The sequence below is a fragment of the Rhopalosiphum padi genome, chromosome 3 (genome assembly GCF_020882245.1).
Source record: "Rhopalosiphum padi isolate XX-2018 chromosome 3, ASM2088224v1, whole genome shotgun sequence".
Taxonomy (NCBI): domain Eukaryota; kingdom Metazoa; phylum Arthropoda; class Insecta; order Hemiptera; family Aphididae; genus Rhopalosiphum; species Rhopalosiphum padi.
Genome location: NC_083599.1, coordinates 57,520,602 through 57,782,427, shown reverse-complemented (window position 1 = coordinate 57,782,427; position 261,826 = coordinate 57,520,602). Strand labels below are relative to the sequence as shown.

The 261,826-nt window shown below is 27.6% G+C and overlaps 4 protein-coding genes across 10 annotated transcripts in view; 3 read left to right on the top strand and 1 right to left on the bottom strand.

Annotated features, from left to right (window-relative positions):
• Positions 1–19,734: 19,734 nt before the first annotated feature.
• LOC132925224 (zinc finger MYM-type protein 1-like) lies at positions 19,735–22,269 on the top strand. Its single transcript, XM_060989636.1, has 4 exons — positions 19,735–19,893; positions 20,050–20,677; positions 20,780–21,673; positions 21,767–22,269. Exons 1-4 carry the CDS (start codon positions 19,735–19,737, stop codon positions 22,267–22,269), a joined length of 2,184 nt encoding a protein of 727 aa, XP_060845619.1.
• Positions 22,270–32,778: 10,509 nt separating this feature from the next.
• On the top strand, positions 32,779–39,316 carry LOC132926568 (protein DENND6B). Of its 2 annotated transcripts, none has more exons than XM_060990938.1 (9): positions 32,779–33,295; positions 33,397–33,551; positions 33,650–33,919; positions 36,545–36,730; positions 36,801–37,033; positions 37,121–37,311; positions 37,971–38,242; positions 38,306–38,518; positions 38,600–39,316. In XM_060990938.1, the coding sequence occupies exons 2-9, from the start codon at positions 33,426–33,428 to the stop codon at positions 38,810–38,812; spliced, it is 1,704 nt and encodes a 567-aa protein (XP_060846921.1). In that variant the 5' UTR covers positions 32,779–33,295; positions 33,397–33,425; the 3' UTR covers positions 38,813–39,316. The 2 variants fall into 2 exon arrangements, with proteins under 2 accessions (XP_060846921.1, XP_060846920.1); XM_060990937.1 differs by having other exon boundaries at positions 32,781–33,216.
• A 47,012-nt stretch (positions 39,317–86,328) lies between these two features.
• On the bottom strand, positions 86,329–238,284 carry LOC132924615 (doublesex- and mab-3-related transcription factor A2-like). Its single transcript, XM_060989025.1, has 4 exons — positions 236,615–238,284; positions 141,754–141,918; positions 104,925–105,487; positions 86,329–86,841 (listed from the first exon to the last, which is right to left on the bottom strand). The coding sequence occupies exons 1-4, from the start codon at positions 237,366–237,368 to the stop codon at positions 86,620–86,622; spliced, it is 1,704 nt and encodes a 567-aa protein (XP_060845008.1). The 5' UTR covers positions 237,369–238,284; the 3' UTR covers positions 86,329–86,619.
• Positions 238,285–253,796: 15,512 nt separating this feature from the next.
• LOC132924122 (rho GTPase-activating protein 190) overlaps positions 253,797–261,826 on the top strand; it is a 20,840-nt gene continuing 12,810 nt past the window's right edge. For 5 of the 6 annotated variants that reach the window (XM_060988229.1, XM_060988228.1, XM_060988226.1 and 2 more), the window contains exons 1-7: positions 253,797–254,201; positions 258,478–258,739; positions 258,817–258,964; positions 260,237–260,326; positions 260,578–261,020; positions 261,241–261,470; positions 261,626–261,826. The exon at positions 261,626–261,826 is cut by the window's right edge and continues 27 nt beyond it. In XM_060988229.1, coding sequence (XP_060844212.1) covers positions 258,569–258,739; positions 258,817–258,964; positions 260,237–260,326; positions 260,578–261,020; positions 261,241–261,470; positions 261,626–261,826 — 1,283 coding nt within the window. In that variant the 5' untranslated portion in view covers positions 253,797–254,201; positions 258,478–258,568. The remainder of the gene's footprint in view (positions 254,202–258,477; positions 258,740–258,816; positions 258,965–260,236; positions 260,327–260,577; positions 261,021–261,240; positions 261,471–261,625) is intronic. The other variant, XM_060988230.1, reaches the window with a different exon arrangement.

Genomic DNA, 261,826 nt, shown 5'->3' with positions numbered 1-261,826 from the left:
ACTGTGATAATCATGCAATTTAAATGTTATATTATAAAATATTATTACTTTTAATTAAAATATTTGCTATGAGAAAAATAACTGAGATAAGTATGATCTTTTGAAAAATTGTTTGGTACATTTTTAACCACATCATGTTCCTAAACAAATATATTCTACAATCTCATATCCTAAATAACATACTAACTAAATGTAGTGGAATGACAGTTATTATTACAATTAATACTTTGAGAACCTATTTAGTGTCTCAATATGTTAGGAACAATCATTAATTTTTTTTACGAGTTACTCATCAGCGCCACGAGACTCTATTAAGGATCTCAGCTAGAATTTATCCAAAATAACTGTAGATAAGTTATATAAGCAATACTAAACCCATATATCAATTTTAAGCAGAATCCAATCATTTTTTTTGTTCAAATAAAATTTGAGTAAACCCATTAAAATATTGAGGCGTCAGGGGGTAAGACCAGTGAGAACCCTAAAAGAGACTCATGGCGGTCAACCTGTTAATATTGGTGGAGGTGGCTTGATAACAGGTGTGGTTATTTCAGGTTCTAAATCCATCTCGGTTGATTGGTTGTCGTTTTGTTTTTCCGAGGGCTCGGTGTAATTTGAAAACAGTGAGAAACGATTTGATGAAACAAATGTTTTACTTTGTTGTGTAGGAGAGCTAGGTGAGTGGGGCAGCGAATGTTTACCATTTCTACTATTTTTATTTGTTTTCACAGTGAACCCGTCGGTTTGGTCGGAAATTTGTTGAGAAGTTACATTATTATTTGACACACTCTGTAGACGAGATTTCTGTATTATTAATGGTGGGACGGATTTAGGTTGTTGATTATCTGGCATTGTGTATGGCGACGGTTATTTTGCCGTTAGATAACGGAGAAGCCTGATAAGGCTGATCGTGCGGGACTGCGGCCGCCCGACGGCCGGCCGTACTATTTTGATATAACCGCGACGATAATTAGGTTGTAATAATTAAGTTTGTTACCGAATATGGATCGGAGGCGCTCCTTTTCGATGGCTTGAAGTTTGGTTTGGCAAGTCAGAAGAATGACACTTTGTTGAATTCGTGGATGTTTTTTCTTTTTAAAAAAACGGACTATAACTTTGTAATTTATTACGAAAAGAAGGATAAACACCGAGACACGATGTTTCATTATCAACGGTCGTGACCGAACTGACTAAAACTACTTAAAACTAAAAATGTCCATAAACAGCTTAAGACAAGTCAAAATATTTTAAAAATTGTATGGTGTATAGAAAATGCTAATATAAAATTATAAACATTCAGTAAAAATGTCATGTATCTACGTCCTACGAACATTTGTTTTAGAGTTATACCAAAAACTAAAATCGATTTTGCGTAAAAATTCCTGTTTTCCTTAATTTTTTGTTTTGTTTTTACCGGTGAATATTATGGAAACTACTGGAAGTTTTAATTTTTGACCCCCCAAAGTACCAACTAGTACTAGATTCACTTTCCTATCAGAAAAGATACTGTTGAAAACACATACACACACACACACACACACATCGCTCTGCTCAGAATCTAAAGAAACTTTTTATTCCAGTTTCCTAAAACAGCAAATGAGTGGATGAAAATCGCTTCAGATTTTGAAGAGAAGTGGCAATTTCCTCATTGTTTGGGTGCGATCGATGGCAAACATGCCAGATCGTTCCACCAAAGGATAGTGGTTCCCAATACTATAACTACAAAAAGACACATAGTATAGTCTTAATGGCTATTGCAAACGCTCACTGCGAATTTATATATTGTGACGTAGGAACGAACGGTAGAATATCTGACGGAGGTGTGATAAATAACACTATTTTCTACGAACGACTTGTAAATAACCAATTGGATATTCCTGCACCTGAACCAGTAAGCTTCGATCTTGACCTGGAATATGTTTTTGTGGGGGATAATGCTTTTGCGATGCGACCTGATCTTAGCCTTTCAGTCGAGATTCACTTAATAACGAGAGAAGAATATGTAACTATCGGATATCGAGAGCACGGCGAGTGGTTGAGAACAGTTTTGGAATTTTAACATCAAGATTTCGTATTTTTAACACTGCAATTAATTTACAAGTGGAAACTATTGAATCAGTAGTTCTCGCATGCTGTGCCTTGCACAATTTATTACGCAAAAAATCAGTTTCCTACACATCTCTTGAATGTTTTGATCACGAAAATACTATGGATGGTACTATTCAACTAGGTGCAAGGTGTAATCCCGATATATTACACAACCTCGAACGACGTTCAGGAGGTCAAGTTTTACAAAGAGCAAAAATTATTCGAGAAAAGTTTTGTACATATTTCAACGGTGAGGGGTCTGTTCCTTGGCAAGAAAAAAGTGCATTGAACGTTTGAAATTTGAAAATATTAAATAAAATATAAAAAAAAAAAAAAAATTTGAAATACAGTTCTTGAAAAAAGATCATCATATTAACTGCTTGTAAGAATTTAGTTTTATTTAGTTTTATAGCGATTTTTTCACTTTACCTACTAGATCAGCGGTTCTTAACCTGTGGTCCGCGGCCCCCTGGGGGTCCGCAACACTCATATCGGGGGTCCGCGGCAACTTTACCACCTAACATAAGTCAATTTGTGACATGAGTGTATTATTACAATATTTTTCGATTATTATTTTTGTTTCATATAAAATTATAAAATATATCTTATATTGTAAGAGATAGGTAAACCTATCTTATCTTTATTACACCGATTACAATGTGGAATTCGATACAATTAAGTATCTAAACCTAATAATTTTACTATTAATATTTATTTATCAGTTTCTTGTTCATACGAATTTATAATAAAAATAATATAAAATAATATAAAATAATTTTATATTACAATTTTTTTTTTTAAATTTAAGTGTTTAATGATGTTCAAGTGTAATGATTATAAATGTGTACATTTTGTTATGTCTACTTCTATAATTTGTAGTATAAAATAGTTATTATAATTTTGGTTATGATAACTTGATATGTTTTGTAAAAAAAAGGTATTTGAAAAAAAATTGGTAGGGGGTCCGCGATCTCTAAAAATCTTTCATCGGGGTCCGTGTTCTACAAAAGGTTAAGAACCGCTGTACTAGATTACAGACAATTCATTTGAACACTATTTATCATTAATTCATTAATACATAGTAAAGTATAATAGTATACTATATAACATTTATATAAAATTATTTATAATTATTGTTCATTATTATTATTAATTATTATTTAATTATTATTATTATTATTATAATTTATTATTAATTATTAAGCTAATTTTACTATAAATAAAAATAATTTGACTTACAATATATTGTTGTGTTTCTTCATCCTCGTCATCCATTGTGTTCCTAGTAGGTCTAGAGTCCTGGTCGTTCAAAAAAATGCAGAAGGTCGAAATACCACAAACTAGGTTTATAGATTTCATCCGCTCCAGCCCCAGATTTTGACGAATTATGAACTTTTGATAGTTCTTTCTTATAAACCGTACGCAATGCATTAATTTTTTTAACAACAATGTTTCTGTCTGCCGAGGGATCAAACTCTTTGTATTTTTTAACCATCTCTTCGTAAGCAAGGCTTTTTTTATTTATGTCTGAGTATTCTTTGCTTTTAACAAGCCACAAGCAGGGAAAACTTTTATATAGCTCAATAAATTCTCTCAAGAAGTCTCGAGGTGTTTGCTTGTCACGAGGTGTTTGTTCTGCCATGATAATTTCAGTAAAAATAAAAAAAATTATCAACGAAAAAACGAACTATCCTCCGTGAACGGCCAATGCAAACTAAATCAAATTGTAGCGATAAATTGTTGCTACATGTTTACATGTTCCAACTTGTCGTTACGATTTGCAGAAATTGATGCCGCTCGGCTTCAATCATCCGATCCAATTCCAATTCCAATAAATCGCTACAATGTCATATTTATACATAACGATAAATCGAAACAATTCGATCGTTACGATAAATTGCTGGAATTTATTGTCACGTGTAAACCCGGCTTAATATGAAAAATTGTGTTATTAATAAAGTATTAATAATGTATATTTTACAATATACGTTGTTCGGGGAAAGCCGTCAAAAACAACGATTATCAGTATCTAAAAATAACGAAAACTCAAACCAATTATAGATTTAAATTTAGAGTTCATTGTCTACAGCCTGTGTACATTTCAGAGTTTATTAAAATAAATATCTTTTCGGTGCATTCTCTTGTACTATTTTTATCAATGACCCTGTTTTTCTCCAAGAATGTCCTGCCCACTTCAGTTTTTATCTGGTGAAATCTTCTTTAATGCTTGGTCTTTGATATAAATCCTGGAGTCCCTTGTTTTTACGTATTCTCCATTCACCTGTAGGTTCGTCTATACATGGTCCATAAATTTTCCTCAGTACCTTTCTTTCAAACACTAAAAGAGCATTTTCGTCTTTTTTTCTCATGGTCCAAATTTCCGACCCATATGTCACCACTGGCTTGATAAGTATCTGGTATATTTGGGACTTCAGATTTTTCGAGATTACTCTAGATCTTAATAACTTTGTCAGGCTATAATAACATTTATTGGCAGCTTGTATTCTTACTTTTATTTCCGTACCTATTTCATTCTGCTGTGTAATTAGTGTGCCAAGGTATTTGAACTGCTGAACTTTTTTGAATTTGTAGTTTTTGACTTCTAGGACCTCGTTACGTCAGCCTATTTGTTCATGTCTATGCACAACCATATACTCAGTTTTCTCATCGTTAATCTCTAAGCCTACACGTTTAGCAGCATTTATGAGTTTTTTTGATTGTTCTTTAAGTTGATCTTAGCTTTCTGCCATCAAGACTATATCGTCTGCATATGCCAATATTCCAATGTTATTTTCTCCTAGTTTTACTCCTTTCTTATCTAAGGCTGCTTCTCTACTACTTTTTCTAATACTATGTTGAATAAAACCAGTGATATGGCATCACCCTGCCTTAGTTCAGTTGTCACTTGAACCGTTTTCGATATGGTTTGTCCTACTTTTACCTTTATGTCAATGTGACTAATACTGCACTCGACGAGGCTTATTAACTTACTAGGCATTCTGAACTCTTCTAAAGTCTTGATTAGGGACGCTCTATATATTGAATCATACGCTTTTTTGTAATCTATGAAAACCATATGTACGCTTTTGTCATACTCCCAAGTGTATTGTAACACCTGACGTAGAATGAAGATTTGATCTATCGTGGAGCGGTTTCGCCTGAAACCGGTCTGGTAGTCTCCTATAATCTCTTCTGCCCAAGGTTTGATTCTGTCAAGTATACAGTAAGATAAAATCTTATACGTTACATTAAGCAGGGCAATCCCTCTATAATTGTTGCATATTTGTTTGTCTCCTTTCTTGTGGATGGGATAGACTTAGGCTGTTTTCTATTCCTTTGGTATCTCTTCTTATTGCCATATTAAACTTATTAAACGATGAATATATTTAACAAGATTATCCGCACCTGTTTTAAGTAGCTCTCCGGTAATCCCATCTTCACCGGGCGACTTGTGGTTTTTTAGGGTTTTTAGTTGTTTCTCAATTTCCTCTATCGTAGGTTCGGGATAATCTTCCCTATTCGTTTCTTTATTCTCAAAGAGGAATGGATTAGAGGGTTCTCTACAGTTTAGCAGCTGGTCGAAGTATTGAGCCCATTCCTCGACTATGTCGTCTCTATCCGTTAACAAAGTATCATTCTTAAAAACATTTCTTTTGGTTTAAAATCCTTGCTTAAAGAGCTGATCTTCTTGTATAGGTCTCGTGTCCTATGATTTTTATAGTCCTGGTCCGCACTTTTCACTATGTCTTTGATACATTTTCGTTTCTCGTATCTTATAATTTTGGTTGCTTCTTTTAGTCTTGTTTTATATCTAGAGAATTTTTCTTCATTTTCAATATCCTTTAACCAAACTTCCCTCGCTTGCTTCCTACGTTGTAGGGCATTTTCACATATCTGGTTAAACCACGGATTCCTCATAAATCGTCGTTTCCCAACTGTTTTGGATTAGTTTTGTTTTCTTTAAATGGAAGATTCTAACCCTTTTATTTCTCACATGACGTATAACAGCCTTCTAAAGTTAAAAATAATTTAATTAGTAATTTATTTAGTAATTCAAATTTTAATAAACTAAATATTCTGTTCCTATATTTGTGCTTGACAGAAGTGATGTTGACTTTCCGGAAATTCAACTTTGATAGCATTAATGACACCAAACTCAAAATCAGTGATTAATGTGACATTATTGTATAATAAGAGCAGCACATTTCTTATGTACAACAACAATGCCACATCAATATCTTGAGTTTTGCCAGTCAAAATTGTATGTACTTATGGAAAAGTCTATTACAAAATATTACAGAATATTTTACTAATTTATTAATTAATTAAATAGGTAAATTATTATCATTAATTGAAACGTATAACATCTTTATAAATCACAAGATGAATGAATAGCTGGTATAACATCCTGTAACACGGACCTATAAGGCTATAAATACAAAACAATGAATTAATGTGATTGTCTGTGAAGGATTCTTATTAAATAAATATACATTTTGTAATTCTGGCATTATTTCCTCAATATTTGATGTATTGCTTACAATACAGCAAAACTTCTATGTTACCATTCACCATAAGCGGACCTTGGTAAAATTTGGTAATTTATTTAATTTTTCTATAAACATTGAAATTAAATTTATCCTTTTAGGTGAATTTGTAATGTATTTACTAACTCTCTGTTACCTTCTTGAATCATCGATGGCTCACATTTTGAAGAGTTGGTAGTAAACAACTACGCTTCATACGACACATTATTTTAGAAGCTTGTACGAAGGTGTAGTTAAGAGCACCATTAGGGTAACTAATAAATAGATTGATCCCATTTACAATTATTTCAATAAACTAATTTAATAATATTATTAGTATGGATACCTTATATAATGTTATACATTATATAACTAAAATGTAAACAAAACACAAAAGAAACAACTTGAATTCTTACTTCACAATTGATTCTAGATACCTTGTGGAGTGTATGGCTGTAAACTGCTCTCCATACCAGATAGTAGTCAACTCATGCCGAAATAAAGGGATTTCTTCATTAAAATCCCTCACAAGATAGTTATAACGTTTTGTCAACATCAAACGCCTATCATCATGATTAGTGCTGACAAAAGCCGTAGCACGACATTGCTTTACAATTTGTTTTTCATAACTTACCAAATATCCAAATAGTAAATTATAAATATATTAGATTTAGATTATGTGTAATTTTTGTAAAACATTTAATAGTATTGTTCTTTTTTTTTTGCAATTAAGAACCCGAAGATATTAGGTATTGACTAATTACTAATATGACTAATAAATAAACGTACCATATTACGTGGTAATAAATGTACCATGGATCAACAAAAAACTAAATTTTTTTTATAGAACCATAATTTATTGGTAAACACTAAACACAAATTATTCATCTTCATAATTAAATACCATTTATTTTTGGTTAGAATTAATGTATTTATTTTTACGTATGTTGCAAATGAAGATTTTTCATATCTCTATTTGTTTGAGCGCCATCGCCATTACAACGGGCGTCGAACATTTGCGACGTTTAACCCCGTCCCCTCTTCCCCCTCACTGATCATGCCAGTGACGCGCGTTTCCACCTTGATCCATCGTAGCCATCCGTGTTTTCAACCAGTTCACTGCGCACGCCCAAGCTTTGCTAGCCGAAAACTCTCGTCTGGAGTTCCGCTTTCAGTGTACGAACCCGCCTTCGATCACGTTTCTTTTGTTCCGTACGACGTTGCTTGTTGTTCGATCGTTGTACCTGCAATATTCGGACGGTTCGACTTCACGCGTGTCCGCGCGCCGTTTTACTATTGTCGTTGTCAACGTTAACCAGTGTTTGCTTGTGCACTGTCGACCTCGAGGTCTCAGTCGCCGCCGTGCGTCCTCGCGCCCTTTATAGTCGATCATCGGTACACGGGTATTTCATATGCGTGGTGTAATCTACCTACGGCCACCCGCGCCATATATTATAGTGTTTATTACCATTTCCAAAACGTATAGGTCCTTTGTCAAGGTATGATCGTACATTTGTTTTTACCTTGTATAATAATTATCAGTTTCGTCGCCAAGCGCACACCCATAATACGGTGTTTACCCTTTTCTTGTAGTTGTAAGTACCCGTTCCCCCATACCACATACATTATTGAGTTTCATCACGTCCACGAGTATCGTGCGGCCAGCTAGCTACATCTGTAGGCCAAATTCTCACCGTCGACCCAGAGGTAAGTCAACCGATTCGGCCACACTTATTAAAATAGTATACAAATATAATAAAAAATATCTAAATCACGGTAACCTACCCACACTTAAATGCATGCGCAAGGCACCGCAAACACAAACCAAAGTGGGCATGTACTCCCTAGGCTGGGTTCACATGGACGCGCGTTGATTAATCGCGCGTATTTAAATATACGGGTTTCTAATACATCGTTCACATGGCGCGTCGATCGCGATAACGACGCAAGTTTCTATTTCTGCGCGTGATACCGCGAATTGGAATATTGTTATGACGATACCGATCGTTCAGTTGACACGCGCGTTTACGACGAAACAGCGATTCGTTGTGTATTACATATTATGTATTTATGTGTTATTAATTTATTATTATAATTTATATTGTTATAATCATATTTTTTTATAGTAGTTGTACTATATTATTAATTTTAAGAATTTATGTTTTTACTAATTTAGAAATTACAAAACTCGTTAAATCGTGTTGTCTTGCCAATCTAATTTCCTTCATTTATAAAGTAAATTTTTTTTTTCAATTCCTTCTTCCGGAGTTAGATCTAGAATTTCAGGGGAGGCGTAAAAATGTTGAAAAAAAACGAAAAATGAAAACTTTGCCGTTTTCTACGCCATACCTTGCCGGTGTGTTGGTCGCAGATTGTACAAATCATATTAGATGTATGCTCATTAGTCTTTTGGGTATTAATAAAATCACTGTTTTGACGATAACCTGGGGCGTGAACTCATAAAATAGTTTGAAAGGGGGCGTGGACCTCAAAAGGTTGAGAACCTATGGACCAGACCATACGGTTGAAACCTTTTTGCTATCACAATAGCTAATTGGTTATCTATTTGCTTAGATTTACTAAGAGAAATTGGTTTTGATACGAACGAATCAATTCGTGTTTGAGTATTTTGGAGAATAGAATCACGGATTTTATTTATTTCAATGTGTGTACTTGTTGAAGACTGAGATGTGGTAGATTCGACTGAAATGGTACAATCCGGTCCATCGATGTCCTGCTGTATACTAACCAAATCAACAAAGCGTTTTTTCCTTGCCTCGTACTGTATTATGTGTTTTCTTTTTAAATGACGACTTAAATTAGCTGTTTATCTCCCTTTTCATTGTTGAGTATAGTAAAATGGTTCCAAACGTCATTTTTTTTCTTATCCATTGTAATATAATATTATGCGCACAAATATTGACTGGCGAACCCAGTTTTACACGCCATTTACTAACCCCATATATTTTCCAGTATAGTACAGTTCATCTGTATAGATTTTTTCCAATTCTTTATCCGAAAAATTCTATTCCGAAACATTATCAAAATTATCATAATCAATATTTCCATCACTAAGATCACTGTAATTTTCTAATTCTCTACAATTGTCTACTTCTTCGTCTAGAAATTCATTTAACATTCCTACGTGCAATATCACTAATACCAGTCATATTAATTTAATCAGGTAACAATTAAAACAATATAAAAAGAAACACAAAAAAGAAAATACTATGTGTATAACAAAAAAAAAATATCACGACGATTTTTATACCGATTATAAAAAAGTGGAAAAAAATGCAAAAAAATTTTCTCACTCCGTGGACTTCGAGCCTTGCGCACCTCCTATTCGGAAGCGCACGCTGCCGATCCCGGCTCCACGGTATGAACTGATGGCTACAGTAAACACGGTCTATTTAAGAGGCCGCTACACCAGCATATGTTTTCTCTGTCTATCTCCCACTGTACCGGGATAAAACGAAGTGCCCACGTAGGTGGCGCCCTCCTGTTGCCCGTCACCCTATTACAATACTACGCAACCGCCACGCGCTCATGCGTACCACAGAACCAGCAACCAACTTCTGCCGCAATGCAACATAGATAGCGCGGAAGCGCCGAGCACTCTCCGACGGTCTGCCGCCCACCAAAAGGAAATAAGTTTTCCTAACAACCTTACACTTTAGAACTAAATTCTTTGTAGATTCAGAATCTATGGATTTCCAATGAATCTTAAGAAGTATGCAAGAATTAGTAATTATGAAAGGCGCAACTATGATTCTTCATACGAAGCTACGCTATGCAATAGCAGATATACCAGCTAGTGGCCACTGTCAAAACCACCTTCGTCCCGCTGAGTGCGGTGTATTGTTTTCTAGACGGTATTAACACGCCGTTAGATACAGAAACAATCACCAAACAACGAACAGCAATTACCCCAGCCTGCACACCCCGGACGGTTCTAAAACACCGTTAGTTACGGAGGTAGTGCTACAGGCTCACCCAGCGACCAAAGTTTTGTACAAAACTACTCTGTCGTAACCCTTTGTCCTTTTTGTGGCGTGAGATATTGAATCCCGAATCCGCCGCCGTTAAGTGTCAACGCCGTATTATTACGTTGAGCCGCCGCCACCGAGTAGAGCTGCCGCGTACCAGTCGTTATAACCACCGTCCTTCTCGTCCCACAGTGAGTAATCGAAACCCGAGTCCGCCGCTGTGAAGTTATCAACGTTGGATTTATACGGAGAGCTGCCACCACTGAGTCGAGCCGCCACGTATACTTGTCAACCTTTCCGCACGCCGACAGTCAGCACGAGCCACTACGGAAATCAACAACACTTTCTACCGGAAAACAACCGTGAGTTATATGTCATCGATTCCCACCCTTTTATGTAAATCCCAATATAGATTATTTTTATTTGTAAACTCTTTCTGAGTATAATATAGCTTCCAAAAGGAACATCAAGTGTAATGATATGCTCACACATCATATAATTTATTGTATATTTTATTATCTTTTTAAATAAATAACGGTAAAGTTGTCGCAAGTAGATAGCCGTCAATAAAAACCAATAATCCCTATTGATCACTGATGAAAGAAACGATTTACATTGTTTGGTCACGTGGGAACTCACACTTTATTGCGACAGTATGGCGCAAAGCGTGTGATCTTTTACGTGTGCCGCCAAAGACAAGGGATGGTCCAATGGGGCTCTCCGCCGTCATTTCTCGAAGGACGCGGAGGCCTTTGTTGGAGCCGCCTGCGATGCTGGCAGGCCTGACCACGTCGTCTTCTCTCAACAGTGCGTACGCACCATTAGAATTAGTAACCTCTCTAGAGTGCATGAGCACCAAATACTTTAATAATACACCCACCACACCGGAGACAGACTGCGAGCGACAACTGGACCATTTTCACTACTACGAAATACTTCAGTGTTGTTTTTTATTTGGATCCGTGTGATCAACCCATTCTAATTTTGTTAAGACAATTACTGGTTAACGAGTTCAACAGCGAATAAGGTAAGGTGCATGAGCATTATTTTATTTGCGTTGATTTGTGTAAATCTGCTTTTTTACACTTAATCACTATACAGTGTATTTGATTATATTCTCGAATCACGATCTCGAGAGCCCTTCGACCATCAGGAGGAAGGTAATAACGTAATTTTAAATAATTCTAATATTTACATCTAATTGGTCACCATAATTCCCCAGCACTTATAAGTGTAGGAGAAAGGTTCCATAGATCTGACATTTATTAAAGGCTTGTGTCCTTTATACTTGTCACTTTAAAATTTAACATAATCTCACTATAGGCTTTCGTATCTTATTTTTAATTTCTCTTATTTTTGCGTTATTACAAAGTGGCGCCCAACAAAATTTCAGTTTAAATTTTTTCAAATAAACTGAGAATTGAGAATTGATCAAGTACACTACAGGTAATATACAATTAACCAGTACATCATATTATATATTTACATTTATAAGAAAAATATACTAAAAAAACTTTATACATATTTTTAAATAACAAAAACTAAAATTATTAAATCAAAAGATTTATATAAAAAAACAAATATACTAAAAAATTTATATATATTTTAAAGTTATATTAAAACAAAAAAACGGGATTATAAAAATATCCGGAAGACTTTGTTATTTTCCACGTAAAAACTAAAATTATTAAATCAAAAGATTTATATAAAAAACAAATATACTAAAAATGTATATATATTTTAAAGTTACATTAAAAGTAATAACGGAATTATAATAAAATTCGGGAGAATTTAAATAGTCAATTCTTATTTCTATTTTCTATATAATTTATAATATACAATTTTTTTTTCTCTCTTTCTTTCTCTCTCATATAAGTTAATAATAATACATTAATAAAATATTAACAACTTACACATGCCAAGTTTAGAAAATAATCAACAAAATAACTATAAGTTCCCCAACATAGATTTTACCACCATATCAACCAGTTGGATAAATAAACTAAACAAAGATAAACTAATAACTGAATTGTCAAGAAGACAATTAATAACGACTGGTTTAGTTTCAGAGCTAAAGAATAGGCTAAATAAATACTTAAAAGGAGAATCTACCCCAGACGATTTTGATACGTCAATAGAAAACATTACGTTTATTCCAGATCCAATTAATAACCCCGACGACAATAATATAACAAAAGACAAAATGACTGACAACAAAAAAACCATACTTTAAACCAAACAATTTCTCGGGTTCTATTTCCGAAAATGTTTACTCGTTCTTAAAAAAATATGAAAGAGCCGCCATCATAAATGGTTGGTCGGAATCCAAAAAAACTCAATACATTCCGGTATTTTTAGAAGGATCCGCTTTGACATTTTATGATAACGTTGTAGATAGTGGGGAGAAAATAAAATGGCCAGAGTTAGAAAAGAAGTTGAGATTAGAATTTGAACCAATTGCGCAAACCGATATGCTTAGGTTAATGCTCGAAAAACGCAAACAGCTACCTGACGAACCCACGGTAGCTTACATCAACGAGGCCGAATCCCTGTGTAGGCGTATAGATAGTAAAATGTCGCAAGAGGAGATGGTACGAAATATAATGAAAGGACTAAACCCCTCCATAGCTAGATATATCGGAATAATGGGCAATGAAAGGAAATAATAGGTAACATATTTAAATGCCAAGATAACTTTGCAATAGCTCACTGTGTATCTGCAGATCTAAATATGAATAATGGGATAACAAACTTAATACGCATAGTGTATGGTGACACCAAAACACTACTTTCATCACAAAAAATAAATGTAGGAAACACCATACCCATAAACAAAAATAATAAAATTATATTTCATTTAATAACAAAAGAATTATATTATTATAAACCTAAATACGAAGATCTAAAAATTTCAATCCATAACCTAAAATTTCAAGCTATAAAATTAAATATTTCAAAAATTGCAATGCCTTCTCTTGATTCAAAACCACATAAATTTAACTGGTCTATAGTAAAACAACCAATATATTCCGAATTCCAAAACACTAACATTGAAATAAATATATATTATGATGATAAAGATAGTGCAACACTAAAATCAAAAGAACACACCGACATAATTAATAGCATCCATACTTACTGCGATAATAATGATAATGAAGATAATAGAACCGAAATGAAAATAATCGATACACAATATAAAACCAATAATGAAGCTTATGATATATTTTCTAAATACAAACCGGGAGAAAACGTTCTCAGTGATGGGAATTGTGGGCTATATGCTGTTTGTAATGCATTAAATGACAATAAAGAAAATAAAATAACGTCAATTTTAGAACTGTTAGAATTGTTAGGACTGAAGGAATTACCAAACTATGGGTGGTCTGACGAAGAATTAGCCGCAATTGCGCACTATTACAAAACACGATACTTACATATATAACGATAACAACATTACGGGTATAATATATGGGGATGGCAATAGATCGCCTATAGTATTACACAATGTTGACAAAAATACCCACTGGATCCCAGGCACGGTGACATCTAAAACATCTAATAAAATCCCAAACAATATAGTTCACATACAAGAAATAATGACAATAAATTTACTAACACACAATTTAAACATCAATAATATGAAAAACGATAATAAAAATACAATTAATAATATACAAATGATCCCAAACGACAACTATACAAAAAAAAACTAAAGATAACCCTTAAAAATTTGGACCCTTCGAAACGTCTAGCCGAAACATCTGGACGCGAAAGAAAGCGCATCCCAACACGTTCTTATACACCAAAACACCACCACATGCAGAATCTTTAGAAATTACCGACAAACAAATCAATTACCATACAGAAAACATAACGGTCCCAGACCCAATAAACACAATCACAAAACAGTTTATAACCGATTCTAAAGGCACTTCTTTCTCAATTTCACCCAAATTAAACATAATACAACACAACCGAGTCGTTAAATTATTGACCGAATACAATCATATCTTTACAACAGATACTTCTAACATAAAATCGGCTAATATAAAACCTTGCGAGATAAAAATGAAACATAATTACAAAGAACCAAAATTTAATGCACCACATAGAGTTTCACCACAACAAAGAATTGAATTAGAGGATCAAATAAATAAACTACTAAAAGCAAACATAGTAAAACCAGTAATTTCAAAATTTGCCGCTCCGGCCTTTTTAGTTAAGAAAAAAGAAACCGGATTATACCGTTTAGTAGTATCGTATAAAGAACTTAATGACAGGGTCGAATGCGATCAATACCCAATACCTCGTATTGCCGATTTATTCAGAGCACTAGAAGGATCAAAATATTTTACATCGTTAGATTTAAACAGCGGATTTTTTCAAATTCCTGTCAAAGAGCAAGACTAATATAAACTCGCATTTACATCGATTTTAGGTCTATTAACTTTCACAAGACTCCCACAAGGTTTTAAAAACAGTTCACGAAGCTCAATTAATACAAAAAAATATCATGACAAAACTCATACAACAATAAACTACAACATAAATGATTTAGTCATGGTCAAATTTCCATTTTAAAAGTAGGCAAGTCTCCCAAATTAGGACCTATATATAGAGGACCATTTAAAATTATAGATAAAGTCAAAGAACTTAATTACAAAATAACACTAATTTTGAATAACAAAGAAATTATTGATACTGTGCATGTTAGAAGGCTAAAACCATACTATAAGAGGGAATAATAATAGTAATAATAAATAAACAGAAAAATAAATATATATATATATATATATATATAGATAGTATATATCTTAAGCTAAAACATTAAGTTAAGTATAATTTATGTTATCTACCGTTTGTTTGTGACATACTGTATTTTACTACAATATGATCTTCACAAAAACACACTTATAATACAATTCTTTTTTCAGAAATCAAAGTAAGACAACTTATTATCGTACACATATTGATACAATAGCGTAATTATATGTGTGTAGTGCACAATAACCAAAGATGCTTTCATTCAACATAAAATTATTAATAACCTACATTTGTTTATTAAAACTCAGTCCTGTACAAACTTTCATAGCTTACGACTGTGGGGGCCCACAAATAAATATAAGCGCATTTAACAGCATCAATGTGGATTTCTGCGAAAATCAAAAACCTACGGAAATTGAGACAGTACCAAAAATAAAATTATTGCAAAAGGTAGAAATACATCCACAATATTTCAAAACGTGCTTCATTTCCGTAGATTACCTCATAACGAGATGTTCCACATTTGAGGATGTCCAAATGGTAGATGGGGGTTACTACTCTGAAATAATCGAACTAGGGCATGCTCGATGCGACGACCTACATCATAAATTAATTTATCAAACCCCGTTAGGAGGCATAATATTAGGAATTCGAGTGAATGAAACATTCCTGACCTCACACACAAGTGGAGGAGTTGTGGATAAATATGGAAATTGCGAAGGTACTACTTTCACAAACGCTAGGGGTACATGGAACAATGTGATAATACAAGCCAAATATAAAATCCATTTATCCGAGGGTATAGCATTAGCAAATACCAAAGAAAATATACTGATCTTACCTACAGGGTCTAGACTAAAATTATCAGAGTCATATGGGCTTGACCAGTACAAGGGGGAGGTAATTTGGACCAATGAAAGGTCAGACTGCAGCATCACAGAGTATGATGTACTATACGATGGACCAGCCTCCATAATTACCTCCATAGGTCATAACCAGCAAAAAATTCAGACTTTTACTGTAGAGACTACTCACATTGCTTTCGCATTAAAAACCGATAATAATCAATTATTGATACTAACTAATTCTATGTATGTAATCAACTTTACACCCAAAAAATTCAACCATTTAATACCGATTTACTATCCTACATAAATACAAAGTTTGTTTATTTAGAACACACTATAAAAAGAACAGTCACAAATCTCTATGAAGACCTAACCAAAAAACAGTGCAATCTAGAGAGACAAATTCTTTTACAAAAATTAACACTTGCCTCTTATAGTTTATCTGAATTGGCATACACCATTGGCGATGGACCAGGATTCGTAGCCATTAAAAATGGTGAGATTATTTACTTACAAAAATGTAAACCCGTAAATGTAGAAATTTCAGTACAAACTTCATGCTTCAATGAACTTCCAGTTTCATATAATAACAAGACACTTTTCATGACACCAAAAACTCATATATTACAAACTTATGGCACTCAAATAGATTGTAATGAATACCTCCCGCATTTCAAAAAAATGGAAAATGGTTCTCCCTCACACCAAAACCGCAAATGGTAAATAACCCGCAAACATTAAAACCAGACACAACCCTAACCTGGTCTTACGAAAGTTCCGAAAATTTCATGACGGCTGGCATATATACACCCGATATTATGACGGCACTGCAAAATCATTTAATGTTTCCTCAGGAATCTGAGACAGTGCAAAGAAATTTAATTAGACAAACATTAGGTCATAGTGTAATAGATCAGGGCATTAATGTAAAAAATCTAATCGATGAACAAACCTTAAGTAAATTAGTCTATCAGGAAATATATAACATATGGGGCTGGTTCACAAGTTTCGGAAATATAATGTCAGGTGCACTAGGTTTAGTTATTATAGGTAAAATGATCATAACATTCATAAACACGGGACTAAATGTAACACTATTATACAACACATTTGGGTGGAGCATCAAATTGATCGGTGGGTTATTCTCAAATGTAACTCATCACTTAATGCACAGTAAACATAAAAAACAGTACAACTCTAAAACTTCCGAATATGAATCAATAGAAACAGAAACAGAAACACGAAACAAAAAAACTGAAGCACCACTAATTCCATACCAAAGAAGACTCCCAGTATAAAATAAAAAAAAAATGTTGCACTAAATTTAAGCTATTAATAATTAAAATAATATAAACTGTATAAAGGTATATATATATATACATATCGCAAAAAAAAAAAGGGTTAATGTTAAGTAAGCATAAGTCAAAAAAAAAAAAAAAATGATTGTGCATTATTGCATTATAAAAAAAATATAAAAATAAGCTAATTCTTAAGTTAATATAAGTTCAAATAACAGATGTTTATGCATTAATGCATTATAAAAAAAAGAATAATGTAAAAAAAATTACATAATTTAAGTTAATTTAAGACAGAAAATGATTATGCATCACATAAAAAAAAAAATAAAAATGTAAAAAAAACATAATTATTAAGTTAATATAAGTAGTATATAAAAAAAAAAAATAAATATAATTTAAGTTAATATAAGACAGAAAATTATTATGTATCATACCATCTAAAAAGAAAACAATGTAAAATTTACACAATTTAAGTTAGAATAAGTTGAAACCACAAATGCTTATGCATTATTGTATATAACCTAAATTAAGTATATATAAGTATACAAAAAAAAATTAATTTTAAGACAAATATAGCTTTAGCCAATAAGTTAATATCATGTAAAATCAGAAATTAAGCAAACATGTAAACATATACAAAAAAAAAAAAACTTAATAAAAATGTAAAGCAATATCATTACAATCCAATAGTTAAGAAATTTAAAAAAAATAAAAAATAAAAACATTAACATTAATACGAATAGAGCAATAATGGAATAGGAATGGAAGAAAACTCAAGTCTTAATCCTGCACCCATACTATTCCAATATTATATGTAAATGCTCAAATCATAGTATCTTAAACCCTTAAATTTTGTATCAAAAAAAAAAAAAACATTACTCATTCGCATTATATTCAAACTTTTGAACTTTTGAACTTTAAATTTTTTTTTTTCTCTTCTTCTCTAACATCTCAATGATTGTATCACGCTGACACTCACTCATGAGTGGTGTTGTGAGGGCACAACACAAAAAAGCGTAGGGTGGATGTAATGATATGCTCACACATCATATAATTTATTGTATATTTTATTATCTTTTTAAATAAATAATGGTAAAGTTGTCGCAAGTAGATAGCCGTCAATAAAAACCAATAATCCCTATTGATCACTGATGAAAGAAACGATTTACATTGTTTGGTCACGTGGGAACTCACACTTTATTGCGACAGTATGGCGCAAAGCGTGTGATCTTTTACGTGTGCCGCCAAAGACAAGGGATGGTCCAATGGGGCTCTCCGCCGTCATTTCTCGAAGGACGCGGAGGCCTTTGTTGGAGCCGCCTGCGACGCTGGCAGGCCTGACCACGTCGTCTTCTCTCAACAGTGCGTACGCACCATTAGAATTAGTAACATCTCTCTAGAGTGCATGAGCACCAAATACTTTAATAATACACCCACCACACCGGAGACAGACTGCGAGCGACAACTGGACCATTTTCACTACTACGAAATACTTCAGTGTTGTTTTTTATTTGGATCCGTGTGATCAACCCATTCTAATTTTGTTAAGACAATTACTGGTTAACGAGTTCAACAGCGAATAAGGTAAGGTGCATGAGCATTATTTTATTTGCGTTGATTTGTGTAAATCTGCTTTTTTACACTTAATCACTAAACAGTGTATTTGATTATATTCTCGAATCACGATCTCGAGAGCCCTTCGACCATCAGGAGGAAGGTAATAACGTAATTTTAAATAATTCTAATATTTACATCTAATTGGTCACCATAATTCCCCAGCACTTATAAGTGTAGGAGAAAGGTTCCATTGATCTGACATTTATTAAAGGCTTGTGTCCTTTATACTTGTCACTTTAAAATTTAACATAATCTCACTATCCGTTCAGATTCTAATATATAACAAGAAAAACTTAAAATTATGTCAACGTGTAAAATTAAAATTAAATTCTTAATAATTTTTAAATAATATACAATTAATTGTTTATAATTTCTAATCAATTTAATTTAAAAAATATAAAGATATTTCCACAACCACGCGAAAATTAGCGTTATTACTACTCCAAAACGTGATAACAGACACAAAAAAAAAAAAAATTAAAAAAAAATTAAAAAAAAAAAAGCATCATTGTAAAATCAATACATTCATTACTCCGTTCAGAATCTAAAACGTCAAATGTACAACCTACTATATTTTTTTTGTAGAGTCCAAAGTTTGAAAATGTCAGGAGAAGGGAATAAGCGGCAACGTTTATCGGGTGCACAATATAAAAAAAAACGATTTGAACGAGAAGTAGATTCTGCTAGGCAACGTAGTAGTCTTCTTCAATTTTTAAAACCAAATCAAAATGAATTTCAACAAATCGAACATAATTCTTCTGTAAATAACTTAACACTTCATCCTGAAATTATTAATAATACCAATACGATTTGTGAGGAAATAATTGATAATGATATTTCAAAAAGTCAATCAAATAATGTTCAAGATGACATTAATATCATCTCTGATGACAGTATTGATCTTGAATTTTTTTAGGATCCATCAAAATGGCCTGATCCATTGAATGGTGGACATAGGTTAATATTAGTAAGAAATAACCCAGTTCAGATTATTTTAACTTCGTATCCTATAAATGATGACGGTAGATCATTTTCTAGAAAATACTTTTATCGGAGACTATCTAATGGTGAAAACTTACAGCGTACTTGGCTTATATATTCAAAAACTATTGATTCAGTATTTTGTTTCTGCTGTAAATTGTTTAAACCTGGTACATTTTCTCTCGCTTCATGTGGTAACCGAGATTGGAAAGATATAGGAGATATTCTCAAAAATCATGAAAATTCGCCTAATCATAAAAATGCATTACTAAGGTGGAAAGAATTAGAAACAAGGGTGAAAATGGGAAAAACTATAGATGATGTTAACCAGGTGATTATTAGAGCGGAAACTGAACACTGGAAATCTGTTATTAATCGTATAATATCACTTATTAAAATTATGGCTGGAGAAAATTTACCTTTAAGAGGCGATTCTGATAAACTCAATACACCTCATAATGATAATTTTTTAAAAATAATTGAGTTTTTGGGACTATATGATCCTATTATGAAAGAGCACATAAGAAGGATAACTTCTGAAGAAATCCACTCCCATTATCTCGGTAAAAATATCCAGAATGAAATTATTCAATTACTATCCAAAAAAATAAATTTAAAAATCATATCTGCTCTTAAAAATGCCAAATATTTTTCAATAATATTAGACTGTACTCCTGACATAAGCCACAAAGAACAAATTACTATGATATTTAGATTTGTTACAACTACAGAAGGTATTAATAAGAATGAAAAACATACAAATGTTTCCGTGAATGAACATTTCATAGATTTTATCGAATTACATTCCACAACTGGGTTAGCCATGACAAATGTCCTAATTCAAAAACTGAAAGACTTAGAAATACCTATCGATGACATGAGAGGCCAAGGGTACGACAATGGTTCAAATATGCGTGGTCAAAATAGTGGCGTTCAAGCAAGAGTAAGAGAAATTAATTCAAGAGCATTTTACGTTCCATGTAATGCCCATTGCTTAAATTTAGTTTTGAACGACGCTGCCAATTGTTGTTTAGATGCTGTTAAATTTTTTAGTTTAATTCAAGAAATTTATGTATTTTTTTCGGGATCAACTTATCGTTGGGACGTCTTTAAAAAACATGTTAGTAGTCTTACCCTAAAACCATTGAGTGCAACACGCTGGGAGAGCAGAGTTGATGCTGTTAAAGCAATTAGATTTCAAGTAGGTGAAGTGAATGATTCGTTAATAGAAATTGTAGAAGATGTAACACTTGTGAATGCAACTGGAGTAAAATGTCGTGCAGAAGCACAAAGTATTGCTGATAAATTAGTTGATTATAAATTGTTGTGTTGTCTTGTTATTTGGTATGATGTATTGTTCGAAATTAACCATACAAGTAAACTACTTCAATCAGTGTCATTGAATATTTCAGAAACTATTGCACAATTAAATAATACAATAATATTTTTGAAAGAATATCGTACAGATGAAGGATTTCAAAAGACGTTAGAAAAAGCTAAAACACTAGCAAATGAACTTCAAATTGAGGATAACTTTCCTGTCCCAACTCGAACTCGACGTAGAAATACTCAATTTGCATATGAATCACGAGACGAACCTATTCATGACCCAAAACAAAGTTTTAAAATTAATTTTTTCAACTAAATTTTAGACACTGCTATCCAATCAATCAGTGAGAGATTTTCACAACTTACTGAACACAGCAATTTATTTTCATTTCTATATAATATAACTGATATTTCTGATTTTGATGAACTTATGAAAAATTGTAAAGATTTACAAATAGCACTAACTTCAAGTGATGGGTTAATTTCGGATAAAATTGCTGTTGAAATGTATAGTGAAATTATATCTTTGCAAAAACGTTTTACTTCCGAAACATGTAATCCGAAATCAGTTCTTGAGTACATTTGTAGAAACAAGTTGATAGAACTATACCCTAATACTTATGTGAGACTAAGGATTCTATTGACTATACCTGTAACTGCTGCAACAGCCGAGAGGAGTTTCTTAAAACTTAAAATATTAAAAAATTATTTGCGATCAAATATATCTCAAGACCGATTAGTAGGATTAGCTACTCTTTCTATTGAAAAGGAAATTGCTAAAGAATTAGATATGGATGAACTTATACAAATCTTTACGCTTTACTAAAAGCAAGAAAAGTCAATTTTAAATAAATTAAGTATGTTTTATTTTATTGTATCAATATTATTATTATAATAATTTGTTTAATTTTTTAAGATTATGACAATAAAGGTTTAATGATTTATAAAGTTAAAAGTGAAAAATATTTTAAGTATAAGTATTTAATTATTATGAATTTCTTATAACATTAAGCATGTTTTAGTTTAAAATGATTTCTTCAAAATTGTAAATATTAAAAGTCTATCCGGTAAATGCACAGAAAATACTCTTCTTTATAAAATATTTAATAAGGGGCTTTTGCCCTAAACTGAACCAGAGAGTCGTAATCGTGGAAATACGGAGTATCTGTGTTCCTATATTATGTGGGAGTTAGGCAGAAAAAACAAATGCTGGTGTAGCGGCCCCTAACCAAAACTATCAAAATGTAATAGTCTATAATTTCTTAACTAATGGTCTGCGCCAATTTTAAAAAATTCAAAAAAACAGGTGCCCGGTAAAATAGAAAAATATACCGTTGAGTGGCCTAACTCAAATTAAAACTTTACCAACGTTAAGTAGGATAATGACTTATAGATTGTTTAAAAGACAAGATTCTATACAAAAAAAATTGAATTTATTACCTACTTTATTTTGAGTGGATTTTATAAGATAAATAAAAATATTGAAAATAGTCAAAACTTTAATTGCCCGTCCAGTATAAAACATTTTAGTGGGTTAAAGTGTTTTGGTTATATGCACCTCAATTATAATTTCCATGTTATACTTTTATAAATCACAACATGCATTTTTAATTTCATATTCTAAATAGAATATTGTTAATTATTAAGGTCTTAAATAAAACAAAGTCGGAATAAAAATTTAGATTTATGTTTAATGTTTTACAGATTTTGGTACATTTATTGTCCTAATGCAATAGGTATTATATTTATAATAGATAAGGTTGCTTAAAATAGTAAGATATTCAGGTTCAGTTTTATATAAGAAATGTTTCAGATATTTAATTATGGAAACAATAACCATACTCATTGCATTTACTAGCTTCCCTGTATCAACAAATTAAGAAGGAATAGATCTATGACACCATGATGTAGTTCTAAAATTACATCAACTCAAGATATTGTCAATAATTTAATGATGAAATTAGAAGTTTTATATTTAATGCTTATTGGTTTGCTACCAGGAAGAAGAAAAATACGTAAAAATACTATTCTTATAATAGTAACATACATTACCTTAAAGAGATACAACTAGGCTTGACAATGAAAGCAAGAGGTCTAATACATTCAGTTACTTTTTAAAGCACAATTCTTCTGAAGCTCTTCAAGTTTGTAAAATAATGTTCTTAAAGACCATTTGATTAAATGAATGGATTGTTCAAAATTGGATAATACAAGCAACTCATAGATTATCAGGAAAAATTAAAAAAGGAAAGACTGAAGAATGCAGCATTAATAAAATTCCACCACGCCAAAAATCTTCTTTAGCAGTAAGAATTATGTCAATTATGTACTAATGCCATCGCATTATTGCAGAAGTAAGACTGACAGATTGTATCGTGAAGGACCGTTCTACCGCAAGTAAAAAATTATGGATGCTTAAAAATTAAAATTTTTGTTGAAAATAGTTTAGTGCCTTTAAGCAAACATTATTTTTGGTTGAAAATAAACTCTATTTATCTCCCATGAAAAGATAAATGTGATATTTTTGCCTCTTTTAATATTGGCGAAGTCGACGAAAATAATTATAAATAATGATAGGGCAAGAGAAGAAAAAGAGAAGGATACAAATTAGGCCAAAGAAAAAAAATGTTGTACTGTACTTTTGATTGATTCTCAAGCATTAAAAATTTATCCTGTACTGCAGACAAATGCATTGTACTATTCAATGAAATTGAAAGTGCATAATATGACTTTTTATAATAATGCAACTGCTGATTATCAAAATTACTGGTGGCACAAAGATAAAGGTGAACTAGAGGTTTCAGTTTTTGTATCCATTTATAACATTTGCATGTTCATACTGAGTGTATGCACTAATACGAGGGTTTGAAATGTGGTCGATTCAGACCCAACTGATTCCATAGACCAAATTTAATTTATTATATATTATATTGCTATAATCGACTCAGAACATTTTAGGTATGTAGAAATTAAAAAAAATTGGTCTATAATTATTTATACATGCAATATCTTTGCCTTTAGAAATAGGGGTAACCAAACTCAATTTCCATGCTTATTGAAAACAACCGGTTGATAATGATAAGTTATAAAGATATAATTAAGGGACAGTTAAATAAATTCACAATTTAAAAAGAAAAATACTGGGAATCATATCAGTACCTGGACTAATTTTAGAAGTCAACGTATCCAATTCTTGAAGAACATCAGTAGCATTTAAAACACAAAAATAAATTTAAATCGGAGTTATTCTTATTAGGATCAAATAACGTGAAATCGTTTAACGGTGATGCATTAATAACACCAAAACACTAGAAAAATGTTTAGAAAAACAGTTAACTATTTCGTCACCTCCATTAATAGATTGATTCATATAATACATTGATGCAGGAAAAAATTGATTGGAGCGTTTAGATTTATGTACTGCTGGGTCCCAAAAATTTCTTCAGTATCATTTTGTTAACATAAACTAAAAATGTTACAAAATGCTGTGATTGTTGAAGTAATTATCTATGCGAGTTATTATGTGTATGGAGGTAAGAAAATAAATAAAATAAAGAAATTGGTAGTCCAGGAGGTCTTTTTGTCGAAATATATGAAAGTTTATTTGTGCGTAGAAAGATAATGCTGGACGTATTCTGTAACAGCAACGAATTTTCGGTGGAAAATGTCGGGAAACCAATGAGTACCTTTGATCGATTGGAGAAAAAAACATTGTTACCTATACTAAAAAATAAATAAGACGAGGCTCAATAATTATTGGGTGCTTGCAACATATCGATACTACGCAAGGCCCATGGCGTGCGAGGAAAACGATCGATGCACTGATGGTCCAGCCACATAACGGAACTCAGGGCCAATGCTTTTTCCAACACCGGACCTATCAGTCAAGTCTCAGAAGGCTTGGACCTGAAGGTTTGAGGGCAGCCAGGGCTGACTTTGCCACAGCCAAAAGGTGCTGCGACTCAAGATTTAGAAGTCCAAGGAATGGATATGGAGTATGGCCAAGTAGGCATAGGAAAAAATGTAATTGTTTTGATCATTTTTAGACGGGTTAATTGATGACAACGTAATTATCGAAATTAAATGTCCGTATACGGCGAAAGACACAAATACCGCGAAAAAAGCAATTGAAAATAAACTAGTAAGTAATTATTTGGCAATATAAAATTGTTTCATCTTATAAAAATTAGTCAAGACACATTATTATAAGAAGATTAAAAGAATTAAGATTGGTTCTAAAGGTACTTAGAAACCTTGTCAAACCGGAGTTTTATTATCTACTCAATTTATTCTTTATTTACAAGATTTGTTTCTTAATAAAAAACTATATGTTCCATCGAAAAGCAAGATTTTCTCAATACTGTTTAGAAAATCTATTTTCCTGTGTAAAAAGTATCCAACCCATTCCGAATACTCTTCAATTCAAAACAAATTTAAAACTTGTTAACATTGATCAATATTTAAACAACTCATCCAATACTAATTATAACCAAGACTATCGTGAATTTTTAGGTGATTTGTTAGATTTTTCCAAAGTTTAATCTACTTCCAATTCACCATATGATGAAGAAAATTGTTTGTTTAATATTCTTTATTGCTTTGGTTACAATGAACTGCATTTTTAAAACAAATAATATCACTTTCAAGTTTAATACAATTATTTGAATTATATTTTTATATTAACTAATTACCCATTACGAAAATAATATTTTTGAGGGTAAACACACTGATTTGTTTTAACATTGTCTCAAAACAATTTAATAGTAATAAAATATAAGCCGATATGTCATACCCTCAAAAATATTAGGTTCTACAATTTTTGTAATAGGTAATTTTTCTCATTTGTAACATTAGTAAATTACTCAAAACTCGTATAAAACTATTTTACGTGAATACATATTGTATACATGTAACGCGTTTGTTTGAGAGAAATGGCATCCTCTTAAAGTGATTTTTAGATAATTGTTGGCATTTTCTTAGTTACTACTTATTAGAGTAGTTTTTCAGTTTGTTCAGAGTGCCTAAACATATATTGTTGCGATTATAAGGAGACTTTTGTCCAACTGTTTACGATACGAATAACGATTGTAAATACATTTCACATTGAGCCATACTAGGCCTTTCCGTCCAAATTATTATACGACTTCCACTCACCCGCTTTTTTCTAGTTTGTTTTAATAAGCGTTTTTTAATTTAATAAATTCGGTCATTACAAATTCTAAACAAATAGTTATTCGTTAAACAGCCCGATAGAATGATACATCCAAGAAAATATAGTTCATCGTTCCATTGAGCGCTGAATTATACATAATATCGTAGGTAACCGTTCAATTGAACTATAGGTTACGTCTGAAGAATTGTTGGTATTAGTTATTGTTCAACTGAACTATACATTAATAATAGTTCATAATTGTTTAACTCATCGTTCAATTGAACAGCTGAACTATACGTAACATGATACTACAATCCAGTGCCGACGTAGTCATTCTATCGTTCAATGAACTAGTTCAACTAAGTGATCGATAAGGCCCATCTCTAGTTCGAATACGTCGGCTCGTGTTTCATTACAGGATGGCATACGAAGTGCGCGTTCCAGTATAGTTTATACATCTCGGTGGTTCTATGGTTGAACTTGTAATGATTATTTCATGGTGGATAGTGGATACATAGAGGTGTAAACATTCCGATTATAAATTGATTGAAAAATGTATACTATTTAAGATTTCCACCGGGAGCGCTGCCTACCCGATAGTCTATAATATTCCTATTCCTATACGAAAATACGATGTAGAATGCTGTAAAAGCCATAAAAATATAATATAACAATTAAAATTAAATAATGAATAATGAATAACTCAGATGGATTTTGATAAACATAAATCTATCTTCAATAGTACAATAGTCGATAATTACCCACATTTTTTTGGGGGAAAAGTGATTTAGGGAGCAGATATAGACATGCTACCTATTTGTGTAATAATTAAACATTACAATTTATTGTAACCATTGTCATATTAAATATTAATTAAAGTAATGGTAAATTTATTATTCCTTGATTTATTACCTCTGGTTGACTGCTTGTTATTATGTGTTTATTTTTTTATTATGTGTACTTTTTTGCAGTGTCGTTATTCATTTGTACCTACACAATATACTCTTTGTACAAACGCGGTTTGAAATTTATTTTTTTACTTATCTAGTATGCCCCATAGTGTATTGTGCATGGGTGTAACTTTGGGTTACCTAAATAGAATAAAATATGAGCTTTAAGTAAGAATAAATGCTAAAATGCATTATGTGCTATACAAACTAGTATGTTTGACTTGTTAGAGCTTTCTTCGGGTGACGGGTAGTCACTAGTCAGCGCTCCCGGTGGCAGTTACAAGTGGTGTACTTTTTTTTGCCGCAACCATAATGATACAAGATAGGAAGTGTTCACACTTCTATACATCTATATATCTACCTTGGATTATGCATCTATGAAATACGAAGAACATCTCATTTCAACTACTATAATATCATATACTTATCCCAGTATAGATATTATTTTATTGTTTTCTGTGAACTGCTTCATGCATACATTTAATATATTTAAATGCAATACGAAAATTAATTAATCTTTGGATCAAGGCACCTCTATGATTACCTAGATGGAAAATAAAACTAATTAGCAAATCACTTTGTAACTTAAAAATAAATATGACCAATGATTTCTTTTGAAAACCAAGATCTTTAGATGAAATTAACAGATGTAAAGCTACAAAACTGAAGCAGTTTCTTTTGTATACAGTTATTGGGTATCAAAGTAGTTAATGTAGTCTTGGCTATCACAATATGCATATGATATAGCTTGAATAATAGTCATGTGGACATGTATTTGTTAAAATTATGGACTTACCAGTTACTATTTAATTTTGTTGTTTTTGTATTATTTCAAAATTCGATGAAGCACGGCCAACTTCTTTTTTTTTATGATTATAGTCCATAATCATGTTTAATGAAAATTGAGTTATTCAGAGACTCGATCACTCAATGTTTGTGTGCTATAGCTAATAGCTATATAGTCTAGTGCGCTGTTCGACTACTATTAAATTGTTATATTTTTCTATTATTTTGATCAAATATATTTTATACCTTAAAAGTTAGGTGCTGCTCGGATTGCGGTCTACCGACGGGACGCGGTCTACAAACATGTATATGTACCGCATATCTGAGCAGCGATAAAAAAAAAACATTAAATGATAAAATTGACCCAAATATAATTTGCTGTAATATAATGTATACCTACGATATAGTTTTGTATTTTCCGTCTATATTTATTGTTGGGTTCTAAAAGACAAAATCACTGATATACCAGTGTGGTAGTGTATTTAATAAGTTTGTTAGTAACCGAACAGCCGTCGATCAGTAACCTAACCGTGTACTAGTGCATATCATCATGCAATTAAAAGAGTTCTATTCGACCGGCGCCTGTAGTGAAGAAATTGCCACTGCATTTTTAAGGGAGCATGGCTTATTAGACACTGCCAACGAAACGTTACCATGCCATAAGTGCGGCAGTGAAATGGTAAATAGTAGAAAACGCGATCGCGGGGGTGAATTTCATCCGGTTCTTCGGTGCAAAAAAAAAGGGTGCCAGACTTCGCGCAGTGTACGACAAGGCAATAAATTTTTTCACTATGAGGACTTGAACAACAAGTCTAACAGTAAACTAAAACTGACGGAAATATTAGAATTGGTTTTTTTTTGTATTGAACATACCTTTAAGAACAACAGCCAACCTAACAGGTAAATGCCAGGAGACAGTTACTGACTGGTTTAATATGTGTCGTGGAGTATGTTCAAGTATTGTTCAAAAACGACCAAAGATGCTGGGAATTGTCATAAATCCAATACAGATTGATGAGGCAAGATTTGCCGGAAAAAGGAAATATAATCGTGGAAGGTTACTTAATGGTGATCAACCCGCTTCATCGGAAGACAGTGATGCTGAACTACACAAAGGTAGAAACCATGGACGAAGAGTCGATGGACCTTGGGTTTTTGGGCTTCTGACTGCCGATATTTTTATGTTCTTCGAAGAGACAAAAACACATTACTACTAATTATTCTACGAGAGTGTGAAGCTGACTCTGTTATTCATTCAGACGAATGGGCAGTCTATAGATGTTTGAAAGATAACGGATATATTCATAACACTGTTAACCACCAGCAAAACTACGGCAATCCTTTGACGAAAGCTCACACTCAGCGCATACGTTTTTTTTAACTTTAACAGATTATTTTTAAAAATTACTCAACCTTACCATACATTCAATGCACATTACGTGTAAAGAAAGTTCCCTGCTATTCAAAAATATAAGTTTGGTTTGCATCTGTGTATGAATGTAGTGCACAGAAATTATTTATTTAAAAAAAAAATTGGTAACTATAATAGTCATTAATTAACTTTTTTTCAAGATACAATTTTATTTTATTTCAAGAATTATTTTTAATCACTTAAATCCATATCTGAAAATGATTTATTTAAATTTTCATTTATAGAGATCTGGGGGAATATTAATAAAGATTTTACATCATCCGAAAAAGTCCCTATATCTTTTTCAGGTATATGTCTACTAATCAAAGATATATAAGGGTCGGATGAGACTAGAAGCATATGAAACAAATCTGCATTAGTGTTTATTCTAGAATTTTTTCTGGTGTGATGTTCTCTTATAGTCTTATATGTTTGTTTATGCCTCTTCGGAAAGTTTTCCGAATAATAATAAAATTATAAAAACTTTAAAAAACTAAGTTATAATATAATTTACCAATATGAACAATTGCAAATCGTAAAACATCGGCTCCGTGTATTAGAATCTTGTGAACACTGGAAGGAATATAATACCATGGATACAGGTTCACAAATAATTTTGCTGTATCCAAAGCATAGGCATCAAACGCTTCCGGATTAATTTCGATTCCGCTAGCAATGGCACACAAAATATTTGAAAAACGTTTTATTAAATTTAGCTTAATTCCAGTAATGTTTGCACTTTTTTCTGGGTTATTAAAAAGTCTGCGTGCTGTATTTCCGTCATTAGTATTTCCTTTGCCTAAAAAAATATTAGTCATAACAACAGAATACTTTGTAGTTAAAAAAAACTGAAAATTCAACTATATAGATTTTACCTTGTAAAACTACATCAACCAACAAACCCATTTCTGAGTGAAATTTATTTTGAATAATTTTTTTTCTTTCAGCAAATTTTAATTTGTGTTCAGTTGATCTAACCTAAATGGCAGGGTCAATGGATCAATTTGTAAATAAAAAAAAAGGTAAATACGTAAATTATAAACAAATGTATATCGGAGACATGAAGTTTACAATAATTATACAACACGTTGTACTAGGGCTATGCGATTATTTTATATCCATATAATCGATAGATATGTAGAAAATTTTATCGGTTATAATCGGTTATTTTTTTATACATAAATTATGATAAATTATTATTAGTTAATAAATTATAATCGATACTTCTTATTATAATTAGTTATTACAGTGACAAAATTGAGAATATTAAATTGTATTAAGTAATATGCATTAGATCAAACCATAATATATAAATATTAAAATTATTATTGTTAGGTATATTCGTAATAAATATTAAAATAGTATTATTTTTGACAGCAGGAAATACAGGACTCGAAGGGAATGAAGGCTGTAAAAATAAAAATGGACATATTACTGAAGGAAATTTTATAAAAACTGTGAAATTAATGACAGATTTTGATCCAGTGTTCAGCAAATTATTAAATGATGAAACTTTGAAAATTAAGTACTTAAGCAGGAAAATCTAAAATGAAGTTATAGACCTATTAGCTTCAGAACTAAGAAGTATACTTAGTACTGAAGTAAGGAGCTCAATTTTTTTTTCCATTTTAGCAGATTCTACACAGCAGTTCTAATGAAGCTGCCAATTTTTTTGAAAATATACAAGCAATTTATAATTTTTTAAGTTCTAGTGCCCCTAAATGGGCAACTTTGGCTTTCAAAGAACATTATGCAAACAAAATTCGAACAAGTTTTAAAAAAAGTTTGTCCAACCCGTTGGAAGGCAAGGCATGAATCCTTATCAGCATTAAAAAAACGATTTATTTATGTTTTAAAAATTCTCACAACTATTAGTTTAACAAGTAAAAAATCAAAGAAATAACCATAAGTATGTCTTTAATGAAAAAAATTGAATCATTTGATTTTGTTTTAATTTTGTGTGTATGGGAGAAAATACTGCGTCCATTACATGGTGTATCAAAAAATTTGCAGTACAAAGATTCAGATTTACAAAAAGCGTGTGATCAACTGGAAAATGCATACCAATCGATTAAAATATTAAGAGAAAATTATGATAGTGTTGTAGACGATGGGAAAATATTATGTTTAAAATGGAGAATATCAACCAAAATATATAAAAAAACTCGACCACGATTTTCAAAAAATTTTTTTGATGATGTTGATGGAGACCGAAGACTGGAAAATAACTGAAGAAAATTTCAGAAAAGTGTTCCTTCCTGTTGTCGACACTGTGAATGTTTTCCACCATTGTAAGGGATTACAATTCAAACCAACACTTGGTAATGATAAATACTTCTCAAGTTCTGGATTAAAATATATAATGGTAGATACATACTCATTACTCAGTAACGTAGGTAATCACAAGAATAGGTAGAAAAGTGTAAAAATTGTTTGTGCCACATAAGTAGGTACATACTTTTTTTTTTTTTATATTTACCAAAAATTGTCTTAAAGCCATAATAGAGCATAATAGAAGAGACGGTCAAACCACAGCATAGATGTAATAAAAAACTAGTTGCTGGTTCTATATTGTTCTACTACGGTACTACCGAACGTACTAACTGCAACACCGCCTGATACTCTGGGGTACGGTCTTGACGAATTCATGATCAATTATCATCAAGTACTTAAAAATGTCCATTTTCAAACAGTATTAAATTACAAATTTCGTGATAATTTAATATTAATCAGTACTCTGTAGTAGGCTGCAATACACGCAACTACAAAACCGCCGTTAATGACGCAGTTCTTCCCAGATCGGAGAACGAATCGCACGGAGTAGCAATTATTGTAATGATCATATACACACTATGATGGCGCTATAATAGAGCGTATTATTACAGTACATAATAATAATAATGTTGTTAGACGCCTCCCGTCACGGGTGCTGGTAATGACTGATGAGCTGAACATGCCCGCAGGCTGCGGGGCACAGCGAGTGACCGTCACGACTCGCGTTCACTTGTTAGCGATTGCGCAAACCTACAGACGATAACGTTAGCTAGCTCGTCGTTGAAATCGACGGCGGCGTCACGAAAACGATAACAATATTATTCAAGGTGGATTAATTAATCCATTACAATAGTAATAAACGATCACAGGTAATTGTATTAATACAAATGTATGCCGAATTTTCGATGTCGCCGCAGTGTTTTCATTTAAACGAAAAGATTATAAAATCATAATATCAATAAACGGTGGCGATAATAATTAGTGATAACAGACGTCTAATCAACGCGTTCAGTCTATTTCCCGAGTTTCCGCGAAATTCGACTATCGTTGTACTAGTTTGTCGATCGCGATCCAAAAAAGTCTCGTTTTCTCGTTTCAAGTATTGAAGCACGGCCTTACGACGGACACACATGCGGTCTCATTAGCCGCCGAGAACTAGCGTGTCGCCTAGACTGGTGGACCACCGATGCCCCGAGTGAGGTACGTAATTATAACGAAATAGTATGATGTTAACATCGGACCCGTAATGCCCATCAGAGAAAAAACAAAACGGTGCTAGGTAATGGATCGCCGAAGATTTTTTTTTTGTCCCCACCAAATGGGTGAGGAAAATAATATGTGTTACTGTATGTTTGTAACGAACACTTTTGTTTGCCGCAGCCCCCGTCCCATATGATTGCTTCGCCGACATGGCCGAACATGGCGCCATCGACACGAACCCCAAACACGACAAGCCTGCCGAAGAAATGCTGTCGGATTGGATCCAGTGCATTTGCGTTGTCACTTTTGACCTGGAGTTTGGCCAGGCGATGGAGGTACTATTATGTTTGTCTATTCATTTCAAACACATTTGATGACTGGTTTTCTTGCAATACCTATCCGTGTTTGTCTTATATTTTTTTTACTTTCTCAGTTGGTCTACCCAAACAATGTCAAATTGTCCGAGGAAGACAAAACAAACCTCTGTTACCTGGCTTTTCCAGACTCCAATTCCGGCTGCATGGGAGACACTCGGTTTCACGTCAAAATTAAATGTTCTCAACCTTTGAATCTCAGTCAACGCCATATAAATTATAACACAAAATGTCCAGTTTTCTTACAAGCTGATCATCGTTGTTTGTATGGGTTTGTTTTCTTTCGACAAATCAAAGATCTGTCTCTTCCACGGGGTTATTTTCAAAAAGTATGTTTAACCGTTTGTTTTCTATAATACACTAACTTCTTTTGAGAATAAATTACAATTTTACGTTGTCAAAAAGTTTACTGATTTAGAGATGAATTTACATTATTTACAGGTAAAAAAAGTTTATTTGGGTTACCAATTAAATATCAGTACATCTCTGAATAACTTCAATAACTTAGTAAAATATCTTTTAATTTTGTTCTTGAATTAACACTGTACATTTTTGTATGAATTTTATCGTATTATATTATCTTCACAATGGTATGTTCTGTTTGTAGGTCACAAAAATGAACATGAAATAATGTATCAGTTATGTTATCTCTGTTTATCATATGCAAAACAGTAACACAACATACCATATTAACTTAATATTACAATGATTATATCATAAATTCTCAAAATAAAAGTTGATTTAGATATTATATTTTGTATTGGTTCTATCACTTCTATCTTTTATATAGTTTTCACTGATAAAATATAAAAATTACAAAAACATTTGGCTTTCTCGTTGTTAGAAATACAAATATACCAACCCAATAATTTTTTTTAAGTGCTCAAAATAATCAATTATTAATCATTGTTTTATTGAAAATGTATTATGTATGGAATTAATTATACATTTCATAATTTGATTGAGTATATATAGTCAGATACCAAGTTGCAAAAATAATGTAATAATTAAATGATTCACTAAAATTGAATAGGCTACTAAATTATGATAAAGAAGCATTATTTATAATAAGCACTATACATTAAATGGTTTAATTCAATGGTGACTATATTAATTCATTAAATGTTTACTGATTGTTCAAGCATTCTGGTATTAATGTTATTAATCATAGTATCAGTGTTGATTTAAATACAGTTTAAATGTTGCAAAAATACTTTTTCATTACAAACTTCTTTTAATTGTAACTTAATTAGATTTATATTAATTGTGCTTAGTTATACAATATACTAACTCTAATTGTAATAATAAAATAATATTAATCAAACACCTAGGTATTTTAATGTCTAGAGGTTATTAACAGGGCCATATAAAAATAGTAATAAGTAATAACCAACATCATGCTTCTTATTGTTTTGGCCATCATTGTAGTGTATTATTAAAAGGAATATCACGATAAGAAGCTTAAACAAGTTTTCTGGATATTGCTTCAGGACATATTTTTTAAAAAAATGTAAAAAGTAAACCATACATTTTAATTTTCATGAATAAATTGTTTTTATTTAAAAATATTATTATTGCTAAATTGTATCAATTATAATTTTAAGGATTTCATTCAGTTTTTTTAAAACATTTAAAAATAAACTACATTTTTGAAAAAAAAAAGAGAGAGAATGATCAAATTAAACAATTATACATTTTGCTGTCCAGAAATGCAATATCCAAAATTATTTATAAGTATTAACAATTTAAAATAGGTATATTCTAAAATGATATTCATATTTGAATATTTATCTGGTTTCTTATTCCAATATGTTAACAACAAATAATAAATAACATTTCAAAATGTTAAGTCTTCTTAAATGCTGGTATTCTGCTTTATACTTTTTATCTAATCTTATGTAATATGATTAAGAACAGTGTATGTAATTATACTATTGTGTTTTCTTTTTCATAATTTTATTTCCTTTAGATATATTTTATGTCACTGTACTTACTGTTTAATATCACTATTCAGTAGATATTCTTGGTAATGCACTTGAATAACAATTTGGGGATAGACATAAATATTATTTTGGTATCAGTTTTTGTAATTAATTTAAGTATGTCATTGTTATTATTATTATTATTTTTTTTAATTATTTATAACTTAACACGCGTCAATAAATTAATAATTTATTTAATTTTTTTATAAAGAAACAAATTTATTATTCTTATTTTCGTAAAATTAAAATTAATATTTCAAAATTTTTAAAAATGATTATCTATTATCACCTAAAATTATTTCTTATAAATTGTCATATATAATAAGAATAATTTTAAAATATCTATTAAAAAGAAATTAATTTACATAATATACTTAAAAATTACAAATATCCTCAACAATATCATATTACTATTCAATTAAATAATGAAAATTACAATAATTAATGTTTAACTTTTTGTGGAAATAACCAACTTTATGTAACCCCCCTACATTTGTATGCACGCTAATTGTTACCATTCACTTGTTTTTTCATAACAGAATTTAATTAAATTTAACAATATATTAATACAAAATAACATGAATACTTATTTAGTATACATTTTAGAAAATAAAACTGCATTTATGTAGTAGGTAATCTTCTACAAAGTTTAAATACACTTATTTTTAATTATTAAAATGTATTTTTTATTAGTTATTAAGGATTAAAATATAGTTATAATAAATTAAAATTATAAATTTAAGTAATATACACTTATAATACAAATCAATTTAATATCACATAAATATATTAACTAACCACCATCATACTCCAAAAGAAATGTGTCGGTAATTGTTAATAATAAATATTTATAAAATCTAATCACAAATTAAACTGAATGTAGATTACCTACTACATTTATATTAAATGGTAGATACCTGCTACACAAATAGGAGGAAAATTTAATTTATATTATTATATTTTATTGTTTAGAGTGTAATTATACTATCTCAGTTGCCATTCATTAGTTTATTTACTGAGGTTTGTGGGACGATAGCACCTGAGTATTTCAAACACGGGATTACTGGAATAGAAGTAGCATGGCATGATATCAAACAGTGGCCAGATTTGTATGCAGGAGAAACAGTTAGCTTGCCATTACTAGGAATTGTTCTTCAAGTTTGTGAATCAACATAATTAATTGTTAACATCATGTACTATTTAAATATTAAAACTATTTTGTTTATAGGCTCAACTGATGTGTGATAATAATAAAATCTGCAGCTCATCTAACTCAATGGTACCTGATTACCAGCTACCAGTAGTTGTATCATCATTGTACGAACTGAATACATTTGGATGTTTTTCATCGATTGTATCTCAAATGCATCTTTTATGGGAATTAGTGTTGACGACTGAACCCATTGTTGTGATGGCCTCATCACCTACCTACAGTTCACAGGTCGTTCAAGCTTTAGTTAGGTAAAATTGATTTATTTAACTAAAATTGTTTAAAGATTTAAAATGGTAATTTATTACAACTCATTTTATTTTATTTTTAATTATTAGCTTAATAGTGCCACTGGCTTATTATGGAGATTATCGTCCATATTTTACAATACACGATAATGAGTTCAAGGAATATATGAGCAAAACATTGAACCCGCCACCTATAATACTTGGCGTAACAAATCCTTATTTCACAAAAACATTACAACATTGGCCTCATATTGTTAGAGTTACTGATACATTAAAAAAAGGTAAATATATAATATTTATCAAAAATTTCATCTTTTGAAATGATATTTTGGTCATTTATCCTAACATTGCTCTAAAAGTCATCTTATCTTTAAAACTAGTTTAAATTAATAGTTGATAATATTAATATATTTTCACCATAACTATTTTTGTTGTAATTATTTATTAGAATTATATATTTCTGAGTTTTTATAACCAAGACCAGAAGACCAAATATTTAAAAAAATAACCAAACGGTTTTTAAAACTTTTTAATATGCAGCTTATTTTTTAAATAATGCATATTAAAAAAATCTAACAATATCTGTTAACAATATGTACCTATATTATACATATTATTTTTAAAAAATACTTCAAATTTTCTACTTTTTAATTAGATCCAAATTGTATTTTCAATATCATCAATCTGTACAACTCTAAGCTTAAATACATTAACAAAATTTGATTTTTAAAGTTTTAATAGTCAAAGATATAATAAAACAATTATTTTATCATAATGACTATATCACAATAGATTATGAAAAAAAAGCATTTAGTTTTAGTTACATGTATCTATTTGTTTAATTTGATCATTTTTTCTTCAAAGCTATTTATTTAAAGTTGTCTCTTTTTGAATTCAAATATCAAATGTATTAAATTGGTTGTTTTTTATTTTTATTTAGATACCACAAATAAAAGTAAATTAAGAAAAGGATCGAATCTGAAAATATTAGATGCTAAACCTGGAGTTTATACCGAGTATAAACCTTATTTGTATAAAGATAAATCAATAGTGAAAAAACTTCTCGGAGGAATGCAAAACAAACGCCCAGAAGAAGTGCAATCAGCTCTATTGCGTCGGCACTTTTTAGAACTCACCCAGAGTTTTATGATACCACTTGAACGATACATGTCATCATTAATGCCTTTACAAAGGAATATTTCTCCTTTTAAGGTATGAAAATTGTCTTATGTGGTAATGGTGTACAAAGAAAATGTATTTGTTTTATTTTTACAGGCGGCTCCTAAACCTTGGCCTTTTAATCCAGACAACTTTTTGGCTAGTTTAGAATATGCAGGGCCTCAACTCACAAGTGGTATTAAAGGAGACTGGAAAGGACTTTACAAGCAATTTTTTAGATCTCCAAATTTCAATGGTTGGTACAATGTTCGTTACAAAGGAATGATGATGAAGCTTCAAATCTTGCAAATTGAAGCCCTATCTAGTGTGGTAAAATAATGGCCTCTAATTAACTATTTTTTAATACAATTAAACACTCAACACAATATTGTAATTTATTTTTGGTTTTAGGATATTAATAATTGGCTTGAAGGAAAACAAGAAGTAGAAATTGTTGACATGATACTGAAAATACGCCAAAAACTGGATGAATGTGAAAGTAAAGGGTACCAGTTAAATAAAAGAATCAAAGATCAATTGAAAGTAAAAATGGATGATATAATTTGTTCATTGCCAGATGACTTAAAAAATGTCTTGTCAAATAAAAAGTTATCTAGCAGATGATACACTTCCATGTATAAAAATAGATGGAGATTAATTTTAATCATTTAGATAATATCAATGCCATCTCACTAATTGTATCTATATTCATCCTGACTTGGATATGTACATTAATCATCAGCTTCAAAATTGATATTATTATTCCATAGTTATATATTTTTTACAAACATGTTACAGTTTAATACATTTTTAAGTATCCAAAAATTGTCTAAATATTATCATTGACATTTATCAGTTATGAATTCCTAATTTTACATTTTTGTTAAAATCAAGTGCAGATATTTTAGAGTAAACAATATTCGTACTGCCTTAATTTTTTATAATACTATCTTGGTTCTTCCAGGAAATAAGCTGGTTAATTTATGTTTATATAATATAATATTATTATGGTATATGTTTTAAATGTTGCCCATTAATATAAAATATTATTATATGAAAGACTTAGTGTTATAAATAGTTAAGTTGTTAATTTCGGAGTAAAAGATATGTTTTTTCCCGTACATATAATTGTGTTGTAATTATTTATTTTAAAAATGTATCTACTCTATAAAAATGTAAACAATGTATATATTGTTTAATTGTTGACAACATGTTACTCTCTCTTTTGGCATAATATAATATTATAATACTGGAAAGGATATAAATATTAAGCCTCTTTGGCCTTAAAATTTTAATAATGGAAACAAAGTAATTTGCTATTCAATTAGATGTTTTACAAGTATCTTTTAAGTATATCATAAATTAATAGGATGGAAACTTAATACTAGATAAAATTAATAGCCAATAGATAAACATAATATACATAAATGCATGGGTAATCAGATAGGTACATATTAAGGTTCTTTTTCTGTTCCATTAATTTCATTATGGGGCAAAAAATGTATCATAATAAACTATTTTAAAATATAGTATAATATAAACATTCTACAGGCATTATCCATAACTTTTGGTTATTCAACATAATAAAAAAATTTGTTTGTTGATTATTTTTTGTCAGTTTTTACTCTTGGGTAGTTAGGTCTTAGATATTGTATACTCAATGATTGTGAAGATGTTAGTTAAGAAAAGCTAGTTTAAACACTAATAATGATAGCTGGTGAACTCATTGTAGGACCCATAGATTCTATGGCATGTAATTTGGACAATTTGAATGCATTAGCTCAAATAATCCTATTCTGATCTACATGTAAACACTTTTATTAACAACTCTAAAGTGTTATTATTAACACTCAGAAGTTCATGTACTAAAAACTACTGAAATATGCATGTATTTATACATTTAAAAACACTGAAATATACCTTTAAAAATTTTTAATTTTTAAATATTAGTCAAAATCTTTTAATACAACAATTTTTTTTTTATAATTACAGTTTCTAATCAAAGATTTGAATAATGCCTTGCTGTTAAATACAACTATAATTAAATAGGTTTTTTAGAAGTAATTTATTTTGACAATTGCACAATATTTGAATTTATAATGCAGTTAATAATAAACATTTATACATAGTTTTTAGATCTATGTGAATAAATAAGAAACCTCAAAATAAAATTTTGTATTTAAATGTATATGAGTATAATAAAAATTTGTAGCTGAAATGGAAATTTTTTGGTCTATTCAATCAAAACATGCAAATATCATAAACTTCCAGACCCTATTGATGACAAAAAAACACACACATAATTATAATACCAATATATTTATTGCTCTGCTCAAAATCTTAAATCAAGATGATACAATTTTCAAAAACAATTACTACTGTTGTAAATAATTTTTAAAACCATAAGATAATATACCATAGGCGCCAGGTTTTCAAAAATCTATTGGGTGCTCATACCAATGTCAAGTAATCGTGAGGGGCTTTTCCCCTCTCACTACCTATACCTATAAATATTTTCAATGGGTGCTCAAGCACCCGAGCACCCATGTACTTGGCGCCTATGAAAATACCTATTTATAAATTATAATAATATGATCCAGTGTTTCTGAACCTTTTGTATTATGATTTATGATGACACACAATTAAAATATTTCATAATTTGCGACACACAAAAAAAAAACGGATTGGTTAATTATAATTTATAATATATATTATAATATTAAATATAACATTAAAAATAATGATTAATGTCTATAGCAGAGAATTTATTTTTAATCATCATAGAAATCATATCAAATGAATATATTATAAATTATGTCATAAATATTTGTACATCTTGTATCATTGAATATAATTTCTGAAATAGCGATACATTTGGACTTATTCGACTAGATATATACTGATTGAGAAACACTGATATAACTGATTGGTTACAATTATAGAATATTACAGTATTATAATGATAGTTGTTTCCACTGTTTCCAGAACATATTATTATAAAAATATAAACTATTGGATGTAATAATGATTTAACAATATGGTGGTAATAAATAATAGGAATAATAGGTATTTTATGTATTATATTGATATACATTTTTTCTGTGAACTCACTGATACTTTTTAGGGTAAAACAATATAAGAAGTATTACAAATTGTCAACAGTTCCTTAATATATACCTATGTGTGTGTATTATGGGAAATTTTTTCTAAGTAGGTCTAATTTTCATTAGCCTATTAGGCCGATCTTTATAATTAGTCTAGTTGGTTGTCTCTCATCATAATTGTTCTTTAGTTTCTAGTATTGAAGACGACTGTATAGGTATTATATTTTCATCTTAAAAAACACATTTTTTTAAAAATTGTTATCTTATTTTTTAGTTGACAATTTTTTTACTGTATAAGTATAATATAATCAGTCAGGCGCGAACGCAGGAGGGGGGTTGGTTGTTAAACCCTCTCCGAAATATCAGGAACAAAAAATAAATTACCTGACCTACAAATGAATAGTATGATATTATTTACCGAAATTATTTCCTGCGTTCGCGCCTGTAATCAGTAGTTGATTTGATACTAATACTTATTATTAGAGCTTGGAAGTTTGAGGAGATATTTTTCTATATGCTACCGATGTATAGCAAACCAAGTTAGAATGTTTAAAAATTTAATGTGATATGTATATTTTGTATATTTCGTCAATTTTATGGGAAAAGTGCATGTTCCATTGTTTTAATACGCATATTGATCATGTTTAATATTTTCCAAAAAAATGTATTGCGTTTATTGTCATAGTCACTAACGAGTATTAGGTAGTTTAACGAGAACGGTGCAATGTGTATTTATTTACCTAATCTATATCGAGCTAATATGCCGAAATATAATTTTATTGTCGATAAGTTATTAATAGCTACCAATCTATTTATTGTTTATTCATTAGAACATTTTTTGAACACGATTGACATTTTAGTGATTTTACAATATTTTTTCAATTTAAAAATACATTCAAATGCCAATCAATTCTCTCATATTACCTATAATATAATATTAACTATAAATTTATTTTTCAATATTCTTCATTTGTTTTTTTTTTGGCATATTATTAACAATATTAAATCGGTTTTTTTTCGTAATTTTAATTTTATTTTTTACATGTTTAAAATATTTTCATACAATTTATTTTACAATTTTTTTTTGTGTACATTTTGCCTATTTTAGCTTCTATAACTTCCTAACCCAACTGATTACCTATCTAATATATTAGATACCTATCAGATAATTGTAGTGCTAATACGTGCAAAAAATACCAAATATCAAATTGTGAAAATGAAAATTGAAACTGGAAGTGTGGCGATTTATATCTATACTGCGGAATATAAAAACTTTGGTTAGGTTCTTTGGAACGAATAAATATAAACATTTATTATATTTGTAAAACGAAGGGTCAGAACATTACAGGGGCTTCGTTTGTTGTGTTCAAGTTATGCGAACGCGGACCTAAATAGCTTTTACTCACCAAAGTTGTAGCCTACGTTCAAAATCCAATGTGCCGACGTTTTCTATTAAACTATGAATGATTTATTTGTAAGTGAATATTTTACAAAAATATATATATATATTTATTGTTTATTTTAAAATTTAAACTATTATTTCTAAATACCTACGTAAATCGTAATTTAGATTTTTATTGATGTGGCTTAATGAATACATTGTATAAAAATATTATTAGTTGTTCATAGAGTCATTTAAAGACTGAAGGTGTTTGGTTAATTTGTACTTATGTAGGCCATATAGGTAATAAATTATTAAACGATAGATATGCTTTTAAAGTTTAAACCTTATTTTCATTTTAATAAATTAAAAACATATAAGAGAGAAACAATTTTATTTAAAGTGAACTGCTCGTCAGTCGGGTTGGCAATATGACACAGTGTAAATGTTCAGACGTGGTTGTTAGAAGGTTTTAAAATACAGATAACACATATAAATTAAAGGAGTGAAGTTAACAAAGTAAAAATTACTTAATTACACAATACGTATATTATGGAGAAATCTTAAAGTACGAAGACAAAACATTATGCTTAAAACAAGACGGTTAGGTTAATAATAAGTAATAAAAGAAAATAAATATGCTAGTTTGCATAATTGTGTGAAATATTAAGAGTATAAGTGTTTATGTATATTATGTTAAGCGCGTCTCGCATGATAGCTAAACACATTTATTTTCATTTTATAATGTTGTGTAGGTACTTGTTCAATTTTCAAAATATTATTATTTTAAGAAATTGTTGGTTTTATTATTTATTATTATTTTACATTAAAATATGTCTTCAGGTTTGTATTAACATTAATAGGTATAGCCAAATAGGTATTACAACTAAACTACTTAAATTACACTACAAGTGCAAATAGACTATGGACAATACTAGTATAATAGGCCGTTTTAGATTTTTTTCAATAATTATATAGCTTCTCAAATTATTTTGAAAATAATAACATCATGCATAAATGTATAATGCGTCACGAACTCAGAACAGTTTTTATTCCAACTCGATTATTATGATTATTTCTTTCATAAAATATTTAATTTACTTATATAGGTATCACAACACACATCTATCCGGCACGAGTTTCGGTATAAACCGAATCGGTCGGTATAAAGAGTGTCTGACACCTGGTTTTTATACCTTCTACGTAAATTGTTTTTATTTAATTTTTAGATTACTATTCTGAGAGATCTTCACTTGCCTAACCGGTTACGTTAATTATTCAATCAAAACTAATGTAACTTTTTTTTTTGTTTCTAAAATCAAAACATTTTAAAATGTTTTTTAGTCTTGTTTTTTTTATTTCCCGAAGTAGGTACGTATAATGTATTTATGTTCATACTATATTTGAAGATAGACACTGTAGTATACACTATACAACATCAGGCATGTCAGTTTGTGTGCCCCGTAGCTACAAGTTATCAATGGACATTGGACAATTAATAGTAAAAATTATAAAAGCATAATTATACAATTTTCATTTCACTGATTTCAGTATGCTTGTATGACACACAGAAAACTATTCAATGCACCCACCTACTTGTATTTGGCCCAGTTGATATTTATTTCGAGTTTAACATGACGGATACACATTAAAATACAAACAATATTTATTTTGATATTTAATATCTATTTACCTACTTACCTATATTAACAATATAGGTGTAGACATCGTGGTAGTTTCTTCGAATAGTTGGTCGGTTGTCACCAAGGCCGTAACTGAAAAATAATTTCGGGGAGGGGGGTTAAGCTAAAAAAATTGTGTTTTTGATTTGAAGTTATTTTACCTACTACCACATAATATAACACGAAAAAATTTTGGGGGGTTTGAACCCCCAAAACCCTCCCCCAGATACGGCCTTGGTTGTCACGACGGAGGTTCTTGAGTGCGTCCCGTAATAACCCCTTGAAGTTTAAAGTTCCTAGTGGGTCAGGAATAATGTATCGCCAAAGTGCGTCCCAAGAAAAAACGTCATATTTTGCCGTAGCCCAAGTGCATCCCAGTTCATTTAGAGTTCCCCAGGGTGCACCACGAGGAGGTAAACTGGCTTACACCCCAAAAATATTTGATTTATTATTTAATTTAACTTTAATTTGTTTTTTTTAATTATTTTGTTTTAAAAATGTTGGATGACAGTACTAATTTTTACTTAAAATTTATATTTTTATATAATTTACCTATTTATTTTTAATTGAAATTTGAATGCAGCAATTTTCTCATAATCGAATCTAGAAATTCGTTCAATTAATTATTTTTGTATATTATCTTCAATGAATTTAAATTTTTTTTCATTCAATGATCTAATTTTTTTAGATACATTATTAGGTTTGTATCAAAATTGTTATGTCTATTTGTATTTTTTTTTTTAATGTCTAAGAAGGAATATATGTACCAATATACTAAATTTAGTATATTTATAAGTAGTATAATTATCAGCGATAAGATTGCGGACGTACTTTGGACCAAAACGATTAGTGATATTATTGTGGACGCATATGGGCTATTAAAATGTTATTAAGTATATAATTAGTGGGAGTAGTGGGACGCACATTCAGGTGACCCCTGTCGTGACTCGAACCAGAGTTATGCAGAAGGGTAGTAATAGATTATTTAGTAGTAGTAGGGAATTTTTTGTAATACGTAGGCTAAGATGAAAAAAGTTGGTTAATAAAAAATAGAATTGTGTCAGGAATTAAAAAAAAATGTTGATCGAATATTACGCAGCATATACATTTGTATATATTAACTAATAAGGACTTTTAATATCATAAAATATCTACATGTTATTATTATTTGTTTTTTTTTTTTAATCATTATAGAAGTAAATTTAATCTGATAGTTTTTTGAAAATGTGTACTGAATCAACAATGATGGTTCTTATTAAAATTTAAATAGGTAACCCAGTTTGAAACTTTTAATTTTTAAAATTTAAAATAACAAAATTACCTGGAACTGGAAGGCTAGGAAATATTCATAGTAAAATCATATACTATTTATTATACTGAACACTGATACTTTCGGAGTCCGACAGAAAAATACATAATGATATCGTAAATTAGCAAATCGTAATATAAACTCAATGATAAATAATAATATTTATAAACAGTTATTAGTTATTACTTATTACTAGAGGTCGGAATAATATTCTCTTAAAATAGCCAAAATAAGATGCTAATATTCTCCTAAAAATTTGATAATATTCTTCTAATATTCTTTAATAATTGTAGTTAAATATACAAAAAATATGTTTTTAAAGTAATATATTCTCCTAAATTCAAAATATGCTTTTATATTTTTAAAAAAAGGTAATTCTTGGTATAATTATATATATTAAATGAAATATATATATATAAATGTATAATATATTTTTAATTAAATAAACAATACATTATAATTTAGCTTTAAAAAATACTTTAACTTAACATTTTATTAACATGATAAAGTTATATAAATGATATATTTTATTTAAGACAATTCTCCTTTTTGGAAACAGTTAACAACTATATTCTGTTCCATGTGTTCTGGCGTCATTTTCGTACGACGATCTGTTAAAATGTTTTTATATGTACTGAACGAACGTTCAACATCAACTGAAGTCACAGGAGCATACTGCAAATCAGTTACCATAGTAGGTGAAAAATTATCTACAAATTGTATTTCATTATTTCCTTTCAACATTTTTGCTACGTTCTTTAAAATTGTGAGTCCCTGATTTTTTTGTTGAAGTTGTTCAATTTTTATTTTTATTTTTTCTCCATTTTCTCCAGGTATTTGTTGAAGTTTAACAATTGTACTTTCAATAAGATTTATCGAATCAACAAGAGTCACATTTGACTTTTCTAAATTTTTTATGGCTGTTATAAGCATAAGAAAATGGGTCTTAATAAATATTAATTCATTTTCTACAGTTTTTAATTCAAGAACTGATTTACATTTAAGTATAGACTGACTAGGAGATTTTTGTTTACTTAATTCTTCAATAACTTTTTTTAAACCTTGGAAATGATCACAGTTAAAAACAGCAGCTTCCAACCATGTTCCCCATCTTGTTAATACCGGTTCGGGGGGTAACGGAATATCAGGTAACAGTTCTTTATACACTTGAACATGGTACGGAGCTTTTAAAAATACTTTTTTTATGTTATTAATTAATGAATTTACGTCTGGATACATTTCTCTAACCTTTTCTGCTACCCTATTAAGCATATGAGCTGCGCATGTCACGTGAATTAAATTGGGATAAAATACTTTTAATGACTGTCCAGTTTTCACCATATATGGTGCAGCATCTGAGAGCATCAACAACACTTTTTCATCATTTCCGCCCAAGGGCCATAGTAATTTTAACCCATCATTCACAAATCGAGCCACTGTAGAATGGTTAGTTTTTTCTAGAACTTTACATGTTAAAAGAAAAGAACGAGTCGGATGATTTGACTTTAATATACCAACCAATAAATTTGCCACATAACGACCATTTATATCTGTCGTCTCATCAACCGCAATCCAAATGTTATTTTCCCCAATTTCATTTTTTATATTGGATAAAGTCTTATCATAACAATGTGGAAGATAATTTTTACGTAACAAACTTTCATCGGGTATATGTTTGCCAATATATTTTTCTAAAAATGCACGGAATTGTGGATTTTGTAGTTTATACCACGGTATATTAGCAGAAATAAAACTCAAACATAAGTCTTCATAGAATTCATTTACATTTTTTTTAGAAGTAGATTCCGATAAAAATAATTGTTTTGAAGTATTTAACTTACGGTTTAGAGCTTCTTGGTGTAAAGATGTGTGTACGTGTTGTGTAATCTGAGACTTTTTAATGCATGGTATGTGTTTGTTACACAGTTGACAAAAAAGAGTAGCACCATCAGTTGTAAAAATGACATTGTTTTTATTTAATGGTAGTATCCACTGTGCAATTAAATTTTTTAATTTACTTGATGGGATTTTCGGCATATTGAAAATAATTTAACAGGACAAATAAATTACACCCAGTATGACAATATTACGTATAGACGACGCGCGGCATTAAACCATAGACTGATGGGATATCAACTAAATGAACTACACTCGCGTATAATATTATGTTATACAATATGAACTTTGTATATCTATTCTATGAACTCGTTACTTAATGTCATAAACGAACGTTTGGAGCTATTTTTGAAGTGTTTTTTCCAATTCATTTTTAGCCTACGTGACTTATTGAGCGTCGTAATCATTATTCCATTTATAGTCATCTCAATAACAACAGACTAAACACTTATTTAATATTATATATAATTTTCGTCCTTACAACAAAAAATATCCAAATCCCAAAAGATTAATCGAAATATTCTCTAATATTCTTTATTATACGAAATATTCTTTCATCTTAAAATATTCTCAAATATGCAAAAAAAACTTTTGCCATTGAATTATATGATTCATAATTTTTATAGATTTCAAACCGAAATTTAACTGCATAGACTCAAAAAAAATATGCAAAAGAATATTATTCCGACCTCTACTTATTACTATTTACTAATAACTTATTAGTGATATGGCCCTTAGATAATTGCCGATCGGCAATAGTATTTTTATAGAAAATATAAGATAATATAAGATTAGCTATTGTCCACTAGAAAGTATAATTATCTAACTTTTAGAGAATTACATATACCAAAGACTAAACTCATTTTTGTAAAACTGTATCACAGAAATATTCATGTTTTGTTTTTACTCAAAGGAGGTAAAAAAAAGGAGGTAAGTAGGTTGTATAGGTATTTACCAATATCTATTATGTGTTTTTTTTTTAATCAAAGATTATTTTTATTATTACCTATTCATTTACTAATTGGGAATTTGGTAATGGGGGGGAGAGTTATTTATTTATTTTTTATTAATTATTATTTTTTAATTGTATACATATATATTATATATTATACGTAATAATTGTATTATATTTTTATAATATTAAATATCAGTCATAAATAATATAATGGTCATATCTAGGCATTAGGCTGATAGCTATTCAATGCAAAAATCACGTACCTAGGTATCTAATATACTATAACAAACATAATAATTATAAACAATAGAATATTATATCAATATTAGTTATATTTTTCACTCGTTTAGCATAATATATTTGTAAAAACACGTTCACATTGATCTCCTATTATATTATTGAGAATGATTTAAACTTTATTTTAAAATACCTTAAGTAATGTAATAGTATTTACAAGTCTGATGTTTCTTATATCTCGTAAGTATCTACGTTTTAACAAAGTGGATAATAAATTATTGAAAACTCATTAAAATAATACATATTATATAACATTATGGTGTATATAGGTATTTCTATGATAATTCAGTTAATTAATATGTGTTTATTTATCTTCACTTAAAGTTTCTACTGTAATGTCGGGTTCAACTAGTAGGTATATATATAAGTATATAACAGGTTACTAACACTTTGTGAGTTGTTGCCTACGTATTAGATAGGTATAAAATTTCACGGCACCATAATACTACACGGTGTTGTGTGAACCCACCAAACCACTAACCAGGACACCCTCAACGCTGTTCAATTCAAATATTTCACATCGATAATACAACCATAATCACGACTACTAGTACCTAATACAAAATAATAGAATAAAATATCGTACAAGAATCTAAGTCAATTGTCAACATATCCAAAGGATAGGACAAAAAAATAATTAAAAAAATACATAACATTTTCATTTAATTATTATTTTGACTCCATACCAGTATTAGCATTGTTTACTATATAACCTTATATACAGTGACTAGTCTTATGGGCATTACATATGTATGTATTATTTACTTTGCCCAAACATCTTGGACATTTGTATTATAATGACTGATCTATCCACTTGGACCGTAACATGTATACTATAAACAAAATAATAAAATAACTATTTTTTTGGAAAAAAACTTAATATTGAGACATATTTTCTTTTAACACTCATATTATTTGTAAATGGCAACTGAATGCCAAACTATAATTATAACTTGATAGTTATAAGTTGTAATTCGTAAGTTATAAGTCAACATTCAAGTGGCTTGATAAAAATTAAGTTCATTCAGAGTTACTATAATTTATTATCAATAAATATGTTATATTTAATCAAATACCTATTTGAATAATAATTTGTCTCATGATATGAATATGGCGCGGTGTTGCTTTGATAGCAGTCTAAAAAAAACTGTTTATAGGTATATCGTCTATGCCCTATGGCAGGGGTCTCCAATTAATATTTTTGAAGGGCCACATTAGGGATCTGAAAATTTTTCACGGGCCATCAAAATTCTAAGTACATATTTACATTATTTAAAAACCAATAATATTTAACAAAAATGATAATTTACAATTATAATGTTTTCGTAATATGTGTTATTTATTATTTGTTTGCGGGCTTGATAAAATGTGTTCGAGGGCCGTATGCGGCACGCGGGCCGCCATTTGGTGACCATGCCCTATGGTATAAGCCCCGGTTGTAGGCATAGACTACCATTAGTTCAGTCATGCTCACTATCTTAATAAGTATAGTTCAGCTAGTTTTTTGTTCAAAAGACCCTAGTCCACGGACAATAAACATATTATTTAACATACAAAAAAAATTTCGGGGAGGGTTAAAACCCTAGAACCCGACCCGTGCGTACGCCACTGCTACAGTAAAATATCGTTGTACCGCGGATGCCAATAACGTATTATATAACGTCGATGTGCCCCGGTAGCGTCGACTAGCGTGTCGTTTCCGTCATCGTCACCGCCGCCCGCCAGCCATCGTCGTGTTTTGCGCGAACATCATTTCGAACGCGCGCGCAAAGCTCTATAATAGCAGCCGATGACCGTAGTTCGCGATGATTTTGTTCGACGAGCGCAGCTGCCGCCGCCGCGCAATCACGTCACCACCGCGTATATACAATATACATATTATTATAATAACACCGCGCAACACGCATATTATAATATATAATATTATTATGTATAATGTATATATATATGTATACGGCTGCCGTGCGGCACCACAAACAAATAATTATTACGTTTCAAATATTATACGAATCAATTATTATCGCGTCCCGCGAAAGGGTGATTTTCGCATAAAATAATCACGATGATGATAATAATAATAATATATGCACATATTGTTGCACGCCGCCGACCCGAGGGTTGGAGGTGTCGGTCTCGCTGCCGTCGTACAATTTACCATCGCCAACACGCCATTTATAATGATGATATTCGTGTGCACGACGCGAAATGCGAATATTGTAGTTATATGCATTATATAATATCGTTATATATACATACGCACGCGTATTATTATACTATATATATATAACGTAGTGAGCATTGCAGCTTGTACACGAGTCGACGAAATACCTATAGTTCTCGACTTGTACACAGAGCTGTAGGTTTTAGGTATGTATTGTTGGCTGTGGAGTATTTACAACTTTTTTTTGGGGGGGAGGAGGTGAAAAATGTATTACATATTATATGTGTAAATCTAGTAAAATTATGAAATGAAATCAAACACTTTTTGTTCTCATTAGCTGAATCATCAACCCCTGAACCCCTCGGAAACCCTCTCCCCCATAAATACGCCACTGATTGTAGGTATATAGTATTGCGTACGGGATATTTCCTCATAATGTTATCATTACGCGTGTTATACGTGCCTACTTTGTATACCGTCATCGTGCCTACACATATAGGTTATGCGCGTATAGCACGGGGCGAATCGTGAATATATTATTATTGTTATTGTTTTGTGGGTGAATAATATAATATTATTATGTCACATTGTTTAATGGCTCACTCATGCCGAATCGGCGTTTCCTAATTATTGCGGACAAAGTTATGAAAACCGTTACGCGAGTGGCGGACGAAATCTAATAAACGGATGACATACGAATTTAATGCGGACACGAATTTAATATTTAATACACGCTAATTTCCGACTAATTTTTAATACGACGATTGCAGATGCCGGGCAATTCGTGATTGATATATCGACAATCAGCGTTGTTGTTTACTTATCTACAACTACTACTCGACTATAATGTTAATTATCGGCATTAAAAGATTGTGGCGGCGCTTTTGACACGACGCGCGACGGTCAAACAATATTTCAAATCAGTTTAACCACGACCTTACAGCTAAACGTCAGTGAAAGTCTTTAAATTTAACGATATATGTTTTATCCTAATATTTATACCAATTGTTCGTGGTCTTTAACGAAGTATAGGCTGGTAGCTATTGAATAGAGCCATAACAGCCTAACCCACAAAAGTGAAATTTTGCAGGACGGGCACTAAAAGTTTTGTCTATTTTTCAACTTTTTTTTTATCTTAGTAAATCCACTCCAAGAAAAATAACTATAACTCATTAGTATGTATATATCCTTGCCTTTTAAACCATCTATAAAGTACCAGTCAATTAAGTTGGTTAAGTTTTAATGTGGGTTAGACCACATTCAAAATGAATTGTACTGCTGTACAAGATTTAAAGTAAAGTAAAAAAAAAAAGGTAGGCAAGTGAGTATCGCTCTGCTGTATAGTAGAGACAGAGAGTAGGCCACTATAATGGATGTGTTAAATTTGAATGCAATGACAGGTATCATTCTATATACGAAAAACGATTCTGAACGGAGATGATTTGTCAGTCTATGATAATTAGTAGGATATATTATATTATAACCTATATTTAAATTGTAATATATCGTTATTTTACGCGATTTCATAAAAACTTAAATTTTATAAACTTATAAAAATTTTTTTTACATTAACGCTGGAATTTTTTTTTATAGTTACCTGAAGGAAAACTTATGGATAACCTTGTATTGGGTTTTTTAACCTTAGGTATAAATCAGAAAAATTTTAAGAGTTTTTAACTTAAAAATTCCTTGCAAATTTTCGCGATTTTGATATAATATTTCGTAAACATTTAAACTTTAAATGCTTATAAACACAAATTGTGACCAACGATTTTTGATTTTTTTTTTACTACGATAAGTACAACTTATAATAAACTTAGAAAGTGAAGTGGAAAAGGGACCGAGTCGACTATACGCGTACCGATTAGCTTTTATAACGTCCTACGATCCCTGACCATTATGTGTGACAGTGTATAATTATAATATTAGTATTTTGATCTGATAAAATCAAACATATATTATACACTCAGTGTTGCATTTGGTGACCATGTTCTATTCTCACTTCATAAACAATGAAAACAACAAACAACGATCAAAGTCCGTGTCAATCTATAACCGTGGTTTAAACTGTGTTACGGTATACGATGGGCGAATAGTGCAAACTCCGTCCAACGGTGAATTTTAATAGTTTTCATCAGTCAAATTAAAAATAAATATGTTAAGTTATAGCATGTAATGATAAAATAAAGGCATTACAATTCTTTACATTTGTTTTTATATATATTTATGGTTCTCGTACGATTTAACAATATCAACTAATCAACTATTAACTAACAGACGTGTATGTATTATGTAGACTTACCATCACACTAAAAGGATTCCTTAATTAATATAATTAACATTAGTATGTGATTGTTATTTTTTAAAACTGTTCTGAAATATATGTTTGTAGAATGTTTTGCGGAATTTTAACTTTAAAAAAAATTAATTAAATAATTAACAAAAATCGAATGAAAAAACTACAGTTACCCATATAATATGTAATTTATGTATACTGCTGTATAGGTTAATAGGAATGTCTACAATAAAAAATTCGAAAAAAACAACACTCATTTTCTGCTACTCTTTAATGCTGCAGTGCTATTGATTTAATTTTAGCAATTTAATATGTATAAGTATTATGTTTGTTTAACATGTTAATATTCATAATTTCAAATGTGCATCTATCGGATGGGGTGACCGCGTTCACAGTATAATGACGAGAAAACATTTTTTTCATTCGACATCGTCGCCCCCACAGTTATTTTTTGTTTCAATTTTAGCCACTGCACCGTACAGACATATACTAATTACATATTATATTCATACAGTGTCAACCCGTTTGAAACACTGTGACTGATGTGTATATGTATATTATAATAATATGCACATAGTGTTTACAGTTTATAAATTATTATATAGGTATATGTAATAAAAATAATGTGTATAATGTATTCTAATACACAATATATAAACTGGGTAGACGAAAATAATATGTACACGACTCAAGCCCGCGATGTGATTGCAAATCATTAAAATATTATTTCTATTGAAATATTGTATGAAATGTGTATATTATGTAGGTATAGTAATATACTAGTAACTATAGTATAATATACACTATACAGGGCTATCTTGTTTTCGTGCTTCAATAAATTATGCCATTTTATTTATGATTTCTCACTTTTCTCAAAATACGTGCATATTTTTAAATACTTTAATATTTTATGGCGCCAGATTAAAATATTGAATTTTGTACGCATTTAATAACGATGATACATAGTTTTTATTTTCAAACTACAATGAATTAATCTCCCCATGTCCTATAATAGTTTAGGTTGAACTGCTGTTGACCGCATTATATTATTTTGACTGCAGTGCAACTCAAATTAAACTACACATCCGTTTTGTACATTTTAAAACTCTATAATAACTGCCAACTGATATAAAAATCGAGTGTACCTATTCCTTATAGCACATTTCACGTTCGTATACATTTAGTTATTCTACGATTTTTGCAGTGAATCCTTCGTTAGTTCTACGCAATTTTATTAATTTATTAGTAATAATAATAATTATAAAAAATATTAATACTTAACCCTTCAAGTTTATAGTATATACAATATACATGATACTATGATAGTAAAAATATAATATAAAAAATTCTTTATTAAAAAAATTGCAATAATGTATTTGGTCAAAAACATTAATTCTTGAGTTAGGTTACATTAATTAGAGCTTTAAAAAAAGAGAACACTTAGCTAAAGTAACTAGTTAGGTAGTTTTTTAATAATCAAGAAAAATGGGCGATTGTAAACCGCCAGAGTACCGGTTAGATAAAAAGGTAATGATAAGGTCTAACGTAAAGTTCACCAGTTTTATTTTCTTACTTGTATGGGTAGTTGGAAACTCCACCAGTGTTAAGACCTTCCTATACTTTAAATAGATCAAAATTGCTAAAGTTTATATTAGTTTAACATAACATACGTACATATTTTATTATTATTCAATAACAATGATATAGATAACTTTTGGCCTCCACTGCATGAAATATCTCAGTGATGCCCAGTAATCTATAAAAATAAAAAATGTTATTAATATATGTTATGTATTACTCGATGTTTGCACCTATAAACTTTCTAACTCCAACACAAGCATAATAACTTAAAAAAATTAAACATTTTTTGTAGGTAGATATTTTTTATAATCTATTATGCCACCACAGTATTAAAACATATTATATACAAATATGTTACTTATAATATTTATATGATCAGTAAACTTTAGTAACAATAAGTTTTGATTTTTATGACAATAATTGATGTTAATTTTAACAATAGGATCAATCCAAAATATAGGTATAGGTTGGTAGGTACTAGATAGTAATGGTACTATGATAGTATAATGTGATCATAGGCTCATAGAATATTATCATTTACTCATTTATTGGTAGTAGGTTAGTACGGTTGAAAATCGTCTTGTTCGCATATCGAATCGCATGTTACATCAAAAACTGCCAAGCTCGCATATTATACCTACATATATCGTCGGCACTATATTGCAGCTATCGGTGAGATGTCTCTTCGGATCCCTCCCCGCCCATAAAAATATGATAAAAATAATATTATTAGATATTATGCATCGTGCAAGACAACATACATACATACATACACACACGCACACGTGAATACGCTTATTATATGCGCCGTGAAGATTTTAAATGTACGATAATATTATGTATGATAATTTTAATATCCGCCACTTGTCGAGTTCTCGCCGACTTTGGCAACCGTTATCATGCAGACTGCGGCGACCGTGCGCGTGAAATGTCCGTGTCGCTGGACAGAACTTTCGGACGTTACATTTTCAAGCTGTCACGTATAAGGTACCTATCATATACAGATATTGTACACAATGCACATCATATTATATAATCATAAACGATAGACCTGCGTGAATATGCACAAGTACATACAGTGTGTTCAGAATGTTTGGCAATAGTAGTTTTTCTATCTCCTCATATGGAATGTTTCTGGATTGTGACGTTTGATGCATAATATTCAAGTATGGTAATAAGGACTATAAATGCATATTATTTGAGAATATGTTTCGAAATTCCCTCTTTTTTGTTTTACGTTTGAGGAATATTAACTTTTGATTTTTAAATGTCAACAACTATTTTGTTTCTACGTATTCTAATGGAAATAGAAAAAAAGAAGGAAAGTATTGCGTTGCAGAATAGTAGATGACGAGATACCTCGTCATTGATTAAATCACTGTAATGTATATTATATTATAATATATAATATATTATGTGTTTTACTATTAGTAATAGGGTAGGTTGAACTAATTTCTGTCGTCGATTAAATGTTAATTTTAATGTCGAACACATTACATTTGTAAAAATTATAAATAAAATATTTTAAATATCTAATTTCATCCAAATTAGAAATTTAAAAATTTCTACTTTTAAATAATTGTATTTATATATAATTTATATATTTTGGTTCCAATACGGACTCGTTGTAAAACAATTTAAAGCCTAAGCTATAAAAATTGAACAATTTATTCATACTTATCTCTAAATAAGTTTTTACGTTTTCATGAATTTTTCAAAATGTTAACTTAAATTCTTGTAAAAAAAAATTGTGCCTCTGTATCATTAAATATTCAAATATTTATAATAACAACGCATCAATAATTTCGTATTTAATTTTAAAACTTTTTGAACCATACAAATATTTTATCGGTATTGGGTGAACAGACCAGTGATTTAACAGTTAAGGATTTGTTTGTAATTAAAATGTATTCATAAATTGGTTTTCAGTATCACATTTACACATTTTAGATATTAAGATTGGTATAACTAGTGGCGTAAATTGGGTCCAATTTCTGGTGGTGCAGAGGCATATTTTCAACCTATAGGTAATTTCCAACACACAAATAATCCAACTTTTTAAGTAAAATCCTTTCCTATAAACTATATATTTTCCCATAATATATTTCTTTAAATAATAAATACATTTTGAATTATTTTAGCAGTAAACCCTTTATTATTATAATATTAATAAAAAAAATAGTCAAAAATGTTTTTTTATTTATTTTAAGTTGAGATTACGTCCTCTTTCCACAGTTCCTGAATCTTATTTATGAATATTTATGAATATAAATTAATATTATTCTTTTTTTCGATCTGCAAAGTAGCTAAACTACTAGCCTTTCTTGCCCCATAGTCGTTCTAAGGTAAGTTTTTAACCTCTTAAGACAAGAAAAAGATCTTTCACAACCTGCTGTATTAGTAGGTATTGTTAGGAATATTTTTAATGTCTCTGTAAATAATGGAAAACCTTTTTGAATGTAAGTTTGTTTTATGTATTCTATTTTTGATTCTAATTTGTCAGGTACTGAATTATTGCCGTATTTTTTATTTTACTATTTTAGAACATAGATACTAGATAGAATAATAATTTAATTGATAATGCCTATTACATGCACGGAATTTACAATTTTGTATCTGTTTATATATTATTATATATTTCAACGATTTTCTGGTGGTGCAAAAACATACATTGCACCACCACATTTTAGATGTGGTGGTGCAAGTGCTGCATTTGTAGCACCCAGTTTATGCCACTGGGCATAACTGTTTATTAAACTAACATTGATAAAACCATATAAAACTAATTTACTATTAAGTATATTAGTTTTTTTGAAAAAAATAAGTGAAATCCTAGTGATTGAATACACCAGACTAGTCTATGAACACTTCAAACCCAGTGTATGAACACCTACAAATATTTGATAAAACAATTTATATTTAATATAATTCATGAATGAAATGTAGTTCCTTTATTAAAAATAACACAAAACTTAAATATATACATATATACCTAATTACAAACTTAGTAACAGGATTAGAATAAAAATTTTAAACAAACATAACTATAAGTAAATATATTAGTGAAAACCAACTTGGTAACCATTAAAATAAATATCTTTGTAGGAAAGTAACAATGTTAGAACTATATTATATAACAGTAGTTGTATATAAAGTGTTTAAAAATTAACAATTGTAACTTGTAAGTAAAATAAAAAAACTTATCGGCAGAAATCACAAATGTAAGCAACCGTGTTTTTTTTTAATTTTAAAAAAATTACTAGGATTTGTTAAATTTTAGTAACTAGTAATTGAACACCTACATAAGTAGTTAAAATAAGCTTTTTTTTCAAATTTTTAAGCAAGAAAATGATACAAAATTAGGTATTTAACATAAAAAACAAATAATTGCCATATATAATAAAATAATCCATAAGTTATTCAGTTCCCACAAAAGATAAATCATAGTACTTTATACTTTATTAAGCAAATTTGGTCCAAACACACGAAAATTCGTTGACTGTGATTTTGAATATTTATCACTTTCTGTTATCACATGTTAACTATCAAAACCTTGGTTATACAGTATGACCACTATGTATAATATTGACAACAAAAATTATTTATTCGAAATTTTTAATTTTTAATTTATAATCATAATACATTTTATTTTTCCAGCTGACAGGCGCAACACAAATTTAACTGCTCATTCGTTTTGTACATTTTAAAACTGTAATAGTTATAGACGTATAGTTGTGTTCGTTAAATATAAATTAATATTGTCCAAAATTAAATTGGAAATGAGTAACAATAATTATTATCGTTATAAATTAGAATAATATAATAATTTGCTGTACAAGTGATCAGAATAAACGTCATTAACGCGTTCCGCTATATTGTATTACTAGTAATAGTACCTACTACTTAATTATTAAATTGTTTTTCTGTTTTAAACAATTTCTGCCGGGAAGGAAGTCAGGTAGAAGATGGCCAGAATTTCATAAAATTTATTTGTAATTAATAAGCCTGGAAAGTGCAAATAACCATTATTATCTTTTATTGCTTGGAAGAACAAAGAAGCTGAAAATGTTATTATTATTAAATTACTTCTTACTTGTTGTGATATTGATAAATAATATACTATTTTGTTAATTAGGTGTAACGTGTAACTACCTACTATTGTTTAAATACATCTACAGAAACTAGGTTACCATTTTAGTTTATTAAAATATGTTGTCTACAGTACATACATATTAGAGTTATTTATTGTTAATTTTAACATTTTTAATTATTTATTATTATTATAAAAGATTATTATTTTTAAAAAAAATCTGTAATGGTTTTCTGCTTCATTGAATTTAGTTTCATTTTTTCAATAGTATTTTCTATAGTAAATAAAGCATCAAAAACCTCAACAGTGACTTCTGACTGGAGCGAAAAATTTCGTCATTTTTCCAAGGATGAACTGGATTTTTTTAAAGTCACGAGAGGTACAGGACTTGTGTCATCTTCATTGTCTTTATCAATGCTTAATGTATTTTCCAAAATTTCGGCGTCAGAGAGGACTCCCCATACAGCAACATCTTCATCTACATTGACATAATCGGTGAAAGATACATTTTCTTGAGTTGGCAGGGAATTCCATTGTATCGATTCAATATTCAACTGGTCGTTTTCTGTTTCTTGAATTTCTATGGTAAATCCCGATTTTTTAAAACACTTGAGTATCGTAGTAGGAGCCACTTTTTTCCATGCCTTATCAACAAATATCATAGCAGTTAATACACTAATGTTTGGCGTTTGTTCACTTTCAATGCATTCCAAAACATTGTTTACAACTTCTTGACGGTAAAAAGTTTTACAATTCTTAATTATACCTTGGTCGAGTGGTTGCAACTTCGATGTGGTGTTAAGAGGAAAAAATTGAAGTTCTATATTAGTTAAAGGTGGGGGTTATTTTGAACTGTACAGTTGTCTAAAAACAGTAGAATTTTTCGTTCCTGTTTTTTCATGTCTTCATTGAGTGAAAATAACTATTCATTAAATAATTCTGTCGTCATCCATGCCTTTTTATTTGAACGATAAGTTATAGGAAATGAACGTATGCCCTTAAAACACCTAGGTTTGGCAGCTTTTCCTATGAGTGGAGTTAACTTTTCGGAGCCGTCCATGTTTACTGCTAATAAAATCGTTAACCTGTCTTTACTATGTTTCCCGCCGTGGCATTTTTCTTCTTTAAAAGTGAAAGTTTTATCTGGTAAACATTTAAAAAATAGAGCGGTTTCATCTGTGTTGAACACGTTTCGTGGCTCGTAATTTTTTAACAAAGTTGAAAGTTTACGATGCCACTCTGAACACAGGTTATCGTCAACACTAGAACTTTCTCCACAAATTTTTTTGAAAACAATACCGTTTCTTTTCTTAAAATTCGTTAATCATCCATCACTAGCTAAGAAAAACGGGATGCCCAACTCTTTGGCGAATGATTTTGCTTTTTCTTTGAGTAAGAGGCCACTTACAGGCACATTTTGCCCTCTGCATTGCCTAACCCATTGTACTAATCACTCTTCCAGTCTTGGATGCTCACCTTTACTGTTTCGTTTCCGACCACCGCTTGATGACGCAGTGATGATTTTATTTTTGTCCTTCAAAATCGTAGACAGTGTACTTAAAGGAATGTCAAATGTCTTAGCCACTTCGGTTTTTTTGTCACCTCTTTCAACCGCTTCAATCAATTGTTTTTTTTCCGAAATCGTCAAAGATTTGTATTTTTTAGAATTAGACGCACTCATCACATGAACTTGACTTTACAACCGACCAAACGAAACTAAAATAAAACTACATTCGGCTGACGGCTATTGACGACTCGACGAGTTAAATTACGATTAGAGACGATTAAGAAATAAAACGATAAGGTTCTTACAATAATATTCTATAGTTATCGACAATAATAATCTAAATTTCTACACGATTGTATAGTATTTATTAATAAAAAGATTATAAGAATACAGATAAAATACATTTGGTGAATATATACTTCGAATTTCCGAGCATTAAACGAATGATACTTCGAATTGTCAAGTGTTAGTGGCCAGTTTTCCCAAAATTTAATTTCGAATTACCAAGTGTACTTAAATGCATTGTTTTTGTTCGAATTACCACGTGGTTTTCAAGGAACCGAGTATTTACTTCGAATTACCGAAGGTTTCGAATTATCGAAGGTTTGAATTATCGAGAGTCGACTGTACTTAAAAGTTAAAATGTTAAATGATAAAATGTTTTTTAATAATTATTTTATAATAAAAAATAAATAAAATTATTATTAATACTTAAGATTATTAGCAATAGCTCTCATAAATTCATCTAAATTATAATTAGAATCATTAACTATTCGTTTACATATTTTCAATAAGTTATCATTCCGTGTTTCATTGTACTTTTTTTTTTGAATATTTTATTTGAAATCAACGATTTGATTTTTGCTTCAGTTTCATGTTGTTCTTTTTGAATTTTGAAGATAAATGCATGTATACCAGGATGTGTTGATAATAAACGATGTATTTTGTTGTGCCAACCTTCTGCTGAATTGGATGTTCTAGGCATTTCGTTAACAGTTAGACTATGTACTGACCACATTTCAATTGGAAAACATGGTTCGTAACGCGTTGCTTCTTTTTTTCTAAACCTCATCCTAATTTTTCCAACCACGTAGTTTTCTTCAAAATATTTGACTAGATCAATCTCATCGTCCTCAAATTCAGATTTCAAAATACCCCATGCTTCCTTCACTTTTTCCGGGGGGCAAAAATGCTAAACTTGCAATTTTACTGTATCGAAAATTATATTACAAAATAAAACAGTATTTTGTTCAAAAACTTTGTATTTTGATATGAGTTCCCGATCTTATATTCAAAAACATTAACATTTTTCTAAAACACAGAATTTCTAAAAGTTTCATATTCTAAAATATAGATTTTCTAAATTTGGTCACTCTAAAACTCGGCATTCTAAAATTTGATTTTCGAAAACATGCACCCAAATCTCACTGGAGATTGTAAGAAAAACAAAAGATAAACTCCAGCAAAAACGTTTCGCCATTATAATTATTTATGTAGTTGAAAACACTTTTGACTCTTTTGAGAATGTAAGATTAATGTTACAACTTAAGAGGTTTAATAATGCATTGTTAATAGTTATCACTATAAACAGAATCAAACGTGCGAAATAAAATTTAGGAGTTAATTATTATTTATTAGTGAATGACTAGACGAGGTAACTGTAACAAGTAACAACTACCGGAAATTAGTGGAAACAAATGATTATAAGTAATAACTTAGCCAACAGACATTAAATATTATATACGAGTATGTACAATTTATACATTGCTGATGAAAGTAGATAAGGAATACTCACTATCGCTATTGAGTTGCAGTCAACATAAATTGTAATTTGTTATATTCCGTGGGTCCATGGACCTATAACAAGGATATATAATATATCTATATTTAGATGTATGGTGGGGTCGGAGCTCTAGGGCACTGGGTAGTTGGCAGTTGGCACTTGCCACTTTGCACTCTTTGCAGTTGTTGCGTGTTGGCTTGTTGACTGTTTTGCACGAAAACAACAGTTTGTTAAACAGTGTATAACAGTGTGTGTACAATATAGAGATAGACAACACGAACTCATGCGGGTCTATAGATTTATCTACTAACTGTGGACCTGTGGGTGTAACGTGTAACGTAACGTCTTCTTTTTTTACGTTCTGACACGATTTGAGATAATATACCTTCTCAATCGTGATTCCGAATAAATAATCATTCCATTTTACTCTTATCATTTTTTACATTGGAGTGATGAGTGAATCACAGTTGTTGTACCTGTACCTGTAGATAGATTGGTTACGCGACTATCTATAAAATTCCACGTAATCTAAAGCGAAAAAGGTTTTTATCAAATATATGTTTTTACTCACTGCTTTACTATAGCGCATTAGCGTTTATGGTAATAACATGACCCGTCGTTTGACACCAAAGTGAGAGTACAAGACGGTACTTACTATATTTATTATTTAGTCGTAGACCTCGAATCAAGGTATCTTGATTCCCGTCAATGCGCTATGTCGCTGTAGATATAATATATATATTATTATAAACCAAGAATATAAATATTTAAGTATATTTAATAAATTTATGCTGTTTTTATATATAACAATAATATATTAATAAAAATTAAAAAAAATTAAAAAAAAAAAATTCGATTTTTTACCCCACCTATGTACCACCTATAAATTAATTTTTTTACAAGTTACCGCCTAAAAATAGAATTTCGATTTTTTTTTATCGATTAAATATTGTAATAATATATTTCGTGGTACCTGGTGGATAACATGGGGATGATTTTTATCTAGTGTTTTATATTTGTAAGAATGTGGTCAAAAATATCCTCAATAGATACGTCACAAGTGTTATAGCCAGTCAACTCAAATAATGTAAGTAAGTAATGTAGGATGTTGTACGTTGTACTTTTTTTATTAACGTGCTCAATTCTTAAGATTTACCTAGGAATCTTATGATTATGTGAATTATGTGAAAAACATTTGGAATCGTTTTCGATTCTGAGATGAGGAATGAATGTATTGATTTTATCAAGACTTGTTTTTTGTGACCGTGTGAGTAATGTATGTATTTTAGTATTTATGTAGTGAGTACTTGTATGGAATGAGTATTTTTTTTTACAAATATTACATATTGCAATTGGAGTATTTTCAACTACTGTAAAATGTGACCAAATATAAATTTTTACTCCAAAAACAAAATAAAATCATAAAACCAAACAACTGCAGTTCCTATGTAATAACAGCATGATTTATTGAGTACCAAAGTGAGATTGAAAAAAAGAATTTCTTTGGAAAATATAAAATATCTGTTTTGCAACAGTTATTTATGTTTTTAATTATTATATTATTTTTCATTTACTATACTACTATTATATAATTAAGTTACATATTATTTAGTAACTAAATATTTCATACTATACATTATCTTATTTTAATATGATCGATGTTGGTGCCACAATAGATACAATCTATCTCACTGTTTCTACATTGTATAAATTAAATATAAAATCAATTAGGTTTTTTTTAAGCTGAAAATCTATTGTTTTCATTAAGGAAGTGTAGCATCTAGTCCCCAAATTATTAAAGATAGGCCAGGGCCGGCCACTGACCTTAATTTTGGGGGCCGCAAATTTATGAAGCTGATTCTTAGCGAGCCACATTGTTAAGAGATGTTTATAAAATAATTAAAATAGCTAATAACTTTACTTTAAGCTTGATGTTAAGAGCTACACGAGACTGACTCGCGAACCCTCGTTGTGGCCACCACTGATGTAGGTTACGGTTAACAGCGTATGTTTTTTGTCTGAGGTTATTAAGATAGTTTAGTGGTTTCCTTCTCTTTATTTTGGGCGTATGTGCGTAACAATATTTTACTAAGATGGTACTGTTAATTAATTCGAGGTACTCAACGTGTAATTCTCAAGTAGAATATAGATACTTTAAAAGTTTAAAATATAAACTTACCTTGCTCGCAGTGGGTATATTGTCCGATATGTGATATTATTGCAGTTATAGAAACGTCTTAATGGTATCAGATTCGATGTTCGTTACTAATTCAATATTTATATCTTAATTCGATATATTATTTAAATGATAATCCACTGTGATCTATTAAGCATTTAAGCTCATCGTGTGAGTCAAACACCTTTTATATAAACTAACTTCTATGTACTTTATTATTAGTACGTGTACACCAGTGCTTCTCAACCTGGGGATCGTGGCTATATTACTGAGGGGCCTTGAAATATTTATTTAATTTAAAATATTTTCGATTATTTAGTTATTATATAAGTATAACATTATAACGTATACATTATAATCATTATATTATAACCGACCATATGATTGATCATTATTTATTACATAGGGAAAGTTTATCTTACATTAGAATATATCATTAAGAAAAAATAATTAATGATTCTGATTGAGGGGGGCCTTGACAGTTTTACATTAAATTTAGGGGGCCCTATAACAAAAAAGGTTGAGAAGCACTGGTTTACACTATGCACTATACACATATATTTATTAGAATAAAATTTAGATTCTAATTTTAAATTATCCTAAGTTGTAAGGAAATTTTCAACTAATATAAGTGTTTAAATTTTATAGCTACTCAAAATATTAGTTTTCTCGTGAGTCGTGACCATTGAAAATCATTGAAGGGCCGATTGAACACGAGAGTGTTTAATACTTGGTCATTAATACTAATTATTTACTTTAACATCAGCGTTAGAAATATTATCTAAGTATCAGTGCTTTCGAGACGATCGTCAACTACAAAACCCTCAAATATTTATTGAACACAAAAATTCAATGGTAATTACATTACAGTTATATAATTATTATAAATTATAGTTAAATGTTAAAATAATACAATTATTACTAACCTTAGTTGGTTATTAATTGTACCATTTGTACTTATAATCTGATTAATAGATATACTAGGTATATACTAACTAATACTATATTATGTATAATAACTATGAGGTAAGTATCAACTACTAAATCTAAACTATATTCTTTTATTGTATGCTTAAATTTCAAGATTTTATTATGTATATGTAAATAAATGGAATAGATTTTAAATTATAAAGTTTAGAGTGTAATAAAAAGAAAACGCGGTGTAGACTGTCGTGGATAATGTGACTTAATATTTAACTAAAATACACTGTCTCAGAGTTGATTTTGTTCAACCCATCAATTCTTAACTCTTATAATATAAGGTTGTGGTTATATCATCCCTGTTACTTTGAGTGAGTATCAGTTGTATGAAACGTTATAGGAGTGCAATACCCGCGTAAGTTTATATTTTGTCTAAATGTAATTTTTTTTATATTTGAGTATAATATGGTTTTTATAATTTTTTTCACAGATGTGTGTATGGATTGATAAATAATTTATATGTATACTGCGTTATTCTATTATTAACCTTCGTTATTAACCCCGTATTATATATACCTACATTCTGTACATTGTAATCACATTTTTCTGTTTAATATGTTTTTTTAAATAATTTAAAATATTTGATATTAGGTAAATTTACAATTATTGAAGAGAAAAAATTGCAGTACGTTTCACGATATTCGTCATACGCGTTAATAGTTATTATAAATAGTAAGTACCTATATATAAGTCACAAGAATAAAATAATAATTACCTAGCTATTAAATAAGTCTTGTAAAAAATAAAAATAAAATATAGTTATTATCATTTTTTTTTCTCACTACGCTTACACGTACCAATCATAATGCATCGAAGTAAGTTATTAGTTATTACACACATCATATGTACCAGTGTATAATAAATAATAACACTTTAATATAATTCAAAATATTAAATTATTATTTTCCTTAACACGCGGAAGCTTATTGCCGCGGAATTATAATGTTTATTACACGGCGGGTATATTTACGCTGTAAACAACTTAATGCGACGCGTTAGATAGAATATACATAGTAATAATACCTATATATTATTGTAGCAACTACATTTACCTACCTATATATAGTGATTAGATATTTGCAGCGAGTTTTTATTATACCGTTCTGCACAATGTAACGAAATTGATTACATATAACATAATCGATCGATTGGAAAATATACGTGTAAATAACAATATAATACAGCTTATAAGATAGGTTCCTGTTTATACGTCTTACATATTGCCGGTACCTGTATGCGGTTCTATGTCCACGTAATATAAAATATTATACTACTTTATTATACACATAATATTATTATATTATTGCATTCACGGGTACTTTGCGACTCTGCGCGAGTGTGCTGAACAGTAAAGATTTTCTTTATTATTTTTCGAAGAAATCGTTAACAATTTATATTTTTTCCCGTGTACCTACTACTATTCGTGTACACACACACACACACACACACACACACACACACACACACATATATATATTAAATACGAACAAAATAAATGTTCAACGAGTATAGGTAATAAAAAGAAGGAATAGTAATAATTTTGACATCAGTAAAACGTGTGACCTACCGCAAATATTTTATGACCTACACTGTACGCATATAATATTATTATGTATATACAAAAAGCGTATTTTATATTTATATATATACTTATATATTGTATCCGCGTCATACACCATATACCTATATTCCGATATATATATATATGATATTTACTCCGCGTACGTGATAACGCAGTGGCCATACGCAGCATTCCGTTAAATTGTTTGTAGATTATAGGTAGGTATTTGCGATAAAAAAATAAAAAAAAATCCAAACCAACGTTTACCGAACGACGAATGTATGTTATTTATAAACGTGTAGACGGCTGAACGAACTCCAATATTATTCAACAGATTCGCTGGAACTTTGAGTGTGTCACGGGCTACTTTTTAATCCGGAATTTAACACTCTTAAAGGGTTAATTATTACACACGGAGCCGGATTAAAGGCCAACGCATACCCTTGTTTTTGCCTTTTGTGTGATTGTCTGATCGCTGTTTGCCAACCAAAAATAGGCTAATTACAACTCGTGGGTCATTGTATACCGTTTCACTGAATTTATTTTTCGAGTACCTAAACTAAGTAAGTATACACTAGTAGCTAATATAACACACATGTCTAGCTACTTAGTAAAATTCTAATGGATTAGATATTTTATTTTCAGTGACTGAATATAACTTAAAAGTCAAAATAGTTACATATTAATTAATTATATTTATATACTTACGTATTATGTATTCATATAAAACAGTGTTCATTCAATAAGATTAAAACAATAATTAAATTTCAACTAGAGTACTTGATAATTGCTTAATAATAATAATATAAAAATAATAGTTCACCATCTGGTAACTCAACTGTAAGTTCTGTCAGTAAGAATAAGTTTGCTTAATAGTAAATATTAGAATTATTCATTTTCTTTAATAATTAAGTAACTAATATTGTCTAAAAAAATCAATCTCTATTCCGTCTTTGGAGGATCGCTTGTTACTTTCTGCTTAAGACAGAAAATTCTGTAATCGAGGTTAATGTATTTATTGTGAATTCTTTTTACTCTTTTTTACGCGTTGAAGAAGTTTTGTATCATCCTCAGACCTCAATATTGGCGTATTCTTTTCGTAATATGACTGCGTGGACGGTGATTATGATTATGAAACTTATCGGAAAGTATATAGTGAATACATTTGAAATTATTACCAAAGTTTTCAGTGCACTTAAAATACATTTTTTTTAATAATTGTTTTATAAATTATAAAATAATAGCTGTAATAAGGCATTAGCCCTTTTCGAAGAAATATACTGAATCTTAGCCATAATTATTTTAAAATATAACTACATAGATATTGATGATGATGATCGATACCTGTATTGATTCTGTTGTCGAATTTGCAGTTATCGCCATCACGAACACGCCATACTTCAATCTATTTTATTTATATAGTTATCGGAGATTTATCAATCGATAACTTCAGATAGTATAGTATTAAGATCGTTTAAGATAATAAATCTTTCACAACTATATTTTAAAACAAACATAATTTGAAAATGATGCGACTAACCACCTAACCGATAATATTAAACTGATTTGTCAATAATAAACATATTATTTTTTTTTCTGACTATATGGTATTTTAATTTTTAATGTATCTATATATCTTTACAAATTATATATATATATATCTTTAATGTATTCAATTAATTAAATTTATTATTTTTTCTGATTCTAATCTAAAAAAAATTCTGTATTTCAAAAATAGATGGTAATCTACAATCCACGACCATCTACCTAACTCTAAAATTGTACGTATTATAATTATTTAAATGTAATGAAAATGGTGATAAATGATTATCTCTGCCTATAATTATTTCAAGATAATAAATTATTTATGGGATTGTCCATCAATACAATCCACCCGTGTCTTTAGTACTAATAATGTATAAACTAAAGTTGCTTTTCACGAGATATATCTCCAAAGCCACTGAACACTATACTGGTGTATCTTACATTTAATAAAGGGAAGATTTAAAGAAATTATTAATATGCCCATTGATAATACATATTATTAATCAAAATACTATCGCTAAAATCTACGGTGATAGAGAAATCGACCCAGTAATAGTATTCCCAACTAATACTCCGTGTAGAGATACAAAAAGGAAAATTATTGGTATAGCTTAAGAAGAGGAAGACTATACTTGAAAATATTGATAAAATGTTTTTTTTTTTGCATTAATTTTGTTGAATCATTATAAGATACATTTTAGATGATATTAAATATTTAACACCATCTTACATATAAATATTTGTATTCCTATTTATTTATATTATATAGTTATTTGGTAGTTGGTAATGATACAATTTTAAATTACCTACAAGGTAATTAAAACAAATAAGATCAATACAATATAAAATAAATTAAAAATAAACGAATAATGCTTTTATATTATAACTAGGGCTGGGATTAGTATGTAAATACATATTTTTACTAAAACATGATAAATTCATTTCACGTGATTTACAATAAGATAAAACATATTTTATTTTACATGTTTTTACATATTTCGTAAATTTTGACAATTTTGGTGGTTTAGTAGTATTTAGTATTTTACATTTATACTTTGATAATAGTACTCGTAAAAATTGTAAGTGTATGCATATGGGAAATAAGTATTAGTTAAATATTAATAACTTGATTAAAGTTCATATTGATCTTAGATTATACTTTATATTCAACAATTATTAGACAAAATATATTTACGAATTTACAACAGTGTCAGTACTTAAGTTCGCATGGTTGTGAATATATCTTAATATTTTGTATTTTTTAAATTAAATTGATTAGAAATTAAAAACAATTAATTGGATATTATTCAAAAATTATTTAGAATTTTATTTTAATTTTACACGTTAACATAATTTTAAATTATAACAAACTAATTAACATAGTTATTTATTGTTCAAATAAGTAATTTCGTTCAAATTTGAACTTAAAAAAAAACCACTGAGGATGTTGCTCTTTTGTACGTAGGTATATTGGTCATTGAATAAGTCGCTGGTGTTAAATTTTAATTGAATGATAAATCATAGCGTACGTATAAAACATTCTGATCGCGGAGAAGTTCTAACGAAAATGTCAATGTGAATAATGTAGGATAATATAGTATAATTTATTATGCAGTACTTCAATATCTTTGTTAGATATTTATCGGACTCATTATTATTGATAGAAAGGTTAAACGATTGTTAAACCATAATTATATGATCCATGAGATTTTTTATGTAAATGAATGACCCTCTCCCTCCTTCTGTGATTTTTAAATTTTTTTACTCGATTATTTAGTAATTACTAAATTACTATACATTTTATTTTTTCCGCAGTAAACGGGTAAAATAGGAATAACAAAATTCTGGAAGAAAATTCACAAGAAATAAGAAGATACCAACTAAACATGGCGCAAAAAATGCAAATTGTTTAATTTTTGCAGCTCAAGTGTAGTTAGTTAATTATTGATAGTTACCGGCGTAACTATAGGGGGGACTATTTTTTATCTAATTCTTATAATTTCTATCTAAGTCTTTTTTTACGCCGTCTAATAGCCGAAATTACAATTATGGAAGAACTTTGAAAATTATTATAGTGTAACAAAAAATCTTTAAAAACGATTGGAGGGGATAAAAATGGTTCAAATCAAAGATAAAGTCAATTATAAAGATAACGAAAATAATATATATATATTAATAAAATAAATATATATCATTCACTGATGATTAATAATTAACGTAATAGGTAACTAAAATGATTGTTCAATAACTACAATGAAAGGTAATTGCATTGATTGAGAAACGAATAAGACAAGTGATAACTGATAGATCAATTCCTACTATCCTATACTGCGCTAATATAATTATTATTAGGGCCCGGATTGAAATGCACTTAAAACTATGAAACATACAATTATGCTCTAAAAAATAGCCATAAATGCCCTTAAATAATACATTTTACCACAAAAATAACATTAAAAATACCATATATATTTTTTATACAATTTGGTATTTTAATTTGGCATTGATAAATAATAAGGTATAATTATTATTTATTTTGTTAAAAAAAAAACCGAAAATTGAAAATATTTACTTGATGCTGCTATTGCTGATGTGGACACGCATATTTTTTGGGGCCATATTATCCATATCAAGTAATTAAAATTTATGTAAAATTAAAACCTATTTTACTTATTTTATTTTTGAGTATTGCATTGAATAATAATCTATTGTTTAATATGTTCAAACACCAAAGATCTTCTATTATACGAGAGAATTTGTATGCCTATAGTATATTGAATAAATATGCATTGAAAACCAACAAAATGACCCAATAATGCTAAAAATTAAAAAACGTTGAGATATGCAAAAAAAAAAATACAATATAACATTTTTAGCTTTGAAACACTCGTTATATAAAATTCATTATGTACAAACATAAAATGAATATGCACTTTGTATTGAAATTCGGGCCCTAATTATTGTATATTAATATAATTTATTATACAAGTATTTATCGTCTACGATAACTGATGACAATGCGATATTAAACATATTATATTGAATGCAATAATCATAACGCATAATCTTTAATCTGTTCTACTTCTATCATAATATCTGAAAAACATAATTTTGAAACATGGTAGTTGGATATTATTATAGATAATCTTTAAGGATGTTTACTTCCTGACTTTTCTCACTAACTGGGCAACCATCCGAATCTCGTTATAATGGTTCACCAGACCCCAATTGCCACACCACCCGACACGTAATATCGGTTTACTGGAAACTGTATACATTATTATATTAGTTTTAATTTCATTTCTGAATATTAGTGTACTAAATATTATATATTATTTAATACGAACTTATCGAAAACACTTTTATAAAGCTGAATCTCAACATTTTGAAAACTTAGTTTTACTGCAATGAATACAATTGCAAATAATTACGAATTCTATAATTTTAAAATTCTTCTAACAACGTTTTTTTGTAAAAGGTATCTTATTAAAAGGTCTTATTTTTATGAACTACATTCACAATGGTACATATCAGTTATAACTAGTTATAATCATATAGTTAAACCCGTTTCAGTTTACAATATTGCAGTAGTGTCAAGATTCATATATACATTATATATAGAACATAGATAGTGTATATTATAATGTAGGGGTTGCGAAAATTCGGTCTATGTACACCGATATTTTAGGGGACGATATAAAATGAAACACCATTATATTATATCCCCTCAAAAATTTCAGGAAGAGCTGGTCGCTAGTGCGTTGCACTTATGTCTCTGATAGTTGATACTATTTAGGTGTATGTATATAAGTTATAGCATTATATTATTTGTACGGTTATGTACCTGGTACATTGTAATAGTGTACTATAACATTATGTGTACTAGAATATTCACTTTTGCAGTTATGTCGAATGAAATTAAATTATTCAGAAAGCGCCTGGGGATCAACGATATTATGATGGGCTATATAATGATATGTATTTTAGTGATTGGGGAACTCTTGTCGAGTGTTGGGTACTGCCGATAGACAGTGTGCAGGGACGCTATAGAGACATTATCTGATTATGTGACGTAATAGCAAATCTCACCCTTTTAATGGCCGATTTAAAATAAAACCATAAACAAAAGGGGGGAAGTAGGTAACCGCTCTGCTGTATAGTAGGTGTCGAGTTTACCTGTCATTGTAATGGATGTGTCAAATTTAAATTCAATGATAGATCTACAATATTAGTAATACGATAAGATGAATTACCTAACTTATTATGCTGATAAAATTGAATTTTAAATATGATTTAATGTAGAAATTCCTGTTTTTCCTGTTTTTATCCTCGATTATTTTGAATAATATACTTGGAATTTTAAACCTCTTAAAATTACTAATTAAATTATTTTCACTACCAGAAATCACCCTTGAAGATGAAGATGAAATAATTTTTTCTTCTATTAAACTTGTACAAATATACAAATAAAAATGCATACATTTTAAAAACAATCCATTCTTCGTCAGAGCGCTAAGTTTAAAAATACATTAAGCAAAGGGATGGTTTTCAATCCGAAATAGCTTAATTGATTTAATTAATTAGGATGTTTAAATATTATTTTTACTATTGTTGTGTAACGTAGTAATAAGCATTTAAATTAAAACATAGGTATTATTATTATAATATTATACAAATACCTACACGTCTAATGTAATACCAAATATTAACAATAGAAATACAATTTTTTTTTTAAAATCGACCTTAAATAGCTATACGTTATACCTGTGCCTAGTTATTTAATGCTTGATTGTTAAAATAATTAATTTAAAATGCAAACTTAGTTCGAGCTAGTATAGTATAGTATAGTCGAAACTATTGGTACCTATAGCAGGTACTTATACTCCACGAGAAGATGATATTTTTTAAAATAGACACCTTTGTAAAATGTCACTGTCATATAGCGATTATTATACATAATATGTATTATAATATGTATATATTATATATTTTATAATTTATGTATAATACTTATGACAGAAATATGTGTGTATCGTTGTGATAGAAACGCCAGTTTTACTTTATTTTTTCGCTTGAAGTTAAATAACTCACAATTTACCATCATATACAAAACAACTACAAGATTGTCACTAAGAGTAAAAATTCGTAAAAATAAGCATAATAATATCCATTAAAAATAAACTGTTTGAGGTCGTTATATTATATACTTAATAGTCGATAGATTGTGTAGGCGCAGTCAAAATTTTAATTCAACACAAAAGTCTAGACTATATAATATTACATTATAGCTTATAGGTACTTAGGCATTTCACATATTTAATATTATATTTACATACCTACACCTATTATATTATACAGCCGTGAGGTTATTAATCGCTCAGTTTTCAATATGGTACCTATTTACATAAAACCGACAGCAAACCCTCGTAAGTCGTAACCAGCACGTGGATGAATACAGAACACACGATGCACATCCTACGAATCGAAACTATCGAACCATATAATATGACATATTTTTAACCCCTACCACATAATAATAATAATATGAATTATTGTCTTTTGAGCGACATAATCATTACCACCGCCCACGGGCCACCAACGCTATACGAACTGCAGATATATATATATATACGATGTTAGATATTGTATTTATATTTATTGCGTATATTCGCAAGATATAGGTACTGTTATTATTTCTGATTATGCGTTGCAAATACTTTACAGACGAATACGCAAATAATACGTACGATGGAGTAGAGGTTATATAGGCAGATGGGTATACATACACCTGTGTACCTGACTCATGATAATTATACAATATAATAACGTCGTTACGAGTTTACGATGTTATAGCCAGGTAGGTACCTACTAATTACTGGCAGTGCGGAACGCGTGGCGTTTCGTTTTCTCCGTCGGATTTAGAAACAAATTAAATTTCATCAAGCGGAATAACGAACAATGCTATATTATAGACGTCCAGACGTTTCCGATATCGTATCGTGTTAAATTCGTTATTTTTGTACATTTCGACAAATAAGCGGATGTGAAATAAACATACTTCAAGAAATGTAATATTGATTTTGAAAAAAATAATTGAATTCGTTTCCTTCTTATCCGTGAGAAATTAATTTTTAATTTTATTTTTTTTTTTACCAATACTGAGCATCAAAGTAAAGTTTAAATAATATACAGTAGAATCCGTTTAAGACGCTCTCCAAGGGACCAGTTAAAAATAGCGTCTTAAGAGAGAAATCGTATTACGCGGGTACAAACATTTTTTATTATATTTTACAATACATCCATGTTATATAAGTACATACAAATTATATTTTTTACTTTGCAGAGTGAATTATTACATATAAAAATATTTAAATTAAATTAAAATATTACAATTATATTACATATATTATTTTATATTACCTATTTCTAAAAATCAACTATCTTTCTTTGTTTCACATTTTTGATGTTTTTTTGGCTACAGGAAGTTTTCAATTTTATTAAGATGAATTTATACAATGTATTTTTATATTAACATCATTGACAAAACGAGCGTCTTATCCGGGAACATAGAGCGTATTATCCAGTGTTAATTACATGTTAAATGTTGTCAAAATCAAGGGACTCGTAAAAATGAGCTTATTAGCCGGGAAATCGTCTTAAGCGAGAGCGTCTTAAACGGGTTCTACACTGTATAATGTATATATAATATATTGAATGAACAATACAAGAAATCGAAAAATCCGTCTTTTATTATAAAATCTTGAAAATAAAATGAATGATTCAAGTATCTTTTCAACATTAATAAATCGGGCTTTCGGTATTGGCTGAGTGAATTTTCTTCAGCTTTTCTGGGGCTGGGGCTTGTATAGTCACTTTATAGATGAACCTTTTTCGAACACAAAATTTAAGAATCCTCGTGAGTTAATTTTAAGAATAGTATACATGAGCTTGTGATCATGCGGATGATGAGAAATTTAGAAATCTGTTACATATAATGATATAATAATTGACTTATCGATGGTCGGAACGCGCGTAGCGATTGATGCCCGGTGATTGTAACATTCACGGTTATAAAAATAAAAATAAAATTAAAACTATATTATTTTAAATCCAACCATCCTAATAAACGTCCACATGTAACACACATGTTTAATATTATTATGTGTTTGAATTACCAGATGATACATTTAATATTAGACATACTCGTGATTCTTTGTAAAAAGGTGGGTAATATTTTTTAGTTACATTATATAGTAGTTATAGTCTTATTTATCTATGTGGAATATAAACCTAAGAGAATATCTGGAACCGTAACGGCCTTCGCTCGGATGACGCCTAATCTCTGGGACGACTGTCCCAGGTGGAGAGCTGCCTTATCGGCAATGTGGTGAACAGCCAACTAATGAAGGCTGCTTTAGTCTGAACATTATGTACTAAGTCGTCATCGCTGCCGATAATCTATATTAGACGGTAATACAATAACTAAATATTACTAGCTAATATTCGGGCATACAGAATAATTATAATTACACGACAGAGAAGAGTTGAAGACTAAAACTGTGGCTAATGTTAACAATGCCCTTTTCACTCGAATATTCGATAGGTGGGGGTACAGGTATAACAACCTATTGAGTATTTAACCATCTATCTAAATTATAATATTAAATTGAATCAAATACTAATGGAAAATAAAGTTATCCTTGTAAAAATGTAAATTTTTCAATACAAAATACGGTAGTAAATAGAAGATCATTAAATATATTATGTATTGGTGATAATCTGTTAATAGTGCACTGCAATTAATATACCGACAAGTTACATTCCACCAGTTTTCTCAACAGAAAATGTGCCAATATATAAAGTGTATATAATGTATATCTCCAAACATATTTTCAGCAGTTTCTGAACGTTTGTAACGTATTAATATTTAAAATATTAAAACTGAAGTCATAAAAATATGATTAAGAGCTTATATTAGCCAAAATCAATTAGTGACGTTAATGATTTTGTCTTGCGGAACATAATAATATTGTATACGTAGTAAAAAATAAAAAAAAAACATTAATAGGTTTCAGAAAGCACTTTAAATTACAGAGTAATAAACAGTGGTCTAATTATTTTATTTTATTGTTTTAGATTCTAAACGAAGCCATAAATACATATTTTATTTTACAATGATGTGATTTTTTTTTGGTTCGATACATTTTGAAGCAGAAGAAATGCTTCAATCTTCAACATAGGCGTTGCGTAATGAATTATTTATAAATAACGTTATACTATATACCTACTTGACTAGTGCCTATAATATGTAGTTTAATAAACGTATTGAGCGAAAGCTTAAAACTATAACTCGCCTAAAATAAGTATTAATTCAACCATACCTAATTGAATGGTGGACGGTGATGGATGGGTAGGTCTACATTTGAATATGTTGCTTCAAAGGACAACATATTCTCACCACGCTACTAATTACGGTATATATTATTTTAAAATAAAGGCTTTGCATAAAAATGCTCTATCCTTCGTATCACACGTTGTAGTTATTAGGCTGTTGAATACCCTGCCTTTAAAAGTATTCAAATACTTGAAATTAAATCCTTTCTAAGTATTTTTATAGTATTCTGAATACTTTTTAAATGTAATTTTAACAAAATTTAAATATTTAAATATCATAAAGTCCGTTTTATTAATATATACCAAATGATGCTATACATAAATAAGTCGATGTAAAATCAGTGAAGAAAATTAATATTAGAATAATATACAATTTTACATTCGATAATAATATATATATTATTTTATGTTTTAATTAACATGTAATATGTACTCAAAAATATATAGGAAAGACATTTTTATCACGCGGGACGCAACTTTATAGACATATAGTAGCCACCCAAGGAGTCAGATAAATATAATATGCAGTGCAGAAGATCGTTTTTATTTTTAAATTTAAGACAAATAAATTAGTGTCAGGTGTAGACTACACCGTGTAGTGCTAATTGTAATACTTTTAAAAATAAATAAATAACAATTTCTTAAATATTCTTACTAAATACTGATAATATATAAGTATAGTATTATAATTCAAGTAGTATATTATTGAATATTTAAAGATGTTCAAATTGTTTTTTATATCGCATATATTAGCATATATCAAAATTAAATGCATATTTTATTACCTATTATATACTGCATATATTATTATATAAAACCTGTGCAATATTGTTTGATCAATAAAACCACATACAATTTGGTTATTTGGTTTTAAACTCACGATTGATTATTTTAAACACCGATATTTTAAACGGCCACAGAGGTATACAATTGCATGCAAGTTATTAAGTAAATAAGTATACGCAAATAAATAAGTACCTAAATTTTGTTACAAATAAGTACCTTAACTGTAAGAACATACAATTTACTCAAATATAGTACCTATTGTGTTTTAACGTAAATTGAGACATATAAATCGTTCTAAATCATTCACTACTCTCATATAATATTTAAGTTAGATAATCTTTTTAATGTACATACATATATAGTAAACCGTTATTGATGACATGTTCTCAAAAAAATTGTATATATCACTATACCAAGCAGCCATAGGGCCATATAGATACTAGTAGACAATGGAGAAATATCCTGCTTCTGAATTAAAAAAAAAAAAAAACTATTATATTAGATAGTTTAGTACCTTTTTATGACTTAAAATAATTCGAATAAGAATAACTGCAGAACACATAAGTGAAGTAATATAATACTATGTACAGATACATTTCCTTCAAATCTGGAGCAAAAAATGTCAAAAATAGTAAGGTGTATACGATAGTAGGTAGGTAGGTAGGTAGGTATAACCTATTTGGTTATATTGTATATACTGTAAAATTATTATTTTACATATGAAAATTCTGTTTAAAAATAGTTAAGATATAATGAATTATCTTTACCGACGTTCGAATGTAGGTACAATTAACACGAGTCTTCCGGATTTGATGACTCGCGCCTACCATCGCGTATTTCACATTAACTGAGAGCTATTTGATAGACGTGTACGTTTACCGAGACATGGCTTTCTAAACGACGGCGGTTAGGCACTTCGCTCGAGTACCACGGGCGTCGCAGAAGCCGCGTACTGACACCTCTGCTAGAATAAGCCGCGAAACCAGTGGCTATCATAGCAACAAAATCACCAGCGATTATCCAGGGAGAAATCGGCCCACAAGCGCAAGTCCGATTACGGAGATCCTGGGCTTGACATCTGATCCTCCTCGTACTGCACTTAGTAATATATTGTCATCGACAGGACGTAGGTCGCACACCACAACCCACAGCTACCGAGTTGAAGGGTCTTGAGAAACCGACAAGCCACCAGACGTGGAACGTGACGTTCACCGCTAGATCTAGGATACGCGCGTGGTGAATCCGACAATATTAGGACGCCCGGTGGACCACCCGCTAACCAAAATTTGCTGGTGGTCGCATTGGACCCACCACCGCACGCGTTGTATGGCGCGTGCGATGACGATAGATACGAGAATAAATATAAATTAACACGTACAATAATGAACAGATATATTTTTTAAATATAAATATATTAGGTACCTAAATAATATAAAATTTGGAAATTAGTAACTCTATTAGAATCGCTAGTCATCGGAAAAATCATTAGTTTAATTTTAATAGAACCCGAACTCATAATATAACCTTTATTCAGTTATTCGTAGAAAACGCTTTTATTTGAAAATCTAAAAATGAAAAGTTTCTAAATTGGATTTCGAATAGGTAAAAATTTTAATAGTGAAAAAAATGTATTAAAGACGAGAATACGGCGATTAGCGATCTAAGTTATTTTACTGATAAAAATAATACTTACCTATTGGTTACACGGCGTGCTACTTTCACGAAATAAAAAAAAAAACCGGGCTACATTTTTTCTTAGAGTAAAATATGTTATATTAACCCTGTTAATCTATATTTATGCCCCAGCACTAAAAGTCCTGGAGCCTCGTTTAATAAACATTGCATTGTAAATTTTTCAAACCAGTTATTTTATAGAGATCGTAAAATAATAAATTTAAAGCCAATAAAATATAAATAATTTAAAGAAAGAGTTTTAAAAACTGTCGTATTTGAATAATAAAATATACTGTCGATCCATACCCCTTTAGCTATAATTATTATATTATTATAATTTATTTCAAAAATCAAATACAAATAATATATATTTAAATGACACATTTTTCGAGTTAAATGCATCGCCTAATATAATACATAATATTACATGTATAATACATATTAAATATGTCAATGATGTATTCTATACAGCATTTTAGGACATTGCTGATATAATGTATTATAATTTACAATTTAGTATAGTAAGATGTTAATCTATTTACAAACAAAAACGTTAGTGGTTAATTCGGAATAATATGTGGTCAAAAACCTTACAAAACCAATTGGTTAGGTTAGGGGTCGGCAACCTTTTGAGACAGCAAGTTACTAGTTACACAAAAGTTACAATTTATATGATTTCTCAGATTTTAAAGAGCCACAAAAAATTTTGTTTCAATATTTTAGTATTTGCTTATATATTATATATGGATTATAGGTAATCGATTTTCGATTTAAAATAAACGAATTTATAGATGAAATAATATTTATTCGTGTAAAAACATACAAATATTTTTAGCACAAAACATATTCGAGTATTTTGGCTATAATAATAAATAATACAGTTATTGAATAATATAGATAATTATATTTCGTTACATCAATGGGAGCATTGACTTTGCGTGTATTTGGAAAGTTCGGTGCACACTTAATTTTAGTTGATTATGATGGCCTGTGCAGTTATATCATATTCTTAAAAGCAACATTAATATATAACAATAATACAGTTAGACTTAGTAACAGATAAAATTGATCAAAAAAAAAAAAAAAAAAATATTATGCTACTTAAAGGTATGAAAAAAATTGTTAATATAATATGATGAGTAAATAACTTAAGAAATATACTTATGTAAGCAAATTTTCAAAAATCATATTTTTAAAAAAGTTATTACATTCCAAATTAATTTAATCAAAAAATATTGATATTTTAAAAAAATTTTAAAAAATAAACTATTTGACTTTATTAAATATTTTTTAAATATTTTTACCATCAAAATTGTTCTTATAATCAAATTCACAAATTGGCTATTTTAATTTATCCAAACAAATTTAAATCAAATTTTCATTTTTTTATTTTCAGTAGGTACTAAAAAATGAACATAGAATATTTCAAAATATTAATTAGAACAAAAGTTATTCCAAAAGTCAGTTCTATCTGTTACACCCTGTATATACATATTTTTTTTTTTGATAATAAAATAATTATCTATGCGTATGAACCTAGAGAACCGCAACTTAAGATCGGAAGAGCCGTAGGTTGCCGACCCGCGACCCCTGGGTTATGTATGTAATCAAATTGTTGTGCAGTAAATTATTCACGTTCATTTTATTTACCTAGGCTTATTCTTTAATAGTATATAATTTCTGTATGTTTCTAATAGGTAAATGTATAATTTCTCACTCAATGAATCAAATTAATTATTTATTTAACTCTTGACTAATGTGTGGCGTTTTATTACTCACTGAAGACACATTTTTTAAATGGTTATATAATTTATTTATTTAGTAATTTTTAGATTTAAATAATAGACAAAATAAATAAACTTAAGATAAAACAAAAATCCATTTTTTTCAATTACAGTCCACAAAAAAAAAAAACTTTTTGTTGCTGAATTACGGCGCTATTTTATAAAACGGTGATGGCGATTCGTGCACAGTTACAGTGCTTCCAAAACTTTAAACGACTATATTATGTATGTATAAATACTGAATACGCATAGGTACACTTAAATAATAAATTTGACGTTTTCTCTCAAAAGTATTATGAGATATATCATTAAGCATTTTAAATTTGTTGACTTATTCGAATGCGTATAAATTGTAATTTCATATAATATGTATACAGGTATGTATAATGTATTATATTTGTGGTTACCAGTTGGGTCTTATGTACTCTGGTGACTACATAACTACAAATTCAAATCTAAATAAACGTGCACGGAACTTAAACTCCATGGCTTTTTGTGTCAATTAATTATACGATACTTTATACGCTTTCGTTAGTGAGTACTATAATTCTTGTTCCTTTTAAAATAACGTAATGGATACAATGGATGTAGCACACGTTTCTATAAGAACAGTCACATTATACTTGTACGATATAACTATATATAAGTATTATTTTAATTCTGTTTCGAACGTTGTCTGTCTTATTTATGTATTGTATATAAGTGACATAGTGTATTAGTGTATATTAAACTGTTTCGTATTTTCATTATAATGTACGCGTACCTCTACTATCTATATAGTATTTAATAATAATATTTAAATGCATGTTCAATGTTGAAAGATACGTTGCGAAAATTATTTATGCGTTATTAAAATGCAAAACACATTTAATTATTGTATAGTTTGTTTTATAAATTTTACGATCAATAATATTGTTATTTGTTGGCTAGTGAAATAAAAACATATCTGGCGATAAGCCTATATTATCTTTTGGCGTCCTTGGCAGTAAATCAAAACATTGAAAACTGCGCTGAATGTTCGGTACCTATTATTGCTGTGGCCTCTGATGTCCGGGAATGTTTAAAGCATAAGTGTGCTGCACAAGACGTGCGGGGTATTCTCAGGCACGACTTGTGATATTTTACGGGCCTAAATGCCCATTTATGTCTTAATCAATTGCAAAAAATATACTTTAGTTATGAGAATCAATTTTTGATTATAATTTTAAAGTGAATTTGAAAGAGTAGGATAATTCGCTATGTGCACTACACTCTATTATTGTTGAAAGTCTCAAGTCTGTATACAGTTTAACCTATAGACGTGTAGTATTATGTATTAAACATTGCTATGAGCTAAATATTGTAATTGCGCACTGAAAAAAATAAATAAATGATTAATATGTTTCACTTATTTATATCACATTATTGATAATACATATTATTCATTATATTTCCTTTTTTGATTGTATTTTAACTATAATGTTAATAATTCACCACGACTATGCATTCTCGGAAATTATATGTTGTAATGTGTAGCTTGTATTTTTCTACTATATACCTGTATGTGATTAAAAGCACATTTAATTTAAAAAAGTCTAATGGTTTTAATATAGACTATAGAGGGTCTATATAATATATGGGCACTACCTAATTTTTGAATCTGCGCTCGCTATTGATGTAAAGTTAAATACTTATGTGAGCAACAAAATTAAAGTAATATTTATTAATCTCAAGATTAGTTATTATTCGTTTGATATTATGTTTATTTTTGTTACTTGAAATATTATATGACGTGACTCGATATTTATAGAACAATAAGACGTGAAACACGATTGAGTATAGAATATTTTAAGCGATGTTATCACATTTAACCGAAACTTTGTAAATGAGTACTGTTGCGTATTTACTATAATAAAATATTAGGCTTTTCTCTTTTCTTTTTATATCTTTATCTTTTAATACATCAACAAATTTTCTCATACGTATCGTTAAGAAAGGCGTTTAATGCTTAATCGTGGGATGATATAGTTTTTTGATATATAGTATTTTATCCCTACATAATGCAAAGGTGTCTTAAACTGTTAAAATTACTAAAAAAATTTATTAGTTTTTTAAATAAATAAATAAACATATTCAATGTTTTACTTAGTCACAAGGACGTATTAAAAAAATACGTATATGATATATTTTTTTTCATCATCACAGACGATTGATTTTTAAATAAAACAAAATAACTATAACTAACGAATGAATTATGTTTGATTAAGCTTTATTACAGAATTAATTGACTATTACCTATAGATCACTTGTATTTATAGTCCAACCAATTTTAAATTAAATACAATATTATTATAGATAGGTGATTAGATAAATCATGGCTGCTATTGCCGCAGTCGTCTTTACTCGCTATTTTACTTATGGACTTATGGTCTATGGATCAACGCTGGTGAAAGTTGTTATTTATGTTTCTATAAAATATATAATAATATATTAATATGTACTTAATCGTATTTTTGTCATATAAATCGTTTACGATAACATTTGAAGGATTAACAAGAGCGATTGCAGTATACGATTGAATAAATGACAATCGAGTAGTGCATAATGCAGGATGATCCAGTATTAGCTAGTGTAAGGACGACTTAAATTGTAGGTTAAATTAAATCCTGTAAGTAAAATAATAATATTATGTACATACTTTAATGCAAGTGTGGTATTGTTGTGCATACTAGTACAAATCATATATTATAATGATAACAAAGTTAATACATATGATTTTTCTCAAAGTAGGTACGGTATTGCAGTAGTCCGGTTTATCATTAACACTAAAAACTTAAAGTTATATTGGCCAGGAGTCCAGGACTCTGGTTGGCGAAGAGTGTATAAACTTGACAGTATAATGTCGGTCCTTCTTGGAATACACACAGTATCGTTTCAATGTTATTTGGTTAACTGACTTGCCGGATTTGCGTTATAAAATAACTGCAGATGTTCAATGTTATAATTCAAGTGTTAGTATTCAAAAATACAAAATTCATCACACGAGTGAATTAAATATATTTTTTTACATATCTCGATAATAGACGTCGAGTGGATTAATAATTAACTGAAATAACTAACAATATTGCATTTTATATATTTTGTTATATTTAAAAACAAATATAACAACAGCTATTTTTAACACACACGATTTAGATTATATATAGTATAATATTATACTGTACTCGTATTATTGATTTGTTCTATCATAATAATACAATTTTAAATAATACACTTAAATCTATACATTATTTGTGTAACAATGTTTTGTATTAAAAATGTATGTGATTATTATTAATAGGTAGATAAACTTTTATTATTTATTTTAACCAAATGACTCGTTGGTACATAAAAAATATTGACAAAAAAAGCTTAGTTATATTATATTTTAATCAATAAGTATTTAAGTAATAATAATAATACCTAAAATATTATTATTTAGTATTTTAATAATGCTAAGACGAATAATATGTCATTCAAAATGTCTAAACTAATCTAATAATAATAATAGTTACAATAATAATTGTATTAATAATAATCGTAAGTCAAGAAGTTGAATGGAATGAAGAACCTTTGTTTTAAATAAATATGTATGAGTACACATCAAAGTATGTTTTCAAAAAAGTAGTATAAAAACCATAATTTAAAATGTAATGTGACTAGCCCAGACACACGTGGGGACTAAGATATTATATGAAAACATTTTTTGTTCATACCTATATTATTTTAACTTTTAATTTTTAATTTGAAATTTATATTATGATTATATGAAAATCTTCGAAATCGTTTTTCTGCTAAGTATGTGCCTGTGTCACCTACATTTATTAGGTTTAGATAAATTCTAAAATAGGAGAGAGCTTTTTCTTGTTTTATATTTTCCATTAATATATTGTTTTTCTATTCAACACTAGTTGTACAATAGCAGTTTTACCCAGGGTATCCTTAGAAATAGATTAACAGTAGTGGTAACAGTAATAATTATACCGATACAAAGATATACGATTATAATAGTTAAAAACTTGGTCAATTTTTAGTTGATGTTAAAAATGCTATGAATAAATATTACCTAATATATAATTAAAAACTAATAACAAAAAAAATAAAAGAAAAAGAAATAACGTAAAAAAGCGTAAGTAGTTATTTTCCATACAATTATTTGATAAAAAAAAAAAATAATAATAATAATAATAAAAATATAATAACATTGCATAATATTCGTTTTTAAACTTAAAATAATAACTAGGTATAACGAAATAATGATATATAATAATAAACATGACACATGACAAGCTAAATTCACATTGATTTCACACTCCCCCTCGAGTTTTACCGGTCGCGTTGACCGTTGCAATATTATTATTTAAGGACGATAATATATTTTAATATCAATTTTAAGGCGACGACAATATAATATTTTTACATTGCACGTACCTTGTAGTGTATAGTATGATATTATTTTAATAAGTCGCGCGCGTCATCGCACACGGATACCTACCGAAAAAAGGTACGTTTCGATGAATGTACATTATTAGAACTTGAAATTACTTAAAAGTCGGCGCTGACGCGCGGGTGGTACCTATTTAGTCACCCAACTTAGCATTATCGTATAAGATGCGCATTTTCGTTCGTCGTGAGTAATAATAAAGTCACGTCGAAAACACGTGACACAATAAAAAAAAATATACAATACTTAGTTGGTAATAATATTAGACGATACCTTCGTATATTTTGGGTACACGTCGGTAACGGCCAAAACGTTGATTCGTTCAAACCGCTGCACGCTGTTTGCATTATCGTAATTTGTTCGATTTTTTTATTTCTATAAACAGCATTTTATATATGTTTTTTTTTATTTTATACAATTCAACACGCGTTTGTTCGACTCGACGCATTTAATCCTACGGGGTTGGGATAAATTTTTTCGTACTCATATACTACTATTATTATTTATATTATTATTATTAAATCTAACTCTATGTAATGTACGTGCTGGCGGCAGAAATGTGTATAATACAACGATATCAAAATCCGATGGCGCGGGGGGGGGGGGTCGTCGATAATAGGTACAACAATAAATTTAAGTCTCTGACCGCATAAACTCGTCGATCAATGACGACGATAATATAATAATAATATAGTACGTTAATAATATTAAAGTCGTAACGATTTTTTCATTAATTTTCTTTTTTATACAAATTTTGAAAAAAATTGGACGATCGCGTTTCGCCTGTAGTTATGTGTCTCCTTCATCTGCACATATACAAAACCACGAAAGTATTAATACCTATCGCTTTTTATTACTATACAGCCGTCGCCGATCGTCATCCAATGATGGTTATTGTTATTATTATTTAGGTATTGTTGTAAACGATTCGTATAAACGGGTTCATGACGATATCGCAGAATGGAACTTATAATATAGTATCATATAGTATAATAATATTGTATACTATGACTGCGCTCGTCTCGGTTAGGCGTGGTGTCTAGTCTGTTCCCGGTCGTCTTGTGCCGGGGGGTTCGCGGGTGCCGGTCGGTTTTGCGCCGCACGCTCTTGCTGCAGCCTGCCCGCGATCTCCAGCGCCCGACTTGGTTCCGGTCGACGTTGATGGTGGTTGTTATTCTGCAAGTTCACCGGTTCCGGTTGCATTTCCTGATTGAACATCGGTAACCAACAGTGTCTGGACCTCTCGTTCTGAAAAAATAAAACACGATAATAATATTGCATTACGGTATGGTGGTCTGCTGCAGTGATTAGTTAATATAATTATAATCAATACATTAAATATTTAATTTAATATTAAGGTGGGTACATAATTTTTTTATTTTTTTTTTTATAAGTTTTTACGTTTTTCACAGATTTTGACGATAATATGCGTTTAGTCACATATTACTAAATAAGAACATCCACATGATTGACGTTTAAATTTCGTTGCATAATAAAACACTGTCTCCCATTTTTCCGTTTTTCACCCTTTGCCACTGAAGACGAAGGGCACATTATTCAAACACATCCTCATACGTATCGAATAATATGATGAGGTGTGCAACTGAATATATAGTGGTCATAACCTAACCTAACCAAAAGTAACGTGTGAAAAAGTCTGCTTTCTATTGTGATTTGCGATTATATACAATATACGCGGGTACCAGCGATATCATTAATATAGGGTATATAACATAATTATATAGTATTATATTATACCGATTAAAATCTAATTACATAATAGTTCATTTATCCTCGTAGTTCTCTGAATTTTTTTACATTGTGTTTGATATGTCAACTCAGTGCATTCACGAATTAAGAAGTTGATTTAATTTTAACTTTTTAACGTGACTACTGACTAGTTACTTTTGAATTTCCGTTAATGTCACTATTAACATAATTCATTTGTTTTTTAACTAAAGTGAAATCAAAAAATAAACTCTTCATTACACAAGAAATAAAGTTAATTAATTTTTTATTTTATTTTATTTTATTACATTTCAGTTGTTTCCGTTTTCATGTCAACAAATATTTCGGGTAAGTTTGATACGAATTAATTTTTTTTCTAACGAGTAAAAATTTCAATAAAATACCTAATAGAACCTAAATAAATTAAATTGTATAATAAAAACTATATAGTGTTCAGTTGGTAAAAAAATAAAGTAGGCTAGTATTATAAACATAAAAATAGCTTTTTTTTAAACTTAATAAAACAATTCTGTATTTACTTTTAAATTAATTTTTGACTTAACATTAGTTAAAGATTACTTTAACTTAAAGTAATAAGACTGATGGATATTTTATTCTGAGTGGAAATTGTGGAACCGTTTTTCGCATTCAATGTTTTTTCATTGAATTGTAAATTTAACACATACATCACATGACCTATTCAATTACGACGAGTACTCAACATCTATACTCTACAATAGTGTCATGCCTGGTTCAAAAATAAAAAATAATATACTCTTATGACGTATAATAAGCTTCTCCTCATAATATTACAAAGATCAACTTAGCACTCATAACGGGCGACGTTAATTGACCTTGACACATGGTGATGAAATGGTATATGTACCTTTATATTTTGCAATACATATACATACTCGATATACAGAGTATAATGTCATATATGTCTGTACATGAAAATTATTTAAAAATATATTTTTACAAATTAGGAGAACACATAATATATTTTTTGTTTAATTTATTGAATTTAATTCTTATAATTATATTGCTGTAGAATACAATAGGGTATGATGGAACACACCACGAACAAGATAAAAAAAAAGACTCGAAAAAGTAATCGATCAAAAAAGACTACAGCGATGATAGTATCTGCATTGATTGATTTGTGTAATGACTAATTGTAATATAAATTATATTCATGTTCTAATGATTGAACTTTATGGTAATTAATAATTATATTATGTATAATATGTGTAGTTACTTACTCGTATAAATGCATAATGCATTTTGATTACTGATGATATATTATATATTATTATAAAAAACAAATATGAGCGAGAAAGTCGGAAAGTACGAGTATATATGAAGTTGAATAAATAAATAATAATAATTGGTCTAGCACGTGACAATTATTTTGTTAAACGTTTTTGTTTTATTCTTTTAAATTTCTAAATTACATATTGAATAATAAATTCGATTGTAATTAATTTTATTGGTATTATTTGTGGTGAATGAAATAAAAATAAATTTTTTATGCGGACATGCAGCAAAATGAAAGCTGATTTAGAATTAAAAATTACTGTTTAAAATTTACTTAAAGTTGCATTAATCTGTAAAATAAAATACCATTAACGTCTACCATTGGTCATTAGGCATTAACATAATAATATTATTAGTTCTATACCTACCTACGTTTAAAGAAACGCGCATATCATATTATTGTTCTTGTTGTTGTTGTTGTTTGTTTTTATTAAATTATGTTTTCAAAGTTGTAATAATTGTTAATTTATTTATGTATGTCTGCCTACACACATTATGTATCCTACCTATCTATAGTGTTGCGTAAAAGAAGAAATTGAAATGTCAACGTCGTAATTTAGTTGAATTTACATTAAAAAACATTGTATTATTATTCATTGCAATATTATATAGCTATTACATAATATAGAACATTCCTGCGCGTTAAATTAAAACAATAATAATAGTCGAAACGCGGATTGCCAAAAATATAGAGAGTAAACATATTTTATTCATTTTTTTTTTGTAAAACTTCTTTTGAATTTGTCTTTTATAAAATATATTATGTTTAATTGTTATTATTTTATTAAGAATTTAAAATTATTATAATTTATAATCATACAATTATGCGGGAAGAGGCACGTACCTACATAACGGTACGGCGGTTTTTCATAAATTAATATAATAGTAATTAAACGAATGACTATTGTATATTAATTATTACTGGATAATAATGATAGTAATGTTTAGTTGTTCATTCGCGGGACAACAGGTGTCCCGCACTCCTCTTCTTTCGATCCGTGCGGTCAGTACATGACAACAATATTAACGTTGTTGCCTAGATTTATAGACTCCACGCTGAACAAGAGGCGGGAACACCGTTCCGGGTGGCAAAATTTCAAGGACATCCCCGGGCAAGTCCGGAAATAGGTATAATAATATTTTCTTGTCATTTTACAAAATTAGAGAGTTGTTTTATTGGCGCCGTAATAATTACACAAATATATTCGAAACAACTTTGATGTATTATAAACTTCAAAAAATGATATTCATCATTAGGTGGATGGGTATGACCATGTGCAGCAAAGGGTAGTGCAATACTTTTGAGGGGTTTATTCGTTGATTGTTAAATACCCTCCGTTATGTACACGTTTTCAGTTATTTCGCCAATAATTAAGTACAAATAGTACAATTACATATTATAATCATATAGGTTCACATATAGAGAATATTACTATGTACCTAAATATTATAAACACGAAGAAATTGTGACATTTTTTGTCCTATATATCGGGGTATGCGTCGATTTTATAGTTCAATATACATAGTATTATAATATTATTATAGTACATAATATGTTTACGACAGAAAAATGTTAAAACACAGTAGATAATTGACATGACGGAAAATTACGACCTGTCTCGGATTCGACACACTTTTAAAACAAATCAGAATTTTACCCCCATTGACCGTACGTTAGAATGGTAATATAGTATTTTTTTTTTTTGACATCAATACGACTATACCGTCGACCGGCACGGATTTTTTCACGGCCATTGCGGCATTGTGTATGTCTTGCAAACTGTTTTGATCGGCTAACGGTCTGAAAACACGTTTGTCATGCTTTAATGGTGTGCATATTATTATTTAGGCATATGGATCACTGCAGTGACGTAACCAGCACTAGTACCTCGAGGGAGGAATATATTCAGATAGACAATGATTGTGTAAGATTTGAAAAAAAAAACATGAACGCTATGCCCTCTTCTTCACTCACTGACACATACATTTTGCCTGTATCAAATGTGAGTAACATATAATTATACATTTTTAATAACTATACAACAATACTTTTTATTTATTTGTAATTTGGTCTTATTATTTAATCAATGTTTTGAGGACCTATACTTAATTCACAGAATCGATTTTTATTTATAGTGCGGGGAAATATATCATTCTCATGTAGTCGAAAAAAGAAATGTTCCGAAATTCGCGAAGTTACAAAGATAATTGGAAAAGTATTATGACAACTATATTGTATCATAGCATATTATATATTAAATACCTATATATTATGCATTATACTTATATTATTTCTATTTATTTAAATGTGTTTTTTTTTCTAAAACCAATTACGGTTTACAATAAACTTCAAATCTTTTTCATCTGACTGCTTATATACCCTAAATTAGGTAGGTACACGCATATCGTTTATCTTTTTTACTAGCCGCTGATGACTTACAGGCACCTATAACAAATAACTGCAATTCCATTAGTTTTCGAAAACTTAACATTGTTTTTGGTGGTCGCGAACTTATTGTTCAGAAAAACCCCTTCTCACCAGGGCGACGACTACGAAGAGGAGAAAAAAAAATAAAAACAAAACATGCCCAACATTATTATTATAAATAGTTATAATATTGCAACATATATATATATATACTAGTTTCAGCGGTGCAGTATACACATATCATCATACATATAATATATTATTACTCGCGCGTGTTTATTTTAATGGAATTGTTGGTTTCGATACACACACACACACATACACACACACATACATTCACGGAGTACTATAATAATAATATACACTCGTATTGCATCGTATATACACATATAATTACTGTACATAATTTATTCCGACGACGAAGATGATCTGACGACCGCGGGCGCGAGAGATGGCACCATGGGAAATCTGTGTGGACCACCTCGTCGTCGTCGTCGTCACCACTCCGACCCGGATCGGCGCCACGTCGTCATTTAAATGTAATGATATTATTATAATATAACACAACACATACGCCAATCGGTCGACGTATTATTCGTGTGTGTGTGTGCTTTCGACGGTTGATTGGATGTTTCTGCGTTCTCGTCGTCGTCGCCGTCTTACACACTTGGACGCGTGTAATCGAACGGTAGCGTATATTAAATGCACGTCGTGTGTGTTGTTGCGACGGTATATTATTCGTGTAATATAATAAATATAATATATACATATCGTACTGTAGGTAATATGTGATATGTATATATGTTATTCGTATTTTAATAATACAATAATAACAGTTTGTAATCACGCGCACCACCCGATCTCGGCGGCGGCGGCAAGCGAATGTTAATGTGATATTATTATGTTATATTACACGACGATGTGATATACATCGTGCGGGCGGCGGACGCGGTTGTACGTATATCATGTGCCATGTGTATTACCCATACGTATGACGTATACCTATCTTGTTGTATTTGTATACAATACGTTTAATATTATATATACACACACAGCGCTCGTCGATATCTCTAAATACACTGTAACGTATATACACGTGACCGGGCACGCGTGTGTGTAGGTACACGTTGTATAATAAGTCATCTTATAACGGCAATATTATAATATTGTGTTATACGTCTGTCGATTTATTACGCTACATCGCATTATTATTGTTATTATGTTTTTCGATTCCGTGTTATCACACACACGCGCGCGCTGTACTGTATGTGTGAATTGCTTCCCTTCCGTTTTTGAATTTATTAAGGGTGATAATTCACCAAGCTCATTCACGACGAATTTTCCTATATTATAGTGTAAACATTTTAATAACTAACCACTCGTTCGAATTTTGAACGAGGTATACCATCGACATTAAAAAATAAAAAAAAACATTTACAGTAAAATGTTAGATTGGTTTTTGAAAAACAGAAATTTGTACCCAAGACATTCATAAGAAGAACAAAAAATCTCAAAATATTTTAAAATAGGTCTTTAGGCACATTTAAACATTCCAAAAATCAGAATTCGAATAAATTATTATTAAATGGAATGAGCATGATGCTTGGTGAATTACTGTATTCAATATTTTACATAACCCACCAAAAGATTATTAACGACCCACAGTTTGGAAACCTCTATTTTAGATAAAAACGAAAGATAAATTTATCTGAATGAATATTTAAAAACAAAAATTATTTCGACAAAAATATAAGAAATAAGATTTTCGTGTGTTTGTTGATACCTATACTATATACACCAATTTTTGGAACCACAATTGTTCATTTATTCAATATTTTTGACGTACACTTGAACACGGGCAATGTTTAAACTTAGCTTCATTTTTCGACCTACAAAGGTTGTTCACGTAAGAATTTGGATATGGATCACATATATTTTTGAGTATAAGTTACCACTAATGATAAAAATAAAAAAGAATTTTATATAATCTATAAATATAAAGATTAATGTATGTTAGTACCCAAAAAGTAGTTGACCGATTTTGACAAAAATATCAGAAAAATGTAAATAGTATTATTAATTCTACGTTAAAAAATTTACCAAGTGCTACATACAATCCATAACAGACGGTTGACTATCTCGGTTTTTAGATCTGAAATGTGAATTTCTTCTTACAGAGAAAATTAGTGAGGATATTGGCACCACTTTATTTTGCCAATTGAGATATTTTATGTAACTGATAGTAATTCATATATTGTGGTAAATAATTTAGCAATGACGTATCAAAATCAATCATAATTTTCTATATACTATTATTTTTTTAAATTTAATTATAATTATTTATTTGTTTTAATTTACGTGTTTATACTTATTTTTATTTTTTCGTTTAAAAAGAATTTATGTTTAGTTATATGTCAAAAAAAGTTATAAAATGGATATTTATATTGTAATTGTATTAGTTGTATTCAAAAAATAAGATGGACAAAATATAAACTCAATATTGTATGAACTATAATGAATTTTATTTTAATTTTAACATTGTGTGGGAATTTTATTTACCGCCTATCGTCATGGTGGCTGACCATCATGTACAGATTATAATTCTTACTGCTCGTAAAATGTGATATGAGTAGCTATTATTACCTATACCTACCAATATGTCATGCGTATATAATATAGTATAATTTCTCTATAATTTTTTTTTTCTAGAGCCAAAATCAAACAAACGTGCTTATATTATAAGGTATAGACCGACCACACCAGGGACGTACGCAGAAAAAAGTTTTGGGGGTATATTTGAAAATCAGTTATTGAAAAGTAGAACTTTTTTAATAAATATATAAACATTTTTATGAAAATTAGGTATACTTAAAATACTTTTTTTAAATACAAACATTAATTTAACAAAATTAACATTAAAATTGAATAAGTAAATAACCAAACAAAAACCCAAGTATTTCGGGGGGTATTTGAACACTCAAAACACCCCCCTGTGTACGTGCTTAAGCCGCACAATATAGTAATGGTATCTAAGTGGTATACGTATGTATTACATGTATGAACATTATTATATACAGGTAGATTAAATTATAAATTATATAAATATATACGATGTATCATGCGTAGTATATAATATAGTATATAATATACCTGCACGCACCGGCGACGGTGGCGATGTCAATGACTCGGTCGACAATGTCCACGCGCAAAAGCGGAAAACCGGTTCTCCCGATACACCGTGACACACACTTACCACTTATTACGCTAAGTAGTCGGCATTTAGACGGAGTTTTTCCGAAGCGGGCGGCTGTCGGACGAGACGATAGCGATCAATGCAGAGCGCGCGAGCGAATGTCGGCGTCCGACCGACAGACTTTCGACCAACTCGCGTAGGTATACCTTCATGTACCTACATATATCATTATCATAATAATGCCAGTGGTAAAGTTTGGCTTTACGTCATCCTCGGCGTCGTATATTTATCTATCGGGTGACGTGAGACACCCTTATTATTTCAAAATCTATTAATGTTTAAAAAAATATTTATTTTGTACAGTTTTAAATTGCTAAAAACCAAATTTTTTAAAAATATTATTTTTTTATCCATAACATTTTTTTAACGACAAGAAGCCCTTTTAACTCCTTATTCAAAAGTAGAATATTTTTTTGAATACTTCGATACAAACAAATCAAATTTTGAAAGAGTGGTTTATAAGCTATAAGTATTTAAAATTTGGTTGAGCAGAGAAGAGTCGTATAATTAATAGGGGTACTCCGCTAAATGTTGATTCACTTCTCCGTTTGTCTAAACTTTAAATACTTATAACTAATAAGCTATTTGTTTAAAATTTTATTTTTATCTATTAAATAGTATAGTATAGCATAGTATAATATTATAGTGATTGATTACATTATAGCATCACGTGACATTAAACCGAAGAATCGAGTTATCGATGGTAAATTATTGTATTATAGATAGAAGCACTAAATTAGTTAGTACAATAATGGGACGAAGTGGGATAGGTTAAAAGGTATAGCTGAAAATTGGGGTAATCGAAAAAGTCAACGGTTAACGATTTAATAACTACTGCAGTCAACGTTCTAAAATCATTTAAAATATTAATTTGATGATACTAAATATTAGGTACATATATAAACGTACTTTGTGATAGTGCAACAATCTTGCATGCGAAAGAATATTGAAGAACAATAAAAGTATATAGTTATGACTTATGATTTATGAAATATATTAAATTTTCATCATTAGATTTCTAGAACCAATGTTTTTTTTACCAATTTTAGATAATTCACTAAAATAGTTTTAGTAACATTAGTTTTATTATAGTCGTTATTTTGTATATTAATATGTTATATACATATATATTATCATAAATGTCTCGTGGAAATTAATGTTATTCATCGGATTGAATAACACAAGAACATTAAAATAAAATATATGTGGGGGTAATGTTTCCTAAACTAGCAATTGTAAATTTTGATTTTAAGAACAAATAGGTAATATTAATTTTCTAAAATATGTATATTATTAAAAAAAACTGTACTAAATGATTCACATTACAAAGCATAGATTATAAAATGCATATATAAAATAATTTTATAACTGTACAGTGTACACACTGTGATTGGAATGACGCGTAAGAACATAACGATTATTAAATATCAATTTTACTTACTATGTACATTTTTTATAAGTTTTTTCACGGTTTGAAACAGTGTATTTATTCTAATCTTCAATATTGTGGGTAGTTTTTGGTTATTTGGTTGTACTAAATAACCGTTGTACATATTAAAACCTGATAAATAGCAGAAGTGAGTTCTATGGTTTATTATTATTATTATTATTATTTTATTTGTATAGTTAATTTACAATATTGCTTCACTGCACAGTGTAAAACTAAACCTGACCGCGGTCTTTTTGAAGGTTACCAACATATTAAGAAATATAAAAAGATATTGCGAATTTAACTTGCAATAATTTTTACTTTTTGAAGTTAGTTTATGTTTTTTTTTTCAATACAAACTTTATAATAGTTATAACATAAGTATTAGTCATCCATTTTTTATACGGTGTCGATCACCACCACCATTATCTTAGTTATCTAGTTTCTTTCGATCGGAAGCTGGTCATGTGGTTTACTTGTATTTATTTTGTTCTCATTAAACGGGCTTCAAAGATATCAAAGGGTTCACCACGAAAAATTAAAAAGAGTCATTATTTGAAATTAAAAATTATTTTAAACTTAATATTAAAATGTAAGTTAATATCATGTTTATAACCATGGACGCACATTTGGGGTGGCGGTAGATGGAAGACGCGGCAATTGTCTCGCTGGAAAATAATATGAACTTATAATTTAATAAATAATATCATACCTCCCATACTACCTAACCTAATAACCTAGATAGTTTCATTCAGTACATATGGCATATGCCATTATTATGTTTGGAATGAAACGCATACAGTTTTTATTTAACGAAACTGAATAATACATTTGATTATATTTTTTTTTTATGAATTATTAAAATTAATTTTAATTAATTTTATGACAAATGTATTATTTGTACATTTATATATTGACCTAACATGAAACCTTTGTTTAGTTGACTTTTGAGAATTTTTATTTTGCTTTACCCTAAAATTTAACCTATGGGCGTCTAAATTACATTTATATGTATAAATTTCAGTAAATAAATAATTAAATAACTATTGCTTTATGTATTACGATTAGTTGGTTAGGTATATTATGTATAATAACTTATTATTATAATTACAACTGTTCAATTTAAATTACTGGTTACTGCAGGTTAGTAAAATTGAAGACGTATTTATAGAAATAATTTGGGAGAAGACATCCAGATTTTCACTTCCTAATATATGGGTTCACAAATATTAAATCCGATATTTAAGTACGTGGTATACCTTTTTATAGGCAGCCAATGTTGAAATTTTTTAAATAATACAATCTTATAATATTTCTATAACAGTTCTATGATAATATCTAATATATTGCATCGTCCCGTAACTTTAAGCGTATACATTTGTATAATAGACACGCGTATTGGAATAATTATAATATGTTCATTGTTCATCGATCGATTAATTTGGGCATTAAACTATTTATATGCAAACAGTTTAGGACTTAAGGTATTCAAATACATTTGTAACTACATGAATGATATCATTTAAATATACTTAGGTATTTATTACGTGAATCGACGTAATTCAGAAATATTGTAATTGCTGGTATTTCCACATACCTAACTACCGCGAGATGCGAATACCGATGAGTAAATAATAACATACCTTGGATTTTAATTAGGTTCACGTCCATCTTTTACAATAATAATTTTGAATCTATAGATTACTCTTTTAATGTAGATTAAAACGATAATGAGGGTTGAAAGAAATTATGTTGAAAATATAATAGCTAGTTACCTTTTTAGTATATAGGTTATATTGAAATATGTAGCCGATTTGATCAACTTATTTAACTTATTATATTAGTCGATCTTAGCTATTTTGGAATAAATTGGTTTAAGTTTTAGATATATTTTAAGAACCATTAATCTCTAATACTTGTTCTGTGATTGCAAACAAATCTATTGCTAACTATTTATTTTATGTTTTTGAAATCATAACATTTGGCTGTGAAATAGTGTATGATATAGGTACTATATATTAAAATGTTTTCGTAATAAATACATGCTATTACACAAAATGTATAATGCTAACAGTAATTTTATCAATGTTTTATTCAATTTTAACTTTTTATTTTTATATAAAAATGTTAATTTAATTCGTACTTTTACAACATTTATATGGTTTTATTTATTTTACGTGTTTACGGGGTGTAAAGTCCAGAGCAATAATAATTATTATTTCCATTGAACATTCTATTTCGAGTGCAATATAATTTGTCTTTCTATGCATTTTGTACGATAAAATATGATGTGTAATTTGTATAATTACCTATACATTTATTTAAAAAATATATATATTTTAGTATAATATTGAATTACTGAAATACTACTGGAATATTCTAAAATTTGTATCATATTATTAAATAATAAACTATAATTTTAACGGCAAATGTTTTTCTTTATATTGAGTAGAGAAAAAGAGTTGATCTCTCATATCATATTCAATATTCATACGTCTTATTTACCTTTTTTAAATTACCTAGCTAGTTTAATAATGGTATTTAAAACAAAATAATTTTTTACTAAAAATATACATCTTTTGATTATAAGTCTAGTTAATATAAATAATAACTACCACAAAAACGACTATACAATTCTAATATGAATTGATATGAGACATAATATTAACACCGTTTTAATGATTGATAATACACGGTAGAGCTAAATTTGTAAAAAATAGTGTGACACAAGGCCATGACTGGACAGAGGCCTGGACCTCCCCCGAAAATTTTAAAAGTAGAAACATTTTAATGGTGAATATGAAAATGGTAGTTTATTGGCTACACATTTTCAGTATCTTTATTCTATATTAAAAAAATGTTTATGGCTTTGGTGTGAAGCAGAATTTTAGAGTCATCGTTTTTTGTAATATCTAAGATTCTACATATGATACGAGTTAATAATGCTTAATAATAATTGTTTCCTAAAATTAAAAATGTTATCAACACGAATATTAAAAATAGTCACGTTATATGAATATATTTCAAATGCAATTGACCAATTTAAAATTATATTATAAACCGTTCTATTGTAGGTGGTCAAAAGTTAAATTAATCTATTTGTTTAAGGAAAAAATTATTATTTTATTGTTATTACAGAATGAATATTTCTGATAGACATGGTCATAGAATTTTTTCTCTTGTAGAGAAACATTTAAACAACATCGAAAACATTAGGTGTTTGATTTTTAGTCCAAACCGAATGGAAAACAATATTTTGAATATTAATAAATCAATTGAACCAATGATGATATAGATTATAAGTATTTTTCACATATTAATAGAAACTGTGTATTGCATAGTCAATATCAAAATGCTTATAGTACTTATACACAAATTTAATGAATCACCGCTTCTAAATCTCTTAAACAGCTTAAGTGTATAGAGAATAAACGATTTACTAAAATTATGTCATTTATCAACTAATATTAGAATTATTTACAACCAACTTTGTGGTGATATAGTCAGTTCTGTTCATCAACTAAACTTGTTCAGCAATAATAAAAATACACCAATATTGAGAATAAAAATAAAAATAATAATAATAATATTAATAAAAAGTACCATTATTTTACTACTTAATAAAGGTACCATGTACAAAATATACACTATACGAGTATCCATCTTTTTTTACCACCCACCCTGGCAATAATTCTAGCGTGTTTAAATAAATTATGAAAAGTAATTAAAAAAATGTATAAGCCTCTACTACTAAAAATATAACAATCCAATTGAATATAATATATAGGTACATATTTATATATACCTATATATACATTATATTAAATAAATATTTTTTTTTTTTAAATCTCGGAGCTTGCAGGACGCTATAAAAACACGAGGTTTGGAAAATTTTACCCTGAATACACTTAGTATTACGAGCACAACGTTATGTCGTTAAAATAAGATGGAGAGGGAAATATCGCATCAACACCGTATTTTTTTTTTTTTTTTTAATAATCAGCCGATACGTACCCGTGTGTTTAATACCTTTCATTAAAATGACAAAAGTTCCAGGCAATGGGCCGGATCGTAAAGCTGCGTTTTATTGCCGTCTGCATAGCTAGGGAATTTAATAACTTTATCAGAGTCAGCCGGGCTGTAGCTCATTGCAGGGGCCACCATACTACCTCACCGTCACCCCCTTCTCACCAAGCTCTCCACCACTACCGCAACTGGTCGTCCGACCAGCCCGTCAGCTAACAAACGCACACTATATAGGTATGATACAAGTAATAATATTATATACATATAATACACAATATTATGGTATATATACCTTCGTCATGCATGTTAACTGTCAACTATTTTACGCAACAACATTTATGACGGAAAATATAACTACAAAAATTTTGTTTTCAATGTGTCTATATACATATACATAGGTATATTGTATATATATATATGTACAAACACACAGTATACATTATACCTAGGTAGTAGGTACATAAATAGTTGGGACGGGAAAAATGTAAAGAATATTATACTGCTGCTGCGGACTTATTATATAATATATTATCCGATTCCAGAAAAGCTATTTTCTAGATTGTACACGATTCGAGTTTAATTATATAGGTGTTCGTTTTTATTTTATTGTTTTTTTCCGGTCCACCTCTTTCGTAATGGATATTTTCTCGTTGTTATTGGGATAATAATTTCAGAACACAACACAGATAGGTTGGCGTTAATCCCAATAACATCACACCCCTCGTTTTTATTTTATAAAATATAATATATTTATACTGATATAGTCGTCAGTCGGGGACTAAAAAAAAAGAAACATACACCATAACGCTTTAATATTACAGCAGAGTAACGTATAATTGGTTGTTTAGACAAATTAACTCTATTTTACGTGTACCTAATTATATACCATTAGATATGTAAATATGACATTTACCATGAAGAAGCCGCGGAATAAGATACATATATTATACAATATTCATATAATATTATACTGTTTTTTTTTAAAATTAAAATCTCTAAGTTATAATTTTCTTAGTCCTGTAGGCGCAATTTGAGTTTTAGTGATTATCGATTACCGATTTTCTAATACTAATAGTGTTTAGAAAAATAGAAACACTTGTAGATGACCACTAAAATATTATGGTACTGTTATCAGTTTATCGATTATGAAAAAAACTTATCATCAAACATGACCGATGACCATTACAACTAGTCATCAATTGCAGTTCAAGTATCCAACTAAAATTACAGTTCTAAAATTCTTTATTATAACGATAGTGTTGCGGTTACCCAACAGATAATGACAAGAGAACGAAACAAGACAATTTTTAAAGTAGACGAACATAAATTTCAATTTCATAAGATACTTAAAAACGATATTCAACTATGGACTTGCTATTTAAATGTTCGTAAGTATTATTTGAAATGAACGATAATAATTCTATTATATTTAATTTTAATAACCACAATCACCAAAAATTGTATGAAGAAACTCAGGAAATGGTGAAATATGAAAATAAAAATATTTTGTGACTTGAATTTAATTTGTTAAAAACATATCAAATACATTTTTACCCTGTACAATTTTTATATTTTATATAATATACCGACTTAATTGTGATTTGTGTGTATAACATTTTGAATAAAAATAATTATTAAAAAACAATAATGCACTTTTTTAACCATGCTTATTAACGCGGACAGTTCTAAGCTTTTAAAAGGTACACCTTTTAAAATCTGGGAGTAAGTTTACCACAAATAAGGTGTTTTGGAATCAATTTACCTATCCCCATTTTTAAACTACCTATTTTATTGACAAAAATACAAGTATGCGAAATAATTATTATTCGTACCTACTTACAATTTGTTTAATTCATTTTTCGTTGCACATATAGCTTATATGTGGTTCGTATCCTTAATATAAATTATACAACTACAAACCAATAACCATACACTGGATACAAGAAATACTTTTCTTTTAATGATATTGAAATTGGGTTAACAGAATCATGATAAATATATATATAAAAAAACAATATCAAACGCTTGTTAGGATTCCGAGTAAACGATGTCAACGAGTTACAAGATAATAAATTGCAAACTCTATAAATTAGATATTTTTCTAGAATTACATTACAAACAAAAAATCAACAAATTGATTTCATAGTTAGTTTTAATTTGAACCATGTATTATTCGTTTGTATAACATTGATAGAACTGCTTGCGTCTTAGGCAAACTTAAACAAATTACAAATTGTCCATATTTTAGTTAAGATGTCTAATTATATATATATTTTTATTATAAGGTAAGACCTTATACAACTTTACCATTTAAATGCAATAATAATTTCATTATATAATTATATTTTATATTGATTAGTTTAAGTACAACTTGTACAGTCACGAGGAAGCTACAGTACAATTTATTTTTAATGTAAAACGTGATTTGTTGAATCTGTGGTTTATTTCTTGTGTAGTATAGTAGAATGTAAGATAATTGGCTGTATATTATACTGATATTTATCAACGCTTTTATAGGTATAAAAGACAATTTAAAAAATTGTTACTACTTTTAATTGCAAAATGACTAGCGTAAATTTTTGATTTACTATCACCTATTTGTTTTATGATATTTGTAATGCTTAAGATTAAAACTTTATATTTTAATGCAATTAGGGAGTATCATAATTCATAACAATATATCAAGTATTCCAAGTACCTCTATAGTCGTTATTTATTTTATTAAACCATATAGTACATTAGTACCGTACTTAAAGTTTGAAATACATGCCAAATAGATGACCAAGAACCGTCTTTTGAACACGATTTATATTATATAATTATGGCTTACAAATTTAATGTAATGAACTGTATTAAATTAGTATGATTTATATTGAATTTTACCAAAATGAAAAAAATGTAATATTGCGCACCACGATATTTATAGTTTAATTTACTGTATTATTTCCTTCAAATTCGCGTAAAGTATTATAATTTATCGTATACCGAAGGTTGACCAAAACTTACAAATCTTCGTACTCTATAATTATTTCAAGCGTGGCATGTATGAAAATACATTAATTTTCCAACAAAACATATTCAAATTGCTCAGATAGGTTTAGCGAAAAACATAGCGCGCACTATACGGTGTCACCGCAGTGTTGCAGTAAATATGCGCATCGAGTTTTAACACTGAATATATCTGCTCATTTTAGTTCTAGGAAAACAAATTCATTACCTACATAGCTATTGTTAAATTTAAACGGAATATCTACCCTTAAGTGTTGACTATTATTCGAATTGTCGGATACATCTGTTATCATAATAATATGTATTTAGGTAAGGCGGACTTCAACTTTGATTCTATCTACCGTGTATTATATATGTTTGGAAATATATTACCGCAAAGGATGCAATTATCACGTTTTTAATAGTTTAAACAAAACGAGTTCAATTAACCCAAGTCTGTGGTTGAGGTTACATTAATTAAAACACTATAAGAGTGAAGTGTAGGTACCTATACAGCGAAATACATTTCCCGATGTCGTATCCGAATTATAATACGGAATAGCGAAATGCTTGTATTATTATCTGTCGACTGCAGATTGTTATATATTAAGTATATCGTTATTATTATATCTAAATGTATAAGTAGCTATATAACCCACACTGTCTACTTATCGATCGAAATTTCAAAAATAATTTTATTAAATAAAAATATGTATAATTAATCAAAAACATTAGTTAACATTTTCATTTTTTACCAACTGCATAAACGAACATTTTGCACACAGAATTTATATAATGTAAAACAGTATAGGTAATAATTTTATCGTATACACACTGCTGCATAATATTTTACGTTGACCAAAAAATTAATCAAAACTTACAAGGAATCTATTGTTTATACTGGACGCCAGACGCATATATGTGTACGGCCATTCGTTATAATACTGTATTATTATCTTATAGACACATCGACTGCCATATAATAATGACTAGGGCTACTCACTGTACTCTATTCACTCTAATGAAAGTACCAGTGACATTTCCCGTAACGTCCTCCGCTCCATCGGCACAGTGCTCCGACTCTACTAACTTTGTCGTATATATACAGGGTAATTTACCAAACATTAAATAAATATACTTAATGACTCTTATTTTCAAATTGTTAAGCTATTTTTATACTACTTAAGGTGGTGATATAGACTTATGTTTTTCAAATAACAATTCCCTCCTCTTTTTTTACCGTGAATTATTTAGTATATAATATTTATTTTTGAAAATTTAATGTATCTTAAAAATTTTTTTATCAGTTATTAAAATGCTTTTACTAAGAATGAATAGCACGCAATGGATATTTGAATCTAGTGTTAATTATACTTAACTATTTCTACTAATTATAAATTTTGGTTGATTAATTTTCAACTCACCATAGCCCCTAGGTTTCTCAAAGCTATTATTACGGGTGTACTATCCTTAGAATACAAAGTTAGAACATTTTTCGCTAAATAATTTACAATGCAAAAGCAAAAGAAGATTCTCTTTTGAAAAATTAGAAGTTCATATTTCCATAGGACACTCCTTAAGTAGTAAAAAAAAACCTTAATAATTTGAAAAATTATAGTATTTAAGTATATTATTAAGTAAATTAATTTAATTAAATGAAAATTCTACAAAGACAATTTTGAATAACACTATCTAATAAAGAAAAAAGAAGGAGCGAATATATTGGTGAATCGCCGCATATCCGCTTATATTTGGATAAAAACTTGTTTGGTCTATTTATCAATAAGCGCAGAATATAATATTATTTTATTATCGACATGACGTGCATAATTTTATTGTTTTGTAAACTCAGTCTTATACAAAACATATGTTCCATTTTTTAGATTCTGGGCAGAGTACGAAGAATTTATATGCATTTTACCTTATGAATGTGACACGATATTCGTACATAAACATTGCTTTAATATTAAACATAACGGGTGGTTTCTGATAAAAATTGGATCTTGATGGAATTTTTAAGAAAATTCCCATTATTTTTTAAAATAATCGAAAAATAAAGAAAAAAGATAATTTTAATGCAAAACCCGTTTTTGGTTAAATCAATTTTTTTATTCTAAAGATTCACGGTAAGATACGTATTATTGTCGATGTGGCTGACTTACCTCGATGAATGGTGGAAAACCAGGCGTGGAGAAATGGGGCTGCGCATGGTGCCACAGGGTGCCGGGGCTAGGTAGTGGCAACGGAAATGGGTACATGGGTCGCGGGTAACAGACGGCTGCGTGCGGCTGATGAGCCAGTACACCGCCGCATATTACATTTCCGTTGACGGCCACCCGCCGTCCACCGCCGCTGCCGCCGGGCTCCAAAGGGTTTATCGATGGCGTGGTCGGCGGTTCGACGGCGCCGCGGTAGTCGGTGGCCACGGACAGGCTGCTACTGGACCGTGTGTGGTGCAGCGGTGACTGTTGGTTAAGCTGCTGCACAGGCTGGTGGTGTGACGGTGGCGGTGGCGGCGGTGGTGGCACCTGGTGATGGTGGTGGTGCTGGTGCCCGATGAGCGTCGAAGTCGGTGGCCGGTTGATGGACTGCCGGCCGTGGTGCGCCTGTTGCTGATGTGTGGTCAAGAGAACGACCGTCTTCGATTCGGCGGATGGCATCGCGGCAGCGACATTCGCTTCGCTCTTCTCCGTTATCATGTCCAAGAACTTCAACTCCTCGTGCGCTGAAACACATGGCACGAAAACGGTGAACACCCAACGACATAGTGCGACGGTGACCGTCATATTATAATATTATCGTATAGTATTCTTACGCAGACGCGCACGAGGTTGTGTTTTATTTAGTTTTATACAAACGCCGATCGATAGAAATTTTTTATATTATATTTTATCTACAAGCGACCACGGTTAATGACTATTAACGGGTGGTTAGTTTACTACTTATATAATATATTTTATATATATATATATGTGTGTGTGTATTAATGTATTATATATTGATACACAAGCACTTTCTTTTTGTTTTAACACTATAGTCTATAATACAGACAATACAGTACCTAAGGAAATATGTCGGCTGTCGAGTAGAATTGCACACGCGAAAAACAAACCGTACGCATATTACCGTTAAGGTAGGTAAAACAGAAAAAAAAACACGAAATAACTAATATTAATAAATGATACAATTTACTGAATTTTTCTATAAAACTGCAAAATATCGTCACTTCTAATATTGATTTATACATTTCTTTCAATCATAAATCATTGAATAATCAGAAAATGATCTTTCACATGTAACACAAATAGTTAAATTAAATGCAAAACTGACCGTTAAATTTTTTTATAATACTAGGGAAATGCGTACATTGATCTATTTATATGATTTATACATTGTATAATGTACAAGTTTATACTAATTGATAAATGTCTATTGAATGATCAATATAAGTTTTTCACACGATTTCTGTTGTAGAACAAAAAAATAAATAAAATCGCGAATTTATTATTATCATTTTTTTTTTTATTGATGTACAAACAATTATTTTAATGAAACATGAACACAACAATTTTAAACATACATACAACTATTGCTTATAAAATATATTACATGAGTAAATATACAATATTTGATTGGATACATTTTCGATCTAATTGTTATATGATTTAGTTTTAAAGAAATTATTATCAAATTCTAAAAATATCTTCTGATCAGGAATTAAATTATATTTTTCAATCGAATTTTGAATAAGCAATAAGGTACCTAATAATAAATAATAATATTATATACATATATTACTAAATAATATATTTTTTTAACAAGCATTTCAAAGTTTTATAATAATTAATGATATACTTATTTGAAGTTTAATTCAATAAATATTGTTTTTACTGAAATTTATTTTTTAAGTTTTCTTATACATCTATTGAAGTTTTCTTCACTTTATGTAACTCAAATTACCGTTTAAGTGACAAAAAGTTTAATTGTTTCTTAATAAACATAGAGTAAGAATATTTTCAAATCAATTTCATTATTTTAAAAAGAAATATCTACATTGAAAAACAATAATTTTTTCTATTCAATTTATACAGTATACATATGACAACTAAAAATATAATCAGCCCAAGCCCAATTCTTTTATACCTTACCTCACATTACTAAAATTGTCTATAATTATAATAATACACTGATATTAAACTTAATATTATAACAAAAACATATGGTTATTGCTATAATATTGCTACCAAAAATGATAATAAAAGTTTCAGAGTAGGTATGCATATTATTTTAATAGTTACTTTTTTAATAAGATTTGTATCTCGATAAATTTAAGTGGAAATATACTTAAATCGTACTTTATTAAAATATTATATTAAAACATTGCTGAGAATTATTTTTAACAAAATATAATAGTATCCAAGTAAAACTTTATACGAACTCAGTCAAACTATGGATATTGAATGCACACAAGTACTTACTATAAAATTGTCTAAGAAAATTATAGATTTTACATCTATTATACACACAATAATATATTATCATCGAAGTTCTCGAACTTTGTTTTAATTTATATTTGAAGTTTCAAGTGACAGTTAAGCTTGAGATTTCGTATTGGTAAACGAAAACTAAAAATAAGCTTACAATGCTATACAATCTAGATGTTGTTGTTGTCATTATTTATAAATGGTGTGAGTGTGTGATACAGCTGAGTAGAAGTCCAAGATAATAGATATGATGTTGTTAGTTGAAGACTTTGGCTATATCTGTAACAACCTGAAATAATAATAATTGTATAATATAACTTGGTATTTCTAAGACGCACGAGTTTATTTACGATTAATTAAACATTGTAATAGTGAAGCATATAATAATTTATTTTATTCTAGATAAATGCTATCTTAAACATTAACGATCAATAAGTACGAGTGAAGTAGTTTCGTAATTGAAAATTCGTATTTTTAATTTTCAAAAAATGTCATTACTAAATAACATGTTGAACCAATATGGCATGCAAAAATTAACCCAGACCAAATCCGTAAAATTTATAATAATACGTAGATTATTAGTTATTATTAAATCGTGTACAATACCGATAACTTACAATTGCCAGTTTTTTAACGTCATATAATTTATTTATTTATTTAAATAATTAAACGGGTTAAGTAACCCAATTACATATTATATAGAAAAAGAGTGCACAGTGATACAAATTATGATAATTATTGATTACATAATTCATAAATATATGGAAACAAATAGAATATTAAACAATAAGATAAGAATTAAACTATAAACGACTGTTAAATTGTAATAAAATGCAAGGATTAAACTTAATGTGAAAATGTAAGGTCTAATATTAATTTTAATTGCTTCCCAAATAAATATGGTAATTTAAATTTTGCTTAAAGCTATATAATATGGGAAAATAAAACAAGTATATATTATATTTATTAGTTGGTTGCATAATACGGTTAATCAGACTATTCATTGCATAATTAGTTCGTTGATTGGAGACAACCGAGACATATAATGTAACATGAGATCTAGTGAAACGTTGCTAGACCATAAAGGACAAACGCCAAAATAACTCAAGACAATTAATATTATTAATTATTATTAACAACATTAAAAAAAAAGTACAAATCAATTTTTATTCTACGTAATTCAAGAGAATCAAGAAAAAAAATATCCAAAATAGGAGCATAAGAAGAGTGAGATATTATAACGATAACAAAGAAAACTTAAAAATTTGTTTTGCTCAGCTTCCAATGACGATTTATGATTGAGAGAGAATGGAGAGCAATATGATAAAACAATAATCAAGTGTGGATCTGACAAAGGAAATGTAAACAAGACGAATAGTCTTTACGTTTGCAAAGGAAAATTTGATAAAACCAAATTGTTTAAAAGATTTGTTTTTTTTTTAGTTTTTTGTCTAGTTCATATGCATACAAAAGGTTAATTTACTGTCAATGAAAACGCTAAGATCTTTAAAATTGAGCATTCACTCTTAAGGTTCATTATTAATGTAATAGATGTAATGTATAGTAGAATGGGAACGATTAAATGACATAGATTTGCAGTTGTTAACTAATTAATAGTAAGGTTATTTAGGTCACACCAATTTACGAGCACATTTAAATCAGACTTTAAAAGATCAGTGTCATTGAAGGATATAATAATATGGAAAAAATTGAGATTATTTACAAATAAAAGCATATTCAAATGAGAGAAGCAGATATCTTGATGTAAATAAGGAAGAGGATAGGTACTAAATGGGAACCTTATGGTAAGCCCGTAATTTGCTGAAAAGAATAAGAAAAATAGATTTTGTATTTTACGAATTGTTAATATTCGGGAAAATATGAAAAGAGCCATGACGGTAATGGGTCACAAATTCCAAAAGATGTAAGTTTATTTTTTAAGGTGGCGTTGAAACAGTGTCGAAAGCTTTGGAAATGTCCATGTAAATGACATCTACTTGGTAACCTTTCTCAAAAGCATCATTTATTAACTGTGTAAAAGGAAATATTTAGTAAAATTATTCTTAACAATATTTTTATTTTATATAGGTTCTTATTATACTTATTGTACCTACATATTTATAGTTTCAAATCGTGTGAATTAAATCACGTTTCCCTCTTAAATTCCCCCAAATATGATTCTAAAATATATTTATTGGTTCCATTATGATATTTTATGTCCTCAGGACCACAGAATATCGATGCTCTATATAATATCCTTGTATCCAGTTTAATGCAATTATGAGTGTTATTTACTGAACTATAATATAATCTAGCCCATTTCAAATTATTGTAAGCTTTCTATAACGATCTGATATAATTATAGATTCTGGTCTTATGTATTTTTATAAGATGCTTAATAATATTTTTTCTGATCGATATTGAATGAAGTGGCGGAGGAATAACAAACAAGAATGGTGTAGCGATACATTTATTACCTTATTATTAAATTAATGGGGTAATATCAAACAAGTACATATACCTAAATTTGTAAATTTTTCTTGAATAACCGTTCACCATGATCAGGTTTTATATAATAATATACTTTTATCGTACTAACATTATTCAGGATATATGATTGTACTTTAATAATATGTATTTGTATCAGGAGCGTCATTTTGGTGGAAGGGGCAGGAGTATGTATTTGCCCAACCCTAGATTTTAAAGTAGTCAAATGGGCTGACTGGTGGCCGTGTATAAACGGGCCGGTTTTCTATACTCTTAATTCTACTGAATATTCTAGAATATACTATATAATATAGAAGTCTGTTGTATATCATAATATAATTAATACGTATGTACCTACTAAAGACCTGCAAGGACCGGACCTTAAAAAATAAATAAAAAGGGCTAATTCGGGCTTTTTTTTAGTAGAACTTTTTGGGCCAGGCCGGACTTAAACCAAAATTGGATTGGATTTTTAAATCTCGCCTAAGCATCTTTTAGTTTTATTTTTGTATGACAAATAATTATTATTTAAAATTAAAATTATAAGTTTACAGTTTTATAATTTTGAAATAATCACAAATAACGAATATTATGACGTTTTTGTATATGAGACACTATTACTCACAAACATTTGTATTATATAGTTGAATATTATAAAGTTCTAAGGCTAAAAATAAATCTCAGACCGAACCTAATTTTTTTAAGAGCTTGGAATTATTTTCGAGCTGGAGCTGGGCATTTTTTCCAAAAATATTTTGGACTGGACCGGACTGGACTTGAAAAATATCCTTGGATCGGACTATGTTTTTTAAGAGCTTAGGATGATTTTTAGGCTGGGCTTGAGCTTTTTTTTACAACATTTCTTGGACCGGGCTGGCCCGTAAATTTATGGCCTTTGAAGGTCAATAATTGATGTGAATTAAGATATTTTATGATATTTTATGTTTTAATTATTAATACTTTAACAAAAGTGGATACAGTTTGTGATATATAAATTATAAAGTATAAAAAAATATGTTAAATGAGAGTTAGGTTACCTAGCGATCGGATCGAGTGCCTTTTTTTATATGTACTTAAAAGTTTTAGTTATAGGGCCAGTTATTATTATGCCCTACCCTAGCAAATATTGAAATGACGCCCCTAATTTGTATATAATAATTAATAAGTATTATGCCGTTATACTATACAGCATACGCGGCTTTTAGCATTCAGATGAATACAAGCGACGATTTCAATATCTCAATAACGAAAACCCTTCTAAAAACACCTGTGCTAACTCTCTACGTCAGTGTTTCCTAAACTGTGGTCCGCGGACCCCTAGGGGTTCGCTCGTTTACCAGAGGAGGTCCACGAACGTAAATTAAGTTTAGTTCAGAAAATAAAGCAATTAATTTAGTGTTATTATTTATTACTGTTTTTAATTTTAATTTTTATTAAGGAGTCCGCGATCATTTTTATTATCTCTTAACGGGTCCGGCATAGAAAAGTTAAGGAAACGCTGCTTTACGCGATTTTAAAAATCTTATCGCAAATATAACAGTTTAGTTCGTGACCGATAACGCAATTACTTTTTATATATCTACTTTATATTACTTTTTGTAAAATTTCACTTAATACGATATTATCAATGATAAAATATTCTTCTGATATTGGGTTTTTTTTCGATTATTGTATATTAGTATTATGCAAAGTAAAAATACGTAAAATGTATTTTCGGGTAAAATAAAATAAATAATAAATAATCAAAACATATCGGACCCATAAGTATAAAGTGTACATCGTATATCTATTAATCTTTTGATGCGATTCTATATTCCACAATGGTTTGAGGATTCATCCTTCATAGAATTAATTTCTTTGTAAAATACTAAAATAAATCTACAACGAAACAAAAGTGCGGACAAACAATAAGAAATATATATAAATTTATCACTTAAGTAGTTAAATTATATTATGCATTTAGTTTAACTTTACTCAATTCGCTATAAGTTAGACAATATTATAGATCGTTGTTTTTTTAAATTAATTCAACCATAAAATATAATTTTATTCGAAAAATTAATCATTTTCTGTAGAAAAATAATCACCGCATCTAAACTTCATCAATAAACTATAAAAATTTAATATTAGAATTTAGAAAATTTGGTCAATGATTACAGAGAAAAAATGGTACAGATGATATTAGACAACAAAATCAAGTATAGTGACAAAATACAACCATCTACGTGCATTTGTTTGTAAAATAAAAGTAGTTACGTTGAACAATTTTCTGCTTCGCTCAAATTGCACTTATAATTTGCAATGATTTATCGTTACTTCAAAGTACAAGTAACTCGACTCTGTATTAGCATTCTTATTATTTGACATATGAATCACCGTCCTTTGATTTTTTACGTCATGATGTTTTTATCATCTCGTTAATCAGCCGTACTCAATAGCCGTTTATTTAGGCACACGCTCGCGGACTCTTTAGTCGCACACGACTACCGTAAAAATCATTTATTTATAATATACGGGTAGATTTAAAAACCATAATAATTAGAAGTCACGTATCGTGCAGTTATGCACAATAAAACCAACCAAACTCGAATTTGTACATAATAATACAGATTCTATTTTTTATATTTGCTCGTTTAGCGCACCTATAATAATAATAATGACCGATTATCAACCGATGAATCTCATTTTGTTTGTAAAGCGTTTGGTATTATTATTATTGTACCTGAGCATATTGTATGCCGTTAACAATAATATTATTATTAAAACTAAACCGTACACACACGCACGAGTACATAATATGAAAATATATCAACCGGTCTTACGCGAGACGAACAAAACGATAATAATAATAAATAGAACGCGCCGAACGATTTGTCTAAAATGTGCAATTATTACCCGGCGAGGACGGATTTACATAGTGAATATAATGATATAATATATAATAGTACGTTAATTTACTATACTCTTTGGTTACAAAATAGCCATCAGGTTTATATGATATATATATAATATATATGTATATATAATTGTATACAAATATTAACACATTGCAGCAGGTCGACAGCCGCAGGGTTATAGACGATTACAATATAATATATCTATATCATTAACTAGCGTCGTTTATTCGTTTAATTGCCACTATAGCAAACTTCGAAGAACCACCGCGTGCGGTATCAAAGAGATATATACCCAACACTTTTACACATAACCGTGTAGATATATTATAATGTTTATTATTCGAAATACGAATTGAGTGTGTTTCATATTATATATATATATAATATACATTATCATCAATCGTTATATATTATTATTTATTATTACATACACGACGACGGGCGTCTGGCAAGCGCAAGTATTATTATATTAACACGTGTTTTTGAAACCGAATTATTCGTCCACATCGCAACATATAATAATAATATACTAATATTATTATTTTTTTACCATTATATGTTTTGTGTTTAAGTGAATTATTATTATACGTTTTATTTTTTTGTTCATTTGTCCGTTCAAAAATATAATGATACAGTCATATTGTTGGTACACACGTAATTTACAATAGGTACTAATACATGGTCATATAATTATATATTATTTCGTATAATATGCACCAAAATCAATTTATTGAATTGTTCCGTATATAGTGCCAACAGATACGCTGAAATGTGCCACACCGTCGTGTTTGTTTGTTCTCATCAATACAATTTTATTTTTCAATTCATTTTTGATTTTTGGTTTTCTTTTTTTGCAAGTATCATAAGGTATATAAATGGCCACATATGTTGGTATTTATTTCTTATGCACTCATACCTACTGAAAATAATTAGGTATGCATCATACTTAATACCTGAAAGTCTCATTTTTCTTAATTTAAATAATTGTTTACCATTTAAAATGTAAATAAATAAATAATAAATAGTCTATTATTTATGTATATAGATATATTATACAATAAATTTGTTTTAAATTCAAAAATAAATCGCTGTAATTATTCATTCAATGGCTATTAATTAATAAGTTAATTAATATAAGTATAAGTAGGTACACACAAAATTATGAAATAATGCATATAATAGTAGTACCTATTGGCTATTTAAACAGACGGCTGTGAATTGAATGCATTACAAAACACTTAAAATGCAATAACACATGAAAACAATTAGCAATACGGGTAAAAAATGAAAATTTCAAAATCTAAAATAGATGTTTTAAAATCAAATTTGAAGAAATCTATGTCAACAAAACTATGAATAGTCCTAATAATAAGTAATTATAACTTTATATAATAATAAATAATATATAATTATTGGTAAAAATCGAGTAGCTAATTGTAAAAACAAAATACTAGTTATAAAAACATTCTATCGAAGCCAACTTGTATCAAATGCATAGCGTAATATTTATAATATATTATAATGTACAAGAGTAAACATTTTAAAAATAAAACAATAGAAAACATACATCGAAGGGCAATGCTTGTTACACAAAATACATTATTGCTTCTTAGATATAAAATGTTGCTATATGTTCTTCAAAATCGGTCAACCGGTTAGGACGAAGACTAGAGAAATTAATGTACGAGAGTTCTAAAAAAAAAGTAATAGTACTAAACAACAAAGACTATAAATACTAGATTATTGGAATACCTGTACCACAATATTAACTATGATATACTGCAGTCCACGTATAATGTTTTAATGACACATAATATTGCATTTGGATTATTTTAGCGATAAAACACTGAATATTATTAGAGTATATGCGTGACTAAAATAACGACACGCATGATGGCTATGTCTTATCATGTTTTTAGTTTATCTAAGATTTTGATTTGTCAATTCATGCAGAGATTCAGTTGTACAACTGTATAGAGTTTAAATATCGGGTTGCTACAATTATATGACGTTCACAGATCCCCATATCACTCAACATTACCCAACATTGAACTTTCTGCATCTATGTCAGCAAATTAATTTAATATTTTTTCTGTGACAATTATTTTATTCAACTATCAAATCTTAAAACGTTTATTTTTTACGATTTTATAAAATTGACGAAATGCTGATGTACCAATACTTGTGCACATTGATGAAAAACTACGTTAATACGTTTATGAACTTCAGGGGATTGGCAATTCTTGCTTAATACAATAATATTACGATTAGAATGCAAGTTAAAAATAACATTTGAACTGATTAATAAATATTAAAAAAATAATCGTTAGAACTAGGCATAGGTTCTTTAAATGTATACCCTTGTAGTTGCATCATTGCTTAGGTTTCACGTGATAATATCATATTATTATACGTGAGCGGTGTAAACATTTTTGTGAATAAAAAAATGTGTTCAATTTCCTTCCAAAATTGGGGAATGAGCTATATCAATATAATGAAAATTTTATAATAAATGTAAATAAGTAGGTATAATTCAACAATGTTGCATACCTACATACTATTACCAAGGCACCATGGGGGAAATAGAAAAATAAAAAAATAGGTTTTGCATTGGTTAAAACAGAAATAAATAAATTAAATTGTGTAATTTTGGTTTTTCATAATGATATTTCCGTATGACTTTGTAATGTATTTGTATTTAATGTAATTTAAGGTTTAAATTATACCTTTTACTAGGAAATTTATGTGGTTAATCAAACGTTGAATGTGTAGAAATAATAATGAATAAAAGATCTAATGATTTTGTTTAAATTTATTTTCATACACAGGGCTTGAGCATTATAACACTATACTTATAAAAATAATATGTACTGAATATATCCTAATACATATTGAAATATGTCCCAAAAACCAAGAAAATAGCAACATTTTTTTTTTTAAATTAGCAATTAATTATTATTTATTACTTTTTAATTATTAGAGGAACCTACCTAAACCTAGATTAGACTTAAGATTGAAATTGTTACAAAAAAATAAATTAATAAATAAATTATCTTTAATTGATTTTACCTTCAAAGCTCTACAGTTCAAATTTATCTGAAAAACAATACTGGTAAATTTGTTGTCTGTTCATGTTTAACTTTTCACAATTAACCATTTCAGCTTATTATATCATAGTTAGAACTTAAAAGTAGGTTTAAATTTAAACGTTGTAAATATTTTATATTTTAATAAAAAACAATTAACTACGATTATATTACTTTTATTTACTATATTTTTAAATTAATTAAAAAATTATCAATAACATTGAAAATTTGAACTATTTTGGTTTTAAAATGTTATGGCAATGTAGTTTTTAAACTAATTTTGGAATATACGTAGCTATTTGGATATTATTTAGACTTAGTCCATAAATAAAAAGTTATTTGTAACTAACATAATATTGTGTAACTTAGCCATTTTGAAAGTATTAAAACATTTAAAATGTCTTGCTAATTTCTATCAACACTTTAAAGTATTTATATACTGCGTTTTGTTTAGAATACATATTATGACGGAGTTATGATTTGTCGTTACGCTTTTAAAAATATATAGTATGTAAATTAATTGGAAAGTTAATAGCTGTAATTCGAAAAATAGTACAGATATTTTATTGCAGTTCTTTTCAATTCAATTTACGACTTATAGTATATCTTTTACAATGATCTAAAATAGAATAAAATAAAAATAAAAAACTTTTTTTTGTTAATTTTTTCCAAAATTTTTTTTTGAAAATTTGAAAATAGCCATTAGACTCACTTTTGTAGAGTTATTTATTTGTATAATGGAAATAAAACACAATTTTTAAATCGATTGAATTTTGAATGAACGACAGAAACTTTTATTTAAAATAATACAGCAAAATATTAAGGTAAATTTTGTATGTTTTTCACATTTTAGTAACTAATTTTCTAATTAAATAGATTGTAAAGAACACACAACTCGGTTGATATTTTATGTAAGATTTATTTTTATAATAAATAAATACCATTTCTACGTACTCAGGATTAGTAAATTATATTTTATTAAATTAATAAGGTAAAATAGAATAAAAATTAAGACTACCTACCTAATAGTAAATTAAGTTATTTACGCACCTGCATTGTACAATGATAGAATTTTAACATTAGAGGTAACATTAATAATGATACATTAGTTATAAATTTTATAACTATATCAATAACTTCACCAGAGTATAATTGATATTATTATCAGTATTATTATTTAGGTACTTATAAACATTTTTAGGCCAATTATAATTTAAATACAACATATTTAAATTTTTTTCAGATAAGTCTATATTGTATTTAGACCTCAATAGAGTTAAAATTAACTTGGATATAATAATTTTCTCTTTTATTACAATAAAACGTTTAACTATATATTATTAAATTCACTTATCCCTTTAGAGCTATTCCAGACTTGTTAAAAATAATCCTCATATTCTTAGACACAGTCCCACATTCCCATTACTTTATCTAACTGACCTTAATAATAATAGTTAAAGTGTATAAAAAGTATAAACCAGGAAGAGATTCAAGCCGAATTGACTTTTTTTTTAATTGATCAGCTTAAGATTTGTTTTTGAGAATGGGTTTTGAAATATTTTGGTAGAATAAATTATTTTGTGCCAAAAACAAATCGCAAATTATATAATTCTATTTTATTAAATGCATGTTATATTAATAAAAGCTTAACAAAAAAGCTTTATTTAAAATGTTTCGAAAACTTTAATATTGTATTTACTAAATAATAATATTTCTGTGTAATGTTGAAAAGTTTCAAATCCATATGAAAAATATTTTTGAATGAAAATAAAATAATTATTTAATTAAAAATCTTATTGTAAAAAACTAAAAATAAATTACGAGAAGCCTTATAGTCAATTTTTAACCTTTAGCTAATAAATCTGATACATTTATAATTTCTAATTAAGTTGATATTTTTCTCAATTTTAATACAATTTGAACTTCAATCACTCATAATATTTTTATAAATGCCAATTATGAAGATTTTTGTCTTAAATTTTTAGTTTCTGACCAAGCATAAAAATTCGTATTAATATTTACAGAAAAGAAACTGAAATAAGATTCTTAAATTTAATACACATTTAATAAATATTTTAAAATTTGACTAAATGTTTTAAAAATGTCATTGTGTACAGAAAATAATAGAATAATAATAAGATGACCAAATGTAGAATATCAAAAATTACATTTTAACTTACTCGTATTCCCTTTCATAGATCATAGTACCGATTAAATCAAATTTTCTATCAGAAATCATAGTTAAAATTTAAGTTAAAGTAGCTTTATTGTTCTTACATGTGACGAATTGATAACAAACACAAAAAAATACAATATTAATCAATACATTCATTGATCTGTTCAGAATCTATTAAAACGTATCGGTATTGGCAACATCATCAACACGAGTAATACTCCGGTTGAAATAATTATGAAATTAACGAACGTAAATAATAACATAAAATATCTCTAGTATCATTATACGCAAACAAAAATTAAACTGACTAAAATCCATATAACAATAAGTATATTTATTTTACCTAATCTATATGTACGCTTAAAATCAGTCTCATAAAGAAATGATAAATATATTGTAATACATAGGTAAATGGTATTTATGCAATGATAAAAATGGTTAAAATTGGTAAAATGATATATTTTGTAACTATTTAACACATTATTTGTTTTTTTTTATACGATTTTTATATTTTTTAGGTTTTTGAATGATACCTTATACCTATTAATATTTTTCTTAGAATTTTTAAAGTCTAGTTAATACTTGATTTATTATTTGATAATTAAGTATTTAATATTATAAGTTATGACTATAACTAAATAAACATTTAAAATTCGATTTTTATCCATAACAAATCTTAGAATATTAAAATATATATTTGCATTTTTCAAAAACATTAATACTTTTTGAAATAATCTATTATTTTCTCTTTTTTAATATGTAAATACAATTTTTAAAAAGATGGGTAAATAATAATGATAGTAATGAAACTGAGGACCTTATAATGAATACATGAAATGAAATAGCATCAAACCCACAGTCAGACGTCTTTGGAGCGTCGAACTATTTTGACGGAAACGAACAAGGGGTTCTTTGGTTTATGATGAGTTATTCTTCGTATTCCCCGAGTAATGCAAAGAAAATTATCAAACAATGCTTAAATTAAAATCCCAAACAAAGTCTTACCTAAACAGTGAAGGTTATTTATAACTGAACAATGAAGAATTACAAATAATAATAAAAATTATAAATCTTAAATGGAAGGTTTAACGAGAGCAAAATTTGATATACTAAGCGAAGTGTTAAAAGTTAGATATTTAGGTATTACAAGAGACCCATGTTTTGGATGACAAAGTTAAATGTCTGAAAATCCCTGGTTTCAACATGGTCGATTATAAAAGTTTGGCAGTGTTTAATAATTAAGAAATATAAGAAACATACACTTGTACCTGGTAGCAGTAAATTAACGTTCGAAAAGCCTCATATGCCACAAAAGGGCTTCTATTATTATTTATACTTATATTAATATTTACTTCATTTATAAACTTTTTGAATGTCATATAAATTAATGTCAAGTAAATAAATAACATTAATTATACATATACAGGGTAATCAGGAAGATAAATCTGTAGACGTATGCAAATATAGTTTTAATGCAAAATTATCATATATTCTCTGCAATACATCCATATGTAGTCAATATTTATGACGGGAACTAAGATATAGATTTTTACTCGATTTTTCTTTCGTAACGTTTCCTCGATTTCCTATCACCGAGACTATCCGAAACATTTTTATAACCATGCAAGGTCATGCTAAACATATATTTCTCAGGATCGGATCCAAAATAATGATCCAATATGATATCAACATACATATTACATATATATATATATTTATGTATATATGGCGGATAAATTCCTATAAAAGATTATAGTGTTCTCTGTGTTAAGCAAATTTGTATGTGATATAGGATACCAAAATAATTATTTTCAATGGCAAATGGTAATATGCAGTGCTGTAATAAGATAGTTTTATTAAGTATATATAAACAGACATAAATACAAATAATTTACTTTAATAAGTATTGGCTTTGTTAAATGTATATCATAAAATATTTTAAAATATAATAAAGTATACATTTGACATAACAGACTTTGTTTTCTACATAAAAATTTAATATATTAAAAATATATGAGTTAACAAATTAAAACAAAACAATTAATACATAGGTACTATCATTTTTATTAACCTATTGCTGATACAGATTCATTTTTTTAGAAAGTACATAGATAAATTTACCTATATAGATTACAGCAGACAGCAATGATAATATTATGTACCTTTAGTACTATTTATCATAGAAAATACTAATGTACAAATAAGTATTTGTAACTAATGCGTATATACATTTTTTTGTGGCATTTCATCTGTACTAACGTATCATATTAAAGTACTTAAAATCACATATATTCAAAAATGGTATGATTTATGAATCAGAATTTTCTCAGGACAAAACACTAAAATCAAAATAGTAATATTAAGATATATTGAGTGGCAAATATAACGAAACTGGATTGTTCATATCTTCATAATTAATAATAAGATATTAAATGTTTATGATTTTAACATTTTTAGTACAGAAAAAGTGGAAAAGAGGTAACCAATCTACTATACAGTAGCCAGTAGGTATCTAATGAACATTATCATTCAGTAAATTAAGTTTGAATTCAATGATAAATAATGTCGTTCAAAAAACCATTTTAAGCGAAGACCATTTACGAACCTATATTACTATTAGTTATTTATTTTACTATTAATAATAAGACAGGTTAAATTAATTCTCACCGTTAATACCATATGTTGATTTAAATTTTGAAAGTATTGCATTTGAAAATATCATTATGTATAATATATATAAAATATAATAATATATGTAAAAGTTTCAAATTTACACAAATAACTTTTTTTTAATTACAACAAAACTACTAAAATCGTTAAAATTTCTATAAGAAAAATTGAGTTTTTTTATTATTTAGATTTTTGGTTTAAGTATGAAATACTAATGAGAAAAATTATATTCAATTTTCAAATTTTGGCTCTTTATATGCTTATTACCACTTAATATTTTTAAAAAACTACCTATACAATATAATAACCACTTACGAAGATATATTCTTACTTTAGTGAATTACGAGGTGAATCATTTTTCATCAAAATGTATAGAACAAAAAATCGAATAGGTAATCAAATGCCAAATATTTTGAATATTTCAAGTGTATGCGTTTATTTGTTTTTAAATTATAATCAGTGTTGTAAAAATTCCGATTCTGGACGGAATGATAAATGTATTGATTTTACAATGATGTGTGTTTTTTTATTTTTGTGTCTGTCATCACGTTTTAGAGTAGTAATAGTGCTTTGATCTTTTATTTCAGCCCCTCTTTGAAAAATAAATTGAATCTATTTGGTACTTTGAAGGACAAAAGTAAAAAATTTCCAGTAGTTTTCAAAATCGTCAGGAAAACCTCTGAAAAAGTAATGGAAAAACGGGAATTTTTATGCATAACTAATTTTCGACAAAAATCGATTTTGTTATTTTGCTATAACTCAAAAATGAATCATTTTAAATACTTGAAATTTTCTCCACATCTTTGTATTAGCGTTATCTATTTACGATTAAAATTTTAAACAATGATACCTGTCATAGCATTTAAATTTAACACATCAATTATAGTGTCCTACTCATCTCCATCTCTACTATACAGCAGACCGATATCCACTTGACCACCTTTTTTATTTTTTATTTGTATAATACGTATATTATAAAATAGTATTTTCCAAAAATCTTAGGGCATTTACTTAATTGTTAAATATAGCTGCATATTTAAGTATAATAAGATCAAAAATATTGTAGTTTATTGAAGAAGAATGATACATTTTAAATATTAAATTATTTAAATAGCTATTAAGTTATTACTAAATTTTTGTTATTGTATAAATACATAAAAGTTTTGAACATTAGGTTTTAATATTTGCAGTAATTTGTTTAATTAATATACATAGGTAATTATTTTATTTGTGAGTGTATATTGTGGTTAGCCCCAAATATTGTTCTAATTAATACACATTTATAAGAAAAATCTTTATCTTCACTATCGGCATACCATTTATCACTGCAAATGTTTGCTATTTTTACCATTTGTATTTTATTTTTTTTTTACATGACGAATAAAACGCTGGTATTAAACAGTTTAAATTAAGGATTTCAACAAAATACTAAAATCGTTTGATGAAAAATTGTTATTTTATGAGAAAATATACAATGTTATCGTATATATAATTCTAATATAAATATTTGGTATTAATTTCAAGTCATTTTGTTGCTTTGTTTTTGAATAAATCAAAATATCAATGTAGATAATGCGTAAAAATCTCATTTTTCCTTCATATAATTTAAGATTCTGAGCGGAGCGATGAATACATTGATTTTATCTTGATATATTTTATTTTTGCAGATGAGTACATGATTATAAGTTGAAGATAGAATGCTTTGATTTTCAAAAAAAAGGTTGGTTTTGTATATAAAATTAGATATAATTTGTACCTTAAAGAGGTTAAATTTAAAATTCCCAGACCTTATTTTTCTAATTGGTAAAAACAAACTAAAAATTAAGAAATACCTAATGTTAATTTTTAAAATCGATTTTGTTTTTATTATAAAGTAACCCAAAAACGAATAACCATATATAATATATGAAATTTTCATCAAACGTTTATATAATTGTTTTATATTCAGAATAAAGTTGTCAAAGTATTTTGGTCAAAATTCATAAAAATGTTTGTTTTTATACCTAAGATTTAAAAATGTAATACAAGGTTCCTTAATTCTAACAGAAAGCAAAATTAATTTTTTATAAGCATTTCAAGTTCAAATATTTACAACATTCAATGTTCAAAGAATTATTTCTCGTCAGATAATTTTTAATATTTTATTGTATTTAAAAAAAATAACAATAGATACAAGATATTTTCACTAAATGTTTAGATTATCATTTTAATTATACGATAAAATGTTTTAAATTGTTTTTGAGTTATTTATAGGCATGAGAAATTTTCATTTTTTTTTTTTTATAAATGTTGATTAAAATTTATTTGCTGATGTATGAGTAGAAATTCTTGAAAAATGGTTACAAAATCCCACAAAAGATATTCTTATATCCGTATAAAAATATTAAAATTACAATGGCATACATTTTTTTCATTATATGTATTTGAGGTTAGAATTTTTTGGAAATTTGACAAAGTTGCAAAAATTACAATCTATTTTGTAATTAATTACTAAAACCTTGATTTTGTATCTAAATTTTGAAAATTGAACATAATATTTCTCATATAAAATAGTTTTTATTTTAATCATTAAATTTGAAACATATAAAAAGGAAAACATTTTCTTTATAGGATTTTGGTAGATTTGTCTTGATCATTTTTTGATGTTACTAGGGCTTTCAAACTTTGGGAATTAACAAACATACTGATGCTATAAATTCGGGCACTATGGAAATAATGTATAATAAATATATTGATGCACCTGATTTTGTTATTTTCAGATTGTGTTAGAAGCCCTAACGTGGCTATTACTTCTATAGGAAGGTTCTAAATTATTCACCATCATCGGCACATTTGTTGGTCGTTCTAGGAAATGTATAGATATTTAATGGGAAATGCAATTAGAGTCTGTACGGAGCAAAGAATGTATTGGTTTTAAATTTTTATTAAGAAAATAAATATATATTTATTTATTTGTGTTCAAATTTGTATTATCACGTTTTGGAGCAGAAAAAAATGCATCAATTTTTATATAATTAAGAATGTGATGTCTGATAAAAAATTAGATCTTAGTACTTCAGAAGCTTATTAATTGAAAATAAAAATCATTGAGAAGAAGAAACAAAATACATCAGAAATGGGGAATATTTAACAACATAAAACAGCAGTTTTTGAGTCCTTGAAAAATAGAACAAAATTGTTTTTATTGTTTAGTTGTTTGATAATAATTTGAAATTACTGGCAAGTATTTAGATTTTTAATAATAAAAAATTATTTTATTTTATTTTCCATACATCATCTAATTTTAAATCTTTTTTGACTTTTTTCCTACTGCTTATAGACAATTTTAATGCTTGAATATTTTCATATATTTTCGATTTTTACTAATACAATATATTAATTTCTAGCTTAAAAAATTCGCTTGAAGTTTAAAGTTTAAGAAACTGGCATTTAAACGAGAAATAACGAAAAATTTAGTTAATCCTATTGTATTAATAATATAAATATAAATTATTAATCTGTGTATATCGTACACAGAGTAAAGAATACATGGATAGATAAATATGATATCATATATGTTACCGCGCACAATGATGTTATATCGGAATACATAACATTATTCGACAGTCATTAACTTTATTTGCCTACAAATATTGAAAATTTAAATTATCGTAATTTTTAGTGCATTATGTGTATAACTATATGATATGGGTAATATCAATAGATAATAATCATTAATTATATATGGTATATTTATATGAATTATAATTATACTGTTTGTTTATAAAGAATGAGTTAGTTTTAGGTAAGCCCAATTAAAATAGATTAAGAATAAACGACCAAAAAGTTGTTATGTTAGAGTATAGTTAGTTTAGCGCAATAAATTAAAATTGGATTGGTAATGTTCCAATTTATTGGACATCGTTAGAGCTTTTTATTGTGAGATGACTTTTGTTAGAAAAACTTTTTTTAAGTGACTATCTGGTTTATAACAACAAAACTCCCAGCATTGGGATATTAAAACGAGAATAGAACGTTATTTTATATTTAACATAATGTAAATACTGTAAATTTGTAACATATATAAATGTAAAATTTTTTTAATTGTGACGGATTATTTTTTTACTGAACTAGTTTCCATAAAATTATTTAAATAATAGTATAATAAATACTAGTATCATTTTATGAGGATAGAGGAATGTTGAGTTGTTCTTTTTAGTCAGTGCTTTTGTTACGTTTAATTTGATGTTAAAAATTACTAAAAATAGTCTAGTATTATCTAAGGAACACAAGAGGAAATAAAATTACGTTATCACAGAGAAAATTATATCTATAATGGTTTCATTAAGTCTATCACATCCCATATTAAAGTAAACATAGGGAATTTCTCACAACTAAAATAATATTGCACCACAAGAAATTCAGTAGCATAAAGAAGTGTCAACATTTAAATTATGTGAACGATTATCATGTTTCTTTTGGAAATTCAACAAAGATGTATTAATATTGTCAGTAAAATAACACATGAGGACTAGAAGTCTAGTATCCAGCTTTTACTGTGCACGAGAAAACGTTTTGTTGGACAAAATTTCTGAAAAGTTTCTTTTATGTTTACTGATCATTATTACAAATATTTTTCAAATTTGGTCATATTATATGTTATATAAATGCTATAAATACATTTGAATTTCAAGGTCAGTTTCATTATTTTGGTTCACTAATACCATGCATTTGTGAGAAACTGACATTTTTACAAATGCATTTCATAGGAAACGGAGAACTATAAAGACGTAATGTATATTTATATACTATACTGATTGGCAGGAGGAATTGCGAGTGACAGATTGGTCAAATTTGAAACATTCCACGAGAACGATTGGGTTTCTAACAGACTCCGAAAATAGCCAAGCAAAATAAAGCTAACACGTATAAGAACATTTTTAAATATTTTTTTTTGCGGTTTTCTATAGTGTTAGAGCTCGTATTTACCATAGTGGTGGTACCGGCATGTTTGTTTGTAAAGTTTAGGGGACCTAATTAAATCTGATGATAGTCTATGCAAATCTCACAAATTCCTATAGAATATTCGACATTAGTTTTTTGCATAATAATAATTTGACGGGCGTGGATTTCTGCGCTATTATATCAGTTACTAGTCTATTTTGATTAAAAAAAAAGGTCACATTTTTATCTAAATTTCTACGAAAAAAAAAAATTCATTATGTATTTGTATAGAGTATCCTCATGATTTTCTACGGTATTTAGGGCACCACAATCAAAGCTCTATTAATACATTTTACCGTTCACTCGCATTTCAAATGGGATGGATATTTAATTTCTAAAATGTGAGCCCCATGGGTTTTCCTCTCTTTCCTCACCCTAAAATTATAGTTTCCGATTATCGCCACAATCATATATTATAGTTCTTATGAGTATGAAAAGAAAATTCTTGATAAACATAAACAAATGAAATGACAACGGTCGAATTTCTATTATCAAAGATTTTCATTCATCGGGAAGAAAATGTAGAATCTATAAATTGAACGAATTGGCTTGGAAAAACTATATAATGGAAATGGTTCCCAAGAAAGTAACACGATATCACTAGTAATGGTTCTAAATAAGTCTCTATTAAGAATTCTAAAAACTAACTTTAGAAACTATGTACAGTTTTACATTAATTATTCTGTTAAATATTCAAGTGTTACTAAGCTACGGATTACTAACATAATTATGCAACTTTTTATTTATAAAACAATTCAGTATGTGAAAAATGGAAATCATTTTTAATTGCTTTAATTTTATGTAAGTTTTCATCTAGTCTTCGCTAAAAATCTAGACTGACAATGATCTAAAAATGCAATGTACATATATGCAAAGCGCATAGGAATTTTATATTATAACAATATAATTCTGATAGTAACCTAATACTTAAAAGTACTTTTATGCGAACATAATTTGTATTTTATATATTCTAAATAATATTACATTAAATATACATAATTAATTGTTATTGCTTTAACATATGATATAGTAGGTACTTACTATATAGGTATTATTATTATTATTATTTTTTTAATCGTCATTAATCGATCGAAAAATTAATTGAATGTGTTGCTGTGTTGGAGTAAATTTGTAATTATAAATTAAAAGTTAGGTTTTTAATGAAAATTTAGACGGAACTCTATTTCTACAAATAAAAAGTGTGAATATTTAAGGTGAATCTTATATCTTTCTTAGGTAATTTAGTCATTATAACAATTCTTTTATTTCTACTCTTTTTTTTAAGTTTTACTTATTTTAATAATAGCATACATTTTAAATTTTATATTCCAAAGCAGTATATATTTTTTTATTTAGAATCTTAACTAAACGAATATTTAATTAGTTATACAATTTAAAGTTTAGATGAGCAGAATCTCTACAGTACCCCAAAAATGTTTGTGCACTACTCAGTTTATTCAAACTTTAAATACTATAATATATTGTAATATATATATAAATAGATAACTATTAACTAATTAACAACTTATTTTAAATTTTAATTGTATAATTATTAAATAAAAATTACCAGAAAAATATTATGTTTAAGAATAAAATGAAGACGTTCATAGTCTAAAATCATACTGTCATGCAAATCATTAAAAACTGACACAGATAATAATGAAATAAAAATAGTAATAAATGTAATTTTGTTTTAAGAATTATTTGATTTGTATCAATATTCCTAATAATTAAAAAAAAAAATTCTGAAAACATAAATTTTTTTAATAAAATGAGAGTTTAATTTTAACAAAATCATCCTATATATTATATTATGTACTTAAATATATCGAGTTATATTTATTGTATGCTGGAAACGTAATTGCCGGATTGGTAATTGTCTAGTTAAAATAAAATGTGAAATATCAATAAATTTATATAAAAATATTCTAGGAAGTAAATCTTTTTTTTTTACTTTCGTGACAGAAATGCATGTATTGGCTTAAATATATGCAATATTTATACTTTATATTCAAAATCGTATTGCCCAGTGATATTAACACTTTTTTACAAATATGAAAAATGCATAATGGTAAAAAACAATTTTGTAAATATAAAAATTAAATTTCACGGAAAAAATAATAGTATGTGGACCAAAGTTATAGTTTTTTGTGAGGTGAAAATATTGAAAATCGTACTATAATATTGCTATTTTCCTTATTTCTATTTGCACTAAAAAAATACACCAAATCATAAAAAAATGTTTATAATTAATTATTTAGTACATTTTTGTTAAAATTTAACTTTATTGTTTTAATACCTTAATTATTTTATTATTAATATAACTTAATTATATCGTCTACTATTGACTCACTCACACCATTTTGCTTATACATTATTTAAAAGAGCGATTGATCCACAAAAGACCACTCAAATCCATTGATTTACTAATAAATAAATATACATACCTACATAATTATAATTTTCAAACGCATCACACACGATTTTAGTTGTATAATATTATTTGCATAAAACTGATGGGGTTATTATTATATGTGAAAAAGTAAAAACATATATTTTTAAACCATTTTCATATAATGTTCATTAGCAATTCGTTCTGCCGACAATTTTAAACGAAAATCGACAAAACTATATAAAATATTAATTTATTCGTTATAAATTATTTCTATTTTATTTAACAAAAAACAATTTCAATACAAAAATATGAATTTATTAAATACTAAGGAAATTTATGTAACTGTTACAATTTATAGAAATAATTGTCGTTTATATTCAGTGAATCTGCACGTTTAGGTTAAAACAAAACACAGGAGCGTTATTGAGTACGAGCATACATATTATTGGCATAGTCATAAGATGAGTTTTGAATCATAATGTGAAGATTAGCAATTATCTCTACATATTTTAGATAAAATAATATACTTTATACTAAAATCATAATAATAAAATTGTTCAGCTTATACTTCACTACTCCTGTGATTTGTCTACCTTAAGCAAATTCATTGAACGTAACATAAATTATGTATCAGTAATCTTTAAGTCGTTATATAAGATAAATAATCCTATGCACACTGCTATATTATTAATTTTAAATAGAGTAGGAAAATAGTTTAACAATAATCTATATTTAGTTCATAATATTTTTTTAATTATATTTATAAATAGGTATTAAAATTATACATCATATATTATAAAATTGTTTTAATACAAAATTGCATATTGGTTCAAAATTCAATACTTAAAAATACCAATATACATAAAATTCATTATAAGAATATTCTGCTTAAAAACATAATATTAAAAGCAAATGTAATGTTTTCAGTACTTACATATTTGAAGGTACTTGAAACTAGTAGTTGTAGAAGAGTCCGTTTCACTCTTAGCTTTAGCTGCATGCAATTTGATTAAGGGGATCATTCAATATTGATCTATAAATTACATTTTCCATAACATTATTGTGTTTATCTTTCTTGACTTAATTACTTAAATACTTAATCAGAATTTATTTCTACAACTGAAGCTTCTCAAAGATCACTATTAGCTTGATAAGTATTAAATTTGAATTATAAATTACCCGTAAAATGATTGCGAAATTTAGTATTAATATTGAAATCAAAATAACATCTATTAAATACATTATTATTTTGGATTAAAACAATTCGAAGTATTCAAAATGTATTAGCTATTGAGAGTTTATAATTTAAATAAAGGTAGTTTACTTAATTATAGAAAAAAAAATATATTTAACAATTCTTTCGAACATTTTTTGAATTGTTAGAGATGTACCTTGACTTGTTAGGACCTAGCTATATTTTTTAACTTGTCATTTAAAACTGTAAATAATAATAATAAATAACATAAGCTTAAATTAATATTTACTTTGACATTGTTGCAATAAAAAATTTCAAATAGAATCATTTATTACGTAATAGAATATATTTGTAGATATTTTACTTTTAAATGATATTATATCTCTAATTTTGAAATAAGTGCTAAATAATAATATTAAGTTACTGATTTCAAAATCAGCCGATTCTATTTAAATAAATAAAATTTTTTTTTAGTAATAGGTATTTAAAGTAACTATTCACTATAGTTTATCATATTTTGGACTATTTTATTAATAATAGTTATAACTTATTGAATATTAAGTATTATTATTTATTTGAACTATCTTAATATCCGTGTATATATTTAGTAACTTATTATGTACCTAATAGTACCTATATGTAAATTTAATTTAGGTATACCAATTGTATGCATTATATATTTTATTTATATTTAACATATTAACATATTATATATTATAATTATTAATTATATGCCGTGGTTAAATAATTTATTGAATATGTTTAAATCTCATTAAGTAAACAGTATTATTGCTTATAGTTATTTTAGGGATTTCAATTTTTTTATCCAATAACTTTATTCTTTACACTATTTCACAATCCTATTTTATGTCACGTACAAAAGACCTAACAAACTTATGTTTTTATTATATCTCGCTTTTTACTACTTAATAAATATTTTTTATTTATTTTTTACCACATGGAAATTTTATTATAGGCATGTTTCAAAATTGAAAAGTCTGTGCGATATTTAATTCGAAAAATAACGTGCGATTTATGATGTTTAATAGTTTTTTTTTTTTTTTGGATAACAATACAATATATTATTCTGCTATGGGTTTCAGGCTAATTGTTATGCGTTTTGTCTTCGAATTTAAATTCAATTAATTTTATATCCTATCATAAAATGTATATTAATTTAAATTAATGGAAATATCTATTTTTTTAAATCCATATGTATATGGACCTTTAAGTACCTAATAATAAACCACTTCAAGTAGTTTTCTTTCAAGTATGAATTACCATAAAAGCAAAAACCTTAATGTAAACAATCATTTTTAAGTTTATTCAATATTTTTGTATAAGCGTTTAAAATTTAAAATTATAAAATTGATTACTTCCACAAATAATTATAAAAATGTTGGCTAATCTTTTTATTGTAAAATGTGCAATAAATATTCAATTCTAGCACCTATTAATAATCAATCAAATTACCCAATAAATTATCATTTTATGCAGAGCGTTGAAGGTATTAATTTTACAATGATGTGAGTTATTTTTTGTATTACACGAAAGGTTGTCGATAAAATGCATCGATTTTCAACTTTGAGAGTTATTTTGGATATAGTTTTAAATTTGTACGTTAGAGAGGATAAAATAAAAAAATTCTTGTATTGGTTTTATGATAGAAAAACAAACTAAATTTAAAAGGAAATGGAAATTTTCACACTAAACAAGATTTTGATTAAATTGATTTTTTATTTTTTTATTATTCAAAAATGAATAATCACAGAAATTTTAAATTTTTAAAAGTATTTTTATCATAATTTCCTATTTACGGTATAATTTTCAAAATATTTTGTTGAGCTATTTAAAGATAATTGAAATTTTCGATTTTTTGAAGACTGACTTGACATAATAGTGTATAACAGAGCGGTATCTACTTTTCTACCATTTTATAAGTTATAAGAAGGGCTCGGAAGTTCTAGCAACTGCATATTTTTCTTAGTTCATCCTAGAAAACCCAAAGTGATATATAAATTTGTTTCACGCTTCTCCAATGTCATACACGAAATTTAATTTTGCTATTTTTTGCATATTTATTAGTTGTATTGCTGTTTTTTCTAATTTAGGGCTTATAGTGCTTTTTTTGGGTATGTTTTCACATATTTTCGAAAATATAAGAAAATATTTAATAATTCAGTGTAATTTCCAATTTGTAAAATTACAATTAATTTTTTTCATTTAAATTTCTAATAAATGCATATATTTTTTGATTTTTTGTGCTATTTATAGCGCATATTTTAAAGTTTTTAAGTGCATATTTAAGAGCTAAAAAAGAAATATTTTTAGTGCTACAACTTTTGAGCCCTGGTTATAAGTAAAATGTAATGTTTCAGATTTAAATCATTTTGATATCCATAAATGCTCATTTAAATATAAATTTACTTATTATTATTTACCTATGTTCACTCTATTATTATTTTTTGTGAGCAACTTTATATATTTTAAAAAGTCCTACACAAACACAATATAGAAAGTATTAATATAGTACCTAATCAATATACGTTTAAATTCGTTTTTCAATAAGTTAATATATTTCATACTTCACACATATTACAACATTAATTATACCTACCGATTAATGTAGTATGTAACTCTTTATTTATTACAGTTAAAGGTATACGTGAAAAATGTATTATTAAAATTGGTTTTCCAGCATATCTGATTAATAACTTTTCATACTGAACAAAAAAATAGCCGGCTGATGTACGCACACATACCGTAGCTTCTGGTTTCAGCGTCGACCAAACAGCGCGTTATTACGTTTTCTTTAAGAACTGACTTACGCACACACGAAAGAAACTAAATGTCAGATCCAACGGTAAAATAAATTGAAGCGATTATACACACCACACACATATACTCGCATATATGCATGTACGAGTGTGTATAGTCTACTAGCCTATAGTGAGTTTAAATATCGTTAAAAAATGTAGGTAGGTACCTACACATTTTACGATGCACATAACATAACGACACAACGAACGAGTAACTGAATATATTATGCACAACTCGCTTCGGTCAGAAAAAAGAACGAAGGCTTTTGTTGAACAAGATGTACATTTTCCACATTATACCTGGTATTACTACAGGTGTCCCACGGAAACGGAAAAATGTTCAAACAGTGTTGGCAGCACCGTAGAGCAATTAAAATAGTTGCGAATGGAATTATTTTCGGTGCAATTAATCATTATATTTAATAATTACGAACCTATTTATTTTATTTCGTGACGCATTCGTAATAAACACTTTGGGGCCCAAATACTATAATATTCTTCACGCATCGCAACTACCCGAAATACAGGATATGGCTCTACCTAGACAATTTGATCTAAGGAAGACGGTTTACAAAGTGCATTTTCCTTAAAGACGATTTACAGAGTGATGTCACAAAGGTCAAATAGTACGATGTCAGCGTATACGATTTCAGGAATGAATAATATTATAGGTACGTATGAACGACACTACCTTAAGGAAATTAATTTCAAAACATAAGATTTCCAACCAACAGGGACATGCTTAATAACATATGACTTATTTTATGTATTTAATAAGAAAACTAGAAAAATAATTAATTTTTTTTTTACTTTATGAGAATAATTTCAAATTTTTCTGTTTCTATGGAACACATTTTTTTTTTCGATTTGCGCCTTATCAATAATATCGCGTTTTATGCGGATATCTAAAACGCAAGTTAATACATAATATTATAACAGCAGTGCTCGAATTGGGGGGTGCGTAGGGGGACGGAGCCCCTATACTATTTTTGTTTTTTTTGCGTATCCCAACTTTATTTTTTCACAGAAACAGGGGGACGGCACAAGCTTTGTTCGAAATAATTTTTATTAAAATTTGGATTATAACGAATAATATATAATGAATTTTACAACTGAAGTATTAAAATTATTATTAATTATAGTTTATTTATTTATAATTTATTATTATTATTATTATATTCTATGCTGGATTGCCGAAATTATGATGTTTCGCGATAATAATGTTGCGTATATGGTGAGTACGTCCATCAAATTCCTATGTATGAATGACTAACTGAATTTATTTTATATGATCAATACTCCGGTAAATTCAATTCGATTTTAAGTATATTTAAAAATAAACTTTTTCTTTAATTTTTTTATTTGTTTAAAATTATTGAAAAAACTCGTGTGTACCTGAATTGTGATAGCACAATGTTTTTACAACTAATGTTAAGGTGAAAATAAAAACTAAAAAGCCACACTAGGCATATAAGTACCTACCTAATATTATTATTGTGTCGTTTCAAGTTGCTCACAGTCGCACAAACCGTTGAGACGATACATGTTGTTGTTATTATTATTATTATTATTATTATATAGCATAGGTAATATATAATAGTATATATAAAAAAAAATATTATTATATTTTATATATAGGTACATATATACAATATTATACAAATAGCGAGTTACGTTTGAAAGAAATGATAGTACTACACATCGCAAAATGATTATGAGTGGTGTTCGGTTCACTATTGTGTCACTATTGTGTTCATGTGGAGGTTTTTAAGTTTTTAAGTGCTCGTAAAAATAATTTATGAGTGAAGATGATGTTCAACATATTTTATTGAATATCATATAATAAAATATACGAAATGAGTAGCCTTGTACCAAAACAACGACACAACCAAGTACGCAAACTTAAAACGATATAAAAATGAAAATAGGCATACGTCATGTACATCATTAGCTTATCATAAGTATATTGAACATTTATAAAAGTAAATCTCTATATCATTGAAATATTGGTTTTTTAAGTTACCATTAAGATTTAAACTTCCAAATAAATTAATTTGTAAGATATTCGAGATTCGAGATATTTTGTATGTGGTTTTATTAACCTGCCTACTTGTGTACAAATCTTATTATAGATAGAAAAATACATGAAATTTACACAAATCACTAAGATAAATCAAAATAAATTTTTACATCAAATTAAAATAAATAACTACAAGCTATTGTGCGTAAATGAATACATTATTAATGGTAAAACAAATTTAAAAACATGTTAAACAGTAGCTAAATACTCACATCTAATATTTCTTTTTAAACAGTACTGCTTTTAATATAAATTCAGAAAAAATATTGATAAATGATAATATTAGCACTTAAATAAAAATAAATAAATGTTTAAAGGTATTTAAAATTGAATGCTAATGTCTAAAATAGTGCGTTACAATAAAACAACGAATGTGAATATATCAACAAAAGCAATAAATTGTCTCAGAGTTACATTTAATTCCGAAATAGTGTACAGTATATTCACTATTCATATTAAAAATGTTAAAAAGAAATCTAAAATTATCTACGAGCCGTTTTTATGGATGTTTTAACCGATAGGAAAATGTGACAATAGAACACTATTAATACTTTAGAATGAAAAGGTTAGGTTAGGTCGTACAAAATATATCTATGACAACAGTATAATAGAATAATATAATGATGCAAAATCACTTGAAAGAAAATATTAATAAATAATAATGGAATAATGATCTTAACCCGCGGTGTACTGACGTTCATACGTTTTTATTATTTGTAAAACTACTGTTGTGGTCTCTATATTAGTATATTGCAGACACAGTTTTGCGTGGTTTTCATCTATGCGTTAGAAACAGTGGCTGAGTGTCAACAATGTTCGAACTAGCCGTCACTCACAAAGTCGCTCATTGGAGATAAATACTTCAAATGTTCAAATAAACATTGTTTATAAATTGTTTTTATATCTATGTTGCATCAGAATGAGAGGAAAATCTTACGAGTTGCCATAAAATATGATTTTTAACTCTTCGATTTTGAATACGAGAGATAGAAATAGTTTTTTTTTATGTTATTTTTTAAAAATACTTTTAATGCATACGTTAAGGTGTACTCTTTATTAATAACGCAATTCCAATAATAATTAGTGGTCGAGTATATAATATGTACTTATTTATTCTTTTATCAAACAAAATGTAATAACTTTAACAAGTGTTCAAAACGTTTTAAATGATTGTAAACAAAATAAGCTAAGTGTTAAAATCAGGGTTGACACGTAAAAAACCGGGCTGCTTTTCTAGGTTAAACCCACTTGATATTTTAAAAAACCTATAATAAAACCCGGGCTGCTTTTCTGGATAAAATAGAAATTCACTTTTATTTTTTTTAACTTATGTCAATTTTCAGAATTTTCACTTTATAGGTATAATTTATTTTTCCAATTAAAGTATTAAACTGATTTGAAAAAAAATTAATAGTTATTTTTTTAATTAGGTAATTAGGTAATTAAAAGTATAAAATGGAAAAAATTACACATCAACGGTCAATAGAAATTTTAACAATCTTTTATTTTTAATAAGATATTAGCATTAATTAAATTTATATTTACTTTTCCTGTAAATACTTCATGAATAATCCAAACAAAAGTTAACAATTAACTATCGTTAATTAAAAAAAATCTAATTTTATCGGATAGGTTTTTCTAGAAAAAGCCCGATAAAACTGCCCATTATTACTTTTACAAATAAAACCCACAGGTTTTTTGGTTTTTTGGGCCTTCATTCAGTGACGTCATTTAGACCACGCAGGATAATCATTTGCGTATTTAAAATCCAATATTGGAGTAATTTGGCCCACTTTATAAATTGATTGGCTTAAATAATTGATAGTGGCTTGCGCTTAAAGTGGCCTGCTCTAAACGCCATGCGTATAAAAAAAATTATGCCACTGGATTTATTTGCCAACCCTGGTTAAAATGCATATTTTTTTGAGAATTTTGCTATTTTCCATATTTTAATGCAAAAAATATAAGATTAAATTATTGAATCTTATGTGAAATACTAAAATGTAAATACATCGGTATAAACACTACGGAAATATATTTTCAATTAGTTTTAAATATTGTTCTTCAAAATACAAATTAGTAATAAGTGATTACAACCATATCATATATAAAGGTGTAGACAAATTTTAAATAGTTATATACTTATATATCTGTCCTATACAAAAATGTTAGTGTGATTATTTTATGATTATGAAAAATTTAACACTTGAGATGTGTATATTAAATATTTGTATTCGACAATTTTATAATTTGAAATAATTTGAATCCCTAATTTATAAAAACTTCATTAATAATTCCGTAAAGCATCATTTGTAGACTGCGAGTGATGATATACCTACTTTTAAGTTCAAAGTGATAACATATTTAGGCCTTATAGTAGCCTGCTATTTTCAGTACCAGCTTTTCATTTTAGAGAAAAATTAATCTATACCTATACCTGCCAAGAGCAGAAATAAAGTTGAAATTTTAATCAAGTTGTATCGAGTAATCTGGTAATGTATATTTTTGTACAAAGTTGTATATGGACAATTTAAAAGTAATGTTTTTCTTGAAATAAAAATTGGAAAAATTTTATATAACCAAAAGGTCAAGTATTTTATAATTTATCTGATGTTTAACAAATAGCATGTTTGAACGCATAACAATTGTGTTTATTTATGTTTGATTTGTTTGTATTAACCTATAATCTATATTATAATATTATTATACAAATGATCTATATTAAAATGTATTTATCAAATATTTTATCATAAAAATTATAAAGGTACCAATAATTAAACCATTCTACTATATAATTATATTACAGTTTTGATTATTGGATTTCTCTATGTACATGCTAATTATTTAATTAAAATGTCATATAATTCGCAAGTCATAAAACATACTTATATATAGTAGGTAATATATTTATAACGTATACTATTAACATATATATAAAATATTAAACCAAACACTTACCTTATCTGAGCACTTTCTTTTGGTCTGAATAGGTTGACGTCAGATGATTAAAAACGATTAAAGTACGGATACTTTAAATTAAAATAAATAAAAAATGTCATGAATGAATTATGTATATATTTGTAAAGTATATGTTCGCAAAGCTATATTATTGAAGAATGCATATTTTGTATATAATACTATTGGTTTGATATTTTTAAAATTAATTTAACCATAACAATTGTGAATACATATTATAAAATATAATATATAATATTGTATAGGTGTGTGTATAAGTTGTACTGTGTAATTATTTAATAAGAAAACCCTATAATAGACATTTTAAGTTAAAAAAAATGAAATAAAATAAAATAAAATAAATTATCTAAATATTCAAATGAACATAATATATTAAGTATTGTTTAATATACCTATTATTATTACAAGGGACCGAGAAAATTAAATATCATCATCTATATAGAGTATAACAGTAATATGTCTTAGCTTGATATGGGCTGCTGCCAGTGGCACATACTTAATCGGAACGCGCATATATTTTATTAACACACAAACGCACACACACTCGCACGCACACGCACACAATAAACGGTCACACGCGGCGGGCGCACTTTTGCAGCGCAGCTGGCACACGGTGTACATTTGTGTCAGCGTGTATTTGACAATCGGACTTTCTGCACAGCCTCTGGCTGGATATCTGGTGGGTTGACCGGTGAAAACACTCTTTATGCGTCAATGACAATGACAAAAAAAGGCGAGTAATAGCAAGTAATGTAATAGTAATAATATAATAATGATGATATATATATATATGTATATATGTTTATCGTGTATAAATATATATATACATATATACATATAACCATCCCATTTGCGTCATTGTCCGGTGTGTTTACCGTGGGTCAAATCCAAGGAAACACACTATCAAGTTCTGCAATTAACACCCAAACCTTTCACAACACACCGATCCTTTTCTAATAATCTTCCATTGAATCAAAACCAAAAACAAATACGATTGTACAATTCCGTACGGTACTTAAAATAGAGGCATATAAATGAGATTGTGTATGGTACGAGAATCGAGGTCCGCGATCGACACGAACCGACTCGATCGTAATACACGTTAATTTAATTAGAGCATTTTTACGTTTGGCCGTATGGAGGCCGGAATTTAAGTTAAACGTTAAATAATATAGATACTTGTAAAAGCCCGTTTTCGTCATCGAAGTTACTCTTAAAACGTCGCGTCACACACGACCGTCTTGTTTAAATTAAATAAAAAATATGTATTTCATAATAAAAATAATTGTTGATATATGATAAATAATAATCAATAAAATATTTTAATATTAATGTTTGATATCGGCGCGACTCAGAGGTAATTTATCGTTGACATATTTTTGTAAATAATTATTGCATCTTTAAAAAAAAAAGTCGCGCTCAAAATGAGTATTCTGTATACAAATTTAATTTGATTCAATAGTTTACTACGTACACCTAGAAAAAATAAATCAGTCAATTACATTGTAACGTTATTCACGTGCGCTTCAATGCTACATTGAACAAGATGAAATGCGTCTACACGATATACGGCTATACGAAACGAACATAGGTTGCCTACATTGTAACAGATAGATAAACCAACTACAGGATATATATATATATATATATATTATACGAATCGAACGGATTCAAATACAATTATAACTGTCCTACGCTTAAAATTAATGAAACGATTAATCGCTTTAGTCACACTAAATGGTTTATTTTATCATTTTTTTCTTTTTACTATCGCGTGTAGCACTCGTTTGATTGCGTATAACCATCAGTTGCTACGTAATTTTATGGAAAACTGAAAAGTGTCAAAAACAATAGTTATTTTAAATCTTATTTGATCTGTATATTATTATGATTATTATACCAAAATCACATGCTCTCCACGTGTATGGTTTTAAAAACGGAAATTGCTGGAAAATCATCTCTTATTACTACGATAGTTATTAGGTACAAAATTGTAACGAACGAAAATTATTTACGTATCGATTGAGAATTAATATAACAATATTATATTATATGAAAGTAAGCAATTGTTTATCAGTTAGGTACAATTTACAGCTAAATATATTTGAATATTTTTTTGTCTAGTCTGTACAATAATAGTATTGTTTATAGTTGTATAAGATAAATTTGACAAATGAACACGTGCCAGGCTGACGATGCGATAAATAATCGATCCAGCAAGATATTATACTGATAAACATAGGCGCGTTTGAAATGTATTTCGCAAGGATGCAAACTAGTGACGGCGAAATAATATTATCAAGTTATAACAATACTATAATAATTATGGAATAATTTCAAGTCGGCGCAGCGCACACTAACCTGACCTACCAATACATTTTTATGTACACCCGTGGCGTGGTAGGTATACTATATACTTGTCCATAAGTAAATTTATATAATGTATATTGTTTATATTATACACATTACATTCATATGGGTGCGTATAAAATCTATTTACCCGACGTACGCCGAACATCCTTGTGGTAAATACCTGTGGTCAGTAAACGGTATATAATGTTTATATAAAACGTAGACACGTCTGATAGAACCACAATGTACAACGATTTTGTATCACGAGAATGTAGATATTACATATGCAACACGACTATTATTACAAGCACACAGCGGTGTATATGTATATATTTTGAAAATAATTCCACTTGCGTTGATTGCATTCATTATAGCAATGTGGTATTTATATTGTATGTTATTTATTACACATTTATGTCACATTATATTGTTACACATGACTGACCATAAACAAATCCACAAATCATACCCACCTACCTAGTTACGACTTATACCTTCCTAACTATAACTAGCAACATTATTAAATTATTTTAATTTTCGCTTAATTTCCCACCTAATCATATCCGATAATTATTTGAAATTCACAACACTCTTCGATCTGATATTATATCAATATAACCATTAAATATATACATAAATATTTTGTTAAAAAAATGAATAAAAACCGAATTTAAGCAGAATTGGTCAAATTATCTCGTTTGATGGACAGTATTACAAATTTGGCAGTAAAGGACAATGATTAATTTTTTTTAATATATTGAAACAATTATAATTTCAAAATATTTTTGTCTTTTCTTTTAGTCTAACACAATCTGATAGACTAACAATTACGATTCTCAGGTTGTGAGGTAGTCTAAATTTCCAAATACTAAGATTGGATTTCAACTTTTACGATAGCCTAGGTCTGTCTACCAAGTGAGTGATTTTAAATTCTTTCAATTTTAATGACCTGTTAATACTTTCTCGAATACCGATGGTAAATTTTCTTGAGTTTACTTCAGTACTAACTGAAGGGTATATACCTGTACCTGTGGGCCGTAACTTTATATCTAAGTCGCTTTCTGTTTTCTATAGGTTGTAACCATATTTATCTAGTATGCGGTAAACCAACAGTCATCATCACGAGATATCCATGAACGACGATTCCTATAAGATTTTCTCGATTGATGAGCTCAAAGTTGAAAGGGAGTGAAGAATACAATTTTCTCTATTGGGCCAAGAAATCGAATTTATAACGCCGAATTACAAAATGAAATAAATCACTAAACTCTATTAGGTAACTATGAAAATGTATAAATTATTTTTATTTTTATAATCTTTAATTGATACTTATAAAACGCTTAGATGTGATGAGGTATAGTGGATAAATTATGCTGCAGACTGTTGGGAGAGCTAATATAGGTACTTAATATAGTATAATGTTGTGACTTGAGGTGGTTTTTATTGAAAAAAAAAATGAAATACTTCGTAGCTGTCATGATGTTACACGTATAACCTGTTGCTATAGGTAGGTATGCAGATAGGTAGGAATATATAATATTATTATAACAGCCTATACAGCACGCAGCACACGCCTTTACTCACATATAATACGACGTATATACGTAGGTATTATAATACATTGCTACATCAATATTATTATAGGTACATATCGAACTATTATAATATTATTATCTCGTCGTCGCGTATACACGGTTAACACGGTGTTACGCGACGTGACATAATAATAATATGTATTATTATTATTATTATTATAATGCGCGATCTGTACATTGTGGTAATCGCGCGCAAGCGTATATATACAACCGTGTTTACTTTGTTATATTTGTAGTTAGATGGTTAGGCGGACAAATATGTCTACTCCTTTATATACACATATTATATTATATACCTAATATCCGCACACACGTTATGTATATAGTTTATATTTATATATATATATATAAATGTACCTACCTGTTGTACGTACGTAGGTTTACAATACTACATCGCTATAATATGTTCTATTATGTTGTGTTATTGAGCATGTTCGGTGCGTCTAAACAATGGTGGTCGGCTATTTTACGAGTATTAATGTGTTTGAGTTGATTTCGCCTCCCCCACCAGGTGTCATTACTGACTGCACACAACGCATTGCAGGTCACGCCTATTCCATCCCATAAATATATATATAACTACCACGGGTGTACTGAAGAAATGGGTGTGCGCACACGTTATGGATATATACGGCCGGATTGTCGACCGACCGACCGTGTATTTTTTTGTTTAATTTTTAATTTCTTATGTAATAAAAATAATACCACTCTTTACTCTCAACATTTACCCTTCCCCTCCTCCTCACCGATTACGCACTACCCTATACTCCTCCCCCTTTACCAAACGGCCACTTACCTCGTTTAATTAACATGGTCGCTTTGTCCACGTCGTACGTGTTGTGTTGCAATACGAACAGACGGAATGCATTTAAGTTTTGAAAATCTTTGGTGCGACCAACCAACTCCTTCAGTATAGACTTGACGTGTTCGATTTGGTTACTCATAATCCTGGGTCTGGAATCTGAAAATTATGATAAATTTAATAGTAGATACACGGAAAAAAACTTTTTTATTGTGATATAATATAATATTGCGATTAAAAGGAGACACAAATAATACAATATTGTCCAATTTAATTAATTAATTTTTAAATTTTTAATATACATACAATTATGTTGGAAACAATATTGGTAGATAAAGTATTATTTTATAATATTTTAATAAACACTTAATTCTTGCCAAGTGTATACATTTGTTTTTTAACGAATATTAAATAATAAATCGTTATTAAATTAAAATATTTTAGTCGATTAAATATAGGCCGGTAAAAAATGTGTTACTCTTCAAAATAATGATACAATGTTATAAATATTATATAACCGCGATAATCGCGTATCTTTGAAAAAAAATTGACTGCAGTTTCCGACCTGCACTCACAGTGGTGTATAAAAAAATTCTAAAAATAAAAACAGGTGACAAAAAAAAAAAGAAATGGAGGAACTGTAACTTGTAAATACCCTTTAATATAAAATCATCGAACTTTAAAAAAGTGAACGTTTTCTAATTTTTAAAAAGTTCCCAAACAATTACTGATTATTACCGCAAGGGACGATTTTGACGTTGATATATCTTTTTTTTAATAACGATTTTCTGTATTAATTATATTAATTAAATGCTTAAATATGTGTCATGGAGATTATTTTCCAATAAAAAAATTCAAAATTAATATAAATTATAAATATTAAAGATTTAACTTAAATAGCATAATAATATTATAATAGGTGATTATATTATTGTAATACATACATTGTAAAACGAAGTAATGAAAGTAATTTGTTAGTCGTTACTGTAACGACGTTACTTTGTAACACGTTACGAGATATCGTAAAATATACTTTTCCAAGCAACGAAAATGTAACGAATATTATTTTTGATAAGTAATTGCTAGACAAATGTGTTACCGTTTAAAGTATCGAGAATTATTAACAAATGACTTTAATTAATCGAACAAAATATATAGCATCTGAATTAAAAATAAATAAATATTTACAATTGGATGTTTCACATTTTTTTTTAATTATTTTAATTCATTTCTAATCAATTTTTAATGTTTTAGAAAACATGATTAATTAATATTTATGTTAATAACGATTTATCTTCTTTTTTTGTTCAAATTTCAGCTATCCTATCTAGCTAAGTATGTTAGAACGTGTTTTACATTTGGTTTTCGGTTGATAAGAAATTTAAGTCACCTCTTATACTGTTTTTTTTTTTTTTGTGAACCAAAGTAGTGAAGTAATGAAGTTACTTTTCTAATTTTATTATATTGAAAAATAAAGTAATTCATAATAATTTTATTTGAATAACAAGTAAAATTTAGAAACTTCATCATTACTTATTAAAATTAACTTACCCCAATGTTGTACGTCTTAATATATAATATATGCAATAATAATTTTTAACGTTTATAGATCAAAGAGATACTATAAAGTATTTCACTATTACCATGAAAAATGTATTCTGCTGTATTAATATTATTGTAAAAATTCACTGTATCATTCTATAGCCATATGCTCATATTACATACTACAGTATTAGTCAATTTGAGTACCTATATCAACACACTGCATTTCTTAAGTTTATACAATAGAAACTCAATTTGTATGAGTGTATAGGAAAACTAATTTTTATATTGAATCATCTACCTATCATAATAACATATTAAGAAGGAAAACTCTGAAAAATGTATGAAACTGCAGACATAATGGGTTTTTCGAATAGTCGTATGGTTATGTACCTACTAGCTATTATGTCTATTATAGATACCTAAACCTATATAATAAAGTTGTTGTTTTGCATTTTATTAAAAAAAATATTGCGCACACTGTTAAAATAGCGAACGGAGTGCGACATTTTCAATTTTTAATCATACAAGATAATTATGGACGAAATTGCGACGTACATTTTACTTTACGTATATTCAAATAGAATTATTAATGTTTCACCGAGGGCGGGCAGTACTAAAAATAACTGGATTTGAATGCTTGGTAAGCTCGCTCTTTACGATATGACACAACTAGTTATATTATACTCCTGGCCGCCGTCTGGTAGCGAAGTATATAGTACTTTATTATTGTAAATTAACATTGATGGGTAAGGGGGCTGGAGGACACACACACACACACACACACACACACACACACTGTTTAAACCTATATGACCGTATAATAACACATAACATTATACACTTGCAACAGTTCCCTGTGTGTGGTGCAGTTGCAGTATATAGTCTTATATTACATAGGTATTATGTGAATTGTGAAGTATATTCGCACTACACATATTATTAAATATATACATATTGTTATAGAGGTTCTTGCGCAATTAGTGGATAGGGTGTACGTATAATATACATTTTATAGATATATCGTTTTTATGCTCGTCACGGTTATAACAAAAATTAAACAATAAAAAAAATATATTTGTTTAGCTGAGGAAAATTTTCTTTTATAATTTAATTGCTAGTCTATTATAACATTATGTATTTTAGAATCGACTGTTTTTTTTAACATTTATACAAAATAACAATATTTATTATATTTATTAAACACATTAAAGTCTCAGTAATCCAGCTATGTGTTAATCCAACACGTCCAGTAATCTGGCTCCCTGTTATTTTTAATGATAATGACCAAATAGCTAATAAAATCGTTAAATTCGACTGACGATCCCGATAAACCGATTAAATATATTTTATTCAAGGAAATATTGCAAGACAAGGTGTAGGTAGACATAAGAGTTCTTACCAGAGAAAAAATAAATAAAAAAATAGTTGATTTATTATAATTTAATATTTATAAGTAATAATAATTATTTTTTATAAGTAACGTCAATAATACTTATGCACGTAATTTAATAAATGTTTTATGTTTTATTTATAAATTCCGATAATCCGACAATATACCCTAGTCCCATTACGGATTACCGAGACTTCTATACTGTATTTAATATAATATTATGTTGTCCGTACGGTCGATTATATAATCACGGTAGCGTGTTAAGTGTGTTGTGAATGTATACGATATACCATAATCTAAAGCGATTTATAATAGTTTCGTCTTTCCAAAATATACAAAATATATACACGTGTATTTAATCAATGACTGCGCTATCGGGAGCAAACAATGTCACATACTCGGATCATATAATTCACTGTTCATATATTATTTTATTGAATTTTTTTGCAAGAATAGATTTTTGTATAATATAATTATATTATTTAGAGTATATTTTTAAAATATATTTACATTGAGCTTTTGTTTGTTTTTTAATAATTTTAATGACATGTCGATGTAATATCAAGACAATAACTATACAAATCATTAAAATATCTTAAAGTTCATTATTTATTTTTTCAAAAATATTTATATATTAGATTTTTTCGATTCAAATGAAAAATAAAAAAAATATTTGTTCATAATATATTATACATACGTATGTATATTAATATTGTATAGGAAATATTTATGCAAGTCGTGAAATTATTAAGGGCTTATTATAATATGTTTAGTGTATAAAACTATAAAGTGCTTGAATTCGCTGAGACGATATTAATAATGACCAAAAAATAGGTATTTTTTGGGAAATATTATACATACGTAAGATATACTATAAGTTACAACATTTAAATTTAAAATGTTAATAAAATATAAATCTTAGACAAAACTATAACGTTAATTATTTATAAATGTGGACGGATAGTAAGTGTATAGATACAATGTGTCTTACAATGTTAAGCTAATAATAGACTAAATTTTTTGAGTTTAGTTGCAGTTTAGGATACGAATTTAAAAAAATTGTTTCATCGTGCGTTGAAGGACGTAAAATAATGGTTGTCACAGAGTTGGCCTGGGTACCTGTGGGCCCAGACAGGAATAATTTTATACTGTATTTTGGGGTAACACAGTACAAAGGCCCAGGAACTATAATACGACAAGGGCCCAGGCAGGAATCCCGGCCCTCCGGTCCTGGCCAGGCCAACCCTGGGTTGTCGTGATAGATAAATACTAAATTTTGACGTTACATTATACAAAAATATATTTCAAAATATGAACAATCTTTTTTTATAGTAAATGTTGCGTAATGTTGAATAAACGCGATATTTACAATGAGTCGATAAGTTTTCATATTTGTTTTACTAAAACGTTTTTGTATAATATCTAAAAACAGTAGTTAGTACTAAAAAGTATTAAATACAGTACCTATCCTACAATATTCTATGCACCAGATACCAGTTTACTTTAAAATTATTTTTAAATGTCAATTAGCTAAATTTAAAATATTTAAAATAATTTAATAATTTAATACAAATAAAATAGGTTAGGTTAGAAAATAATAAAAATATATTATAATACATTATTGTCCGCTGAATCATTTTTGTTGCTATCAATACTACTTCACTATTTATTTATACCTTAAATGATGTCTTTATGATATAAAACATTCATACTCCTACAATATATTTAATATTTTTTCTAAACAATAGATGACGATCATATAGAACTTCTATAATATATTTATATGGTACCATACATTTTAGACTTAGACATAATAAAACTAAATTGTGTCTAAGTCTAAAATTAAATTAAATTGTGTGTAATTTGTTTATGTATATCTTACTATAGCAATCCATTTGAGGTAATCCGTATTTTTTTTATACGGGTGTAATACTCGTACATCTGTGGACGAATTTAATCCTGCCATTTCGGGACATCATTCGACTATATCAATCTGTATATATGTATATATATTTAAGTACTATACCGTATACATTCTACATATATAAATTATAATATGATACCAATATTGCGTATAAAGTAGCCGCATATATAATATATATTAGTATATTATTATTATAACATTGGGATGAACTCACGTTGAGTATTCCTACGTGTATAACGACCACATCGAATTCGTTAAAATGAGTGAAAACATTTCAACGACGTCTATATCACTCGGGGGCAACTCGTTAATTCGAATCTCGGTCATATCCCGACGCGCAACGACAACGTCTACACTGCAGCAATATATATTATTATATTATTATTATGTAGACATAAAAATCAGTAACCCTTCTCCCATAAGGGAAATCCATCAGCCGATACACAGACGGTTGTATATGCTTTATTACCCCTTTTTCACACTCAGACCTTTGTCAAAGCGATATAGTATTGGGCGAGAGAGTGAGATAGATTGATAAATCTGCAACGAAAGGGGAGGAGTGCATGTGTATAGAGTGTGTAAAGTTTTAACGCATTTGTGTTGCTAAAACCGTAGGGGAAAAACTCGACAGAAAAAGCGCCGCAGTGCACTACATTTCGAAAAAGGAAACGCATTTTAACGTCCAGCAGTTTGTACGCGTGTAAACAAAGATAATTTATAACTATTGCATCACCATCATCGGTGCATCTATACAGTTCCGGCGCATCTAAAAAGCGCGTACGCCATCAACCCACAACCCCTACCAAAAAGTATATATAGGACGGCTGTCGCGGGACATTCGAGCTTTGCTCACATTTATGTATACATATATATTGACGTGCCGGTGGATGCGAGTGGGGGCCACTTTCACAGGAAAAGTCCTGTTTTTATAGCCTCTCGGACGGGAGTGCGCGGATAATATATACCCTTATTCCCGTACATATAAACCGAGTGTAATAATATTATATATATGTAGTGGTGAATAGGCCGCCTCGGAAGACGCTCACCGGCCGCCCGTGGTTTCTCTCTCGCTCTTTATTATTTACGCGCACTCACACAAACAAACGCACACACACACACACACACACACACACACATACATTCATTTATATAGGTTGAGTATGCGTATAGGTTACCAAGCCGACCGGTTTAAATTCTGTGCGATAAAATCGCGGACGTCTTCGACAATATAAATTTTATTACGCAAGTTCCCCGCCGTTGCCGACGACCACCGCCGTAGTCATAGTTGCATCGTATATACTCGTATATATAAATGTACGACGGCGAGTGCAACGGTGCAAAATGTGCATCGGGAGGTAGGACGGCGGCGGCGGCGGCCCAGCGACGGTGTATGGCGCGCGGTAGCTGCGTGCGTGCATGCGGCGTATATAGTGCAGCAGGCGCAGGAAGTGGCGGCGGCGGCGGCGTCAGCGGGCTGCAGGAGACGCAAATGCCGGTGCGTGCGTGTACGGACGCATTATATATAGGAGGCTAGCCCCCCCTTCTTTTTTACGACCGGGGCATTAAAAACGTACTCACTTCCCAACCCCGCGCCGGCCCGTAGACGTCTCACGTCTATCATCGTCTCTCGTCTCATATACTCTCATGTCGTCGTCGTAGTCGTCGTAGTCGTCGTCACCCAAGCTTTTATTGCTCAGGACGATGGTCCTGCTCGCCGCCACTGCTGCAGCTCCACTTTTATATTGTATAATATAAACGATACGCTGCGCGTATAATTATATACCTACTATCATTATATAATATCTAGAAAAACTCGCTGCTGCAGCGTAGCTCCTAAAATACTTAGAAAACGTTTTATTATATATTATTCCTGAGAAATCCTACACGCAATCGAGCAGTATAGGTACCTAATAATAATAACAATAATAATAATACGGTTGAAAAAAATTTTAAACTGTTAACCTGCAGTATACCTACCTATATAATTTTTTTTTATATTATATTAATTTTTCCCTATTTTTGTTATTGTATCGTGTTTTCTAACTAATTACCCTCCTCCAACACAGGTGTGTATGTGTGTTTGTGTGTACTGTGTATAGTTCGCGTGTAGCGAGGTGACCAAAATATGCAAGTAAAAATTCTTCAATAGTTAGTTCCGTTGGTTGTAGTGAAAAAAACGGATCATCACTATTGTGGCGTACGTTGTGAATTCGATATTGCTACCTGAGGGGATGACTATCTATAAAACTAGTCTGTATGTACATTGTACAACTACGTATGTACAAATAGTGTAAGAAATGTAAAATATACTATTTTTATTCTTCTATTATTAAGTATTTTTATCCGATTTTTGAGATTAGATAAATGTTACGAATTTGAAATTAAAAAAGTCTGGTAAGTAAGTTTACCTAGTGATTTCAGTGATTTAACACTATAGACAAACAGCTAGTGTCTGATATAATTATCGGACTCGGGATTTAGGAGGTAAAATTAATCATATATTATATTTGTAAAAAATGAATACATTCATTAAAAACACATGGGGTATTCGGATTCTTGTATTTTGTACTTATTTATAATCTATAGAATTGTGACTAATTTATCATAATATAACTAATATTCCAATGGAAAAAAAAATCAATAACGAGTGTTTTATTTAATCCGGAAGGTTATTGTTTATTCATATACCTGCCTGTTAGTGAAGTTGCGGACGTACATAAAACACCTATTTGTAAGCGACGTTTAAATACATTTATATATTAAATAACTACATAATTGTTATTTATAATTATTAGAGACATCTCCATTACAAATTTATTTTTATTATCCGTGTTTACATGGCATATTTTATCATCTGTAATTGTTATGTTAGTTGTATTAGCACGTGAGTAGATAGAGTACCCTACTAAGAAATAATGGAATTTGATATAACTATTGTATATTTCAAGTAAAAAGTAAACCTTGCTTAGATTTTCGTAATTTTGAAAATATTAGATACCTTTATTATTAGATTTCCTATATATTTCGGGGAATTGATTTATGACAATTAAAATATTTGTAACTGCATTATTGATATTTATAATTTGTATGGTGAATAAGTATATACATATTACGTGTAGAATTTATTATTTAGTTTGATTTCATATAAAAGTGTATCTTACCATTGTATTTATTATTATTTTGAATTTTATTAAGATTAATAATAAATCACAAGGAAAGATTAGAACATAAGACATTTTTTATTTTGGAAATGATTACATTTTTCAGAATTTTTCTTTTATCATAACTGACGGTAACGTTGTGCTTAGATGTAACTTTAGATGTGCAAATGGCTATAACCAAACCCAATATAAGTGTACTAAAAAGAAAATATATTTAGTAGGTACCTATAAGTGTATTATTATTTATTATCACGCCACGACGTAGGCGGAAAGCAAAGTGCATAAATACTATACTAATACCGAACGTCCACGAATTTACTAATGATGACTGGGTATTATATTTTTTACAAGTGAAACAAATTATATTACAATTTAAAATTAAGGTAAGCGGGCAATACAGTAAATTATAAGAGAAGTATTTCATGTGATCGAATTGAGTTTTATATAAATATATAAATTAGTAAATATATACTTTCATTATTCTAATATTGGCGAAAAATGATTCAGGGAGAGGAGGTATTGGTAATCCGAGGCAATTCCGAGCTAATGAGAAAATCAACTAGAGAGAGTATAAATGGAGAATTATCATTAAAGTAAACGGAGTAGAGAAATAATTAATTTCTTGTGATTTTTTATTATTTTTGTGCCACAGGTCATACTATTGTGTTGTGTAAAAATAGTATGCCCTATATAGATTATACGATTAAACAATACGATGTTTTGTTATTCTAAAATCTCCAATGGGTATTTTATAGGTACTCAATTATTACAGTTTGATGTTTGATATTTGTATCCACTGTTATGCAATATACAGATATACTTATAATAATATATCTATACAATAAATATTATTCTATTAATTATGTATATTTTACTAAATTAGGTAATACTTTGCGGTTCAATTTGCATTAAATATGTATTATGTTTTAGTCCACTTAAAATTAAAACTTCATTTTATGTAACATAGAGGAAGTACCTTTATAATATGGCTATATCACACTATAACTTTGTATGACATAGTAATTATTATTGTTGTCTACCGTATTGTGTTCAAAAATGTAAAACGTTAACTGATTATACATTTAATAAAATTGATTTATAATTAAATTATCCTTTAATTATACGTAACAGTTTAGGATCCTGACCTCAAAAAGCGATCAGTCTTACAAGTTGTATGATGAACGAGTATAATATTGGTTTTAATTTTTAAACGTTTTTTCTAACACTTTTTGAAACAGTAAAACTATGAACTAATTATGGTTCATTTAAAATTTAATTACATATTATTTACAATTTCTATTCTATCAAATTCGTGTGGCTGTTTAAAATTAGAAAAACATCATAAGTTCGTTCTAAATTATAAATTTTTAGTTCCATTCAAAATTTTATTTCGATTGCAATGATTAATCGTACATAATTACGTACACGAAATCATTTAATCATGGTTTTTAGGCACTTTTACACACTGACATCTTACGCCTCTGCAAGCGAAGTAAAACAAGTGTCCGACATGATTTTTCGTACCATGACCACTCTTATAAATTTATTGCATAATTAATAATTATAAAACCACATCATATACACTTAAATTTGTTAAATCCTATTTTTGGACACTCTGTAAATAGTATACCTAGTAACTAATTAGTAAGTATTGAAATACAGAAATTCTATTTTACAGAGTGTTTTCGTGCAATTAAGCTATTTCAAATTTCTGTGATAAATAAACAAGGAAGTAAATATTATTTTCATTGTGACGATTAGTTACAATAAATATCAATAATTGACGTGTATTATTTTACGAAATAACACTTAAACATAATTTTTATATGTTAAACATAACGTGTAACACGTAGGTAGTCGACATATGTTTTTGGTGAAAGATCTTAACAATTATTTTGAACAAGTCTTGTAGAATAATTGAATTTATCATTAATAATTATCGTTTGCCACTATAATATAGACGCGTAGGAACGAAAATGTGTAGTAAGCAGTTACATATATAATATCTGTGTATAGTGACCTATGTATTATATAATAATTAATAATATTACTTGGCTTATTACTAAATATAATTATTAGTTGGAACTATACATGGCAGCTTGTATATTATAATAGAAATCATTGACTTTTTTTACGAAATCATAGATGCTTATTTTGAATACCTATCAGTTTCTGATAAAATACTTGGCGTATGTCAACGTTTATTGTATCGATATTGAAGCGAGGTCGTTGTGTGTAGTAAATGCGCATCGAGTTATTTATTCGAAAGTTTTTTTTATTTAAAATTAAATAAGAGTTTTACAGAGAACTATGGTTTATGATAACTAATTGATGAAATCGAATAATTTAATAAGATATTTTATTTGTATTTTGTTTTGGCGATGACAAAATTTAACATTTTTTTTTTTTTTTTTTTAGAAAGATGGTTTTTAACAAATCGAAAGGAAGAATAGGTACGTTTCAATAATATGTATTATATTTATGATACATTAAAATATTTTAAAAATGTATTATAATATAATAGCCAAAATTATATTTGATTATATTTTATAACTATATTTGAATAATAACAGAAAATTACATAAATTCGAAATTATAATTATTTGAAAAACGACAACAATAATATTTTTATGGTGAAATACAATTATTAAATGATAGGTACTGAAAGACTGACGCACAATTTATTTTTCATAAACAAAAAGTATAACACATAATTCATTCATTCTTAATCTTAGTTTATTATTAGAAAGTATACATTAGCAAACATTTATTTTCTATTCTAGATCAACCAATATAATATAATATAATATAATATATATAAGCTAATAATTATACAAGTGAAAGAATAGCTAGTTGGAACCGGTGCTATAACGGTATAAGTAAACTACTAAAGTCCAAATTACTGTCCAGAAAATCAAAAACTTTGCTTTATACAAGCTATCTGAGACCAGTAATTATATATGCATGTGAGATGTGGTCTTCAACGAAAGGCGATGGCAGCAGATTGGCAATATTTAAACGAAAGGTACTTAGAATCATTTTTGGCCCAATATATAATACAGACTTAGGAATATTCGATAAAAGGAAAAATGACGATCTATACAGACTATATGGAAAATCCAATATTATAAATCGTATATAAAAATTAAGAGGTTTGAATGGTTTGGGCATTAATGGAGAGCAGATAAGGATATCATAAGAAAAGTATTTGACAGAAACCATACATAAGAAAAGGCCAATAAGCAGACTACGAACGAGATGGAATAAGGATGCAGTAGAGAACGATATCAAAATGTTGGTAAGAAATGTGTCAGCTGACCTGGCATTGGACAGGGAAAGATGGAAAGAATTGGACGGCAATCGATATCCTGTCACCTCAAAACTTACGTATTTTAACTCTACTTCTACTGTATTTATTTATAGTTATTAAACACGACTTGTTATGTTTGGAAGGTCATTGTCCAATACTTATACATTTTTATAATATGAATAATATGATATATTATATTATATCTTAATATTGTTGCATTTTTTTTTTTAAATAAGGTATGCTTCCATGCACACAAGTAGACAAATTCTAAAGCTTTACTTTCATTAATATCTATTAAATACTATTTCCAAGTAGAAATTTGTTTGTGCGCTCAATTTTAAACACAGGATAGCATGATAAAGCACAAAATATTACATATTATAATCGGTTATATGTAAACAACGAGTAATACGATAACAAAATTAATTTATTAATAACCAAAAAGTCCCAGGAGAGTTGTGAGGCTTTCGGTAATTGTATTTAAATACAACGATAATCGAATTAGAAACGTCAGTTTTTCTGTTTCCGTCAGTTTAACTTTAAAAATAACTTTTATACGGCGGAAAAAATACCGCTTTGTTTCCGATAACTTAATTATTCCACAACCATTTCCATCGTTACATTCAGTTAGTTGATGGTTAATTAGAAACATCCCAAGCAGGCATAAAAATTATCAAACAAAATTTAAATAATTCCCAAGAATAAAAAAAAAAACGGTAGACATGTTGGTAATATGGTACAGTGCAAACGTAAACACGTGCTGGATATCCGAACAATGAATATTTTTATATAATTATTTAACGAGTAATATTTACAATTGGTATTTGATACTATGTTAATTTATGTACTTTTGTTTATTTAATTATACAGTTATAAATGTAGAGATATAATTATTAATTAATATAGATAATTAAGAATACATTTAAAATGGATCAATAAATAGTATTTAATTTTTTTTTATTTTAATGATGACGTTTAAAAAAAAATAAAAAATGAATGGCCAATAAAATTAATTTCATTTCTAAATCTATAATAATTAAAAACAATTAAATAATTATTTTATAAAAATGGAACATTAAAAACGTGATTAAAATTTTATAAAAACGACTCGTGATTTTTTTCGGAACATAAGAATAAATAAAAAATATTTGTATATCTGAACTTACGTATTTAGCCCTCATTAGTATAATATTGTAATAAGTTTATTGACCTGATTATGAATTGTAAGTACTTAGAATAAATAAACTATATAAGTATAGAATATTTTATAGATATTGGTTTATAAATAATATACTTAAATATCAAACATAATGTTAGTGATAAAAATGTTGTTTGTATATATTTCTTAATACCTATCTAAAAATTAGTTTAATACAAATGATATACGTATATGTTAGTATAATTTCAAATAGGCCGAGAAATGAAATTGAATTTTTATCAACATTTTTATTTTTATTTCCGTTTAATTTTAAAATGTACTAATTTTTTTTATTCTATCTGAGAGTCAATAATAGAACGTTTTAAAATACTAAATATTTGGAATTTGCGTTTTAAATGTATTATGATTCATCTGAGTGGTATTATTCTAAAGACTTTAAAATTTAAAAAATATTTTAGATATTTTTAATTATTATAGTATCATAATTTCGTACCAACTCAATATTGCACTAGAAGAGTTATGAGTTATAGTTATGCTATTGAAATAATTTCCGTTATTTGTATACACGAGTGTATAACATTCAATTTAAAATAAGGACATCATCACAACATAAAATGAATCATTATCATCAATATAATAATGTAAAATCTGTAGGAATTTTATTTTTAATTCATAACTTATTAATACAATTCTAAATCCATATAGTATACAGACATTATTGATAATAATTAATGAAATCGTATATGTAGTAGAAATAATGTAAAAGTTTATAGGATTAATGTTTAAAATCACGTCATGTACCTATTTGTTTTTCAAACAACTAATGGACTATTTTCAATATACGTATTATAATATTATATAGTGTAAAATATTACCATTTTACACATCCATAAATAAATTTCAATAAAAAAAATACTTTTAGATATGCAATAGTTGCTACATGGTGCCTATATGTTTTGATTAAAAATTACATTCGTTAATAAGTTTACTATTTTAAAAATAAAATATCATTCATTTGCATGCATGTGCCTACTTAACACGAATAATAAAAATACAAAATCTTTAGAGTTCAACATATCCACTAACATCCATTCATTAAATTCATGTACAGGTTTTTTTTTGGCATTGATAGATATGAACAATTAAATTATTTATTATGCAGAAAATTACCATACTCGTGCCACAAAAAATTAACCATTGTACATTGTATTTATTTTGAACATACGCCGAAACCGGTTAAAGATGGTAAGAAATATCGTGTACAACATTTAATATTATATTCTAAAATTGATTGGTTGAGTACTCGCGACACTGCAGAGAATTTGAAAAAAAAACTATCCTGTGTGTGTGTGTATATATATATATATATATATATATGTAATATTTAATACTGATTTTAAAAAAGAAAATAAGATATTGCATTATTTCTATATAATAACTAATAAGTAATAATAAGCAATGATTTTATAATATTTAATTTATTTAAATTCACAAGTTATTACAGTTTAATGTATAAACAAGATGGGTAACAAGATTAAAATTCATGAGAATTAAATAACTGTAAAATTACAACTATTATTATTAAGGCAGACAAAATATTATATTTTAGTAATAATATCCATCATAAGAACCAATATTTTATTTGATAATAATTTTAGTTTAATTTATTAAATTATAATTTTAAGTCCTTTGAAAATATTATGTTTCATTTAGGTCATCATTCATACAAAATATTTTATAATAATACATCAAATTTGTACATTAAAAGGGGTTTCCACGTACCCTATTTTCAAAATTTAATCAAGTACATTTTAAAGACAATGTTATAGTTAAAATATGAAAATTATAGTTTGAAATATAGTTTTGATTCATAAAAATGATCCAAAAAGAAATCTAAAATTAAATAAAATAAATTTTTTATAAAATGAATTACTCTCTTCTCGATTTTAAATAAAAAATATTAATAAGCTTGCGGTTTAAATTTTAATAATAAAATATCGCTAATTGATAATAATATATTATGTTGTAGTACAGTATATACTATATATTATAGGTTTAATTTATTGTGTGATGTTTGATACATACATGGCAATAATATATTGATACTTGATAAATATAACTACGAGGATCATTCTAACTTTCATTATGAAATTTAAAATCTCAAATTGACAAGCTCTACAACTATACTATCTTCATTCTTCACATATTTATTAAATTTAGTAGATTCCTATTTACACTATGGGAAATCTTAAAATATAAATATTGTGTATTGTATATGTACACTATACACAATTTGTTTTTTTGCTTATGTTATATAATATTATACTTTAAAACCACATCATTGATATTATTAACTCAAGTCCAAAATATTGAGAATTTTATCAGCCATTTATATTGTACGTTAAGTCTTTCTTTCTATACTCATGTCCACCATTTAACCTGAACATTTTTATATATGTGTAAAGTCTATATGATTAATTTTACGGGTAAAAAATTATAACTTATTATTAATATCAATATTTCAACAACGATCCGATGGTGTAAGGAAAAGGTTTATACCGCTATAATGTATGTTCAGTATAAAACGTTATATACACTCGTGGACATCGAGAATCCACTGAATTGTTTTAGAAAACAAATCTCGCTTAATTGTTTGAAATATTATATTTGAGTACGAAAATAAGGATTTATATTCACGTAAACTCTGATGGTGAACCACCCCTCCTCCCATGATAATACCACGGTCACGGCCGCAATAAAATTTCTGCCACCCCGAATAATTTACAGAGATTTTCATGGGCTACACCGTAGTTGTCGATCAACTATTCAACTGCAAATTGCTATGTATCTATATACATTATATCACAATATAATATTATTATAACGCACGTTATTATAAAGTGGTCGGCTCCCCACTCGAACACGGTTTCCCCGCAAACGCGACCAGCACACCGCAGTCACGTTTTGTTTACATAATTTTCGTTTCACAATTATTTCGATAGCAATATAGTATATTATGTACCTACTGGCACATACATTGCGGTCCTCTTGAAAATGTGCTATTAAATATAATACGATCGTGATGTCGTTATAGTATGAAGATCTAAATTTGTGTTTGAATAATAATAATATGCTTATTAGTTATTATTGTTCAAAAATCATTTCGTAAATAAAAAAAAAACCAATTATATTCGTAACTGCCAACAGAGTATCTTATCTGCCCTGCTGCTGTCTCAATCGATTTTATTCGCAATCGAATTTGGTTGTTAATTTAATTTTGTGAACAGCTAGATTGAATAAATAAATAAATTTCTGATTTAAAAAAATAAACTAATTTTAGATATATAGAAGGATATCTTGTGAAAACTTAAATTTCAAAAGTTTATAAATAAAATAGACATATTAAAATATTTATTAATAACCTAAATTGTTTCCAGTTTTTATTATTTTGTATTTTTAAAATAATTAATAAGGATTTTTTACCAGAAATCACTTGAAAATAAAGCATATTTTCTAATTAGAAACGCGATAATGATACAAACAACAAAATATTTCTAGAGATCAAAAATAAGAGCTTAGGCGTTATTGGTAAATCACTCTGTATTATAAATATATTATGCTGACAGACTGTCTTCGCTCAAAATTGTTATCCATCATATACCTACAATGATTTACAATAATTTTATTTACATTTAACACGACGTCCATTTTAATAACCTACTGAATGAAGTACACTCATCAAAAACTATTATACGGCAAAACAAGCTCACCAATTTTTTTTTTATTGATATTGGAAATTTATACGATATACTACTCTTTGATCTCGATAACCAATATTATACATACTCGTAAATTTGTTTTTTTTCTTCTTAATATGTTTATGGTTCTATTAAGATGCTATAAACAGATAAACGAATATATATTATTTAAAGACGTTTTATTACTGGACCCTATACGAAAAATTAAAAAATAAAAATCTCATGTGTTAAGTGATTTGTTAAATAATATATTGTATCTGATTAGTGTTTACAGTTTTATTGCTCCTCAAAAAAACATTAGGAATCATATGCAAAATACTATATCAGTAATCATAAAATAAATGTTTATATTTTGTAATATAGATCCTATAAACTGTTTTAACAGAGCAGTTAGTGGGAATTAGTTTTCTAATGATATTAAAATAATTTATAATTATAAATTATAATATTATATAGGTAATGACAACAAATTTATTATTAATATTTGTGATTAGATTCTCATTCATAATAATTTATTATGCAGTTAATTATGTATCTAAATGTTTACTGACCGCAATAGCGTGTGTCTACTACTTACCTATATGTCTTGTAATTATGACGGTTATCAATTTTTTTCATTACTTGCATGTAGGAATATTATATGTTAAATTCGACCTCTAAATAAGTAACCAAGAAGTAATTGAAACACGTTGCAAACGGCACGGTACAAGTTGCAACATTGACCACTTTAATTATGTTTTTTTTTCATCGTTGTTACGAGTTATTTATTTTATCGTTTTCATTTATATTCCGATAAATAAAAACAGTTTTGAAAATGTAACAGGTACAAGTAACACGTAAGCATAAAAATTCAGTATTGAAAGATGCTGATTCCATGATAACAACAATGTTGCAGCAAGTGCTCGTATTAAAAGAATAATTCAAACATTCAAATTGTATTTAGTTACCGAATTAAATTGTAAATTAACAATGACAAATTTGACTGAAAATAACTATAATCTTTAAAAGTGTCGTAACTTCAGTTGTTTCTAATAAGATCTTAAACTCATTACTCATAGGGTAAATCATAGTATATAATAAATAATTCAGGGACATTGGCATAGTCGTAAAACGCGCTTTTCTTTATTCATTGAATAATGTTCTAGTATTATACCCAATAAAGACACATTTCAAAGTGTAATACTAACTGCAAGATTCTTTGAAATTAAAAAAATAATAAAACTATGTTTAGATTCTGAGTGAAATTATTTTATAGTAGCTAAGTTCCAATAAAATCCGTTAGGGTTAATATTAAAAATTCAACTAAATGAAACAGTTATAAATTAATTATTAATATAGTATTTGGTAATTTGTAAATAGTCTGTGAGCGAATTGTTTTCTATTAAAATTAAGTGTAATAGATTTATTATTATTGGGTAACTAAATTGTTTTTGTGTGAATAAAAATAAAAATTCAAATTCAAAAGATATTTTAAGCCAAATGTTAGCTCTTTATTTATTGATATTATAACATTTTTATAAAATTTTGAATATTTAATATGATAAAAAAAAATTAAATAATTCAAGTTGTGTTATGACTTTATGAGATATATAAAGCTGTTATATTATATTTATTTTTTTTAGAAACTTGTATTTTAATTATTTTTCAACTATAGTTTTTATTTAATGACTATTTAAAATTAACTAAATTGATAGAAATCGTGTTATTTATAAAATTCGATATGTACAATAAATCTAAATGATTTATTTTAAAAATTAAATATATTAGATACAATTTAAAACAATTGTTCACATTTTAACACAACCAAGCAAAAGATGAGATAGTGTAGTTTATACATTTTATAATATGTAAAGTGGTTATTAGTAAAATATCATTATCTTGAAAAATATGAATGTTTTCAAAACATGTAATTCACATAGTTTGAAATCAGTTCAATATAAAAATTTTTATGATATATACCTAATGTTTTTTTTTATTTAGCTTTTATTATTACTATTACAGCTTGAAAATTATAAACAGTATAAATCATTAATCTAGACTATAAAATAATTATTAGTCAAAACAAAATAAAAATACGAAGTCAATGTGCACTACATACTATAAATAGCTATTGATAATAAAATTAGATAAGACCCATATATGAATATATATATTTGTATGTATGCAGTTAGTAGAGATATTTATAGCCGATGTAAAATTTCCGTGATAAATACATAGATTATTTTTATTGGAAATTAACAAAAAAATTAAAAATTGACTATGTTTACAAATAGCTCAAATCAGGTCATAATATTTTTTAAATTACCTATACCTTGTTTATAAAATAATAATAAAAATGTTTAGTAAAATTTTAAGCCTACTGTAATTTATTTTGAAAAAATAAACTAATTTTATCAAAATTTGATATTTTTTTTAAATTTTTAAATTTTTTTACAATTATTTTGAAGAACACTTGTAAATGTCTACAGCTCTAAGTACAAACTAGATCAATTTCCTACCAGAAACTAAACTTAATATTGAACTTTATTTTTTAAAAATGAATTTATCACTCCGTCTAGAACCCAAAAATGAGTAAAAACTCAAAATATACTTTCGTTTATACCCTTTAACGAATAAAGTGGTTTACTTATATACCTATTATTATATAAATGCGTTACATAAAATATTGCAATTACACATTTACACCACCTATTTATAATATAATACTGTTTTCTTTTATCGTTTAAGGTTATTATATGTATATTATGACTGAATAAAAAAATTATTTAACTCCTAGACGCTCATAATTAAGTTTTTAAGTTATGTTTGAGATATTTTCTTACAATATTAATATTATACTGATTGTAATTGCGATTATGATGGTATGTATTATGGTTTGTGTGCAAAAAGTACACGGGTTAAAGGCACCTATCGCCATCATGACACTCACTAGCGTATGTTTCAAATATTATATTATTATCTTATATTATTCACATATATTCGTATTCGAAAAAGAATTTTGAGCATAACTTGGCTTAATCATCATAAGCGGTTACGACATACGATTTTAATGAAAAATCTCAGTTAAATTAAAATTAATTTTTACTAGGTAAATTATCAGAGATAATTAGTGAAAAAAGTTTTCAGTAAACTTAACACGTGAATATAATATTATATAATTGTAGGTATCTAATATATATTATAATTATATAAGGTGTTATTTTTATAAATTTTTTATACTATAATTAAAAACTGTTACAAAACTCAACCGCAGTGCTTAACAAATTAAAACTACATCACGTTTTATTTTTATTATAATTCCACGTTTATTGGTCGTCATTTATTATATTATATTATCATAATATTTGTAATTTGCTATAAAGTAGGTAACCGCTCTGCTGTACAGTAGGTGTCAAGTACCTCGTCATTATTGAGTAGGTCACTTTAATGGATGTGTTTAATTTTATTTCAATGATAATTCATACGATAAATTACAAGATCGAGCAAAGATGGTATAAGTTTTTGGTTTTATATTAAAATTTTAACAAATTTGTTTTTGTGTTTTTCACAAAAATAAATAAATTTATTATACATAATTTTAATATTAATACATGTATCATTTCGCTCGCTGAGAATCTAAAATCAAATTGGTCATTTGAATAATAAACAACATTGGAAATTGTTTTGTATAAAATATAGGAAAGTTCAATTAATATTTTCTATATACATACCCCCTTCATAGTAAGTTATTTTTATTAGGTAATTTGGGTTTTTAAAGTTAAATTTTTTAGCGAATATTTCTTATACATGGAAATAATCATTTTTTATACCTATATAAATGTGTATTATATCATTATATATTTAATGTGGTTGTTTGCAAGAAATAGAACGATGAATTTAAAAGAAGAAAAAAATTGTCTTAGTCTTTTTATTATTAAATTTAATTTTTTGATAAAATCTTAAACTATAAATTTACATGTTTAAGTATCATTTTATTACTGTAAAGGTTATATGCTTAGGGATAGAAGTACAGTAATATTTACGAAAATAATAATATTGAACAAAACCCCGTATATTTATGTATATAAATGTAAGAAAATGGCTCCCATAATAGTATTTTACGACTAAAAAATAAAAAATAACAATAATTTTTCTCATAAAACATATACCATTTAAAAAATAATTGTATATAGATTCTTAAAAGGGACTGTTCCCTCCCTTCGACGTTTTAATCTTCGGTCACAAAACCGAGTTCAATATGCTACAGAATGACGCATATAATATGGTATTTATTCATTTACGAATCACAGAAAGTCTAAAGAGACCGCAGTTAAAAATCATGAATCCCACAGGGGTTCATTATATATTATGTATTATTAGTCGTTGTTACATATTATAAAAAATAATTAATAATTATTAATAGTTATAGTATGATAAAATATAAATACCGCAGAGCCGATATACTTTTATGTAGTTCACCTTATTGGCACAATTCTTAAATTACAAAGCCGCGTTATATATATTTTCTCTTCTTGTGTAGATAGGTGCCATTTAATTTTATAGCCATTATGACTATATCAGCTATAGTGATATATAAGTAATATATTATAGTGAAGTAGGTATATGATATTTTATATGATGATTCATATTATATTTTATGAGTTTGTATCTTTTAATAGTGCACATCTATAAATCTTAAAAGATACTCTATAATTGTTTTTTTTTTTTGGCCTAACGCACACGTGGGGAGTCATGGTTAACAAAACATTATGTGATGTTTTCCAAAACTATAAAAATCCGTTCTAAAATTATGTAAGCTATTTATTAAAATGTTATGTTCACACTGTTGTAGTTATATAGATACCTATTCACGGTAACATATATGAGTTTATTATAACTAGAGAAATATGTGTAAATCACGGAGCGGATGGAAAAACAAATTATTTGTTGTTTTGATGGCCCTCGTTAGTCTTTACTGAAAATGTTCGGCCAAATAAAACATACATACATTACATGATGCTTTTATTGATATTTAATGTATACATTGTATTTTAGATTGTGTGTAGAGAGAAGAATGTATTGGTTTTAATTTTTTTTAAAGATTCGTTTTCTATCATGATATTTATACAGAAGTTTTGGGCAATATCGATTTATTATCTTGTAATTCAGAAGATAATAATTATATAGGCTTGTCAGAAATTTAAATATGTATTTATACTTGCATAAATTATTTATGGAAATTAGACATTTTTGACTTTCATTCAAAAATTTGGAAAATTTAATATTAGGTTCCTATTATGAGTTGATTTTATAGCAGCTCAAAATTATCTAAAATGTATAGTCACATTTTTTTTTAAAAAAACATCTGAATTTCAATTTTTTACAATTTTTTATAAGGTATAAATGTCAGTAAAATATATTAAATATACCACGATCTCATTATATTCAATTTGAGCAATTAAAAAGAAAAAATGAACATCTGATGAGACATTACTTTAGTACTATGTTTTATGTCTTGAAGTTCTGTTCTACAAGTAATAATTATTATTAATCTTAAGCTATTATGTTTTGACCACGCGTTTGTATTATACATTAGGTAATGGAATAAGTTATTAGTTACTGTTACGGATTGTATAATAAACTATAATATAATATATGTAAGCTCGGCATTAAGTATAAAATAATAAAAAATAAACACAAATAATTATAACGAACGTTATACAGAAATTCTGTCGAAACCTGTCATTATTTGTGCCATTTAAAACCGTCTACAAAACATACGTCCGCTGCAGTCGGTATTAAAAATAATAATAATAATAATAATAGTAATAATAATGCTCGCCGACAAACTCAAAATCGTCCATGAATTTTATTATTACGTCGACTTAAAAAGGGCATCACATTTTAAGGGTGTAGGTTTCGGTTTAATAGCCGAAGAACACGTTTTCGCAAATTTTATTGCTTCCACTAGGAGGGTCGTTGATGGCCCAACGTTACCTAGCTATATGTACAATATACATGTATTATATATTATATTATATGTGGCGGCGATATATATTTGGTTAGTTTCTGGTAAACACAGTATTATAATAATATATTATAATACACATACTGTGGCGTTCATTCAGAACACATTTTGTTGAGAAAGAAAAGAAATCGTTTTCCTTAGGTCTTCAGGAGCAGGGGATATAATATAATATGTGCGCATGTATGAACATGTATATAATTACACGGTGTAACCATATTGAACACGATACATAAAAAAAAGTAGTAAAAACCGAATTCTACCACCGACAATGTGATTTATCGTCCGGACAGTCGTTATTTTTCTGTTCACCGACTACTACTACTACTACTACCACCACCTCTACTACTACTACTACTACTACTACTACTACTACTACTACTACTACTACAACTACTACTATGCTATTACTATACAGCTGTTATTATTTGTTCGATCCCGACAAAAATTTGCACATTTTTATAGGATCTTGAAAAGGTACGTACTGATTAGTTTTCCATTTGGTAGTTTAATAGCTCTAAATGTAAATTATTATACACAAGTCATATATATATAATATGCATTTATATATGTATACGCATCAAAGTGTCAAGTAAACTTTATAGACATCATCCGAGAAGTCGTAAAACTACCGATCTCTTTTGTCCTTACAGAGTATTGCCACGCTGTGGTGGATTTATTGCGTAATATTGAAAATAATAAAATTGACGGGGACTTAGGCATACGCAACAATAACAGCGCGAGTAAATATAACCAAACATATATTATTCGAATGGTTTTAAAACTATTGCGAGATCTGGCCGAGTTGGTATTTTGGTGAGGACGGTTTTTCATGTAGAAATTGTTTAATATGATGTCGTGTGACGCATAATAATAATTATTTAAGTCGCAACTCTCCAGTGCGATTAACATAATATAAAATGGTGTGTTATAAGTGTTATGTGATATAATATTCGCAAGTTGCACCGATATTATATATAATAATATATTAACATTATTAACTGGATCGTATTCCTACTTAATAGAACTAGGTATATATATATATAGGTAACTGCTATTAGTATGTACCTATAACTTAATATACTTTATTATGACGTACAACGTACTTAAACCAGGTGCCTATACTGCAATAATATAGTTGAACCTTATGCAGTATAACACAACGTATAGTTTTGAGGTAAATAATATTTTGATGTGACTCATTAGTGTTAAATAATAATATATTATTAAAATTATAATATTTATAACCATTCGGGAGTGACCTCCCCCCCGACCACATACACACTCACACAATCAAGATGTATTACCTTGTTGAGCTGCAAATGCGAAATTTACCCAAAAACAAATAATATTCACGGAGTAGGTGGTGTGTGTATTATCGATATGAATAATATTTACCTATAGACTACATAATTTATATGATATATACGTTATTATGGACGTTTCGCCATAATTAATTCGTAGATATTAAACCTATACATATTATTATAATAACGTGATTGATAAAACCATACACTACACTAGCTATTTTGTGTTAAATATATATTATGTGTAGAGCAATTAAAAAATAAATATTATTTCAACGATGATTAGAACGATAGTGAATTATGTAGATATATACCTGCTACATCGCAATCGCTCAAGACAGGTGGCAATAAATAATTGGTAATTTGTAATTATACTAATTGCGTGCGCATTGCTTCATATATTTATACGAGGACAATGACTACACGGGCACGGAAGTGGTCTGTCACAGAAAAACAAATTCAAGAAGGTCGCTTAAATCGTACAGAACCACATAAATTATTATAATGTAAAACACGTATATACATATATATATATATATATACGGCTGGGGTCAATCACTATGTACACACGCTAAAGTCTTCATATAGAAAGGTAGCAGACGGCCGAATTTCTCAGCAATATATATTTTAAATTTTGTTTTTAGAAATCTAATCAGATTTGCATTACTGACATAATACCTATATAATATTTGATTTTTAAACGAACTTTGTAATATCTACACATTCCCTACACTGGTTTTGTTGATTTGAATTGTTGTTTTACAAAATATTATGGGTGATATTGTTTTCATAATATTTAAAATAACTCGTATTCATATTATATAGACACATAGTATGGGCTTGTGATAAGACGGAAAGCTAAAATCTCGAGATATCATTTACAAGCAGATGATACTTATTATACTGCCACGGGTATCTTTATTCAGCGATTTAACCGTATAGATTGTAACGCAATACAATAAGAAAGCCGTATAACAATATATATAATTTGTACCATATCTACTAACTCACAATGCGTAGTTACAACTATATCGCAGAACTCGCTCGATTTCGTTTTAACTGTATTTTAGACAAAACAAAGCCGCTATGTACACGCGTTGAGAATAAAACGATTTAATTGTTAAACTTGCAGTCGGCAGTTTTTCATTACTTTCCACCCCTTCAATTACGGCGTGGTCCACTCCACTGCAAACAGTAGACTATACGCACTACACTATATATAGTAAATAAATGTACTTATTTGTATATAATATATATATATATATATACCGTATACGTATACGTCTATCGAGTATATCGTGTGCTTATAATTTTTTAATTTTCGTGATTTGTCGCGACATGAGCGCACCTCGGAAACGCACAGATATGCGCTGTAGTTGTTTGACGGAATCAAACAAATCGTGGACATTGTTTTCTCCATCAAATCTCGACTATTACACCGGTTTCCGCCGCAGTTCGTATTTCGTCTTCATAATATATTCCGTATATTATTAAACGTATTATAGATGTGTACTTGTGCAGCTGTGTGAACGACGCACATTACTCATCCCGTCATAACCAATAATAAAACATATTAAGTTGTTGGATTCATAAAAAACGAAGTGTGTTAAGTCCGTCCGCGCGTATCTCTATAAATTATATAATATTATAGGTGTGATATTATACCGTAGTCGCCGACTCGACGGGCCTTTATAGAAAAACAATTATTAAATTGCAAAGGTCCTTTCTTTCTCTCCGAAATCTTCTATCGTGGGTTTTCTCCCGGATAAGGGAGTCTTCATCGCCTATAGTTGAAGTGAGTGTTATGTTTTATTATACGAGCGTAGTGGCCCCGCGAAATCCACAACGGTTCGATGACCAGCCGATCTTTAGGCAAGTTGCCCACGACATATTGCTCGGTCCGCTATCGTCTTATTGTAGTTTGTCGATTTCTTTTGAAACCCACCTATGATATTAATTGTTTCTATTTGTCTCTTGCCAAGTCGTACATGTTTGGGCCAATAAAATAATTATTATATTATATATTAAATAGTGCCGTATACTATGTACTGAAAATACTATAATGTTATGCCAAATCCATAAGTGCAAAAAACAATAATTGCATCCGATCTGTTCATATGTAATTTTACAATCAGTTGTTTACATACAGCAAGGAAATTGCATTCGATATTATTTGTTATTTTTAGTGTGATATTATATTAGTCGAATTTCACTTTAAAATTAAAGTGCTTGTTTAGTAACGACTATAAAATAAAAAGCATATTGATACACGTATATTTAAAACGAAAAACATTTTTTTCATTTTATAAATTATTCTAATATTTTGTTTCGATTAGATAGGACGGTAAGATAACCAGTACCACGGTAATATAAAATGTTTGTTTGGGACACAAGTAGTCTATTGGTATAGTGCAAGCGACAATGTATATATCGTATAAATAACACTTCGTTGTTTGCGTCGAACATAACACTGTTGCTTCTGTCTTTCCGTCCATCGAATTTACAATAATGGTAAAAATATAATACTCATATGTACATCGTGCATTTAAGGGGCTTCGCTACTGCCGTCAGTTTGAGCTCAAAAGACGTAAAGTTTCGACAAAATTAAAATTAGTTTAAGATATTCGATTTTGATTCTGAAAAAAATTCTGAACTCGGCAGAAAATTGTCTATAGATCGTACGGAATACTTTGTAAAAATTAAATCTTATATTCTAATGAAATGGTAATAAAAACTTGAAAATATGAATTTTTTCAAATCATAATATTAAATTTAAAATTAAAATTAAAACCCGAATGTTTCGTACGATCTACAGACATTTTTCTGCTGAATTTAAATATTTTTTGCAGAATTAAGATCAGACAACGTTAACTAACTTTAATTTTTTCAAATCAATAAGTTGTCGTAAAATTCATATAGTGAATTTTTATTGTTATCGAGTTATTGACATGTGCATGCGCGTACTCCGGCCGATACCCGCATCGCATTTCACTTACACTAATAATCATTTACAACTAACACATAGATCTCGGGCGGCTAAGACGAGATTATGAATTGCTTAAATGTTGTCCCTTAAATAATAACCGTACCGAGGCCCCTTAATAGTTGATTAATTATTATAAGCACATGAAGATACCTTTATAGGTATTAAGGTATTTACTATTTAGGTATTATAAATGTTGTACTCACTTAAAACAAATTTCAAACATCTTGGACACGCTTTAGAATTGGATTACAGTTATATCTCGTCGATAGTTAGGGGTGGCTTAGTTAACATTTTAATCTTCATTTTTAAGAACCACTCTATTATATAATAATATTATAATGGACCCGTCACCAATAATATGACTAGACAACGCGGTCATAGTACACATACATATAGGCTACAACGAAGCTTATCTATAATATGTATTTTCTTGTTAGACAGTTCGACAGGTAAGATTATTGTGTTACTATTTTTGGCACGTATTTAGCATAGTTAAGTAGGTAACGAACGCAACTTACTGCAGAACGTTAGTTTTCGAAATGTTGATTTTCAAAATATGATACATTTTAATAAAGTTAAACGAAATACGGTAACTTAAATTATCAGGGATAAAATGTTGTATCGAATTGGTATGCAACACAATATATAAGATAATTATTATTGCAGAACTGAAATTCACTATTTAAACTTAAAAAATGCGTTTAAGAGTCTCATATTATAATCGGGATTAAGTTATTATATACGTTGTAAAATTATAGTAAAAAAAACATTAAAATGAATATTGTGTTTCTTTTATTTTAATAAAAATAAAAAAATATTATGTTTTTCTTTTGGTTATAATGTGTACAATAATGTCAGTAATGTTGTACAGAGTTCAGAGTGGTCTATATTATAATGCTATTAATATTATACAAAATATCATTATATTAGATTTACAACCCTAATGATCGCCAAAACGAATAACAATTCGATCGTGAAAATATAATATGTTGTCAAGTACTCAGATAGGTAGGTACTCTCTATAAACGTGTTATTATTTATGAAACGTGAAAATAATATGCAATTTCAAGTGCAAACATATAATGGCCATAAGTGCGCCGCACTTGTCGGTGGCATAACGTACTCAGAGAGTTCTCTTCAAGGCTCGTTACTCGTCATTAAGGTGGAAATGTCGGAGGACTTTATTCGAGTGGATATATTATTATATTATATATTAAAACGACATGCCTTTATTCCACAAAACGGTATTCGTATAATACGCGTCACACGTTCTAGTGTATAGTGTATCTCGTTCGTACACGTCTGGTATCATGTCGCCGCCGATTCGTTTATGTTTATAATGGATATGACGTGTAGGACGAGTATACACGGAAGTGTAATCGCAGTTTGTAAGGCGAAACGGAACGTAAAAACTATCTCGACGGTGTACCGGCACCGACCGTTTATACGTAGAAAATAGTTGACTAACAGGTAAGTTATTGATATTATTTTGGTTGATTTTTGGTTTTAGAGATCAACTCGGAATGGAAGAGTTATAATAAGTTGTTGAGAGATTTGGATGAGACTATAATTATTTTTATGGAAATGTATACGAAGTCGTATACGTTATTCTAATCCATAATGAAATCCAGAATAATGCACATACAATACTTTGACAGTGTAAAATTTAGTATTCACGATACAAAATAAATATTATAAATAACATCTATTTCCGATTTTCTTGTATAAAAAAATTAAATATATTCTAAATCCATTGGGGGAAAAAAAACTAACTTAACGTGACTATAAAATGTATAAACTTTGAATAGCAGCTGCACATCATGGGACAAATTCCAATTCGTGTTGTTGGTAGTTTCTCAGAGAGAAAAAAAAACTCATTATGTAACTTATTAACTTTAACTTTTTTTAAATCGTTAATGCCCAGACTCGACAATAGTTATAATAATAATCCGTATATTGTAATCCGTGCGCGGTAAAATGTAGCTACGTACAAAATATATATTTCGGTCGCACCTACAAGACGCAGGCACCTTTACCTGTACAATAATACTGTATTCGGTATATTATGCTTATAATATTATATAGGTACCCGCAGCAGCACCACCAGCAGCAGCGTCGTCCTGCAGCGGTCTTCTTTACCGTTTTTATGACAGCCGACGACGACGACGACGACGACGGTGTGGTCGTAAAGTGTAACAACGAGTTATTCGTGCGGCGGGGAAAACGTGGTTGTTAATAGTTAGGGTGGACGGGGGAAATAAGAAAAAATACGCGCACGTACAATATGCATAATAATAATAATAATATAATGTTATTATCCACATACACACTCGTATATATAATATATAATATAAACATTAATTATACCGTTTACGACGGAGTTGACATTGAATGGACCGAGCCGAACGTCGGCCAACAAAGTGTATGACACGGGTGCCCACCGCTAGCAGGCCGAGGAGCTGAGCATAATAATATTGCGTATGGGTGTACCTCCGCTTATAATGTCACCGACTGCATAACCTCTGGCTCTTATTATTATAAGCCCTGCGCGTTGAGAGAAAAATCGAACGTACGTGTATAATATATATCGTAAAAACTAGACTGTTTACAGTGTCGGGTGTTTTGTCGGTTATTTATTTTTCCCAAGCGAACTCCCGACCAAGGCACATACCTATAACGATATTATACGTAATATTATATTATGTAGGTATGTGTACGACTTTTATTGGGGTCGGGTCGTTGGCAGATCGATGTCCCGAAAACACGTGTACAAAACGCACTACACCCAATGCAAAAACACCCACTTATGCATTTGTTACCGATTCGGATACTCGAATACTTGTGAAAATCGTACGGAATAAAGTATTTAAAATTTTAAAATACCCATTGTTTTGGATATTTCAAAACTTATAATAATTGTCTTCGAGAATATTTGAAAACATATAGCCAATGTTGAAATGTTTTGTATTTTGTATGATATACAACTGTGATGATTTATGATTCACAACATAACCATCCGTAGATTATATCAAATTATATTTAAAGGATGCCTCACGCACGCGTAATCATCGTCTTACTACCGTAATATTAATACAGCGAATTTGCGTTCAGCAGAATCCATTTCAAGTTGGTAACTTTAAAATTAGAGTCAATTTGTCTCGTGTAAAACTTAAAGCTAAGAATATTATCCAGGACAACGCATAGGGTTTAATTAATATTACAATTTTAAAGCGAGTTACGAATATTTTAAAGTTGTAATATTTTGCATAGCGATAATTCACTTTAAAATAAAAATATCAATAAGACTCCATCATGCTTGTCCTAGATAATATTTTTACCTTTAAGTTTGATAATAGTTAAATTAATTTCGATATTAAAGCTAACAACACAAAATAGATTCTGCTGAACTCAAATATCATGCTACGATATACGTTTTATAGCGAAACGGAACAACACATTGCGAGCGAGGCACCGTCCTCTTTAATGTTAAAATAAAATATTTAATTTTAACACTAAGATTATTTAGAATAAAAACGTATTTCATATACTTTCAAAATTATTCAGAAAAATATACAGCATTAGACACTTTTGGGAAACAGTATTCTAAAATTAATCCATGATGGATTTTACAAGTCAAACATAATAATAATAATAATAATAATGAAAATTCCTAAAAAACTCAAAAATATTAATGTTTTAATGTAAATATGACGAATGAGAGACACCAACAGCTATATTATATTATGAGAGACAAATTATTGTACGATCCGGTTATATTTGTGCATTTATTTCCGTAATCACGTGCCACGATGATGATGAGCTGGTATAAGGACAATGGATTTCACATTTAAATAATAACTATTTGATGGAATTTTATTGATACACAGTAAGTACTACACACACTTACCACCCGTCAGACCGTATTGTAATATGTGTTATAAGTTATAATTTATAACACTTTGCTCGAAACAATATTTCCTTGTGATCGTATCATATCGATCATGTGCGTATACGCGCCCGTAGGTATTTTTTTTTTAAGTAACATCATAATTAGTTCATAAGCATAGTATAACGATTCACACTAAAGGTACCTCATATATACTTATTAAAATATAAGCGAATATTATTATACTTTGTAATTTATACGTAGTACACGCGTACAGTACTATATTATACCGTTTGATATGCTTACTATGTGAACCGTCAGGTTGAAAAATTTTAAAAGATCATTTGTTTCGGTACTAACTGTTCTCTTTTTATTATAAAAGTAGACTTGTTAAAAAGCGTTCCGCCAATTATAATTGTTTACTCACAATAATATGTACATGTTCATGTTTAAGATTTGATAAATACATTATACGATGTATGTATAATGATTAATGTTATTTATTTATTCAAATATATACAATATGCGTGATACGAGTATATAGACTAATGTGTTTGGTATTATATTATAATAAAGTATATACATTTTTTTTCTATTTTACATATTGGACTTGTTAATAATGTAATTATTGTACATTACTTAGTATATAGTCACAATGTTAAACACTTCTACAGTATTATAACAATACGTGGTGTATCTATATAGACAATACGTTTTTAAAAATGTTTTTTATTAAGTTTTTTATATTTCTGTAGAACGACTTCATGCACGCAATCACTTTTTTTCGCTATACATAGAATATAATATACGTGTTTTCTTCGTGTGCGAAAATTACGTAGATTCGTTTTCAATCCAACACAAAATATTATGAACTAAATAATAATCATTTATATATATATATATTGTCCCGACTCGATTTGTACAGTAAATTAAAAAGTATCCTTTGAATTCATACTAAAATCTTTTTCATTGATTGATTTTTCTTTTATGTTGGCATTAATAACCATATTGCATCATACACCTTTTTACACCTTTTTACGCCATTTAAAACTGTAAAGGTACATTATGTATTAAACCCTAGAAAATAATAATTATATTTTTAAAATTAAATTTTAACTTTGAATGCAATAATTATAAAAGTCGATAATTCAATAAAATGAGCAATTCCTGTATAATAGTGTGCTGGCACTCGTTTACGTCTCTCATTTGCTTCAACAAATCATAATTATAATATACTGATATACATATATTATTGTTTGTGTTTGTTTATATAGTATCATAATATTAATCGGTCACAACTAACTGCAGCTAGACGTGCCATATTATGGCGCTCTTTAAATTCCGAGTTGTGCGCCGTATCCGCGTTTATGTGTAGGCACTATTGAAATTATTATCGCAGTCTGCTAAGACTGATGTATGGGTACTATGCTTTTGAATTTTAAAGTCGCATTCTGTATAGGGTCGTGTGTCGGAAAAGCAAACGCAAATACACTTATAGGATTGGTCGTGGTTTTTATTTATTTTGAAAAAAATTATGGTTTCCCAGTATATATATACAGTGAATGAAAACATCACACGCCCGTTAATCTCCAATACTTCCTTTAAACCACCGATAATTGTCTCTATAATGCATTTAAACGTATTAAAGAATAATAATAATGTGCAAAAATGCACTCGGTGAACGGAGCAGGTTGATCGAAGCGAGACGAGTGCGCAACACCAATTATCCGTATATGATATCCTGTCTGTATCATACGAAATATTGTGTGTAGTACGTATATATTTATTTATTTAATACATTTTTGTGATTATTAGATAAAATAGAAATAATAATAAAATAACTACAATCAAATCGAATGTTACACTATTGTGTCCGATAATGATGATTAGAACTATTCGTACGTATATTATGCACAAATGAATACACGAATGCGGATTCTATGTACTGATAGAATTGTTCTGCAGAGTCGTGAATAATTTTGTATTATATTCCAGACTTCAATTGAAAATAAAACTTACTCGGGAATTAAAAAAAATACACATCATATTTTGTAATTTGTACCTTTAATAATATGTAGGTATAATTTAAAATTTTATCGAATTCAAATATGTTACACAATTTGTAACTCAAAGATCAAAAGATGTTTTATAATATAATTATAATGTATTATTAAAAGTTGACTACCTGTACGAGTTAATTCGGTTTTGTTGTGATTTTTTTAAATTTTATATGGAATTTCTATAATTATATAAACTTTGCCTAAGAATTATGTTAATTTGCTTAACAATTGTAATTCCTAGGAATAATTTTATACCTATCGTTAGGTACAAAAAAAATTTATCTCTGCGAAGCAATAAGATCACTGGATCACTGAGATTTAAAAAATATAATTAAAAAATTTAATTTAAAATTATTATGAATGCCGTAATTATTATAGCAATAAACATTTTATTTGAAGTACTATAGTATATTTAGGTGGAAATGTATTCTCATTATACTTAATTTTAGTTGTAAAATGCCCAGTCGATATTGATTTCTTTAGAACCTTTTTATATTATTATTAATTTCCTATATTTTTAGGTATTGTTTAAAATTACTAGGAAACACTGAAACAGTATAAATTATTAAAGACAACTGCATTTGCACCTAGTCATTTGGCTAAAGATTGAGGGCATACATTTTATTTAAAAGGTATAATTTATATTGTTTCATTTTTTTAGAAATACATTTTTAAAATTCTTTAGGAAAAAATATCTAAATAACGTTTAATAATATGAACAAATACAAAATAAGATTATTAAGATTTGACTAAATAATGATTTCATAAATATAAGTTTGACGTTCTAAGTTAATAACCATTATTAAATCATCTTAAACATACTCGTATTTTGAAAAAATGAAGAAAAAATGTTAAATAAGGTAATCATTTTAAAAATTGAAAAATGTACAAAGTCATTATTATCATTTATTGATGTGAATAATTACAACATCGGCTACTACTTATATGGCTATACGTAAGTTATTTATTTGTATTATTATTATTATTCAACATTATGCACGTATTGGCGTATAAATATGTACATATTATGTCTACGTATTTCTTAACTGTTTTCAAAGAGGACGGATGATTGACTACTGATGTGCTCAGTTGTTTCAGACGAATATCGTATATAATAATAATAATCTACAATAATTCGGTAAACTAAAAAAGTCGTACAATACACATTTTTAAATTTGATATAATATTGTACCCCAATAATAGTATTTTAATAATAAAAACACTCCTCCGCGTGTAATTTTGATTATGATAGCTGTTTGCTCTTCGTTCTCGTGTAGGTTACGTTAAATTGCGACAGATGAACGCACTATGCGTAATAATAAAAAGTATACTGTGAATACCTACCGCTGCGAGTCAGGTCATCTATTCGCTGTAAATACAATATATCGGCCGAATTTTCTTTTCAACGCGATCCCAACGATCACCTGTTACATATAATATGTACTAAATGTACTTATATGTAATATATTACATATAATGTGTCGTCTTAATTTAATTTAAGTTGTTCAATAATAAATTATTAAATCGTTCTAGGCAACCAGATTTTATTTACACCGATTTTTCGATTTCTTAATTTTTTAATTTTTGGATTTATTAATTTTTCGGATTGATTTATGCACAAGAGGCGTAATGCTTAAATGCTTTTGTTTATTTTCAAATTTTCAAATGATTTCAAGTATCTACCTGCAATATGTACAGACATTAAACTATAATATTGTTCAATATTCGATGTATACAAAATATTGCTTCCAAAATATTTTTAGTGAGAATTAAATAAGGAGCCCTAAAAAAAAATAGTTAAAAACTTAAATTCTTACAGTCGGTAAAACAAATATTAATTGAAAATTTCACAATATTATTTAAAAAAAACCAATCTAAAATAATTCCGAAATAACTGCAGCAAAATAAATTCAAATTCAAATAATTTCCTTACGATATTCACAGATGAACATCATTGTTGGCTCGAGATGGACAAAAATCACTCTGTACAGCTATGTAGGTACTAATGCGTATTAATAAGGTCTTATAATTTATACTCCGTAAACGATGATAATATTATTATTAATATTACGAATCGTCTGCCCCTGCCAATACCGTGTTAACTGTCAAAACGACGGGACAGCGGAGGATGGCAAATAGTTTGTGTTTATTCACGGAATGTGCGGAATATTCATGAAGCGCCAATTAAGGCTTGTTTTTGAAAGATGTAAATGGACGCACGACAAATTTAGCCGTAAAATAGTATACAATATAACATTATAAATGTATAATAATATGATATCGTATGTGTGTATATCTAACCTATATTATATTATATATGTATATTGGGTTATTTCTCACACCCACTGTGCCACCGCCGTCCGACAAGCTAAAATATAAAACACTATTTAAATACGTTTGTTGGTGCCAGTACGTATAACGTCGAATGCTCGAAAACGCAGCCTCAAGAGACACTATCGTATAAACTACTATACGCGTAGATGTAATAATATTATAATATATTATGGTGAGGCGATAAAAAAAAAAAAAAAGAAAAAAAAAACATTACTATGGACAATATCGAAACGACGACTATTTTTTTCTCTACTTTTTCTTCTTCTTCTCCGTCCTCATCTTCTTCTCATAACCGGCTTCTAAATGTCTACTAGACTGTCTAAAACATAACCGACGCCGAACGTATAAAATATATACTATATATTATAATATTATGTTAGTGTACCTATAATACTATTACATATAGTTGACATGATTTCCGATAAAAATGTAAATAATCATTCGAAAACGCGTATATATAATATATATATAGTATACAAGAGTAGGCACATGGGTTCTGCGATCTCCCGATGTCGAAATATTCACACGAGATCTTGCGAAAGTGTTCGATAAATCTAAAAAACGGAAAAAAAAATCTGGTACGCCGAGGAACACCATCATCGACGGGTGTGTTATTATGATCGTAAGTGTTTTTGACGAAGGTCGGTGGCGGTTCTCGGCCTTATATAAATATATTAGGGTGCATTGACCAAATGTTTGTTAAACGAGTTTTGCCGATAAAACTGTTTGAAAATAAACACACACACACATATATACTTGTATTAGAATAATATAATATTATAAATTTGTATATTATATTATATATCCCACCCGGAATTCATAAGTCACGCGAATCACTTTGAAAGACTCATTTTTATTAATGCTTTTTTTTAAATAATACGTCAGAATTTAAAGTAAGTTCCAGTTTAGTTAGTACATTTAATCACGTAATTTATGTCTTAAGTTTAAAACGAAAAAAAACGTGTTGAAGAAAACGTATTTAGATATTACCATAGACAGTGTCCGTACGTTTTACAATGTATCCATACAAAAATAAATATTATTAATATGTATAGGTAAGTATTTCCAACCAAATGTGTTATATTTAATTAAAAATTTAAACGGTTTATCGTTTTTAATGTGAATTAATGAAATATGGATTCTTTGTATTACACAATTGTGCTGAAATTACATTATAATATTATTATGTATTACGTAGATTTAGTAAAATACGATTTAGTTTTATTCGTTTTTTTATTCGTATAGTCAAATTTGATCTTAACTTTAGATTTTTAAAACGTATTTATATGCAGAACAATATTTTTTGATTATCGTCACCATAGGTATCATAATATTACAATGGATATAGTTATCATTGGTCACCTAAGCCTCATATTAAGTCAGCCTTGGTCGTAGAATAAATAATAAAGCAATTACAATACGAGTATTATGCAGGTGTATATTGAATCTATACGACGCGCGCATAGATTATATTTTACAGTAAAAAAAATTAACTGAAAAATCATATTTAGAGTATTAAATTAAATATATAACATGATGACCGCATGATTAGGTCAAGGACGTAAAAATGAATCGATAGAAAATTATGTATAATCAACCACTACAATATTAATATACAGAAATTGTAATAGAAATCAAACATGACTTGTTATTGAATGCGTAATCTAAGTCAAATGCAAAATGCCGTACTTAATTATGATTTTATTACTTTAATACTTTTCAAGGTAAATTGCATTATTTTGTATTCTATAATATTATGTTACACTGCAATAATTGTAGTTTTCACCTATTTTAGTTAAATAAATAGGTACCTAACATTTTATTTTATTTTCCAACGATTCATATAATTCTAAATTAATATAATCTTAACGGGAAAATTATGCGTTTCAATGTATTAAATTACAATTAATTTTCGTTCGCTAAAATATTGATACAAATTTATATTTTATTGAACTATTAAAAATTTATTTTCTAAGAATTAAAACCTAAAATCTAAAATATTTTTATAAACTCAAATTTTCTATTTAAATGTAAATTCTGAAATTAAATAAAGGTTATTTTAATATTTGAAATGAAATTAAATTTCGAGCACTTAAAAAGTGTAAATATTTGTTTTTTTTATTAAATTTAACTGGATTGTTTTAGCTTTTGATCGTAGATTGTAACTTATCAAATAAATAAATGAATATAGTCAAAGTATATGAGTCACTTTTTATGTTATATATCACATATTATGTGCCGACAATGTTTTATTATTTTCAATCACGAATAGTAGTGTCATAATTTGAATGTATAACATATAATTTGTAGTTAGACTACTTCCATTGCCCATGAAAAATAAACAATTTATATTTCTTATAACATATATACTCTTAATATTCCGATTGACTAACTAATTATTTATGAATATAAAAAATGTAGTTAATGTTTATAATTTACATTGTACTAAAGTTGAGTATAATATAGTCTAAAGTCATAATAATATACTTATTTAATATAGCAATTTACCAAGTACTATGTAAATTAATTAATTTCTTACAGAGAATTTTCCAAATGCTTAAAATAAAATAAATATGTTGTGTAATAAAATTAGTTTGATTTAAATCGTAAAATCTTAATAACACAAGTTCTCATAACTAGATAAATAATTCATTTTAACTTTGGAACAATAATAAACGATTACATACTTCAGCGTATCAAGAATGTCTGAATATAAATGTAGTTCTATGTCAAATAAAGTACCCCTACACGTGCTTCAAAAATGAATACAAAAAAGGTGAGTTTATCAGAACTTACTTTGTAATAATTAATTGGAAGTAAAAATTAATCATCACGTCAGAAAAATTGTAGACATATACATGAATACGTTATGAAAACAGGAAAAACTAAACTAGAACTTTTCTGTATATATATATAAATTCTGTTTATGAACACAAGATCATTCTTAATAAGAACTGATTTAAGACAAATCAAATTGTAAAAATGATTGTAACTATTGTTATTGTAAAATAATTACAAAAAAAAAACTATATTGTAGAAGATATACCTATTATTATGAATGTTAAATAGAAGCAGAAGAAATGCTCCAATCTTAAACTTTATAATAAAAAAAATAGATAAGGTATATTGGTACTTTGTTAGTCAAAATTCCAAATATTTTTTCAACTAAATCTAAACATAATCTAAATATAATATGTATAGAGATTTAAAATTGTTTACGTTTTTCTTAGTTTTTTTTACATTTTATGTTGATAAAATTTTGTTTTTTTAAGTGAAAATCTTGAAAATATAATATACATTTTATCACGATTTGATCTTTAGCGTCCAATTTAAAAATATAAAAATTCTTATTTGCAATATTTGTATACGTGTTTGAAGTGCAAATGTTAACAAAAAATAACCATTAATCGTAAACTTGAAACTTTTTTCCATTACATGTTTTATTGTTAAAATGACATTTTCAAAAAATGTAGACTATACATTTTAAGCGATTTTTACTCAGAAATTATTCACATTGTTCTACAGTAGGTCACTTCTAATTTAATAACAATACCTATAGAATATATTTGATATTTCGATAGAATGGTATATAATTAGTAATAATATCTTTTTTTTTTTGTAATATTTATATAGCAATATTATATTATATACATTATAAAAAATATACTTAAAAAGTAGAAACATCCCGTCACGACGGGCGACGGCACACAGTCTATACGACGTTAATGAATCGTGCGCTTATTCGTATAATATACAGTGATTTATGATTGAATTCAATCGTGAATTCAACACATCTATGTGGTCCATTATTGCAGTGATTAACTCAACGATGCAGTACATTCAATACCCCACACCATACAACAAAGCTATTTCAGTGTTTTTTTTTTCTTTTCTTCAATAACCATTTAAAACGCTAGCTATTCAGTTTTTCATCTCTGCCAGTCCTCTGTGACCATCGCCTTTGCAGGAAATACCATTCATAATTTCTGGAATCTATTCGAATCTAGCACAGGTCACAGTCTCACCGGAGAGGCAGCTGTCCACCCTGCCGCTCTCGTGAATACGCCTATGTCGTATAGTACAGTGATCGGACAGGTCGAATAAACAGTAAACGGGCACCTATTTAAATGACCAGTTAAAAGTATTGTATACAAGACTGTGCCGTTGTTGAGCTAGCACATGTGCGTATAACGACGACGACGACAACGACGACGACGACGACGACGACGAAAACAATATAATAATATACCAACGAGTAATTATTTATAATGCGGCCGATACAGGCACACATCGCTGGCACTAGATAGCTAGTGCGCTCGCAATGCTTATATATTGCTTATATTGTTAGCCATCCGTCGACATTGTCACTGAAAGCGGACGGCCACGTCAACGACGTACTTGTTATAATATCATTATACGTACGACCGGGTTGAACTCAGTACCTAATAATATATATATATATATATAACATTAAAAGTGATTTTAGTTTTTATCACCGAACAATCATATTTCATCGGTAAATGTACCCATATTGTATTTTGTAACAACATTCACTTCCACCGCGCAACACTCGATTATTTATGGAAAAAAAAAATATATTTTTTAAACACATAATATCGTAGAGTGGATTTCTGTTTACTAATACTATGTTGCATTTAAGTACGACTTGACGTATACCTCTTAAACATATTGTAAACGTATACGCAATGCGCGAAAAACAATTTTTTTTTTTCCCCACTGATCGACCGCCGGAATAGAAATCCAATATGATAACCATTCTTGTTGTTTACTTTTTTTCAGAAATATTAAACGTTAAAAAGATATTCGTTGACATTTTGAAATTTTATCAGTTTTATTACTTGCAATAGCTACTGCTGCAGGCACCACGCATTCTGCAGTCCTTCATTAGATAATATAGTTGCATATAATATTATATAATATTATTAATATTTAAATTTGGAAATTAATTTCATTTTTTTTTTTTTTTTTTGAGCATAACGAAGCTCTTTCGGCGTTCTTACGCGTGTTTTCAGTTGGAAAATAATTTGTTGAGAATGTGGTTGATTTTTTTCCCGTTATATATTTTTCAGAAGGAACAAGTTCGAGCCTGCAGGAAATGTTTTCTGCGCCTATCCCCACGATATTATATATTAACGTAACATTGCCGATTGCCCGTGTAGAGTATATAAAGATGCCTATGTATAATATATTATATCCGCGGAGTATATTATATAATATTATGCGATGGACATCGAACACTTACGAGTGCTTATATTATTGTGTGCAATTATTCAACCGAAACGTCGTTCTAGTCGCAGACCGCGGACGAAATAATATAATATGTTACGCGTTCGCGCCGCCCGCCGCCGGTTTCCGACAGTTATCAAACACGGCTCGCGCCCATTGGCAGTGCGCATATTAAATAATATTATATACAATAACAGAATAATAACATTATGTACGGTCGGTGGACAATGTCTTCGGCCGACGGACCGGCTGGGCCCCGGTACACGGCGGACAATAATAATAATATGATATGATATTATTATTATTTTCCCCGTACACCTGGACGCGATAAACCGAGCCCGTCTGAAAATGTGATTTGAATGCTCTCGCGGGTTCGGGATTCCTATAATATTATACACTTCGGGCGCGCATAGACGAGATGATAAAAGTAATGACATTAAACGCGCCGTGACCGCGGTGCAACTCTCGGTCGAGAGTCGTCTTCGCCTGCAATAAAAGTGCCGTCGAGTCGGCGTTACAAAACATACATTTTATTGCTCACCGTTATTCACCCCCTTTTTTTTCTTCTTTTCTTTTGACGCCCGACGCAAAAGGTCGTCATATCTCTCCCTCTCTTGTCGGCCGTTTCGGGATTTCAATCGGCTGGTGCTAATTTACGATAACAATATTATGTAGTGCGATTGAAAGTGACCGATACTACTACACTATTGTTACACTGCAGGGTATGTAGGTACGACATGTATACGACATTATATATAGGTTTAGAGTGATTCACCGAGAATGCTCAACCCCTTTTTTTCTCTTAAATGTCTCAATCGTTCAAAATCTGATTTTTGGAATTTTTAAATATAGATATTTTAAGAACACATATCTTCAAACTCTTGAGTCTTGAGATTGTTTGTATTGAGTACTTAAGACAAGTGTCGTGTGCAGGGATACGGACGTCTGTCTTACAAACGAGAACTCCCCTTTTATACTCTGAATTATTGTTTAGTGGATACTTTTTCAGAAAATGTTTACGTATCGAAATCAAAATTCGAACAAGTGGTTTTAGAATTTTTTTAACTTAATGCAGGTACTATGTGGCTATGATGACTTGTAGATTGTAATAATTGATATTGATCTATTAACATTAATAATTTGTTAAAATAATCCGATTCTATAAGAAACAATAGATTCAATATTACATATATTTTATATTTTTATAGAACCATTTTAAAGACATGTATTGTTGGTCTAAAAATGTATAATCATCGTTTTTTTTAAAATCATCACAGGATACTATTTAAATACTACAATAATTTGAGAATATGGTCTTTAAGTGTATTTAAATATTCCAAAGATCAGTTTGAATAAATTCATTCAAAAATGGTGATTAGTATTCTTGGTGAATCACTCTGTATATAGCCACATAGGCATATAATAAACGTATATTAAATAGGCACTCAAAAAATCCAATCACGTATAAAACATATACTTAAGTAAATATATAGTTACAGTATATTAACCGCATAAAAAATATTATTGTATTTGTGTGTGTTCGATGGCAATGAATAATCTTCTATATTAATAGATATACTACTAAAACCTAAAAATACGCATAAAAAATAGATATCTCGATAAAATATTATTACTTGAGAATTTCAAACAAATAGTCAAATATTTAAAACGTTACAAATAATATGTTATAAGCTTCTTTTTTGAGTTTATTCGGCGCGCATGCGTACATTGTTCACCGAAAGCTATTTTGTAAACTACTGAACATTATTCTCAGCCCGTCTATGCAAACTAAAATAAATTCTCAATGTTTGATAAACAGTTTAAAAAAAAATCAATCAAATAATACATATGCATTGTTGAAAAAAAAAACAGAATAAAAATGTAAGCAAAATAAATATCATTGTCGTGGGTGAAAATATTGACTCTATAGGAATATTATAATTTATAATATATTATTATATGCTCCAACTGCAATATTTGAACAATAACATCTTATTATTTGATCGACCGGCCGTCGTTTGTTTGGAAATCTATACAGAGTTTCATTCATAAAAAATTATTCAGAAGAATTTTAATATTTTCCCCAACGTAAACTACAATATTTGTGACTATGTCGCAGATTACGAACAGCGGTTATGGTATATTCATTATATTATGTTACATATAAAAATCAAGTCGCTTACATAATACTGTTTCAACACATAATTAAAACGTCACAATACTCGACATTGTATACTGTATAGGTATGATAAGTGGTATTTTTCTTATTTCATTTCTGAAGAGGCGTTCATGGTAAAAATAATGATAAATAGGATGAGACAATAATTTATTTTTTTTTTTTTATACATACGAGCAAAATATTGAGTAGGTGTGCATTATATTTTATATTGATTGAAAAAATAAAAAAGAGGTCATTATTAGCTCAAAATATATTCTCAGATGGTCATTTATTTAAACAATAAAATGATTTACTAGACTTACAAAATTGAACTAAAATGAAAAATTACTCTCGCGTTTACAGTGTAACTACAATATTGTTTTTGTTAAATTTCCACAGTTTCCATTCTAACATTTAGATACAGAATATTGTAAACGGCGTTATAGACGGTGATAATACTATGTTGGTAGCAAACTTTGAAATTACATTTTATAAATACATTGGAATTAGAAAAAGTAGAATTTTCACGAGATTCTAAAAACTTAATAACGTCAAATTTGTTTTATGATAAATAAGAATAATTAATATGCAATTAATCGTAAATTCTAACCTTATTCTTTCAATTGTCTATTTTAAAATAATTTTGAATTTTGAGTAGAACATATACGGAGTACAAGTTTGTTTGTTTGATAAACAACGAACATTTTTCCTGATAGAAAAGTACTGCTCTATAAAAGTTTAATAATTTACAATGAATGTAAAAGGGATGTTATTCTGATAAGAAATTAGATGAGATGTAAATGTAGATGGTTCTGGAAATTTGAAAGTAGGTTACAATATTATTGTCTAAATATTAATTTTGGAAAGTTTAAGAAAACAATAAAAAAAATTATTTGTTTATCAAAATGTTTGTTTGTAATATTTTATAGCCAAAATTCAAATATTGTTTTGATAATTTATTTTTGTATAATATTCATAGAGCTATTCAAGAATTAAGCCCTAATTTAATTGATCGATGGATTTTATTGAGGCATACGTACTAGTGTGAACTAATAATTAAAAACAAAATACCATATACTTTTATTTGAAAAAAATAATTTCTATTTAATTTACTGAATTGATTGAACCTATTTTGATAGATTTCTTATGAATTACGTTTAACAATTATTTTTATTATTAACTATACTATATTTTTATTACTGTGAATATGACTCAAATTACAATATTTAATAGCTAAAATAAAATATTTAAAACTGCAATTAAAATGTGTTAATGCCATAAAATAATTAATGAAATCATTGCTAATAATAATGTAGATTACACAAAACAAATATCAGTATAATAGATAATGCAAATTAAATACAAATATTGTTTGTTCAACAATATCATGACGTATTTTTAAATGCATCTTTGTGCATGTCACTATGATAATCTGAAACTATATGGATATTATATGCATTTATGTAATACTAAAGTTTAAAAATATGATTGATATAAAATAATTAATCGTATACGAGTATGTAACATGTTTGTTTTATAACAAATAAAATAAAATATGATATTTTTTCGATTGCGATATGATCAATTACCGTTTATCATTATGATATCATAGATTTTGTGTTTTTTCATAATTAAAAACAAGAAAAATAAAGTTAATTATATGTTACTAAAATATAACAGAAATAATAAGAATGTAGTTGGTAGGAAAAAATATAAACCTACATTTTAAGTCCTAAAAGCATTTATTTTATACTATTGTATTTAAAATTATATATTTCTAACAGAGGGATGCATTTTTTTTATTGTAGTTCTAAATTATTACTCATATTTTGGTAAATTATATTATAATAATATCGCAATATAAAAAATTTAGAAGTAGTAAATTAAAATTATTAATTTTTCAATAAGTAAACATTTGTCTTATTTGTACTATATCAATTAAAATATTATAGTGGCTATCTTCTATAATAACTTAAACGTTGACTATAATAACGCACCTATTAATATATATATTATTAAAATGGTATATAAAAAGTGTAATATGTTGTATAAATGTTTAAAAAAAACAAACAATCGCTGCATTGAGTAATAACTCTGACGACTTGAACACGTTTTTATCAATGACAGACCTTGATCTGTTGTCTTATGGTCAGAATTTTATGAGTACGAGTGTTAAGCCTTCAGTATAACACTTAAACCGATGATGTACACAATATATCACCTTTGACATGACGATTTGCATAAGTCTCTCATAAATGCAGATATAATAATTTTACGATAAGTAAATGCACTGAATTGTGTCAAGTGGTTTCTATTGCAATTGCAACGACATATTATCTATAGAACAACTAGGACAAATAAATTGTATCACAATACAAACAAACAAACGATGTTTGCTGTATTGCGAAACTGTGACGATTATTGGTTGAGGTTTTTTTTTCGTGCAATTATATGTTAACGGAAAAATTAAATCGCCTATTGCAAATTATCATTTATAAGATTTTAATTGGAAGCGTTATATGTACAATATTTTTTTGTCGGATACTCGAGGGTATGCACTTGAAAACTACGATAATATCGTTGTATTTTCTGTACAAGGATTGAACATAAATTAAAAACACAAAATATTCTAGTAATATTATGGATACCTGTAACATTCACCGACACCGTATTAAAATATTGATAACCTGTTGTAAATCTTAATAGTATTAATAATAACCATTGTTATTCAAAACTAATACATTATTTAATATTCAACACTTTGTTGTTTTAGATTTTTAGCAAATCACAAATCGTTATTTATCGATTTCCTAATGATTGTGTTTTTCCTGTTTCAAATGTTTACTTAAGCCTAACCTAACGAATTCGTATTGATTATGCGTTGGATTTAAATTTTGAAAAATTAAATAAATCATTTATTTGAAACGTTACAAACAATTCACATTAGTGTAAAAACATTTTATTTTTGTTTATCTATAATATAATCCTTTGATAGTATTTAACTGTAATTATTTCGGATTATCGTATGCGTACCATATTTACTAATAATAATTTCAGATGCATACAGACTTTAAAATAACTAATACAGAATATGTTATAAATGGTTGTAAAAGTTTTCAAACTTGTTATGTAAATTATGTTACCCAATCAATAATATTACAGTATTTCACGGATAAAAAAATACGTAGGTAAATATTTATTAGAATATTTATTATTTATTAGAATGCTAAATAATTAATAACTTCGCGAAAAAATAATAATAATTATTAAAACATTTTTATTTTTTAAGCGGGGTGATGAATATAGTGATTTGACAATGCGTGGTGTGTGTGATTTTTAACCTTTTTAGGCAGATTAAACATTATATTTTATTAAAATATCAAAAAAATATATCATAAAATATACTTAGCAATATAGACTGACAGACCATCTCTGGTAAAAATAGCTTTACTTATAAAATTATATATTAATATATTAATAATTTAGTAATTTATCGCATTTAAATTGAACACAACCTTTACATTACATTACAGTGACCCACTCGAATTGTACTTCAAAGCGGTACTCACTTCCTGCCAAAACTATTTGATCATTAATTATGAGAGTTATTTATTTAATTATATAAGTAAATAAATTTATTTTTCAAACAATATATTTATAAATAATATTTTATCATTTTTAGACTACTATAGTCAATATATTGTTTTAAGTGAGACTAATGGATGACATGATCCAATAACCTATTTACCCCACATACTAGTATACCAAACACTTGAAAAGAAAAATATAAAATAATGTTATAATCTTTAGTAATTTTGGGGTGTAGGTACCTATGGTATTATTGGTATTAATAGCAAGGTACAAATAAACACAATCAGCGAAGTATAGACGTCGATCTGTATGTTTTAGAGACAACTAACGGACTTGCAAAACGTTTTAATAAAAAGGTCTTATAAACATAAAATTAAAAACGTTTTATTATGGGTAGGTGCACGGTGCACCAATAAAATACGCCATCAAAACAGATTCTCTGTATTTTTTGTAATTGAATTATTTTTACCAACCCATTAAAATTGGCTCGGTATTTTAGAAATAATAATTATTTTTTCACTAGCCTGGTCGGTATACATTAAAAAATGGTTTCGTGAACGTCCACATATCATATTATGCAAAGTAATTAGAGATCTTTATTGAGAGGGCGGAACCGAGTACGACCGTTTTATGACTTGGGACGGAATGGAAAATACATTTAGCATATTATATAGCAAAATAGCAATACAACAGCGGGGTTAGAGTAGATACAATTTATAGGGGAGGGGCTCCCCTTAACTCGTGTATGTTGTGATTTTAATAGTCGACTTTATGACCGCGGAACCATTATATTATTATTATTATTATTATTATTATTATTATTATAGGTTTATGCCTGGAAATCGAAAAAAGCAATTTTAGTAGGCAAAATTGGCCTATAAAGTCGTAACATGATATTTTCGTTTATACAGCACTATATACACCGGTACGCTGTGTTAAATCGAGATTTGATTTAAAAAAACGATTACCTACTGAAATAAAATAAAAAATGCAGTAATAGATATAAATACAATCTATTTTGGGGGGGGGATCCCAGACAAATAATACACATCAATTAAAATTGGGAAACAAATTTCTAACGGAGAACATTTAATTTGTATCAAATAAAAACAGCACAAGCATTTTATTTATTAAATTAATAAATTTCTAAACCCAAATATCTAAAAAATAAGTTTAACACCATCGTTTTAGACACCAAGCAAAGCGTTGAATGTATATTTTTTATAAAAATAACAATGTTCGAAAATGTTTACAGTAGATAAAAATATGTTAGTCTTCAAATTAGAAGGTGGTTCTTTGTCAAAAAATAGATCTAATTTAAACTTTGAAAAAACAGTAATTATTATTTAAAAACTAACTTAGGCGATAAATATATAAATAAAAATAAATAGAAGAATTTTAAATCAATAACGAGTACGAATAACCATAAATACATAAAATTTTCACCAAATAAATAGAAAACATTTTTTAGCCTAAGTCATATTAAACTACTGCTTATTACTAGAAAATTATTATAGAATAAAACCAATATATTGAAATTTCTTTAGAAATATAAAGTGACAGATATCTGCTCAGCATTGTTTTTATCGTTTATACTGCTTATAGTGATTTATCGTTGAATTCGAATTTAATACATATCCAGTAGCCTTCTGAATAATGATGTAAAATGCGTCATCTACTTTTAGCGAAATTTAAAAAAATTTAAAATTGTAGAATGCGTCATCTACTTTTTACATCATAGCGAATTTTTTGGTTCATGTTTACATGTTTATGAGTTGGTACATTCGTATTTAAAAGTATATACTAAAAAAAGTTCATCTTCAAAATCAAATGTTATATCGACTAAAAAAATATAATGCAATAACTAAGTAGTTGCTGCACATTATAATAATATAAGAGAGCTTTATAATTCTTAAGACAATAGAAGCCAAGCGTTTTCACGTGGTTTAATCTATGCGCAGGTACCTGACGTTATGTATGTTATTTTTTATTATTTTTTGAAGCATGACACTGATTACAACGTTTGTTTGTTTTCTAATCCACATGCACATCGTACACGTTGTATCGTTTTTATATGAATTATTTAATATTTTTATATAGAGCTCTCTCTATATAAAAATATTAAATACCTATATATACCTATACCTATTAATTACCTATATGCGTTGTCCATAAATTTATTTAAAATTTAAATAATTTTACAAGTTTTAAACTCTTTACACGATATTGTATTCTTTATATAGACATATTTTTACTGTAGTCTTAAATATTTCACCACGCCACTATTACAGTGACGCAATTAGAAAACAATTTCAGGAGGGGTTACATTACTACAATATATATACATAAGATAAGTACATATAGGTTATTAAACTAGGTCTCGGAGAAATTTCGGAAGGGGTTACAACCCCCTAACCTCCACTTGGTTGCGTCATTGTCACTATATAATATAATACTATAAATATATATTTTAACGTAAAAATTTCCTCGATATAGGCATATATATAATATACAAAATGATCCTGTTGCTGGTTTCGTATCATCAAACCCCGTCAATCGTTAATCGTTATATTATGAATTATTTCAGGTGTATGATATAAATCTGTATTCGTTGGGTCTAGGTAGGTACTTATACTGTATAGAAATTGACGATATTATCTGTGGTATGATAGCGGGAGTCAATACGTCATTGCTGTTTTCCGACTTTGATGCATTTACTGATAAGTTTTAAAGTAGGTATAATAGCTATATTGTGGCTAAATAAAATTGTTTAAATGTATCTGAGTGTTTTTATTAACTCGTTTTATGGGTTATTACTTGTAAACGGCAATATATCATTTTCACAAATTTTTTTAAATTTTTATCAATTAATTAAGAACTATTTCCCAAAAAACGAAAAAAATGACATAATATCAGGAGGCAATAGATTAATTAGACAATTTGTTGTAGGTTAAATTTATGGTGATCTACTAGCCCTGGATGGATTTCGCGAAGACTGTGATGACAGAATGTAAGATTTAGATATGTATTATGATATTATTTTCAAATTCATTTTCCCAAAAGGATTTTTAACGTTTTTAGAAGTATTTGTCTACATAATTTCAAATCGTTACAAAAAATAAGTTCAATTTCTACACCGTTAAGATTCTTAGAAAAATATTCTGCTTAGGGTTATGAAATTAAAAAGTAAACTTTTATTTAAAAAGTAATAGAGTTAAAAATAAAAACGACAAAAAAAAGGTTGAATTAAATTTTTTCAAAAATGTTATTTAAATAACTTCAATGTTCAAATAATGAAAGAAAAATATTTTCAAATACGTTAATACTTTTCGTGATAACGAGTATTTACCAATACAACAATTTCCTTGTACAATATAGTAAAATATTCAAATGCTCGTTTATTTTGCGAAATGAAAAATACAAATATCATATAAATAATAAATATCTTTGATATATTTTTGCATATTATAAAATCATAATCATAACCGATGAGTAATATTATGCGTTGGTAGGTGTTAAATATTTCAAAATCAAAAACAAAATAAATATAATTATAGAATAAAACTCTAGTCACTTCATCACATAATATTATTATAATATGTATAGTAACTGTAAATTTATACACATTATATTATGATTGCAATTTACAATATAATAAATAGTTGTCCGTATGTTTATAATTTAAACCGATGTGATGTGTATAAACATATTATAATAAACTATATATTTTTAAAATGGCATACAAATTACAATCTTGTTATCAAAACGGTAACGTAACGAGACATTTGACTGATTCGATTGCATTTTTCGAAAATTTGAACAATCTACTAACCTACATTTAACTGATGGAATACACATGACACGAATTATTGAATTATTCACCGCTACAGACATCTAGAAATTGTAAATATATATAAAAAAAAAAAAGCGCTAGTGTTTTGATCATATTCATTATGCGATTTTGCCGGTGTTTTGTAATGTACAATATACAATATATCACTTAAAAATCTCCAGACACAATGGTGGAGGCTAAAGCCCTCTCGGTTGCCGTCCTCCGCGCCATCGCTACGGCTTTGTATTGTACCTACACTAAAACTAGTAAAAGTAAGATTTTCCGATTACTATTTAGTATTTTACTACACAATATAGATTATACATTGTTATACGAAAATGATCATATTTAAAGAACATTTTATTTTGGTTTAATTGAACATTTTAAAACTGCACTATTTATAGAAAATACTATTCATCGATTTTGAGCCAACAAAATGTGTTTTTGCCAAATCAGAAAATGTTTTTATTGCATAAGCAATTATATTATAGAACACAACAGAGTTAAAATAAAATATCATCACTTTTCAACCAACAAAAAAATTATGTACAATGTATATGATACGTATTATTAAAACTTGAAATTCTGTCAAATATATACGAATGAAATTAATGATAAGATGTCTGAATTTTTATTTTTGATAATTTGGTTGTGCGGTTACACATAAAGATGTAAAAAAAACAACAACAGTGTATTATTATTTAGATAAATCAGTACTTACTGTCCCTGCAAGACATATCATATTAAGCGTATAACTTCTAGTGCTCTATTATCTTTGAGACCGCATTGGTTACCGAAAATAACTTGGCCGAAAAGTCGTAAAATTCTTCAAACACCTATATGCTTATACAATTTGTGTGCCAAGTTATTTTCGTGTTTCTAAAGCGAGACCGGAATTAAATAAGTAATTGCTTAGGATTACATTTACAAATAAATTAGAATATAATATATAAACAAAAAAAACCGTTCAAAAGTGCTGTATTAGAATTTTATTCGCGCGTCAATAAAAAAATACTCGAAATTCCGAGAAAACACAATAATTAATCATACACAAAACAAACGAGTACGACCTACATCAACATAATAATTTTACTGATGAATAATATAAGCCAAATTACACATATAATTCCGCGACTGCAGTACACGCTACAGCATAAACTATTTCCGTGGCGTATATATTAAAATATACAGTGTGTCAGTAATTTACCTACCTACGTATATGATACGTACACTACACGTCATAATAATATATATTATTATATAGTTCGTATAGACGTATTCGGTCGTCAAATTTGCCGTGGCCGTTCGGAAGAAAACAAATTATAAATTGCTATTACGTTTTATATATATTATAATAATATTTTTATGGAATGCACTTCGCCTGCAGTGTATATATGATGCGTTACATATTATTTACCTACTCTCAATTATAACGAATGAACCGCGCGCGGTTGTACAAATTGTACCTATTACAACTGATATACGATTGACCATGTACAGAGTGATTCGTAACAGTAAAAACGCTCATTATTGTGTAAAATAAAAAAAAAAATCAATTTTTTTCTAAACGCTCGTCTTAGAAAACGTAGGTAAATAGTAAGACGAATGTTATGTCTTAAACATTGCTTTTTTTTCGTATTACTCTTGTGTATTATTTTTCTCTTTTATGTGACATATTCTGGTGACACGTCTTTCAACTTTGAATCTTTAAATACGGGCGACCTATATGCATATTTTAATGTTAAGTCACGTGACTACTCTAAGCAGAATAATAAAATCGGATATTTATATAAGAAAACGACTTATAAAAACGGTGATAAACGGTGCTAAACTATTTCTAACCACTGGGATTTTATACATGGCCATCTCATTCTCCTGTTATATTATTATGACATTTAATTTGTACTGTCGGCGTGTACTCGTATTATTGTTGTACGTGTTATATATTTACACCGAACGACATACGTTCCCAATTCGCATCATCAGCTGTCACGAGCGTATGATGGTTGTGACGTCAACAGCTGTAGATTGTAATAGCTAACACTGTTTAAGTGACCAAGTTTCATTATGAATCATTAACTGGTTATGTAGGCAAGCATACATGATTAGACGTAGGTCGTAATTTCTAGGTTGAGGTAGGGTGTTCGAATCCCGATTTGGCGGTTTAATATCCTATTATATTAGTCGCTCGACTTTTTTTCACATTGCAGTCACCGCGAAAACGTCGTTTATCAGTTTTTTTCATCATTTTTACATTTTACTATTGTGATAAAATTAACGAGATAGATATTTTTAATTAATTAAATGCCAAATAGTCCACATCAAATTATTATTAATTACAATGTTGAGTTTGCAAAAACACTCGGTTTACCTATGTTTATACACCATGTTAACAGACAATTTTTTTTAAAAATCCGTTTTTCGCAATTTATTTTTACCAACATGTGAACCCACTCTTGTATGTTGAAAACGATGGTTTAAGCTGCAGGCTTATAATTTAATACATGAAAATGTCTACTATTATTGTGTTTGAAGTTGGTGGAATTTTATTGAATTTATTTGAACATTCAAATGACATATCTTTAATACTGGACATTGCTATATATGTACCGGTTGGCATAGGCGCTTGCTATATATTACTTAAAGCGGTGTTTTAAAAATAATGATATTTATGATTTTACAATATCTCTCAGCCGCGAGTTTGAATAATTAAAATGATAATATATCGATTTAAAATTCAGTATCATCGTTGATAAGAATTCGAATTATATTACATACGTGATAATAGGATAATAGTAGATTAATACAAGAGCCGTTTAAAAATAATTTTTTATAGTTATGCATTTTGTTTGACTGTGTTTAACTGTTAACGTTTTATATTATAGAATACGATACGACGCTCGAGTATGGAGAGCGGAGTAGTTAGATGTAGCGAGCGGTCCATTACACATTTACAAAGCGCATAGAAATCAAATATTAAAAAAATATATAAGTGCATAAATCCGTTAGTTACAATGGTGTTTGTGCTTTAAACCTTTCAACAAAATTTGAACTTAGTCTATATATATATATATCCACAATATTTTTAATTGTTGTAAGAAAAACTTACGAAGAATTTCAATCTTATTTTGACAGAGAAATAAAATTGTTATCAGCATAAATAAAAAAAAAACTGTCAAGTAGGTGATTGCTCTGTTGTACAGTAGGTGTCGAGTGTACATTGTCATTGAGTAGGTCACCGTAATGAATGTGTTAAACATGAATTCAATGATAAATCAATCAATTATTTTAATAATAAAATTAAAATGCTAACAAATATTTTTATGCTTTTGACGTGATTACGGTTATTTTAAAAAGTATCTACCTACTGATAATTTCCAATTTTTACATACTAAAAATATGCCAGTGCATATTTTACTAATCCGATTCATAGTTAGAATGGTTTTTCTTCGATTATTTTTACTTCATAAAAAAAGGTCCTGCATAATTTCAAAAGGTATATAAATTATAAATTATATACACTATACTTTATTACTTTTTTGAGTGGATGTATAATTATTGAAATATGTTTAAAAAAAGTTTTTCTTTTATCAAATCACATTATAATATATACATTATACAAATATATTTCATTGCATAAACTTTTGTTCTGAAATAATGCAAAGCAATACGTATAATAAATTGTTTGTATTTCTAAATAAGTTAAACGTTTAAAGTTACATTATAAATAATTATTATATTTTATATCTATCGTTACAATAATCAATTTTAAAACAATATAATATATATAGGTGCATAAGTTAATTTAAAAAACTTGTATATTTAAATTAGATAAGTTATTATGTAGGTATACTAAGTTTATTTTAAATAAGTATATATTATAGGAACACAGCCAGATGAAATTTAATAATAAATGTATATAATAAAATGTTTTTTAATTTTATGTATTATAAATAAATAACTATTTATATTGGTCCTTTTTGTGGGTTAATAGAAATAAAAATATTTTTAGCAAGATACTTGGTTATATTATAACGAAAAATATAAAAAGACGAATGTATATATTTATATTGATTAAGATTTAAAATTTAAAGTTGCTTATATTTTTATTAAAATAGTGATATTATATAAAATATAATAGAAATTATTTTTAATAATAACAATTATTATATTATAAATAAAGAAAATATTAATTAGAATTATATAGAACAATAGTTATTGCATAATATTATATAGTCGTTAATTTAAATTGTCATTTATTTTTTTTACATTCTGTATAAAAATTATACAATAAATGAATACAGGTTTTTTTTTGATAATCATTTAAAAATATGTGAAACATATAACTTGTCATTAATAATAATTAAAAAATATTTTAAATTATATGAGTATAGTGTTAACAATAAATTGTCCGAGATGTATTCTTTACAACATCATAATATATATTATATATTATATAGTTACAAACGCATAAGGCCGACAAGCATAGCGGAATCAATCTAAAAATTGTATAGAACTGCAGCGCTTGTAGGTACCTTGATCCAAACAAAAAAATCAGAAAAAGTTTGCCTTTATTTTATTTTGAATTAACGAACGGTTCGCTCTGTTAAACGAATCACATTGTACCTATATAATCCATACCTATACATAATAATATAATGTATACATATTATAACATAATAATATGCGTGCACGAGAGATATAAATCTACACAGTGATATCGGAGTAAGTAATAGTGGTATCGTGTGTATTGTATAATATAGGCATTTGACATTTATAATAGGTAATAGGTATACCTACACTTTTACCAACAACCGTTTTACTTACCACTAACGAATGACAATTGAACGGTGCACCCCTTCGGATAAGACATTTAATTTGCAATAAGACCACATTATACGCACACATAATATGCCTAGTGCATATACCTACATAATACAGTGTAACCTACCTACATTGTAACCCGGTAACTTCAGCGGTATCGTGTATCGGTATCGTATGTCATCACTGCACCGCAGTAATACGATCGGCACATAAGCAGGTATAACCGACTGCAATTATTGCGGCTAATATTTACACTACACAGTATATACACACACACACAGTATTATATAAACATAGGTGGCACTACATAGATGTGAAAAAAAAATAATTTTCAAGAGAAGTAAGCATAATATAATAATATTCGTATGGAGTCTAGTTAACCTTGTACCGCCTGCAGTATATGTATATAACTATATACCAACTATGACGCGTATATATTATATATACATATGCGTGTCGAATATACTATATATACCTGTCCTGTAGCAAATGTATAATTTTGTGATTTTTTTTTTTTTTTGTTTTTTTTTAACGATATTTATTGGTACAGTGCAGGATGGAGCACATCACGCTACACCCAAAATATACTTCACAATATTAGGTATAGATAATATGCACGAGGCTGAACGGTCAACATCAAAGAATTATAAAAATTAATATTAAGTGAAGTCGATGAATTAATTTGAATTACCTATACCAGGGATTCTCAAACTTTTATAAACACTGTACCCCTTTTTATCAATAAATTTTTTGGGGTACCCCTTCTTAGTTACTAAACTAAAATATATATAAAAAAATTTAAAGACTCACATACATGTTGGCCAGACTTAAGCCCCTTAAAAAATTTCGAGTACCCCCAAGGGATACGCGTACCACAGCTTGAGAAACATTGACCTATACCTATAACAGTTACATGCATAAAAAAACGAATCTGCAGATTCACATGTGTTTAACTTTTTGTGCGTAATACGAGTATACAAGACGTAAAACGTGCCGATTCCAAGTTAAATTTACAAAACGGTAACCTATCCGATTTAAGCTAAAAACTCCCAACATAGGTAATAATATATTCTTAAATGCCACGGTAAGGACACTATTAGGAATATTATATAATTTAAAGATAGATATTGTACTACGTATTGATGTTAAACTAAATAACGCTGTAATTCAACTATTTATCTAGTTTTTATATTATCATTAGAAAATTTCTGATTAACTGATTTGTACGTACGTATAGCACTACGCAATAGCCAATATTCGCAATCGCCGATATAATGATTTTTTGAATGAAATTTGAAACAGTTCAACACAATCATACGTCGATATGATAATATATACACAATGAAATTGTTTCAAGTAAATTTTATTATATTATACTAAATTATTTTTTATTACGAAATATTATAATAATATTATGGTGTATTTTAAACAACTTATTTTACACGATTACAACAATCTACGTTTTGAACATGCCATTTTTTTTCTTTCGTGTATTCTGATTTTAAAACTGTTTACATCCATACAGTAAAGTTATAATTTAGGTACTTACAGTTAATGGTTTTATGTACTAAATGTATAAATTAATATTAATAATTTTGCATTACTAGAAGACTTTATTATTTTTGCAATAACCCGTGTTTTTATGGTTTTAACCCATTTCGGCATTATTTTAGCCAGTTCGCAATATTTGTGTTTCTTATTCTATAACAATCTATGAAAAATTGATTTGTATACTAAGTATACCATACGTTAATGGTTTCCTCGTACATAATATTATTCTAATAGAATGTGTGTGTAAATACTCCGTCTATAAGCTATTATACTTAATACAAATACGTAAACAATTTCTAAAAACGTAAAGCAATGGTAACAACCATAATATTATTCCATGTACGATATGATAAAAACTAATATTTTTAAATGTAACCGCTTTGTTTAGACTACAGTCACATTTGATGGAGCGCAGGGCCGGCCAAATTGCTATATATATATTTTTATTTGCACGTGGTACCAGCATTCTGGAATAATTAAATTCTCTATATATGGTTTTGTTTCCCCTTCGTGTTGATACAGTTATAATATATTATATTTTGTACGGAAATAACATAGTTGGCGTTTGAAAATATTTAGTTTATTATAAAGAAGCTGTACTTAAATAATATATATTTTTAATGGTCTAGTTTAAGTGTTATATTTTGAAAACAGTACACAATTTTATAGACAAAAACGAATCAAGGTAATATTTATTCGTTAGAAAAAAAGTCTTCTCACGAGCAAATAACAAGTTGAAAACCATTTGTAGTCGAGCTGAGTAATTTATATACGACACATGTAATAATACCGCATTTTATGAATAACAAATATTACATAGAATGAGACATATTTAAGTATATGTGTATCAAACATATCCTTTTAGTGACGGATACCTCTTAGAAATAATATAATCATTGTTAAATTTTACGATTTAGTCTTTCCGTTGTAATAATATGTGCTGCTATATATTCCACAGATTAATTTATTTTTCTCGCTTTTTATTCACTGCTATACGTTTCTCAAAATAACAAAGTTCCATATTATGAATACTTGAGGGAATTGTTAAAAGCTATAACTAAAACCGTTTTAAAAAGGATAAACGACGACTTTTCATTCATACTTTAAGCGTTAAGAATTTCATTTCCCGCGATTTTTTTGTAAAAAGATAACACTAATTCAAAGAACCACATAGGCTAATGTTAGCGGAAGTGTTATAATGAGAGTGCCTATATGATAATATACTAAGTAAGTCATTGTTAATATTACGTTTTAGAGAAGATTCTATAATCGGAATTATTTTTTGTACAGCTCATAAAATCTTCTACGTTAATTAAGCCATATTTTTTATATTTAAGAGACAAATAATTATTGTATATCTATTTCGTTGACTATAGTTGGAATTTAAGTCTTAGGATATATATAAAGTGCATTTATAAAATATATCATATGAACATTTAATAAAAGTATCAATAATAAACTAAACCTAATAAGTAATAACTATTACAAGCAAAACGTTTTTTTTTTTATTATTCTAAACATAGTTTGAGTAAAATATGAAAAATAAATTAAGTGATGGTTTTGTCATAATTTCACGTTTAACTTCACTGTAATGTATTATATATTTATATTATACAATATACATAACCAAATATCATAACGCCACACTACAAGTTTGTAGTAATTCTATTTATTTATTGACCTATAAAGTGCTTACCGAGAAAAAAAATATATAAATGTAAAAACAATATTGCTCCCTATAGCTCAGTTTTGAATCTAAAAAATAAAATTATAATAATATGTTAATTATGCGTACAGACTATATTATACCCTATATTTTGTAGTACAATGTTTTCCCCGTATTCCCTGCCAACGTAGTACCTACTTTGTAAAGTGTGTGAAGTCGGGGGAAAAATGTGTTTAACAAATTAGCAATGATTAATAGTGTCACCGTATAATGATTATTACGAGTTTAAACAAAAAGAACATAAGTTGCTGTAAAAATTATAATACATATAATATACCTATACCTACCTAGTTAACATCATTGTATAATTAACGATAAAATCTACAAAGGCTTGCCTACATATTAATGTATACGCGTACAGTTAGTACAGTTTTTTTTCATATTGCACAATGTTTTATTTTTTTTTTAACGAATAAAACGATACTTTAATATGTATAAGATTTACATATATTCAGGTAACTAATTATTCAATTAACCTTAATTTATAAAAACGTATTATTCTTAAAATGTTATGGTTTACAATATTTAATTTATAGACGTTAAAGTCATCACTAGTCATGAATAATGCTATATATTTATTTACAAACATAAATGATTCAATTAAAAAAAGAAAAAATAATACCTAAAACTTAAAAGTAAAACAATAGTATGATTTTTAATTTTAAATACGAGTTATAGGTTCAACATTTGGAAATAAATATTAACTCAACCAAACAACTATAAACATATTATCACCTTAAAAAGATAGTGATCCCCAGCCAATTAATTTGAAAACCAAACAATACGAATAATTCGATAGAATAAGAAAGATGACTATCGGATTGACGTCAGTATCTTTCCCGATAAAAACATACTGAGCAACTGAGCAATTTCATAATATCAACAAAAACATAGACAAGGCTATATCAGAATGAAAATACTGTATCCATTAGTTAACTTTAAATCAACACTCTAAATAACATCTTCATTCCTACTATTGATATACTATTAATATCATAATAATTCGGCTGTTATAATAAACTATGCTTATCCAGTACAGGCATTGGCATCTCACAAAAATTCAAAAACTTTCAAAACAAATTTCTACAGATAATCATTAAGGCACCACGAGGTTCGTGAAGAATAGAGAATATCATACAGGTTCCCCCTACCCATTCTTCAAGCCTTGATTAAAATCCCAAATAATAAACTCTCACGCAAAACTCCAAACACCAAAAGGAAGCTGGTTTTGCGGTCTTGGGTTCAAATCAAAAAAACTGACGGGGGCATGGTGTGGCGCGTATAGTTATTGGCCGAAACCACTTATCAGTGTTGCGGTTAATCATCGTCTGGCGTTGTTAGTTACGGAATGGGTGACAAAGCCGCCCGTCCTTCGCAATATACAAAATACGTATCCACAAACCTATTGCAACAAAAAGAAAAAAAACGAACCAGAACTAATGGTCATACTTTCCGAAGCTTAAGTTAAAAAAAAATTACATCTACAGTATAAGGCTGACTCCAACAGGACGTACTCCTGTCGAAAGACTCCAAAAACTTCCACTATGAAAATAATTATGCACATAAAACCTTTAATTTAATTATTTTTTTTTATTTTCATAAACTTTGCGTCCATTGTCATTAATCACTATAAAATCAATACTATTTACTAAACACATTACAAAATATATATAGTTATAATATAATATACCCATAAATTATATAATGTAAGCATTTATGAAACTTGTAATAACATGTAATTATATGATAATTTTGAAATATTTTAAAACGTAATAAATTTAAAAAACATCAGTTGACATTATTTAACAGGGAAATCAGATAGTTAAAAAATAAATATTTACGTTTCTATAGATATTATAATTTTCTGTTGATGTAGATTTTAATATGTACCCTACATTGTAGATACTTCATTACACATAGAGTATTTGAATCACAAGGGCGCTAATTCTCTTATCCATTTAATATTTAGTTTATAAATTTAAGCTATTTTTCACCAACACAATAGATATTATATTATAGTTATTAGAATGTAGAAAGGTATTTATAATTTCAGAACTCATTATTTAAAAAAAAAAAATACATTTATTACATGCTAATATGTTATTTTTTTAATTTTCATAATACAATCATCACATTCTTAGGGATTGCGTCTAACGTGTTTATAATGTGTTGGCACAGCAATAAATCTAATTTATTATTCTATTAACATTATTTTAATATACTACCTCTATTCACTATTATACATTTCTGAGTGGCCGCGGGCCTTAATATCGACTATAATATTATTCTAAAATGCCCGTTTAATCATTTTATTTTGAAATACCTATACATTGTTACAATTGTGCAGAATTTAAAAAATAACAAAATATAGGTAATAATTATGATTGTATAGATATTATTAACACGGAGTTCTAAAGGCAAAATGTTGATGACCTTAAAAATGATAAATAGCCGCGATATTTCAATTTTTTTTTTTAAATCGTAATACACGCACCTCGATCCAATTATTAGAGAATTATTATTTATAATATTTGAGACTTAAGGGGAAAATGGCAGTCGCTAGGTGTTTGTAAAATTCTTTCAGTTCTACTAATCACCTCAAACGATTTCCAACGGAATCCACTCCCAATAGTTGCGTTCACTTAATTGCCGATTGTAAATTCTCAATGAATAAAACCGGAATGAATTTACGTGATAACTTGTGTTCAATTATATGTGTCTATTATGCACTATAATAGTACTTATTTGAGTATTATAAGTATCTACAGTGTACACGCGCAGAACTTTTATAATTAGAGACGAGTAACGGCTTGCGACGATATCAAACATCAGCCAATACGTAAGGCATCATAAGATCGAACATGACAGGTATAATATAATATTATTATTTTATTGAAAACCGATAATTGACCTCATTTTCTTCGAAATAACAAAGATAAAAGAAATTTTTCTGATAATTTTCCACATTTTGTGAGAACTTCACGACTCCGTGTATAACTTTATTAATATTATGTAGGTATTCGATAGCTGTGTTATTTTTTTTTGTTACTGTTATCGGTTTATTTTTGTGGAATAATACCATTTGACTGTTGTTATTTAATCATGAGAAACAAACATTTTAAAATTCACAATATTTTTTTGAATGCAAGATATGAACGAATCCGAACGAATAAAAAAATTATAAATGACATTTATTTTAATTTATACCAATAGATTCTTATTAAAAAAGGATAGCTGGTTGTTAACGCGATAGTTATCAGCTATAATATCAAGTATCGAGTTTATAATAATAATCGATATACCAGCTCGTGGACATTGAGTAAAAAAAAAATCGGCCCGGCATCCAATTACCAGGCAAGTTACATCGACACATATCATTTAATTGTATAACTTATCGTATAATGTTATCCGACAAAATTCCTAATTAACAGAATCAATCAAATCATGCAAGTATGATAATCGAAAAAGACATTTTGAAAAACAAATATTTCGCATTATGCTTGTATAGTATCAGTACGTATAGATATACTAACCATTGGGGAAGTAAGTATTGACCTTGATTTTGCATTTCTAGGTTATCGGTCATTAAACCAAAAAAAAAAAAAATCAATTAGCTATACAAGGGCTGGGCAACTGACGGCCCACGTACCATTTTTAACTGGGCCGGTAGCCCATGCTACAATTCAAATTACTTAATAAAAATATAAAATGTTAGAATTTTTTTGTATTTTTAAAACCGATATAATTTTTATTGTAAAACAGAGGTATAAATTATTATCTAGTATTGAACTATAAATGCCGATTGTAAATTTGATTAACCTTTTTTTTTTGTTTTTGCTTTCTATGTTCTCTGGCCCGCTAGATTTTCACTTTCAAAAATTGGCCCTCTAGTTCTAGTAGCATTGATAGTTGCCCATCTAATAATTAAATATTGCTAGAGGTATCTACGTATTGTACTTATGCTATATGAAAGAACTTATTTACGTATTGAAATAATTAACGATAATTTTAAAAAAAAGGACAATATTCTAGTGTATATTTTTCATTCTTCGAAATAATAATAAAATAATAAACATAATATAACTGTTCTCCAATGAAGACCTATTGAACCATTTAGTTTTAACCGTGTTTTTTTTTTTAGTACATAGTATATAACTAATATGTTTAACTTCACCTAACATATTAATTGTGGTTTATTTCTAAACTTGACTATTTAAATAGTATATTATTCAAAATACATTTTATATGAAATAATATAAGTACTTTACCTTGCCATAGTAAATATTTCAATCATTGTGAACCAATAAATTACAGTTAATATTTCAATATTTTTTGACTAACCTGTAAAAAAAAAAAAAATATTACATTTATAATATAAACAATAAACATTTTAATTATTTTCTTTAACTTGGAATTAATGAATTCTAATTCGCATTTAAACGATACTCATATATGCTAAGAGGTACATACTAGATCAGTGGTTTCAACGGGGGGGGGGGGGGTATTCCCCGACAGGGAGGAATTTAGGTACTGTGCGGAAGGCATATTATAGTGATAATGAAATAAAGAAAATTTTGTCGTTAAAATCATTATACCATTTTACAGTCAGTAAAATTAAAAACAATAAATTCATTTTCGGATGATCGCTCATCGATAAAATTTTTATAAGTATTTTATAATGATTGACCTATTTGCTAGTAATCTAATATTGATATGTGATTATGATTATTTGTATAATATATAGTTATTTTGTAGCACTAAAACAAAAACAAAAGGGGTCTTTTTAAGGGGGCACATAGAAAAAAAAGGTTGGGAACCACTGTACTAGATAGTTGTATAATTTAAATATTAAGTCGACGAAATAATTTATGTAATTAGTATCAATCGGTGTACAAGTACGAAACGATTTTTGTTTTCATAATATGTATTTTCGACTCGTAATACAATATTATGCTCCTTCATCCCTCCTTTATCGAATTAACTCTAGAGTTCAACTCGTTCGTCTAAATCATATTTTCCCTTTGTCATTCCTTTTAATAATACTAATGTCACGGAAAGAATAATCCAATTGATCAGATGAAACGTCTGGCTAATGAGCATTCTACTTTATTCAATTTGTAACAAATAATTATTAAGAATTGCAGTATTTAACATTCAAAACGTTTGTATTTAGTATAGATATTTGCGACTATTATTTTATTTTTGAATTGTCAAGTCTATCAAGTTTAATCTTTCTGTAAATTAATATGTTTTTCGTGTTAAATTTTACTGTTGGGCATCACGACCGTTTATTAATAATAAATAAACTAAATGATATTATACGGTAGATACGTTTCAATATTATTTCGTGTGCATATCTACAGACAGCGACATACGATTGCATTTGAGATTATTATCTCAACAATACATTTAAAAGTTCCTATATGAAATCAATATCTGTTTTTACACAATCCGTGAGTTGTATACCCAGACAAGAGAGTGAGGCAATAACAGACTACCTACCTACTGATCTTTTTAAGTCACATGTCTACTGTACCGTCCGATAATGGCGGCACTGCCATAACTAAAATTGAGTGAATGACCCGTACAATATGCATAATATAATATTATATAGATAGAAATACAATTATGAATAATATTCTGTTCAGTGAAAACAATTACATTTTTAAATAAAACGCAAATAATATAATAAAAAAAAAATGTTCACTCATAATATATTGCACATTTATTTTGTATAGGTACACAATACATATAAGTGTATGCGTGAAAGTCTTTGTGCGGTATAGCTTACTGCATTAGAATATTATGTTCTGGACTCAAACAAAATATACCAGAAAAAAATGTTTTTCTGCATTGGAACCATTCTAATAATAATTCGATTTGTTCGTATTGTTCAAACACATAAATTATAATTTTTTACTGACTTAATTTAAAATATTTTATAAAAATAATATCTACAGGTTAGAAATACTTATCTATTGGTTACGCCTGTATACAGTTGTAGTCGTTATGATATTATTATAAAATATATTTTTTAGCAAAAATTGTATGTAGGTATAGCGCATTATAATGATTTAAATTAGATTATAATTTAATTTGATTATTATATATTCTATAGACATGTGTACACTAATAATTAATATAAAATGTATTTATTTAAAAATTTAATGAATTAGTTAACAAACTATAAAGTATAGTTTTTATTATTATTTTAATATTCTTTTAAATATCATAATGTGACATAATATATTATGTAGTTATAAGTTGATAACCTTATTGTTTTTTCTATCAACAGACAACATGTATACATTTTATTTTTGTCACTAATCACAAAAACAATTGTTCTAACCTTAAAAGCACTTTATCAATTATTAATTTACTAAATTAACAATTACAATTTTATAGTATTATAATAAACCCTCTTGTTATACACCATTCCCACGATAATATTAAATTCATATTATTAATATTCCAAATTTATAATTATATAAAATATATTATATTTTTATATTTCCGTATTTCCTACAATAGCATATACAATTTATTTTATTAGTATACTCGTATTATAAACCACAAACTCGGCGACGCATGGCGGATTCGTGCCTAGGTCAAGATTGTGTTGATCCATAGCTATAGGAAGGTTCTGGTTTTCACGCGAACCGGATAAAAACAGATATACCTAATTAAATTATAATAATTTGGATAAAATTTGTATAACTAAGTGTTTGGTGAAAACTTAAAAAATGATTACCTTCAGTTACACGCGCGTTTATCGTGTGCGTGAAATCAAATCGTTTTATTATTTACTCTCTCTCTAAAAACGGTTACTACTGCAAGAATTATAATAAACATTTGGCACATTTTACAGCATCGTGCTGTGAACCTATACTTTAAGTCTGTAACCTATATCATTTACACCTTATCCGGAACTATCGACATTTTATTTGTTCAAAAATATCTCTTTTTTAGTATTTTTTTTTTCTAGATTATTAGTAACTACCTATAATTATTATACTATTTGATTTGTGTTGTATGCGCTATATTTTAAGCATTCAATTAAAAAATAAAAACTGTACAGGATAAATGGATACAATTTCATGTAGAACTCATGATTTTTGCTACTCTAATTATTTAAATTGTTAAGAATACTTGAGGACTATAATTGTAAATACTTTGATTTTCGTACCATTGAAGAATTATGCTATAACGATACCAATTTCTTTGAACGAGTAGTTTTTGGTAATTAATTTAAATTTTTGTTCTACAGATGTTAAGTTTTTGATAGATATTTGAGACTAAGATTATTTGAAAATTATAGAAAATAATTATTAATATAAATCTATCAACATTTTGTAATTATTTAAATTTATCTCGACAAGAAAAAGTACTAGATTAAGTATTACCTATACCTATTTTATCCTTTTTAAAGTATTTGAAAACATGTTCTTGAAATTTATTTAAAATATACAAAAACTATAATTTAAATACAATTATTATTATTCAATAAAAAAATGGGGATGGACATTCTTGACGAATCACTGTATAGACATACAGTACTTGTATATATTGAGACTTGGGAAAGATGCATGTTTTATTGCAGTTTGCAGTATAAACGTTTCTGAACATCTAAACCATTATATTATTATTATTAATATTTAATTCTTTAATTCACAGTGTATTTGTAACTTAAAGTTCGTAGATGTCATCACACATGATGAAACATCAAATACTACAACTATATTAATAATTATATTATAGTTTCTACAAATTTAAAATTATCTTTTTTTTGTATCCATACATAATAATATCATATTATAGTTACGTGTGAAACGAACAAAAACACTATAGCTATGAAAATTTAAATCATGTCATAGGTGATAAAAATTCAAATATCCTACCGTCAGAATTCCACGTATAATAGAATATATACTTCACTATACATATTTATTTGATAAATACGAGTATCTACGTGTTTGTGTACATAATTACGTGTTTCTATGAAATGATTTCAATACTTATTAGCATTTAGGGTGATATTAATTTTGATTTATTTTCGTCCTTCACACGTGCAAGGAACACAAACACCGAAACCCTAACAAATACTCAAGAATATCATACTTATTACTTATATATAATATTATGCTTATAATACGTTTGTGATATCACGCAAAATTCGCAAATATTTATTTATCCATGTACCGGGTGATCCGTGTTCGAAATGCTACAAACGTTTCCTCTTTCTATATTTAAATCTTTTATATTTTAATAACTTTTTTTCATTATTACTACAGAAGTGATATACAAGTTATTACTCAATTTTCTCTAAAAAAAATACTTATAATATGTTATTAACGATCCACTTATTAATATAGGATACAAGTATATTAAGCATATAGCATTTTTACTTTAAAAGGTTAAAATATATTAGAGTTTAGGCTTTTAAAAACTAGAAGTAGGTATTCACTATATTCATAATTGTTACTCCATCAGTATTTAACGAAAAAAAAACGTATTCAAAAAATTTATATTTTAAGACAAATTGTGCTTTGGAGTACAATTCAATTTAAAACATATAGTATCATCTATTATAATAGTTGCAATTAGAGCGAGAAAACAGTTATTGAACATCAAAAAAAATACTCTTTTTATTTACATTTAAGTTTTGACCTGTAGGTACCTAAGCGTTTGTATTTGCTCAACACTCCGACTTAACTACGCACAAATTATAATATCATACGCTTTACTGTTTCTTCTATATTTGCCAAACATAATATTCTATGCATTAAATACGAACCAATTGTTCGGAATTATTTTATTTTTATCCCACATTTTTTGTTATATTCAAATCAATCACCGGTGTATATTGATATACCACGTACTGACGTCTGCACTAGTAGTCAATGGCAGATCACTTCTATTTTTTCTTCGTTTACCTACCTATACCAATCAATAATTGAAATCATACGCTTCTTCCCGAATTATTCCAAGAAGATAACTTACATTTTACACATACACATGTACACGTGAATTTATTAAATATTATATATATATATATTTCAACACTTGAACGCAAATAGTGTCTACGAGATTCGTGATGAAAGTTAAACGGTCTTATCGTTGGCACTACGCCTGAAATTAAAAAAATATATGTCATTTGTATGCATGCGTTATTTGTATTCTATAGGCACAACCGTAGACTTTTCGTGGGCATCAATAATATAGGAAGTGTACGTATAATAATATACAACTAATATATACTGTATATATTAGTATATCTCTATTATAACTATTATAATAGGTAGGTATATGTAATTTTATAATAATTTTAGACAATATTATTACCATTTATATTATTGATGTATTAAAATCTCCAATATCGAAACAATAATAAAATATGTATCCATGTGACGCGTGCTCTAAGTAGCACGCGAAAAATTAAAATATTAACGTAACTTAAAAGTATTTAAATGGTCGAATTTAGATGATTTTGAAATACAGCTTGTAGATTTTCAATTGAGTACCATATTATGGAAAGAAAAATTGATTGTACTGAGAAATGAATTATTGGAAGGAATTCAACGTGATTGATAGTAAACATAAGGAAAACGATTTTGAAAGTGTACGTAGAATGCAATTTCACAAGATTATTCCACTTTAAAAATAGTAGCACTAGTGTGCGAGTGACTATTTTCAGAAATTAATTTTATAAAATCTGATTTAAGAATCCGACTGACTGATGAATGCAGTGCCACATGTACTTAATTAAAAGTTACTAATTATAAACCAAATATCAATGAATTGGCATCAAGTATTAAACAAAAAAAATCACATTAAGAAAATAAATAATTAACAAAGTAATGTTATTATATTAATTATAGTACCTAAATTAACATTTTTTTATATTAATACCTATATTAATTATACCTACAATAAATTTACGATAATTATGTTCTTACAACATTGAATATAATAATATATATATAATATATATGTGTATAATATTTTTCATGGCACATTCGAAAAAATAAAAGTAATTTCTTGCACGTAGCGTTCAAATAATTTTCCACTCATGATATATATTATAACTTTATAACCACATACATCATACACATGTCAATAGTAAAAACCATGATAAATAACACTAGGATCTAGCGTGTAGCTACGTATTTAAGTTTTACTTTAGTCTTGTTATAATAACACTTTTCATTTGTTAATCCATTGGTAGGTACTTATTACTAGTTACTATTTACATATAATATAGTTACGCCTGCCTATAATACGTATGTTTTTATAAAATATAAAAAATTAAAATATTTGAGTATAATTAAAATGTACATTTTTGGAAGATATTCTACATTAAAATATACATTTGTTGAAACCATACAATATGGTAAATAGTAATTACTAGATAGATAATAACTGAGGTAATTCTGCAGATTAATAAAAGCTTGCATTTATTATCAAAATCTGAATCGTTTCCGAATACTTTATGACTTTTCTTTCTCTTTTATACATACTCGTACACCCTAAAATCCTCTATACTGGAATTATTTGCAGACGACCAGTCTAACCCTACAGGAACCCTCCCTGGTATCATCAATATTATAAAAACTTCAATCGTTTTTGAATGAAGTCACCGCCGTGTTTAAAAAAATCGAAACTAAAAACTAATCCGACCAAAAATTCTAAAAAGAAGTGATACAAGTATACCTCGGGGTCTTTCCCGAAAGAAATGTACACACAACGTCATAAAAAAATTATAACTTTTTTTTCAAATACGATTTTTAATATTCTCTATGAGCTACCACATACTCCCTTCACCGTCGGGGTTGTCTTTCCTTTATCGTCCTCGACTTTGACCGGCATCACACGTACGTATAATAATACACTATAACATATATGATATAATAATATCGTGTGGACTGTGAAGTGCACACGATACGAGGTCGGCGGGCATAATGCATTTCAATGATATTTTAATGTTATAGTGGCGAGCGCGTGTGTCGTCGACGAGAGCGCGAAAAGACGTTTTGAGAGCGCCGGGTCTGCGTCACGTGATTGCGTCATTGGACTGCGGCAGTCGCGCGCGTGTACTTAGCACACTCAGCACAGTGTTTACATTATAATATATGTGCGCGATACTAATCATGTGAAGTACAAGTAGGTGGCTGACGGTACACACGTTTAAAATGATCAATGCGGATCCGTTAATTATTATGGAATCAGAGAAAATTTACTTATTGTTGACGGCGATGCGATAACGCGCATCGCTGTGCACTGTCATCGGTTTTGATTTTACATGTTAACACTTTATAGTTAGTTCGGGATATTTTTAAATCGTAATATAATATTATTATAATGTGATCTTTTGTTAAAACTCTCCTTGCCCGTTTATTATGACTTATAAGCAATACGTTGGTAAAAGGTCAATATATTATTCATTATACGAAGAATCTATATTGGAAATGCGTTACGTAAATTTAATACCTACGTTATAACCAACGAACGTAGTACTTTTATAAATATATTTTGTGCACATACCCGCAATAATATGTAAGGCCGTGGGCGCGAAACGGCGACGACGCGTTGCCGGAATATCAATATTTAATAATTAGTAATATATATTAATGAAATTATGAAAATAAAAAGTCAAACATAGTTTTTATAGTATATTATTCGATTATAAATAATTGTTGAAAATTTCAAGTGTAATAATATTATATATCGTAGCAAAAGAACTACAACCAACAGGCCTAATTTCCTATTGAAAACAAGATGCACACGATGAAGTATAATCGGATTACCGCCCTCCTGTAAAAATTATCCCACATAAAAAAACACATACACGTTCTCGCATAGAGCTAAACAAACACACGACAAAAAACCTATACCTATAATGTAACTTGACAGATAATCATATCTGTAAAGTTCCAGTAGCATTTATTTTGAAATTTCGAATATTTTCATTCAACCATTGAACAATCTTAGTGAAATACAAATTTTTTACGTAATATTTTGATGTTAAATAGTATATTTTGTAAATAATTGGAGTATTTTTCGATTACTTTGATAGTTAAGATATATAGTTATAGCTAATGCTTCCCGAGGAGTCAAGGACGGATCTGGTCAAGTCGATTCAAATCCTCATTGAGAACGAATACATTTTATAATTAAATATATAACTTATATTTTATTAATATTCGTAATTTATGGGGGAAAAAAATAAAATGATCAAGTGACGTTAATAATTAATGAAATATATTTAAAAAAATATTTTGACTACTTTTTTTAAATTATTGTTCAGTTTTTTTTTTTTTTTTGTAGTAATATAAGCGTTTGAGCTTATAATTTGTAAGCGCATACGAATGCGCTAATATTAGTAACTCTTTATGGCTTGTACTGCACTAATTTAATAATATAAACACGCCATACAACGACGATAGTATAATAATAATATAAATAATAAAATTAACGTGTGGGCGCGTCGACGCCGGGGCACGGTTCGAACGCTGCAATAATATAGTGTTGACCTATAATGACGTGGTGGATAAATGTACGTAGACGTGTACATGTGTGTGTGTGTATGTTCTATAATATACAGTATGAATCACCAATAATGCTCACCCCCATTTCTCCTTTAATAGTGAATTTATTCAAATTCAATTTTTTTATATTTTTGAAATAGACTTAAATACCATATTTTCTATAATTATTGAGACTTTTTGTACTACCTATACTTGTGGAGCGTCATGTGGCAAAACAAACTTTTATTTTTTCAAATAAGAAAATGAGAATCCCGTTTTCTACTGTATTTTATTGAGCGGACAATTTTTCTGAAAATGTTAGTTTAATACCTTATTCAAAAATTGAACGAATAACTTTACGTAATGCCCGTAGTCATTAAAATTCATCATCATATGATAAGGATAATATAGTGATATAATACCCGTAGTATACCTGTAGATTCCAAAAATCAAAATTTGAATAACCAAATTATATTAAACGAAAAAATGGTCTGAGGGGTGTGGTGGTGGGCGGGGGTGAGGGATGAGCATACTCGGTGAATCACTCTGTATATACACATGTGATTATAATATTATAATACTATTACACTGTTATTAATGTCGTCGTCGACTACGACGACTATAACAACTCGTGACGAGACGGCCGCGGCGTAACCGTCACAGGAGAATAAATAAAAACACTAACCTAACCCAACCGAACGTGAAACGCGCAACGTTCGTCGGACGCGCGCAACACCGCGGCCCAGCGCGAAACCACCGCCGCCGCCGCATCGTCAAGAGGTCGGCCGCCGTGTTGTCGACGTATTATAATAAATAATAATAATATAGTGGTCGTCGTCGGTCGTTTTTATTTTTACGCACATCGGCAGCGATCGCAACCGAACTTTTGGCCCGCGCCGTATTACGTAGGTACCTCTATAATACGTATATAACACGGCTCTACGCTGTTGTACTATGTTTCTCTTTTGCTTTCGCAACGCACCGGCATAAATAATCAAGGTCACTCGAGAGCTGACCAATATATCCGTCGTCGATGTTGTTGTAGTTGTGGTGGTCGGGATCGTTGTTGTTGTTGTAGTAGTAGTAGTAGTAGTAGTAGTAATCGTCAGTATTTCCTGATCGCCGCCGTGTCATGAACCCCGATCGACGGACGAAAGACAGACACGGCCCCCTACGACTTGCTATACATCGTTATTATATTATTATTAATAATAATAATGCGATATGTGCCTATATACCAATGATAATAATAATAATATCAGTCTACGCTTTAGATTCCGAACGGAGAAATGTATGTGTTTTGATGATTTTACAATGATATGAGTATGTGTTTCGCCCGATGGTCCCGCTAGATTCATCACTTTTTGGGGCAGTCAAAATGCTTTTATTTTCAAAAAAATTAATGAAAATAATATAATAATATTTATGATCTAAATATAATTATCATTATAATTTATAAATGTATAATTATAATAAATGCGATGTTTTGGGGAAAAATTTAATCAAACAATCATAATAAGTATTTAAAATATAATAAATTAATATACTACTAGAAATATCAAAAACTTATCAAATAATTTACTTGGTGATGTACATGTCAAATCGTCTACGATCATTCAATTCAAATTTAACATACCCATTATAGCATTACTACAGTAACCCACTTGGCAACTACTGTTGTAAATCAGAGCAGTACCCACTTGCCTACATTTTTTTTTTATTGAAATTCTCGAATAAGTACTTCCAGATCTTAGAATATAATAATGCATCCATTCCAATGGTCATACAAAAGTTTCCGACCAGCACGACGGCGACGCGCCTTCAACATTTTCAACACACATATAGTTTATATTTTACCAGATTTTCAATAAAATATATATGGAAGCACTTAGTTACTGTATGCATATTTTATTAACTACATGAAGCAATTACAGATACTTTATAAAATATTTGATAACCTCATTAATTATATCATATATTATCGTTTATCAGTCCCAATCAATCTAAGTATAATGTTCGTTTCCAAACTTACTGTACATCATGTATATCATATTCAATAGGTATAGACACTTTATTAGAATCGTTCAGCTAGGAGAATAGAAATGGGCATTTATATTTTATATCTCAGCTTCCGTCCGTTCCGTTCGTTATGAAATAATAAGAATAGGTATCTGCTATATATTACATCCGTGCGAATACAAATAGGTAGTATTCAATTGAACGTGAATGAAAATATGTATCGATATTTTATCAGAACAAAATGCAACAAGTACAAGTATATAAGCACCTTGCAGATCCACTGAATTGTATAGGATATCAGCTCTTTTAGTTTTAAACAAATATTTTCTATTTAGTCATAAATCATAATATTGTCTAGATTTTATTTTTAAACCTATTTTTTCAATTGCAGCTATAATATAATTGTTTTCATTTTTCAAATTATTATACGAGTTATTGTAGTGACCCTAAGTTTTGTGTTTTTTTTTTTACATTAGTGAAGTATGTTTTAACCTGATTGTAAAAACTTCTAAAACTATACCCATTCTAATGCGTTATTTACAGGCACCAAATACAAGATACCTAATACATTTTTATTGCGATTCACGTCCGTGTAAAAATTGATTCATTCCGCTATTGTTATTGGGATTAAAAGTAATTATAAAAAAATAAATATAATTTATTATATTATTCACATGTTTCACCTACACGGCTACACATATTAAATTCTGAGCAGAGCAATACATTTATCGAGTTAACAGTAAATAGTGTTTTTTTTTGTCTGAATACACTTATTTTCACAGTAGAAAAAAATACTTCAATTTTCAACTTCAGTACTACTAAATGTGTTTTTCATTTTCTATGCACATCATATTATTATGTTGATAGTTTTTTTTAAGTGCCGATAAAAATGTAATACAAGACCTCGCAAGATTGTTTTTATAAGTGTACTACAGTTTGTAAAGTCTATTAATGATTATTAATTTGTTGGTGACAGAGTCATATGGAAAAAATACCCATAGGAATTTTCGTACTAACGTTCCAAATTAACAAAGAATAGTATGCTCGTAAAATATACGTAAGTATTTATATGTATAAATAAATCAAGTATTTAATTTGTAATTATACTTTTTACTTTTTTTAACTAAAAAAACCACAGTTCTTTTGAAAAACCTGACATTTCTCTTAAAAAGAAAGGAACACCGAATTCCAAGCTCATATAAAAGCCACAGTTAAGCTTAATAGTTAATGTATAGTATTAAATTTTTTTCTTATTATTTTTGCAATAAATAATTTGCGTATTACATATAAGCACCTTCGCTGACATTATAGAGCTGTCATCAGACCAAAATAGATTTTTAAGTTATAAATTATTTCAGTATTCATATACGCGTTGATAAAGTATGAAATTAAAATTATACTTCTTATTGTCCAATAACTAAGGACATATTGTGAAAATATAAGTAATATCGAAACTTAAAAAAAGTATCTTATTATTTATTTATATACAATTATTGATATAAAATTTTGTTATCCGGTATCATGTTATCTCAATCAAATTTTAATCAATCAGAACTCATAATTTTTGATAAAATGTCAAATGATAATCTCATAAGTAAAAAATAAGAAATTTAACTAAAATTCGAAACATAGATTACCATATTATATTGTACATATATTCGTTTTTTCATATTAAAATTGGAGTATTGTTTTATGTATTATCGGAATCGATAATAAAAGAGTATATTGGAAAGTTTTGGTATGGATTTATAAAGAGAAAGTTAATACAAGAATAGTTTATAATTGTATGTCAACAATTTAATAAATCACAATTATAATTGAAAACATTTTAATTTTGACTTAATAAAATAAACTATTACAATTATATCCATTTAAAAAACGTGGTATCTCATATAGTCTTGAATATATACTTATTAATATTTCGATACGACTAATAATATAGAAAGGTACCTATATATATTTATATATATAATAAATGTATATTGTATACTTCAGATGAAATAATACAATTTAACGAATGATCTAAAAGAAAATTCAATTAGTATAATATGAAGAAAAATGAACTAATATTCATACAGTTAATTTAATTTTTATTCTTAAATTACATAATTAATTAATAAGTTTAATAATGCATTAAATAAGAAGTATTATTGGAATGAGACAATATTGTGTTTGAAAAAGTGCAAAGTTCATTTAATTATATTAATTTATAATACTAAAATTAAATAAAAAAAATACTTAAATTATAAATCCGTTTAAATTAATTACTCGTCGTCGCCATGATCAAAATGTTTAAGACAAACACTTGTTTAACTTTTTTGTTTGTGATGAGTTAAACTGCTTGTTGAAAAACGCATCGTATTGTAGTAAACGAAAATTGAAACTACATTATATACCTACCGGTAGAATAATTTAATTCTGATTATTTTTTTTAAGTTTTTCTCTAAATAAATTAATTATTTTTAATGTTTTAGACATATCTAGTTTTTAATTTTTTAATAGTAATAATTTTATCTTTTTTAATAACGCCATTTGATCAAAGAATTTGTGTTTTTATAATTATATTATAACTTGAGAGTACAGATACTATTTATACTTTTGTGTTGAAAGTGCTGATGATCAGAGCATATAAATAACGCACCATAATATAATATAATAGGTCAATCATACCACAGTACAGTTAGTATATAGGTTAAGTTAAAATTATAATTTACGTGGCTGATTTACAAACATTTGTTATTTCATTCATTTTTGTATCTACTTACTACTTTCAAAATATTTCAAAGAACCTCCATAGAATTGGATTAATGGGACCAGCGTCTCTAAAGTCCAAATAAATATTTCTTAAATCTTTTATAGCAATATTAATATATGAAAAATTATAAGTTTTAAGTAATAAAAGTAAGTATTACAATCCACGTATATAGAATTTTAAATCGATATCAGTAAATATTATTTAATCATTTAAATATCGGGTCTTAAACAAAATCTACTTAGGTACGTAATCATAATAACGTATAATACCATTAATAATATATAGGTATTATATACGCATAAGAGTGTCTCGCAAATATTTTATCAATTTCAAGTGTTAAGGTTATGAAGTTACTATTATTCCCGCCGATTATTATTTTTCATCCAAAAAGAAAACTATAAAAATAAAGATAAATTATTATAAATGGTATGGACTATGGTAAGTTTGAAAACCATGTCAATCTTAATAAGAAATATCCATCTTAAAAAATATTTACGCAATAGATATCTTTTAATATTTCATTAATGATTTATGTTCTAACCGTGTATCATCTTAATCGCACGACTACACAAGCTTATAATTACAATAATTTATTATATTTACACAAAACTAGTTTACGCCTATTTTATTGTTACTATTATTAATATAATTATTTAAATTTAAGTTGAAAATAGTAAAAGTGTATACAATAAAAATTATATTTTACATTCAAATCATATACAAGTGGTTTGCATTTTATTTTAGTTTTCTGCAAGTATACAACCACGCCATTTGCCTATAGTTTAAATAGGTATCTAATTTTTTTGTAAAAGAAAACATTCAATCAGAGTCCAAAATATGCCGATTAAACATTAATTTAACTATAAATTGACAGAAATATATGAATTTTTTTTATTTTTTATTTAATCAAATGTATGTTATAGTATATTTTTGTTGTAAGCTAATTCGTTTTAATCATTATTGTTTTATTATTTATTCCGGGGCTATATACTTTTTTTTTTTTTTTAGTTTCCTTCAGTGCAAAATTATTTAAACACTATTGTCTACTATTCTTCAAACCTTTGTTTATTCCAATATTGTGTTTTTAAAAGTATATTATTACATAGCATAATATAGATTTACTAATCATTGTTTTTAAACTGTATTAGCACCAAAAATAATATCAATAGTGAAATTTGAATTCAATATCTAAATTAATTATTGTGGATGGTAAATATCCATCAAATAACAAACGATTTGTATAATAACTATTCTAAAATGAAAACCATTTCATATAATATGTATTCAACTATTTTAATAAGCCATATTATGTATTGTTTGGTGTACAGCTCTAAACCTAAATTATCTACTGATACTATTCTTTAACCCATAGCACTCATCAACTAAAAAAATTATATCATAACTAGCATAATGGATAAATGTTGATCACATAATCCGTCTAATACGTTAGAATAGTCTAGCTTGATACAAATCGAAATAAACGTCGGTGTTACACACACACAAATTTGTATCATATAAACGATTTCATGAAAATAAAATAAAAAATGTACTAATGACATTTTTGGAAAATTAATAAAATATAAATATCAACGTATATATGATCTATCACCGACAAAGTAGTTTCATAACTATAACTACGTTACAATAAGCAGATACATATTATGTGTTATTAACACGATTAATAAATACATTTGTAATACGCATTGTGTATGGTATATTGAAGGTAGGTATTTCAATTTTGAAAAATAATCGGGTTAGAAGTAAAACTATAATATGTTTATACCTAATATATTATTATACATTGTAGGTATTCATATAGGACACACAACCACTATATAGCCAATTGTCTATATATAGTAAGAAGGAAAGACGGTGAAACATAAAATAATCTCTCACTCCTAGTGACATTATAATATTATTGTGCTGTGCACATATATACTATATTATAATATATTGATTTCCTATTGTTTAATATTCTTTACTAACGTAGTCATGGGTTATAACGCATTGTAATTTGTAAGTACATACAAATTTGAAAATAAAATACAATATTTTATTTATAATAGTCATGGTTAAATACAGGGTGTTTCACTAAGCATGATTACCCCCTTTTCATTTTTGAACAATAAATGTATTCAAAATTTGATATATATTTTTACAAACAAAAATTCACTTTGTTTGCTGTGAATTGTTAAACTGATGACATTTTTGAAGAATGTGATGTATAGTTCAACATACATTATTTTTTATTGAAAAATTGTCAAAGTTAAAACATTTTAACAACTCTATAGAGGTAACGTCAGGCATACAAAAAAAAATTTTAAATCTTTATAAAACTTGTAATACATGCATTGCCTTATTAAAATAAATAATTTATTATTAACAATATTACAGAACACACTAGATTATGTTATGTTTATTTATTCATGAAGAATATTTCTATAATATTTATTACATAGGATCTAATTACTGATACTATTAATATAAGTAATTTTTTAATAAAAAACACAGAAAGCATACAAAGACTAATAAGGGCACTAGTGATTTAACCTCGGCGCTAGATAATGATGTATTATTTTATTATCAGTTGTGTATTGAAAAGCATTATTCGTTGGCATACAGTGTACGAATAACTTGCACAAGATCTCCAATTTCATTTTTTTTTCGTATGGTCAAAGCAAATATATATTATAAGTATAAATTACCTAATTAAGAAAACCTTCTAAAATTATATTGATAAACTGTTGGTTTTTTTAGGTTTCAATAACATGTTTTACTTTTTTTGAATTTGTATAGGCAAGTATTATCATAATGAAGACTGTATTAAATGTTTACAACTTTTTTATTTTAATATAGGTATATAAATTAATAATTATATGGTATTGTAAGTTTAATATTATATTGTTCAAACGTGACAGTAAAACAATTTATATCTATTATTATTATAATAGCTACTAAATATTTCTTAAGTGCGTAAAAAATGTATACATTTATTTAAAAATACACCACTGTTTATTAGTATATTAATATATAAAAACCATGGAAAATATCTAATACTTAATATCTTTTAATCATTAGTTTATTATAAAAAATAATTTTTTCAAGACTTTAATTTACCTATTCGTGTAAAAATAATACAAACCTACAAAATCAATTAAACTTTTTTTTTTAATTTGTATACTCTAAATATTTCTTTATTTCTTTTAAAAGTTTTAAGTAACATAATATTAACAGATTTCCAAACTTTTAAATAATAATTTTCGAAATTTTCCTTATGCATACAGAAACAACGAAAAAAAATCAAAATTTCAATAAATTTCATACTATATATTAATATTATACTTAAATATCTTGTTGAACTATGGCTTATAGACAGATAAAACTACGATACTTGAAACTTCACAGAATGTATTCTGTTATTAAAAATAATATATGACAATCTAACACAAAAATAACACAAAATTACTCCTCATTTTGATCAAAATAATAAATACACTTTAATTTTTTTTTAAAGTTATTTTTGTTTTATATAATGCTAATATTATAATCATCATACCTATTATTATTTAAGATTATTTATAATTTTATTTTATGTATTAAAATACATAATTTAAATACTTGATAGAATTTTTTAATGTCTATTAGAATATAAAATCTTCATTACAAATATGAAATAGTCATAAAATGTAATACAAAATTAATATATTTAATTAAATTTATTAATACTATGAATTATGATAATATATCTACCTAACAATGGCTTAATTTATAATAAAATATTCTTTACACTCCATGAGTATTTATCGTGACCGTGAAATCGAAATTATTTACTATGCATCATAATAATAATTAATGTTTAAAAATGTTAGTGTTAAGTTGCGATTGTATGCTGAGGATCTAGCATAATTGCAACATATTTTTCATATTTTTATGTATTTTCCAACCTATTTAATGGTACATTTCAAGAATGTACAATCATTTTGTTCGTTGTTAATATTGACTTGCTCGTAAAACATGTGCAGTGTATCGTTAAAATGATTAAAAAAAAAAAAATCAATTTCGTTTTTTTCTTTTACAATTTTATTACCACCAGTCAAACCTAAACGAGGTTCACTTCTTATTACTAACAGAGGTTAATAGTTTATAACAAGTTACTAGGCAAACTATAATAGTAGTAAATAGTAATAAGCTCATAATTTCAGTCCGTACATTTTATAGTTTTTGAATGAAATTTATATTTTTCGCATTTATTTTCATACTGAAACCAATAATATAGTATGCTACCTACCATAATATAATATACAAGATATTTAGATATGTATTGGATTCCGAGCAGACAATAATTTTTAACAAAGTTAGATTATTATTTTGTGATAATTAAGAAAGAAAAACCATAAAGTTATTTGATATTTTCATCAAATATCACATTAACATTTTTTAACACTATAATATTTTGAATTTTCGAAATGTCCACTTTGGCTTTATTATTTTCAACGTTTTCCTTTTTTTTGATCCACTATTATGTTTATAATATTTTTGTCTTAAGGTCAAACATTTTGAAAATATAATTCAAGGTTTCTTAGTTATTTTTGCAGCAATTAAAATACAGTTAGAATTTTAACAAAATTTAGAAAGTCATTATTTTGTTGATAATTTATAAGATTTTGAATTTTAATATCTTAGAATTAAAAATGTGATGTTAAGTGTCCTGTAAATAATTTTATTACTTTTTTTTTAATTTTTAAAGCTAAAATAATTTGATCAAAACTATATATCTAATTTCTTATGATGTTACATGCGTAAAATAAAATAAAATAAGAATATATTTTGATAGATTGCAGTAAAATTTAATATATTTTTTTTACATTAATTTAATAATTAAATAATACAATTTTAATTTAATAAGCTTGATTAATAATTATTTGAGAAAAATTCTGATTGTTGATATGCCATGGTTATTTTTAAGGAAAAATCAATTATAACTATTGATGAGGAGATAAAAGTGAACAATACAATCAATGACGTTAATATCATATTTTAAAAATATATAAACATTTCTGTATAATACTATAACTGTTTATGATTTATTTTTAACAAAACATAGCATTAATCTATTAAATAGCTTACTAAACAAGCCGTTTTCATATTTTACAACAAAAAAATTTAGTTTTTCATTTAAAAATAGTTATAATTGTATAAACGATTGGGAATTTATGTTGATTCAACACTAAATTTATTAGTTTACTACAAAACAATAAAATAATGTATTTAAACAATTTTAAACTGTTATTGCCATGAAAATAAATATCAGAAATTATACTAAGACTTATTAATTAATTAAAAAATGTTTAAAATTATTATAACAAAATTATAATACCTTTAAACTAGTAAATGTAATTAATATTTTATAGGTACCTACTATGTACTATTGAAATACATATGTATATATAATATACTGTTTTATATTTTTATTAAAAAGTAAAATCATTAACTGTTAATACATTTTTATAATGTATATCTATAATTTATACCATATACATTATATATACATAGATAATTTAATATACCTATTCAAATTATAACTACAAAATTGATGACTTAAAAATAATATACTTTGTGTCAATGTTAAAATTTTATCGGAAATGTATAATATTATTATGTATGAGTCCTAATTTTAACAATTTACAGTAGATATAAGCTATAAATTAAGACATAGTTAATAAAAAGTTATTAGAGTATCAAAAAATTAAAACTGAAAATCGTTGCAAACAATTATGTAAACAGCAGTTGAGATTAATTTATTTTTAAAAGTAATCTTAAAAAAAAATTTAAAAAAATACTTATTATATGCTCACAAAATGTGATCTATCTAAAGCTAAATTCCCGCGGGACTAATTTTATGGCTGGAGTACGCGGTGTTAGAATAGAACGGATAAGGGATACCTGCAACACCCAATTCACTGTTCCTATTTACACTATCATCTACCCTTTTCAACATTCATCGAGAAAAATGGTACTAATATTATTTGAAAATCTTTCGTTCTTGTTTACATACTTTGTGATTTCGATTCTTGGCTAATATTATTAACACATATTTTTAGTTAGATACAATGTTTTTTAATGGATCCATTACAAATTAATCGTAAATCCGCAATAATCATAATATAAATCTGCATTACCATCATATGAGTTGAGCAAATATTATTTTTGCATATGAGTTAAGTGTACTTCAAATGGCTCTTGTGGTATATAGTACAGTATATTATACACATTATACACTGATGGTTAGAACTTTTTAGATTCAACACCGAGGCGACAATAAGATATCAAAAATTAATTTATAAGTAATGCATTATTAATTAATTATTTTGGACGTATTTCTTTTCATATACCACAATATAACACTCGTTCGTGTCTAACAATTCATATTTTATAAACCCACCGCACAGGCTATGAACAAAGCAGTTTATGTGATAGACTTCTAACACTGGAAAATCTATCTCATATAGATTCCTACTTTAGCTATATCTATCAGAGCTAAATTGTCACTATTCAAATTATTACTTTAGTACCTATATATATATATATATATATATATATATATATATATATTGTCCTTTATCTTATATATATATTAATATTGTATTATGTTATTTTAGCTATTATAAGCTTATTTGTATAACAAGATATTTGTTATGTTACCCATCTATAATCGAGCATACTAAGCGTTAATTTAAGTAAATAAATAATTATATATTATGGTTATAAACTCACACCACCCGAAGTGCTTACGATCGGCATATAACCGAACGACTATACACAGACTTGATTTTCATAAAGAATATACTGTCATCTTACGATAATTCAATATTATATCTACGTGTCGTTTTAGAATGCTATAAAATGATATAACGTGGGAATGGAAAAACTAATTGCAAAGTGTATACGACTAAAAAGATTTACGCTTCCTTGTCCTCGAAACTTGGAATCGATTTATGTATATTACGGCGTACACTTAGGTACCTACTCTTATATTATACATATATATTATATTATTATATATCCCCGATCTGGAATAAAATTGTTTTAAATAATAAAAATTATTACGTTCGACCCGAGTTTACGACCTATCTGACATGGCTGCATGATTTAGTTTATGGTCGGCTCAAAGAGCACATGACAGTTGCTTTAATTTGCTCTAAGAACGCGTGTGAGTCGTAAATATTCAAATATTATTATATCGCGTCACAAGCGCGTGCATTTCATTCTTAGGCTGGTCAAGTCTCTGCTGACATTTAGCTTTTATATACACACGTTTTACCCTTACTTATAACAAATGTATATAAAACACGTAATACATAAAATATAAATATGTATTGAAACAAAATATATATATTTTATAATAGAATAGACCATATACGTTGTCGTTATGAATAAATTGATAGTACGATATGTTCTTTAATATAATATAATATAACTCTAACAAATCAATTTTTGTATTCAATAGGCAAGTCATATACCTAGGATACAACTTTAGGTAAAAACAGGTTTTACTAACAGAATACGTACCGTACGTTTAAATGATAACTTAAACCAGTGATGTAGATAATATAATATGTACCAAAAGGATATTATATAATTTTAAATAGCAATTAATTAAACAAATATATATTATATGGGACACAAGTACACAAATTATTTATACTTGGATAGAAAATTCAAAGAACCAAATATTGAACTCTATAAATTATTATAAACAAAACTTTAGTAGAATTTTCGAAGAAAAGTAATTTATTTTTAAAGCATTTATTTGTCTATTGGTTTATTTCCAACATTATTGATGAACAACCCTAAATATATATATTATTTATATTGAAATTTATCACTCAGTCATTTGTCCGCACTTTAATGAATACTTTAATAAACTAATACTAAAAATATTAAATAATCAAATAAATACTTAGACAGTTGGTTATCTAATTTTTAACGGTTCGTGTGAAATAAATTTGACACCTTGTAAAAGTTTAAAATACTTGAAAAAATGTTCATCTGTTCCATCCTCTCGTAAAAACACCTTAAAATATAATTGCATTTGTACTGTGGGGTGTATGTAAAGTAATTATTTCCACGCTTTATGCATTGAATTAGTCACATTACATTCCAAATTTAATGACAAATGTACACGGGTCTACCTACATGCTACATTTAATAACCACGAAAATCCATTAATATACCGAATGTATAACATATATAGGTAGATAAACGATACGTTAAAAAAAAATTCGAATAAACTACCCATCATCGAATCGATTTCAAAATAAAATAAAATCGAGCGACAACCAAAATACTGATAAGACTAACGACTAATTTTTGGAGCAAGATTTTATGATCTTTTTGTCAGACTTCAACTACTTATGTCTTCCATAAAATAGAACTATGGACGCACGCCCTTTGCATTTATTAAGAGATCATCTCTATTTTTATCATTTACTATTAAATACCCTTTGACAACTAATTGTTTTCGGTCTTGTTGTGACAGAAAAATATACCAATTGCATATTATATATCCACTTTAAATATATTTTAATTATAATATATTGTAGGCTTTTCTACCCACCTGTACATAAACTGTTTTATTAATCAGTATAATGTTTATATCATGGTACTATTCTCTCAATTAAGTATTTAGTCAACATTTGACAAATAAACAAAAAAATATGTCTAATAAATTCTCAGTCTATTGTAGGTACTATGTAGTTACATATTTAAATAAGGGGGGATGAAGAACCATTAAGCTGTGCAGATATGTTGAGTATAAATCATTATCAAGTACCTAAATCAATGTAATAGTTTTGTTTTGTTTTTTTCCGATTATTTTTAAAAGTACTGGGAAGTATTTACTTTTAACCCCTCCTTTCAGCATAAGTATTGAAAATATATTATAATACTAATTTATCAGAAGGTCAGAACTGATTCTGTAAAAAATCCCTAAATAGCTATAAGACAATAAGTTACACTGATTCGCAAAAGACACGCGTACAAAAAAACTATGAAGAAAACATATTCGTAGCATTAATTTATTATTTTACCATACAAACAAATTAAAAATAATTATCTTAATAGCTAATATAGGTGAGTACTTCGTTTATAAGGTTTCGATGGTCTGGGCATAAACAAAATAGATAACTGTGGTGAAAAACTAGGTCAAATGATAATCGCTCATCGCATATAATAATTTATTACTCTTTAAATGGTTCATATTATTGATATTGTACATAGTAGCGTTGTGAGAGTAAGTACTCGATTCATATTAAATTATAAAAATAAAAATACTATTTCATTTTATGTTCATTTTATACAATACATACAGAATTATTCAAAAATGTATTATTATTTATTTGTATACAATTGTTGAAACAATAAATTATACAACTATTATAAAAATATTCATGTTATATAATATATATATTATTTTTATTTTACTACTGTTATTTATTGATAACAACCACATTCGCAAATTGTTCAGCTAGGTTTTAAATCTAGTGTTTTATTTCTATAGGTATGACTAATCAGTTAAAGGATGTCCCAATATGCTAATACCTAATAGGTCTGTATTGATATTAATAAGCATAATGTTTTCACCAAATTATGTAAACACGACCAGAACAGATAGAATTTGCTATGCTTCCGGAATCTCTCATTGCATTACTCAACCAAGACCCTAACTCTATCACCACCTAAATAAAATTTATCATATACTCTTCAATATATAACACTCTCTATACCATATTATCGTTTGGTATTTAAGTAGCCTTTATATTATCATTCATGTACTGTTATACTTCTATGTTATCTATATGTAATGCAATATTTTCATATCACTCAATGGCCACTCAATGGCTATGGATTTACTTGAATAAATAACTCCGTAACATAACACCAAAAATAAACGAATGTTAATTTATTGAAGGTAATTATTAAATAACAGAACGATTATAATATTGACCAATTACTAAAAAGAGTTATGTTAACCGATACATAAGTATACCTACTTAGTACTTATAATATTTTACTAAAACTATTTAATATCAACGTACTTATATAGTTTTATCATTTTGTATATTAAATATAAGTATAGCTACTTTTTAAAATGCAATAACAAATTTGTTGATAGTTATCTACTGCTTATTATTATTATCACTATTATTTTTAATTAATTATCAATATAATTGTATTATGCCTACATAGTACTGTAGAATTGTAACTTGTAAATTAAATGATATACATGGTGTGCAATTTATATTGAAATAGAACATTTTAATTACACAAACCATCAAGAGTTAACGTTATTATAAGTCCACAAGTTCAGTAATAATTTCATAATTATGTGATAATCAGACAAACGTATAGATAAACATTAGTACCTATATTAATAAACATTATAACCTACCTACATTTAAATACATTGTCTTCGTTAAGAAATATTATTCAATTATTAAAATTTAGACTGGATACATTAATAATACTTGTATTCTTTGTTACTATGTAAGTTAGATTAACGTTAATAATGATATGGAAAAGTATTAACGCAAAACTATTTTTGTTTTACCATAAGATAAAGAGATTACTCCCATAATTATTAACAGAATTTCATCAAAAGTATTGGAAATAAAATGTTATTAGTTTAATAAAAACATATCATTTTATTTTATTTGTTCAACTGTTGTATAAAATATAATGAAATGTAATGCATAATACACAGATAAATATAAATTATTATAGTTTATATTACACGACGTATTTTTAAGTGGTAAAAAGAATCAAAAACTATAAAACAATATTATTGAATAATCTAAAAACAGTTAAAATACCTCGAAAAAGTTCATTTTGTTTATATATAAGTCATTCTGATTCTGACATACTGGTAAAGTTTTTAATAAATGTAGAGAGTATGAAGGTTAACCTATAGTATTACGGAGTAGATATATATGTAATAAATAAATATATTTTTATATCTTCAACTTCAAAATGTTAATATTATTCATACCTAATTAATTTAATTTTTAGTTGAAAGGTAAAATCTATAGATTACCTTAAACATTTTTTTTTATTATTATTAGTAGATAATTATTCTTTATTCACATAAAATAGTCTAAAATAAATCAACTATTATAATCATTAATACAGGAATTTTAAGGGTTTATAAATTAATCATAAACTATTTACGTTTTTGAAGGGTATTTCGTACTTATATTTGTTCATTATTTACTCATAATTAATAAAACATAAGTACCTACTATTATATCGTCTCATATATCACTATACATTATATAGTTAAAGGTTGTTGTTGAAATTAATTTAGGTTCTATATAGTTCCCCAATAAATAAACTAAATAAAATGTGTTTTTTAGTCATTTAATAACTATACGCATTTTAGTTTGTAAATAGATACGAAATTATTGGTAATAATATAAACTATTAAAAAATAATGACTATATAAACAATATATTTTATAAACTATAAAAAATTACAAAGTGAATCTTGATTTTCAAAAAATATAGGAAATTATGAAAATCTCATAGTAAATATCATGCGTCTTACATTATGATATTATAAACTTTCCAACAATTAATTTAAATGCATCAATTAAAATAAGTAATTAGAATTTGGAGCTAAAATATCGATACGGGAAATGTAAGATAATGATAAAGTAATGATGCATTAAATGACAATTTAAGTACCATAACATACAATAGTACTATAATCTAACTTTAAGATATAATTAAGTTTAAACAAAGCTTAAAAAGATCTCATCAAACAGTTCTCTATTTTTTTTTTAAATATATATAATCTATATTCAAACACACATGAGAAATTTTTAATTTGCATTATTATTCTTTTTACTCAAATTTTAAAGCAATATATTTTAACAAAGGTAAAAATGTATATTATTTATACTTATAGCTGAGTTTGTTAGTTATTTAAGTCTTTCAACAGATGTCGATAGTTTAACCTTACACTTATAAAAACTATTGCTAAAATAAAAATAAATAAATATTTATTTAAAATATAGACTAGATTTACAATATTTTAAGGTTTATTCACATGGAAATTTTGAAACATTTGCTTCTACTCGATAAAAAAAGTTGTTCAAAGCATAAGATAATTGATTTTTATTAATAATAATAAAACATCATTAAAAAATTAATGGGAATATTAATACTGAGAATATTAATGAATATTAGTAGATAATTATTACAAGTTGTGTGTTTATTTTCAAAATGAAAGTTATAAAATTACTTTGATAATAGCTGTGAAATGTTGTCATTATATTTTCAATTATCGCAATACGTGTATTAAAATTATAATTATATACTTTTCCTGTTTACTATCTATATTTTCTACTTAAATACGTCTAATTGAAGTTTACTTAATTTATATAGTTATATTCAATAAAAATATATTAACAATAATACTAAATTAAAACATCAATAAGTATAATATAACAATAGAGTAGGCACCTACAATAGTATATGTAAATTTACCTATTATTAAAGTATATTGCTTGTATAACATAATATATACGCATTACACAGACACACAGTTCAATATTTTTTTTCAAGTATTTAAAATTTTTAGTTTTTGAATCAAAAAAAATAGTTAAAAATTGACATTTCAAAAAATTTTCTTTATAAATATAATTTAAATACATTATTTAGTCGATGGAAGACGATTGAGACGAAATATTTTATCACTACTTATATACGATAGTAAAATGTGCCTAGTTATACAAAATAACACATCATTATAAATATATATAATATATATAATACCTTTAAATACAGCTCACGTTCAAAATCTAAAATACTTATTTTCAAATTTTAATGATCAGCATAAAGTCTACCCTCTTCATAGTAAATTTATATATTTTCTAATGATTATCAACAATGACACAAAATTGATTATTTACAAGTGAGTGGTGTAAGATTTAAAACGAGTAACCCATAAGTGTGTGGGTATACGAGTACACTCAACGTTAACAAAAATCATTGATATGGTTTAGTTAACTATTATTGTTTTAAGCGAGCACCTTATTGACATGATTCTTACTCTTGAACAAAACATTTCAAATATTTTACAGAAAACAGTTTTTTTTTTCACACGAAATTCAAACGTCTTATTTTCTAATCTCGATTATTTAATATATATTTTCAATACAATAAACAGATTTACATGAACACAGATTTACAATTTGTAGAAATAGTTCTATAATTCTATATACTACTTATAAATATATAAGGAATATTTATAATATAGATTCCTTACAAATTAATAAATTTTCTAGGTGCATATTATTTAAAATCATATTCAATTAGTCCTTCGAGTTTTTAAATTAATAAATCAATATTAAACCTAGGTAATGTTTATTTGTAAGAAAATCCATTTGAATTTTCTATTTTACCTCTTTATAAAATCTACTTAAATACTAATGAATAAAAATAAACTCAAATATTTTTTTATGCTGAACACAAAATCGTCTAATATTTTAAAAGGTTAAAAAACATAAATTTGATGTTTAGCCAATTAGTTATTCATCTTAACTATTTCATTGCACTTTAGGTTATAATAATAATTTTATATTTAACATTCAAAATTAATTTTATGAATTTATAATTAAAATTGTTCTTTGATAATGTTACATTTTAAAATTTTTAGTTTTAAAAATTAAGTCAACCTTTACAATTTCATGTAAAGAATCAAACTTGACTATTTATTTCAACGTCTGTTTCTCAAGTAAACTCGTCAACATAGAATTTCTAAGTTACAAATTTTGGGGATCTACAGTAGCTTATAGTAAAATTTATAAGTAGATATTATACTAATCAATGTTTATTGAATAGACAAACGAATAATTATGTAAAATTTGTTACATATTATTAACCAACGAAATATTCTTTGTTCCTACTGATTCTACATATCATTACTAATTGGTATTACCATAATTCCCCTTTAGGCTAATTTAAAAACTAAAACTGATACGTTGATAATAATAATTAGTTAATATCTATTATTATTTTATATTTATTAGATAGACTGTATTATACTATTATCACATTATAATTATATTAAAGACCTCCACAATTTCTTGTCAAAGATAATGTAATAGTTGATATTTAAAATTATATACATATACATTTTAAAATTTTAAAAGTTATAATAGAATATAAAAGCACATATCCACAATATCCATTTAATTTGACTAATTTTTAGCTCTAGAATTTAATATCTTGACCATGTAATTTTGGCACGCCGCCTATATTATTATATTATATAATATATTTTTCTCCAAGGTTTTCTTTTTGGTTCTTTCTATTATTTTATTACAGTCATATCGCAGTTTTGTTTAAATAACGTGGACTATTTTAGATCAGTTCCACATTTTTAGTGAACTCAATCAAAATGAATCTTTTCTAACGAATTATATGTATAACACAAAATCACAAGTCTTAAGCAATCAAATTGATTAATGATTACAATCCTATATGGGTATATACAGCTGTATTATATCATAGACCGCAGACAACAAGTGAATTTGTTGTGGTTAATAACCATATTATATTGTACAAATTTTACAGTACAATACTATGCCATAGACCATAGTAGTATTTGCACAAGTTTCCAATTATTTTTTTCATTATTCACATTAAAAATTATCATTTCAAATAGAACTAAAATATATTCTGACTTCGATCACGGAATATTATTAAGATGTAATTTAGTAGCTTTAATAAAGTTAAATGTTATTATTTATATTGATATACCATAGTTGTACTTATATAGCCAATATAAGTACGTACCGTTCTTTTTAAATACACTGACCCGGTTTACTATTATTATTCTAACTAAAACGTAAAAACAACAGTTTTTTTTCGTATCACTTATTAAATAAAGAAATAACTCGTGATGTGAATAGACATTTTAATACCTACCTAAAATATAATTAAAATATTCAAAAAAGAAAAACAATTGTAATCGTCATTAATAGAAAAACTACTACTAAAGGTCTTATTTTTTTTTTAAATACAATTATAGATTCAATTAAATAACCTTTGATCTTATTGAAATAATAATATTTACATTACACGTCATAATATATATGTAATATAACCAAACGATTATTGTACGTATTTACTACAGATGAATTAAATGTCAGCATGTTTTATTCCCATTAATGGCTGTTCCATTTTTAATTTGTTTTTTTGGAAAATTATTTTTAAATTAAAATCTGGGTACCTAGACAGTAGACAATATATCTAAACCCAACTATTCAAATCCACAATATATTTTTGTTCATTGGTACTAGGTATATACAAAAATATAAATGTGGATTTTAGTTTTTTGAAGTAATTAAAAATAGCCAATTATTATGACATTATTATAAACATTAAATTACGTATTTATATTAAACATAATATGGTTGACGGGCAGGCATGTATAGTACGAAAGAAAACGGGCGAGACACTTTTTACCAAACCCATGCCCTTCCCTTTTGGACAAATTTATTTATCGGCAAAACCAAAAAGTTTTATATTTACTTTATGCTATATTTATAGAAAAGTATAAGAAATATAAGTTGTAAAAAATGATATAAAACCTATATCAAATTATATATTATAAAATTGATACATATATATATATAACCTACACAATTTATAATTTTGATACATTTCTGTATGTATAATATTAAGTATCTTTACATTTGGAAAAAATATGTGCATGCTTAGAAACTGTGGTATGTAGGTATATTGATAAAATAATAATTGATAAAAATTATAATTTTTATAGATTTTATATTCCATATATTTTTAATAATTTTTTTATGTATAATATAAAGTAAATATTATACTTTTTAGTTTAGCCAAAAAGTAAACCGGAAAAAAAGGAAAGAGTACGATTTTGGTCAAAAACTTTAAGTGTATTTTAGAGCTTAGTTTTCATAAAATATCAAAACTCTAATTATAATTTGAAAGAAACAGAAACAGCATAGAATATCTTATTTATTTAACGAAATAAAATAAAGAAAATCGTGGCACGATATTTGTTGTAGGATAGTGAGCTATCACGTCATTCACCTCATGAAGTATTATTACAAATTTTAAAACTATATTATATAAAAATCATCACGATAGAAAAACGAGTCTAAGCATATGCGGGTGATATGCGGGTATTGCATCTTCTTAAGAAGTTTTAGAAATAGTCACAATATGATTGAATTAACCTTGTATTAAATTGTCAAGTCTTAATAAACCAAACTGCTAATTCTATAAATAATTTCTAAAAATAATATTATTGTCAGAAACTTATAAAAATTCACCATAGTTTAAATTTTAAATGTTCGTAAAAACATTGTTAGTCAAGATTTTAACGATATTACGGTTAAATAGTTAGAGCGCAATAAAAGAAGTTAACCTTAACCTTATTTAAAATTTGGAAGTATTTATAAAGCCATAATTATGAAACATTTCATCAATCACAAGAAGAATAAAATTAAATATGAAAATTATAGTTATAAATTATAATGTATAAATTGTGTACATGTAACTATAGTTCAAACCCTTATTGTTTGCTATCGAATAATATGTTACGATCATATGTCATAAATACTTGTATAGTGTATTACATGTACTGCAGGATTGAATGAAGTAGAAGTATTATTTTAAAAATCTCAAAGTTAAAATATTTAAAAAAAATTCTTATTTTATTGTCTATACATGTCCCAAAAGGAACGTTATTATTTTCTGAATTATATTATTTTTTCAAAATGGATTTTTTAGAAAAGCAAAAAAACTAATTATACCTCTAATAATGACTTAACAATTAGTATTATTACTAATTATCTAAATCTTCATGTAAGATATAACTTTTGAATTATTGTTTCAAACAAAATAAAATAATATATATAAGTACATATACTGAAAAGAAAAATATATCAATTTTTAGCTAAGAAATTAAAATATTTACATTTTTATTCTGTAAAATATTAATAATATTCAAATAGGTAATTAAAAGAACTTTTTCCGACAAGACAAACATAATTTTTTAGGCTGTAATTACGCGAGTTTATACGTTAGTTATTTAAAAAGGCATGTCGTTTTCTATATACTTCCGCGCCTTAAATTTGATGTTTAGCCAATTAGTTATTCATCTTAACTATTTCATTGCACTTCAAGATTATAATAATTATTTTACATATTAGCACATGCCGTATAATAAACTCAATTAATAAGCCACGCGTAATGTAATTTTAAACAAAAATAGATTAAGCTATTATAGTGGACTTTCGGACTAGTGCAAACCGTGACGTAGTATTATTGGACTATATTATGTGATTGTAAAATAAACGTTGCACCATTTTTTTGCAAGATAATTTTATAATAAATTCTGACCATGGAACGGAATCACCGCAACATTCTGTATACGACCATGTGTAAGTATAAATAGACAAAACATATACATGCCTCTCTCTGTTACTTTCATAGTTTCATAGTCTTATTATTTCCTCTTCTGTTTCCAACTTAACTATTTCCCCGATAAAAATCGCAAATTATCACATTCGATTTGACAACAGTCTACATATGAGTAAAAAGTCACTCTTCCATTTATTTCCGAACACCATTGATTGTCACGCAGAATTACATTTACTGACAATCAGAGTTAAGACTAAAAAAACAACTATAAATTGAATTTTTTTTACAAAATACTATAAAATAATATGTATGAATATTTAATACTCATTTCAACTGATTTAATTTTACAATAAGTATCAAATTTCACTAAACAATTGTATTATTGTACAAATCGTTTAAAAACAAATTGGAATAAGAATAATTAATTTTGCTGTTATCGTTTGTTTTTATATTTGCACAACAATTGTATTCATTTGTGAATTCAAAAACTTCATTCTTTAGATATTTAAATTGTGTATTACTAATAGTTTCACAGACGCTTTATCAAATTAGATAATATTCACTTAAATGTAAACCATTATATGACATAGAAAAAATGCATAGTTCAAGATGCACAATTCAAAAATAATTGTAAAATAATAATAAAAACAAGTAAATCGGTGATATTTTTTTTCTATGACTTGAAGTAGAATGTGCTTAGTCGTTGAGCAATTCATTGTAATGGATGTGTGAAATTTGAATTCAATGATAAATTATTATATATGTAAAACGATTCTGAGCAATGATAGTCTATGAGCGTATTATATATTGCTAAGTATAATTAATTATAACTAATTATTATAATATATTATGTATTTATACTGCTATGTATTAATTTATTCTATTATAAGTTATAGAGTAGGTTGAATTAATTATTTTTGCCAAAATGTTCGCATTTATATTATTAATAATTATTTATTATAGGTACCCATTTATTATATCATATTGTATTATATTGTTATACATTTTTGAGCCAATACCGATTTACTGTAGGTTCATAGTATAAATAAGAAAGTTTAAAATTACTTAAATATTTTCAAAATATTATTGAGTATATTATATAAAAATATATAATCAATATACGTACAAGTTTCAAATTCCTACGAATAATATTTTTGAGTTGCAATAAATTAACTAAAATCGTTATGTTTTGTTTAAATATCTATTTTCATTCAAATTTGAACTTAAAAAGCCTATACAAAAACGACTGTTTATTGTAAACCTGTATTTTATACTTAGTCAAAAATATAATAAAAATATAAGTTTTACGGTGTGAAAAATCTATGCAATTTACATTTAACGTAGTTTAAAAATGGATTAATTCAATAGCATTCACGGTCAACACTGATGGAGTATTAGCTAGTATATATTTTATAATAACAACGTAAATGATAAACCTAATTTTTCGAGCCTTGTCTCTAAAAATGTCTCTAAAAATTTTTAACTACAAAATTTTCAATTTTTCACCATGTCAAAATGTTATCTTTATAAGTACTTTGAAAAATAACCATGCCCATGAATTTTTAATGTTTTTAAGTAGTTTTAAAAACAACTTATGTGGGATCTTTATTAATTCTCAAACTTTTTAACCTAAAAGAATCCAAATTTCTATAAATCGCTAACAACTAATTAAAATATTTTAAAAACTGTATAGATTATAGAAAATAATAAAATTTAACAGATTCAAATGTTTCAAAATTCTATGATTAACAATTTTTAAGTTATATTAAAAAAACTAAAATCAAAAAATAATTCACGCGTGTATATCCAAATTCATTAAGTTATAAACTTAATTAAATGTTATAAATTGTATTTCATTTTAAGTTATTATTTTAAAACTATTAAATTTTCTCGTGTATAATTAACGTCTTATAAGAAACTCTTATAGCTTATGAACTGCCTGCATCTTTGTATTTATAGGGTATACTTTGTTTATTTTATTTTTATTTACAACTATCAGTTAAACTCCTCAGTCTATTTCTCCTAAAATTGAACTGTTATTACAAGTGCTGATTAAATACAGACTGCATAAGTCAGTTAACCTATCATTAGAAAAAAAAAATAAGAAAAAAAAATCACAAATGACATAATATTTGAATAAGGGCGGGAAAACCATAATAATTACATAATTCTAAATCCGTATACACAGACACGTTTTACACGGCAATCTCGAGCATTGCAAATTATGAATGGCGTAAGTAACGTTATTTTCGCAATGACCACAATAGTAAAGCCCATCACCGGCCGGTATAATCAACAATAATAATACTTTGCGCGTACGCATAACTGTTGCTTACCTGCGTCGATGTCTTTTTTGTCTACGTCGTCGGCCAGATGACTACCGCGATCGTCAACGGTGTCGTCCCTGCTGTCCACGATTATGCATTCGCCGAGAACGCCGTCGCGGCCGTTGACGATGTCTATGGACGAACTGTTGTCGTCGAAATCGGACGTCCTGGGAGACATCGTCCCCTTGGGCGTGGACGACCGAGCTACCTGCGAGGACTCGCTCATGTTCCGTCTGCTGCAGGACTGGGGCGTGGTGGCGTCCGGCTGATACGGCACGGGACGCTCGTCCATGAAGTTGGACGGGTTCAGCTGGAGTTCCTGTTCGCGCTGCTCGTCCTCCTGCCGGGCCCGTCGCTTGGCGGTCTGCTCGGCGCAGTTCTTGCGCGTCGCCGCCGTCTTCATACACTTGGGACAAGGGCAGTCCCGGTACTTGCAGTACCGCTTGTGCTTCTTCCACACCTTGCGGAGCCCGTGGTTCTTGCAGTTGGTGCACAACCGTTGCTTCTCCTTGACGGACTGCTGCGCCGCCTGCACCACCGCCGCCGTGGAAGTGACCACCTGAACGTGTTGCTGCTGCTGCTGCTGTTGCTGCTGTTGATGATGGTGGTGATGATGATGTCTGCTGGCTGGCATTTCGGGGTAAGGATCTGAAACACGTGGGCGTATGTAATTTCTGTCCGTTTCGCGGGTATTTCTGTCAGCGTCAGCGCGGTCGGTCGCGGCACGAGTGCGCTTCCGGCCGGACGTGGTCGTCGCGTTCATGTGCGACACAGCTGCAGCGCTACAATCACCATAGTCGCATACAGCCGCCGCCGCCGCCGATCGGATGTCGCTCGGACCGATGATGGCGAAAACGCGGAACGTACTCGCGCACGCACCGCGATATTTGTGCACAAACGTGTTCCGCCGGCAGCGAGCCACGTGATTTCCCGTGCGGCAAGTCCCCACTAGCGGCCCGGCGTACCGCGCGCGCCTCGACCGACGATCAGTACGTCCGGCGCCGGCTGTACGCGAGCAACGCGGCCCAGTGCTCGCTCGGTGTTCCTTTCCGGGACCGCGCCACGTAGACGGCGACCGAGCGCAGCGACAATAATAATAGTACGATCACTCGGCGGACGTCGTCGTCGTATCGCGACAAACTAAAATATATTAATGCCGACAATAATGAAATGATATTATCCGCAGACCTTTCGCTTCAACTGCCGGTTAAACGGTACGCGCGTCGTCGCTCTCGATAAACGACGGCGGTGCGATATTATAATACAGTGACGATGTCCACGAGGTCAGCAATGGTTCAAATTTAAAAATTGCATGTACTACGTGCGCGTGGCGTGATGCATGACGACATTATACGCGTACAATAATATACAACGATATACTCGTACGTATTACGTGATAATATCCATCATAATATATAATGTACACGAAGAGTACTGCTGTGCGGTGTGTGCGATTTAAATCGATCGTACGAAATCAAAAAAAAAAAAAAAATAATTAAAATTAAATGAAATGAAGTGATGAAAAAATGTTTTTCGTCTACAATATTATTATATTATCATGATTGGAAGAGAGCGCGTGTCCGCGTCGTCTCGCGAGTAGCGGCGGTGTCCGGTGAGACTAGAACGGGTAACTTAATGCAACTGCAGTGCCATGCACACGGACGGTGCAACAGGCTGGCATTGGTGTACACTAGCGCCGTAACACGTCACGGGCGGATTCTAAGCGCATAACGGCGGCGACCGTGTGTGTGTGTGTGTTTGTGTGTATATATATTATTGTGTACTATCCGCGTCGACCAATGCTGTTTTAAACGAATTATATGGTTTATTATAATAATATCTTAGATATGGTTATATACATGCGCGTTTAGATAATAATATTATATTACGTATGTGTGTATGTTAGACAATTTATTATTGTGTAGATACGTCTTAGACTCTTAAGAGTGTCCGGTTTACATGCAAAAATATTTCATGAATTACGCAAACAGTTTGTATTGGTTGTGAGTGTTGACATGAAGCAACAGTGAAACAATTTTTGTGATTAATTATTTTATTTATTTATTATTTATTTATATATTATTATTTATTACCAATATTTCAATCGACATGTCTAAAAAAAATCTTGTGGTTTTCATAATTTTTGTTATATTTTAAAACTATATTCTCGGAACAACTTGTCACACATTACGTCGACAACATAACACATTTTACAACGTATTTTCAATTAAATTACAGTTGTACACTTGAACGCAATATACCTACGCACCGCAACTGACGCAGCTGTTATTAGAATTATATTATTATAATTCTTATAATATAGGTACCTAAATATTAAGACGTTTATGATATCAGTATAATATGAATAGACTATCAAAGCGGTTCCTAACCCTTTTAGTTGTGCAAACCATAGATTTTGTAAAAAAAACTTTGAAGCCCACTGACTTAATGTATACAGGCAAAAAATATGAGCAGGTAAACACACAAACATAAATAGACACCTCTATATTTACGTGTGATGAATATATATTTAAATATATATATATATAATGTGCACAAATGTCAGTGATTGGAAAAATATAGGTACTGCTTTATTGTAAGTTTATTTTATTCAACTCAAAAACAATGATGGTCAAAGTTAAAATAAACTGTGATGTTTTACATTGTCTCTCACGAGAATGTCAATAAAAGAATTACAACTGAATATTTTTAGCCTCAAATAACTTTCAACATTAAATTCAAATACTTATAACGACTATAATTAACGCAAAATCGATTAAGTATATCATAATTTGCCTACGCTCCACGCCGACCATTATAAATGATAATGCTACAATAAATAAATAATAATTAATAATACATTAAATTGAAAGCTGCTATCCGCTATCAAATTGAAAGAAACAGAAAATAAGCAAATTCAAATTCAAAAATATATGATATACATTAAACATATTTGTATGATGGGTATTTCAAACGATTTGAATCAAACCAAATATTAGCAAATTACACCATACATATTGACAATAAGTCCTAAGTATTTTTTTCTTTCAAAAGTATTTCAAACTAAAAAGTAGTTCTTTTTCCTGAAGAAGTATTATTTAAATTATACATTAGATTTATTTGAAAAAAATTATAATTTTTGACAGGCATCTTGTTTTTTTTTTTATGTAAATGTTATTCATTATCATTAATGTTTTATAATTGCACCACATTTTTAATTTAAAAAAAAAAAATCATACATCCAAATTTTTAATTTCAATTTATAATATAAAATTTTATATTAGAGAATATAAAATATAAATTGACTATGTCTAGTAGTTTGTAAACCAGTTTCGAATAGCCATTATAGATTACCAACGAATTTTGTCTGGAGTTACAATTACAAAGCTTATGCAGATTAGTTATCGAAAATATAAGTATTAGCTACCTATACCTATTAAAGATGAAACACATATATTTATCCCCCCGCCGTTATAATTTTTTGATACCTAGTTCATACAAATCAAAAAAATTAAAAATTATACAAGCCTGAAATTGCTTATAATATACTATTATTATTTTATTATATATTTATACAATATAACCTCGATTATCCGTGTACCCTCTTCCGAATATTTGTGTATACTAAAAGTAAAGAAATAGGAGCGTGAGCGTACATAATATTACAATGTACGGAGATTAAAAACGATAAATAATAATAATTAATTAAACCATGTGGACTGTATTATAAATAGGGTTAAAAATAAAAAAGTTTAATTATTTCATATTTAAGGCCCTGATATAACTTTATAACAAGACAATGAACACACATGTGTATATAATATTGTTAAATAAGTAAACAAAAATTCTCGATTAAGCGTGTTTTTTATTTATCCCCACCATTACCTCGGATAATCAAGTTTCTACTGTATAATTTTTTAATTTTTGGTAGTTGGTACTATATTCTTAAGTTATTTAGTTATTACTTATTAGCTTATAAAAATATTCAATATTAATGGTCTTTCTAAAATAGCATTAAACTACCTACATTAAAAAAAAATGTGTGTCACACAACATATGTTTAATTATTATCTATGTTATCTAATGTACCTACAGTAATATTTATGAATATGTATTTTTGAAAATGTTTAATATGTTATGACTAAAATCATAAATTATAGGTATTTATTATTATTGTTATTGTTATAATAGAATCAAAATTGTTTTTAAGTATAGTATGTTTATAATATAATGATAAAAGTACAGAACAGTCAAAAATTCATTATAAGGAACATTCTAGTATAATACAAATAAAATTAATTAAATTTGTTTTCCAATAGTATAGTATAGATAATAAATTATTAAAAATACAAATATTATTTTCAACGTTGTCTTGGTTTGCTAGGAAAAGTCACTTGAATAATAGTATGCCCTCTTCCTGAAAAGCTAATATATGATCAAGTAAAATATAAAATATAATTTTTTTGCTATCTAATCTTTAGCTAATTTGTCTTGTATTTATTTAAATACGCACACATTTTATCAACAATTTAAATATAATATTATCGTGACATTCAATTATTTAAATCTCTGATTTATGTATTTTTATAATTATTATAAAAACTGTACATTACTGTTAATTTCCATCAGAGTAGTTAATTAGGTACTTATAAAAATCAACTAACTCATTAACTAATCAATGCCATATGGCTTATATTAGTTTTTAATATATTTTTAATTGATTTAAATTTTTTTAAATAATACTAATTTATTTTCTTAAATATGAATCTTAACGCCATGGACATTAAACCTTCACTCATGTTGTATGTGAACGCATATTAAATTTCAAATTTATAATCCTCATCTTTTACTTTAAAAAACAATCTTTAATATTTTTATAAAGAAGAACATTAGTAGGTATATATCGTATTTATTTATATAAATACGTTTATAGAATTATATTAACAGTATTGGTATATATTAAAATGTTTAACACTATACAAGAAGAACGTATTAAATTAATTGTTTTCAATTAATATTATAAGTAATATAGGTACACTACTATATGACATGATGGCCTTTAAAAATGTAATGAAAATTATTGATTCGTAATTTAGAATTTTAAAGAATTAATATTTTCTTCAATACTTATGGATAGTTTTAATTACGATAAAATTAAAATATCCAAAATCTTTAATCAACAATATGTTATTAAATCAAATTAAGTATTTAGTTATTTTGAAATAAAAATATATACTATAATTTAACATTATTATCTAATATATCTACCCACATTTATTTGAATAACACACAAATGTAGGCGTACATATACAGATAAGAGCATTTTATTTAAACAAGTTTGAAAATTAACACGCATACCTACCTATTATTACCTATAATTTAAAAGTAATAGCTTATCTACATAATTCAATTATGTGTTTTTTAAATATATATTTTATATGAAAGGTACCTATTTGGTACATTGATTTCAAACAAATATTTTAAAAGAAAAGTTTTTAAATTTGTTAGGTACTTCTTAATTTTTCTACAATCTATGTATCTAGAATAAACAATATACCTACACTTTGAAATCTATAATGGTTTTTATTATAATAATGATATATTTATAATTTTCACCACAATAAATTGACAACATTTAATTGTATTTTTAAATTTTAAACTGATGCAATAATGATCATTGATCACGTAGTAGTGTTGTAGTACTATTATTTTTCAACTATTTGTCACATGTATTTTTAAATTATGAAAGGGAGCCGCTAAAATTTTTCAGCTAATTAATTGAGTTTTTATTTTAACTACCTATATTATTTACTATTGATATAAATGGAATGGTCTTAATAAATATAAATAAATTATAAATCTCAAAAATATTTTAAAACTATAAATTATTCAAGTTTATGTGTAAAAAATTGTGTACACATCTTCACTGTATAACTATTTAACTGGGTAAAAAGATTATTTAAAAAACTGAAACATTTTCTGTTAAACGTAGTTCGTCAATTAATAGGTCACTGTATTGGATGTATAAATTTTGATTTCAATGATAAAACATTAGTTATCATCTATCATTATATGCACGGTATACTTAGTGATTAAGTCATTATTTAAGTTAAGTTAAGTTTTAAAAGAATTTTTTGTAAGGCCACAATAATTGTGTTTTCTATAAATGGGTTGCCAAGTAGATGAATTCGTGAATTAAGTTAAGATGATATCAATAGTGACTTTCGTGTTACATAGGAAATTTACGTTAAGTAGAACCAATCGTATGTTGTTAGCTTAAATATTAGGTTGAATTGGCCTATTATAAAACTATTAATGTTAAGAACATAAACTGTGTTTGTACATTGGATTTGTTATATAATTTCATCTTTTCTGCGATATATGATGAGGTTTTATGATATTGTACATACCTACTCATAACTCATAAGTTACATACAAATTGAAATATCATAAAAATTTAAAAATCCAATGTACACAGATAATTATTTCTTAACATTAATAGCTTGATAATAGGTTAATAAGTTCATTCTAATATTAAAGTAACAACGCAAGATACGTTAGGTACGCTTATGTATGGGTCAGAGGGAAAAAATAAAAAGTAGGTAATCTGACGCCTAACTGACATCCTTTTAGTATTTAAAACTCCAAACCATGAATAGTTAACTATATTTTTCTCTCTTCTAGCATATGGGATGTATGTTATAAATATGATAAAAATATTTTGCAATTAATTTTGAGAGCAAATATCTACCAAAACATGCAGCATACACCTAAATATTTCCGGTATAAATCTGTCTGTACACACTATTATAATCACATTATCTACTTATGGTTCATCGTGATGATTATAAACTAATAAATAATATTAATATAATTGAACGGTTAATATGAATAATATTATTGATATAATAAGAAAGCCTTTTTTTATGTATATATATGATGTATTAATGTTCCTATAGTGTTATTGAATATAAGATTTATGATATTTGATCTGTTAATCTATAATATACAAAGCTACAGTTTGTACATAATAGATAATGGTGTCGTGTCTAAAAAATAATGCTTGAAATACAACAATTAGGTATTCGTTACGAGATGGACTTTAATTACCTACTGTATGACGTGTGAATTTTAATTATAATTATTATTTATTTTTATTTAAAATTAAATAGTATACATACATGTAATTTATACATAAATTATTGTCTTTATAAGCTAGGCTTGTTGTGGAGACAAATGTTCTTAAATAACTACTCATACTTGCTAAATAAAATAATAAAATATTTAATTAATAATGAAGTCGTTTATGATTGATTCAGTAATTATAAACTTATCTTAAAAATACATAATTTTTAAATATTTTTAAATTACAGAATAAATGTAGAAATTCGACTGGAATTATAATAAAATCATCTAAGCTAGTAATTTAATTTTTTCATTCATCATTTTTATAGTAATGAAGAAAATTCAAAATAGTGACAATTGTGGGGGCAGATAAGTCGGTTGAAATTATTTAACTTATCTATTAATTGTAAATAATTAAAAGACTGCATATTATAATGAATATAATAAATATTTATAATCTCTTTTCTTATTGATTTATGGACTAAGATATCTCAGTACGTGTAAAAAATTAAGGATGTTTAATGTAAGTGTGAACTAAAATATATTTAAGGGATTTTTAATAATCTTCTTTTAAATCAATATACTGTTTGCTTAAATATACGTTAACTTTAAAATTTATTTTCAATAATGTTAAAATATTTTGATTATTTTAGATAATAATTATTATTTTATACAGATACCATATTATTACAATATAATAAAAGTATATATTTTTTAGTTTTACTCATTTAAATGAAGAGCTACTATTTACAGTAGGTACCTAAAACACCTATATAGTTTAATAACTTCTGTTTTAATGTGATTTTGTGACATTTAAACACGTGAGTACGGAAGTGTAAAACGTGTTGGCGAATTTGGCACAAGCATACAAAATGTAGATATATTGTATATCTACTATTCAAAATGTTTAACTCATCCGAATTCCGAGGTATATCAAACTTCATGTTTTATTTATTATCATAAAATGAATGTTATTAATATAAAAAGGGTTTAATTAAATAAATGTTCAATGAAACACGACACTTGAGTAGGTACTTTCCCATGGAACCAGAAATTATCTTATTTTTAATATTATTGCCGTAATTGTAATTTGTAATATAAAGTAACAAATGAAGAAGTATCTCTAACTTGTGCATTCAATATTTCATTATACAAATAAAATTGTACGATTAAAATTTTAAATAGTGTATAATATTTCTGGGAACGTGTAATGCTCATTAAATTTGTCTTGAATAAATTTAATTAAAAGCTCAAATTTAAACAAACTTTAAATAAAATAGCATATTATTTAGCTTGTTTTTATTTAATTACTAATACTTATAAATTATAATATTTTAATTAGGTACCTATAATATATTTTACTGCAGTCTGTAAATACACGAATTAGTTAGAATTAAACATACTTGTAAGTGGTAATATCTTTCGACTTTAGATGTACTAAAATTGTTTGTCAAAAAATGTTTTTTAATATTGCAATTTGAATTTGTTACTAAAATTTATAATTAATATTATTAGTACATTTTTACTGTTTTATTAAATCATACTAAAATAAGCAAAGACTAGTTTTTATTATACCTATTATATTATTATAGGTACTTGTAAATATTGTATACATTTATATAAAATATCAAATCAAACAACAGGGACTACATGATGATAGTTACAAAAATGTATTTTAATTGTTTGCTAAAGAATTTAAATTGTTAAGTCTAATTTTAGATTTTAAGTTAAAGTAGAAAACTACGCAAGCTTTACCTACTAATTTTTAAATTTTTTATTTATTATTTATAAACACTATGAAATAGATTTTGATTTTGATTTTGGTTTTATGTATTATGAATTAATTATCTCATAATATCATTATATCATAATATACACTTTTGTAAAATTAAAATAAATACAATTTTTCGATTGTAAAATAAAAATGTTATGGTATTAAGAAATTTAAATTGTAGGGTCTAAGACAATATTTTTAGTGTAATAATGTTAATAATTATAATTATACAAGTAAACAATAGTAAAACAAATTCTATATATATCATATATTTATATTTTAATTAGTTTTTATAATATTTTCTGATTATTGACTGACAACGTACTTAAACTAACTAACATATAGTTATTATTCATTTAAATAATAAGTAATCTTGTCCACATTTTAATATGAAATCCTTGGAAAAAATATTGTGCCTACATGACATATTTAACATATCTTTAATATTTATTAATAGTTATAATAACTACTTATAACTGTAGTCTGTAACTGTTATAACTTTATTAGGAACCAACCTTCTATTATTTTTTAAACTTTTTGACACTGCGAAAAACAATTTGAAAATCATATCATATGTATATATTTAAATATTTGATACAAATTTTAAGTATTTACGGTATTTGAGTTAAAAAAAAACTGAAATTGATCTTTTCGAAAACTGATTATTTTAAAAACTGGATATTTTTTTTTATCTCCAAAAAGTAATTAAGTAGATAAAATAAATAAAAAGTAAAAAAGCATTGTAAAATCAACACGTTTATCGCTCTGCTTAGAATCTAAAACAAGAATATAACTATAAAATATCTATAGATTAAATTTATTTTTGTTACTAAATATATAATTTAAATTAATGTAACTCTTATTAAAAGAAAATGCTTAAAAATTATTATTCTAAAGAACCTACTGAATACTTTTAGTATATAATTATTGATTTATAACCTATCTAGAATATAGACTTTGCTATGAAAAATGTTTGAGCATTTCTATGGAATAAGTATTCCAATAAAATTATAAGAGAAAAATAAATTAATGTAAATAATAAGTACAAAGGAATAAACAAAACATAAAAAAAAATATTTGTATGGTCTATATTATCTATATTACGTATATAAATCTTTTAAATATTTTCCAAAATAAAATTGCATTTCAAGGCTCAAGCGTATAATAAGAAATGTTTAAAGTTTATGACCTTTAAGTAGGTAACTCTTATATTCACAAGAATAATACATAAATTATGTAGGTTTAACCTTTTACTTACACTTAGATAAAGGTTTTAGTTAAACATTGCAGTATAATAAAAAAAATATTAATAAATCTACCAAATTGAATACTTTTTTTCATGTCAATTAAGATTATTTTACTATTTATTTTTATTATTTGAGCCTTTTTATATCAATTTTAAGATAATAATAATTTTAATTATTTTAGGTACACGAATAATTTATAATTGTCCAATTGTATTTATTGCTCCATTTTATTTAACTATTTTTTTGTAGTAAAACCGGTTTCAATAAATTGTGTTACTTTTTAGTTTATATTCAAATTTAAATTTCTACAAATTAAAAAATACAATGCAACAAATTAAAACAATAAAAAATATGTTTTATTACTGTTATCTATCCGTTAAAAACAAAAACATTTGATTATTAAAATGTTATAAATAAATTATTTATTGATAATTAAAAAAAATAATTTTCAGATAAAAATCTACTTTCATAAATAAATTTACTTTCTAAAACATGATTATTGTAAGACGTAGTTTAATATGTTTTAAATAACGAGTTTTAACTAAACTTTCCATGTAGTCTTATTACTTCTTGGCCCTAACCTAACTGTATATAAATATTCTGACTGTGTTTTGACTGTGAGACATCACTCACCAACATCATATTATTAAGCTTGTTTTATACAACAAAGAATTTTTTAGGTATTTTTTTAAAAATTAAATTAAATGTTATTATCATCAACTTTTCATTAAAATTTGTTTTTAAATGTAAGAAGTAGCGAGGTAGGTAATAATAACGAAAATTAAATTATACAAAGCACTAGCAGTCTAATTTTTATGGTTATATCTTACATGCAAGGTAGGTATGATAAACATTAAATCTTTAAACATCTGTGATGTATAATTCTTGGGTGGTAAAACGTTTTATGATATAATTGCCACCAGCTAAAGGATTGAATGTAAGTATGCATACAATTAAACGCCGTCGCTATAAAATGATACAGCCAAATATATCAAATATAAAGTTTATTACGATTAACATTTTAATATAGAAGCTGATTAATAACACTTGCAATATTGAAAGCAGTTACTGATTAAACCCACGACTACGTCCATATGAAAAAGCTATAAACTATTCTTTGTTAAAATGTCAGTTAAAAATGAATAAGGCTTTAAATCTTATTGGTTATATTATACTTATATACAAACATACAAATATACTTGTCAATACGTAGGTATGGATACTATTTTTTGTGTACCTACTCAACATTTTTATTATATTTTTATAATCTATTGCTATAAACGCTATGGTATAGAGGTGAAGATTTTAAAATTAATAAATGTACCTACCTATATACAAATCAAGTATAATATAATATATTAATATACCTACTAAATTATACGAGCTCGTTATTTCAATATTTTAATTTTAGTAAAATTTTCATAACCCAGTAAATTTAAATTATTTTTATATTTTGTTTACATAGGTATTTAATTAAAAAAGAATACTTAATCGCTGTATGAATTTGTTCAAGTGGTCAATTATATTACAATATATATATACCTAGGTACTTAGTTTTTAAATTATATATTTTTTTTAACTTTGTTTTAAAATGTACACTTAAAATATTAATTTGGAAAATAAAATTATGTACATACAAATATTAAATGATATATAACAATACTGATGGTGTAGGAAACATTATAATTTTTTTTTATTGAATAGAGAATATTTTCAATATGTTGAAAGGAATGTTAGTATATTTAAAAAATAATAATAAGTAGTGATTGTTTATAAGGTAGTGAAAGATGAAATGAAAAATGTTACTGATCACGGTATTGTTGTGGGATATTAGGGTTGTTAGGGGTAGGTATATAGGGAAGTCATTCAATGGGAGTTTAAAAGAATGAGAGGAAAATAGAGAAACTGAAGAAGGAAATAATTATGCATTTCTTAGGGAGATTGAGATTGTGAAACTAAATTTGGTGTGAGATGGTTCACCATCAAAATTGCGTACCTAACTTATGAATTTCTAGCTTACCTAGTTAGTAGTTATACAAGTGTACCTACTATATAGAAGTTTCTTAAGTTTGACTGCCACAGTAGGTATATACCTGGGTCATGATTATAGATACATATTATTATAAAAATCATGGTATAGTAGTGTAGTATAGATACTAGACAGTATAGGAGATGCATACACGAAAGACTCAATACTGTTGTAGGCTACACCACAGATTTATGTTAACCTTCCCTCCTTTAATCAGAATTTTACAATTTATTTTGTGCAAATATTGAGTTCTCAGTTCTTGAGAATTCCTAAATAGGTTTTTGGAATATTGTTGCTCTACCCGTTCGCTCTACCGGAAAAGTCAAACGGGGTAACGTACGTGTAACGACTAGTAGCGGCGCTCATAAACTCGTATGTACATTATACCTAATACCTATATATAGTTCCTACCGTGCACATTGGCCGCATATGATACTTAAATAGCAAACTTAAAATGGCTTTAAACTTTTTGTTTCTGCACATGTATTTTATTTTACATATTCGTAATCAATAACAAAAGTACTATAAATTTAAAAAAAAAATGAAAATGATACTCAGTTATCTGAATTTATAACTACTACCCAAATTGTTGCATCTTACTTCACCCCCTTTCCCCTTTTGTGAATTGTAAACTCCACCTGTGGTAGCCTGTAGACTATAAAATTGCAATAAAGACTTTCAGCCTGGACTCTGAAGACTAGCTGTAGTACGCTGCAGCAGATTTAGGTATATGATGTGGTACACCACAATTCCTATAAATATAATATTTTTCACATCTCAGCTGATCCAAACTTAAACGATATTCTTACGATTTTAGTTAATTTTACTCGATAGCATTTCAAGATAGAAACTAATAAAAGCTGATTTGTTTTATTTCTAATTGTATTTATTTTATTTAACTATATCAATAACAATTATTGTATGATATTTTTAACCAGTAGGTAGTAGATGCAATTTATGTACAATTGAAGTTGTTAATATTATTGTAATTACCTACCTACAAATTACCTTCTTTTTTTTGTTAAATATTTTATCGAAATTGTTATATTACTATTTATTTTCTTGTCTTATTTTAACACTTATAAATTTACAAATAATATTTATAAGTACATACTTACTTAATCTAGTGTTCAACATATAATTGTACAAGTATTGACATAATCAGTGGCATCATTTCAATTTTCAATAAAGCGGAGGCCAACGTTATGACCGGTCCAGATAGATAATTAAAAATAAAATAGCTCACTTCGATCGCAACCACGTTTCTATTACATTTTTACTAAATTACTCTTACCATTTCACATATTTTATAATTTAGATAATTATTCTCTAATCTTTACAACGAACCATTTTTTATTTACTAACAAGTAACAACATAATTTACAAATATAAAGTAGCAGATATTTTATTTTAAATAAAAATCTATTAACATAGGATTAAATAAAAAAAGCTATTAGTGGATTCCTTTTTATTTTCATTTTTGAATATTATACATAACTGCACAGAAAAAAAATCACAGAATAGATTAAATTTAATAAATTCTATGATTAAACTATATCTATATGATTATTTAGGATTATTAATATTGATTAATATAACTGATATTATTATTGTTATTATACAATATGTTTTTATTCTTTCACCCAACACACTTGATATTAACTTTTTATTCCACATACATTTATTTTGAGGAAATATTATAAAAATAGGCAAGTTATTTTCCTAAATAATGGTTAAAGGTTAAATGGCAACAACCAAGCACCGGCTCATCGGGCTACTCTTAAAATCAGACAAGGGCCCACCCCCCTTAAAATGACGCCTTTGTACATAATCATAAAGTACGACTGAATAAAAACATGATAATTAGGTCTGGAATTTCTATGTGATAAAAAACTAAAAATATGTACATATATATGTAATTAAAATGTCCAAAATATGTAGTATAAAATAAAAAATATGTTATAAGAAAAATTTAAAATTATGTTAACGTGAAAAATTAAAATTAAATTCTAAATACTTTTTGAATAATATACAATTATTAATTGTTTTTAATTTCTAATCAATTTAATTTAAAAAATATAAAGCTATTTTCACAACCATGCGAACGCAAGTACTGACACTGTTGAAAATTCGTAAATATATTTTGTCTAATAATTGTTGAATATAAAGTATAATCTAAAGTCATTAATGTATAGTTATTGAACAGAAACAAATAAAATAAAATATAATCAAGTTATTAATATTTAACTAAATACTTTCATATACTATTATTCCCATATATGCATTATACACTTACAATTTTTACGAGTACTATTATCGAAGTATAAATAATGTATAATACTACTGAACCACTGAAATTGTCAAAATTTACAAATTATGTAAACAAAAAGCAGACATTTTACAAATAATGTTAAAATATGTATTTATGACGAAATATGTAAAAACATGTAAAATAAAATATGTTTTATTTTATTGCAAATCATGTGAAATGAATTTATCATTTCCAATACTTAATTTATCATGTTTTTTAGTAAAAATATGTATTTACATACAAATCCCAGCCCTAATAATAATAATATGTATTAATTTTTGGATATTTTATTATTTATCATTGACAGCTGAAGTTTCTATTAATTATAGTTTAGCTGGATTAAAGTCCAATATATTCAAACTATTTAGTTATAAATATTAGCAACTTTAATATATTTTATACATATAGCAAATAGCCATGTATGTATCCATATAATAGTCTGTTATAAACAGATATATAACATGTTATGATAAGAGTATATTAAGACTATCTGATTATAAGAGTTGAGTAATAGTTTAAAACAAGCTAATAATGTTGACCTTAGCTACATTTTGTAATACTTTAGTATTTTACCCACAATTGTATAGAAGTAATAATTACTAATAATAAATTATAATTAGAGCCGTTAAAGGGCAAAATATAATAATTTCTAAAACTATATTAAGAAAAATGCAATACTGCATTAAAATTGCCATAATATAATATATTTTACTACATTAGATATAGATCTTATAAAAATAAAACAAAAAACGAATTCTAGTCTTTTTTTACCTTGATTATCCCTCTCAGATATTACATTTTTCCTAAATTGCCGTTCTCTTCCCGTTATACGAGTATATCTCTAATATTATTTTCTTTATTATATATTTATATATTTTTAATTTAACGATTTTTATAAACAGTACAATTTAAAGTTATAATTAATGTTATTTGTTATATACAATAATGCATTGTAATTAATAAAGGCGATTTATAAATAAAATCAGAAAACACTACAGATTTAAAAAGTCATACTATTCTATACTAATTAAATATTTAATATAAATATTATATTTTGAAATGATTAAAAAACATTAAAATTTTAAAGCTTATCAATACAAATGCTTAAATAAACTGCATAGGTATATAATATTTCATGTCACTAGCTGTATTTATCAGCCAATTCACATATATTTTTGTCAACATTAAATTCATAAACTAAACTTTAAAATATTAAAATTGAATTACTTAAAAGGATTAGAAACAGTGATTTTCTGTTTTTGTCTAACACACGTGCAACATATGATTATAAATGTGTTCTATTTCCAACGTACCGATTGATACAATGAAGCGATAAGAATTCTGAAAACAGATTTGAATTTGTCGTCGTCTTCTTGCAATCGACTTTCCCACATTTTGATATTACCTCGCAAAATCATAAAAATATTATATTAAAAAATTAAATGTGTTTCAATTTTTGGAAAATTAAAATCAAAAATAAGGAATATCTCAAGAAGACTTGACAACAAATTTCAATCTGTTTTCCAGAATTCTTATATTATATCAATCGATATGTACAACACTTCAGTCTATTCTGTCACTGATCAATTTAGCCTACCCAAAAATAGAGCTGTAGTTGCGCTTATGTCGACATGTGAACTTGAATCACTCATGAAACATGTTTTATACCACCTTGCGCTAATCTTTTTTTTTAATTCCAAGAAAAAAACATAAATAAGTAAGAGTAATCGTGTGTTAAATTTTCAAATATCTTAGGTGTAAAACGAGAAAATTTATACATACAAAATAATTTGTAAATGTTCTTGGTTTTAATGAATTTTTTCAACATTTTAGATGATTTCAAACGCTTATAAAAAGTGACTGTATTTTTAATATTTTTTAATTGAAGTATAAACTACTTAATAAGAATTTTATTTTCAATTTTTTTTCTCAAAAGCAAAAACATAAATTGAAAAAATGAGATTTATAGTATTTATTAATAGCACAAAATTGTGAAAATTTTAAATCTGTTATTTTTATTTTACGCGAGTTACAAAAAAAAAAAAAAACAAAACAGAACTGCAGGTTTTGCATTAAAAATCCCTTTTTTCAAAATTCCTTTTTTACTATTTACTGTTTAGTACTTATTTTGTAAAGTACTGTCAATGTTTTTACTTTAGATTATTTAGATTAATAAAGAAAAATAATAAAGCTATATATGTTACAGCCTACCCTAAAAAGTAAATTCATACTGGTTGCGCCTATGGACCATTGACTTGATATACCTACACTGATAATATTATTGATATACTTTCCTATATTATACTAAGCTAATATATGACTAACCCACTAACCTGATCAATGAGACAATGACGTGGACATTCAAAACTTACTAGTTACTACTGTACAATAGTTTATAGAGTAGGTAACAGATTTTTATGATTATGTAATAATTATTAATTATAACTTATAAGCACTAAATAATGTGAATGCCTATTTTCGGAGTAGACCTGACTACCGGTGTAGTGGATACCTATAACAGGGTGCTGGACAGTCAATAATTTTCGGAGCCGTAGTACGCCGACGGAGAGAATGTGACCGCGTTTTATTCGCTACCGCTGTAGTCAAGTTTAGTGGTACAGCTGCCGCTGCGTTTTGGTTGGCAACCATGCGCCGGGCTAATATTGATATCATTCGTCTTTGCAAATTTAATTTTTTTTTCTCACTCGCCACTACCTGTACGGGAATGATAATAGTGCAAAAAGGCTTTGATAGCCAATGCCCGTGAGGAGCGCGATTCGATCTCGTCTGCTAAAATATTTTACGGGGCTCCGTGACAAACCGACCCGACAACGAGTCCCGCACCCGACCGATACGCACCGCCCCGAGGTCGCAGCCATCAAGCGAACCGCCCGCGCGGACACACGACTTAATCGCAAGATTCGCAATAACTGCCGCCGCCGCTGACACCGCCGCCGTCGCTGCCGATCCGTGTTCGCGTATTTTGCCCGGCACCAAATCGATAACACACTTTCCAATTGGATCCGATTCCAATGTGCTCGCCAACCGCGCGATTCACGTCGACACGGTCTCGTTGCCGTGCCATCACCATCATCAATCATTGATTTCAGGTGAGTTTTATCTGAAAACAACCCCTTTCGCCTTGCCGTGGATTAGTGACGCGGCGGTGACGACGACGTCAATCGTCGTCGATGTCGTTATTACCGGTCGTCACCGATCGTATTCCTTTTTTTTTCTATCGTTTCTCAAATACTTGTTCGCGGTAAAACGCTTTTCCATTGTCAGGTAGGTAGGTATTAGGTACCTAGTATCATAGTTGTCACTCACACACACCCACACGCACACACACACGCACACACATACATACACACGCGCGCGATGAACAGCCATTATCACTTCTTGATATTGATTATTGACTCTAGAGAAACTTGTATGAACCAAAAAGTGTAGGTATATTATATATATTATTCTTCATTAAATTTATCATTTATGTGTTTATGCTTAATATATAACATACATTTCTGTAATATGGGTATACTTAGTTACTATTGTTAAAAAAACTACTTGTATCAGAAAATATAAGTCATACTTCATACCTAATTGTAAGTTTAAATTAAATTATTAAAAAATGTAAGATTATATTTTTCATAAAATGTAAAATATAAAAATTTTTCACTGTTATCTATTTTCAAAGATCATATAATCTTATGACGTATTTTTAATATCTTAACTATTATTTTTGTGGTGTGACAACTATTTTTATTTTCAACAGATCGTTACACCTTGTTTTGTATAGATGTAAAAATTATTAACTAAGTGCTTATACAATAGAGTTACCTCTATATTTTTTTTATTATTATTACATTATCTAACCTTATTTAAAGTTTTTACCAAATTTTTTACATTCAATTTACAAATTCTGTGTATTTTTAAATAAACATCTATTAAAGAATAACACGTGTACCTAATTCTTCTAAATTATAGAAATCAATATATTTTTGTTTTGCTCTAGTCAAACTAATAACTACATAAATTTATAGGTGTGACATAAATGTAAAAAATTTAATTCACTGTATTAATTGTCTTATTAAATTTGACTTCAATGGTACTTGAATGGATAAGAATAATTATTGAAAGAAATTGTAAATAAGGGGATAAACATTTTTTGTGAAACTGCGACTGAATATTAACAATAGATTATGTTGTAATTTTTGTTAAGATTTAAGAACATTAAATTTATTATTTTTTATTTAAATAGCATAGAGTATGGTTTCAAGTAAACCTTTTTTCTTTCATTCTTATATATATTTTATATTAGAAGTACTTAATTATTAAACATAATTTTTTGGCTCACTCTTTAAAATATATATAGAATGGTATAAATATTTTAAATAAGTTGTTAGGTAGCTTACAATATTTATTGTCTGTTTAATTTTTTTTTAATTTCATTGAATTTTACCTACCTAGTGAAATTTTATTTTAAAATCTTAAGAAAAATTTTAAGAATATTTTTTACAGCGATGAAAAATTAACTACAAGATTAATTATTAATATGTGTTATAACTTTATAAGTATTAATTCTGGTATTAATATTAACTATACCAATCACTGTCTATTTAAGAAGACACACCCCCTTTTCCATATAATGATTGGTAGATATTAGACATTACACTTTTCCAATATTAATTATTCTCATAATTCTAATTGTAATTAGTCAAACTTCACACTTAAACGTCCCCAAACAATCAATTGTCATTTTTATTATCAAAATGGCTATTGATAATAGATTTATGTTAATTTTGACAATAGATTTATGTGTAATGATTGGAAAATTTACTTATAATACTGTTGAGGAGTTTGTAGTTTTCTTTTTAATAGTCTAATTTATAATAGGTACTACCCTTAGTAATACAATCTTGTTAAGCATATTTTCTTTTAAAGTATTTGAATGTTAATATAAATACTTTTTAAAAGTACCTATTCAAAATACAAATACTGTTTTTTTAGTTTAATCATGATATTAAAATAATTGTATGAATCACATGTAGATAATTAACCTTATTTAAAGAACTAAAAATATTTAAATTAAATATATTATACCTATATATTATATATATACTTAAATAAGTTTAAAAAGTAGATTCAGACATCAGCCAACCATAGTTAACTTTTGTGTTATTTATTTAATTAACAAAATCTTACTATAAATTCTTAAAACCATTAAAATATATTATATTAAATAGAAAAGACTAACATTAATAATAATAAGTCTTATCATTTTGGGTTTAGTACATGTATATATATTATTATATAAAATCAAAAATGTTGTAATGAATTACCGTCCTATCCAATTAACTAACCAATTTTTAATTATAGGTGATACTAATACCATCTTAGTATGTATTCAACACCACTTCTTGTTTGATGTAATATTATGAGTTTAAACTGCTCCTATACCTGTCTGTCAAGTGTTGAGAAAAAATTTCTATGATTAACTAATTACACAGATTTTATCTATTATTAAAAATGTATGAATTTGATCAAACATAAATTCATTAAATATTTCAACACTTAAACATTAAGATGGTGTATTTTATATTTATGTAAAAATATATATATTTTCACTGCGAAAAAAATTGAGTTAGTAAAATTAATCTTTGATTTTATTGTTATTATTATAATCCACTGATGTGGTCATTTGATGTAACAGTACATTACACAGTGTTAGTGTGAAATTAAGAAATAAATGTATAGATTAGTTAATAATGGTGAAAAAATGTTTTTAAATAAATTAAACAAATAGAAAAAAAATGTGTACACTATACAACCATAGATAAATGAATGCAAAACATAGATATATTGTTATAGTGTGATGGTTTGTTGATGCTCGTTATACTAGATGATTGGGATATAAAATGTGTTACTGATAGAAATTGCCTGAGTTTGATGATATTGGCTAGATCTGGGTTTAATATTTCTGAAAGGTGGTTGGGTGCTTAAATCTTGAATAGTGATTGAATTTTTAATCATAGTATACCAATGATTCATTTCACTATTTAATTGTTAGGTAGTGAAATTTGATTTATTTCTACATTATCCCTTAAATAATGGTAAATCTAATGAAATTCATGAAATTTTAGCTATAGATCAAATTCTAATAATCTTATATCATCGGTTAATCATAGAATTGTTTTGTTTAACACTGCAATACACCTATTATATGTTAAATATAATATAGGTAAGTGCAACAATATAATAAACATTTTTAAAAACATTTAAAAATTTTTAGTTAGTTAATAGCTACCACTTTTTAATGGGTAACCACCCACTTAAACTTAGAAAATGTAATTATTATACACTTTCAAAAATTGTTATTTTAATATTAGAAATAATTTTTGTGGAGAGTTTTAGAGATTAAATAATTAGTAGATACATTTTAAAGTTGATTTGTTTAAACCTGACCTTTAAGGATAAATGTTTTTACCAAGGATTTTTTTTTGTATAATTTACGTATTTACATAATATTATTATTCTTTTTTTTAATACTTTTATGCATGACTTTTGTTTCAAAATACATTTTAAAGATGCTTAAGGAGCATTAGTTCTACATTATTTTCTAAGTATTAATAATTAAAAATATTACTTAATATGTATAATCATTAATAAATAATTTATATTTATAAAATAATTCCACATTTTGATGTGATATTTTCATTATAATACTCTAATATTTAAAATACTAAATTAGTGTTTAAAAAAAAGTTTTTATTCCTTTTGATGCTTTTATCAATTTTAATTAACATTGATGATACAAATTTTATAGTTCCTATATTTGTTTAATATATATTTAATTTTCAATATAAATAGGTATTTAATTTAAATAAATCAACACTTTACTAGTCCTAATAATGAAAGTATATGATTAATATCTAGGATTATTTGTAAACATATTTTATGACCTAATTATGATTTAAAATTAAGGAAAGGATGTTATTTTTATAGTTATAAGATCAATAGAAATTTATTTAGTTAATAAGCAATAATATAATATTGTTTTTATCAATAATAATTTGTATGACATATAATATATTATTTAGTGTAATTTATAAATATTATGCATTGTTAATTCAACTTAATAATTAAAACTTCAGATTTTTGTGAATACCTATATGCCAATAAAAAAAAACTATATTATTATTTATTATTATTTATTACTTATTAGTATTAAAATTTAATTATTTGTCACTAATTAGATAGATTCTAATTAGTAGTATTACATAATTTTCATAATTATATTTTTGTGTGTTAGGGAATTTTTGGCTATTTCTAAATTCTTTTATTAATTTAAATAAGATTAACCTAATAAAAATGTTATTTTTGTTATAGTCGCTTAGAAAATCTTAAATCAAAATGTTCTTTCCAATCGCCAATCTATGCCACATTGACAAAGCGCCAAAATAAATCTGAAGTCTCGGAAATGGCAAAGAAAAATGATGCATCACGTTGGATCAATGTTTCAGTTGTTGGACTTTCAGGCACAGAGAAAGAAAAAGGAGCTGTGGGAATTGGAAAATCATGTCTGTGTAACAGATTTATGAGATTTTTTGCTGATGACTTTAATGTTGATCATATTTCTGTTTTAAGTCAGGTAATATTTAATATTTTGTTACTAATTAGCATTATTACTGGATTAAACACTTAACTTATACTTTTGTTTCTATTTAGTCTGATTTTAGTGGACGCGTAGTTAATAATGATCATTTCTTATACTGGGGAGATGTTACAAAAACATCTGAAGAAGGTGTTGATTTCACTTTTCAAGTCATAGAACAGACTGAATTTATAGATGATTCATCATTTCAACCATTTAAAGGTAAATAAATATTTTGTTATTTTGTTTTAAATATATGTATGCATTATCAGTTGTAAGACTAAGATAGTCAATTCAGTTAAAGTCAATCATACAACTTCTTTTTGTGTATATATATATATATATACACAAAAATATATTTATATATATTATTATAATTTGTTCAGTTACTTATGGTGCTATATATATTTTTCAAATAATTTTAAATAGACAATAATATATACCACTTTTTTATGAAATAATTAAATTTTCTCAAAGTAAAATTTTTTTTAATATTCCTTTTATTTTTATTTATTTAGTGAATAATTAAAAAAAACTTTTAGCAATTTATAAAAAATAAAAATAAAATGAGTACTTATTGGATAAATTGACTATAATTTACAGGTAAACTTGATTCTTATTATGAAACCACAGTAGGGGTATAATTTGTACTATTTCAAGATAGATTTAAATTCTACTAGACAAAATTAAATAAGTAGGTTACCCAACAAAAGCCAAAAACATAAAAAAAAAAGTGATGGATGAATGGTTAAGAACCAATTCTTGACAATATTCATTTTCATATAAAAAATCTGGGATTTACTATAAGAATTATATAGTTTTTGTGACTTTTCTATAGTATACCATTTAATCTTAGAAATAAGCAAGTTGGTAAGGAATCTAAATTATACTAAGGAAACAGATATTTTATAAATTGAATGTAAAGTACCGTACACAAAAAGTATCAATCTGTAGCAAGGAATTGTTTTTTTAAGATATGTTCTTTACTAAGCTGTCAAACTCAAATTATCAAGTGGGTGAGTAGGCCAAATATATTAAATAGTTTACTATACATAAAAATTTAACAAAAAAAAATGTATACTAAATATGCAATTTTCTAAAAATCTAAGATAACTGTGACCCTATATTAATATTTTATTTTATTTTTTTTGTCCATTAATATTGGTCGCGGTTCATACAAAAATGAGCTGGGGCGGTGTGTTTGACATTCCTGCTCTTTACAATAAGTTTTGTTAGCAAATCTATTTATTTTGTTTTGTCTTGCAGATTTAAATTGTTTTAAAGTAATAAAATACATTGCTAACTAGTAACTAGTAATTAAAATTATAAAATTGAGTTTACCCAAAAATTATATAGATAATCACAATAGTCAATAAAACTTGTTTTTCTTTTCAATATTGAAAAATATTATTTGGTACCAAAAATAATGTAGTAACCATAATAAAATAAATGACTATTAAATTATTAAAATATGATTGTTTGTTAATTTTTAAGGAGGTAAAATGGAACCATATACCAAACGCTGTGCAGCCACTAAAATCACGTCAGCTGAAAAATTAATGTATATATGTAAAAATCAATTAGGTATGTTATCAATTGTTAATATTTTAAAATATAATATATTAATATGTATCTTACTTTAAGTATAAATTGTTATTGATTATTATTACTAATTAACCTAATGTTTTCAATGTAACCTATTCAGGGCTATTTTTTTTAAACAAACAACAACACTCATTATTTAAAAATTTATTTTTTTTAAATAATGAGTGTTGTTCGATAAAAGAATCATTCAGTGCACTCATAATTAATTATTTATTTTAAATTTATTTCAGGTATTGAAAAAGAGTATGAACAAAAAGTGTTACCTGATGGTAAATTCAATGTTGATGGTTTTCTGTGTGTATTTGATGTCAGTGTAGTACCTAGTCGTAGTATAGAAAAACAATTAGAAGCTGTGACTAATATTTTAATAAATGTAATTAAAACAAAAAAACCTGTAGTATTAGTAACTACAAAAAATGATGAATTCAATGAAGCGTATGTTCGAGAAGTTGAAAAACTTGTTTCCCGTAAAGAATTTAAGGGAGCTATACCAATTGTTGAAACATCAGCTCATCAGAATATCAATGTAGATACTGCTTTTATTGCTTTAGCTCATCTTATTGACAGATTTAAAGGTCGTACAAAAATAGTTCCTTATTTGGAATCTGTTCGTATGAGAAAAGAAGTCTTAGAAAATACCACTGATGCATACCAAACATTGATACAATCACAAGTAAATATAATTTCATAAAGACAAATAATTTTATTGTTTTATAATATGAAAATATACAAAATATTGTTTTTTATCTTATGATCTAAATGTTTTTATGTATTATATTATTTTATCTAATTTGCTACTTTCTTAATTCTTTTATGTAATAATTTTAAATAGAATATTTAAATTTTTCGTTATGTTCATAAGTACACGGTATTAATATTAATTTATTTTTTAGGTCACTGATTACCGTGCATTATGGAGTCAAACTTCAAAAAAAATTTCAAAATGCGATGAGTATATTAAGTACAGAGACATATTTGGATCTGATAAAGCACAAAGACTTTTTCGAAGACATGTTAAAATGTTAAAAGATGAACAGGTATCTAAGAGAGTACAAAACTACATGGAAATGTTGCCTGACATTTTACAAGAATTGGTACCTGAAATTTCTACTTTGAAAGATGGGTAAGTGTATATATTTTATCATAAAATGTGTAACCAACATTAATCTTGCACCTTATTTAAGAAAAAAAAAAATAATAATAAATATATAATATTACAATGGTTAATTTTTTTTATTTTTACCTATTTATTTAGTAATATATTTTTATCTGTCTTAGTGATTGGCCTACTGTACAAAAACACATCAAAGAACATCCTGATTTTAATCATTATTTTTACACATGTCCTGATGATATTCCGTGGACAGAGTGTGAGTTAGAGTTGCAAGAAGAAGGAAGTGAAAGGGACGAAAAAAGAATTCCTTGTGATGTATTAGAAACTGGAGAAGCTGAATCAGTATTTAAAAATCATGCCAATAA

Excerpts from the sequence above, each read along its gene's own strand:
- LOC132926568 (XM_060990938.1), top strand. The coding sequence starts at position 33,426 with ATGGCCGAACATGGCGCCATCGACACGAACCCCAAACACGACAAGCCT. Across the intron at positions 37,312-37,970 it reads TACTGATACATTAAAAAAAG|ATACCACAAATAAAAGTAAA; the intron begins GTAAATATATAA and ends ATTTTTATTTAG. Across the intron at positions 38,243-38,305 it reads GGAATATTTCTCCTTTTAAG|GCGGCTCCTAAACCTTGGCC; the intron begins GTATGAAAATTG and ends TTATTTTTACAG.
- LOC132924615 (XM_060989025.1), bottom strand. The coding sequence starts at position 237,368 with ATGAACGCGACGACCACGTCCGGCCGGAAGCGCACTCGTGCCGCGACC. Across the intron at positions 105,488-141,753 it reads GACCATGTTAATTAAACGAG|CGCACGAGGAGTTGAAGTTC; the intron begins GTAAGTGGCCGT and ends CATGTGTTTCAG. Across the intron at positions 86,842-104,924 it reads GTTTTCCACCATTCATCGAG|AACGAGAGGTCCAGACACTG; the intron begins GTAAGTCAGCCA and ends TTATTTTTTCAG.
- LOC132925224 (XM_060989636.1), top strand. The coding sequence starts at position 19,735 with ATGTCAGGAGAAGGGAATAAGCGGCAACGTTTATCGGGTGCACAATAT. Across the intron at positions 19,894-20,049 it reads AAATCGAACATAATTCTTCT|GATCCATCAAAATGGCCTGA; the intron begins GTAAATAACTTA and ends GAATTTTTTTAG. Across the intron at positions 21,674-21,766 it reads TGTCCCAACTCGAACTCGAC|ACACTGCTATCCAATCAATC; the intron begins GTAGAAATACTC and ends ACTAAATTTTAG.